A 288358-nucleotide genomic window follows, 5' to 3' on the forward strand; every position below is an offset into this window, starting at 1 on the left:
ATAATGTGGAAAAATATTGATGCTGACAATGGTGGTTTAGAAATCAACGTCATTAAGAAAGGCTTAAAAATAAGCCAAATGTATGCTTAAAGACAGGGATTCTCAGTTATATGTGTGGCCTCAAATGGCCCCTTTCTACCTTTCACACTGCAGTTTTCTGTTGTAGCTGTAAATGAATACATTTTTACCTATAGAATAATTTACTAATCTTTTTTCCATCTTTCTGCCAAGACAAAGACAGAGGATTGGAAGCCAGTTAGAAACACATCTTCTCTGTCAGAGCTGATTACTACTGCTGCATTCATTACCAGTTTGACACTGAATTCACAATCTTTATTTCTTCTGCCAGCACTTCGCCCATCTCCCCATCTTGACTTCACCTTCTCACAAAGAAATCCGTAACTACTTCACAGACTTACTGGTATCAGCTTGCCATCATTTTGTCAATAAAAAACCATGTTTTTTTAAAATTGAAAAGTAGTAGTTTCTCAGCAATCCATGATTGGACTCAATGATCTTGAAGGCCTCTTCCAACTGAAACAGTTTGGTGATTCTGTGAATAGAGGAGGGATGCATCTATGTGATTTACCCTTAGCTGAGGATTTAATTAGCAAATATATTTGTCAATCTTTCTGTTCTTTACATCTCTTTAAAAGAAATGACTGTTGTGATACAATTGAGAGGGACGGTTTACAGAATTATGACTCCCTACCTAATTATGTTCAGTTTGCCAGCTGTGGCATCTATTTGAAAGGCTGCGCTTCTGGCTGGGGATTATTTGCAGCTTATACATACCAGGTTATATACTTCCATACAATTTATTGCTTAATGCTTTATCTCCCTTGAGGGCATTAGAGATGTTAGGGTAAAATCTGGATTCATGTTGAAGGGTAATTTTCTTTAGGAGGAAAGAAGCTTCTACAACAAATAAGCATTACATGCATCATATAAAGATGTGGCCAAGATTCTGGAAAGCAACTAGGGAATCTGGGTACATTTTTCACATTCCCATTCGAAAGGATTTTCTCCACCAATGTAACAGAACAGAAAATCAAGTGCTTTAAAAAGAGCCAACTTGCACACCTGAAACGTTGCTTACTACACTTTAACATTTGTGTTTATATCTGTGAATGTTTGTGTTTTACTTCTCACTGAAAGTAAAAACAAAAAGTTTGGGAAAAACTGGAAAAGGTCACCAATAAGGGCACTGACTGAACTGTTAACAATCACAATATCTTCCTGGACAGCTGAAATAATAGCAGCCTGTTTCACTGCCCTTGAAACAGTTTCTACTGACTGATTGCATTTCACAGTAAAGTCTGTAATACAACTATCATCAAAATTGGCTGCACCTTAGTTGTCACACTGAGTAACTATGCTAGATCTGCCTAGGCTTATGTTTGGCTTCTAGGAGAACCAGGGAGATGACAATCCAAGCATCAGAATATTTCCACTATTAACAAAACAGATTTAAGTTTCACAAAGTCTGAATAAAACTCTCAGCTCAGCCCCTGTAAAACAGCAACAATAATGTTTCGATGGTTTGCTGATCCCTTTCATTGTCAGTATTTGGAGATTTGCTTGCAGCAGGACTTGCAGCAGGAGAGAATGCAAATAACTAGTATCGAACAGTACAGCATAGAAAAAGAAGACAAAAGGAAGAAAGATCTGAGAAGAAACAGTGCTTCATTCAAAACAGGTTGGGGAAGTGACTGCAGTTTGAATGGGAAGACAGAGAAAGCTCCGCTGATTTCTAAATAACAGATAAAGATGCTAAGATGAATGAAAGATATCAAAGAGCTATAGACAGAAGCAGGGCTTGAGGAGCATGTGGGAAATGAAAACCCATCTGAAGGAGGGGGAATAATTGGGAGAGCATTAAATAAAGAGGCCTCTCATCAGCAAAGATAAGTGATGATCATGCAAAAGAAAGAAGAGACAATGGAACTGAGACGGGAACATAGAAACTTACAACAGAATCATAGAACCATTTAGGTTGGAAAAACCTGTAAGATCATCGAGTTCAATGGTAAACCTAACACTTCCAAGTCCACCATGTTCAGAGGAGGAATGGAGGAGATGGCTGGGGCTTGAAAGTGCAGAAGGGGTGTAAAGATTATGGAAAGTTCATACAGATAGCCGCTGCTTCTCCTTCATTCAGAGGTACCTCATCCTTTTATCTTTTTATGTCACTGTCTTGTTAGTTAGACAGCACATTTATATTTACACCACAGCTGTATTACTTGTTTTGAACATTTTTTATTTCAAGCAGCTTGAAATACGACCTTAGGGGAGGTTGAGGTTTTATAGCAACCTTTTACCTACCCACTTTCCAAGAAACTTCCAGTTCATTCCTGCCATGACTGTAATGCTGCATGATAGCATCTTTGAAAATCCTACAGAAATAGCATAGGGCCAAAACAAAATGTATGCATCTTATTGCTTCTCAGTCTGCATTTTCTTAAAGTCAGTTTAAACCCATTAAACATTTAGTGCTGTAAGCAAGCAATTTCAGAAAATTAAATAGGAATTTCCCTATGTGTTTATGACAGCAGTGATGATAGATTTCTGTTTGTAGTTAAATATTTCCCTGCAGTGTTTACCATTAAACACTCAAGGCACACAGGGAAACTGTGGTCTTGACTAAAAGCCAGCTGAAGAGAGAAAGTTTCATTGATTCAGCTGGGTTTTAGAATTGATAAAACCAGTCTAGAGAATGATTTGAAAATAAATGTGTGCATTTCACTATTAACTTGGAAATGGGAACTCTTGTGTTTATGGACAGGAACATTCAAAACACATTTAACTCCTAAATGCTTTACAAATAGAGCTCTGAATAGTTGTGTTCTAGAGAAGAATATATTGTCAATGTGTTACGTGGGGTCACTGTTCAGCCAGACTGCATATAATCCAGGCAATTAAATACTCATATGTCATGCGTGATGTATGCCACATGAATAGGACTAGCCTGCTGCTAACACATGCAATGTCCCTTAAAGTTAGGCTCCATGAATTATTAGAAAGCTTACTAAGAGAAGTAAGCCTAGAAGTGCTACTGAAAACAGGTAATTAGAAATATTACCCACACCAGAAAAATAGTCTCTCTCCCATCAAAAAGTACCATCTTTTTTTTGAACAAAACACATGCAAAAAAGTCTTTTTAGCTTGATATTATCGATGAATAAGAAAGAAAAGCAATAGGAAAATACGACTCATTGAAAGCAAAGCCAGTTTGTTGCCAAGTGGTCTAAACAGTCCTGTATGCTTAATAGTAATAGACTTGTTCTATTGTCAAGAAATTTAGGAAACTAAAAGAGACCCTTAGTTTTACCCCGCAAAATCATAATCATATGGTCTTGTAACTGGATCGAGGGACCCAACAGTAAAAATGTTGACAAAAACATATTTTCAGGGAAGAAAATTACTTCAAGAATAAGGTGCTTAGTAGTATTTCCTACAATCATCTTGGCTCAGACTAATTCTATTGCAGATCCTCCCGGTGTGCACCTACAGAGCTTGTTTCAATACCATTTTGCTGCAGCAAATAAAGTTTCTGCAAACCAGATAGGCATGAGGTGCTCTGACTTCATTACTCATGTCTGGTTTATGACAGGATAAGCTTTTATCTCTTATAGCCAGGTCTTTTAATCCAGCTGAATAGTTTCAATGCAACAAGGTAAGAAAGCAGAGCTGTATGCTGCTTCTACACTCCTAAATTGCTGGAGCCAGCGAAGGCTCCGCAGTACGTCTGGGTGCAGATATCTGCCCATAACACAAAGGACAATCGGTGTCTCATCAGCCAGGATGGGTCTGGGCTCCTTGTATCAGCAGCTCTCAGTGGCATAGTGTAATCATGTCAAAGTGTAATAACATCTGTGGAAAAGATTTCTGAAAGAACGGAGTCAGGCAACTGCATAATTTTGTTCCAAAAGGTCTGCATGACATATTGGCTAAAGTTATGTCTTGTGTGTTTGTTTGACATAGTCAAAACTGACTAGCACACAGAAAATGTATCTTGTTTTTTCATGAATGATTTTTATTGCAAAATCTGTTATTCATTTTATGTTGGTAAAAAAAAAAAAAATAATATGGTTTCACATTAGCTCTCGCACACTTCCTAAGCAAACAATAGCAGTCAAAGACTGGCAGTTCAGTATTGTTTATTGTTACATTGGGCTGTGTTAGTTTGAGTATGTGATGAAGATAAATACGAGTGTATACTTTAAAACAGTAATCAAGAAGAAAATATAATCCTAAAGTTTCATTTCATCATTCTCAAATGTATTTTTGAGTCAATATCTTTCAGCATTGGCAAGAAACCAAGTTGAGCTCTTTTGGCACAATGAGACCCATGTAGACTATGACAGATGTAGCCCTTGCAAACAGAAAAAGAATGAAGGAAGAAGCAAGCACTCGGAAAAGAACAGCCGGCTGCTTGAATTCATGAGTACAAACTCAATGCCACTATATTCCTGCCTAGATCAAAAGAGAAACCTAATCAAGATTTCTAATACCCTGCAGGTATGACAATACATTCTTTCCTTCTTACAACTGAACCCCTGCATCACAACAATTATGACAAAACACTGAAAGCATAGGAGCCAGACCAAACTAAATTACCCGCCATTTGCATTAGGTCCTAAAAGCAACCTTTCTATCAAGACAGTTAATTGAAAAACTAAAATGTTTCCATACCAGAAATTCTAAGAAGACTACCTGTTCATGAACATCTGTAATTTTGCATGTCATGCTAGTGAAGTTGGGATTGGGGACTTAGAGGAAATAAAACTGCTACTTGCTCTTTTCAGGATTCATCCACTCACGAAAGTAAGACTCTGAATTAATAAACTTTAAAAAGTTTATAATTGCATGTTATCTTATAAGATATTTGAAGTCCTTAAATTACAGAACCATGTGTGAATAGCCTTACTTTATGTAGCAAGCAATCTCACACCTTTGTTTATTGAAGCAACTGTCATCTTCATTGCTTGTGTTTTGACATAACACTCATCAAGGGGATGTTCTAATTTTGTGCAGACAGAGGAAATGCATGTTGGTTTGATTTTTATATAAGAAATTATTTTGCTCTTTCTGGTTTTGGAAGTCTGCATTGCTCTCACCATTTTCAGTCCAGAAGTCAAAATAGAAACAGGGCTCAGAGGCTCTGCCTTTGCAAACTGTACTCAGCCGGTACCAGTATAATGTAGCTGCAGTTTCTACTGAAAATCCTTTTAAGTATGTAAAATCTTGTCTCTCGGGATTTTCACCTCTCACCCCTTTGAAGAAAACCTTCCAGAATTCTGATCCTAGGAGGAAAAAAATCCTTGCATTTGAACTCTGCATATGGTAAGTATTCCTATCTGATGAATTTTCTGATTTCTTTATAGGTTAATGTTGCTGGCAATAGCAGTCATTCTATACATGTTGTGGCCAAAACCTCTAAGCAAACTACGTGTTATTTTTTTGAACAACTGCTCAATCATTAACAATAGCTACACACATAATGTTCATCAGAAATTCTTTCAGTTCAAAATTAACTATCAGAGTAATGAAGAAAACCTAAAAAATAATAAAAAAGACATTTCTTAACTTAATGGTTAGATAACTGGAGAATATAATAAAGACTGAAAAATAATTCAGACGATATAAAGCAAGTAATAAAGAAGCATTCTGGAAAATTTAAGTAGAATATTGGAATATCAAATACCTTGTTCACAGCACAAATTTGAAGTTAACCTCTGAATTTGTGTTTTCAAAAATGTCACTGATGAAACAGTTTCTGCCCTCATGGGATTACAAAGTAACAGAGAAAGAAAATAATGTTACCACTGCTTTGGGATAGGCTCTAACTTATCCAAGGTGGAATAATCAGTAGCAGTTTAAGAATTAAAACACTGATCTCCTGTCTCTGGACCTACTGCTCTATTAGAAGACACTTCCTTCTATTAAACTGTTGACTTCACATATTTTAGGAAAGACTGAGCTAGCACCAATGAGGAACAAACTCCACAGTCAAGTATATGTTATTGGACAAGCTTTTAGGTTGTAAAGAGGCATAAGTTTTCTGACATCTAAGACAACAGGCTGTTTTATGCTGAAATTTTTTATGTCAATTCCAGAAGTCACTTTGCTGTAATTTGTGCAAACTATTACTTTACTGTACCCCAGCAAAGTTTTGGTATCAGACTAGAAAAGACATTCTACATTAATCTTCTATGTTATCAATAAGTTTAGTATTTTTTTGTAAGTTTTCCATGATTAACTAAATTTTTGTCTGCTTCGACAAGTTTGGTCTATTCATTGTAGCTCTAATTGTGAAAGTATTTAGGTGAGTTATGATCAATCTCTTTGAATTTATAGTCAACTATATTGCTGATTCTTTTGATTTAATTAGCTTGCACTTGAAAATACAGATTTATAATTACATGTTACCTGACAACGTCTGAGAGGAACTGCCTGTGAATAATCACAGTCCTTCACAAAGACCTTCCAATTATTTTCTTTGATGTCTTTAATAAACTCAGAAATGGTCTGGCAGCCGATAAAATCATATCACCGCCTCCTGAGTTGATCAGTATTATCTTACTGTATTGGGTTTTCCCTTGAAAAATTCACCTCTCTTTCCTAAGCACATGATGTTTCTTATTTACAATAGAAAATGCATGGAGAAGTTTTTGCCAAAGTTTCTGCTAAGGAGCAAACTTTTAAAGAGCAATCATTGCTCTAACTCCCCACATGGCAACTCTTACTCCATTATGAGAGTATCTACAAATAGAAGGAAGTTAATTAAATCTGTGCAAAGCACTACATTGATGTGGAATGCCAGAGTGGAAATCACCTGAACTGTTCACAGTCAACAGAGAGAAGCAAAGCACAATTTATCTGGTCTGTTTTAGACATCTACTGCAGGGTGAGAGGAATCGCATCTTAAAAACGTCTCTCTGCTGGTTGTAAAGACAGTCTGGACAAGCAAATCAAATACAGACTTCCGGATTGTATGCGTCTACAGTTAGATGAGATGAACTTCATGCACAGGGCTCACAGGAGAGCCTTATGTGGAACAGCTGTTCTGCACTGACTCTTCGTCCTTTTAAACAAGCACCTTGATTTAATCTGGAAATCCCTTTGAGGAAAAGACCATATTTTACTTGGAATTTGTATTGCACTTGCAACCAAAAGGCTCACTCATGGCAGACAAGACGGTAATACCTCTGCTCATAATGAAAAAGTTGACCTAGTGAACACTAACTAATGCCCCTAGCAAAGTTACGACAGCACGTGTGTGACTTAATTGTAGTTAGTATGATTTATTGGCATGTATTTAAGTATGTTGGTGTTATATTTTGAATGCAGTTACGTACAACTCTGGGAAATCAAACGACTATGGAACAGAGTATGAATCTAATCTTGTCTGCAGTGCATCAAAGACTGAAATTTTGGATACTTTGATGTCAGCAGTAAGTCTGTGTTTGACTTTGGTGGCAAGAGCATTTCATATAACGAGCCCTGAATCCAGTGCATAATACTGATATGAGTAAAAAAAATGCACATTATCATTTATCAGCATTTCTCCCAGAGTGCACACTGAGGCATCACCATTCAAAAGGAATTAGAAAAGATAACTAAAAGGAACAACTTTATGAGCAACAGTATTGTACAACATGCATATAAAATCAGGTATGTATTACTGGTCTGTACTTCAAGTAAAACACCTTTTCCACTGTCTTTTTCACACTGCCTCTCTTTCAGTCATTTCTCACACTGCCTGAACAAATCAATAATTCTAATTTTAATCAATTTACCTCACTCCCTGTAAACACTGATCAGAAAAAGTAGCATCCCTTCATGTTTTGAGAGGCAGGGTTACAAATCATGAATCCATCTATATTTTCCCCTAATTTATAGAGTTTTAAAAGTTACAAAAAAGAAATACTCCCTCCCTGATCAGTCTTTTATTAGTCTGACTTCTTGTTTACATTATTTCAACTGTAACTGCTAATCCAAAGAAAGTAGAATGGTCTCCACTGGATACAGAGTGCTGTGATGAAAAAACACAGGACATTTAACTGTTCAGTGTGTTTTTTTGATACCCAGGGGCAAACTAACTTCTTTCTGAAGTCACCTGCATAAGGTGGTAAATGGTAATGGTTGGACTCGATGATCCAATGGGTCCTTTCCAACCTTGTGATTCTGTGATTCTGTGAAATGATCAATCAATAGATAAGGTGTTGTGACTTGGCTGGATTGGGAAAATGGATTGTAGTTACTGATTTTGTGGCTATAATTATTAGGAAATAGAAGACAAAGCAGAAGAACAGAAAAAAACAATGGCTTATTGTAATAGAAGAATGACCGTTTTATTGCTGATGGAATGAGGAGAGGGCTATCCGAAAGCCCCAACCTTATCACAGCTAGCCACTCCCAGCACTGTTTTTTGACCTCACCTGAGCTTGCCATAGTAACATTTTACACACAAAGAAAGAAGGCAATGGAATATTTTTTTTTTCTCTTATGTTCCTTTTGATTGGGAATCACAGGTCCTGTAGCAGGGTCTGCAAGTCATCACTTGGGATTGATTTAGATATTCTAACAAGCTAATTCAGCTATCAAACAGAACTTCCATAGTTTAAGTCATAAAGGAAGACTAGTACTAGCAACTGCTCTCAATATCTGAAAAGGCATACCTAGACCACGTGACAGGCATGACAAAGAAGGTGGACAAGCCAGGCAAGCCCTTTAGTTGCTATCCAAGATAATGATCATCTGATGTGGAATTGGAATCACCTGAAGAGCTGGCTGTGGGACACTGAGATGATGCTGGTGGTAAGGAACCATGGCTACTTCTCGTTGTTATCCAAATAATTTGTTCATTTCTGTGAAGCTTTGAAACTTGATTAGCGAGTGCGCTAACACAAGTAGGTGGCAAAAGCAGAGTGACCAGGATCCTTGGGCAACTGGACCTAAGGTCTCACCTCTATGGTAAATAACATGTGCTCAAAATAGGCAGACTGGAGACTGTTTGGATCAAAAATCCCATTGTAAGGGCTCAAACACTTGGCTGAAATCCAGTAGAGGGCTCTCAAAAAGAAGAGAGTATAACAGCTGTTATAATTTATAGTAGCACTTCTCTAAGCAATTAACTCTTATCCAAGTTTGCTAAAACTTCCAGAAATTGATCTCTTGTTCTGTGAGAACCTTTACATCCTGTGACAAAATTTGACTCACCACGGTCCTCGTTTGCAGAAATTAAGGAAAAAAAAAAAAAGAAATCCTTACTCATCTTGTAATCTACTTGAATGTCTCTCCTTGTTGAACTCAGTATGCTTGTTTTCAAGTTAGAGATTTTTTCACGGTTTCCAGCAAGATGTAAGCTTTACACTGCCTAAATTTAATTTGAAAGAGACAGTTTGCTATCTTTTCTTTTAAGTCTTCAGAGCAATGCCCCAGCAAGTCTACATATTTGACTGTGAGCATCCAAGAAGGGGCAGATAAATTGTATTTGTTTTAGTAAACAGTGACATGCTCAGACACAAATGCAGAAATAAGAACAAAAGAAGTAAATTCATTAGGATACTGAGTTCTAGTTTTCTTAGCAGTATTAAACAGATGTTCAACTCTAGAAAAGATTAATCTGTCTTATATAATAAGGTACACTGTTTTGCAAAGAGAACTTCATCATTTGTCATAATTGTGGTACCACACTCTTACCTCAAATCAGTTTTCTAAGAACAATCACGAACTTCCAAGACTTCTTTTTTTCCCCATGATACTTTTCCAAAATGAAGTATTATCTTCCCTCTCCTACCCCTCCAAGTACACCATGACTTCTACCAATTACAAGCAATTACTAAAGGATTAGAGCTGTTTAAAAAATAAGCAAACAAAAAACTAGGGAAAAAAACCTAACCCAATATGATCCACAAACAGGGAAGGTGATGAAACTGCTTTCAAGAGTCTGCATCAAACTCTAGCCGTCTTTTGTTTGCAGCCCCTGCTTTTCCCATTTTGGTACTCTCTTCTAGTAGTTGCTCCAGCACAGGGCTACGTGTTAGGACATTATGCTGCTTATTTAATTGTACTGTATAAAAGCCTGTTCTGATTATGATTAAACATTAAACATTGATTATGTTTAACAATACTTTGAATATATAGAATCAGGCAAGGGGAGAGAACCTGTGTGTGCATGTGTATTTTAAATAAGTATGTTTGATTTCATGATTTTAATTAGCATTGTGAGATGACCACATTATTCATGAGTGACAAAGCCATGAGATACACAGGTATTCCTAAACAAGTGCTAACACAACTTATGTGAACTCCTGTCTCAAATACGTCATCACTTCAGAAACTTGTTTAGCCATTCGGGAAAAAAAAAGGTTACTAACATCATGCGACCCTAGCGCACCCTAAGTAGGTCTCAGAAAGAAGTTTGCAGAACAAGTCAAAAACATGAGGGAAAAAGTCTTCTTGTTAAAGGATATTTCTTAGCTGTCTATGAGGAAAAAAGTTGTTTTTAATTTTAATTCTTGGGGTGAACTTCAGATTGTGGCACATGTACCTGAAATATTTTCAGACCAATACATACAAATTGGATGCAGCCAGAGAAGATGAATTGGAAGCCTGTGGTTAATTCTGCTTGAAAACCCTTGAGACTTGGAGCACTTGGTATTTCAGTTCACCATGGACCTGTATGGAAAACAGAAATTATGCAGGCTAAAACACACCTCTAGTACAGTTTACTGCATACCACACAAGGCCTTTGTCCCAGCTTTTTTCCAGTGCAAGATTGTTCCCATCAGCCCGTGTTTTTTTTTTGTTATCTAATCTGTCCCATCTACCTGTAGAGGGTAGGGCTTCTGTCCTTGCTTCTCAGCAGAGAGCTTTCCATAACTCTGCAAACACTGATGTCTCAAGCTTTTTAACACTGTTACACCCACTTTCGCAGTCTCCACTGGTTTCAAAATATGCACATAATCTCACACTGAATAAACTCTTTCCATATAGCCTGTGCTAATCTTAACAATATGATGTCATTCAAACTCCATGGCATTAGTGAAACATGTTTTAATATTCCAGCTCTTTTGATCTTGTCTCATAAATCAATCCCTCCATCTCTCTAATTATTTTAATTGCTCTTCTTTAAATTACCTTCAGTGTAATTTTCTAACAGGAAGATTCCCAAAAATATCCCAGGCATGACCTAATTAAGTAGTATGCACAGGGTAGTCATGCCAAAGAAGCAGAAGAGAAAGTCTATTAGTTTCTTCCTCAGCGATGGGATCCTTCACATGGAGGCTTAAATTCTGTGGGCTTTGCTATACGCCGTTCTGTAAGATCATATGTAATTTACTGACATTTTCACTCCTACATCTTGATATTGCAGATTTCTTCCTCTTGTTGAATGTTTTCCTACAGCTCTACTGATGTTTCCAAGATGAAACTCTTTCCCACAGATATTCCTTTTTTGCATTTGCTCATGCTGTTTTGCCAGCTTTCCCCGGTCCACCTAACCTAATGAACAACCACAAAAGCCATTTACAGCTAATAACTGTCCTTTAAAACAAAGTTCAAGAAAGAAAGACTAATCCATAAAATTCCTATCCATACATAGAAGGACATGGTAAGATAACAGATATTTCTGTTTCTTATTTCCATAGCAAATTTAATTACGAAGATAATGCTCCACCTCTCTTCAAGTGCCAGTTGAGAACGGTCAGCCTTAAGTAGCAAAATTAACACCAGAAAAAGATGTGCATGACAACTTAGTGCTCTTCTCTTCTTTTTTTTCCCCCCTGTGAACCCAGTGAGCTGCTTATGTGTATATAAGGGCATAATTTAGCTACACACCTGGCACAAATTAGCAAACACAATTGAAGGTACTTAGGTGACAACATCACTATTACCTTCTTCCAACTATTCCACAATGGAAAGATAATGTAATGGGTTGAACTGAACAAAAGGTACTGGTTAGTTCCTTGCTGCCACTGAAGTTAAAGACAGCAAAAACAACCCAGTAAGCTCCTTTATGTAACAAGGTAACTCAAACAACTACAGCTGCCATAAGCAAAGGTGAGAGGCATAAGAGATCATAAAGAGATCATCACAGGGATTTTCTGGCTGTCTTGTGGCAGCCAGGGATGAAGAATATCTGGAAAAATCCATGTCTGGGAAAAACCAGCAGAGATCAGAGATGGCTGCAGGAAGCACTGATTTTGGTTAAAGAAAGGAAAAAAAAAAAAAAAAAAGGACCGCACTAGGAAAAAAAAAAAAAGCAGAATTCCTCGTGAAATGGCAACAGCGATACCCAGTCTACCCAAGCAGGACTATGCAATCCCCTGTAACATCTAGGATGGGATCAAAGATCTTTAATGGGAACCTGCAAAGCTCTATGCTTTGGCTAATTAATCATTAAAAAAAAAAGTCTCTCATGGATTGGCTGTGTTAAATGAACACCAGCTGATGAAAGTTCAGTTATTACAGACCTGTAGATGCCTCTTTTGATGCATATCTCCAGTGAATGTTTCTGCTTAGCTCAGGATGAATATGTGGAAACACTCTGTTCAATACAAGGACACCGTAAACTTGCAGTGAAAAGGAGTTATTTGAACTTACAGAAATAATCATGGTAGAACATTTGGTTATACAATAATGATTATTAGTAAAGTTTTTTAATTGTGGAATCTTATGAAATCGCTGATGCCATAGTATTGTGGAAATTCAGTCTCGATCTGCAAACAAATTAAAGGAACAAAGAAATGGCAAAACTTGTAGTAACTGACAAGTTAAACATCAGCCCTGTTGTTAACCACATCTAGATGGCATGTTTCTGGTTTTGTAACTACACAGGGCTTATGTCATTTATGGCTTCAGCATGAGCTTTTACAGTTAACTGTCTATAGAACCATACAACGGTGTGGGTTGGAAGGGACCTTAAAGATCATTCATTTCCACCCCGCATCCCAGCCATGGGCAGGGACATCTTCCACTGTGTAAGGCTGCCCAAGGCCCCATCCAATCTGGCCTTGAATACCTCCAGGGATGGGGCAGCCAGGATTTCTCTGAGCAACCTGTGCAAGCACCTCATCACCCTCACTATAAAATTTTTTTCCTAATATCTAAATTTTCCCTCTTTGAGCTTAAAACCACTAACCCTCATCCTATCACTGCATTCCCTGATTAAGAGATGAAGAGCTCCACAGCTTTCCTGTAGGCAGAATGACTTTAAATAAAAGGCTTTAGTGATTCTCTGGTGATTTGGCAGCCTGAGACAGTTGGGCTTGTTCAGCCTGGAGAAGGCTCTGGGGAGAACTCATAGGGACCTTCCAGTACCTGAATGCGGTACAAGAAAGCTGGGGAGGGACTTTTTACAAGGGCATGTAGTAATAGGACTGGGGAAAATGGGTATAAACTGGACAGGGGCAGATTTAGACTAGACATAAGGAGGAATTTCTCCATGATGAGGGTGGTCAGGCACTGGCACAGGTTGCCCAGGGAAGTTGGGGCTGCCCCATCCCTGGAGGTGTTCAAGGCCAGGCTGGATGGGGCCTCGGGCAGCCTGATCCAGTGGGAGGTGTCCCTGCCCATGGCAGGGGGTGGATGATCTTTAAGGTCCCTTCCAACCCAACCACGCTCAGACTCTCAGCGCCGACTCCTCCGGCGGCACAGGGGGCGGCCCCTGCCCAGTCTGGGGCAGCTCAGCCGCCCCAGCAGGGATGGAGAGCGATTCCCGGCCCCGGGACACCATCACGAGATTCCGCTGGGGGATGGGGACGAGGACAAGAATTGAACCCTAAAGGACAATCTGACTCCAGCCGGGCAGTTTCCGAGCTCGCTGACGGGAAGGCGCAGCTGCATCCCCTGGCCCAAACGCCCCGTGCTCGGCGCCCGTTCCTCTCCTCAGCGTCGCCACAGCACATTCGCTTCCTCTCCCGATGGGTCACCCTAAGCCGCCCAGACGCGCCGCCACCACCGCCATTTGCCCTATCCTGCCCGCCATTGCCCCACCCCCGGCTGCCACTGGCCCCGCCCCCGCCCGGGTCCCTGTCATTGGCCCCGCCCCGGCCCTGGCCCCGCCCCCGCCCCGCGGCGCCGCTGCAGCCCCCGCGCGCGCGCATATAGGCTGCCCCGCCGCACTGGCCGCGCCGCCGCCGCCTCCTCCAGGCATGGCACAGGGCTCTACCTCACTATGGCAGCAGCGCGGCACAGCACCCTGGACTTCCTGCTCGGCGCCACGGGTAACCGCCGCGGCCGGGAGAGCGGGGCGGGAGCTGGGGGGGGGGGAATCAAAGAGCGTGTGTCGTCGTCCCCCTCCTTAGTCTCCCCCTCCTCTGTCCTCCCATTCCCCATCCCATCCCCCCCTATGGCGTCGCAGGCGCCCGGTTCCCCAGGCCTCCCCTCGGGCGCGATCTGCCCGCCCCAGCCCCTCGGGCATCGCGCCCTGTGCGCACCGGGGACACTACGGTGTTGCTCCTCCCGCCATCCTGCCCTGTGCTCCATGGGGTCGCCGTGGCGCTGGTCCCTCCGGCATCCCTCCTCTATCGTTCTCGTCTCTGTGCCTCCCCAGGGCCACCATGCCCCCCGGCATCCTCCTCATCCTCCCTACCTGTGTCCGTCCACCCCCCGTCCCCCCCTCCTCGGCATCTCTTCCCCCTCGCCATTCCATCCTCTCGTTCTCCTTCTCTTTGCGCCCTGCCCCCCCCGGCATTCCATCCCCTTCCCTATGCACACCCCCCCAGCATCCCATCTCCCTCCGTCCCCCTTCCCCGTGCGGCCCCCGCTATCCCCCATCCTCCTCCATCTGCCCCCGGCTTCCCACCCCATCCAACCTGCGCCCCCCTCCATCATATTTATTCCCTCCTTTTCCCTGTGCGCTCCACCTTCATCCCACTCCCCTCTTTTCCCTATGTGCCCCTCATCCCATCCACCGCTTTTCCCCGGGCGCCCCCCCCCATCCCATCCCTCCACCCCTTTGCCCCGTGCGCCTCCCATCCCTCCCCTCCTTCCCCGTGCAACCCCCCCATCCCATCCCCCCTTTTTCCTCGTGCGTTCTCCCCTTCCATCCCTCCCCCCCTTTCCCCGTGCGCCCCCATCCCATCCCATCCCCCCTTTCCCCATGCGCGGCCCCCATTCCGTTCCTCCCCCCCTCTTTCCTCGTGCTCCCTGGGACCGCCCGCTGCGGCCTCGTGCCCCGCGATCGCCTCGCGGCGGCGCAGCAGCAGTGTGTGTGTGTGGGGGGGGGGGGGCGGTGTGTGCAGGTGCCCCCCGCCCCGCCGGTCACGGCGGCGGGCTCCGGCTGGCAGCGAGGGCGGGGTTGTCGGTGTTTCCCCAAATCATCGCTGATCCGATCTTCTTCAGCCAAGGGACAGTTATCCTTTCTGTGTGCTGTCTTTCCTCCCGGGTCCACAGTGGGCCCACCTTTTCCTTAGTCTTTCTTTTGGCTACCTTCCACTGCACCCCTTTCACTAAGATGGAAAAAAAATAAAATAGAAACATACATAGAATCCTAGAATCACTAGGTTGAAAAAGACCTCTTGGATCATTGAGTCCAACCATTCCTATCTGCCGTTAAGCCATGTCCCTGAGCATAGATGAACCAATACAGAAAACTTCTATAAGATATTTGACTGTTTCTGCAAATATATAAAGGATCTAGATAGTCTTCAGTGAAATAGGAACTTCCTTGCTTTTTACGATAGGTTTGTGAGAACTAGATTGTTATCTACTCAACTCTACGAATGGAGCACCCACAGAATGAAGTACATGGCGTTGAGCAGCAGTGCTTCCATAGACACATGTTGAGAGAAATCTACTGCCCCCGCACTCAAGAGTGAATGAGGCAACTCTGCTGCATCATTCTTGATAAAGAGATGTTCCTTGGGAGGAAGGGTGGGTTGGGGCTCCCGGCAAAGCTTCGGTGCCCCAGTATCATGCTTTAGGTGGTGGTGAAGCAGGCTTGTAGGTCCCACTGAGCGAAGGTGCGGGGACAGTGTGTGAGCATCCTTGTCTCTTTGGTTTTTCCCTGACCTTCGACAAAAGCGTGAAGGAAGTGATTGGCAATGGCTGTAGATGACTTCAAATCTTTATTCTGCAGGGGGCACGTTCGAGCCAACAACTGAGGAAGCCACCGCATTTCTTAATGGCCAAGATGGGAGACAGGGTTTGATGGAGGGGGGCAGCTATTGTGGTCGCCGCAATCGTTGCATTGTGGGTGAATAGTGAGGGAAGTTCCCAGGCTGGGGCTGGACTTACCATTGCACAGTTGTGCCTCTGAGTGCTGACCTGCTGTGTCCTCCCCCTCTCCATTTATTTCCCTTTTTGGAGGGAGGGAGCTGTGAAGCAGGTCACTGCATTGACAAATAACATCTTGGCTATACTTGGTTTTGAGAGAGAGGTTTTTGACTGCAGGGGCTTTGCTGTGTGCTGTGCACTTTGTGGCATTGCTGTGTTTGCACTTTGGAGAGCTAGGAGCAGAGGGGAAAGATATTGGTAGGTTATTCCCAAGCAGTGCACTTCTGGATATTCTGCTGTTTCATGGTGAAAGTCATCCAGTTCCCATAATACAGTGATATATTTAAGTGCATCTTACCCACTCTGGTGATGACCTAAGGCGAATAAGGTAGTCCTGCCATTTTTCTTGTGTCTTGTGCTTGACTAATCTTGCATTACTAGAGTCAAGAAGTTAAACTAGTCTAAAAGCAATTTCTGTGAATACTGTCCAGTCCTGCAATGGCCTCTTTACTTATTTAGTTCAGTGAACTGTCATGGGTTCAAAGGTTTCGTCAGTAACTGGCTTCTGCAGCAGAGTCAGAGTTGCCAGAGAAAAGAGTAGAGCTAGATGTTGAAAATGATCAGCAGTTTTATTAGCTACCCTATGACGTAAAAACTATGTCATCATATGGAGAGTGTGTTGCCTTGCTTTCAGGTAGGTTTTCTGTTCCATTTCCCCTTACTTTTGAAGACCATGTTTAAATCTTTCTGCAAATGTGTGTGCCTAAATGGGGATGGGGGTTGGACTGCCTGTAGAGGTGTTCCTGTGTGGATTGGAGGAGGGAGGAAGCTTTATTCCTTTATGTTTGGTTCAGCACAATAGACAACTTTAGTGAGATAATTCAGAGTAATTTGAATATGATTATTGGTGTTCATGTTTAATGCAGTAGCTATTGATGAGAAGCTTGCCGATTGATAAGAATATTGACATGAGCCAGCAATGCACGCTCGCAGCCCAGAAGGCCAACTGTGTCCTGGGCTGCATCAGAAGAACTGTAGCCAGCAGGTTGAGAGAGGTTATTCTGCTGCTCTGTTCTGCTCTAGTGATACCTCGTCTGCAGTATTGTCTGGTTCTGAAATTCTCAACATAAGAACGGTATGGAACTGTTGGAACTGGTCCAGAGGAGGGCTGCAAAGATGATCAGAGGGCTGGAGCCCCTCCTATAGAAGGACAGGCTGAGAGAGTTGGGCTTCTTCAGCCTGGAGAAGAGAAGGCTCCAAGGAGACCTTATAGCAATCTTCCAGTACCTGAAGGGGTCCTACAAGAAAGCCGGGGAGGGACATTTTACAAAGGCATGTAGTGATAGGACTAGGGGGAATTTCTTCACCATGAGAGTGGCGAGGCACTGGCACAGGTTGCCCAGGGGAGCTGTGTATGCCCCATCCTTGGAGATGTTCAAGGCCAGGTTGGATGAGGCCTTGAGCAGCCTAATCTAGTGGGAGGTGTCCCTGCCCATGGCAGGGGGCTTGGAACTAAATGATCTTTAAGGTCCCTTCCAACCCAAACCATTCTGTGATTCTATGTATTATTCTTCTATTCCTGAAGGGAAGAAAGGCTTCACTGTTGTCTAGTATGACATGACTGTAGAGGATGGGAGATGGTAACATTTTTTTCCAGGGTCTGTTTGTTTCTTTGTGCTCTGTGTGGCTTGTCTTCGTCTTTGAGGCTCTCAGTGAGTAAATGAGGGTCTTTGGATGTCAGTGAAAGGATCTGGAGGATGCAGCTCTGCGTTAGGAGGGTGCAATTTCATTGCATGTTAGTACTTGTGCTGCTAGTAGCTAGCAACTGCTCACTCAGCAGAATGGTGTAGATTCTGGTGCATCGTTCTCACCATATGCCCCAAATCCCTTCAATAGCAGCCCTGTTTTCTTCAGGCTGTCCAGTTCTCTTGGGATATTGGGCTGTGGTGTGTGTCATGCACATTCTTCAGGATTAAAACTTGAACTTGACTCTTGAGAACACTAATTGGAATGGTAGGCATTTCTTAGTGTTTAACATCGTCACTTCTGTAAGGTTGATAGTTGTTGGAGGTATTGAGAGATGCCAGCAATGTTAATGAAAACATGAGTGTAGGGAGTTAAAGGAGAAAACAAGTCCTTTGTTCTGGTTTGAGAATTCAGGGGGATTAGAGGTAGAAGAGAAGCACAGTGCTATCTTGGAATGCGGTTACATGAGATGACTAAAGCCACATATCTCTACTAAAAGCTGTCAGTTTTCAAACTTCTGGTAAATTTTTTTTTAAGTACTACGTACCTACAAATTAGTAAAAAAAAAAAGGCCCTTTTGTCCATCTTGTAACTATACCTCCTAATAATGCATTTTCCATCAATTTTTAAAAATAATAGGCCGGCAGATACAAGCAGGATTGAATATCTGATAGCTGGTTAATGCAACCTGACTTCCTCTTATGATCTCCCAAGAGCTGACTAAAGTAGCAACTGTAAAGCTCAGTCCTTTGAGCAGAAGTATCTTGCTTTTCTGTGGCCCCTGAGATAAGCAGAAAACTTCAGCAGGCAGTCTGCATAGTGGTTGCTATTACAAAATACAAGAAGAGTGATTTAACAGAACTCTTATGAAAATGGACCTAGATTGTTCACCTTCCTTAATTGGGGCATATAAGGCTCTAGTCACGGCTTTCACTTCTAGGCTGATGAGGTTTTTGTTAGTCAATCAAAAATGATGACTTTGAGGCTCCTCAAGTTGTTAGTTGAAAGACTCATGGAAGTGTGTAGATGCTCAGTGTTTTACACCTGTACAGAATTGAGTTCTGATTACTATATGTTGTAAATCTACTCATAGGTGGGATTGTTTCTGTTGATATGTGAGTATGTCATATAAGCTTAGTTTTCTTGGTTGAGTATTGAAATGATTAATGTTCTTCAAGTCTCTTCAATGGGAGGGGGATAATATGGAGACTCTTGACATTTTTTATTTGCTTCAGAGAGTTGCTTTGAAAGGATAAGGACTTGTCAGAAAATGTTTTAACTGTCAAAGTTTACTGTTTGGGATTATTGCCAGGGAGGATTATACAGCTCATGGCAAAAACAGTTGTGCTGACAACATTCAGGGCCAGAGCACAGATGAGTGAGATGGTGGAGGAAAGCAGCAATTACCTGAGCTGACAGAGTTACTGAAATAAATTCTAGTGATGCTTTTCTGTGAATTAGCTCACAATGAGGATGCCAGAGCTGTAGTGCAGGTAAGGCAATGGTTGGCTTTTTAAAAAAAGTGTGTGTGTGTGATTCAAATTAATGTGTTCATGCAGATAGAAAAGGGAGTGATCTTTAGGGGCTGAGCTTCCTCCTTAGGCCCTCTCAGTGGCTTTGTTCTTGTCTGCAGTGTCCACTGTTGAATTCTGACACTGATGCTTGTTGGGGAAAAACTTAGTGAGGAAATCACTAAGAATATATGTAAATGAATGAATCTTGTTGAATGTAGACAATATGTTAAGAGAGTCTTTGTTTATGAATTGTCTGAAACAGAAATCTATCTGGACTCATATATACTGAATTTGACTTGCAAACACTATATTCTCCTTTGGTTAGTGTCTTGCTGTGTAACTGCAGTTATAGGAGATAAACAATGCACAGAATTTTTCTTTTGGAGATTTTTTTCAGTGGGAGGCATTAACTGCTTTATAAGTTAGTCAAGACATTTAACACTTAATTGAAGAATCCATTACAATATAGGAAAGTGCCACTAACTTGATTGATAATCCTCAGTCTTGGACTTCTGGAACATTTTTAAGCAGACAGGAATGAAGTCAGGTGAAGTTTTAGTATGCAGTCAAGAGTGTAAAGATGTAACAACATCCTTTGTTAGTTGTTAAATAGTACTGCATAATATACTCCCATGTTTTTTTTGATGTGCTTGAAAGAGTAATAACTAACAGGTCATGTTTATGTTCAAAAAGGGTCTTGATTATAAGATCTCCCAAGTTACTCTGCTAAATGTTCTTTCAATACCAAGCTTTTTACTTAGGCTATCAAATAGTTAAAATTTTGAATTGCATATGCTAAAGCTAATGCTTTCATTCTTGTCCTTGTTTAAAGTCTTAATGCTCTTCATAAAGCAAGATCGCAGTTTCAGGTGCTTGTTCTTGGCTCTGCTGATCTAAACATTTGGAGGGAGAAAGAATTGGCAGGGCTTTTAGTTCTGCATCCCTTTGTAGCCTTGTAGCCGAGTTCCCTTGCTTTAAGGACTAGTGATTCTGATGTTTCTGAGGCATTTTTTCCCCAAACCAGAATTGTTTATGAGAAATGAAGAGGAAGGGTGCTATATTGGCCGTTTCTCACTACCATCTCTGAAATCTCTACCTCATCTTTTACCTGTGCAATCAGTGCAGTTCCACTGCTTGTGTGTTGAGCTGCATACTGTAAATTGTAAAGACAGTTTGAAGTTGGTGCTGGTTTGGCTTAATAAGCAGATAGTCAACAATTTTAGCTGTTGATTCTAGTTCATCCTGCAAGAAGTGTGGAAATAGCAGAAAAAGCAGATGGAGGTGACTGGCATTGAGAACTTGATGTTTCTTGCAGAGTTTTTCCACAAATAAGTTTGAATCCTGTGTATGAAGGAGAGGGTTAAACTAAAACTAAACGTTTGGCAGTTTCATTGAGTTTTCTATATGTTATCTTAGAAGCCTTTGAGCACTTGGCTCTATATAGTTATTTTTAAATGGATGTTCTATGTAATGGCTGATTTTGTTGCCTAATGTACTAGAGATGCTAGGACTTTGGTTTTTTTAGAAGCAACTCTGCCTCATGAGCTGGCTGCAGTTAGCAGTAAAAATATTAAGTGTATTTGAGAATGTGGGGGCAACACAGTCTCTGAACCTTGTAGCTCAATTTGACTGGTTCTGTCAAGTATTGGCTTGTCTGAAGTGCTGAAACATCCGATTACACTGATAGCATATCATCTGCATGTTATCTCTTTACTGTATTGATTTCTAGTCTGTTATCAAAATTTGCTAACTCCTTGTCTGTGATCTGTATGTGAAGACTATGCAAATAAAGGTTAAACAAGACTCAAGTAAATGCCTCTGAAGATAAGTCTTACAAGCAACCCTGGCCAAAGGTGTGTTTGCAGCCAGCTTGCAGCTGCAATTCAGGAATGGGTCCATATTAGTGGTGCTCCCTTGGCAGCCTCTGTGAGCGGTGTGGGCTCAGCCTGTGGTCTTGGCTGGGCTGCTGTGAGCTGAACCTGACAGATCTTGGTCTAATTCTGACAGGCCTGGACCAAGAACTGCCTTGCTGTGTCAGAGCACAAATGGGGCTTGTGAGGAGGCATTAATACAAGAATTGGTAGCTTTCCATTTTTAGCAGGAAGGACTGCTGTGTACTCATTTCCTGCTTTTGTTGGTTTCCAGTTTTGAAGAGTGAAGTGCTTTATAAGTGAAACTCTGAAAATGTTATCTGAATCTCCAGCATGATGTCAAATATTCAATGGCTGCTTGCTCAGACAGAAAGGAACTGTCACCTACAAAGGTGAATGTTCACAGCACAGGATATAGATTCTGTGAGGGTCTGGTTTCCTACAGGAAATAAAAACTGCTTTTGACACATCAATATTTCCCATTTCAGGTGTACTTCTCTGACCATGCCTTTTTAATAGCAAGGTCCTTGGAAGAAAAGAGACGTACACGTGACAGTACTAGTTAATCTGTTTACATGATCAAGGTGATGAAAGTGGTTTGATGTAAGTGAGCAGGACAGCTGCTATTATTTGGGCATGCTGAAGTTCTATTACCAAGTACGCTTTCTCTTTAGCTATTTTTCTTCATGGGAGGGCTACAGATATTTCAACAAGTGATAATATTTAAAATGTGAACAGTCTTTATATGCCAGTTGATGGACTTCAGTTTATGCGTTACTGGGAGAGACAATGAAGACAAATGAGAGACTGGAAAGAAAATGAAATCGGTGGAGCTGAGACACTAAACCAATATTTGTTGATGTTAAGGATTAAGCTGTCGTATGAAGTAAGTTTTCAGAGTGTATCAATGCTTTTTGTAAAGGTGATATGCCAGACTTGGGCATGAGAATGTTGGTTTGCATATGCCTTTGGCTTACCTCTTTGCCTTCTGCTCAGTATTGATAATCTATTGAGATGAGTTGCAGGGAGTTCAATGAAATGCTGTCTTTCCACTGCAGAATTAAGGCTGATCAAGCAGCAAGTCTGGAAGAGTCTGTTATGAGACTTAATATTTGAAATATGAAAGATACTATTTGTGGGTTGTCCAGAACAGTATGACAAATACTTTGCTAGATAAGCAAATCTTGGTTCTGTATTAAAGAATAGTGAATTTATTTATTATGAATTTTTCCACTTAAAACAGTCTTAGATGGTAATGTAGCAATAATGGAAAAGGAAACAAGTTTAAAAGCTTTTTTCTTAACTAAACTTTTGTGTGATTATTAAACTGCCATTTGACTTGCAGAATGTCAGCCACTGTTACTTATGTAGGCCTATAAGTGGTCTGTCTTTCAGTTATGAGAGAGTGGCAGGACTTCTGGTGACCTGTTGTGCACCATTCCAGAAGATCTGCCTTTCAAAATCCATAATTGGATGTTGTTTCATAACTAGTTGCAATTAGATGCCAGGTATAGGAAAATCACTTTTAAAGCGTACATGGACTTGTTGGAGCAGGTTGAGAGGAGGGTAATGAAGTGATCAGAGGGATCAAACGCCTATGAAGACAGGATGAGAGAGTTGGGGTGATTCAGCCTGGAGAAAAGGCTCTGGGGAAACCTTATAGCAGCCTTTCAGTACCTAAAGGAGGCTTATGAGAGACTTTTTAGCAGGACCTGTTACAGTAGGACAAGGCGTAGTGGTCTTAAACTAACAGCGGATAGATTAGGGTACAAGGAAGAATTGTTTACAGTGAAAGTGGTGAAGCATTGGCACAGGTTGCCCAGAGAGATGGTAGAACACCCATCCCTGGAAACGTTCAGGGTCAGGCTGACAGGGCTCTGAGCAACAGTGTTTGGACTAGATGACCTTAAAGGTCCCTTTCCATTCAAAGTGTTCTGTGACTTTATGGTTTTATCAAAAAGGAATGGGAGAGACTTTTTTTTTTAAAATGTTCTTTAAGTCTGTATGTGAGAGACTAAAACATAGAGTAACCTGGTAGTTCTTTGCTGCTTCTATTCTATTTGTGTGTTTGTTTTTGAGGGGGTAGTACTTCAATAACTTATCCTTCAGAGCTGTCCTGGCTTTCAGAACTCTTCATGCTTGGTGTCTTGAAGTTAATTTCTTTTGTTTGTGGAATGATCTTGTAGGACTTGCCCAAATTAACTGAAAAACGTTCCTCTAATAGCCAGGTGAAAAATGGTCCCTCAAGTGCTCTGAACAGCAATAAGGGCCTTCTAAAAGTTTTGCCAAAAGCTTATAAGGAGAAAAAAAACCTATTTAACCTTTTATAGGTCCCTGTGATGGGTTCTTTTTAAACTTTGCCAGTGTGGTGTGATGCAGGAGTCATCAAGATTGATCCTTCAGGTACTTACGAATCCACAAGCAGGAACTCTGTGCAGTAGATAACCTAGGACAAGTTTGCTTTTAGTGCTTGATTTCCCAAGTTACTTGCTAGTCTACCTATTACATGTGTGTGATGTGCTTGCTTTATTCTAGGAAGGAAATTATTTGTTTAGGTAAGACATATTGGTCTAGTGACTAGCTTTACATTAGAACATGGGAACATGGTTTTGTTTTGATGTACCCCCTGTACCTAGGTTGCATGCCTCTGCTGTATTCTGGTTATTAACACCAAACTGTAAAATAGATGTAGAATGGCCAAAGCTGCTAGGAATGTGGTATTTACTTTAATGACAAAAAAAGTAGTTGTGTACCTGAATCCCTTTTACATTAATGGTGCTCAGCTTCTGCTGCAGGTTTTATGTGCAGAGGTCACATTAGAGTAAGAAAAGCTCCTCAATACAAAGATTCTTGTCTCTAAGAAAGCATTTGTAACAGTGATCCTACAGGATGAAGAATAAAACTGCCTGACCTTGTTAGCATTCTTTACTTCCTCATTTAAATGATAAGTTGGCTGAAAAATTATAAGAGACTAAAATAAAGAGTGGGAATGCTGTGATATAGCCTAGGAAACTGTGTTTTGCTCGCGCTGATTTAATTAAACTCCATGTTGCGGTGTTTTGGGTTTGAATATACTAAAATAATAAATTCTTGTAACTGCTATCTGTCCTTGTGAGAGCTCACTATTTAACCTTTTTGAGAAGAAGTTTTTTTCTTAGACTAGATGGAAATCAAATATTGGCTTTTAAATACTGTCAATGAAAGCATTCTGCCTCATCACTTGTACTCAAACGTGGAGCCAAACCTGTTCTCGATGTTGAATTTCAAATTATAAGATACCTTGCAGAAGTGATCTTACAGGTAAAATCACAGCTGTTCTGTGTAACGCTGTTTCAAATTAGTCTTACTCTGACTATATGGTTGCTGGTGGTACTTTGATATGTGATAATGCCATTATTCTGCAATTTGATAATAGATGTTTTAAAACTGTCATCCAGTAACTAGGATCTTATGTACCTGTGAAGGACAGATGGTAAGGCTTGAATATCATTGATGTTGAAATGTGTTTTTATTGAGGCTGAGGCTATAGAAAACTTCAGGAACCTCAGATTTGCAAAACAGCATGGGGTATTCAGTATACAACATTGCTTCTGTTTTTATGTGTGCAATAAACTTTCACTGTCCCAATAAAAGAAATTGGATAGAGGAAGGGTGAAAGAGTAACTTCTTTAATTCTTTTTTTTTCATTACGAAAGTGGATGGAGCTGATAGATTTGTAGTTGCTGAGAACTTAGGGTTTTGTGTTGAATCTCCATATCAGAGCTTGAAGGAAGTAGGACGCGGGAAAAGGTGATTTTATGCTACTGACTTTTAGGTAACATAAGCTAAGCAGACTGCATCTCTAGGAATGATGTTTTTTGTTTTCATATATGCATGTACTTTGCACTGCTTGCAGAAGCTGAAGCCCAGTCATTTCTCTTCAGTGTCCATGCGGTTGTGTTTGGCTGAATTCTCGCTTAGCATTTAAGTAATGACTTGCTGGTTGTTCACTTTGAATTTTTATTGCTGTATGGGAAGGGCTAGGGAAAAGTGGTGGGGTAGCTCTGTTCTCTTTACATTGACATTAGGGATTTGGATGAAGATTTAAGGTACTTATTATTCCATAAAGGTGATGCATAACTGTATGATCTATTTTAAATGTTGGTGCACTACTATTACTTGAAAGCCCCTATATATTTTGTGTTACTTTGATAACTGTTATTACGATTTTATTTAGTGATTTTGAAACTGCAAGAAAATTTTGGTCAATGACATATTCAAGGAGAGGTGAATGCACTTTTTCTTCATTAATGACGTGGACATCAGGACAGAGTGCATCCTTAGCAAGCTTCCAGATGACAAAAAACTGAGAGGGGTAATTGATGCAATATAGGTACTCGTGGCCTACAGGAACCCAGTGGAGTTCAACCAGAAGTAATGCCAAGTTCTGGACCTGGGAAGAATGACCCCATACCACAAGTACAGGCTAGGGACAACTTTGCTTTCAGCTTTGGGATCCTTCCCCTAAACTCAGCCCTGGTGAAGCATATCTGGAGTGTCAGGTCCACTACTAGTCTCCCCAGTACAAGAGACTTGGTCCTACTGGAGTAGTAGTATAGGGCCATGAATATGGTGAAAGGACTGAAGCATCTGTCGTACAGTGCGAGGTTGGATGAACTGGGACTGCTTGGCTGGGATAGAGAAGCCTTGGAGGATCTTATCCACATAGAATGTTTTAGGTTGGAAAAGACCCTTAAGATCAAGTCTGACTGTTAACCTAACACTGCCTAGTCCACTGCTAAGCCCTGTTGTTAAGTGTTGTGACAAATAATATATAGATAAATAAAATACCTGATGGAGGAAATGGAGACGATGGATCTGGATTTCCCTCAGTGATGGCCTCTATGGTAGGCCTAGAAGCATTGGGCGGAAATTGAAATGTGAAACTTGAGCTGAATGTGAGAACATTTTTCACTGTGAGAATGGTAGAAGATGGGAACAGGTTACCCACACAGGCAGTAGAGTCTCAGTCTATGGAGAGCAAAAATATGACTGCTCATGGCCTTAAACAATTTGCTGTCATTGATCTTGCTCTGAGCAAGGAATTGAATGAGACAATTTGAGGCCCATTTAAACCCCTGCTGTTCTGTGGTAGCTACCTGACCCAGCAGTGCCAGAGGGATGTTACAGAATTGACTTAAAGTAGAGAAATCAGACCTCGGGTAAACTACAGGCTTGCTTAGAGGGTATGGTCACATCAGTGGCTTAAGTGCTTTTTCAGCTTTCCTTGCTCCTTTTTGTGTCAGGACTAAATCTTAAAATACATGTTGTGAGTTGGCTTTGGATGCTTCCCACACCTCTCCCTTATGGCAAGAGGAATTGTAGAGGTTATAAGGGGAAACGCTATTAAGCTCTCAGAAATGCTCTAGATACCACATTAAAGATTTCTGTTGGCTGGCAGAGAGATTTGTTATATCGTGTGGATGTTTTGTGTGTATTCTAATTAGCAATCTGAACTGGTATAAAAGTAATGATAGCGTAGGGGAAGAATGAGGGCTGAATTTGTCCTGTTGGTAGCTGAGTATCTTTCATTTGAGAATTCATTCTGATTATTTTACTTACAATGTCAAAAGAGACACTTGGATGTACTGAGTGATTTATATTGACTGGTGATTTCATGGATGTGCTAGTAAGTCCATGCACTTGCTGTTGTGCAGTATAGCTTGATTTGCCCATATTCACTGTAGCTGAAAGTCCTCAGAGTAGGAGTAGGGGGACAAAATCTGTAAAAACTTTAGGAATCTGTTTTCTTATGGGTAGATGAGCAGTAGGTGACTACTTCCACATGCTGCCACTTTTTAAGCCTCATGGTGTGTGTGATTTGTTGACTTTTGTGTATAAATCAACATGAGGTTGATTCTCACAGGTGCAGATTGATTGAAAGGAGTAATTTTAGTATGAATTTCTACTATTTACTGTTTTCACAGAGCTGGCAAGGGCGAAACAAAGGATTCTTCCTGCGTGTGGGATGATTCTGGTGGGAGACTTCCAAACTTATTACCCAGGAGGTTTCTGTTCCTAAAGCCAACTGTTTTTCATTTGCACCTGTTAATATGTTAGGCAAAAGCTAGCTTCTTTGTTTTGGGCATTAATTAAAACAGGGGCTTTGGAGTGTTCTTGGAAGGAGTCCTTTCATTCTTGTGGGCATATTTTTTAGTTTTTGGAGGAAAAGGACCAGTTTAGGTAAGTGTTGTTATCATTCTGAACTCTGATACTTCTGTGGAAGCCTCTCTGGATAGTCTGTTTTAAACACTTGTGTTGTCTGTGTGCCCACTTTCTGTGCAGGAAGATGCTTTTAACTAGGACAAAAGGAGTACAATTCTTCTGAAACTTCCAAAGTTTTAAGAAAGATTACTGTGCAGGAATTGTTGACAGAACAGTATCCAGTTACGTACAGACTATTATGTACTGCCCCATACCCTCATGTATGGGGTAGAGGAGGAGCTAGTAGGATGAGAATTTTGGCCTTCTGTAATCTGTAGCAAGTTGTCTCTTATTATTTTTTGTTTTAGTGATTAAAAAAATCTTGGGCATGAGTTTCTCCTCATCTCTGGATGTTAAAATTTAAGTACATTTTGCTTACTAAGCATTTCTGTAGCACACTCCTAATTCTGGAGTTTTGACGATTAAGATTGAGATACAATATTGGTGTTGGAAAAATACTTCAGATTAGTCTATGAATGAGAGAAGCCTCTGTACACTTCTGAGCCTGGTTACTGTATTAGCAGTAAGTAGTGATGAAAGGAGGCACCATGAATTGCCTGATTTGACTCCGGTGGGCTTGGTGCCAGAGCAGTCAGGTGTGCCACTGCAGCAGGTTGCAGGCTCAGCCTCCTGCTGCTCTCCTCTTGAACTGCCCTTGGCACTCACCTGGTTAGAAAAGAACCTATTCTTGGGTGTATTCCCTTCATCACTTGTACCTGATAGCCTCCCAGCTTGACTCTGCACATTTCCTTTTCCTGAGAGTCTTTTTTTTGTTAAGAATTGGAGTTGACAGGCAGAGTGCCTAACCAGTTGTACAAACCAGTGATGTAATATCTGAAGTATTACATAACTGAACTGAAACATTATGCTAGTGATTCAAGTTGCTTTTTGCTATTAGCATATTCTGCATTTTGGCTCCTAGTGTACTTAATAAAGTGGTTCTCTTAATTTGATTTCTTTTTTTCCTTCACCTTTATCTATTCAAAGTGTAAGCACTAAGGGAAAAATGCATGTTGAATTACAGTCTTGCTTGCTAGAGGAAATGATTCAAGATCAGGGTAAGAAAGTTTTGAAGTTGGAAATGGGGTGAATACCTTCAAATGAGAACTAATCTGTTCCCATAGTTAACTAAGATTTTATCAATCCTCTGGTATGAGGAGGTCTTAAACCAGAATATTTTTAGAGATAAGTCTGGCTCAGTTGCAGATTAGTGTTGGGTGAAACTATCCAGTGTCATGCATGAGGGCAGATTGAATGCCTACAGTAACTCTAGACTGTGAGCTGGGCTCATGTTCACACATCACTGTCAGATAATGGCTTCTTCACTGCTGAAACTTCAGAAATGTCTGCAACTGCTCCAAATCTCAAGTGTGCTGGGTTTCCAAACTCTTTGACTTAACTGGACACTAACTCTTGAAGTACATTTATCAAATCTTATGCACAGTGTTTTTGTTTCTGTTCTCTAGAGTTGGAACTCTGGGCATGTTCATCCCTTCTGGCAAATTATCAAATACTTAGAGTTTCATGCTTGCTGACCAGAGTTATTGTTCCTAAATAGCAAATAATTGACTAGTTGAATTAATATTTTACTGTAGATTTAAAGATGTTGCTTTTGTAATTGCTGTTGTCCTGTTTGATAATCAGTGCTTGATATAGCATATTTGAGTTTTGAGTAGGGTGGTGGCAAGTGGATTTAGGTGAGAGATCCTGAGATGGCTGAAACTTCCTGATGCCATCAAGCGACAGCTGATGCCTCAAACCCTTTCAAAAGGAGTGACCAACTTTGAAGATTTTATTAGCCCTCCAAGGCAAATCTTGTGTGTTGTAACCCAAAGGAGACCTGATGAAAGAGGATGTTGTTTTAATTTCCTAAAGCGAAGTCACATAGTAGGAAGAACTCAGTCAAGCTTATACATGGCTGCTTAGCAAAGAAATGCTGTTGAGTGGTGAGTGGCTTTTGAAGGATTATATTCATGGAGCAGTAAAATATCTGATTTGTCCTGCAGTATCTGCCAAGATGCTTCTAGCAGAAATCCTTGAAAACTGTTGAAAGCAGATAGGCTAAATGTGGTATGAGCCTTTCAGCTCTTCCAGAGCCTGTTCTCCATCTTACTATAGCTCCTACAAGATATTCAAGTGAAAGTGAAGTGGACTGAGTATTAGTTGAATACTAGTGCAGTTTGGATGTAGTGCTAACTTGCTGGCCTGGAAAGGTGTGGTATGTGTTATTAAACTGAATTCTTGTTTAATGTTGTGGTGGTGACATAAGAAAGAAATATGGGAAGGGCATGAGAGTGAGTTTTGTAAAAGATGAGGCAGAAGGTAAGTGTGGGACAAAGAAGCAAATACCAAGCAAGAAGAGGAGGCCATGTGTCTGAAGTGACAGTTTCTTTGTGAATGTGCAGGCTTTAGAGCAGCTGCTTGTGTCTTCCCCAGAAAGAGTTCTGGTGCATGTTTGCAGCTGCAAGTTTAAAGTGAGCAGTGCAAAGTTCCTTTTTCTCAGTATAAAGCCACAGAGACTGGAAGCAGTTTGAGAACTGTGCCCCATTTCTTTTATGCTTTTGATGTCCCAAAAGCACATTGACTTGATTTTTGGTCTACTTACTACTACTGAAACCACAGTTACTGGGCAGATAAACTGTGTACTCTGAGCCTTAGTTATTCCATGTGCTGTGGTTGTACATGACTGATGGTAGGTAGGAGGAATAAAAATGTAGTGGTGCAAATGATACAGACTTTGACAAGAAGGTAGGGAAGAAAGAAAACTTTGTAGTATTAGTGAACTATGGGGGTGGGATAAAAATTGTCAATAGTACTACCAATGGAGATGAGGCTGGCAGTTAAATCATTCACTGTTGTCCAGCAGGACATATATTTTCTTGGTTCTATTTACCCATAACTTGCAGCATGGGGAGTTGAGTGAGGCATAGAAGGTGAAAAGTAAATATTTACCTTGGAATGTGCATTCAAGATCAAATGGTATGAGCAGTAAAAAGGAAGACCTTTCCACTTTCACTGAATACCCTTGCCAAGTTATTGGGGAATTGGTTTGCTCTTGACTTTGTGTTGAGGGAAAAGTAAAGGAAATGCTGTACCTCTTTGGTTTTTTTTTTAGCCTGGTTAAAATGTAAAGTGGTAGTTCAGTCCAGGCTTTATAGAAGGGCAAATGGGTAATCAGGTTTTCAGCTTGGTCTGCTGCAGAGTTGTGTAGATATGATAGATAAACTTTGATTTACTTGATATAGATTTTTTTTTTTTGTTGCTGTTGTTCATTTGTTTGAAGGCTGTACAGATCAGTAACTTCCTGGAAGCTATCCGTGATTACATTTGCAGGCTGCACTTACTGGTTTCTAAGGTTTCTGCATTTGTGGGCAGGGAGGAAAACAAAGCCGTTACCTTGGGAGTAACTCCTTAAGCTGAGACATGGGTAACGATGTGTAGTGTTGAAGCGTTTGGTTATAAACTGTACCTCCGTGGTGTGGCTCTGCCAGGTAGTTTTTCTGGGGAGGCTTAATCCTGGTTACATTATTGACAGATTGCATGACCACAGTGGCTTAATTTTGTGTTTGTGAAGCAGAAATTATACTTGCCTCACTAGGGCAGTAGTAGATTAATATTTTTTTAGGTCTTCTCACTGATACTACTGGTATGACAGTCCTCCCAGTTTTGTTCCCATTCTGGTAGCTGCAGCTTTACCAGCATCCTCCACTAACTCACCTTGTCAATGCCAAAATCCACTGACAGAACTTGTGACTTCTGTATTTGAATGGAGCATCTAAAATAGCTGTAATAAAGATTGTTTAAACACCCCCCCCCAAACTATTGTGTAAAGTAAACCTGAGACTTCTGAAATCACCACTTCGTGACTGAAGATATACCTTAATAGAAAAATAACCACCTTGCTTGTGAAGGTAATCACCAGAGTAACTTCTTCAGTTACTTCCAAGTGAATTTTTGTAGGCTTTTCTAAGTGAGAGCTCTCTTCCATGGCATCGTGAAAACTTGATCTGGAGCCTTTCTCTGTCCTGGATGTAGAAAAATGTAGTGTCTGTGGGGTAGGGTGGATACGATAGTTGCTCTGTCTAGTTTTCAGGGCCTTTGAAAAATGCTGAACTGTAAGACAGGGAAACTACAAAGTTTCTTGTCAGTGCTGTGACTTTTCTGGGACTGTATGTGTTTTGAGTGATGTTAAAAGTAAGTACATCAGTAAGGACTTGCTTGGACTGTGGTAGTGTAAGTTGCTAATAGTAGCATGATAAAATACACTTGCTAATCCATTGTAGATAAACACTTTTGCTCAAGGGTAAAGGTTGATTTTAAAAAAAAAAGTTTGTATCGTCTTGCACTGAGGAATATTTCTGGGCATATAGGGTGGGAGAGGAAAGAGGTACATGAAAGCTGTTCTTCATTCAGATGGAAGCCAAAGGAAAAGTTTACCAGGCTGCCAGCAAAACCTATTCAGCCTTATAAAAAAAAAAAAGCAGAACTGATTTAGGTGGAAAATCATTACCAATATTTTCTTTTTCTTTTAATCTTGCAGCTGATTGCAATGCTGTTCTTAAAGGTCTACAGCCCGTTTTTCAGGAGCAGGGAATGACAGAAACAGTTCATAACTGGGAAGACCATGGCTATTTAGCAACCTACGTAAAAAAAAATGGCAGGTGAGTGGATTTTCTTTTCTTCCCTATAGATTGTCCCTTTTGTCTTGTTTTGCAAATGTTTTTGTACCTGTATTGTATCCCCTTCTGGGACGTAGGCAGGATGATGTGTTCTCTTAACAGCCTCGTGTGTGAAGCGACTAAAATAAAGCGGAATACTGTTGATAGTCTGTCTATATCATCTTGCAGTTTGGAAATCTGAACAGTTGAATTGGTAAATCTGAGCTATATTGTTGCAGCAACATTGTATAGTGTCTTGCTTTCAGGGCCAGTCCTTCCAGATGCAGGACTACTCAAGTCAGTTAAATGTATTTGTAATTCTTCTGATGATGGAATATGTCTAAATACGTTCAAGTCGAACCTTAGCAATGTGAATGATGAAAACTCTATTCCTGTCTTATATGTGCTTTTAAACACTATTATGCACTCAAATTCTCAAGCAGCTGCTAACAGCGTGGCAGAGGTGGTTAGCGTCATTAGTCGTGCTCACGTAAGCAGAATATGCTGGGATATAATGGTAAGCGAAAGCCTGTTCTCTGTTTCCTGAAGCTGCTTTACAGTGTCAGGGTTAGTTAATTACTATATGCATTTATCTGGCCTATTTATTAGTAGCTGCCATAATTTTGTTACACTTTGTTTTCAGTTTTCAGTTACTTGTTCTGCCATGTATTGTCGTAGTTGCTGCTTTTGTTCTTTTTGAAATCTCTGCTTAGATCATTGTTCTTTAGTGTTAGAGTTAAGCTAAATAGGCTTTAATTTGTTGTCTCTCTTCTCCTGAGTGTCCTGGTAAGCAACTCATTAGGCTATACTCGTAAAATGAGAACTGCCTAAGGATTTTTAAGTTCTCCCTATAATGAGAGAAGCACTGTCTCCGGAAGGAAAATCCAGATTACTGGTGTCTAGAAGCATCTCTAAGGTCCTTATAAAACTCTACATTTTAAAGTACCTACCTTGATTTCTCTTACTATGCTGTCAACTGAAAATGACTAGTTTTGCAAATTCCACTCACTTCCTCAAGTGCTGGAGTATGGCACTACTGAATGCTTGAAGGGGAAGGGTGAGGAAGGATGTAAAGTTGACACGTCTGTGTAGGATAGGTGGGGAGAAATTAGTGGGAACGACATACCTGTGCACTGCTGTACAGTGCACTCATAGTAACAGAAGAAATTTGGTCAAGTTATCAGTTTCAATGGTAAAGCAGAGCTCCTATGGGTATATCCTTGTTGCTCCGACTATAGGCCTGGGAATTTAATATATTGGAGAACTGAAAATGAAATCTACCTCCCAGTCAGTTTGAGTGCTTTTCAGGACTATCAAGTAGATAGTGTGGGAGGGGGAAGTGGGGAGAACAGGATGCTGTTCCCTGAAAGACCGTGTGCTTCAGCAATTGCTGAGCATTCTTACTTATTCTTAAAGGTTTTCCTGTATGTTTTACTGTGGTTGATCTTGTGTTGTCCAGCAGTGTGACGCTTGGAATCATCCAGCTTTTCACAGTGCTGCTAAATACAGCTTAAGGTTTTGCATGTGAAGATAGTTCACAGCACTGTTATTGTGAGGATGGGGAGGTGGGCCTAGTGGCCTTCCTTCAAGGATGGTCGGGAAGATCTGTCATATTAAGTCTTGGTTCTAGATAACTCTTGCTGCTATGTACTGTGCTAAGTAAAAAAAGCTGTGAAGCAAGAGCGATCTCTTGGACATCTAAACTGCTGCGGACTGCTGGCTTGCTTCCTGAGCTTCTTCAGGGCTACACCAATAGCTTGTCAGCTGGCAGGGTGTTGGGTTGGTTTGTTCCAGAATCCTCTCCAAAAGGGCAGTGTTGATGAGGCTGCACGGCTTGGGCAGCTTCTGTTGTTGTGCAGTTGTAATGAGTGGCCTCACTCCTCTCGCATACAACCCTTATGCCACGCACTGGGAATGCACTGTCAGGTTGATGTAAAATTCTTCCCTGGTAAATGCAGCAGAGGCTTTCTGTCACTTCAGGTGCCTTGATATGGCACTTGGTGATGGGTTGAGTGAGAAATGTCGCTGTCTTGTAGCCATGGGAATACCATGTGGGACCTAGGAAGAGCTTGGGGCTAAATGGTGTAAGCAAGGATGTGGCCTGCCTGATGTTGGGGGAGTTCAGCTCCTTGAGCCCTGCAGGCCAAGCACAACCAGTTTAGTCATGTACCGATTCTTGTATGTTTAATAGCATCATAAGCTAGGCATCTCCAGGACCAGCACTGTTAGTCTTACCAAGTCGCAGTAAGAAATATGAAAGAGTTTAATGAAAACATGTGAACTTAAAGATACCCTAAATACTGTTGTGTCCAAGAAAGACATGAGTGTGCAGCACCATTTTTTGCCTTACCCGACAGGCTGTCTGACTTGCTCTTTCACTCTCCATTTGACATGTTTGGCTTTTTAGTGGTCGGGTGTGGAAGTCTCCTTCTCTTTGTATGTATACAGGTGCTACAGCTTTGTCTTTCCTTGTTTTGCCAGTGTGTATGATGCTTCACCATCTGAGTCAATACTCCAACTGTGAATGGTCTCCCCATGGGAAACAACTGTCAAAGTTTCAGTTGAGCTTGCGAAGTTATTCTTGTAACTTTAATGGTAAATTGTGTACAAATATCAGTTCAAAAATTGTATTTGCTAATGAAAACTATTAACCCTTGGAAATAAGTTTTCAAAGTTTTGATACAAAGTGGTCTGGAAATAGTTGAACTTCTTTATCCAGAAGAGCATCCTAAACACAATAAGGAATTGCAGTTTGTGATACTGCCTCAAAACTGAAGAATGAGCCATGTGGAAGAGTGGAATAATGAGAGGAGGTTTTTCACTTTGCAAGTGGCTGTTTTTTTTTTTTTCTGGTGTGGTGTTAAACAAATCAATGAAGGTTATTGCTTTCCTTTATACTCCTTGTCTAAAATCCAGTGCATATCGGATCTATCTTCCCTGGAAATGATTCTCTTTAGCTAGACAAATTATTGTCTGTATTGGTGTCAGTGCTTTTGATAGTCCCATTCAACATTGAGTTAGGGAACAGTAGCATATGCAGGAGAACTTTCTGGGAGTTCTGGGACCTCAGCAGTTTTTTGTTTACATGAATTTTCAGATCATTTAAAGAAAGTATGTACTTTCCTAAGGCAGCCTTAAATGGCATATTTCTGTTAAACAAAGCTACATCATGTAACATCAACTGAAGCAAATAAGTGTATGAACACTTAAAAGCTAGTAGACTGGACAGTTAAAGAAGCCCTGCAAAACAGACACAAACACTTCGTGAGTGTTAAGAAATGATACAAGCTTTATTTTAGTGCTAGCCATTTTATGGCTGCATTTGATTTTAGAGACCTAAAATATAAGATTTTTATGCTAATTAAAAAAAAAATCTGACACAACTGAGAAGAAATGAGCTAGGGCATGTAGACTTTGTGTTCTTTCCCTATAAAACAGTATGCTTCTGAAAATGAAGTGTCTTGTAGTAAAAAGCAGAAAAATGTCGTCAAGGAGTGGATGTCATGCGCAGTTTCCTGTAAGGATGTATGGGTGTTACTGAGCACAAACCTTCACCAGGATGAAAGATGGATGAGTTGGTGCTGTATGGGAATAGAGTTTTTGAGTATGCACGTACAAACACATTTTTAACAAGCCATAGGTGACTCTGCCACTGCAAGACAAAGATGCACACCTGAGGTAACAAGCTGGGTGCTAATCCCAGGAAAAAGTGTTCGAGATGAGGTAATGTCTTGTTAAACAGTGTATACAATACTAAATCTGCAGAGATAACCCTCATAGCCTGCAGGGTTCTCGTGCTGCTTACAGATTGTTGAATAGTGGGCACTGCAGTTGACAAACCTTTATCTTCGACAAATATACCTTTTAACAGCCCCGTGGAGGACAGTTGTTAAACGAATTGGAGCCCATTTGGGGGATTAGGCCATGCTTTCCTGTTGTCATTACCAAACCAACAGATCCCCTTCTCCTTTGTCTGAAGTTAAGCAAGCAAAAGTCACTGTCCAACTCTACCTGATCCATTTACTTTGTGATTTCCTCTGACAGAGGACCTAACTGAGGGAAGTTCAGCTGAAAGCATTTACTGGTGGGGTTGTCGACACAAGTCTCTAGAGCTGGGCAGGAGATGGCTCATTTGAGCCACTCGAGTCCTTGTCTTTCTCGGTGTGAGTGGATGGGCATGCTACTGTATCCCCATCCACGGGTTGGGAACAGTAGCACACACAGGAGAGGAGCTCAGTGTCTCAATTTAGGGACCACAGCAGTCTTCCTGACTGCTCGTCAGTTCGTTTAGTTCGTTTCCAAACTGTGTTCTGGGTCACCTTAAGCACCTGTTTTTACTTAAGTGTCACTTAGTTTAGCTTAGACTGGACAGTTAAAAACAGTTAGGAATGTTAAGTTATCTCACTTAATGTATATGGTACTTTGCAGAGTCATAGGCCCAGTATATCTTAAATTTTTAGAAGTCATTAAAACTAGGATAAGGAGAAAATCATTAAATCTAATCACCAGAAATTAAGTGTCTTTTCAACTAATACTGTATTGTAATGCTTGCTCATAAGCAGTGATGCTATTATTCTGCCATGTACAGCTACCAGGGTTTTTTTTTCATGCATCCACATTCCTTCTTTTGTCATGCTGCACCTGAAAGTTCTTTAAAAACCCACAAAATGTGAAACTTAGTCACTGTTTCTGAGTAGAAAACTGTCCTTTAGAAAAACTTTTGACCTTCCCTGAATGCATCCATTTTCGGTTTCTGTTCTGTCTGAATTCTTGTTTAGAGAAGTGTAATTCTAGTAGCATTTGACTTCACTGTTCACAACAGTGCAAGATTTACCTGATTGAAGTTTTGTATGTCACAGAGATTATGATCTTTAAGGTCCCTTCCAACCCGAACTGTTCTATGTTAACATCATGAACAAGAGTGAGTGCTTTTAATTTTTTTTGTTAGTATTTTCCTAACCATTCTATATGTTACTTGGTGTATTTTAAAGGAACAGATGAACATTCCTCTGCTCTTTGTTTCAATCTAAAATATTGTAGTTTATTTGTGGAGTTACTCAGCAAAAAGGGGCTGAAGAATTGGATTTAAACAATGTTGTGATGATTGTTTTATTATTTCAGGATTTCTTATTATAAGCAGGTTTTAATTTCTTCTCTCCTGAGTAATTTGACAGATGCTGCTTTTACTGGCAAGCTATTTTTTGAGTATTTGAACTGTCCTGGAGAGGAGTTTGTAGATACCTGTCTGTCTACCCAGTTTTATTCCCAGAGTGTGGTGGTGAAAATTCTTCCTCAGATATGCAGGTTCCCAATGTTTCTTACTTCTCAGTACAAGTAATTAAGGTAGGATACATGTTTTGGCTTAGAATGTGTTGATCCTTCCTGCTTCTGGTTCTTTTTCAGTAAAGAGGATGCTCATCCAAAACCTCTGTTTTGGTTACTCTTTGATTTGTGCAATTGGAATTTAATTCTTAACACCTGATCTTCCCTGTTGTTAAGTGGCAAGATGTAGTACTGGATAGAATTGTTTCTGTTGTTGAAACTCGTTTGCATGCAAGCACAAAAAGCTTGAGTGCTGCCCTAGAAGATGGGGCAGCAAGGAATGGGGCTTTGTTACAGTGGGGGCTGCATTTCATGTGCAGATTTTGTTGCCCGGTGAAAGGGAGAACATTCCTCTTTGCTGAGCTTTTTTTTCCCTCACTGCTTTTATGAAAGTATAGGGAGCACACACCAAAGGTATGGTAGTTTTATTTTGAAAATGGGAATTAAATTTTTCCTCAAAACAACGTACAGAAGGGGAGACTTTTGAAGAAAAATTAATGTATTTCATTTTTCCCCCTCATTTGGATTGTAAAGTAACCTCTACTATATTTTCAGAGTAGAAAACAAATTGTATTATTATGGTTCTTAAAAACCTGCCCTCCAAATATTGTTGGAGCTGCTGCTACTGAAAACCTGCATTCACATGATTTCTGCTAAGCAGACAAGTGTGAATTAAAAACCAGCATAGCCTTTGCTCTCTGCTAATCAAAGCCAGTAAGTCTTCTGTGTGTTCAGCCTTGACCTGCTGCTGTTGCCTTAATGCTACTAGTCTGGGCAATTTTCAGAATGTACACTTGTACTGTTTGCTGTGTGTTTAAGTCTTTTACAGGCATTTTTATCTTATTTTGGATGTTAATTTCCAACTACGTAACTCAACCAAAGCATAACTGATCTGGATCTGTATCAGCTTCTTCCAGAATTTGAATTTCTCTCAAAGTTGGTTGCTTTCCGTAAATTAACTGGCTAAGATTATTAGCCAGATGCTCTAAATATGACTTAGTGCCCCACTAAACTGCTCCAGCCTGGTGCCTGCCTTCCATCTGTCTTCTCTCGTCTCCCTTGAGTGTCAAGACCCTGCTATTCCAGCAGAGGTAACAATTTGACAAAATGAACGATGGATCTGCAGCATTACTATCTCTGTGTTCTAATGCCGTCACATCACTTACGATAAGTTGGAAGTTGCGTGGTTGTGCTTTTAAGAGCAATCCTCCTCTCTGCCTCTCCTTGCCTCGCATTAAAAAGACCCCAAAGCAAAGGCAGTAATGTTGTACTGAGGAAGTATTTCATGCAGTCACAGGAGAAGTTGAAGACATGTCAGCTGTCAGATCTTACAATGACTGATTCTTGTAGGAAGGGAGTTCAAAAGGGAACTCAAGTCATGAGACAGTCTGTTACTTATTTATGTAAATAGTAAACCCTTGAGTATGGGAATAAACTGATAAAAAGTTTTATCTTACAGTGTAAATATTTCTGGGACAGTGCCAGATTTCAGAGTACTTCATAACAGCTCTCTATGAGTTGCAGATATTCTTTGTCTGCAGTGCCACAGCTCTGAGACCCTGGAGCTGGTCTGTTGACCTCATTAGGAATGTCTCATTTTACTGTGCATCGTTGCATTCAAAATCTACTGGAGTGACCAGTGCTTCCATCTAGCAAAATCTGCATTTTTTTCTTTTGTCTTTAAAAAAAACCAAAACAAAACACCAAACCAAAACTCCCCTAACAAATCACTAAAACAAAATCTTCTGGAATCTTGTGATAAAGCTGTTTGTTCTCATACTTAGCCTTGACCATTTTTTGCCATTATGTTAGGCACATTAAGTAAGCCCTTACTGTCATGAAAATCATATAAACAATCCTGGTAGGATCTTCTCCAGACCTGTCCTTTCCAGTAGCCATTCCCTCTATGCTGAGTAGCAGGAGACTTAAGGAGATGCATGCAACTGATTTGAGTCCCTTTGGTTCAGAGGGTTACAAGTCATAGAGAGAAGTGTTTAAAAATTCAGAAGACCTGCAGGTGAAGGGGGGAGTGTCTGTATGTCCTCTCTCTTTATTTATTCTTTAGTGGCCCTACTTGTGTTTTAGTGGTACTGATAGAAGCATCAGCTTAAGGTGTAAGATGTTGTAATCACTATGCGAAGTATGACGTGGCCCATGTGTCAATAGTACTGACTTGTGTCAGTCAGCAGTGAGTGGGGTAGTGGGACACAGCATCCTAAAAACATACAGGTGAAGTGCTTACCTGCTGAAGTTCAGAATAGCTTCCTTGCTTTGCTTTGGTTTGCAGGAGTACAGCAGAGTCATAGAATGATTGGAGTTGGAAGGGACCTTAGAGATCATCTAATTCCAGCCCCCCAGACATGGGCAGGGACACTTCCATCCAACCTGGTCTTGAGCACCTCCAGGGATGTGGCATCCACAACTTCTCTGGGCAACCTGTTCCAGTGCCTCACCTCCCTCATTGTGAAGAAGTGAGGTTGCTTCTTTTCCCTAAACAGTTCCTTATATAGATACTACAAGAGAAACAAATAAGCTGGTTTAGATATGCTTCTGATACTGAAAATACACTTTATTTTTCTAATTAGCTCATTAGTCTGACCTCCTGAGTAGGAATAAAGAGGAATAAACCCCCCATCTCTATTTACTCCTTGACTGATTTTATTTTTTTTGGTTTGTCCTTTCATCGTGGTAAAACAATGTATTTTATGTATGGTTAATTTCCTGGTGTGTGGGAAATGTATATTTTAAGGCTATTTTGTGGTTTTGGTAATGATCATTGGGCGTACAGGCATTTTCTGGTCCCTCATCAAAGGCCCTTGTTGGAAGGACACCTAGTGGACAACCGCTGAGATGTAAGGAGGGCCAGTAAAGATTGTGACAGTCTGCACGCATTGGAGAGGTGGAAATGTGGCCAGCATGTGCATATTGTGTGGAAACGCCTTTATTCTTGAAAACAAGATATGTGCTTGAAGTCTTCAGGAAAGCTTGGGACATGCCAGACTTATCTTTTGAATAGAATAACTACATGACAGCTACAGGTCATTGCTGTCAAAAGCCAGCAAGAGTGTGTTTATTTTTGAGTCACTTCAGTCAATTTCATCATTTGATCGTTTTCGGGTATTATAATCTTTAGATAGTACTGACAGAATATCCAGATTTTCCCTTTGATTGCAGCTAAGGGCTTTTGCTGACCCTGCCAGCACAAGAGAGATGGTGTTTATATTGAAGCTGACATTTAAGAAAGGAGCTCTGGAAGGGAGAAAAAAGGTTAGGAGTAAGCAGAGGTTACCTCAGCTTCTTGGCTCAACAAGATTTGGGGCTGAGTCAGGTAATAAGAGCAGGCAGGCAAAGAAAGGGGCATTTGGAGAACTCTTTAGAGCCTTATCTCAGCTTTGTGAACAAATGAATTTCCATCCCTGAATACCCTTTCTTTTCTTGGCTCTTTCTGGTGTGTCCTCCATCTCCCCTCACCCCTTCTCCCTTTTTTCAGCTCCTTTCCCCTCTCTTTGTTTACATGACCGCCTTGTAGCCTTTCTTAGACTTTACATACTGAGGAAGAGAGAAGACAATCTCTGTTGCCATTCTGGTTTTAGTTTGTTATATCTTTCCCCATCGTCCTGATTTTCTGTTTTGTTTATTGCGAGTTCTTGAAGGTGCTCTATTCGTCCACCCAGTGGCTAGTAATGGTGAAGCCTCGTTCCTTTGGTTTTTAAATGCTCCGGTAATAAGCACAGTATATAGGAGGAGTTCTGTCTGTCTTGCCTCTATATTCATCAGTGAGAATTTGCTGATGAATTTCTTTGCCAGTCAAAGTCATGGTTGCTCCAAGATGCGTTGTTTCTCATTTATGAATTATTATTGAGCTTTGAATGTGAACAATATCTCTGTGAATAGTTGCTGTAAAGTTTATAAAAAAAAAACCTAACAGTAAGAAGTGAGACAGAAGATAAATGGGAAGGAAAGTGTCTGGTTTTGTTGAGGTTTGATTTCAATTAAACAAAGCCAAACAAAATCAATAGAAGACACATGTTCAGGCCAGCGTTATTTATAGAGCTGAAACTAGTAGGCAGGGTATATTACCCTTGTGCTGTAGCTGTCCTCGTTTAAACACTATTTCACTGTCTTGCTGCCTGCTGATTTTATTACTTATATAGTGACTGGCATGCTCTTGCAAACTTCTGTTTACTGCTTAGCGTCTTGTAGAGGAAGAACCCAGCTGGCACTGCCAACAGATACAAACAGCTGGAACAAGAACTGTGCATTCTGAATTAAACGTAACTAATTTCAGACTTTTTTCCTCACTCACTCTGATTCTTGATAATAAAATAGTCATTGTAGTCTCTCTTTTATTTTGTAGTTTTGCCAATTTGAGAATTCACCCTCATGGGTTAGTGCTGGTGGATCTGCAGAGCTACAATGATCATGCGAAAGGAAGAGAGGAAGTTGATCAGGTATGAGCAACACTTCTATTACTAGGCATGTCAGACTGCACGGGGAGCCCATTTTCTTCGAGTCTATTGAGGCATATCTTGGTAAAAGATTTTTAAATATCAAATTTAGTTCAAATCACCTGAATGCTTACAGATGAGGAATGTGCTAATGCTGGTTGTAGATACACATGTGAGCGTGTGTGTGTACACACTCGCTCTCACTCACTCACTCTCTCTCTTGCCTGTCCTGGCCCTTGTGTTCTTTGCTGTAAAAGTTATAAAGACCTAGCAGCCTTGGTCAGAGCTCAGGTCTCTTCAGACACCCAGGGCAGTGAGGGAGAAGAGATGCTCAACCTGTGAGCTGCTGTATAAGTGTATGACTTTTTTTTTTTTTTCCCTTCTTTAATCTGAGAAATGGGGAGAAATGTACTCAAAACATTTAATTGAGAAATGTACTCAAAACTATTTCCCCACAGAGAAAAATAAGTTCATCTTCCCTGATATGAAAGCTTCAGAAAATGGATATTGCAGGGGAACAGGCCGCTGCTTTGGTGGGAATGAAGCCTTAGTGTTCTCATATTCCCCCTTTGGCTGTGCCTGAAAGGTCTGGCTCTGTTTTTCTGGAGGACAGCTAAACACAGTGATGTCTGCTGCTACAATATACACATTCTTGTTGGCAATGATGCTAAGGTGACCAGCTGTTATTCATAGGCCTCTAATTTTACATTTCAAAATCTTTTAGTGCAGGTGCTAGGTTTTTTTTGCATTCCAAGTAGCCTAATTTAACTAATACATTCACCTATAAATTCCATCTCTCCTTTGTTTTTTCAGCTTCTAAACAAAGTAGAAGAAAGAATGAAAGAATTGTTTTGTGGTAATATAAAAAGGGTGAAACGGTAAGTACTTGCACCTACTTCTGTATGTTGCTTGTCTGCATAGTTACTAAAGATAATGTGCAAATTTTGCTTTGCTAGTCTGCGGTGAATAGCCTGGAGTTTGAATTTATGCATATGTGTTTTCCCCATTACTTAAAATTTTTTAAATGCAGAATTGAAACTACTGCAAGGTTTGCTGTTTTGTTAAAAGCTTACTCTTCAGTATTGCAGTGATTACTTCTTTAATTTGCTGCTGTTTCATGAAATGATGAGAGAAAATGCAACCAGTGAGCAAGAGCAGACAGCTCTGGAAGGGCTGGGGAGATGAGGGTGGCGAGGGTTAGGCCACAGCATTAACTTTACCCACAGCTTGTGGAGAAGGTGAGCAGAGCTGGTGTTGGCGACCAGTGTTGGTCCCAGCTGTGTGACTGCCAGAGTAGGGTGTGGTATTGAGGCAGCTCCGAGACTAAGCCGACTGTGTCAGGGATCAGTGAAAGACTTGGGCAGGTGGGGGCAGAGCTGCGGTATGGGCTGGTCAAGCACCAGGGACGAAGGCTGGACGTTCCTTTTAGCTCCAGCCCATGCAGGAGTCCCTGACCAGACATGGTTTTCCGCAGCAGCTTATCTCGCAGCACTTCCCCTGGTGTGTCTGATAGAGCTGGGCTTGGGCATGGCTAGCAAAAACTCCAGGGGAACCTGTGTGTGTAGGGTCCCGCCAAAAAGATGGAAGTCTTTTCTAGCAACTACTTTTTAATATAACCAAGAACTAAAGGAGAAGAGAGGCTTTGCAAATGTTCTCTTATTTTGATTTGCTTAAATACAAGGTTATATATTAAATTGTAGAGATGCTAATTGTGATTTGTTGCCTTCTGCTAAAACAGCGTTTACGCTGGAGTTTGCCAGTGGTCTGGAAGGGCACAGCTTGTGTTGGTGTCTTCCTGGTGGCTGGTTGGCCTCTAAGCACTTACGGCAGGCATGCACTTGCTGGAAGATGTAGCAGGGGCTTTAAAGAACATAATCAGAAGTAGAAATGGTTTAAGTAAAGTAAAAAGCAGTGTAAAATCGGCAAGATTCATTAAAGTCGAGGAAACTACAAAATGGAAAACAGCTAAGCAGTGCTATAGCAGACAAGGCTATACGTGACCTTATACTTATAGCCTACGTGGCTATGCGTAAAGTAGTAGTGATCTGAAAAGTGATGAAATACCTTGAATGTTGGGTTTTTTTGTTTAACGATTGTATGTAAAACACAGAGGTAGTTATCTTGCTTTACTTCATCCTGGTAAGGGCTTACCTGGCACATGGTGTGCAAATGTACATAATCATGTGTATATGGGAGAGAAGCCCTCCCTTTGAGGATATTTTAATACTGAAATGTTATTGGAATCCTTAAGGTAGGAACTTGTTAAAAATGGGTCTGAAAAAAGTCTGCCTCAAGTGATCTAGATCAATTTGGTTACCTTTTGTATCGGAAGATAAACCTACTAGAACAGTGTATCTGGCATAGATCTTTTCACACACCTCTCTACTTTTTGTTTTTACTTTTCTGCATCCTTCTGGTGTTCACACCTGAAGCTTCACTAGAATGAATATTGCTGGAAAAGTTGCTCATGCCTTTTTGTTGTGTGGATGCAGTGAATAGATGCTCTTGCTCTCGCTGTGTGCTGCCATCTTGTGGCTCATGGAGGATAGAAAATAATTCTGAAGTGTTTACTGAGAGTCACTAGTGAATTTAGAAGCTTGTCTGTCTGATCTTCTGCTCTAGAAAAAAATTACCCTTAACTCTGAAGCGTGTGTGTGAAATCTGATTACCTTTGTGCCCTTACATTTTGCTTAAAACTGAATACAATAATTTTAGTTGTTCACTGCCATTTTGAATATAGTTTTTTTTACAGGTGTAATACTGGTTTGAACCAAGGTATTCTATATAGAATTAAAAATAAAAACCAACCAAACAAAAAAACCTGCCAGCCAACAAACCAAAATAGTCTATGCAGATGCTTGAACCATTACTTTTAAATAATGCAAGCTGTCAGCTGATATCAAGGATTGTGCTTATACACTGCAGAGTGACCTAGCTTGGTTTGAAACACTATAATAATTCACTTTGTATGTTTGTATATTCCTTTAAAATGTCTCTCAGTATCATTTTAGAAGGTGAGAGCCACTGATCTCAAAAAAGTGGCATTCTTAGCCAAGCGGAAAGCCAGAAGAGGCTTTGTCATGTGTGGATATTTTTCGTCTGCGTTCTGCTTTTGTATTGTATCCATTTCTCATTATGAGCTGATTTTTCTGTAGAGGCTGGTATGTTATGTAAATCCTCTCTCTTCTGGTAGAGATTCAGACACACATTGTAGAAGTTGTACATAAAGAAGAGTCACTTATTTCATCTGTGCCTTAGTAATTTATGTATATTTAACATATGGCTCATAGGTTTTTTAAATCCATTGATTGCTAAGTCTTGCAAAGTTTTTGATCCCTCTTGTAAAAAGTATTCATACATTATGGTGAATTTGCAGGATGCTGTGTTTATTTTTTAAAGGAGATCCCTCTTTCTCAAATGTTTTGTAATTTTTGTTTTTTCCGTATTTCTTTCTAGATTGCCAGCCATTTTGAGAGGAGGCGTCATTGATAGATACTGGCCCACAGCTGATGGGCGCCTAGTGGAGTATGACATTGATGAAGTTGTTTATGATGAAGATTCTCCATTTCAGAATATTAAAATTTTGCATTCAAAACAGTTTGGGAATATTCTTATCCTCAGTGGGGATGTTAGTAAGTATCATCTAATTTGAGGACCTTCTGCATGAAATTGTTGAAAATTGTTTTCTGTCTTGTTGTGGCGCAGGTTTAATAGATAGTTGCTAAGGGTCATGGTTCTGATGCAGGAAGCTACATTTATGCATGTACCCATATATCTGTTCTATAAAGTATTTTAATTGGAAAGGCTGACCAATGTAACATCCAGAGTACAAAAAAAGAAATCGTCTTCCTTTTCCAAAGTTGTAGTCTCTGCTGTGGAAGGCAGCACAGGAGAATAGAAGTTAGTGTGTAACAGAGCTTACTATATTTCTTTCTTTCGTGTGAGCTTTTACCTTTTTGCAAGTCCAACCTCTTGAGGGCCTTTATGACAGTGAAACAAGCTACTTTGTTGGTCGTCAAAGTACAGTAGAATTCTAAAGAAATACAAAGAAATAGAAGCTACTGGGGGTGTGCATTTGGGTGGGAATAATCCTGCTGCTCCTTGATTATCAAGGGAATTCCCTGCTTGGTGGGGAATTAATGTATATAACTGCTTTGAAAATATTTTGACTGTCTTCTTCAAAATGCTCAATTGAACTCTTAAGTTAGTCAGAACACTGACCAAACCTTTATGGAAGGATCTTTACGTGGTACTTTGCCTGCTGGTCTTTATATTTTGGAAAGTAAACTTGGGAGAAATGAGCTAGTCTTCTTTTCAGCTGGATAAATGAGAGTGCTGCGTGCTAGAAAATCTAGGTGCTAAGGAGCATGCTTTGTAAAATCTCTCAGTACTTAAGTTGAGAAGTACTGAGGTATACAAGAAATGTTGCTGTGTAGGGACAGAATACCTAATTTCAGTCTAATGGCAGAGGAAGTGAGAAATTTGACTAGCTTTTTGGAATTGTCAGCAATGCCTCTAACCATTCAGTTAGCTTTCTATAGCTGTCAGGGGGACTTCTGTGCGGATGGCAGCTGAAAAGTGTTGTTAGAATCATAGAATTGCAGGACAGTTTGGGTTGGAAGGGACCTTTTAAAGGTCATCTAGTTCCAGCCCTCCTGCCATGGGCAGGGACACCTTCCACTAGATCAGGCTTCCTGAGGCCCCATCCAGCCTGGCCTTGAACACCTCCAGAGACGGGGCAGCCACCCCTTCCCTGGGCAGTCTGTGCCAGTGCGTCACCACCCTCATCATGGAGAAATTCCTGCTTATGTCTAGTCTAAATCTGTCCTTCTCCAGTTTATACCCGTTGTCCCCAGTCCTATCACTATGTGCCCTTGTAAAAAGTCCCTCCCCAGCTTTCTTGTACCCCATTTGGGTACTGGAAGGTCCCTATAAGGTCTCCCCAGAGCCTTCTCCAGGCTGAACAAGCCCAACTGTTTCAAGGCTGCCAAATCACCAGAGAATCCCTAAAGCCTTTTAAAGTCGTTCTGCCTACAGAAAAGCTGTGGAGCTCTTCATCTCTTTATCAGGGAATGCAGTGATAGGATGAGGGTTTAGTGGTTTTAAGCTCAAAGAGGGAAAATTTAGATATTAGGAAAAAAAATTTACAGTGAGGGTGATGAGGTGCTGGCACAGGTTGCTCAGAGAAGTCCTGGCTGCCCCATCCCTGGAGGTATTCAAGGCCAGGTTGGATGGGGCCTTGGGCAGCCTTACACAGTGGAAGGTGTCCCTGCCCATTGTGCCTTGTCCTATCACTACAAGCCTTTGTAAACAGTCCCTCCTCAGCTTTCCTGTAACACCTTCAGGTACTGGAAGGTCACTATAAGGTCGCCTCAGAGCCTTCTCAAGGCTGAACAACCCCAACTCACTCAGCCTGTCCTTGTATGGGAGGTGCTCCAGCCCTCTGATCGCCTTTGTAGGTGTCCTCTGGACCCATTCCAATAGCTCCATATCCTTCTTAGGTTGTGGTTTCCAGAACTGGATACAGTACTTCAGATGAGGTCTCACAAGAGAGGAATAAAGGCGCCGAATCACCTCCCTTGACATACTGGCCACGCTTCTTTTGATGCAGCCCAGGATACGGTTGGCCTTCTGGGCTGCAAGTGCACATTGCTGGTTCATATTGAGCTTCTCATTAACTAGCATCCTCAAGTCTTTCTCTGCAGGGCTGCTCTCAATCACTTCATGCCCGTTCCTGTATTGAAACTGGGGGTTGCCCGGACCCAGGTGTAGGACCTTGCACTTGGCCTTGTTGAACCTCATGAGATTCTCACAGGCCCACTTCTCCAGCCTGTCTAGGTCCCTCTGGATGACATCCCGTCCTTCTGTGTGGCAGTTGCACCACTCAGCCTGGTGTCATCTGCAAACTTGCTGAGGGTGCACTTGCTGTCAATATCATTGATGAAGATATTAAAGAGCACTGGTCCCAGTATGGACCCCTGAGGGGCACCACTTGTCATGGATCTCCACCTGGGCTTTGAGCTATTGACCACTACTCTCTCAATATGACCATCCAACCAGTTTCTTATCTACCGAAGAGTCCACCCATCAAACCCATATCTCTCCAGTGTAGAGGGATGGCTGTTGTGGGAGACCGTGTCAAAGGCTTTTCAGAAGTCCGGTTAGATCATGTCCATTGGTCTTCCAGTATCCACTGCTGCGGTTACCCTATTGTAGAAAGCCACTAAGTTGGTCATACAGGACTTGCCTCTGGTGAAGCTGTGCTGACAGCTTCCAATCACCTCCTTGTCCTCCATGTGCTTTAGCATGGCTTCTAGGAGGCTCTGTTCCATGATCTTTCCAGGCACAGAGGTGAGTCTGACAGGTTGGTAGTTGCCAGGGTTGTCTTTTCTACCCTTTTTAGAAATGGGCACAGTTGAATTCATTAGCAAGGTGTTTTCTATTTCAATTAGAACTTTATAAAATCACCAAATTAGGTATTCTATACCTCTGGCCAGAAATTTTCATTAGTTTCATATGGAGATGAGGTTTTATTTGAATGTTGTCACAATGTGCCTTGTAGAAGGGTGATTACTAATTTACCTTTCATAGGATTTTAAAATACTGTTCTGCACTTACAAGGGAAGTGCTGATTGCGGCAGAATGATAGGGTAGGCCTTGATGTGAAAAGCACTGCCTTTGTAGCTCTGATCTGTTGTTGGAGTTTAGGAATGGTATTGCCTGCTTTGAAGCCAATGGTGAACGCTCGCAGAAGGCTTGCTTTAGGGCCTTTTACCAGATAGGTGTTAAGTAGTCATACTTAACACTTCTGTGCAGGGATCCACTGGGATGCCTCTAGGTTGCACTTTTTAGTTGGGGTCCAGAGGGTGCTTTCAAAAAAGTCTCCTCATTTATCACTTGCAGCACTAATCTGAGGGGAAAACCCACTGAATTATCAAGTATGGACAATCAAGTCTTAAGTTCTGACTGTTTTGCTCTACCGCTTTCCTTCTCTTGGCAAATAGTACTTCCTCATGCTGAGGTAGCTGTTGCTGGGTTTACATTGAGAACTAGAGAAATCCTGTGTGGGATTCTGAGGGGGGGATCTTGTTCGCTTTGGTAAATCACCAGCCTGCTGGTTACCGGGACTGTTTGTGAGAGCTAGGTTGTTTTTGTATATGCTCTTGCTTTGGTCTGTATTTTATCACCTTTGGATTAATACCAAATTAATAGCAATTAATGAGAATAATTAAAGATGTAATGTTTCTGTCCAACTCTTTTTCTTCCTTCCATTCAGATCTGGCAGAGAGTGACCTGGCATATACTCAAGCCATAATGGGCAGCGGAAAGGAAGACTACACTGGGAAAGAAGTGTTAATCCTAGGAGGTGGTGATGGAGGTATACTTTATGAGATAGTCAAACTGAAGCCAAAGATGGTTACTATGGTAGAGATATCCTTTGACAAATGATGGATTGTTCATTTTAACATGCTTCAGTTTGTGTTTTCTGCTGACATCTTAGCATTGAGCACAGTTAACTATCAGGTTCTGTTTTGCATGAGGAGTCTAAACTGAAATATCTCTTTGTTTGATTAGACCCAGTGACTCAGTATTTGTGTATCATTAGCAGCACACACTTTCAGTTTCCTGCTCCATAGTATAACTCAAGAGTAGCAATATACATAGAATTGGAAAGGAGCACTTCTGTTGTCAGACTGGTTCCTTCTCTGACAACAGAAGACAGGTCTGAGCCTGAGGTTTGGGCTGAATTATGCCTTGAGTTCTGTTTTTTGTAAAGAAAGTTACATAAAAAACCCACCTCCTTTGCAGCTAGCGATTAATGAATAGGAATGTCAGGACTTGGTGAATTGTTACAGTGGCAGAACGATCAACTCTTGCTGTCTTAAATACTGATACAAATAAAGTTTTCAGCTTTCTGTAGTTCAAAGAGTTTGTAAAGTAAACCACGGCTAGCCATAAAAGCATTGATCACTGTAGGTTTTAGAATCCCTTTGTTTTGCAAAATATTTGTTTCACCAATGTAGGTTAAAGTCTCTTAATGTAGTTAGATTTATGGGGTTCTTAAATACACCATGCTATTCACATTTTAAGCTTTCACAGTAATGGTAACCCGAGGTACCAGAAATACTGGTTAAAACCAAATATAAGCATTTCCTAAATCTGGAAGCAAATACATGAGGTTGGCTATTGCAGTATGTATACCAAGATGCACATCTTGCTAATCCTTTGTGTCACCTTCTTGAGAATTTCTTTTTGAAGAAGTGGCAGTTATTACCTGTATTACTTCTGGAGTGTAGAATGCCTTAACCAGCTTCAAACATTGACCAAATGGTGATCGATGGATGTAGGAAATACATGCGGAAAACATGTGGAGATGTCTTAGACAATCTCAAAGGAGAGTGCTATCAGGTAATTTGTTGATTTTCTTTCTTTAGAAGTAGTATTTCAAATACAGTTGAACCTAGCCTGGAAGACTGCTATGGCAACGTTTTGTGGAAAAGTCTTCTGATTTGTCTGAATTTTGGGAAGGACTTTTTATGGCACTCCTGAATTTTAATAGCCAGGACTGGGATTTGTGTTGGAGGTATACATTAGTGTAAAATTATTTTAACTCCTTCTTCAAACTTTTTAAAACAAATTATACATCACTTAGGAAATGTGAAATAGGAGAATGTTTATTGTCATGGCTTACAAATAAAGAGGAGCGCTTAGCAGTAAGGATGCAGTGTTAAACATAATTCCTTAAATTGATGGAAAGGTAGAACAAATGTGTGTTGATTGTCCTGTACAGTTGAGAACATCTGGATTTATAATACACATTTAAAAATTATTTTTACTATGCAGGCAATATTTCTTACTGTTGCACTGTTAGTGTATTAAAAATAAAAATAAATTCATGCAGCTCTGCAGTTAAGGTCTTTATGTGCTGCCATCTGACAGCCTACAAACTAGCCTGGGTGTAATCTGGCATCTTCACTGGAAATCTTTGTGTTTTCGTTGCAGCTTCTTAAGGCTCTCAGATACTAGTTTCCAGGTGTGAGCTAAAACAAGCATGCAAAAAATTGAGAGATCACATGCAATTTTGCATGAGTCGGTGACCCTTCACAGAAATACCTTATTTTGTGGATGTTGGGGGACTGATAACTGTTTAGTAGGTAGAACAGTGGTCACTCAGCAATCTGTGACAGAGCTAGGAAGTTCAATTCTGTAATGTCTGTGTTGTCATTGACACAATTCCTGCAACTATTCCTATGTTTTATATGATGCGAGAAGTAGAAAATGGAGCATAAAATTAACCACACATTTGACTTCTGTATTTTTCCCCTACTCTTAATTCCGCTAAGTCTGCATTTATTCCTTTTACCTGGTTAAATTTCAGAGTTTGAGGACTAGCTACAGTATTTCATTCTTGCAGGTTCTAATTGAAGACTGCATTCCCGTACTGAAGAGGTATGCCAAAGAAGGGAGGATGTTTGATTATGTAATTAACGATCTGACGGCAGTTCCGATCTCCACATCTCCAGAAGAAGGTTAATCTTCCAATGTATTTTCCTAATCTTGTGAGGATTTTCGATGTTTTTGGCCCTCTAGAGGCAGAGAGTGGCCTCTAGAGGGCCAAATAATAGTTTATGGTTTGCAACAAAAATACTTTGATTCTTGCCTTTTTAATAGCAAATATGAGAGGCAAAGAATGATAGAACGCATCTGTTTGTTTTGACTTTTTCTTGAATGTTAGAAAGAATTGGCAAATCTCTAGGACTTCTTAAAATTGCACTTTTATTCCAGAACAATATGAACTGAAGTTATTCTTAAAGTATGTGGGGACTTAACACTCCGGTAAATCTTTGCTTGCTCTATCTTGGAAATGTCTGGATAATTAATGTGAAGAAAAACACATACTTAGACCATCATTAACATTGTGTATGGGTTGAGTGGGTTTTCCACTGTTTCTTATTTGTTTGTTGGGTTTTTTTATGTAAAGGTATGGGATATGATAGCTACTTTTTAAACGGTAGATATATTGCAAGTCTTGAATATGTACTAGTGAACAAGGCAGTAATGTGCTATTTTCGTTTTAAATCATACTTCATATGCAGATTCCACATGGGAATTTCTGCGGTTGATTCTTGACCTCTCCATGAAAGTTCTGAAACAAGATGGAAAATACTTCACACAGGTATGATATCTGGTAGTAAAAATGTTTTGCTGTATAGATGTTACAGTCTGTGTTTTTCAGATGATAATAAAGGAACTGAACAAAACCGAAGCAACTAACTAAAAAAAATGTACTAGCAAGCTGGTTTTCTACTTTTAATGACCCATTAGGGATTTTTGCATGAAATTTGGGCTTTGCTAACTGACCTGCTTTTTTTCATTTTCAGCTGAATCGGTAGTGCTTGTCTTTGAATAGAAAAACATAATTTCAAGAATCGGCTAGGCATACTACAGGCTATTTTATTTTAGCTGTTAGCAATTCTTGGAAAAGCAGAACAGATGTACTTATAAACAGGCCCGTGGTTTTTAAGCTAATGTATCCGGTCGTGGAGTGTAAACCATGAAAATTTGTCATCCATAAAGGAGTGAGAATTTGACATAAATGCAATGGAATGAGAAAATTAGTCATTTGGGAGGTAAATCCTCTTTTTGCTTTCTCTCCACTCCTGATGCAAGTCACTGGTTTGGCTTCTGCAAAAGGGGTGTTGGATATTTGAGTATATGTGTTACAGTGCTTGGCATTTTAAGTATTTTGTATAGTCTCAAATAAGATTTTTGTCCTTGTGTATTAAGTTTTTTAATGCAACTGTAAAAACGAATAGTTTAAGATTTGAGCGCTTGCTATAGTATAGCCACCTCATGGATAATATTATTGCGGTATAGCTTTTATCTGAACATACTTTCTGTATGTAATCCTGAGTTTAGAATGCCAAAAAGCTGTGTGCAATTGTACAAAACCATCATAAGACCCAGCAGAAGGTTGAGTGAAGTGTAAGTCTCTAAAGTTGTATTTTTTTGTCATGCCCATACCTTAACTAGTCATCTAATGTGTGGAGCATCTAAATACATCATTTTGAAATAATCTTGTTAAGCTCTGAAATAATCTAGCTGAAATTATGCATTTGAACTCTGTCCATATCAGAGTAGAGTTTGAGGTGTGTAAAAAGAATTGGTTTACTTTAAAACTGGATAGGAAAGAAATGCGCAACTTGACTTGACAGCTTTAGTGTGCTGCTTTATTTTAAAATGCTGTCGTTGTATGGGCAAGATAAATTATCTTGTGGTTGAAATGTAAGATATGACTAATGGTTGTATTAAATATTAATGGGTTTTCTATTCTGTTAGTTAAGTATTCGTGACAGACTTTGGTATTGAAAGGACACTGCATCCTTTGGACAGAGCAAGCATTTGTGTTGCAGTTATACTTTTAATGTACATGTTGAGACTAGCTGACTTCATTAGGACACACATAGGTGTGTGTCTGTGGACGTGTTATCTGTCAGTCTTTGCAGGAGGACTCTGGGAAGAAGCCTGGGCTGAAACCTGAAGTAATGGCTGTGCTGAAGCCAAGGTACAGGGAGTTTGTGTCAGCTGAAACCAACAGAAGTTGAGACTGGTACAGCCCTGCTGCCTGTCCTGTCCTGTCAGGGAGAAGAGAACAGCTCTCCAGCATCTCTGCCACATGGGAGGAAAGGACAGCAGTACTGAACCAGCCCTGATGGGTTTAAGCAGTTGTGAAACAGTACAGTATCAGTTTCACAGTCCCAGATCAAAAAAGTTTTGTATGGCAGGATGAAAAAAGAAATTATATTAAAGCTGAAGTGGCTTGGATTTGGACTTACGGCTAACTGATAGACAGAGAAACGGCTGGAGTATAGAAGCAGTGTACCCTGGCAACTTAGTATTCCTTGGGGTGTTGAAAAAAGGAAAATTAATAGATGCAAGTGGCTATCATGGGTTTTGATATATCTGCTGATACACTACCCAGCCTGTTTGATGGTCCTTGTAGCTCCTTCCTACTTAAGAATTATTTTAAAACAAAACCAGACAGCACTACCCCACCCCCCAAACCGTAGTAATCTGGTCATAGGAAGAACAGACTTTTAGAGGTGCTTTACAGCTGTCTGTAACCAAATTGAAGCTGGATAGCCAAAAGATAGGGTTAGACTGTGGACAGAAGGTCAAAAGTGCCCACTGCCAGCTTTGATAGCTGAGCTTAGTCACACAACAGGAACTCCTAAATGGTTCTGAATGCTGTGATGCCAGGACTTTCTAGCTCTGTGTATTAATACTGGAAATATAAGTTACTTTGGTTCCAGCTGTCTGCTGTCAGAATGCTCACAATCATGGAATTGCTTGCGTTAGGCAGCAGGCTGTGCTTATGTGCTGAAGGAATCGTATGCCATTTAAATCAGTTGTGTTTCTGAAATCCAGGACTTGGGGTGTCCCTCCCCACCTCAGGCATTCTTGACATGCTTTGGTTCTCTAAAACAAAATCTTGAGTATCATCAAGAAAAGTGACTGGGGGAATGTCTGCCTGTTTGTTGGAGCCTGACCTTTGCTATGGTGAGGAAATGTCTCATAGGAAAGATGCTGCAAAAGGGTCATTGTCGTGTTGGCTGCTGGCCAGTAACTATAGTTGCTGCTTCTGCCTCAGTATCATGTTGTACTAACATCCAAAACTTCTGTCCTCTGACAGTTCTGCTTGCCGGAGTTACCTTGTGCATCTTTTTAGAATGTCATTTATTTCAATGCTTAAGAAATGCTTTACCCAGAACTGGAATTCTGTTCACAGAATGTCAGCCTTTCACATACTATATTGCTGCCTCAGTCTCTAAATGCCACTGCTGGGAAAAATAAATAGAAATGCTCATCACCTCTTCATTGAGCCCTACACAAGTTTTACGAAATGTTGTCTTCAGCACATAAATTGATATTAAAGTGTTTTACTGTAGACAGCATACTACACCTTTCTGTTACTACTAGGTGCAAACAAGTACTGTCAGGACTGCTCTTAGCAGGCAGGGTCTAGAGCTGTCTAATGGCAGCACTCCAGAGTCCAGAAGCGCTGGCTGGAAAGCAGTCTTTAAAGTAGTTCAGGATTTTCTGGAAATATAAGCAATTGCTATTTAGTTTGATAATGTGGAAGCAATACAAATAATAATGGCAGGCCATGCAGTGCTGAAAGAATAGTCATATGCCTTAGGCTGCAGTATAAGCCCTTCTGCTTCCATTCAGGATACTTTACTGTAGAGTTCTGTTTACTGTTCGCAGTCTAATTGAGAATTAAGTGAAGCTTTTTTAGAATCGTAGACTGTAATCACAGAATGGTTTGGTTTGAAAGGGACCCTTAAAGGTCATCTAGTCCTGCAGTGAGCAGGACATCTTTGACTAGAGCAGGTTCCTTGGAGCCCCATCCAGCTTGACCTTGAATGTTTCCAGAGATGGGGCATGTACCACCTCTTTGGGCAGCCTGTGCCAATGCTTCACCACCTGTAAAAAAACTCTTGTATCTAGTCTGAATCTGCCCTTGTTCTATCACAACAGGCCCTGTTAAAATCCCCATCTTTCAGTACTTCAAAGCTTATGAGAAAAAGATCACAATAAGGTCTCCACAGAACCTTCTCGTCTCTAGGCTGAAGAACCCCAACTCTCTGCCTTTCTTTACAGCAGAGGCTTCTATACCTCTGATCACTTTTGTGGCCCTCCTCTGGACCCACTCCAACAGGTCCATGTCTTTATTGTGCTGACACCTCCAGAGTTGGATGCAGTACTCCAAGTTGAGTCTTGCCAGAGCTGAGTAGAGGGACAGAATCACCTCCCTTGACCTGCTGGCCATGCTTCTTTTGATGCAGCCCAGGTTACAGTCAGCCTTTTGGGCTGTGAACACACATTGCTGTCTCATGTCTTGCTTTTCATCTACCAGTATCCCAAAGTCTTCCTTGGCAGGGCTGCTCCCAATCACTTCATCTCCAGCCTTTATTGATACCAGGGGTTGCCCTAAGCCAGATGCAGGACATTGCGCTTGGCCTTGAACCTTATGAAGTTCACATGAGCCCACTTCTTGAGATTGTCCAGGTCCCTCTGGATGGCACCACATCCCTCAGGAATGTCAACCACACCACTCAGCTTGGTGTTGTCTGCAAACTTGCACTCACTTCCACCATCTGTGTCACTGGTGAAGAAGATACTAGACAGTACTCGTCCCAGTGTGGACTGTTGAAGGACACCACTTGGCTCTGATCTCCACTGGAACACCGAGCTGTTGACCACTATCCTCTGAATGTGACCATCCAAACAATTCCTGATCCACTGAACTGCCCACTTATTGAATCCATACGTCTCCAGTTCAGAGAGAATGATGTTGTGGGAATCCATGTCAAAAGCCCAACAGAAGTCCAGATAGATGACATTCCTTTTTGTTGTGGTACTGTGATATAGCTCTGAACTTTCAGACTTTTTTTCCTGTCTTTTATTTGTTAATGCTTAATAATTTCATGTGCATTAACTAGAAAAAAGCTTCTAATATCCTGCTAGTTACATAATGATTTCTTTGATTAATTGACTTATAATCCAAGTTCAGCAAAGCCTCAGTGCACAGAAATATCTGGCTTTTGCATAATTGCATTGTGCAGATGGCATAGTGCCTTCTCTTCTCATCTGCAGGAGACAATAAAAAGAATGGTGCCATTGCTGTGAGTCTTGTCTGGTTTAGCACGGTTGATGGGTTTCCTAAAGAATATTGGCAGACTAATTTGATTTTGATTACATCTTGCAGGCCTTAATGCTGATAGTGTATTTTTAGGATGGTATATGCATTACCAACAAAAAAAAAAAAATCAAGAAAACTTGCTCATGTTTAGAGCTTGCCTCGATTCATGTCCTTTATTTCAATGAAGACCAAAGTGAGTTAAGAGTGAGGCATGCACCCTGACCCAAGAGCTGAAAAGTGCTTGTGGAGCAACAATTTGCAGTTACCTGATCAGCATTCGTATGCATGTTCTCATTTTTATTGTTTTTTTTTTTCAAAGATGAAACTCTTCCTGAGTGAATAGAAGCAGTTAATCCTGATGTAGGTAGAACTGCACTAATGTCAAGCCGAGAGCAAAAAGTTAAGTTTCAGTGACTGATCTATTAACTAATTATTACAAAATCATGTTTCCTTGTGGAATGATTTGTTTGCAGTTCCTCACGAATGTAAGATAGACATGTTTTCATACCGCTAAAATAGTGTTTGTGCTTGTGAATAGTCTTGTGTCCTCCCCAGACACACATGCTTTTTTAGTATGTACTACAGCATTTACAGGTGACTCAGGGCACCTTTTCACACCCAAGCCTCACCCTGTGGCTGAAATGAGAGAGCAGTGGCTGTGAAAGCAAAAATACCAACAAATAAACTCTCTTAAGACCCGTTTTGGGGTTTTAGAAAGCAGTCATCCTTTATTTACAGCACTGGATGCACAAAGGCTAACTCCATCTATTGCGTGTACTGCGATGAGAGCTGGTTACAGAACATATATGCATATGTATAACACTTTCCAGAAAATCTCATGCATATGACCAGTTGGAGCAGGTCCAGAGGAGGGCCACCAAAATGATCAAAGGCCTGGAAAACCACCTCCCCTATGAAGAGAGGTTGAGAGAGTTATGGTTCTTCAGTTTGGAGAAGAGCAGTCCGAGGAGACCTTATTGTAGCTTTTCAATACTTAAAGGGGGCTTATAAGAAGGATGAGGAAGTACTTTTTATCAGGGCCTGGAGCAACAGGACAAGGGGTAATGGTTTTAGTAAAAGAGAAGAGTTCAGACTGGATATTGGGAAGAAATTTTTTTCGCTGAGGGTAGTGAAACACTGCAACAGATTGCCCAGAGAGGTGATAGATGCCCCATTCCTGGAAACGTTTAAGGTCAGATTGGATGGGGCTCTTAGCAACCTGATGTAGTTGATTTCCCTGTTCACTGTAGAAGGGTTGGACTAGCTACTTTTTTAGGTAAATATAATTTACCTGGGTATGCTTATAATTTGAGCATATAAAAGTAATTACTGTTTTGGCATACTACTGTAACATACCTGGTTGCTCCCTCGGGAAGCTGTGGTTGATGCTCAAATCAAGTCTCCGAGTGCTACTGCAGAATATTCTTTCACCACTAGGTGGAGACTGAGAACTAATATTGCCTAGCAGTTTATTAACATTTAGAGAGATTCTGTGAAAGGTTTTCCAAACTATTTATTCATATTCCTAGAGGATGAAAGAACATGTGGCCAATTTTAGGCATAAGGTGGGACTTTTTGCTTGTTTCAGCTCTGGAAAGCTAGAAAGTGCGGTTTTTGCATGTCATTTTCTGCTGCTGTAAGTTTGTGCTTGAATATATTGAGGGAAGAAACACTTCCATGTTTGCTCTATGCATACACAAATAGTAATCACAATGAGAACAAAAACTTGTTTTTACAAGTAGCTAGCTCTTGCTTTTCATGTCCTTCCTTTTTTAGCTGCATCATCCATAATGAGAATCTTGCAGCCTACATAAGACTGAGAGGTGAGCTTTAGGGCCCTTAGCCTGCAAAACTTGTGGCCTTGTCTGTGTGTTGAGGGCTTGAGGCTTGTTTTCGTTGAACATAACCCTACTACTCTGAAGCTTAAGGGTCACATGACTTGCTGTTTCTGTTCTTCCTTCTGAAGTTGGTTCTTAGAAGTATTTAGTGATGTAATATGGGTCTGGGTCTGTGAGGGCCTTTGTGTTGCCTCTTCCAAGGGGAGCCAGTTACAGATGCAGGTTCCCAGCTATCACAGGGGAAAGAAGTTGGGAATCAATGAGAATATAAGAACTTGGCTTCCTGAGATTCAGTTTCGTCTCTAATGGACCTTCTCAGTGACGACTTCTGACACAGTGTTTTTTTGCTGTTGGACCTTCTAAAAGCCAGTATGATTTTTAGGTTGCTGAGGTGTGTTTTTTTCAACTTCATTGCAGTGTGTGTGCTTGTGGATAGTAAGTGTTTGGGTGATTTTTCTGAACCATCACCATTCTGTGCCTTCCATGTAGCACATGAGGATTTGTCCCAGGAGGTGTGAAACTATGCTCTGCAAGATGCAGAGACTGATTGTAGGGTTGTTTCTGTGTCAGTGGATTATGTGTAGCTAGGAAAAATGCCTTTTTCTCTACAAAATTTCTGCTCTGCTGATCTAATCCTTTGGGGTTGAGCAGGCTATCATTTTCAGCCTGTTTATGAAGCAGAATGTTTAAAAATACCTCTGAACAGGAATTTGCTCCTTCCTAGTCTGGGTCATCCAACCCATGAAGGATAGAAACAGTCTCAGACCATTCAGGGGTTTGCATTCTAGTAAACAACAGTAACCACTGGTACAAAGGATCAGATGTCTCCCACGCACACGTGGCCATTCACCAAGCTGTCACTTCCTTGCCGCTCTAATAGAGTGTGGCCCTGCTCTCTGAATGTCAGACCACTGTGATGTTGCTCTGTAGTTTACATAGCAGCCAAAAAAAGGAGTGTGGGTTTTTTAATTGGCACTTCCAAAGAGGGAACAGGAGTCTAGCTGAGTGCAGTGTGAAAGGATGCATGTCCCTGTGTGAGCCTGTGTAATTTTTTGGTAGTTTGGGAGTCTTTAAGGGACAGGCTCTTTGTTTCTTTGTGTTGCTGAGTTGTGTTTGAAATTGATTGTTTGGCCAGTGGAGATACCCTCATACCAGTTTGCCTCAATTATCTCCTTCAAAGCCACCCCTGTTGCCCAAAACTCAAACTTAGCTTTGATGTTAGGTGTTTCACGTGTGATGTATATCATTGCTGTTTAAGCACTCTGAACTGAGGAAGGAAAAAATCCAAGCCTTGGCCATATTCAGCTTTGATGCTTGACATTTACAAAAACAAAAATAGAAAACAGTGTTGAATGAAAAATAAACAATAAACTAATATACTGTCACAGACAACGATGTCCAGGAGCAATGCCATGTAGGGTAAGACATTTAAGAATGATGTGTAAGAAATGAGCAAGTATGAAAAGTGACCCTTCAATGGCTTTCAAGTCACTAGTTTATTTTCTAAGGTTGGAGGAAGCAGAGGGGCCTAAATTTAGCCTATAACCAGTTGATGGAAACATCCCCTTTATAGGTAGGTAAAGTTAACTGGAACTTAAAGGTTTAATTTAAACAAGTTATTTTTTTACTACTTATTTTAAGGAATGTTTTGTACTGTCTGCTAACAACTGTGTTATTTAAATTTGTTGTGCATTGTGCTGTAGAATCCTGAAAACTAAACTAATGATGCTACAGAACGTATGCCTTATGAAAGCCGAGAAGAATTGGTATTGGGAGACAGGCATGAGCTGTCAAAGTGTAAGCACTGAGCAGACTCGGAATGTAGGGGCTATGAAACATTTCAGGACTTGTGAGTCTTAAACAGTGTCTTATAAATGCAGATTGGTTAATCTCAAAGTTTAAAATTACCTCAAATACTTTAATGTCAGAGATGCTTTTTAAGCAGAAAAATTTCAGCATTCCCCCGTTTCTTCTTTGTCAAATTGTTTGACATGGAACAAAGATTAAGTAAGGATTGAGGGGCAGGCAGAGGAGTTTGGTAGGGGTTTTGTATATGTTGAGAATTGACTGAGCAGTGTGGAAGAAAAAGTTTGATTTTGCTTATTTCCCTTTGGAAAAGTATAATTGGAGACTCATCAGCTTTAAATCATGTTAAACAGTTTGTTCAGTATTAGTTACTGCTCAAATACATGGTGGCTGTTTAGAACAAAAAAGTTAATCTAAAATCTGTAGATTTGATTTTTGCAATTCTTAGCTTTTTTGAGTAAAGCCTATTGATTACAAAAAAAATCAGCCATGCAGAACTGGGACATCCTGTGATATGTCTCCAGAAGGAGTGGTTAATAGCACAGCCAGGTGGGATGTCTAAACCTATAGGTAAGATCTTGATTTGGAGACTGGGCAGTTGTAGGTCTGAAAAGTAGAAACTGCTTATTGGCATGTTTCGTTGTTCCTGTAATTTGTTTTCCATGCTGTCTACAGTGATTTGTCTGTTGCTGGAAAAGAGAAAAAGTACATAATGCTGAAGCTGCAGGCTGGGATGTAGATATTTTATCTCATTGTGTACCCTATTAAACTTCCTCTGTAATAGTGGTATACTCCTAAAATTACCTAGCAGTGTTTTCTATTTTAGACTCAAATTACATACACAGGTTGTTTTTTAGTTTTCTTTTGCTTTCGGTCTGATGTTGAAACAAAATTATATGTTTGGTAAAGGGTGGCTAAACCAAATAACTGCTGCAGTCCCCTGGATAATAGCAGGTTACTAAACAAATACTGCTGTAGTCTGTTCATTGTTGTGCTTTGTGCTCGGTCAGTGTTCTCTTTTACCTTTCTACAAATATGGTGTTTTCTGATACCCAAACATGATATATTCAATATAAAGCATGCATCTTCCTTTACCGAATGAACAAGTACATGTTTGTTCATTGAATATGATCAAAATGATAATAAAATACATGTTTTATGTGAGTTCTTCTAAAGGGAGCTTTCCAGAATATGATTTTTTTTAAAAGATGCCATGCATAGGATTTTTTAAGTTGAGGTTTTCCTTCCCACTTGTGAAGACTTAAGAGCAATACAAAAAACTCAGAGAAATAATTAAGTCTCTTTTCATTTTCTCTGGAAATATAAGTGTGTTAAGTAATTTGTGGAAAAAATCCTGCCAATATGAAGGAGATAAAAAAGGTTTAAATCGAATCCCAAAGCAAGGATGTGCATTGTACACTTTGTTTCTAGTTATTATCTGACCTTACATGGAAAAAACAATGTAGATGCAGCTGTTTGACACACTGATTTCAAATAACATATCTCCTTCTTTCAGCCCATACCTGTTTTACATTGTTTTTAAGAGCATGGGTAGTATTTGTTAGTCAAACTCATCTTGGTTCCTTGCTTTGTGAAAATTAACTTTAAGGCCGTTTTTAAAAATCTGGGAGCACCAAGAAGCAGGAGTTGAACACTAAAATGCAGCTTTCTTAAAGGCTATTCTTTTGGACGTAAAAGCTTTGCAATGTGTTAGTACAGCAACACACGTGTAAAATATAGGTAGTGCAGACATTTTAGAAGTGCTGAATAAAATCCTTTATTCCTGCGGTCCTATAGAACTTGACCTTCATTTAAAGGTAGAGGTCTTAAAATATAAGTAAGCTGTGAGTATAAGAGAGCTATAGTTTTTAGTTAGACCTAGCTTTAGTTGAACTATCTGCATTTTTTCAGTTAGATGTGAGTTATATACCTTATCTGAGGGCAGGAAGGGACAAGATACCTGATTCAATAATTGGGGGAAAAAAAAAAGCAACCCCAAAACTGTGTATGTGCGTGCAAACATTTTCAGAAGTCATTCAGAGCAGAGGGAAGATACTGTCATTCCATAGCTAGAGTTTGTTGCTTTGGGCTTTATTGCAAAGTTCAGTGCTTTTAAAGATCAAAGGGAGTACTCTGCTCAGAAGTTCTTATGCTCGAAGGCTTTTGGTCTGTCCAGTTATGAACAGAAAGAGGTATCTAGAAACCAAGAAGCCAGTTGTATTAGTAAATTAACTGTTTCTTCCCTGTTTTTATTTAACTAGACCTCTTTCTGTCTAATGCATATCCTCGTATCATCAAGACTAATGTTTTTGTGATCCAAGATAAATAGGAAGACTTCAGCAACTTGGGTCTCTTGCCATCATTTTGTGGGACTTTGGCTCATGTGCTAGGTTACTAGGGACTGTGTATTCATTAATATGAAAGTTACTGCAAAAGATTAAAAAAAAGCCACATCCCCCCCCCCCCCCCCCCAAAAAAAAACACCCCAAAACCCAACAAAACCCCGAAACCAACAAAAAAGGAAATGTTTGCTGTTCCTCCACTAGAAGTTGTAAAATGTGTGGGAAAGCTGATTTTTATGTTGAAACTAACTTTGGAGAAATGCTAGTTAATCAGAAGGAGTGTAGGCTTTGTTGCTAGGTCCAAGTAAAAGGCATTTATACTAGAAGCTAGTAAAGATAAGTTAGGGAAGGATGGGGACACATCTTCTGAAGGTGCTCATCCTGCCCCATATATGACCCGATATGCACATGCTGTGTTGTTAGGGTTAGATTTCTTGTCATCACTGGACTTGCTGTTCGTGTGTAGTGTGCAACACATGGTTAACCATCGTATTTGGGGCCTATAGGCTGAGCTGAAGATCCTTATTGAGTGCTGGTGCAGAAGACCACAAATCGGTTCACTTGGCTGTCAGTGTACTAAGCACCATTAACGTCTTCTCCCTCTTGACCAGAATTAGTGTGTCTTGTCTCTATGCTGTGCCACGGCAACAGTACATTCACATTTGGTGGGTCTTTGTTTGGTATCTTGTACGTGGAAAACAAAAGCTGCATGCAGACCATGCAGTGGTGACTCTGTTCAACTTTACTCCATTTTAAATTAGTATCCAAACAACTTGTCACACTTTTCTTAAGGTCATTGTGTTTAAGGTCATAAAGTATCAGATAGTCTAGTCAGTTATGTAGACAGGAAAGCCAAGAAACTTGACAAGAGTATTTTTATTAAACTTGCACAACTGACTTCTGTTGCTTTGCGTAGTTTGTGTTTGTTCAGTCTGTTCAATATTTGTTTGTCTGGGAAGGAATGCTGTGGACTCAAAGTGTCCGATAGTTCATAGTTTCAGTGTTAAAGAAACATCATCTAAGCACTGATGGTACTGCTAACGCTCTTAGATGAGATAAAACACAGGATCAAGAAAAAGAAGTGTGATAGGAATCACTTCCTTTTCAGAAGCGTGATACACAGAAAACCAGGACAATGTAGCTTGCAGTCACAGAACTTCTGTATAATCAGATTTATTTTGTCACTAAAATTAATAGGTTATAGGGTTTTTTATAGTGCGTTTCAATGCTGTAAGATCTAGGCATCATTAAATAATTGAGAAAGTGTGGATGTCATAATACTATTTACTAATATATTTAAGCAATCATATAGAAAATGGTTAGTGAGTAGATGTTTTAGGTAAACAACACATGGTGGTCTGTTTTAACTGGGCACCCTAATGTAATGGTTGCTTCTGGTAATGAGAAGATAGATAAATCCCTCTGTACTTGCCCTTCCTGGAAAAGACACAAATTGTTGTTTGCTGTAGGCAGAATCAAGACAAGCTGTTTCAGTATTTGCCATGTAAATATTAAATAATAAGAACAGCATGTATGTGGTTCTGAAGTATGTAGAAGCCTTGCATTAATGTCAGAATGTCTGTATTCATCTACAATTTTGCTTATTTATTTGATTGTAATTGGGATTTCTCTTTTTCCTCAGGGAAACTGTATCAATCTGACTGATGCCTTGACTCTGTATGAAGAACAGCTGAGCAGGCTTTATTGTCCTGTGGAGTTTTCAAAAGAAACGGTGTGCGTACCCTCCTACATGGAACTGTATCCTTAAAGACTGAAAAAGAGTGCAGAGTGTACATTAATAAATCGGGCAAGCCTAGATTGATTGGAGGAAGTGAACTCAAGGGCAAGAAGGCAGTTCTAATTTAAATGCTATTAAAGTTTTTTCATAGCGGATGAACTACTGCAGTTTTATTTTGAGGGCAGCTGTAGGAATTTGTTTTAAAGGTGCCATAAATTCACAGCTTGTGAAATGATCAGCACCTTGCAAGGTTTGGTCATGTTTTTATTAATGGTTTTGAGTGTTTCCAAGTGCATTGGTTATGTGATATAGGATAAGCTGCATGATGAGGGTAATGCTGCCTGGGAGTTCTGGCAAAGCTATGTATCTTTTGTCCTGTCACCAAAAAAAAAATCCAAACTAACTTCATACAGATCAGCATGATCCAGATATTTAAATTTTCTCTGGTAAATCTATCTTGGACTTACAGCTCAAACTGGATTTTTAATGGGGGGAAAAAGTTGTTTCTAGCCATCATTACTAATTAATGTCACAGAAAGTAATATTCCAAGTGGAGATATGTACATGTTTCTTGGCAACATCCCATTCCTAAAAAAAAAAAAATCCTTCAGAATTTCTTCATTTTGTGGGTGGCAGGGAAGTTATACAAGGAGCTAAAAGTTTTGACTTCATTAACTCTATAGGGGCATTTTTGTCTTCTGCAGGGTGGTTCTGCTAGCTTCATTTGCCTTGAATATCTACCACTTTTATGTGATCTCCCAGGAAATGTTTCTGCAGGGTAATGCCAGCTGTGGGTGTCCCTCGCTTGTCAGGAGAAAGAGTGCTATGATCCTACTTATTCATAATTTATTAAGCATGTGAAACTGCCACAGCCTTTCTTCTGCGCTGTGTGTTCGTTTTGCTTCCCTTCTGTCTTTAATAGTAATACTTTTTAATGCTGTAGCCTGCTGTTTTGGACTCCATACTGACTGTAACGAGCTCCTCCCATTTCCCTTTGTCAGCTCTCCAGGGAAACTCATATTTGATTTTAACATTTTCAAGACAAGAAAGTGGAAGAGGATGTGAAGATCTTTGTCCTTGTACCTTACAGTTTCAGAAAAATTGTTATTTTTGCCTTTTACAAGTGGTAGGCCTTAATACCATGTGCGTGTGATTTGGAGTATACATCCTCAAAGTCTTCTAAACACTTTTTATGTCATTTATTTGGAAATATACAAAGTGTTTCCAAGTGACTTGAGTAGGAAATGCTACTTAGTTCCTTGGAAAAGTACATTTAAATGTCTCTAGTAAGCTAACAGAAGTGAAATATTTTAGCAATAAATTTATTAAAACTAGCCATTAAATAGATATAATAGAGCTTGAAAGTGAACATTTCTTATGGAAACAGGACAGGCTTTATCAGTTTGGTTTTTTGAATGAATTAATAATATGATGGTATAGGTACAGGAATATTAAAGAAGTCATCTTGATTACTCCAGATTAGCCCAAAGCAAGTACTATAACTTTTATAGCCCTTGGACTTGTTATAGCCCTTTACTTGCATTTCAGGTACAGATTATCGCCTTTCTTGAAATTTAAAGATTTCCAAGTAGGAGTATGTATCTGAAGAGAAGATTATACCTAAATGCTCTTTCACAGGTGACCGAGAGATGCATTTACAGTAGAATTATGACAAGTAATCAAAAATTAGAATATTATTTCTTTCTGAAGAATGTGACACATCTGTGGCATTCATTTAATCTCTTGAGCCATTGAAAAAGTCTTTTCACACTCTCAAATATTCATTTTCATAATCTGGCCAAAAGTTGTGTATGGGTACCTGAATACAGGCAAAGTACTAAGCTGGCTTACCACTTTCTGTTATTGCTTGTTTTGCCTACTTCAAGAATTGTTATTGTGTGTAACTGTTATTTAAAGTTCTGATGTTTACCACTGCTCTGAGGGTCCACCTGAAACTCAAGTAGCTATTGACGTAAAAGCCAGAACTCGTAAGAAAAATGTCTCTGAGGTGTCCACCAGGACTTTATGGTGAACATGTTGGCTCTCCATGGAGCATGTGTGACCTTGGTGTGTAAACAGAAGAGTGTATGTAAGTCCAGGAATCAATGCCTCAATTCTGCAGTTGTTGCTGTACCTCTTGAAAAGGCAATGTTCATGTCTCATTCTTGTCTGCTTCTCTGGAAGCAGGTGGAATTATGTAGCTGTGACCTCTCTAATATGCCCAGTTTGACAAGAGAGCTTTTGAGTTGTTTGTCCTGCCAGGAGTACCTCAGATAACTGTGGTTTGAGTGTATCTTCTGTATGACTCTGATGAAGCTGGATTCATCTTCCCTCAGAGGAGCAGCAAAAAGAGCACTGATACAGCTGCCAGTTGCTCTGTTTTTACATCTAGCTCAGTTTGGCTGATGTAGAGGTCTGCTTTCTGGAAAGTGTTTAGGTACTTAGGGCAAATACCACAGAAGCTTTTAGAGAAAAGCCGAGGGAAAATTTAGATGCATTTGTTAAATGAGTGTTCAACAGAGCCCCTGTTGAGGCATTTAAGAGGCAGTAGATGCTTAAATCTTCACCTAGTAAGATACCTGAACACCTAGTGCTCAGCTACTGAACATCTCAGTACTAATTTTGTGTCTGATTGTGTCTGCTTTAGGGATTAACACATTCAGCAGCTGGATGTCTCTTTCCTATTCAAGCTTGCTGCTTTACAAGTGAGAATATGAGCAAGGGGGATCCCAACTTGGCAAACCCCTGATCAAAACTTTGATCGCTTTTTCCAAGTACCTCTGTAGTTTATGCAGTGGTTGCAATGCAAAAAAAAAAAAAAAAAAAACAAAAAAAAACACAAAAACCAAAAACCACACCACCCAAAAGTCTGCAGCAGGAATTAGAAAGCATGGCTTTGCAAAGGGTTTAATTGTTCAGTGGAAATGGTGTGCTGTTTTGGACTGCTGAGCCAAAAAGAGGATCCAGGGAGATTTCACTTAGGGATTTTTACGCTGTGTTTATGAGCTTCTATAAGTTTTCAGAATTTAAATATAAGTGAAAATAATTACTTCAGTTTTAACTGCGTACTGCAAACTTTGCTTTTTTTTTTTTTTTTTTTTCCTTAACTGCTGATTTTCTCCAGATGGGTATTCTACACGATTTGGAAGAAACAAACTGGCAACTGAACATCAAGATTATTTGAGATTATTCTAAATGTACATGCTGCATGGAGCATACAGGCCTGCCGCGTGCTGCGTATTGGCATCTTGAACCTTTAAATTATGTGCTGTAGATGATTCTGAAACCTAGTCATGCTATTGATTGTGAATTCTTTAAATGTTTTTTTATTATTATTTTAATTTAAAAGCAGATGGAAAATGTATATTTTGATGAGCTAGGGTGTTATTTTTGAAAGTCAACTTAAAGAAGAATAAGCAGCAGAACTATATAAGCTGCTGAATGCACTGAACATTTAGAATGTGATCCCTTTTATTTTTTTGTAGATCTTCAGAAATGGATTGATTAAAAAAGGCATCTTTTCGGATTTCGTCCCTGAAGGCCGGTTCATGGAGTTTGTTTTGGATTGGGGTTTTTTTTTGTTGTTTTTCCACCAGATTTTTCAGGATGAAGGGGGTTTTGTTTGGTTGGTTTTTTTTTTCAAATGAACACGTGCAGTGCTTCCATATAAAGAAGGGCATAACTGAAAAGAAAAAAAAGGAAAAAAGAGAGGGGAAAAGAAAAGGAAAAAATCTTTAGAGGGGATAACCCAAATCCTTCATTGCAAAGGGAAGAAAGCTAGTCTTAAATTTTGTTTATTTACTCTTGTTTCTTTTATTGTTGCTGTAATCTCTTCTGCATGAGAAGAATCTTTGACCTTTCACCTCATGGAATTCTTTAGCTGCTGCTGCATTGATTATTTGGATTTATATACAGATTAAACAGTAGGTTATAGAGGCACTTTGAACTCTACCAGCATAAATATTAAAACTAGTTTTCCATCCCACCACAGTGCAAGAAAATGTGTGATAAGGTTCTTGAGGGATATACTCTTCAATGTTATGGAAAACTAGGTTCTTGAAGGAAAAATTGTTTAAAAGGGTAAAAAATAATGGGTGTGATCTAGATTCATATGCACTGGTATTGAATGTTTTGAGGCAAGTATATATACTTCAGTAGAGTAAGTCCTGCAGGCAGACCATGTTGTGTGGGGAGCTCTTGCTGAATTACTCACTTGCAGTGTAAAAATCAATGGAGGCTAGGTTATGTTGTAGTTTTGTTTTGAAATATAAAGCATTTTTCTTTCACTGTTTCTCATGTCTGAAAAATTATATTTTTGTAAGAATGTGCTGTGTACTGACTAAAACTTTGCTTTCAGTGATCCCATTTGAAAGGAGGTAGGAGGGATATTACCATTCTGTGCATTTCTGTACATTTCCAAGATAGAATAAAAAGTGCACTGTTTCCCTAAACACTCTAATCCTGAACCATAATGATGTTGTTTTCTTTCAACACTTAGTGTGAATATTTTCATATTTTTTTTCTTGGGAGGAGTTGACCCCATCTTCTTCCGCTTGGTACTGTTAATGAAAACAAAATAAACAGAAAAACATTCCGAAGATCTGTATTCTGAAATCATACATAAAACAATTTTACTGTCACCCACGTATATAAACTGTTCATGAAATCTCAGTAGCCTGTGTAGAATTCCAGAGTAGTACCAGGAAACTTAAAAAGGTTTCCTCTTCATTTGGTGTATAATTATTCTTATATTGTACGGTTGTGCTGTTAAAATGCTTTCAGTTTCAAAAGCCAATAGAAATATTCTTCAGTCTTTAAATTATAGCAGTTTATGTTAATCCTTTAATATACAAGGTGCACAGTTCCTCCATGGCCTACAGCTTGTGCATCCCTTAATACTCTCAAAGAGCAAAGCCTTTCTCTAAACAAAGTCTTGTGTTTCCCTGAGTGTTCTACCTGTGTTGTATACATCACAGACAATACCTTGGTATTTTTGCCTATAACCTAGTAGTGACCCTTCATTTCCAATACAGGACTGCGCTCAGTATATTATATAGCTGCAAATGAATGCAGATGTCCTCTAAACAGTTGTGTATCCCTAAATTTGCAAGCATTCCCATTGGTTCTTAGTGTGCTTACTCATGTAGATGAAATTAAGTGCACAGGTGTTCACTGGGGTGGGGCTTACGGCATGTGTGTTCCCAAGTGAGTTTGATAGATGTAGAAATCGGTCACAAAAAATGGGGGGGGGGTTGTTTTTCGGTAAAGAAACTTGTGAACTGGAGGATGACTTTATATGCTTGCTGTAGCAAGGCTAGAACTTTTCTTTAGCGCTGCTGCACAAGGCTGCCTGAGCACAGTGATGTTGGATGTGCAGGAATGTTCCATAATCATTTCCCAGAATGACCTAGACACCTGAATTAAATATTGATAGGTGAGAAGCAGCAGTGCTTGCAAATCTTTCCTTTTCAACTGATATAGTATAAAGAGTTGGAGGAATTATTTTTTAAAAAGCCTTTTTTTTTAACGTAGGGGTTTTTTTTAGGCAATAGATGAAGTAAAAAGCAATTCAACAAATACTGAACATTATATTTTTAAGTTGCTGAATTGATTCTGAGCAAATACATACACATGGTCAGTCTTTATTTATTTGTTGCTGTAGTGTAGATGTTTTAAAAAGGGCAAACAAGTCTATTTGTGTTAGAACTGTCAAATGTAAACTGCTATAGCTGATCAGCTTTCCATGTTTAAAGCCAGCTGGGAAATAGGTGTGATAACATTATGCCAACAGTTCCCAAGATATGGTTGACATTAGGGTTTTCTTAATTATTCTTTGCACTAAATGCTGCTTCCACCTAGGAATGTGATTTAAGCATTTAAAAACTTGATTAATAGTAGTTCGTGCAAAGAGAAGACTGCTGGTATTGTATCTACTGCATCAGGGCAGTGCATGTGTTTAAATACACTATTACTTGTGTGTTGGAATTGTTAAATATCTTGTGGATTCGGTGATGAAATGACAGAATTGATGGGTATAATGCTTATCGTTGTAGCTTTTTTCCTTTACCTTGTTGCCTAACAAACATAAAGGTACTTAATAATCCTTTTATGGACTATTTTCTGTCTGATTAATAAATCTATTTTTCCCTATAAGATATGCTCAGATAAGATACTCCGTGGCATGAAAGAGCACACTGATATTTGTGATGGGGAGGATCACTTCAGGCTTCAGTGATCTTTGCCTAAAAAGAGTTAATTTTCTGTAGAAAGCTGTAGATGTGAATTACTTGGAGGTCTGTAAGTGTGTTACTTTTTCCGCTGAAGTGGCAAGTTGGCATCCAGTGGTGGTGTGACTTGTTGCAGAGAATGGATCAGCTTAAGAGAAATAAGTGAGGCAGTAATAATGATGCAAGCTTTGGCACACAAGTTTGAGGAAGAGAGAGAAGGGCACAAGCAAGACAGGCACATTGAAGAAGTTACTCTGGGGTGTGAGTCAGAAAGATTAATAATGCGAGACAAAGTAAGATGAACGTGCCTTCTAGAAGAGATTGTAGAGAGATTTATGTAAGTCCCAGCTAACTGGAAACGAGAGGTATTTACATCTGTCCCAAGTACAGTGATGACAAAGGGCTCGGTAGTCGGGGTGGGCGGGAGAAGAAGGGAGGATGCTCAACTTTTTGAGGGGAAATGTCTCACATACAGACTTTGAGGGTAAGGTAAAGAGTAATTTTATAACTCTTGCATGCACAACATGGAAGATAGGTGTCTCTTACATTATTTTCACTGTTTAAAGAGAGGTGTTGACAGCTTGCTGGAAGGAACAAGACAAGGGGAGAAGTGAGAGGAAGAGTAGTCAATTTCTTGTTTTAGTTTAGGCATGGAGACTGCAGATGATGTTGCCTGAGGGTACTAGGAAGAAGCTGAGAAATCGTGCCCACAGAGGAAAAGTGGATTAGTTGGACTCGATAAAGGAGGTACTGAAGGAGCAACTGAGAGAGCTAACAAAGGAAATAAGTGCAGGAGTGATTAATAATAGCATTGAGCATCATAGAACTGCCTCTTTGACATGTAGGATGCTTTAGGAAGCAAAAAGTTAAAAATGTGGAAGGATATGAAGTCAAGGAGTTCATACAGTGGTCATACATTGTAGTGAACTTGAGCTTTGGAGGCAGAAAGGGAGAAAGTAGAAAGGAAGGAAAGAAGAGTGTGAAATATACTCCTAATTGGAAGCATAATGAGAAGTACTCCTGTGCAGTATGAAGGGAAGAAATGATGTGGGAACAAGAGTGATTAAAATGGGAAGGAGCTGGGGGAATGAGCTAGGAGGAAGAACCAGAAACAGGACAGCACCACAGATATGCTGTGGATTCGGAGAGCACTGGAAATACAACAAAGGAGTGCCAGTCACGCTGCCAAGTTTGTCTTCTGTAGGTATCAAAGGGAGGAGAAGAGATATTGAAATATACGGAATTTTTAAATGCAGTTAACAATTGTGAGATGGCTCTTAAGTATTTTAGGAGGAAAAGAAAGGAGCTGCTAGAAATGAAATTATGACCAGAAAGAAGCTTCAGATTAAGGAATGATTGGTGTAAACAGATGACCAGGGAAATAAATACAAACTTCATGAAGCGCAAAAGAAAGGGTACTGTGAGGTTTGACTGTTGTGGGTTGTCACTGTGAGCCTGGAAGGATAGAAGGTGGAAGAACACCAATGGTATCTCTGCTATGCTCAGCTTGTGGATTTGGAAAGACTGATCAGAACTTGCAAACGTATGAGCACCACCCTCCCCACCTCCCAACCCCCTTTCCCACACACCCCCCAAAGTGCTAGGCCATTGTAGCGTTTTTCATCTGACTTTGAAGTGCCATAACCTCATTGTATGTTACTTGAGAGGATAAAAGGTTTCATTACCTCAGTGATGGATGAACAATCACATTGTGTTCTGTATTGCCTGTGCAGCACTATTAGTATGATTTACTTTGAAAGACTTGAAAGACAAAAGTATTTTATTGATGTATAGTGGAAACATCTTAGTGGGATTAGGTTTTGTACATACAGAGACAAGCAGCAATTGGATTCTAAAACAGTAGTTGTAGTCAATGAGAATAACAAAGATGAGTTTATGCAGCTGTGTGGAGGCTTTTCTGTTCTGGTAGCTGCTATTGTTACCTAGCACTTCCCTACTTAACTTTTCTTCAGCTGGCTATCAAAACTTATGTTTTTGCTTTTTGTAAATTATTTTATTTTACTCTCTGCATCGTCCAAGTGTACTCTGAAGCTTCACATTGGGACATGCTAATAATTGGCATCTCTTGTAACACTGAAGTATTTTAAATGATGTTTTGTAACCAGTGGTTAGCTATTTAGGGTGGAAAGATGACCGAGGTTTTATTCAGGAGACCTTTTTGGGTAATTCATTGGCTAAAGCCCAAATTGTCCCAGACACTGTATGGGTTGTGAGCTAGGAACTGCTGAAGGTACCTTAAAAACAGAAGGTTGACCCAAGCTAGCCCAAAACCTTACAGTGTATGAGAGATTGGTCTAGCAGGTGGGCAGACTGCAGTATGGTTACAGATACCAAACAACTTGCTCATCCTATCACATGCACTGACTTTTGCATGGAAAACTGTCCAGGCTGTCACATATCTAATAGTGCAAACCATCAGATGGTAGTCTCACATTCCAGCACTTCCCTTGATGATCTATATCAGCTCTGACATTATCTTGCCTTAATATGCAGGTGCCTTATAGCCGGTGTAGAGCCCAGACCGTATTTGAGATGCCGAGAGCTTGCTTCAAAGCGCAATCTGAAGTCACCAGTGTGTGGAATGGGACATCACTGTGTTTGTCTGTCTCAGCCTCTATGCATGCAGTTAGGCCCTATCATAGAATCACCAGGTTGGAAAGGACCCACTGGATCATTGAGTCCAACCATTCCCAACACTCCCTTAAACCATGTCCCTAAGCACTTCATCAACCCGTTCCTTAAACATCTCCAGGGAAGGCAACTCGACCACCTCCCTGGGCAGCCTCTGCCAGTGCCCAATGACCCTTTCTGTGAAGAATTTTTTTCTGATATCCAACCTGAACCTCCCCTGGTGAAGCTTCAGGCCATTCCACCTTGTCCTGTCACTTGGGAGAAGAGGCCAGCTCCCTCCTCTCCACAACCTTCTTTCAGGTAGTTGTAGAGAGTAATAAGGTCTTCCCTCAGCCTCCTCTTCTCCAGGCTAAACAACCCCAGCTCTCTCAGCCGCTCCTCGTAAGACTTGTTCTCCAGCCCCCTCACCAGCTTCGTTGCTCTTCTCTGGACACGCTCCAGAGCCTCAACATCCTTCTTGTGGTGAGGGGCCCAGAACTGAATACAGTACTTAAGGTGGGGTCTCACCAGTGCCGAGTACAGAGGGAGAAAAACCTCCCTGGACCTGCTGGTGACCCCATTTCTGATACAAGCCAAGATGCCATTGGCCTTCTTGTCCACCTGGGCACACTGCTGGCTCATGTTCAGTTGGCTGTCAACCAACACCCCTAGGTCCTTCTCTGTACAGCTCTCCAGCCACTCTTCCCCCAGTCTGTAGCACTGCATAGGGTTGTTGTGCCCCAAGTGCAGGACCTGGCATTTGGCCTTGTTAAACCTCATCCCATTGGTCTCAGCCCAGCGGTCCAGCCTGTTCAGATCCCTTTGCAGACCCTCCCTACCCTCCAGCAGATCCACACTACCTCCCAGCTTAGTGTCATCCGCAAACTTGCTAACGGTGCACTCAATGCCTTCATCCAGGTCATTGATAAAGACATTGAACTGGGCTGGACCCAGTACTGAGCCCTGGGGAACCCCACTTGTAACTGGCCTCCAGCTGGAGTTAACTCCATTTACCACCACTCTCTGGGCCCGGCCATCCAACCAGTTTTCAACCCAGGAGAGTGTGCGCCTGTCCAGGCCAGAGGCAGACAGTTTCTGAAGCAGAATGCTGTGAGAAACTGTGTCAAAGGCTTTACCAAAGTCCAGGAAGACTACATCCACAGCCTTTCCCCCATCCACTAGTCGAGTCACTTTGTCATAGAAGGTGATCAGGTTAGTTTGGCAAGACCTGCCTTTTGTAAACCCATGTTGACTGGGCCTGATCACCCGGTTCTCTTGCATGTGCTTCGTGATAGCACTCAAGATCACCTGTTCCATGACTTTCCCTGGCACTGAGGTCAGACTGACAGGCCTGTAGCCTGTAGTTCCCCGGATCCTCCCTGCAACCCTTCTTGTATATGGGCACAACATCAGCCAGCCTCCAGTCTAGTGGAACTTGCCCAGTCAGCCAGGACTGCTGGAAGATGATGGAAAGGGGTTTGGAAAGGACATCCGCCAGCTCCTTTAGTACTCTTTGGTGGATCCCATCTGGCCCCAGAGACTTGTGGTTGTCTAGCTGGGCAAGCAAGTCTCTAACCACCTCCTCTTGGATCATGGGAGCCTCATTCTGCTCCTCTAACTCCTGGGTTTGTACAGAGAGGGAACAACTTCCCTTACTATTAAAGACTGAGGCAAAGGAGGCATTAAGTACCTCAGCCTTGTTCTTATCCCCTGTCACTGTTGTACCTTCTGCATTCAATAGGGACTGAATATTCTCCCTAGTCCTCCTTTTCATGTTGATGTATTTGTAGAAAGATTTTTTATTATCTTTCACAGACTTAAGCCAGTTTGATTTCTAGTTGGGCCTTAGCCCTCCTGATTTTTTCCCTGCACGATCTCACTTCCTCCCTGTAGTCCACCCAAGACGCCTGCCCTTTCCTCCAAAGCTCATAGACCTTCTTCTTCTTTTTGATGCATCCCAAAATCTCCCTGCTCAACCAAGCTGGCTTTTTCCCCCACCGGCTCCTTTTCTGGAACATGGGGATTGTTTGCTCCTGAGCTGCTAGGATTTCATTTTTTAAGAGTGCCCAGCCCTCGTGGGCTCCCTTGCCCTGAAGGACTGTCTCCCATGGAACTTTGGCAACCAGCCTTCTGAACAGTCCAAAGTCTGCCCTCTGGAAGTTTAATGTGACTGTTTTGCTAATCCCCTTCTTTATCCCACCTAGAACTGAAAACCCTATCATCTCATGATCACTTAGTCCCAGGTGTCCCCCAGCCATCACATCCGCCACAAGACCTTCCCTATTCTCAAACAGCAGGTCAAGGAGGGCACTCTCCCTTGTCGGTTCACTAACTAGTTGTGTGAGGAAGTTGTCTTCCACGCACTCCAGGAACCTCCTAGACTGCTTCCTTTCTGCTGTATTGTACTCCCAGCTGCTTTGTGTGGCAATGCTTGCTATGGATGCTGTTTGTACCTGGGCAGGAAGGTCAGAGCAGACTGGGAGCACTGGGTATATTTGACCAACTTGGATATAAGGTGCAGTGCACATCCAAAAGTCTCCCTTCTCAGGATGCCAGGTAAGTTGCACAGGCACTGGAGACATGGGAGACAGAGCTGCCGGACAGAAGGGGACAAAAAGGAAACTAGTGACTGGGTAGACCACTGTTCTCACCACAAGGGAAGTCTGCAGCCCACAGCCTGTGTATGGGTTCTGTGCTGTGGTAGGTTCTGTGCTGGTGAGATGGTGGGGGCTGATCTGGATTCCTCTAGAGGACCATGTCTTCTAGAGGTGTACCTTCCTGGAACAAAAAACCAGGGCAAAACAAAACCAAATGCTGCTTCAGATGGGAGTGACTGGGAAGACTTCAGGCAAGACAATAAAGGAATTTGGTGCTTTTTCAAGGTAAGTAGGTGAAGATACAGCTTGATTAAAACTGAGGCTGCTTAGCCTGGATGCATGAAAATATAGACAGCTCAAGAGTACAACCTGTGTTGAACTGCTGCCAAAGCATAAAGGCAAAAGCAAAAGCGTGTATCTTTAATCTGTGGGTCAAGCCAGAATTATTTTAAGAGCTAGCTCATGAGACAGAACTACTAGGTTTGCTGAGACTTAGGAGGTATAGTCACCCTTGCCCCTCTCTTTGAACTTCTATTTCTAGATATGCTGCAAATGCACATGAATATGCAGAGATGTATGAAAATTTAATTAGCTATAACTTCTCGGAGATCAAAAGTATTTCAAACTTTCTTGACTGAATTGAGTGTTTCCTAAAATCTATTCAACCTAGTTTCCTCAACACTACAGCTTGTGTGAAGGGGTTGCTGTGAAGGCATTTCTCCCAGTAGCTATGCCATGTAAATGGTCCCAGCTATCTTCTCTGCACTCCCACCTCTTCATTCTCACTATAAGCATTAGCTCCTCTGCTGTGGGAGTTGCAGCTCTCCTGTGGCAAACCAATTAGGGTGAAATTGGGACAGCAGAGGTATTAAAGGGAAATGGGGAGCCGATCGGATGGAAAAGCAACCTGAGTTCGTGATGGCCCTGTGGTTCATCATCTTGCCAGACAAGTAGTTATACTGACAGACCTGAGTGGAGTGTAGGCATTAGAACTGGCAATGGGAGGAGCAATTTCGGAAGGTGTGGGATAATGGAAAAGTGCTCAAAGTAGAGACTGTAACATCATAGTTCATACCTTTTTTAGAAATACAGAGGAGGAATTGTTAGGGGAGATACCCTGTGGTTTTTTTCTTATTATTTTTCTTTAATCACATCTTCTGATCCGTTTATAGGTCCAGTTGCAAATGGGAGATTTAGGTCGCTTAAAGAACCATTTTGTCACAAATCTTTAGTGTGCTGCCAACTACACAAATTTCCTGCAAATGGATTTTTTACACAACTTTGATTTAGCAGCAATTTAAGATTTATTAATAATTTTGAGATAGGTCACAAGATTAGGTTTTATAGTTCTAACAGCACTTAATCATTAGGCAATTTAACAGAGTGATTCAACAGAATTTATTATAATCAAAGCAGCGACTTAATTAAAGATTTGAGAAAAGCAAGGTTCACACGAGGCATGAGACATACTGCAGCATTTCCCAAACTGAATCATACATACAGACACATAAAAATACATGGATATCCAGACACAGAGATTAACCTATGATTGATATTCCCCTCTTTTCTAGACTTTAGTGAATTACCCACTTTTAATGTGTTTGCTTTCCTCAACAGGTGATTGTTAAGCCTCAAGAAGCCTGGCTTTGCTGTTGAGGGGTGATCTTTGAATCCTTGAAATCTTATTCACTGGCTTTTGTTAGCAGAGGGCCCTAGTGAAGTCTTACCCCAAGGGGTGTCCCAACTCCGGAGGGGGCTGCTGGTCACTGTCCACTGTAATCCAGGAGAGCTCAAAGGGCCTCACTAAGGATCAATTTTTATAGGATCATGAGGTGATTTGCTTTGGTCAGCATTTTTCCATTCTGGTCAAGATTTGTGATAAGTAACTATGGTACTTTCTACTGATGATACGATTCCAGGATTTTCCGGATGTTACAGTTCTGGTGCAATTCAGGTCTGGCTAAGATTCATGTAGCAGGAGTTCCAGGTGTGGTCAGGAAGCTCCTAAAATCCCAGCCCTCATCCCAACTCACAGCACTTGCAACAAAGACAAAAAGATAATGGGAGTTTTCTCCAGATATGCATGGCTTACCCTGAGATCGCAGAGTCACCAGGGCAGGGCTGCACCACTGCAGACCCCTTCCGTCTTGGGATATTCTACAATTTCAGCGATTGAGTAGTTTCAAATAGTTTGAATTTTTGAGAGCAGCTAAAAGGTGGTCCTGCAGAAACTGCATGCCACCTTGGTCTATCGTCTAATAGAAATGAAGAGCTTTTTCTGTGTTGATACTCTGGATGCAGCTTTTGTAGACGTGTGTGTTTTTCAATTACATATTGCCATTCATACATTCATAACTAATAAAACTTTGTACTGGTAATTTTACTCTCCCAGTTCATTTGGGGTAAATGGACTGATGCTGTTCTATTTCCTGAGGTTAAGTTAAAAATTACAATGGCACTCAAGTTCTAAATGCTTTCTCTCAAGGGATTTGTTTTAAAAAAATCTGTGGGCAGCCTCTATTTCATCCAGTGTGGACTTCCTGGCTGTTGACCTACTTCACTATGTTCTTTGAAGAGAAAGAAATGCAAGAACTATTATTTCATTTTATTTTCACTACAAGCAAAAATCAGAATTGGGGTTTTAGATCCATGTGCAGAAGGAGTACTATTGTATGTTATTACAAAGGTAAGAACCTGCTCAGTGATCAACAGATGTGAAGGGAGCTGGGTGTGCCGCAATGAAGCAATCCAAGGTGATTTCCTTCATCTAACAGAAGTACTTCTCTGTCCTGAATATGAATTACTTGGGAGAGCAGAATGTGGGTAGGTCTTGTGAACTGGCTTGTTTGACCCTGCGTGGCTGCCTAGTGGCAGCAGGTGAATAATTTTTTCAGTGAATGGCAGAACTTTGGCTTGTATTGAGTATTCGGTTGTCAACGAATGATACTCAAATACCTCTTAAGTTCGAACACACTAAAATACATTTTATGTCATGCCATTTTAAATGCATTTATAATAGCTTTAAATACTTTATAGCATATCCAGATTCTAATACCAAAAATGCCAGCAAATAAAACTCATTAAAACTTGTTTTGGAGTTTTAGAAACAAACATCCTTTATCAGGTGGGATGATCTCCATCAATCATGTGCAGAGGGACAAAAGCTTATGGAATATATTTCCCACTTACATGCATATGTATAAATTTTCCCAGAAATCTTATGCATATTATATTACTTTCCAAGGTCTAACTTTAATGTTATGAAACATCACAACAGTCAAAACTCTTGCTAATTTGGAGCTGGCTCTAGCTCTCTGTCTGACCTTGCCTTTTAAGATATGTAGAAACTCCAAGCAGAGGTGATTACAGAGGAAGAGACATATGTTCAGCACAGTTCATACTAAACGCAATGTGTTATCATCTTCAAAGAATGAACAGTGTCTGGAAAAAACACTATTTTAAAGAAAACATGCTGTAAAAGGGGCATAACTTTCAAAACACAATTGCTTAGATGAAATTTAACTGTACTTTAGCTTAAATCAAAATATTCCACTTTGAAATATTCCACTTTGCGAAGTTTCAAAATACTCCACATATTGTATCAATACAACTGTGAATGTGTTTCATTTGGTATTTCATGTAACTTAAAACAGTGCTTTAAAATTGCTTTTGTCCCTAGATATAGTGAGGAAAAATAAGTGGTTAACATAAAAACAGCAAGCCAGAAATTATTTTATTAAATTAAGTTGAAAATATGTGATTTGTGTTAAGAGCATGTTTTCTGAAGGCAAGAGCTGGAATAACCTTAGAAAATGCAGTCAGGGTATTACAGTAGGGAAGCTTGGATGGGCTCCTGAGTTTATGTGATTGACTCAGAATGAAATGAACTGTGTTTGCATCATTCCAAATAAGATGTTCTGGTTCTCTGAAAGGCTTGAGTAGTGACTATGAAGGAAATGAATTAACTCCAGTGAAGACCAGCAGCTGAATGAAAAGCTGGAATGTGACACTGCATTTCCTCAGACTGCTTTTCTGGAGTAATGTTTGGTATAGGATAAAGTTAGGAAGAGCCTGTGTAAGAGCATATCTTAAAGTCTAGGGGTTGGCAGAAAAACCTGCAAGGAAAAGGAGGTTTTTCACTTAAAAGGTCTACCAGACCACATTCTGTCTGACTGCAGCACAGCCTGGGATCCTGAACTCTCTGTTGCCCCTAGCGTGTTATAATTCTCATGAAGTTCTTGTATCAATGTTATTTTGTCCCTGGCCACTCTGAACGTGGGTGCAGGTTGTGCCCACATGCAGAGTTAGGTAGGTCGTGTTTGGGAAGTCAGTAGGAAATTCTCTTGCATGTCTTAATCCAGATGTAGCCTGGGTGCAAGTGTTCTCTCTCTATCTCTCTCTGTCTCTCTCTCTCTCTCTCTGTCTCCCACTCTCTCTCTGTCTCTCTGTCGGGAAGGTGGAAAATGCCCCTACAGGCTCTTGACTTCTCTCATTGATTGCTGCTTTAAATGCTATAATGCTCCTTGTTAGTTTTTGGAAACTTATTGCCTGGCTGTAGTTTTGCTTAAGGAAAGTAGTTACTATTAGTATGTTCTGGCCAATCTTGTTTCTGTTCATGGTGCAAATTGCAAGATACTTATCATGACTATCACTTTCTATTAAAAGCACAATTCTCATGAAAGTTTTACTTGGGTATTGTTGTAAAATTGGGTAATGAATCTCCTATTTCAGTCAATCAGTTTGACCAAAGAAGCGATTGATCATGTTTGTGCTAGTTTCAAGGAACTACGAGCAGAAATAACATCAAATATTTAAAGATCCGTGAATTTATCAGTGTCTTTTTGTGGACTGAGATTCTGTCATTTAATTGGGAACTGCATATTGAAGAAGCCAAGGAAATAGAAGACTGTGATCCTTTCTCCAAGTTTTAGAAAAGGATTTAATTTTGGTTGACATGACTTTCCTGCCCTGCAAGCATGCTTGATCATGACTATTTTTATCATTGTTATTAGCTTCTCCAGCAGTATAGTTAATTTCATTGCACAGTTATGTAAATATCTAGGAGTACCTACCTAGAGCCATACTGAGGCACTTCCGTCAGAGCATGCCTAGTCCAGCTACTATTCTTGGGTTCTAGCAAAAGTCTATCATGAGCAATGCCATCTAGTGATCTGACTTTTGGTACCTAACAAGTAGGTTGGATATATTTGACACAAAGCTCAGTGCAGAAATCCTGATTCTGATGACCATTCTGGCTTTCACTTTTTTCCTCAGGTGTAGATAAAGACATTGACAACGTACAGTCACTGACTTTTTTTATCCAGGAGTTTCTCAGTAGCTGCCAATTCACACCTTTGTCAGAGCTTCCCTTCAAATTTTCATTAGTGCCCTTATACTTCCTTTGGCCTGTGATAGCTAAGGGTAAAATTGTGGGTATCTTCAGTGATGTAACATCCCCGAGTCTTTGGATCCCCTTACAACCTTCAACTACCTACCTTTTCTAATGCTATTTTAACTTCATTGCTCAGTTTCTATTCCTTTTACAAGCAGAAGCATGAGTGTTTTTCTTAATTTTTTCTACTCAGAGCAGCAGAAACACTGTTTGATATTTTTGCTTAAGCCCCTTTGATATTTATGCTCTCCTCATGCAAATTTTTTGTGATACTGGAAATTGAAACCAAGTAATCCAGAACACCTACTTTCCTGCTCCGGTGTATGCAGATCAGTCACAAAAGAAGACAATTGCTACATGTTTTTCTTTAGTCCTAGATAAATCCTCTATACAAGCACTGCAATAAGCTTGAAAGTAGAACGTTCCTCGTTTAAATTTGAGTGAAAATCTGAAACACTGACTTTGAGAAATATGTGAGTACAGCAAATGGTCCATATGAGTGTCCACAGGCTTTACTCAAAGTTTTGTTTCATTTTAATAAGGTTTGATAATAAATCCATAAAAATGTAAGGCCGTGACGAATCTCTGTTTTGTAGCCTTGCGTCAATAGGGAAAAAAAAACCCAAACCACAGAAAGCTTTATTCTAAATAGAGATGTTAGAAACTTCAGGGAAGGATTGTCAGATACATAGCAATTTGGCTTGTAAAGATAATTATATTTAGTTTGGTTCTTGAGGATTTCTGTGACTTCAGGAAAGCAAATGTTTAGTTTTGCCAATTCTGTCCCATGGAACCTCATGTTGTGGTTTCAACCTGATCTGTCTTCGGCCTTCTCTTTCCTGGGAACTCGATGATTAAATGTATTTAAACCCGTCTGAGGTGCCGCTGTACATCAGGGAGTAATCCCTGGAGTAGCTCTATGACTGGGACAAGAGCAGGTGATACCTAGAAATATCTCTGCTGAAAGAGACACAAAGTCTCGTGCTGTCGTGGGACATTGTAGTTAGGACATCATATTTAGTGTGGGATTTTTTTTTCCTAGCTTTTAACTGTGTGTAGAGTTAATTGTAATCTCATTTTGAGATGAGGGAGAAGAAAAAGAATCCCCTTGCTTAAAACGCATTCAAATAAAACCACGTTCAGGAAGTTCCCAAACTGGCTGTAGCAATACTCTAGAAGAAGAGGGAATTTTTTTGAGCCTGCCTGCTCTCCTCTGAAAGCAGAGGTTTTGCAGTTGTGCTTTCCCTAGCTCTGCTCTGGCTCCCTTCTGCCCAGCCTTGCTCAGTAACCCTTGACCTTGTCAGGCAACTTCAACAAAATTTGAGATCAAAGCTATTAAGTCCTGACAACTTTTTGCCTGAGTGCAAAGGTCTCTTGATTCTGCTAGAAAGGCTGCACTGGGTGTTGTCATTGGTAGGCACAGGAGAATCCATTGTACAGAGGGATGTGACCGAATGGCCCTCCTGTGAGAAAAGCTTTTGCTAGAGCTGGTACCTTACAGAACTGCTGAGCTCTGCTGCCTTGGATAGTAAAGCATGTGGAGGAGATTTTGGTCGGATTTTTCAGGTTTTCTACAAAGGTCAGTGCAAGTGAACAGATACTCTCTCATAATATAAGGAGACATCGGATACCCGTTCAGCAGCACCTTTATGGAGCAATTTCTCTGCTTCTGGCTTCAGCTATATCTGAGCTATGCTGCTTTTGGAGATCCAAAGGGAAAGTAGACAGGAGCCTTTGCTTTTCCAAAGGCAGTTGTGCTTCTCGGACACAGGAGGTGACAGTAGGGGGATCTCCTTATTAGAGGCTGAAAGCAGCTATATGCAGGTCTGATGCCTCTCGTCTTTTGATTTCAAATGTTGGTGAATATGTGCCTCATTATACACCTGAAAATTCATCCATGAGACACAAACTCAGTGGAAAACAAGCTTCCTTGCTTCCACTGTTCATATAAATATTCTTGGACAGCTGCGAATGAACATTAGACAGAGCGAAAGAAATGGGTACAGCGCTGGTGGCCTTAATGCAATATTTTAAAGAAACAACAGAGTTGTGTCCTGTCTACATCTACTGCTGTGGCAATTGCAAATGTCACATTCCCCAGCAATGTATTTATCAGTGCCTTTTCAGCCTATGTTCACAGATCATATGCAAAAAGCAAAAAATCTGGTCCTAAATTACACCAGAGCATTTTGTATATTTCTTAATCCCCCACTAAATGCCTTTCTATAGATCATGTTGGCATGTACACTGGACACAGACTTCAGGCTTGATCTGTACCCTGGGATAACAGATGAGGGGTATGTACATGTGATGGCTACATTTAAAAACACTTCTTACAGCATAAACGTGGCCTTTAGGAGTAGTTCTTTTAGTTATAACTTCATCTGCTTCATGAAGAAAAAATTCTTTTTGTTTAAGAACATGTGTGTTGTTTCATTAAAGTGCTTTTTCAAAAGCAGCTTTAAAAAAATCTTGAAAACTTCAGTGGTTTGTCTCAGATGTTGGTTTTCATAGCAAGTTACTTTTTGTGTTAGATACAAGTACCTTTTGGTCAGAGAAAGCAATGCTTCCTGTAGCAGGGATAAGTTTTTCTTGGAGAAATGAGAAGGGCTTAGCCTGCTTGGAAGTAAAGAAGAAAAAAAATAATTGGGGAATTAAATGTTGGAGGACAAAGTTTTCTGTTTTACAGGGTGTTCCCTCCACAGCTGTGATTATAGTTGGTGGAACAGCTTGCCACCAGCAATGTTCAGAGTTGTGCAAGGCGTTTTGGGTCTTTATTGGTTCTTAATTAATGGCCCATTTTCTCACAGCTGCAATGTGGCTGTACCAGGCAAAACAATGGAGTTATTTCCAGCTGTATCTGTTGCATGAATAGAGGACCAATTTGTGCCCAAGTGCGGTTGCCGTTGGCTGCAGCACAGAATTTTAGGGAGTTTTGTAGCCAAGCAAGTATCATTTAAAAGATTCAGAGATCTGAGGACAAGTGGTCGAGCTATCTTCAAATGCAACATGTTAGGTTTTTCTCAAGCACATCATGTATGTGTAAAGTCTATCTGGCCAATTCTGGGAGCAACAGCTGCAAAGTTTGAAAAAACAGTTCAAGGCTGCATAGTGGAACACTTGAAATGAAATACAGCCTTTTACTCTGACCCACGCTAATTAATCTCTTTTGACAAAGCCAGCATATACCTCTGAATGCACCCTTAACTTCACAGGCTCCGCTGTGTTTTTTCTGCTGAAGCTGCTCATGCTGTATCTGGTGGCCCTGTTTCCAGCAGTGTGGGAGTGGCTATGTTCTTCCTTTCAGCATGAACTTAAAATGCTTGATAGGGCATCATCAAAGCTGTGGTGCTTTGATTGTGAACTGCTTCTGTCAAGCTTAACTAATTCCTCTAAGGTAACCTGTCAGTTGTCTCCCAGATAGGGCAAGTTTTTACTGCATACCATGAGGGCAGCATCTTCTGAGGACGTCTTCTGTAAATAATGTATTAGTGTAACCTAATATGTTTTACATGCCCTATTTTGTTTTTCACACTTAAAACTGAACAGTTTTTTTCTGTGTGCATTAAAAGCATCAGTAATTGTTTTAATACATTTTGAAGTTACCTAAACGCAAGAAAGACAAAACATTTTATGGTGCTCAGATTCATTGCAAGCAGGTCTTTCAGCAAGCTTGGGTTGAATGTGTGCCTACCTCAGGCTGTATTGTTGTTCCAGGCATTCAGCGACACCTATGTAACTCTGGTTTTGACTCTTGCCAGTGAAAACTAGGCAAAATGTGGAGGTTTGTATGTGTATTGAATAATCAAGCCTCAAGAAATGTGAATTTCCTTGAACCAAGCTCTGTGGGGGGAAGTTAACATAGTACTATTGCTTTTAACTCTGATCAAGCACTTTTGCCTGACTTTGGCATAACTGATGGAAGACAGAATACCATCTGCTTGTGAAACAACAATGTAATATGCATGTTCTTGTGTTTGTGAGTGTACGTTCATGTGCATGCATGGACACTTACGTATGTAAATGGCAGGTGATAGGATGAGAGGAAATGACTTCAAGATCAACCAGGGGAGGTTCAGATTAGACATCAGGAAAAATTTCTTCACCTAAAGAGGTGAATCAGGCACTGGAACCATTTGTCCAGGGAGGTGGTTGATTTACAGTCCCTGGAGGTATTTAAAAGATGGGTAGATGAAGTGCTCAGGAAGATGGTTTAGTAGTGGACAGGTATATTTGGACTCAATGATCTCAAGGTATTTCCAACCAAGCACTAACTTCTTAAGTCAACTTAGGTAGACTAACTTCTACAAGCTGGGCCACTCTTGCTGTGGTTCTGTCAGGAGCATGTTCCAGACTGTTTGCTGGCTCTTGCATGTGAGTTTGCGTGGAAATGTTACTGCGTTGTGCTAGCACTGGCGTTAAGTGCCAGAGTGATCCCAATGGGATCTTCGTCAGAGGTAATTCTGTGTGAATGAAGAGTAATTTAGAACTTGTTGCATTGAATTATTACTTTTTCACCCCTTATGTCTATGCAGTGTCCTATGAACGTATAAGAGACTTTGCACAGCCTATTAAGTACCTCATTCAGGTGTAGGAGCCAGGAATGCTGTTAGTAGTTCCAGCATTAAGTGTGGCCATGAATTGTGTACCTGCCAAAGAGCTGTTGAAATTACCATGAGCGAGACAACCAAATCCTAGCTTGCTCTTCTGAAACACGTCAAATTCTGCAAACTTCTGTTACTGATCAGCAGTATCAGAAGCTGATTCACGTGTGCTCTGTGCACCTTTTCAAATACCGCCAGAAACGGACCTCTGCAGCTGTGCCTGCAGCTGTTTGTGCTCAAGCCCTAATTTGATAGCTCTATACATGCTGAACAAGTTGCTGACCCCAACTAAGTTCCACAGACAGAGGGAAGGGCACTTACACTATACCACAGTGTGAATAAGAGCACAATCTCAAACTTAAAGAAGCCATTGTGTTGCAGGCAGCAGATTTGTAATTTTCTTGCAGGAAGATCATGTGCTGCTTGGGACTGATTCTCTAGAGGAGTCTTGTATCTAGAACTTGCTGGTTCTTGTTGTGATATCTCTGTGTTCCCGTAGCTCTCTTAGGCTGTTTGACAGAAGGGACTGAATTGTCCAGCCTCTCCCTCTTATTGCTTCCGTATTTCCCTTTTCCCTCTTTCCCCTACAATTTTCCTGAGGGAAATAACTGGTTGCTTCTTTGCACTCTTGAAAGCTGGTCTTGGTTTCTTCTCTGATGTTGTCCTAGAAAGAGATGATACCTTGAATGCCAAACACTAATAGAACATGATATTCAGTACATGCTAGCACTTCTCTAGTGAGCAAAACTTTAAAATTGCAAAGTATGGAGGAATTTGAGTAGAGATGTGATTTCTTAATGTTGGTTGGAGGGAATATAAAGCTGATGGACAGTATGCATAGGTCTAATAACTGTTCAGCTTTTGTGCTGTCAGTGGTTCCATGCTGACATAGAAGGAAAACCATCAGGCAACCAACAGCAAACACTTATGAAAAAGTCCTTTTGAGATTTACTTAGCATTTGGATCATGGGCAAAGTTGATTAAGTGTTGAGATCACAGCATGTCCATACATTTCCTGTGTTGACACCCTCCCCTTTCAACAACACCTTTGAGACTACTAGTGATTTCTGATATGAAGATTCAATAACATGAAAATAAAGGCTATTTAAATACCTTCTCTGTGCTGGTAATGGACTTGCACTTTGGATTGTTTATAATCAGGGATCTGCTTGCACCCATGGAATCATTCAGGCATGAATACTAACTTTTGTACATGGAGGTGCGTGGTCCTTCTGGTTCTGTGTCATCATTTCAGTCTTCTTCCTCAGCTGATGTATGCCAAAAATTGTGGGTTAAATGTGGGACAAGTAGGCAAATGAGAAGAAACAAGCGCTTTTTTTTCCTGCTCTGTGCCAAGCAGGGATGAGAATGACCTCCTGGATCTGGCTGGTGAAGAGAAATAGAAATAAGAAATGGCATTTTTTTTGCATATTTGAGAAATCCATAAAAATAAGGGTTTTGGATTTTTTTTTTGTTTGTTTGTTGTTTTTTTTTTTCATTATTCTGCATCAACTTCAGATGCCAAGTAGATATTTTCCACAAGTTCATAGTAGTACTTGGCCTGGAAGCACAGAATGATCTTCTAATTCATTGCGTATCTGCAAGGACTGAAAGTTCTTGCCTGAAAAAAAAATCAACTGGCTTTTAAAGCAGCACTATTCTGTAGGTTGTGCTGATTATTGCTTTGTGCTGCATGACTGTGATTTTTGGCACACAGTATCACATACCAAATTCCCAAAATAAAATGCTACATGATATTCTAAGAGCTCTTAGGAAGCTTTAAAAACAGATTTGTCCGCTGAGTGGGTATCCCTTCTGGTGAAGCCAATTGATGCAGCAGGAATAGTCTAAAAGGAGGAGACGTTAGTCAGCAGATAATTAATCCTTTTAGATGCGCACAAGGGGGAAAAAAGAAAACCTTCCATCAGTCTTCCATTTGTAAAAGTTTTCAGAAAGCCTGCTTTGTTCGTAAAGGGTTTACAGCTATATGTTTAAATAGCTAAAACATCTGTTTAGCAACATTGTGAAATCCTGATGTTTGGAACCCTTGATAAGGGGGACTGCTGAACGATTGGCTCCTAGAGCCTCTAGAGGCAGCAAGGGCTGTACATACAGTGGCTGCCGCTTGCCTTTCCTCCTCCTGGTCAGAGGAAAACGTAGGAGAGAGCTACTATATTACACATGATTTTCCTTTGAGAGAGAGAGAGAGAGAGCAGGAAGTGCCGAGGAAATGGTTCACTGCAGAAACCTGGAGTTGTAAATAGCAGAGAGGAGGAGGAGAGCTCATGGCTGCAGTTTGTGAACAGTTGAAATACTGATACCACAACAGCAGAGGAAAACCAGACTCCTGCAAGAGTGAGCCCAACGCAAGCCATCACAATGGAAGGAGAGGTGGTACCTGAGGCCAGGAGAGCAGCCAGCAAAGCCACACGGATCGCCCTTGGCATCTTTGTAAGTGGCACCGTTGTGCTTGGCACCATGCTTTTCTTGGGTAAGTGAAAAAGTCAAAGCTAACCTGAACGTAACCCTCCCCAGCCTATTCGTTGTGTGCGTGTGTGCTCCACTAAATCTTTTGGTGAAAATCTTGGTCTCTTCTTCTTCTTCCCCCCCCCCCCAGTTTTATATTTATCCTGAAATGGAAATGTGTTAGGAAAGGGATTTGTTCTGGGATCATAGGAGTTAGAAGCTCCAATGTGACTTCATATAACTTTTGACTGCTGAATTTAAATGAATTTAATTTTTTAATCAAATTTAGATGCTCAGTTGTATGTGTTGTAGGCAAAATTGGGTTCTTTGCATAATGGGGAGAAATGGGTGAGATTACGCACATCAGTGATACTGACTGCGAACTTGCCGATTGTGACCGATGTGGGCTAATATTCTTCCTTTCCTAATATGAATCTGTAATGCACACATTTTATGGAATCTTTTGGGTTTTCCTTCATTTGGTTTTCATTTAGGGCTTGACTAAAGTTCTTGTTGAAGAATTTAATAGTGCATATGCTGGCACATTTTTAAGATGTTTCTGTTCTTTTTTGGTGAATTGCAAATTTCTCTTTGCAAAAATAATAAAGAATGTATCCGGGATGAAATTAAAATGTTTTGGTCGGATTTGTAAGCTGTAACTGTTGTGTAACAGAGAAGGAATTAGTTTTTTTGTCTGGATATGGAATCATCTGTAGATTGGTTTTGCTGGAATGTCACATGGAAGCATATAGCTACACCTATAAAATTATGTAGAGAGGTATAACTGCACCCACAAACCACCATGCAGAGAAGAGAAAGCAACATTGTATCCTTGCAGAGACAGATCCTCTTTTGGAATAATTCAGACTACCTTTTCATTTCTTTAGACCAACACAGATTTCTCTGGACTGAAGGGAACTTAACCTCTAATCATATCTTTTTCTTCCCTCTGATCTTTAAGGATCTTGTGATCTTGTTTGAAAGGTCTGCTTTGTTTATAATAACGACAGAAAAAATTATACTAGGTTTACCACAGAATATTTAAAGCATTAGGCTCACACTTGGTTAGTGCTTTTCTGCTCTACATCAAATTTTGCAAACATCCACAGGCAGGTGACTTTTGTATGTGCGAGTAATCCCAATCAATTCAACAAAACTGTAAATGTGAGCAGGATTGCATCTTCAATTTGTAAGTGCAAATATTTTTTTTCTAGATGAAAAATAATTAAAGAATACAACATAAAACACCAGGGAGTAATGGAGAGATCCTTTTTAGCACTAGATTGTTTGTTTATTTCTTCTAAAAAGTAATAGACATTTGCTTCCATATTTTGTAAGAGATAAAAGTGTTTTATCTGTAGACCAGACTTGAAAATTCAAGCAGATATATTAATTCTTAGAAATAGTTTTCTATGTATGCTGAGGCCTATTCTGTAGCCAGGGTTTCAGTGTCAAAATTTTCATTGACACAACTGCTAAGAAACTCAATGCTGGCCTTGGGTCAACAAAAATATATTTAAAGTTTGTTTGGAAATTATCTAAGTTTTTTAACCAAACGAATAAAGGAAAAAGGTTAAATTGCTTTGGCTTAACGTTTATCAGTGTAAAGTTTCCACGTTTCATTGTGACACTGTGTTTTCTTTGCAAGTTTAATTCTTTTAGTTTTATAAAATTGTAAAAAGGAGACCATTATTTCTGGACATGTGAGATGTTTCAGGTATTTTAAGATGACCTTTGTGTGAGTTTTCATTCAATCAGCAAAACTTGCCATTTCTAGAGATCTGAAACAGTTTCCCTTCATTTTTCCGATCTGAGTCATGAAATGCAGCCACCTTCTACCTCTCTGTCTCTTCTTCTCAGAGCTCATACAGCTCTAAGAGGAATCTGGGAGAATCACTTATTTTTATTTACTGTTATTTGTTTCTAGTGGCTGTAGCCATAGGATGACTTCAGTGGGGAGATACCAGGGGAGTCACTTGGCATCACGTAGGGTCCTGCCTGCAACAGTGCTGTGAACTGTGGCAGAACAGGAGCCACCTCCTCCTGGGAAGCTGGATCCAGAGCAAATGGAAGCATGTCTCTTTCCAGTTCCCTCTGGGGAAAAAATCAGGCATCTTTGAACCTCAGTTTAGTAGCCTTACCTCCTGACTTGTTTATCCTTTTGGACTTCTCAGATTATAGGAATGTCCACATTATCTGCATCAGCATATTTGTATGGTTTTCACCTTTTAAGATTTTTTGGGGGGAACTTAATTATGGTGTATATTTGCTTAAGAATCTGGAAACAGGCTTCTAAAGGAAGAAGTCGGGACACTGAGTGTTATAACCCCAATTGTAACTAATAGTGTAATGGTTAGTTGTCTTAACAACAACAACAAAAAGGCAAGAGAACAAAACCAGGCAAAGTTTTTTAATCAAAATTAGCTATTAACTAAAAGGGAAACATTACTGCCAAATAATTTCTTTTAAATTTACTCTAATGATGAAGTTTTAAATGAAATAAACCCAGTTGAAATCTTACTTTGCTTTTGTTTATAATTATCAAAGCCTCAAGGGCTACTTCAGGTTCTTTACTGATTCTTTCTTTGTACTCACTTGTTTTCCGCCAAGTGCAAAATAATTAAATGGTGTCTGAGATGTTCTGTCTTTTCTCTGCTTTGTTAAGAAAACAAATCAAGCAAACTTTTCAAGATCTGGATTGGTTCTAAAAAGGCTAAATTTAAAGCAGGGAAAAGGTGAGTCATTAATAGTGCAACTGTTAATTAACAGGAACATCATCTATTATTTGTATTTCATGTGGCTCAAAATTGTGTTCTGGAGACCTCCATGCATCTGTTTTCTGGTGTTTTTCAATATTCCAATTACAATCTTTATATGCCTCAAGATCTCATGTATTTCTTGGCTAATTTACAAAGGTTGTTGAGGTGTTGTGTTCCACTGGGTCAATGTAAGCTTTGGTAAAGTAGTCCAGAAATAGGTTTACATTCTCAGTTTCTAAGAAAAATTGATTGAAATCCATTTCTGTTATTAATTGTTGTTAAAGCTATGAGATTGGAAGAGATGAAACACTTTTATATTAAATTGTAGCTTTAGGTTTTTTCTAGTAAAATTTTCCCATTTTCCTATCCCTTTTGAACATTGTATAGCTGCGTGAGAAATTTGTTTGTAACTATCAGCACTGGTAAAGCTACAATACCTTAATATATTACATTGTGGGGTTTTTTTTCCTGCTTTTTTATATTTGTCATGGACTGAGTTATTAAGATAATGGATATAATGAGACATTTCTTTATGTCTACTGAGCACATCTACTGAGTCTTATTTCAGGTACCCTTTGGGACTCTCCTGTCCTCATCCCAAGTATCAGTTATCTGTGTATTTGACAGCAATGTCTGAAATTAGCAATTCTTATGCTTAAGTTTCAGTGGTGGCTGTAATACACATTTTTAAAAGATCTGCAGAATTAATTGACAACTCCATAGTTCTTATCAGCAAGAATTTTGGAAGAAAACACAATGCTTCTGGGAACCAATTTAGTCAGGAATGGCACTGTGCCTTATAAACCATATCTAGTTTATTTCAAGCTGGAATAACGGGAAAATATAACCCTGAAAATATCCCATTGGTGCTGGGTCATGCTAGTGGGGCCAGACAGTGCAGTGCTGCTCCAGGACAAGGTGCAGCAGGGTAGCGTGAGCCCTGCAGCTCATGAGGAGCTGTGGAAACCCTGCAGAAGATGTCTAGACAGCTTCGTGTTCAATTGCAAGCTGTGAAAAAGTGCATCTCTGGAGGATGATAGCAGCAATGACAAATTGTTTGTATCATGCTTACTATCGGGAAGTAAGGCTCAAGTGTTATTACTCCAGTCACTGTGCAAACACAAAGGGAGAGACAGCCCTTGCTCCATGATGCCAATGAGCAAAGACAGAGAAAGGAGAAAGCAGGCACAGGAAGGGAAAATAATTTGTTACGAGCTGCCGTATTTGCTTAATATACAATCTAACTGATTTAAATCAGTGCAGTCAGCAATGCGTTAGGGACAGTGCTTTCACTGACGTTTGAGTGACCAACTACACGACATTTGGCTGCAATGGTAAAAATTCGTTACGAGCGATCTCATTATGGTTTTCCATTTTGCAGTTAGCCAAGGTCTTATAAAGTTTCGTCCGAAGCAACAGTACTGTTTGACCTCAGAATGCATTGAAGCTGGTAAGGAACAATTTTATCCTCTCTGTTGTATCATATTATAACATGTTAATGAGATATTTATACACTTGAATTTTTTTCCATGATACGTTTTACTGAGAAAACTTCATTAATAAGGAGAAGGAAAGGAAAGCCCAAGCTTTTTAAAAAGTCACTGTTTAAGTTGCTGCAGATCTGTTTATTTTCTGTGATTAAAATTCATGTTTTAAATTGCTTTAAGCCTGTTCTATCCAGGTAAACTCAAAGTTTCCCATAGGCTGTATTTATTTTATTACATAGGAAGCAAAATGTTGGGTAAATTGACCTTCAGATGTGTTTTATTATGTCCTTCTCAGTAGTCAGAAAACAGGCAAGTGAATTGTTAAGCACAGAGATGCTTTAGTGCCAGGTCTAGCCTAGACTTGCACAACTGTAATATGGTGACTACAAATCAAAATCTGCAGCTACTTCCATATTAGGAGGCTCTCTTCGCCCCCCCCCCCCCCCCCCCCCCCCCCCCCCCCCCGAAACGTGTTAGCCCTTATAGAGCTGTGACATGCATTAATATTGAATTCAAGCTAAAGGGACCAAGCTTGGTAGGACCTGAAAGAGGTCCATTTTGCACTGTTCAGTTTCGAGAGAGTTTTGCTTACATTAAACAAAGGAGAGTTTTATTATTGAATATAATGAGAGTCCCGATCAAACGATGGTCATCACATCTAGAAGTCTCCCCCTACAGCTGTTCTGTTGAAAAAAAAGTGGTCATTGTGTGGATTTATAAGAGTATTTATTTCCATTCCGAACCATATTAAGCTGATACTGTGAGGTGTTTGTCACGTATTTGAAATCTTGACAAGTTCTGTGGAGATCCATAAGCTGAAAACTTCGTAGATCTCAACATTACCAGGATATTTTTTGTCATTATTCCTCCACTCCTCTCTATGCTGCCCTGGCAGTGCTCTTGGCCACCCTGGGCACCACCCTCCAGAACTGATTCTTGAAATAGTACAAGTATCTAAGTAAATTGGGATGACTAGTCAAAATACCACCCCTACCCTCACACACCCAATAAAGTGTGTTGGCTTCTTCTTGAGCTTCAGAACACAAAAATGTGACTTAAGAAGTTTGAATCTGAATTGGTTTTCTTCTCACACAAAATAACTTTTTTTTTTTTTGGAAGCTCAGCAGAAGCTGAGATTTTGAACCAAAGCGGGCTTGGACACCTACATGACCTTTCTGTTTTAGCTCAGTGGACTGTGTAGTGACTACATAGTGTCTCGAGACCTGAGCTCTGCCTCGCTGAAAAGCTTTTCAGGAGTGATAGAAAATTGTCAAGGACCAAAATGTGTTCAATATAGTCAATTAGAGAGTTTCTAAGGTGAAAGAGAGAATTACAGCTGAGAAATAGAACTATCATAGGAAGAGTTACTCTAAGTGCATGAAGAAGAGTTACTGAATGCTATGAGTAGTACCAAAAAGTCTATAAAGCTTATCAGATTACCTGCTACCATTTTTAGTCAGTTAATTGGATAAGCCTCAAAACACATGGTTGTTTAGCCAAAGAAACGTAAAATATCCAAATATTATGTGTTATTCAACTCGTGCAGATTTATGCCACAATACAAATAAATCATGATTATTTGCTTAGATACTCAAAAGTTATTAAGTTTCTGGCATGTTAGACTGACCTATCTCTTACCAGTCTCACCTACAATAGCCTGTGAGGATGCAGTGACAAAATGAAACTGAACATACTACAATTTATCTTTTGCAATGAATGGTAGATCAGAACTTGATTTGTTTTCTTGTGTAGCTATTCAGCTAAAGGTAAACAGTGCATAATTTCTGGAATGCTAATTACAGTCTGCTTGATGTGTATTGCTACTAAATTCTTCAGGCAATTATTTCTGTTGTGGCAACAGTGGAGAGCCTGTCTTCAGGTATCTCCTAGGTTCAGTGGTCATTGCTGTATGGCACTCCAGAACATTCACTGTGGGTATTCTGGGAGGTTTTTTTTTTTGCTTTTCATGTATGCACTGTTAGATGCTACAGAAACTGTGTGGTATTTTTGCTGCTTTTTGAAAAATGGCAGAGAGTGGGGCACACTTCTGTTCTAGAACAGCAAGACAGCTTGCAGTTGAGGTCAACATCACATTGCAGAGACTGGTTAATGTTAATCATAATTTCTGGACTGTGGACTTGTGTAATCATATGTTTAGGAAAAAGTGTCCCACAAAATCCATGCGGTGTCTTTTTTTACAGCTGCTGCCATCTTAAGCAAGATAAATCAATCTGTAGATCCATGTGAGAACTTTTATCGATTTGCATGTGATGGCTGGATATATAATCACCCTATTCCTGAAGACATGTCAAACTATGGTGTTTACCCTTGGCTGAGACACAATGTAGACCTCAAGCTAAAGGGTAAGTATATCATTTCTGGAAATGGGTGGTTGGCTTTTCAGTGTAGTTTATTAACTGGCTCGTTTTGAAATGAAAAAAAAAACTCCATGCTCCTTTCTGGTCATTGGGCAATATCCAACAGCCCAACTTAACATTCTACATTTTTGTCAGGTTTTATTGAAAGTAATATTGAGAGATAAGGAATCATAACAGAAACAGAATTAGGAAGGAAGAATACAACCCCTGACAAGTCTATGACTTAAGAATTGAGGGACAAAAGCGTACTCCTTATACCAGGAAGCAGGATTTGAACTTTTTCCCCCTTGGAGTAGATAAGAGCACATACGTTTGAGAATGTCCCAGATCAGACAAACATCATCCCCATCATCCCAGGACAGTAGTCTGTCTATAGCAGTGGTCAATAGCAGGAAAAGAATACAAAACGGTAAAAACAGAGTGATATTTTCTAGTATACTTACCTAGCTCTTGTCAGGAGGCAATTTATAGACTTCTGTAGACAGAGGTTGTTTGCGTATTGTGTTTCCTTCAGGCTGCCATTCAAGCTGCTGTTGAAGTACCTGAGCTATCATCAGTGAAACAGAAGGCTGCTTAAGAATGTGTATGTGGAGGAAAAAATAGCCTCAGGGTGGAAATGTGTAGGAAGAGAGGTATTTTAATTTGTGTGTGACTTGACTTTGAGCTATACTCTGCAGCAAGGCCACCTCATCAGGAAGCTGCACAGACCAGCTAGGAAGAAAGGGTAATGATTATTGTTAAGTAGAAAAATCCTGCCAGATTCTTGTAATCATCTTCACTAAAAGTGACTTGTGCAAAAGAATGGAGATGTGCAATATTTATTATTATTGGTGGTGTGCTTGAGCACTTGAGCTTGAGCACACCTCGACCATGTTACTGACATGTTAGTTGACATAAAAGCCCGCTTTGAGCTCACCACAGAACAGAGGTCAATTTTAGCATCTTGCATAGCATTTGTTTTTCTCCTAGATTTTCTACGTATGTGTATGTATAGGCATCAAAGCCCTTCTCCACTTGCTTTCTTCAGTCATACTGTATTCAATTTTCACATCATTAAGTATTTGAAAAGCTACATTCGGCTTCAGAATATGTGTTTGAAATTTCAACATAGGTTATGATCTGATGACTGCTGTTTTAAGTCTGCTGAAGACGTCACAGCCAAACAAAAAAAAAAATATTGCCAAGGCCTGTTTCTAATTACTCTTTGCATTTTAACTGTTCTGCTGCCAAAATCATGCTGGTTTAGATAACTGCATATCCTGCATGAACCACAACCACAAAGAAGCCAATCTTAATTGAATATAGAGTAGCAAACTGTGACTCTCATCCTTAATTTCCGCTTTCTAGAGAGCCTAATCAAGGACATCATGTTAAGCCTCATTTCTATATGGTTTTCTTATTGCAGTCCCTTTAGAAGTTGCTAATGCCTAGCTAGGAAATGCAAGACAAAGAAAGAAACATCTAAGTGAGAAATATTTGCTTAAGGAAACTGTATCAAAAAAAGCAATGTAATGAAATGACAGGTAACTACTTTAATAGGAGGCTTAAACTGCTCCTTGGTGTGGTACAGGGACAAGGATGTGAAATGTGGAGTGGTGTATTGGGGTTTATTTAATGTAACTTTTGTCATCTCCTACTCAATTTTTTACTTAATAGTTTTCCAAAATGTATCCTTGGTAACTAAAAAACAAAAAGGAAAAAAACCCCTGTTGGATGTCACTGTCAGTAGCTGAAATTGCAAGGTGTAATTGCAGCCTTGATGTATGCTCATGGTTTAACTTGAGTTACTCCAACAAATTAGCTTGATGGTCTCAGTTATTCCTTTGTGGAATTCCACAATCTTGCTATCAAATTTTCTAGAAAGATAAAAAGCTCTTGCACAGAGATACATATACGTGGCAGACCAGACCTTGCAAGCCAATTTAATGTCTCCTTCCTAAAGAACCCTTAGTGGAACTTTGTACTTCATTGTAAATGTCCCTGTTGGACACTCCATAGATTAAAAAAGCCCCAGTATTTAAAGAGCTGATTATTATGCAAGTTCTATATTCTATAATATTTATCATATTAAAGAAAACCTATTAATCTTAAAGTAATAAAATTGTTTGTCTAGAGAGCCTCATTTTTCATATTTTATATTATTTGATGGTGTGATACAGATGGAAGTATTTATTCAGGCAATATATTAAAAAATTCTGTTACTTAAAATAAATGATTTGAATGTCTAATCTGTTTCTGGTCCCTGAATGTTCCTGAGCCTTAGGCAGAAAGAATTTGAGTATTTGTGCAAAAGCATGTGTATGGCCATAGTTACACAAGAGTATCTTCAATCTACTAGAAACTTCATTTTTTTTTGTGCAGGGACACTTGCTACAGAAGAGCATCTTCCAGTTGAAAATGGGTAGCAAGTGTAAGAATTAGTTTTGCCTTACAAAAAATGGTAGGTGTAGCTGTATAATGTATGAACTCTGCATTAAATATTGCCAGGTTTGACTTTCAAGGTGTTGGATTAAAGGAAAGGTAGAACATTTTCTGTATCAGTGAAGGGTTTTGGTGCTTTAATTGGGAATTCCAGAGAGGAATGGCAATGGGTCAATGAAAAATAGCTGAGAACTACTAGATGGTAGATGTTTTTTTTTTACTCTGCATATCTCTGGCTGATTGAAGGAACAGAACACAAAACATTTATTTCAGAGTTGTTCTAGATTTACAAAACTTACTGTGATAGTTAAAAATCCTATTTCTTTGTAAGATTTGGATTTATAATGAGGTAGAAAAAAACCCCTATATATTATGCTCCTATGGCTTTTCCTAGCTGTCTTAGGATGGATTCAAAGTAAAATTATATCATCATTTCCCCTGTAATTTCTTTTCCATTCTGTGTTTGAGGTTGACTTGGATTTATTTTTCTGCTCTCAGATGAATCCACAAACCACATGAGTAACTCACTTTGATCTCCTGGCTATACAAAACGGATAAAATCCTACCCTAATGAAAGCAATGGTAGGTCTTTCCTTGAACATCAGCAATAGCAAAATTCCACATACTGTGGAGGAAAGTACAGGAGACAATTGTAGATAGCCAACAAAATTGTAAATGCAGACACTTTTGCTTTTACCCAGATCCAGGTAATGGACATCTAATATTTAGCTTAAAATATGTTGGTTCCTTATAGAACTGTCCTGGGGAGCAACAAGGTGGTTCTACCTCCACTTAAACATTTGTGGCTAGACCAGAACCTCTCTAACTTGAAGCCAGCCTTTCATTTGCAGATACACTGCAAGAATGTTAAAAAGTACGTTTCACTGATTAAAAGTCACCTTTTAGTGCCAATGGGCCTTTGATGAAGCTCTTGGAGTCCTTTAAAATGGAAAAAATTGTTTGATTGTGGCACCTGTTGCACGAACAAAACCTATTTCAAACTGCATCTCTTTCAGCCTTATGTCACATTGAGATTGCAATGTCTATGTGAGTTAATAAATATTTTTCACTTACCATTACATTTCCTGCAAAGCTATTTGTGTTCCTGCTGAGTTTTTCTGTTTTGACTGATGACCTTAATTAAGAGTTTAAGAGCACTATTGTCTTACCATTAAAATGTAAGTGGATTTTGCTGAATAATTCAGAACCGAAAGTCTGAGACAAGTAAATCAGTGCCTATTACCTGTGGTGAATGTTGATCATGAACCAAGCAGTCTCTTTTCCTTTCTCTGAAGTCTGCAGAACAATGACATACAGCTGGTTTGGTTTTTTCAAGTGACCATGCAGGAAGCAATAAATTAAAAAAAACAACAACAAAACAACCAATGATGCAAACATTCCTGAATCTCAGCAAAGATTTGAATTATGTGAATAATTTGTGAACAAGTCTTCCAGGGTTTTTAAGTTTAGTTTATGTCTGTGGAAACCAGTTTGCAGATTAAGTCTTTGTACTGATTCTGGCCCAGTGAGACACCTACTTAAGACCAGCTTGCTGTGCTAAGCTTTCTAGAGTGGCTGTTTTCTGAAAGCCAGTCAATTTAATGTGAGGAATTTCCACTGTGCAAAGAGAAAGAAATTGAGGCCTTTTAGGAGGATATGGTGTGTGGATTTTTAAAGCATGAGGCAGACGGCAAGCAAAATAACTTGGCAACGTAGATAGATTTTCCCAAGATAATCTGCAGTGGTTTTCTTTAGAAAATAAATTATTTTTTAAGCAGAACCAGTAAGGTAAAAATATCTCAGTATGGAAATTTATACTATTTGACCACAGGATAGTCCTTTCGGACAAATCCCAGAAGCTGATGTTGAGTCGCTGCTGTTGGTATTGAGTGTTCTGCACAGAGGGCTCTTCAGGGACTCTCCCATTCTTCAACAGGGGCTTGGTTGAGACCACTAGGATGACTTGGATGTGGCCTATGAAATCTGTAATGTAGCTGTTGACATCCCTAGGTTTCTGCATTAGCTGACCTGTCTTTTGAGATTTCTTCCTTCAGAGGTAGCTAGTTGAGAGCTGTCCCAAGTAAGAGACACAACACCAGCAGTAATGAAAAAAATCACAAAAATCAAAGGACATTTATAGCCTCCAATATCTTCTTGTTGGATAGCTGCTTCTGGATAACAAGATAGCAGCAAACAGCAACACTGCCTAACGCTTTTTTGCTCAGTTTTTTTTACTACAAATGGATCTCCTGCCAAAGGTGCAGACGTATACAGGTGTTTCTCTCATTTCTATGAAAACTTCTATATTGTAAAATGGATATTGAAGAAAAGGATTGGAGAATTTCTTCTTGGGGAGCAACCCTAAAATGTCACTATATTAGTTGGTTTTATTTGTATAAATACAGCATCCTTTCATGTTAGAGAACATTTGTTTGATTTACTTTATTTATCTTCCTGGGGAATTAGAACATATATGAATTGATTAATTATTAAGTCTTCATGACTTCCTGTGTACCTCATATTAATTTCATCCTCGTTAATACATAATTAATTCATAATGATTAAATGTTCTATCAGAATGTCAGAGGGATTAATAACAGTAGGCTGGTTATTTTCAAGAGTCGCTAGTCAAACCATGGTGAGATCTACGCTGTCGTCAAGAAATAGGCTGATGGACATTAATTGCATCAAATATGAAATATGTTATTGAACTGATTAATGATGTGTTGATCATCATTAAATGCGTTTTAGAAAAACCAAAACAAACAACCCACCTTTTTTCCCCAAATCCACAAAATAAAACAAGGGGCGGGGAGATGCAGTTTATCAAAACAAGGCAGACCTAGATTAAGGTATCAGGTCCACAAAGACAATTCTGAGGAATGAGGTCCTGGAGCTGCAGAATACAGTGATGGTTTTTATTAAGAAAAAAAGTTACTGGTTTGGAAATATGAAAACTATTATATTCAAGGCATATCTGAGGCTGTGTAAAATAACACAAGGCCTTCCAAAAGGGACTAATAGCCCCATTCACTGTCATCCTTGATGCTTCTGCCTTCCAAAGAGGTGGAACTGTGCAATATGGCACATGTTAGGGCAATCTGGGTTATGTCTAGTGCTCTGCATTATTTCATATGTCCATGTGAACAAGGAGTTTGCTTTATGAAAGTTGCTTGGAGTGATTATTGGGAGTCCTCATGTGTCCTAGTAAGATGATCCTAGTGACTTCATTATTTACAATGGGGAACCGAGAGGAAAAAAAATCTAAGAAAGTAGTAGAAGGCTGATTAAGGAGGGGACACAAAATATGTGAAAGTGGAAATAATATATGCTTTGGTAAAATTAAAAACCACATTATAAACACCAGAAAAGTATATTGACTTGCTATTTATTTTATTTTAGGCTCAAAGGGAAAAGCTTTATTTAGGCAAGGAAAGTTTTAAGCATACGGAGAAGGTTTTTGCAAGCCTTTGATGCTAGTTTTTTTATCCATATGCATATTTAGACACTGGTCGAGAGATCCGGACCATAATAAGTTATAAATTCAAAACAGGTGTTTTTAAAATGCATAGTCTTTGTAGTGCATTGGCTCAGACTGCTTCCCTTCCAGTCCTCTGAAGCTAAGCAATATTTACAGCCACCAAGAAGTAGAAAAGGAAGTACCTTAATGTCAGTAAGGTTCTAGTATTTTAAGAAAAATATTTAACTACAATGGTAAGAGAATTTTTCATTTTCTTTTTAGATGCAAGGGAGTGAAAATTAGATCTTTAAACAGTGTATTTTCTTATTTTGGGATCCTGGAAACCTTTATTTAAAAACAAATAGTTTGCAGCTCACATCTTGTAGAGAGTCTGGTGGTGATGAGAACTCCAGGCTGTACATTGTACTGTGAACCAGACATCTGAACTAGAAAGAAGCACTGAGAACAATTAGCAGACCTGGTAGTTTACAAAAATAAATAAATTCAGGTTAGTTCATATTCTAGGGAATCATCCAAACCCTCAAATATCACTATCAATTATTAGTAGAGTAAACGGATTTTATTCTATGATAAAGTTGCACAATAGGAGAGATTCTCTGAAGAACATGTGTTTTAAAGGCATAAAGGAATTTAATTAGGCCTTGAAATTATGGATTTGAAGTTGGGCTACACTGGTTTCAGAAGAGAGCTCTAAGTAGGCTTATGAACTCTCCATTGAGGTTTGCCTCTGTGGTGTTTTCCCGTCAGGTGAGAACTCACTCTGCTCTTCCCCTGGGGTTTCCAGATGCAAAGAATCTCTGAAATAGAAACTGGGCAGGTGCATTAGTATCAGAGTTTGACCTGTGCTAATAAACCTACTAAAAGAGATAAAGTTGTACTGAAACATTAAACGTTGAATCCTACCACAGATGTCCATGTCTTTTTCAGTACAGTGCTCTGAGAGACCAGATTTAACTCTAAGAATAATTTTGGTTTGACTCTACTTGTCTTGTTTCCAAGAAATATATACAGCTTAAAAATGTGTCAATGAAGACTGTCACTTTCTTTTAGGGGAAAAAAAAAGTATATGCCTGTTCTTCACCCTCCTCTCTATAACCCTGTCCAGCCATAAGGGTAATTTTTCTAAACTGATGAGAAAAATTTATATTTCAGATGTTCTTCTTTAACTATCCTGTAATCTGGACTGCTTTTGTCACAAACTGTTAACTTCTGCTTTCAAGTAGAAAAACAGGGAAGTTACCATTGGTCAAGCGATCACAATAGTCTTGTGTATAATTTTAGATGTTGTGGCCAGTGATTTTATTTTGAGGTAGAACATTGTGCCCCTCATAGGCCTTCATCCGTAAAACTTACAACTGTGAGCTCTCCTTTGCTTAACTTCAGGCTCTGAAAAAAAGGGATTGGAAAGCAGGTACTCTAAATGAATGTCAGCTGATCCTGAACCATTCTGAAATAATCATTCTTGGAACATGTAAGCTCACATTACTGTAATTAAGACTGTATGTTTGTTTAGCTGTGATTTCCGTAACAGTAGCAGGATTTGGAAGTATTTTTTGTGTGCCCTTTGACCTCCTGGTCAAATCATTGCTTGGTGAACTGTACAGAACTTGACTTCTTAAATCCACTGCACTGGGAGTTTGGGGAAAGGCCAGTGCCTTCATGACACACTTGGGAGTCCTTACATAGCACAAGTGCAGTTGGCTTCTTGGGTTTTAGGGGTTACAGTTCCTTTTCAGAAACTCTTTTGCCATAGTTCTTAATCACCTTATGACTCAGGGAATGACATTCTGCACACAAGTGTTGTGTGTTTGATTTGATTGCCAAACTCAAACCAAGGTTTGAGTAGGTTTTTCTCTACTTTTAGGTGGAAATTCCTCACAGGACATCCTTAAAATGTCTTGCTGCTCACATCTCCTGCAGATTTCCAGAAGACAACTTAGGATTTGCTTCTTCAAAGAGCTAGCACATAATAGTGTTAACCTGGGAAGGAAGCAAAGTTTGTTACTGGTAGCTGGAGATAGGTGAACAGCTCTTTTAATTATTTTTCTCATTAGTTTAGAAACCTGACCCCTATCACTGTAAAGCAGCATAGAGGGGAGGGACAATAGTTTTCTCTGCTCGGGAACTGAAAGAGAAATCCACCTTCTTTGTTATCACGTATTTGCTAAGAAACTCCCTTCCCACAAGCAGAGTTCCTGCATTTTGGGCTAAGAAACTGAAGCTCACAAACGTACAGTATGGACCCAATATCTGATTGCTAGCTACTTCTACCCACGACAGAGGGAAAGTATGTAGTTGTGGGAGGCTTTGATAGGCCCTTGCTGTAGGTGTAGCTTATGAGAGAACATCTTCTGCTTTTGGCCCAGTGAATAAGTATGCGCAGGTTTCTAAGAAGCCCCTGGGCTGCTTTGTCTGTCTGCTCCTGAAAACAATGTATTACAAATGGCTTTCAGTTGTAGTACTGAATGTCATCTGGGCAATGCTAAGCGACCCCCACTGTCACTGACATTAAAGGGACTGAGAGTCATTCACCATCTCCAAGATCAAGCTCTTTGAGTGGTTGGATCAAGTTCGGCAAGCTTTATGCTCATAAAAGAGAACCGTTCCCATCAGTAGGACTCTGACATATAAGGAGGAATTAATTATCTGTGGCTCACTTTATTCATCTGCAACAATGGATAATGACTGTATCTGCTTGATCTCGCATGTCAAAGAGTGCTTTGAGATCGTTCTTCAAAATGTATAGAGTGCAATGTGAGGAGTAACCATTACATTATCTCCTATGACCTTTCTTGGATCACAGACAATAACATTACCCATGTAATGCAGCTCAGTAGCTTGCACTGGTACGAAACATAATTCATATTGAGCTAAAACTTATCTTCCAGAAAAGCATCAAGTCCTGAAGATGTTAAAGGGCAGAGAAGCCACTACCTCCTCTGGTTGCTTGGTGGTTAATCACTGTCACTGCTGAATTTGTCTTCATCTTCCAACTGTTGGCTTGCTTTCTGCCTTTTTTAAATAGACTAAAGACCTCTTTGGCATCGAGTTTTTTTTAACGGTAAAGTACTTTCATACTGTAATCCCCTCACCCTTCTGTCATCTTTTGTGAGACAAATCATGCTTTCTCACTGTACAGCTTCCCCCCTAGCCTTCTGTTTCTCAAGCCACTCTGCCCAAAGGCAAGCCCAAATAGTACTGATGGTTTTTTTTGTACCTGGTCCAGCTGTCCAACATTATTTTCAAAATATTGACAGCTGAAGGGCAGGTAGTGTTCCAGTCCATCTCATCAGTCTGCGTAAAACAATAAGATCATCCCTCCACTTTTATACTTGTCTGTTTTTGTCGTCCAACACTACTGTTTGCTCTGGCATTTCCCTAGGAGTTCATGCTGAACGACTAGTCTGCTGCTAGACTTTTCACTGCTCCAGGGGTACAACTTTCTAGGAAATGGAATGTTCTCTTGGGATTCTTGTATAGCTCTTTTTTTGTTTAAATTCTGAACATGTTCCCACTGGGATCTTTACAGGTGCAGCTGTTTTTCTTCAAAATATAAAGCATTATAATATATTTCAAATCATGATCAGGTGCCACTGTGCAAACACTTCAGTTTGTATTTTCCACATACGGCATATGTTTATAAAAGGATAAAGACAAACATGAATGGAAAAAATCCTGCTACTGTCTTTACTAGCACAATGCATTCTCCATATCTAGGGTTGGAAAGTGTGGAGAAAACTTAGTTTTCTCTCTAGAACAAGAAATAAGCTTAGTGAATCACATAGAGTTTCTAAGGAATGTAGCTCAACTGTATGTGTAGAAAACTGATAGCATATAGAATATATACAGTTTGCAGATCAGGAATCAATATTCCTAATCTGAATAAATGGTATACATCTTTCTTTTCCCTGCAAATCTGGCTGTATAGTTACTTTTTCACACTTTGCAAGCCAGAAGAGGCAAAGGTGTGGAATTTCTCAGTGCCATAAATAAAATACGGTGGTTGAAAACCAAAGTGAAGCTGTGTAAGACAGTAGGCTGGAAAATCAACAAGGTCTAGAAATAGAAAGTAGGATTAAAGGTAACACTTAGCCACAAGATTATCCTTAGCAGCTTTAGAATAGTCTACAGTTAAATAAACCCACACACACTAGCAAAGTTTACTTTGTAAAGTGCCTTGCTTTTACTTTTAACAGCCGATGATTGCTATTTACTGTAGGGCAGTGAACCACAGGAAGCTGGCCTTTTTTAGCCGTCTTGCCGTGGAATAACTCTCTCTGAAGGCAACACACTATAAACCTTCTTCCCAAACCCAGCTCCTCACGCCCTGCAGTTTTGGTAGTTTTTCCTGTCTAGTTGAGCATCTACAAATCAGAAAACTGAGGATCATTGCCAGCTATGACATGTTTTTTGTTGCTGATGTTGAGTCTTCGCATTTTGTACAACAGCCAGGGAGAGCAACGATGCAAGCCCGTCTAGCCTGGGCTACCAGAAGTACAAGTACTTTGATTTGCAATGGGAAACTCTGCACCGTCAGACCCTTGGTAGAAGGAAATGAATGATGAATCAGTTTGCAACCCCAGAAAGTTTAGGCTACCATGAACACCTTAGCCCTGTTTCTGACTGTGCAAGTGGTAGCTGCATAGTGAAGTGAGTTATGTTATTTCAGCACTGCAAAACAGAATTACCAACAGGTTTTACACTTGCCATAACTGAATTTTATGTGAAGGGAAACATAAATTTTGCATCTGGGCATCCTGTTCATATGGAAACATGGACAATGAGGTGCTGAGCTTAGTAACATAGGCCAAGATCCCTTTACTACCAAAGAGAATAACTTTGGAATTAATTCAAATGTGAAAGAAACAAAAGATATGACTGAAGAAGAGCTGTTTTACTAGAACAGGCATTCAAACGTGTACTTTATATACAACTGGAAAAATATGATCTCAGACTTTATATTCAAGGTGGCTTAAGCTATGCTGGTTCATTTTGCTTGCCCTGGTGTTTTTTGTCTACGATATTCATCTTTGCATTTGCAGCAAGCTAGTGGTATAAGGCAGGAAGAGGGGAAAAGTTGTTAAATTGTGGTTGGTGTTAATAATCACCCTGTGCTTTTTCAGAGGGTTGTAAATCAGCTTAGATTGTTGTTCTTTTTTTAATCTCTTCAACTAGATTGCTATTCCATATCTAGCACTGTAACATTTACCTGGGACCTAACGAATGAACTCTTATTTCAAGGGGTTTATTTTAATATTGTTGAAGTGCTATGTGTTTTGTAGTCTGGTCAAAGCCATTTGTTCCTAAAAGTTCTTGTTTAAAGATGAATCTAAAAGATGGTGGTAGAAGCTGGAAAAAATTTCTTTCATAGTCAATACCTCTGGTGAAGGATTTGGGCTTTTTGGCTGTTGGAGTTGCCTTTGGATTCAAGTTGAATTCAGTTAATGTTTGGAGTCCTAAATGGAAGAGTTGGAGCTATTATTTTTGAAATAAAAAAGGAAAGCTGCAAAAAAACCAAACTCAGTGTTCTTCTCAGCACTGAGTGAACTGTTTTAGCTAAATGCTGGTAAATCTCATCTTCCTAACTTGGCCACAATTTTTAATTCCAGCCAACTGGAATTAAAGAAAAGCCTACTAGACTGAACGTCTCAGTGGATTTGTATGAATCCATACAATTCCTTAGTGAGGGATGAGAGCAGGTGCTTGGACAGACAGAGTAGGGCACTAAACAGCAGGTCTGTGAGTATTTCATGAGGCTCAATATTAACTCCTCTGTGGAGGTTTTTCTTTTCCTATCCCTTGAAAGAACTCATAGATTTTGCTTTTATTCTGGTATCCAAACAGAAAATATCTGAAGCCATTAAATTTTTTCAAGGTGGAAATACAGTGTTCCCAGCTAGCTGTAGTTAAAAGCTGATTTTTTTCAGAGGGGCTGGGTTTGCTCTCTGCTGGTCACTGCAGGACATCTGCCTCAGCGTAGACGATAGCCTGAAGTGCCATGTCACACATCAAGAGGTAGAGCACTGTTCAGAGAGTGCTTTTCCACAGTGATGAGAGCTCAGGGTAGCCCTGAAGCAGATCTGTTCAACTCGTGGAGGTCCTCAGAGAGCAGAGACTCTGATCTACAGCCCTTCAAATTGCTATGTTGCAGAGCTCAGTGTGCACAAACACACGCTATTAGATATGCTTAGTGCAGGAGGGGGCTGTTACAGCCTGCTACTAGGGCCAAGGTACTCACAGTACCTGGCATGGCTAATTTAGATATAGCTTGATATGTCTGTATTGGTTTCAATCACAGTAGTGAATTTTTCCATGGATACAGCAATCTGTAGCAGACTAATTTGTTACCCATATATTTGGTTAGTATACATTGTTTCTTGCCTTTTCTTGCACTTCTTTTTTTTTTAAAGAAGAATTTAAATATTAAGGGACATGTAAAATCTACATATACTCGTAAGTTAAATAAAAAGCAATTTTCTAGACTGTGTATTTGGATTTTATACTAGATAATGCAGAAGTGGATGTGACCAGTGCCCCAGGTTTGAGCTTCTAAATCTTTCTGAAAGCTTGAGGTGAAGGCTGAAGAATCTCTACAGCATAAAGAACACTTATGGATCACAATCACTATTTCAACATCCACAGGATTCAACAACCTTATTAAGGCTTTTATGTTTGAACACTGGATTTTACATCATCAGAACCAAGAATTTTCTTCAGAAATTAATTCTGAGCAAATTGTGTTTACCCACCTCATTCTTTGCAATAGTGTAGGGAATGTTACAGCTTCTTTCTGCCAAGTAATAAGATGGTTTGATTGGAAAACACCAGGTCTGATTTTAAAAGGATTTTATGCAGGTGTATTCCTAGAGCTGATTTTATTTTATTGGCTCTCATCCCCTGTATCTCTCCTGAGCTTAGGTAGGCTTTAGCCATTGACTTTTATTACCTTCAAAATTTCATGGCTATGCAGCTCACTGGCAAGGAACAGAAGTTATTGCAGTGGCTTTAATAGGAGTGTATTTTTTAATCTGCGGTTTTATGTAGGTTTCATTTATAATTTGTTTTAAAATGCTGTTCTTAAAATGTGAACAGGTTTGATTATTCTCCTAAGAACTATGCACACTGAAGATATGTGTCGATGATTGGTGTTATATCATATTTAACAAGCTGAGAAATCTTAACACTTTGAGGATTTGAAACCAAAGCTATTGGGAATTCTGTCCAGCAGTATTTTTAGGGAAAATCTTGTCCATAATTTGAAGGGAATGATCTCATTACATCTCTCAAGGATCCAAGCAAATGAGTTGATGAGTTATTTTGTTTTGGTTTGGGTTTTTCAAGGCAGTTGGACGGAGAGAACAAGTGGCATTTGCTCATCAGTAGGGTATTGTTTGACTAATAAACAGTTTGAGGTCAGCAGTATGGTCCACTGAGTGCCCACATGAGCACAGGTGGGGAATATCTGAGAGGTGTGGAATGACAGGTTCTTCGAGGTACTAGGGAAATCCTGGGAAATAAGTGTCTTCAAATGCTACTTCCAGCAGTGAACTCCTAGTACCAGGTGGAGCAGAACAAACCCAGACCATTCTCAGCTGCAGAATCTAGTGGTGCCACCCAGCTGGAATTCTGCCTCCTATGAGAGGTAACACTGAAGAGAGGTCTCTGGCAAGCTGCTGGAAAGGGCAGGGGCTGGAGACTGAGCAGCTGCTGACTGTTTGAAGGAGGGTTGCTGCTTTTCAATGGCAGCACCGCCACTTCTTCAGTACTCTGCATCACCCTAGCCAGTACTGGCAGAGAAAACAACATTGAATTGACACCTGACTATACTCCATGTGGAAGCGATTTGGGTTTGCTCTGGCTGGTGCTTTGAAGTCCCAGTGGCCCTCTGCTTTGGCAGGCCCCTGAGACTCCTTCATTGCTCAGGCACAGCACCACATAGGGCATATCCATGCTGTGCCTTTGCTTGTTTGAAACCAAAAGCAGTGGGGAGAATGGTATAGAGAAGGCACTCTTGAATTTTTCAAGGCTTTCTAGCTCTGGCTGAGCTTACAATAGGAGGGACTTGGGATGGTTCCAGCAACATCACTCTCTCCAGTGGTCCCAGTAACAATAAAGTAATGCTGTGGACCTCTTTGGGTGTTACAAAACCAGGTCAGGTCTGACAGGATTTGATAGCCCTGTTTCAGTGCAGTGCTTAAGTACTACCTTGCTTCTCTTGGCCATGGAAGTGCCCATGCTGTGCTGCACCTGAGCTGATAGATGTCACTGAAGTTAAGCTGCCTCTACATTTACCTGCGTATCTACAGCTGCATCATGGCTGATTTACAACTTGGATAAAATGACTCAAGGCAACTGAGTGCAGACTGCTGAGATTCAGCTGCACTTTTCATGCTATTTTACTTCCATAACATAATGTGAGGAATGCAAGGAATGCAAAGAGATGACAGCTCTAGAAAAGCTAATTTGGCTTTCAGGCACCAAGAAGGTTGACACCTATAATAAGAAGGATCTATATAATGCAGCTTTTCAAATAGGGGTTGGACACTTGGCCCTCTGTGTCATTTACAAAACTGAGGTTCTGTGCATTTGACCGACAACAGGGCAGTTCTCTGCCCAATTCTTAGCAGCAGTAGATCCAGTAGAAGTGAATGCCAGTAGTTTTGCTCCTAGGTTCCTATCAACTTCTCCATTAGGCTCTGACTTCACAACACACCAACACCAGAGGCCGAGCCCCTTTAAAGAATTTCTGAGTCCCTGTCCTGTATGCTGGCTCCCTGTCCCCCCAGTTTGCTGAGGTTGGCTCTTTGTGAGGATAAGCAATAAACAATCTGTCAGCAGGCTTTAAAGCAGTCCCCTTAAATATAAATAAATAAAAAAAAATCCTTCTCTGTTGAAGGTGGAAAAAAATGCAAACACATCTAATATGTGTGTTACTATTTAAGAAAACACATGTGGAACTTCATTATTAATTAAATAAATGTGATGATTAAAACAGATGCTGAAACAGGCAAACAGATAGTTCCTACATTTTCTGTTGTATTAAAAAATTGTCATTTCATTTTCAGCACTACTTGAGAAACCCATCAGCAAAAGACGAGACAGTGAAGCTGTACAGAAGGCCAAGATCCTTTACGCATCCTGCATGAATGAGAGTAAGTGGCCTGATTTGAGGGGGATGCATATGCTACCTGAGTTTATAAAGGCAGCCTTTTTTGCTCTCTGCTGAGCTCTGTAAAGTTCTGTGGAGATGCACAGGTTTTGCTGATTTGGATTCAACTGAACACAGAGGCTTTTCATACATTTCAGAAGCTGACTGTTGAAACTGAGGTGTAGCAAGGCACAAGAAGTTAGTTTTATAGAGACCTGTGATTGTCAGGGAACTGTGAAGGGATATCTGTGCATAAGGATGCCAAAGCTATGTCCCAGGGGTGTGGTGCCTGGTAAATCAGAGGAGCCCTCTGGTCAAATTCTCGTACTGACATTTTCAAGAGCCTGTTGCTCAGCACCTTCTGCCTTTCTTTATATCCACTTAATCAAAACATTTCCACAGAACTGGGTATAGACAGCCATGGACTCTCTAGCTTCAGGTTATCTGGATGTCCAGCAAGTTTGGACAGGAAGCCCTATAGCCACTTTTGCAGAGTGCTTTTCCTGACCTTGTAAATATTGCTTTAAGTTGATGTACTTAGAGCTGGTTGTAACACATCACTACCTTTGTGTAGCTGCATGGGTGAAAGATGAGTTGGGAGGGAGTGGACTTCATCCCTCAAAGTGCCCTTTGTCCTTCTGACTCTTTCAGACTTTATTTCCTGGGCAATTTTCATCCAGCAGAGCCTGAGACTGACTATCAGCAATTGAGACAGCCTGTTCTGCAGCCTCGGTGCTGACATGCTGACCCCTCTAGCTTTGATTATGTACAATAACCTCCCCCCAGAACCAGTGAAGTTTCTATGCTAGTTCCTAAGTGAGGAATGTTTTTTTTTAATTGGCTTAATTCCAGACTTTTGCCTTTTTTTGAAAGGCACTGATTTACCTCCCTTATTCTTGACTGAGATAAACTGTGTTGGAATCCCAGGCTTCTGTGCTCACAGGCAGAGGCTTTGGGTTTCAGCTGCTATGTTTTGTCTTGCCTAGAAATCGATCAATGCCAATAAATCTTTGTGTCTCGTGTGGCTGCTGCTGGATTTGAATTGTCTGGAATGTAATTGTTGTCACACTTTGACATTTCAGATAAAATTGAAAAAGCTGATGTGAAACCCTTGTTAAGTATACTGAGGCATTCACCTTTCCGCTGGCCTGTGCTTGAATCAAACATTGGACCTGAAGGGCTGTGGTCAGAAAGGAGGTTTAGCTTAGTCCAAGCCTTGGCAACTCTTCGTGGTCAATATAGTAACTCTGTCTTCATCCGTTTATATGTGGCTGCCGATGACAAAATCTCCAATCAGTATATCCTGAAGGTAAAATATAACACAGCTAGTAGATTACTTTTCTCAGTATTTTGTGGTATCAGTTTTTAAAAAACATGTTGACATGCCAAATGTTTACAATTGATTATTGTTGCTATTATCTACTGGCTTACAGGTATACATAGGTGCCAATTTATGGCAATGTAGAAGCTACAAGGAACCACATGCTTTGAAAAATATTTTTGTACAGGATATTTTCTCCTTTCTAATAGCAAAACCAAAGATTAAATATGTTCCCAGTGGACCAATGTGCAGGGTCTGTGTTTGAGAAAATGAGAGAGATGAATATCCAGTCCTGGAGTTGTTCTGGGTGCTACTTGTGACTCATAAGTTGTATGAAGGATGTTTTTTGTCTGTGAAGATGAAGAATGGTGCATCATTAGCAGCTATTTTGTACTTGAGCTATTTTGGTTGAGATGGAAACACATTACCTTGTGCTTATACAGCCCCTTACAACACAGATGTATCCCAAACACATCTAAACATGGATTTACCTTTCACTGAAATGCTATTGCTTTTGTACCAAATGATTAGCAGTTTGTTAACCGTGCATGGCATTACACAACAGTTTAGATTGTAGAGAAAAAGACCCAAGAACTGTTGCCTCACCATAGTCTGACAAAACTCCAGAGAGAGTTGTAACTGTTACCGAGAGCTGTCACTGTGGCAAGACTGAGTGTCTGGGCCAAATGCATTATTGTTGTTTAAGAAGTAGATATGACTAGCCAAGGTAGACCAGCCCTCCAGTAATACAAGAAAATATTTTATGAAGGCAAGAGAGAAGGAGCAGAGAAGAAAGTTACGATGCCATTCATCACAGCAAAATAGAATCTATGGTCCTGATGTTGCTAGTATCTTGGCTAGCTGTAGAAATATAGCCAAGATTAAATTCTATTTGGGGATCAAAGAACAGTTAACTAGTGGTACTGGAGTGGATGTTGATGCCGAGTTAGTTCTTTAAAATGTCATTTGATGAAGCATTAAACTTGAATGAAATTGAAGAGTAACTTTTCCCCATCTCTAGGACATTTTCCCAAATAGTCAAGTCAACAGCAGATCAACAGTTTGCTCTGTCAAAGTTGTCATTCTGATAAGATGCTGTTCAGATCCTCTCAGGATTGCTTTGGCTGGAGATCTGTTAAAAAGAACTGAAACAGTACAATGAGGAGAGATATTTAATATTTCCTGTTGTAATATTTCAGTCCAAGTTATGTGGAGAGTTGGGAAGGTATACCCTTATTGCTGGTCTCTTGGAAATGAATTATACCTAGCAGTATCTGCACTCAGCATCTTTAGTAGCACCTAAGAATTGGGTATCTAAATAACAGAAGCATTACATGTTACGAATAACGTTTTATTCCATAGGGTATATGCCTGTTATTGTTAATTTGATTAAGAACTTGCTCTGTAGAATGCAATAGCCAGTGTTCTATTTGGTCTGTGTTTTAACAAATTCCCAGAGGTGCAGATGTACCACAAAGTATTCCAGTCTGCTTGTGAAAGCATCTTCATTGCAACATTTTTTTTTTCAGCATTGCAAAATCATGAATGGATCAAAAAAAAAAGGGAACTCCAAATAAAACTTTGTTTGACATTCAATATGATCTTTTTTTTCTTGAGGGCTGAAGAAGTTGGTTAACTTTTTTGTTTACTTCTCATATTTTTCTTTCTTGGTTTCAATGGGTTGTCAAATGTAACCCTTAAACCAGGAAATCTGGATGAGCATTTCATGCAGCAGACATATAATTAAAATAGACCAAATCATCTGAAGTTAACTATTACCAGGACACACTTGTGAAGCACAGGAGTATATTATTTTTGCTTCAATATGCTGAAAAAAAGAAGGTGATACTATTTTTCAAAGAATCAGAGTTATACTGAGCACTACAGCTATTCTCCTTTTACTGGGTGATATGTTTTATTTTGTTTATTGTATATCTTAAAGGCTGAGAACATCAGTCAGCAAAGGAAAAGATGAAATGTCTTCTTTTATTTAAGATTCCAGTTGTATTTACTAAGGTCCTTTTAATAAATATAGAAAATGTGAAATGGTGTGGGATCTAGATTAAAAAAGACCTAGGTGAAATTGTATGAATAAATAAAATCACTCTTCACTAGCCTTACCTTTTTAAAAGCAAATACAACATAAAAAATGATAATTTTAAAACATCAAAACTATTATTTCTTCTCCCATCAGTACCTTACTCAGAGTGTGGAACCTGTTTGAATTATGTTTTCAGCTTAGTCTTCTATATACTAACCAAACCTGTTCTGATTGAAGTGTTTTTGGAAATCTCAGTTTCCAGTAGTAATTTTAAGATATCTGCTGCACTGTGATTTTTGCCTTGCTAGGAACTTGGAACAGTATGTAAATACTCCCATGTAGTAATTTCACTCAAGAGACTTAGTACAGATCTCAATGAATTTTTGAGTCTGGTTTAGAAATTACCCTGAGGAATTTATTTCAAAATTGGGGTGACTGTATACCAACAAATATTATCCATGTTTAGATCAAAAAAATTTAACTAGTGTACTGAAGGCATAACAATTTTCTGAACTCGCATGCAATCATTTCTGTAGCTGCTATCCAGCTGTTTCAGTACCTCTACTGAAAAAGCCAAATACAGCACTCTGTGCTGGTCTAGAGTGAAGCTCAAGGATGTAACCTCAGTTTCAGTTGAAGAAGGCTAACAGTGCTTTTCAGGCACAAAGCAGCTAATGTGTTCCAGCACCTAATGGGTGTTTTGTCCATACGCCACACTAATGATTATTTTCCTCAAGCTGGCTCCTATGGCCCCGAAATACGTATAGCATGAATGGTTGTCAGCACAAACTATTGGATCCTGTAGAGCCAGTCTTGCATTACCCTACTTAGTAACGGAGCCTTAAATATATATTTTGTAGTAGGTGATTCTTGGCTGTAGTAGGTGGCTCAGATATTGCAGGGGCCATCTGAGGCTCCCCAGATCACAGTATTGTGTTGTAGATAATGTTTGTCAGCACAGTAAATCATTTTTTCTGTTGTTTTGAAAGCCTGTGGAACTCAGACTGGTGCAGTATATTATGTATTAGATAGTTACACACATGTACAGTAATTGCCAGAAAAATACAAACTCTTCCAAGGTTGCTTATAGAGCTACCTTTGAATTCTAATGATTTTAAGTATTAAATGCTGCTCCTTGTTATTTTTAACAGCTCGATCAAGCAGGTCTCTCTCTTGCATCTCGAGAGGATTACCTAGAAAACACCACAGAAGCTAAATCTGTAAGTATTGCTAACTGAAACGCAGAGTGACCATTTTCCCCTTTAGTTTTTTCATTGTTGCTTTAGTTTTGTTGAACTCCAAACTGAGAAAGGGTTGTGTTTTGTTCAGGTTTGTTATTTTTCAGGATAATGTCTATCAAAAAAACCCAGCACCACAAAGACCGCTATCACAAAAAATCTTGCGAAGTTTCTCAAGTGAAAATTTTTGTAACATTTGGGGGCCCTTCTGCATGTCTTCCGCCTTGGAAGAGGCATCTGGAGTTGATGTAATCCAACTTCTTTGACAAGTAGGGTCAGCTACAGCAGCTTGCCCACGACAGGGTCCAGTCAGATTTTGAATATGTCCATGGCTGAAGAATACACAGTCTCTCCAGGCAGGCTGTGATACCTCCACAGAGAAAAAGTGTTTTCCCATTTTCACACGGAATTTCATATATTTCAGTTTATGCCATTGCTTCTTGTCCTGTCACTGGGCATCACTGAAAAGTCAGGCCCTCTGGTTTCTTTACTTCCCCTCTACATCATTTATGCATACTGATGAGATCCTCTGAGCCTTCTCTTTTCTAGGCTGAGCAGTCCCAGGTCTCTCAGCCTCTCAGTGCACAAAAGATGCTCTGGTCCCTTAATCAGCTTTGTTGCCTTGTTCTGGACCTCTTCAGTAAAACAATGTCTCTTTTACTGGAAAACCATGAACCGGACCTAGGACCCCACTGTGGCCCTAACAGTGCTGACTAGAGGGGAAGGATCACCTTCCTAGAACTGCTGGCAACAATCTACCTAATGCAGCCTGCAGTGCTGTTGTGATTCTTTGCTTCAATGGCACATTGCTGGTTCATGTTCGACTTTGTGTCCACCAGGACCCCCAGGGCTTTTTCTGCAAAGCTGCTTTCTAACCAGTCCAGCCACTAGCCAGTCCTCTTTCCTGGAGTTATTTGTTCCCTGATGCAAGACCTGGAACTTCCCCTTATTGAAATCTATAACATTCCTGTTGGCCCATTTCTCCAGCCTGTCAAGGTCCTTCTGAACACAGCACAACCATCTGGTCTATCAGTCATTCTTCTGAGTTTTGTACTACAGCAGACATATTGAAAGTGCTCTCTGTCCAAACATCCCGGTCATTAATGATGATGCTAAGCACTATCAGCCCCAGTGACCAGCTCTGGGGTACACTACTAGTGACTGGCAATAAATTGGACTTTGTGCTGCTGACCACAACTTTCTGAGCCTGCTCATTCAGGTCATTTTCAATCCACCCTCCTATGGACTTCTCTAACCCATAATTTTCCAGTTTGTCTCTGATGAAGGCAATATTGAAAACCTTAATAATGTCATGGTGCAACCACAGCTGCTCTCCCCTTATCCACCAAACTATTCATGTAATTGTAGAAGGTTATTGGATTGGTTAAGCATGAATTCCCCTTCATTAATCCACGATCTACTGCTGATCACCTTGTCCTTCATGTGTTTTGAAATACTTTCCAGGAGGATATCCTCCATTATCTTTCCAGGGATTATGAGGCTGATAATCCCGTGCCCTCCTGGATCTTCCTTATTGCATTCCTGGAAGACAGCAGTGAGGCTCTCTCTCTAGCTAGCAAGCACCTCCTGCTCACTCACAAGACCATGTACCCCAGACTTTAGTGAGAGGTCCCATGCATTCCCTACAGCCTGAGATTTGCAGAGCTGCACCCTTCCTTACACAGCACCATCTGGATCCAAGAGACCAGTAACAAAGAGACAGTTACACCAGCAATGCCTGGGAATCATATCCTGTAGCATGTGACCACCATACCTAAGGGTGGGTATGCAAAGTTTCCTGGTTTTTTCTTTGCTAACTATTGCATCTGTTGACAACTTCTGGAATGCTGTTTTCTGGAACTGTCTGTTATGTGGGCCTCCCTCTCGCATGACCCTCCCTGACCAGGAGTGAGCTAGAAGAAAGGCTGTGGGCACTCTTTGATCAAGCACAACTGCCAGAGTTAGCAGCTGCTGGAACTACTTTCACCTTAGCTTTTACTTGACCTTGTGGAGTGAGAGACCCTCAGACCTGCTGAGGGTGGGGGAAAGTGGGGGTAGGGTAGGGATCCAGAAGTTCCCAGATTATGGACAAGGTGCTCAGAAGCTCAAGAAAACTCAACAAAGCAGAGCCCAGAAGCTGCCATGTCTGCGGGCTGCAGGTGAGCTGCCCTCTTAACCTGCCTCTTGGGCTCAATTAAGCCAGAAGGCTGAGCACATTTCAAGAGCTGCTGCATGTTATTATCTTCCAGTTAACCTGAATTCATTTAATGAAGGGAATAAGAACTCCTTAACAGATTTCAAGTATTCATTTGCTCTTCCCCCCACTCCCTCCCCCTCCCTTCCTACTTTATGCTTTCTCTAGCGCAGCTTCTTGCTGCTTTTCTGTGTACAGCAGTTGTGAACCAATGACGTTTAACGGCTTTAGCGTATCAGTATTTTGCAATGGCAGCACCTTTTTCCCCCCTTGCTCAATGAAAGCCTGCGGATGGTATCTGGCACATGCAGCCCGAAGCTGAAAGAAAATAACCCTTTGTGTTGTCATGCGGGACAAGTCATGACTACTGCTTAGGTTTTTCAGTTTTGCTTCTCTTTAGATTCCCTGAGAGGTTAAGCAAGTTTCTTTTTTTACCACATCTGTCAGACAAGTTGATGCCAGGATACAAAGAAATGTGTCTGCTGAAGGAGTAAGGGTGAAATTGCTTTGGGATATGCTTTTGGTTTTGTTGGACTGTAGGCTAGTAGGAGTTGATGATATCCGTTCCCTCCAAAATCTCTGAAAGATTATGCTGGGGAGGATGTAGGACAGAAATCACTTCAGTATAGTTACATACAGCATATTTTGCTAACATTTGTGAATACGTGCTAAGTACTAAAAAGTACTTTATCGTGCACTACTACGGAGTGCTGTAGCAGGTACATATGTTGCAGTGCCCTGGCAGGAACATAGGAGAGACCTCAGTGGAATGTCCCTTTATCGCCCTATCTTCTCAGTCACTAAGCATACTCTTCTCCAGTCCTATGCTAATTATTGTATGAGTTTGCATAAACTCTTGGTGTACACCATACATATTGTAATCCCATTGTAAGAGCTGTAAATGTTGTCAATCTAATCCAGAAGTGTAATTTGCAGTTCTTGAGATTGATGCTCTATGAACAGCAGCAGATATCTCTGTGTGTCACACACAGTATACTTACAGTGTTATTTCTCCTTTTTTTCCTCAATGACAGCAGGCGTTCAAAGTACGGAAAGCACAATATTGGTTGCTTGTGCATGAAGGTGTTATACCCCTTGCTAGAGCTGAGCATTTCTGGTCTACAGCTACAGCTGTGCTCAAGAGCAAATCTAATGGTCATTTCACTCTCCTTGTTTCTTTACAGTACCGAGATGCCTTTTTGCAGTTCATGGTTGATACAGCAGTGCTTCTGGGAGCAAATGCTTCACGAGCTGAATCAGATATGAAGTCAGTTCTAAGACTGGAAATTAAAATAGCTGAGGTGGGTAAACTAATGCAGGATTGAAGCTAGCTTTAAAACAAAATAAAGTAATCATTTTTTCAAAATGGAAAGCCTTTATATTAACAGCCCTAGCAAAAGTGTTCTTTGGAAGTAGAAGAAAAGGAACAGAACCTGATAAAGAAGGGGTGAACAGTATTCATCCGTTAGTTAATTATTAAACTGATTATTTTATTTTCAGGGGAAAAAACGTAGTCAACTACTCTTAGTCCTTTAAATTGTTACTGTGTCAATCAGATTCACTGGAGATAAGCTGGAGGGTGACACGTCAGTGTTTGAGGGATGGTGTGCTACCGAGATCCTTTGGTCTGCTGTCTCAGTGGGTGTAGGGGAAGGAAATCCATGTGACAGCAAAGATGCAAAAGTAATTGATATTTTAGAAACCACAGAAATGCCTGATAATGGTCACATAGAAATTAGGGCTTCTCCCCCCCCAAAGGTGGTGAGATCAATAGCCCAAGTGAAGTGCATTTATGTCAATGCACTTGAAGCCATTGTTCTGCTGGAAAACTGTGATGCAGTTGCAGTCATGGAAACATGGTGGGATGATTCACACAACCGGAATGCTATAAAGGATGTCTGTAAAGTCTGCAGAAGGGATAGACAACAAAGGAGAGGCAGTGGGGTAGCTCTGTACATTAGGGAGAGTATGGATTGTCTAGAGTTTAATGAGGGTGACAATATGGCTGAGTGTTTATGGGTAAGAATCAGAGGGATATCAAGGTGGGAGTCTGTTATAGACCATCCAACCAGGATGAAAAGGCAGATGAAATATTCTACAAGCAGCTGGGAGAAGTCTCACAACTGCTAGCTTGTGTTCTCATAGGAACTTCCCTACTTCAGCTTCCCTGTCTGCTGGGAATACAATACGATAGAGAGGAAAAATGCTAAGAGGTTCCTGGATTGTGTGGAACATGATAACTTCCTGACACAGCTGGTGAATTAGCCAGCTAGGGAAGGCACCTCACTGGACCCGTTGTTCATGAACAGAGAAGGAGTTGTGAGTGATGTGGTGGTTGGAGGCCGTCTACAGCATAGTGATCATGAAACAAGAGTTTTCAATTCTCAGAGAAGCGAGAAGAACAGTCAGCAAAACTGCCAGCTTGGCCTTCTGGAGGGCACAGTTTGGCCTGTTTAGGAGACTGGTTGCCAGAGTCCCTTAGGAGGGAGTCCTGAAGGACAAAGTAGTCCAGGAAGGCTGGACGTTCTTCAAGGAGGAAATCTTCAAGGTGCAGAAGCAGACTGTCCCTGAAAGGTGAGGCAGCAAGGAAGAAGACTGACTTGGCTGAATAGAGAGCTTTGGAATTCAGGAAAAAAAGAAAATAAGAGAGTTTATAATGTTTGGAAGAAGGGGCAGGCAACACGGGAGTACTACAAAGGTGTTGTGAGATTATGCAGGGAGAAAATTAGAAGAAACAAAGCTCAGATAGAAATTAACTTGGCTACTGCTGTAAAAGGCAATAAAAAATGTTTCTATAAATACATTAGCAACAAAAGGAGGGCCAAGGAGAATATCCATCCTTTATTGGATGTGGGGGGAAACAGAGTAACAAAGGACAAGGAAAAGACTATGGTACTTAATGCCTTCTTTGCCTCAGTCTTTAATAGTAAAACCAGTTCTTCTCTGGATACCCAGCTCCCTGAGCTAGAAAAGAGGGACGAGGAGCAGAATGAAGCCCCCATATTCCTAGGGCAAATGGTCAGCGACCTGCCTGACCATTTAGACACGCCCATATCTATGGGGTCCACCCAAGGGTACTGAGGGAGCCTGGCAGAAGTGCTCACCAAGCCACTTTGTATCATTTATCAGCAGTCCTGGTTAACTGGAGAGGTCCCAGCTGACTAGAGTTTAACAAATATAACACCCATACACAAGAGCGGCCAGAAGGAGAATCCGGGAGCTACAGGGCTGTCAGCCTGACCTTGGTGCTAGGAAAGCTTATGGAGCAAATCATCTTCAGTGTCATCGGATAGAATATACAGTATAACAAGTGGATACCCACTTAGTGGAGGACCAAAGGGCTGCAGGTGTGGTCTACCTAGACTTTAGTAAAGCCTTTGACACCATTTCCCATAGGATTCTCCTGGAGAAACTGGCTGCTCATGGCTTAGACAGGTACAGGCTTCACAGTGTAAAAACAACTGGCTGGATAGCCAGGCCCAAAGAGTGGAAAAGGCTGGAGTTAAATCCAGTTGGGGGCCAGTCACAAGCAGTGTTCCCCTGGGGTCAGTGTCAGGGCCAGTTCTGGTTAATATCTTTATCAATGATCTGGATGGAGGAATTCAGTGCACCCTCAAGTAAGTTTGCAGGTGACATCATATTTGGTGGGAGTTTTGATCTGCTTGAGGAAAGGAAGGGTCTACACAGGGATCTGGACAGGATGGATCCGTGGGCCGAGGCCACTTGTAAGAGATTCAAGAAGGCTAAATGGTGGGTTTTGCACTTTGGTCACAACAACCCCATGCAATGTTACAGGCTTGGGGAAGTTTGGCTGGAAAGCTGCCCAGTAGAAAAGGATAGTCAACAACCAGCTGAATTTGAGCCAGCAGTATGCCTAGATAGCCAAGAAGGCCAATAGTGGCTTGTATGAAAAATAGCGAGGCCAACAGGACTAAGAAAGTGATTGTTCCCCTCTACTCAACACCTGTGAGGTTGCACCTTGAACACTGCGTTCAGTTTGGGATCCCTCACTACCAGAAGGACATTGAGGTGCTGGAGCATGTCCAAAGAAGTGCAGTGAAGCTGGGAAAGGGTCTAGAGCACAAGTCTTATGAGGAGCAGCTGAGGGAAATGGGGCTGTTTAGCCTGGAGAAGAGGAGGCTCGGGGAGAGCTTATTGTTCTCTCCAGCTACCTGAAATGAGGTTGTAGCGAGGTGAGTGTCAGTCTCTTTTCTCAAGTAACAAGTAACAGGACAAGAGGAAACGGCCTCAAGTTGTGCCAGGGGAGGTTTAGATTGGTTACTAGGAAATATTTATTCAGTGAAAGGATTGTCAAACATCGGAACAATCTGTCCAGGGAAGTGGTGGAGCCACCATCCCTGAAGGTATTTAAAAGTCATGTAGATGTGGAATTTAGGTATGTGGCTTAGTGGTGGAATTGGCATTGTTGTGTTTATGGTTGGTCTTGATGATCTTAAAAGTCTTTTCCAACCTGAAAGATTCAATCATTCTATGATTCTATAATTTTAAGGTTGGGCAGAATTTCCCAACCTTTCCTCCTCTGTTGTGTATCTATTACCATGTATGCAAGAAGCAGATTAGGCTGATTCTCTGAGGAACAGCCTAAAAGCAGTGCAAGACTGAGGTGGCATGTTGGCACTTGGCAGTGAAGAGGGCCATGGTTACAGTAGCACCATGTTTAGCTCCTGAGCTGCTTTCATGGGGCTCTCTTGGAGACGGGATGAGAAACTCCTTGAGCTTTAATTTAAGGGACCAACTGAATTTAGTAACACTAAGCAGATTTAAATCTGGTACTCTGTTATGGCCAGTTTCTGTGGTGACTTGTTTGTCCCCTTATGGAGTTTGATTTATGCATTAGGACGGTTGCAGGCTGAAGGAGCATTTCTGCTTCCCTGTATCCCTGTTCCAATATGGGTACTGCAGGAATCCTGTTCCTGGGAGCTTCAAATCCACTATCACTTCTACTTCTAAAGCCAGAGAGAAGAATTAGTCTCAGCCCTGGGAAACCAGCAAAAGTTAGGGCTACAAACTTGATGCTGAATTGCAGAACTGCTAGTTGAGCTGAGCAGTTCTTCGTATTGCCAAGGAAAGAAGCTATCCCCTGTGAAATGCTGGGTCTCTTGTTAACAGAGAAGCCTGTTGCACAGAACAGATGATGCAACAGATGACTTTTCCCTGGTTTCTGCTGTTACAGTCTACAGGAGGAAATGCTGTGATGCTTCTTAATTGTGTGCGTGTGCAGAATCGAGGGCCATAGACAACAGTAGTACATCAGTGTTTCCATCTCTCTGCTGAAAGAGATGAAATTTTGTCAAACCCCTAAGTAAAGCTCAATATTCAACTTCAATTACCTATCATGGACGGACAAATGAGCACTTCATTGTGACCCAGTAGAGTTGAAAAATAGAAAATATTTCTTCTGTTTATTGGTGATGTCATAAAAAGATACATCGCTGCCTCTGGTAGCCTTAGTGTTTTACTTAAATGTCTTATAGAGCTTTAATCCACAATGTATATAGATGAATTTGCCATATAAGATGACATGGATCATGTAACAGCCCTCAGGATCAGTAATGCATACTGTTATGCAACAAAGCCGTATTTGCTCATGGTTACCTAGTTTCCCTTTAGTATGAATAATCCTCCTAAACTATATCTAGATATTAGGCATGAGTTCAGGGACATGGACTGTTGCATGTTCCTTAATGAGCACAATGATTTATGTAAACATCTTACTGTGATTTCAAAGAAGATAGTCCTGTTTGCTACTTTGACTGTGTCCTGTGTTCATCTGCATTCATTTTAAGTGAACATATGTAATGGGGAACTTGTCTGCTCAGGAAGAGACAGCAAGAATAAAGGGAGGATACTTTGGGTATTGGAAAGAGTGGCATGCTTCGAGACAGCTTGTTGTGTACAAGGAAGATTTCAATTATATTTGAATTACTGGAGGAAGAGAGAAAGTTTTGAGAGGAAGGGAGCAAATGGGTTCAATAAGAGTTTAAAGATTTGTCAGATAAATGAAATTTGCAGAAAGGGAGAAAGTATCTCGTTTTTTTCAGTGTGTCTTGAGCAATAGTAAAACCGCAGACACTTATTGGAGAATTTTGGTTGGAGAGACACCAGCTGTCTGGCCTAGTCTGACATCAATCTCCGTCCTCTTTAAACTGTACAGTGTGCAGCCTGTTGTATAGTATTTACCTTAGAGGAGCACTGAACTGCCATTGACACTTGTTTCTCTTGTACACTTAGAAAAGTTTAAGCTATATCATGGACTTGGTTTGTTTTTCTATTATGAACCATACTGCCATCTTAGAATCAGAATGTCCCTTGTCAGTTATAAAAGGACTTGCTTTATATTTGGGATTTCTTTTGCTACGTCCTTGGACTTTGACTTTACAGAGGAACCTGAGGTCTGGCTCCTACGGTCACACAGATGAGCAGCCTGGTTGGAGAGTAATTCACATCTGGCCTATATACCCAGGTTTCCTGCTATGGAAATCAGGATGGTGGAGTAAAATAAGGAGAAACTTGTGTGTAACTGGCTCTTCCCTCAGATGGAGTCAGGCTATAGCAAGAATATGTTCAAATCCCAGAGGTGAGACGTGCTTCCAGCATACCAATATCAGATTTGACCTTTTTAACTGTATAGTTTGGAGCTGATATTCATGGTCTAGATGTACTTTTATCTCTTACGAATCAACATCCATTCCACCAGCATAATCAGAGCTAGTATTGGTCGAACATGTTCAAAGAAGACATACAGCTCATTAAATTCCCCAGTAATGAGTTAAACCAACAATGAACTGTGTTCTATTCCTCCTAGTTAAATGCTATCCTCAGAAAGGGAAGATAATGCCATGAATACTTGGATAACAGGTGGTGAGATATTTCAGTGGTGAGATAATGATGGACAGTAATGATGTAAGAGGAGGTCCCTGCAAGATAATCCTTGTTTTGATGGTTTTGTTGCTTTTTTTCCCCCCTCAGATCATGATTCCATATGAAAATCGAACAAGTGAGGTGATGTACAATAAAATGAACATATCGGAGCTTAGTGCCATGATTCCACAGGTTGGTTGGGGATAATTGCAAAATTATTCCTTTAACATTGAACTATATAACGAAAACTGTCTTTAATGCACAGGGCAGCATGGTAAAGGAATATCATTAGGAATGTGTGTACTAAATTAACAATGTACGATCTTTTAAATAGTTATAATTTTACTGAGATTTGAAAGCACTTGTAAGGACAAAGTGCAATAGTTTCTAAATTTTTAATAAGCAAAGCTTTGAAACTACTAGTCTCAAAGGTGCAATGTAGTTAATAAATCATCTCTCTTCATAATCTGTTTTAACCAGCCTTCTCTTTGTCATTGCAGTTTGACTGGCTGGGATACATCAAGAAGGTGATTGACACCAGAGTCTATCCTGAGCTCAAAGATATAGGTCCTTCAGAAAATGTAATTGTCCGTGTTCCCCAGTACTTCAAAGATTTATTCAGGATACTAGAAAATGAAAGGAAAAAGTAAGGATTCTATGATGTTTTCATCCACACTTATGAAGGGGCATCAAATGCTGGGCTTTTCTTTTTTTCTGGTGCTTCAGATAGCCTTGGAATCAAGTCTCTAGGCAAAAGGTCTGTTTGGTTTTGTCTGAATGAGAATATAGATATTAGCTTGTGTGTAGCAGGAGAATCTGCAGTTTCAACACCTTTCTTCTTTTACTTAGAATGATAAAGCTGTTCCTCCTTAATGCACTCTGCATCTCTTAATCGTATAGAGTCATATCTTGTGAAATAATTTACAACTGTAGAACATAGTTATAAAAATGCGGGTAGCTCAGATTAAACGTAGTATATGTGCTTTGCACGGGGAAGCAAGACGGCTTTGGGCAGAGTGATGAAAAAGTGTTTGTGAAGACGGCATCCCATTTCAAAACATCATTATTGATGTCACCTAAGTGGTTTCTGTGATAATTTGCTCTCTGCTAAGGTGTGTTGCTGAACTTTTTAAAAAATATTGTTAGCCTGCTCTCTCCAAAAATCATTCTGTGCTGATTGTACAGTATGGCCACAATTAAATTTACATTTCAGAAAAAAAAGACTAATTCAGAAGCCTTCCACTAGATCAGTTTGCTCAAAGCCTCATCCAATCTGATCTTGAACACATCCGGAGGTGGGACATCCATGACTTCTCTGGGCAGCCTGGTACAGTGCCTCGCCATCCTAACAGTAAAACATTTCTTCCTAATATCTAACCTAAATTTCCCCTCTTTCAGCTTAAAACCATTACCCCTTGTCCTACCACTACACTCCTTGATAAAGAGCAGCCCCTCCCGCCTTTCGTGTAGGCCTCCTTTAACTACTGGAAGGCTGCTATAAAGTCTCCCCAGAACATTCTCTTCTTTAGGCTGAGCAAGCCCAACTCACTCAGCCTGTCCTTGTATGGGAGGTGCTGCAGCCTTCTGATCATCTTCATGGCCCTCCTCTGGACTTACTTACATTAATCCATAATACCTCTAAAAATAATACACAAACCAAATAAAAAGAAAAAATGGTTAATCTGCCTACAGACAAATATTGCTAGCATGCCACTGATCTTAATCTACTAAAGAAATTCTTCTAAGTGGTTTGGGCTGTCCATGCTTTGTATCTCAAAGTTAGATACATCAGTGGGGACAAAGCGGTGATTCAAAGGATGCACATGAAGCAAGACAACAGAGAATTAGTTATTCCCTGTGTAAAAATACAGTTAAACACAGATATATTCTAACTACAGAGTAAATACCTGGCGTCATTTTACTATTGAGTTCTTATTCAGGGAAATTATGAGGATTCATGAGGAGTTAAGCCAGCTTTTGTGTCATGGCAGAGAGAGGCTGAAGTAACGACCACAAAAAGTGGCAAAACCTATCTTGAGCAAAGCTTGAGATCAACTTCTGGATTCCCACAGGCTGCAAGAGGGGGGTAAAAGCAGTGTCCTATTTCCAATATATTCAAACTTTTTATCTCAGAGTTGATAACGATTTTGGCACTTTCTACTCAATCTTACCCTAAGAAATTTGCATTATAGAATGTTAGAAATGACAAATAGCTCTAAACTTCACCCAAACAGCCTCCAGGTTCTGTATGTAAAATGCATCCAAATAATCACTACATGATAACAAAGATCAGATTTACCTAATAGTTGATAATGTTTGTTACTTAAAATATGTGTTTGCTCCAAAAGTAACCTTGTTATTTGGCCTGATAAATCAGGAAATCATCTTAATGTGAACTCCTAACAATAAGGTCTTAACATTTCCCTGTAGAGTCAATTCTGAAAGCTTAACAAAGATATTTTCTTTTAGGTAATCTCATTTTTCATTCTCCATATGGTATTTTAAAGGTTCAATTAATGCAAGTAATGTGAGTTTGGTTTGTTACGGTAAATATCTGGAGCAATCAAATTTCTAGTAAAGCATTCCAAAATTTCAGATTTACTTCTATAATTAGAAAGTGAATTAACTCCTCATAATTTCAGGAGATGCAGCATCACTAGGAGAAGCAGTTTTTTTCACCAAGATCATATTCTTTTCAGTTATAAGCCATCTATCTCTAAATTATATTTTAATTCCAATGCTTTGTATGTCCCCTTTCCAGATGAGCACTCTGCTGGCACTACTCAAAATGGCAAAAAAAATTGGGTCATGCCCCAGTGATCTGGCAAAGTAAAGTGAAGTTTGTTTCAGATGGAGGGAAGAATAGAGTGAAAACTAAGCCTGGCTATAAAAGCAATTCTCAATGATGGAGGTGACAAGTTATATGGACTCATAATCACCATATTAAAAACTGCTCTCTTGGAGAACCTGCTGAACAATCTTGGATTGTGAAATCATTCACGTGGCAATGTTACTAGAAAATAGCACAATGGCAGAGTGTAGAGTGAATTTAGTAGAATAAGGCTGTTATTTACTTGACAGCCCTGTTGCATGTAATAGAGTTTTTGTGTGGAGCTTGAAATATGTGCGACAGTGTAGTTTGGAGTTCTGTTTGAAATTCCCAAGCCAGGGTACTGCTGTGAGTCCAGCTCAGCAGCACAGCTCTCTGTAGCAAGCTGCCCAAGAGACTGAGTAACTAGGAGTTTACAGCAGTCCTGGGCTAGCTAATGTAAGTCATATCAGGTTGTGCCAGTGCAGTTGTGCCATGTGAGGGGACGTTTGGGACTGTGCTGGCAGCAGTTAGGAGCCACTTATATCCCTTCCCTGTTACCTGTGTGCTGGTGCTTTGAGTGAGCTGTAAATAGGATACAGTAAATTGTGTCCTCGTTGGAGACATTTGCATCTGTTGAAGGAAACACCTTTCTTGTCCTTATGGATATCAGAACGAATAACTGGTTTCCTTTGCCTTACCTTACTCCATCTGTGCAGTACAGGACAATTTAAAGAGAAGTACTCTGTAATTCCTGTTTCATGAGAGAAATTTTCCTTATAGCTGGATGGGGGCACTACATCTCCTTTCTGGTCTCAGCCTGCCTCTCAACAATTAGTTAGAGAGGGAAGTTACAATAATTTGACTTGAATTTGTGCCTCTAGCAATATAGGCTGAAGTTTTTCAATAGCTATAATTTGACTCATGACTCAATTATGAATACGATTTTGAAACAGATCTCAAAATTTGTGAAGAGGATCTTTTTCTTTAAAATTAAAAAATTAATTTGTTCATCTATCTCATATTAAATCTCTCCTAGTTAATTGCTATTATGTCTGTTGATTAAAATATTACAAACTCACAGAATTGCTACTTTATTCCCAAACAGGGTAGAGTTCCTTAGTTCGTTAGTGCTGGTATAATTTTAACTGTCCCAGCAAACAAGCTCTCTACCACTTCCTTTGGGAGTGTGTACACAAGAGTGGGTCATATTGGTTAAGAAAGAGCCTATGCTTCCTTCTGTAACAGTTATTTTGAAATTAAAATAGGGAACAATGTACTGTACTCTTCTGAAAGGTTACAACAACAGAACTCTGTTCTCATCAAAAGAACAGAGAGTATTTGTATGAGTTGTGTTTTACACCACATGAAGAGGTGAACTTCTCTGAGCCTCAGTGAATTTATTTGTGAAATTGGGATGAAAATCACCAAAAAGAGTAAACTTTTAAACCAGATGAAGATAACCAATTGATTTTAAGTTTGTATAGTTAGAGAAAAAGGTAAAATTATCATCCCCCAAATAGGTAAACAAATTCAGATAAAATGTGGTCTTGTTTTGTTTTAAAAACCAAAATAAAGAACACCACCCCTCAAACAAACAACAACAAAACTCCTCAACCTTTCTCTGCCTTGCCTTCCCTGGTAAATAAACATACCTCTAGCCTTTGAAGTGAAACCTTCCTGTTGTTTTATGGATTGTATACTTCAGTGGATTCTAGTGTGATCATGATCAGGAATTATTACAATCTCATCAGACAGTTTGAAATTGGGATGTCTGCCACCTTTTCCTTCCCAAATTACAGCAAACCTCAATTAATTGTAGGATGTTTCCTGAAACTGCCAGTTCTCTTCATTACTTATGCCTGATAAAGTTTTTGAATTCCTGTTGATATTAGCATCTTTGAATAAATCACCTTTTCAAGATTTATCCTTCACAAATTTCCATCTTTTGCTTTCTCCCAAGTTAACAGAGGTTTCCCAGTTTGAATGTTAAGGGCAAACACTGCTGGATGAGAACAAGAAGCACACAACAGCAAGAATTCATTTTTTTTGTAGCAATTAAGTACCAAATTCTAACTAATAACAGGTGATCTATTAGTGATATATTTAGCTGATATTTTTTACCTAAGACTTTTGATCAAAATTACATCTTTAAACCTTTTAACCTGTAGAACTTTCATGAATACTGTTTTTGATCCACAGAGTAGTTACTGTAGGAGCATGAATGCTATTCAGCTCTGCTGAAGTACCTGAGGCAGATAGTTGTGAGACTTGTAGAGTTTGGACCATTTACAAAACAAATGATAACTGAACACTTTTAGGGTGCTTCAGTTGCCACCGAGTGAGGAAATTTCACATTGTCAAAATGTGTAAAGAGGTAAATCTGTACTATATCTCAAATTATTTCAGCATCTGTTTTGGCTTTTGTAACATGTACTGTGCATGTACTTAATGATAAAGAGCAGATATATTTTACCATTATCGGGGGGGGGAAGGATCTGTATATCAAAAAAGGTAATATGCCCAGGGTTACATAGCATGCATAAAGTTACACCAAGTTGTATGGAATGAATTCAGATATGAGTGCATAGGAAATGAAATTGGAGAAAGACTTTACATTGATGCTTTGCGAAACCCTTTCTCCACTGTGAGAGATGAGGAGGAATTGACCATATTTCTGACCTATAAACATACGCAAACTTAACTGATGAGAAGCACAGGCTTTGCTCAGGCTGTCACAGATGAACACCTGCCATGCAGGTTCATGTGAGTCTGTATACGTGTGCTAGCTTCAGTTGGGCTGGAGAAGCCTGGATCACCAAAATCAGTGATGCAGCAGAGCGCCTTCCCTGCCCACTGACGTCTTGGCCAGCCCTTGCAGAGTGCACAGCAACCCCCCTGCTCTCAGCATAGCACCCCGTTTGAAAGTGTGCATACTGCTGGAGTTACTGAGTTATCATGTGCTCTGTCACTAATAGACTACATGTAGCTATAGCTTGCCTTAAACCTCTTCGTTCTCGTCTCTTTATCACCTCCTGGCAGCGTAATCTTAAGTGTAAGCTTGCAGCTGCAACATATCTTGAGCTTGAGGCTTTATAGGGGTGGACTGAAGCTTGATTGTAGGCAAAATTCAAGTTATGGCTCAGGCAAATGCTGCTATGAAGACAACATGGCTACAAAGTGTGTTTATATCCTGTTATGACTCAGAGAAGAGGACAGTATTGAATGTGTCCATGAATTAAGCTAATGGAGTGACACTGTAGCAATAGCTAGGCTTCTCGACAGCTATGGCAATGGGAGTTTGCAGAAATGGGACTTTTAGAGACAATAAAATGATGTTCAGACAGTTCATAACAGCATCTTCAATTGCAAAGAAGCAATTTTCCTCCCTATGGAAAAGTATATGGCCTGCCCAAAATGTTATGTATATCTCAGAGTACAGCAAACAAAATTTGGAGATCCATAGCTTTAGAGCAATGACTGCTCTTGAAAAATATGTCATGTATAAGACAAGATGAGAATAATACATGTAGGCCATGACTGGACTTGTTTTGAGACTCTTTGAAGTTGAATTGCATATATCACAATACACCTTCACCTCACAGAGCCACTGCTGAGCACGGTCAGAACTAAATCTAGACTAGATAAATTGTCCAGTAAAGTGACTGAAGTTTTAGAAAAAGGGGGTGGGTGTCAGGTCTCCTGGGAAGTTTGCACAAGTTCTTCCTGGATCGCTCAGTCTCAGTTCGTAGAAATTCTTGTTACTGACATTTTTCTTTTGTAGTATTTCAGTTATCCATCTGCAAAATAAGAGTGATAATACTTTAATGTGTGGATAGTAAGAATTTTAAAAGCATATTGATAACTTCTAATGAAAGATATAAATATAATGATATTATATATGGGATGGAATGCTATCTATTCTGTTTCATAGTCACTATTTATGTGCCATGCAAATGAAGAAATATAATGTTCGCTTTGATTTACAAAAGAAAAGTTAGTTATTTTCTTATCTTCATAGGGAACTTTCATGCAACTATTGTTGAGTCACAGTTCTTTCCACTTTTATGCAAAATGAAAATTGCATTTTGAAAAAAAAAAGACTAGCTAAAAATGACATACTAGGAGGTGGACCTGTGCCCTAGAAGATAAGACCTAGAAGATGATTATCACAGTGTAATTACATATTAACTGGCTACAATCATACAGATTCTTCTGTGTAATATGAATTTATCAAGTTGGTCATTGCTTATTGATTTTTAAGGTGATATTTCCACCATTGAAATGTTTTTAGAGCTATTTCTATGAGGGCTTCGTGGTACATCACATGCATTTACATGTCTGACAAAAATATGTCTGATTTAACAGGACTCTTGCCAACTATGTGGTGTGGAGGATGGTTTATTCAAGGATATTTAACCTCAGTAGGCGTTTTCAGTATCGGTGGCTGGAATTCTCTCGGGTAAGTTAGAGTTTTTGAAGCATTTACAACAGTACTAATGTTGACACTATTGGTGTCCCTTACAGTTACTTATACCTTTGCAAAACCTGATGTGATCTTCATGCTGGATAAATTTCTTGAATAAACTGCTTCAGTTGAAGGCTGCCTCTAAAACAATTAAGACATACCTATTCTTGTATATGACACTAAGGAAAAATGTCTTTTAGATTAAGTTAAGGAGTTTTCAAGATCTCCCCTTTAAAAAACTTAGTCTTCTTATGCAGAAACTTGAAAGCTGGAAAGTATTTGAGTTAATGTGCTAGGGCTGTGGCCTGTGCTGTTCCTGTAGGCCAAAGCTGTTCGGCCATAACATAAGTATTGCAAAATAGTTACTGTCTATGCATATGTGAATATAGCTCTGGTAAAACAAAAGTCTAAGGTTTCAGCTTTTCTAAGCTTGCTCAAATCTCCCTCATACTCTAGTGCCAGCTTTACATGAGCTCTAGCACATCCATACACCAACCATTTCAACACAGAAGCCTATCAAATGCCTTCCATCTTGGGGCTGCAGAAACCCCAGAAGACATTTTTCGCTGCCCCAAGCTATGAGAGTAGAGCTATTTATCTATTAAGTAATTCAGGCATTTATGTGAAACACATATTTGATTAAACTAACCCTGAATAGAAAGCCACCTAAACTAACCCTGAATAGAAAGCCACCCTGATAATCCTGTGGGCTCTTTAAGCAAACCAGGGATGAAACTGAATCTGAAAGGTGCTTTGTCTTCTGGTTTCCAAGCCATTTTAGTTTAGATGGCAAACTCTTTGTCATTATGAAAATCATCTGCTTGGTGACATCATGACAACTGGAGGATGGCATCTGCTGCCAGTGGGTCCTCTGTCCTCCCTGGTAAGGCAGGGAGGTGGCTAACTGAAGTACCTGTAACGTCTTTGCTTGAGTAGTACTGGAATAATTCTGAGTTAATCACATACCTAAAAATAAACTGCAGTAGCTTGATGGAAACTACACAGGAAAGGCAGTTTCATACTTCTGAAATCATATTAAAATTAGTCTTGTTAAAGATGCCATTTTCTTCATGCAAAAATTTGAGAAACTGGCTGTCGGAACCACAGTAATGAGTTTGTAAGTGTGTTCCCTCCTGAGACATTCCTTGCTAGACAGGTAAAATAGATTGATGCTGGCCATCAGCCAGTCTGCAGCATAATACTGAGTTATATTGAGTTATATTAAGGCCAGAAAAAAGCTTGGAAGAAAACTTTTAAGCTTTGGATACAGTACATTTTGATATGGTAACTAGTTGCTGTCACTTCTGTGGGTACTTTCTCCAGAAACTTGGGGAGAAATCTAAATTGAGTTGATTCAATGCTTGTTAACATTGTCATCAAGGGTTTCATGTAAGTGGTTGTGAAAAATTGAGAACAACACGGGAAGAACAGTGAGTCAGCAGCTCATTCCCATTATCTGCCCCTGGGGCCTTGGACAGAGAGTTAGTTAAGTGCAGTAAACAACAATAGCTAATACTTAGTAGCTAAAGTTAAGTACAGTAAACAGCTTAGAGAAACAGACTTCACAGGTCAGTAGAAAGGACACGAGAAATGGAGTCCAAGGCAAAGATTTTGTTGAATTACTAAAAAGACATGACTACGAGATGCATCAGTGACCCTTATACTGAAGAATATCTTATTCATTAATTTAATCGGCCTCACTCATCCTTCACCAGATTCTCATTTTCTTACTTGTGGAAATCTTGGCATCAGGACACTTAAACTCTTTGCAAAGGGAGGGAAAAAGACACGATGAAACTTCAAAAAACTTTAAGCTGAGAAACAGAACAAACTTGCTGATGCTAGAGGAAGTGCTTTGATTACCACATTAGCAACTATCAGCACCTCCTCTGCACTGGTCCTTTGAGTCCTAGAAAATGTGCAGTGGCAGCTGGAGAAGACATCAGTTAATTGTGTTGTTGAGCTCTGAAATGTCTGGGAGGGCTTGAAACCTGCTATTTATATTTCCAGTTACAACCTGTAGTACTATGTTTTAGAGTGGTACACTAATACTAGGAGCACCATTTTGAGGGAGTTCTAGTTAGCTCTTGTAATGTAAATATCAGTAAACTGGCTGTGAGATATAATCTATTCCTCTCAGCTCTATTTTTATTGGTCTCAGAGCCTATGCTGCCTTTCTGTCCTCCTTACAGTCAAGCCTCCATCAAAATAATGATAATTATTATGTTGTAATAATAATAATAATATGTCACAGTCTAAAAGCCATCTCTGTCTCCTGACTCTTTCTGTGGCTGATACATAGAGCATTTGGAAGGAATTTCAAGCTCTGATGACTAATGCCCTGACTCTCCTTCTTCCTCTGCATGAGGAAAAAGCTCCATGGTGGTTTTGCTTGGACCCTGGAGAGAAATTTTCTTCTCTTTTTTTCTTTTGAGTTTTGTGTTACATATGATGGCTGAAGAATTTGGGAAAGGAGTTTATTTTCAAATCTGGCTCTGTTTAGGAAACTATTACCTTATTATATATTGGCTTGCCTAATGCAGTATTCTTATAGAAGCAGTGTTCTCTCTGTCATTGAAAATCTATTAGTGCACATACAGTATGAATAAAAAGTGTTTGAAAATGCAATTCACTGGTGTTTTTAAGTATGAGTCATTGATTAGGCTTAATTACAGATGATATGATGGAGAAAATCAATCTTTGAACTACCAAAATATCTGACCTTCAATGGCTGAGGTTTAAGGTACTGTGGAATTTTCCAATGAAATCTTTTTGTGTTGGAAACCAAATCCAAACCCTTCAGTTTTGCTAGAAATTTAATCTTGATCTCAAAGGAGGAGAAGACTGGGGAAAAGAAGAGGCTCAATAAGTGCTTAAGAAGCTTGTATAATCTGTGGGAGGCCAAAACCCTACCCTGCCTGACCTAATCTGGTGTTGACTGTACTCTGCTTTTACACAGCTGGCAGGTATTAACTACAGGACTGAGATTTCTCTTGTTCTCCCAGGAAAAGCTTAAGAAGTTCCTTAAGTGGAAAAGGAACAGGCTGAAAGCAACAGACTGTGTTAAGAGTAAATAGACAGGCAAACAACAAAAGGGTGTGGGCTCATACCTACCAATGTTAGCACAGATGAGTTCACAATGTGGAGGTCTTTGTAGAAGGTATTTCACAGGGACTGATCTAATTTTCAAGAGGTTGATATCCTTAGGCTTCTCATCTAGTTAGTGGAGAAAGAACCTTTTTTGGAGATATCTCAGAGCAGGGATTTTCTAGAGGAAAGTGTTTCTCTGCTTAACACAGAAAGACTACAAAGATTATTCTAAAACTGGCACTTGGGAATGCCTTCCCATAACTAAACTTCAAAGCCCAGCCTCTCTAAGACATTATCATTGTACTGTTTCTAAGTCTAAAATCTTACAGCTATTTTGCAGAGTTCAAAAGATCTGTTATAGCACTTGGTGAAAAAATAACCACCATAAAGTATGTTATAGTTTCCTTTTGGTAGCTATTTGACAAATATGCTCTAGGCTATAAGGTATGTGGATGCAGATTTGTTATTCTTAAATAGTATGATCTTATGACCTACTACATGCACCTGCCAACAGGTAATCCATGGAACTACAACTTTGCTGCCTCAATGGGATAAATGTGTGGACCTTGTTGAAAGTGCGCTCCCTTATGTTGTGGGTAAGATGTTTGTGAAAGCCCATTTTCAAGAAGACAAGAAAGAGATGGTGAGTCCTCTAAGACCTCTGTCTGGAAACTTTGTATCATTGGCTTCCTCCTCACAGATTACCTCTAACGTTAGACCAAAGTTTAAAAAGAGACAAGATTCTTAAAAATGCTTTAATTTCATTAAAGAAAAAGATAAAATGGAACAAATTTGAAGAAATGTTACCATTTTGTCCATCTAGGTGCTGCCCATTCCTTCATGCTCAACCCTTCAGTCAAATAAAAAAAAACAAATAAAAACCCAGGCCAAACACAATTAATTTATTTAAATAATCAGTCAGGCTGTGCAGGAACAGAGTGAGTGGTATCAGTAAGAAATGGTTTAGTATAGCTTCTGTAACTCTTTAAAATTTTAACTGGTTAGTTAAAAGACTGGTCAAGATCTCTTTGCTTCAGGGTTACCTTTTTAAAGCTACACCTGTAGTCTAAGCAAGAAAGCGTAGCTGGTGTCCAGCCCAAATTAAGGGAAGCGTAGAGCTACATAGTGAGAATTTACATTTGTGATTTGAATCTTCTTAGCTCAACAGTGAAGGAAAGTATTCTTCCACACTGCTGAGTTCAGAGATTAGAGTTTAGCTAGACATTCATTCTCATTTTAAAATTTGAAATATAGCTACATTATCACTTTCCCTAATAACATATTCAAATGATTAAGTGCCCTCCACAATCATTTATGACTCTTTTTTTTTTTTAGTAGGGTTTTCCAATATCTGATTTTCCAGCCACTGATTTTCCGACAATAACTGGTTTAAAATGAACTAATCTAGTCATTGAACTTGCCTCTCGGTGCAGGAGAGGCATAATGATTTAAGAAAGCTGTGAAATAGCATCCTTCACTGGGAGTGACAACTCCGTGATAGTCCTATACAACCCTGGCTCTGTAGCCTGTGTTTGGAGTTTGTCTGTTTGACTTTATCTTGCTGGACTCTTTTCTCAGGGAAGGACTCCATCTTAGGCAGGCCAACACTTTGATTTGGCTTATCCTGTTCTTTATGATGTGTGTTTCCCTCGGGTTCTGCATTTCATTTTTCTACTTGGCTTCAGCTGTAGTTTCCTCTCTGAGATCCAGATTTTTAGTTTCTTGAGTCTTGATCATTTGTGATGAACTACTGGGCAGGTTAGTGGAACAAATATTTCTGGGAAATTAAACAGTATGACCTATGTGGGGTTAAATGGGAAAAGAAGGACTTAAGAAACATACACCTTATGGAAGGGACAAATATTTTTCCATGTTTGTATATGTGAGAGCAACTATGAGAAGCTGATAGAGAATGGTTTTCTGTTGATATGTGACCTAATTAAAATATTTCTTAGCATGAAAATTCCTTTCATAGTAAATATTTGAAAAATTATCTGAATTCATAGTAGCATCCATAGTAAGAAATGCATATAACATTTATAGTGTAGATCACAAGATTCAGACTTACAATGAACTCCCCATGGAGACTGAAATTAGATGCAGGTGAAATTTCTTGCAATCCACATATAAATGTGATTTTCAAGTTAATAATTTAACTTGAAATGGTGGTGCTATCATTTTCATTTCACTGGTTTTCAATTATATTTCTCTCTCTTAAGCGGTAAGAAAGCACCTGAAAAAAGCATTATTATTTGTACAGATTTTTGTTTTTCCTTGCTCATGGCATATATCTCCTTATGAGAAGCAAATCCCGAGTTATGGATAATATAGATTCTTTTTCCCCCATGTTTTGTCATTGATGTTTCATACCTTAGATACTTCTCTCCTTTTATCAAGAAAGACATTATTTGTGTCTAAATATAGCACTGTTTCTAACCCAGAGTGCCTGCAGTGTTTCTTACAGCTACGCCTGAGCAATTTCAGTAATAACTTTGATAGCAGGAATAGGTTTCTCCCCCAGCCCCCTGCAGCTACAGCTGGTGCGTAAAGCCTAAGTATACACCAGAGCCCAACTGCAGAACTTGAGTTTGAACTTGTAACCTCCAAATACAAAGAGTTCACCTCATTAGTGCACTAAGTTAATTGAGGCAGTGCTCTGTCATCAATATCTTTAAGTTGCCCTATCCCCTGGGATGCAGTTTACTGTGAATGTTGACTGTTTAGTGATATTTAATGCTAGACCTGTTCCAGTTGTCTCATACTGTCTCTAAAAATAGGAAACTCTTTTTTAAAAAAATAGAAGAAAATAAAAAATCAAAGGAGCTTCTCCATGTTTTGTCTGGCTCCACTACAAATAGAGAATAGTTCCACATTGAAATATACATTAGATACCTGATACATAAATGATGATTTAGCTAAAGGTAACATTACTTTCCAGGGTTTAGCCCACACTTTTAATGATACTGCAGAGCTACCAGCTCTGTAGAATAAAATTCTATAAATTGCTGGTACTTGACATTTTCATCATTTTTAAATGTAACATAACCGATGACACAAAGATCCAATAAGTCTTCATGTAATGATTATCTGTCACGTCTTGTACTGTCTCAACTCTGGTCTAGTCTGTGCTAAAGAACTGCAGAGATGATTGGATCCCCTAAGTTGCCCCACTCCCACAGTATTCTCAGTGGCTCTCTGTCATGAGGTTCACCTGTTGATATCATATAAATGTAAGCAGCTGATTGCATAAACCTTTCTGGTCGGTGCTGACAGACACATACACAAGGACATTTCTGCTCCTTAGACTGATATTATGCATCTCCTAAGAGATTTCTTTCCACTAGATTTCTTGTTTTCTATAATTTCAAGGTTTTCTTGGTGTGCACAGCCACTAAACACTCCTATTATTATTAGGGTTTTTTTACTTGCTTGTGACAGACTTGTGGCTTTGCATAGATGTCTGAAGAAGCAGCCAAGCTGAAATGGTTGGAGGTTTCCCTGAAGGGTAGGGATACTTCACAGTTATAGTGAATACAGGCTAAATATTTGGATACTGCTTTGTATTTTGATTGTGATACTATTGGCCCAAATTCAGTCCTTTGGCAGTATTTATAAGGCACGTCTTGGTCTGACATCAACCAAACAAGGCTACAGATGCTCTCTCTGCAGAAAAGATTTCATTTGTGCAGTTGCCTTGCAGCTGGTTGCTTCTTCTGTATGGGCTAGTGATCTAGAACCAAGGTGTCAGAAACCTCCCTAAATCACTGCAAATCTAGTATTTTTTGTGATTTCAAGACAGACATCCCCACATTGTGACATGAAAGGATTAGCAGTGAACATGTTGTGTGATACCCCTGAAGGAAAAGAAAATTGAAAGAAACTTATTTCTAGAATAAGCGTTTGAGGGCTGGAGAAAGAAGAAATCTTCCTTCAAGAAAGAGCAATAGATACTGTCTGATTTGGAATCATTCATGACCTAACCAAATCCCTTGGTCCTGCATGCACCAGACCTTTTCTTATAATGATTCTGCCATGACATATTTTATTGTGGAGGGCTTTACTAAATATTTTGCAGATGGAAGAGCTGACTGAAGGAATTCGCTGGGCTTTTATTGACATGTTGGAAAAGGAAAATGACTGGATGGACTCTGAAACAAAAAGAAAAGCTTATGACAAGGTAACAAATACAAATGCAGAATGGGTAAAATCCTGTTATAGCGAAGATTTGACAAGTGAGAACAGAATGTCATGAAGTTTATTTGCAGTACCAGTTACTTACCCATCGTTATGTTTGTGAAGGGACATGTACCACATTTGTTTTGCTAGAAGCTGAGCCATCTGACCTCCAGCTTCTCTATGAAAGTTATTTTTGTTACCTTATTCTTCCTCCCTTGCCTCCATCTTTCCCCATCTGACTGGCTGATGTAGACTGTAAGCTCATTTAGGATTTCCTCGTACAGTGGCTTTTCTTGACCAGGTCTTAACCTTGATTGGGATTTCAGGTAGAAACCAACTTACAAACAGAAAATGGTGCCTAAAACATCTGGGACAGCTGAGGGTGTTTTATGTGAAAATAGAGGATCCAGCCTAGATGGGGAAAAGAGAATAGTCCAGGTCTTGTTCCTTCTCCAGTGTCATGGTGGGAAGCCTACCTTGAAAGCCATTTTCCAGGAGTGCAATGACTATCCCAGCTGAATACCCATCTCCCGTTAGAATAAAGCCAGTTGTGAAATGTTATAATCAAGGATGGCATTACTGGCCCTGATTACTTTCATATGGAGTAACAAACTGCAGGAGGTAAAGGTGAAGGCAGGAGGAGGCACTCAAAGCTCCCTTTTCACTCTGTTCGCACGTTTACAGCATGTGGTATGTGGAAAAGGAGCTTTCAAAATGCAGAGCTCTGCAACCAGAGCAGCAATTGGGAGGGGCATAATCAAAGAAGAATGGAGGGCAATGTGTAGGACTGTCTCCTTATTTGTTGAGACAGGAGGATATCGGCGAATTTGTAAATACCATCTTTGAATAAACTGACATGCAAGTGCAGCTGAACTGTTCCTGCTCGCTGTGCTTAAATAAAAAGTGCTGTTTTATTTTAAAAACAAACATAGACTTCAAAGTTTTTTGGTAATTCTGGTGAAAAGGCTGTTGAAACATTTTATCGTTGGAAATTTTTAAATTCCATATTCAGCTTATTTACATTTTGTACAGCAGTACTCTTCACAGATGTGCTGCATAAATATGCCAATGAACTCTGTAGTAAGAGAACAACAGTAAGATACCATTTCACAGAATCACAGAATCACACAAGGTTGGAAAGGACCCATTGGATCATCGAGTCCAACCATTCCTAACACTCCCTAAACCATGTCCCTAAGCACTTCATCCACCCGTTCCTTAAACACCTCCAGGGAAGGCGACTCGACCACCTCCCTGGGCAGCCTGTTCCAGTACCCAATGACTCTTACTGTGAAGAATTTTTTTCTGATATCCAACCTGAACCTCCCCTGACGGAGCTTCAGGCCATTCCCTCTTGTCCTGTCCCCTGTCACCTGGGAGAAGAGGCCAGCTCCCTCCTCTCCACAACCTCCTTTCAGGTAGTTGTAGAGAGTAATAAGGTCTCCCCTCAGCCTCCTCTTCTCCAGGCTAAACAATCCCAGCTCTCTCAGCCGCTCCTCATAAGACTTGTTCTCCAGCCCCCTCACCAGCTTTGTTGCTCTTCTCTGGACACGCTCCAGAGCCTCAACATCCTTCTTGTGGTGAGGGGTCCAGAACTGAACACAGTACTCAAGGTGCGGTCTCACCAGTGCTGAGTACAGAGGGAGAATAACCTCCCTGGACCTGCTGGTGACCCCATTTCTGATACAAGCCAAGATGCCATTGGCCTTCTTGGCCACCTGGGCACACTGCTGGCTCATGTTCAGTCGGCTGTCAACCAGCACCCCCAGGTCCTTCTCTTCAGTGCAGCTCTCCAGCCATTCCTCCCCCAGTCTGTAGCGCTGCATAGGGTTGTTGTGCCCCAAGTGCAGGACCCGATGTAAACTGTTTCCTGTAAACCCGATGGTAAGTGCACTGAAGTAATTACTTCTTACTGGCTATTATGGTTGTCTTTTCTACTAGAAATATCCTTAGAAATATAATGATCTGTAATGTAGATATTTAACAAATTTAGTGCCAAATTCAACCAGGAAGATTTTTTTAATTATTTCCTTATTAGAGTTATTTCTAACAACATGCACTTAATAACATGCTTTACTTTTGGTCAGCCCTGGTCAGGCAGTCAGACTAGATGATCGTTGTAGGTCCCTTCCTACTGAAAATCGTCTCTATTCTAGTCTAGTTTGGTCTAATTATCAATTAAGTAAATAAAGGGAATTATTAGGTAAAGAATGTCTTGATCTTTTATGTTTTGATCAGTAGTTATCACATTGTCCCTTATAGAATTGAAGAGTAGTGCTCCTGCCTGAAGTTCTGCGGCAGGACCATATGCTGCATGTAAACGACTGTGATTAATATATTTTGCTTCTCCTCTGTATTTTTAATTTAGTTGCATTCTTGAATTCATTGAATGCTCTGGAAAGAAAGGAACTATAGAAACCTATTGGTTTTGTTCATTTGGCCTACTTGGTGTGATCTGTTTATTTTTCATGAGCCCTTCCTTTAACTTCAGACATATTTGAGTCATTAACAAAATTTTTACTCATTTCCTGAAAGAAGAGTAAGATTGATGCAGGATCTGAATATCGAGACTGTAAGTGTGGAGAATTTTCCTAGAAAAACATCTAGTCTGAGACTACTCTTCTGTTCCTTCTTATGGTTGTGTCTTTAGATGACAACACTGTAATGCAAAAGACTTGGCAGGCTTTAAAGAGAATTAACTGCAATCCTCTCTGTGATCCAGCTAATCACTGGTTTGCGTATTTTCTGCAGCCTGTTTTTTGACTGATCCCTACCTTTCTTGTGTACTTGGCTGAGGCCAAACCTATATACGTTGTTGTCAGCCTGATTCTTTACAATCAAAGGGACCATCGACCTTGGAAGAACTTACAAAAGCCCCCCTGGTAGAATCGATGTCTGAATTTTGCTTTAGGCAGCCTATCAGCTCCATCTAATCACCGAAATATTTCTCCGTCTGTCTCTTTTTGTGCCTGTTCTGTTGTTTTAAGTTACTCAGAGGGACATTACTAATCTGTTGAGCCCAAACCTTATTAAACAGATCAAATCAACTAGTCCATGTGACATGTCTTGCAGCTTTGATTTCTGAGAATCACCTTGTATACTTTATACAAGTTTGAAATAGCCCTTGTATACTTTAGAGTTAAGTTTGACTTTCCATCTGTAATAAAACAATATAATAAGATAACATCTAGTAATTTCCTTCTCTCCTATCTTCCCCCAGATACTCTCTTTCTGTGATCAAAATATGGATTTAAACCAAGCCAGACCATATGAAATCCAGTCTCGTAAAGAGAGTTTTTAACAGGGCTAGGTGACTTCGTGGACGTTCACGTGCAGTTCTCACCTACCTCTCTGGATGGAGCTCACGCTGCTTCCAAAGGAGCTCCGAGTCAGGAGCACTCAGCTCTGTGCTGTAATGCTCAGTTTTCTGCCCTGTCTTTCCTCCTCTGCTCTGTGCAAGCCTTGCTTTGTTGCTCTGTATTTGACTGTCATCTGAAATTTGCTTAAACTATGCCTGTTAACCTCCCGAATTTTCAATGGAGTTCTCTTATTGAGGAAAAAAAAAAAAGGGCAAAAGGTTCCTCCTCTTAGCCTCTCTCTTTTGTAAGGGTCATTAAATTTTGCCCTCATTTGAAGAGCAGAGAAATTATTCTAATGAGTGCAGCTCCAAGGGTGTGTCGTGCAACAGTCTTCAAGTATATGGTCTGCAAGTTACAGAAGCCACAAGCCATGCAGAAAGTGGCCTGGGCAACTGGTTAGCTCTGGGCCACCTTGCAGCCTCTGAGAAGGACGGCAGCTGAGGAAGGCTGGGAAGGAGGAGGGGATTTTGCTTCTCTTAGAATAAAGCTGCAGGTTGCTGCTGGCTATGTCAGCCAAATAGCGTTGACAGCTATGTTTTTAACAGTGGGCCACAGGGAAAAGGAAGAACCTGCAACTGAAACTCTATTGACATGACTTGTGTGATCAGTTCTCTTGCCTTTAAAATGGTAATTTTTTGCTGCTGTTCTTCAGAGGATAATTTTTTTTTCCCTTCCTGAAATGCCCTTTATGCTTGGGTTTAACTGGAGGCTTGAAAAAGAGATTTTTACACAAAAGTCTATTTTCTGAAAAATTTCAATTCTCTTGTAAAATAGCCTGTGTTGGAGGAAGGTTTTTTTTGGTTTGCAGTACTATTTTTAAAGCATAGATGAAAAGCCAAAAGAAGCTTGTTTTTCCTCTAATAAGATTTTTCTGTAACATTATTAACCTCTTTAGGTCGTGGAGCACAAATCCAAAGGTCAGTGTGCAATAATTTTTGGACTACAGAACTTGCTTGCTGCTTAGTTTTATGCCTTTCTAGGGAAGTTGTATACACAACATTTGTTTTCTTTGCATCTCTCTGAGTCTGAAGACTGAGGCAAGAGAACCACAGTAAAATATAAGGACAATGCCTAGCTATAGGTATCTCTCTCAGGCTGTGTTATTTACCTTTGTTTAGCCTACAGCATTTGCTTTGCTGCTTCAGACAACCTTTTTGCTACAGCAAACCTCTCTAGATAACACAGTGTAGTTCAGGCCAATAGCCCTTAGGAAATCGAGAGCCATCTGTACAAGCCCCAATTTAGCAAAGTATAGGTACTTAAAATGAGGTTGGTGTCCATTGGTTATCCTACTGAAGCCATTCACTTCTCAGCTGGAACATAATGGTCATATCCAGCCCTCCAGTCAATTAATGGAGCCCCTGCTTCTCTTTCCCAGTTCTCTGTGGTCCTCTCTCTTCACATTTGGGTGATTTCACTACAAACATGACAGCCATACTGCTGAGACCAGAGGTCTGATGTCTGGCTCGGACAGTGGCCAAACAGTAGCAGGTGTTTAGAGATGAACATAAGGACAGGGCAAGCACAAAGGGATATATTCCTGCTATCCTCTCCTGGCCTCTGACAATCTGCAGCTCACTTGCTTCCTGAGCCAGAAGTGGTGTCTTGCTATTTATTCATATATTTTGCTGTGAGATTTTCAAATGGCTTCTTGAACCCACAACAATTTTTATCATCTGCAGCTTCCCAAGGCAACAAGTTCCATTCCCTCACTGTGCTCTGTGGGAGAAAGCGTGTCCCTTTGCTTGTCTGGAAAATGTCAACTTCCTCCCCTACATTCTTGTAGAGGAGAAACTGGAGAATCATCATTGCCTGTTGTTTTCTAGTGCCCACTCTTGCTTCTGTATAAACATGGCATAGCATCACATCCTGAGAGTATGGAGCCTTCTGTGTTTGTTCACATAGACAGTCCACAGTGTATACTAGATACAGTTCTGAAAAATAATTTGTCATTGACATCTGAGGCATACCCAGACAATGAGGCCAGACGCTACAGCTTCAGGAGCTGAAATTAATCTTTCTTGATGCTGTGCTAATTTTGCACAAAGATGACAAAGGATCCAATCTTCAGCACAGTCACTGAGTACTCTGCAAAAAGAAAAAAAATGCCTTTTGTGCCTTGTGTGGTCTGTGGACCCATCCTATGTAATATAATGCAAAAATGTGACAGAGGAGCCAGCCCTGAGGCTCCACACTTTCCATACCTCAAGTCAGCTTTTTCTGGAATGAAGGCTAACACAAGACTGACAGAACAGAACTTCACAAAAGAATGGGATGGAGTTTCAAAAATGAAGATTCCAAGACCCCTTTTACTGGTTCTTTTAAGATGTTTTTATATCTTTGTTTCAAGTATCTCAGGGAACTTCACTAAGTGTAAAACTGGTTCAGAGCACTAACAGAAGCTGCCAGACTCACTTCAGAAGAACTAGGAAAAGGAAGAAATTTTCAAAGGCTCTGATTGCATTTAAGTACTTCATTCCTGTTCAAAAAGCCAACATGGGTGACTGCTGACTTCCAAATAATACTGGTTTTACTAGGAAGTTTGATACAGATCTTCTTGAGACCACCTTATTGTTTCTAAATTGGATAGCCTACTTCTGCTCAGTGCCGATTGAACCTTGGCCACAATTTTCCTTTGTTGAAGTGAATTTTCTGAAAGTAGTGTAGTCTCTGTCCAGATGCAAATATTTAAGGTCTTGACTTCCTTGGAAATTAAATGTCACCAGGAGCTTATGTTCATGGTGTAACTCATCTTTATCCTATCTTGTGTGTAGACCAGTGAAAAGAATTGGACAACTCAACAGGAAGCAGGAAGTGAAGTAGATGCTGTGCAGCTCAGAAATGATGTAGAAGACTTGAAAACTTTGCTTTTCTTACCTAGTTTGGAATTTGATCAGGACATTGAGGCTATCACTCCCACACCATCCCTGAGAGAGCTGTTTGGAAAATGACAATGGTTAGAGTAACATTTCTCACCTGGAAGATTCAGAGAATGTACAGCACTTTCCTTCTAACATAGAAGTCTTCCACGCTTTCCTCTGACTAGAAGTAGGTCTTCACTTTCCATCAGATTAAAAAGACTTTTTTTTTTTTTTTTTTTTTTTTACAGTCAAATGTTTATTTCTCATCCCAAACCTAATTTTTGAAATCAAGGAAGAGTCTCACATCTTGAATTTAATGTAACCTTCTCAGGAGGACTGGCTTTCCTGTTCCCTAAACGTAGGATGTTTTCTTCTCCGTTGGCCAGAGTTGAAACTAATAGCCATGGCATGTTTGCTTATCTCTTATCTCGGGGGTTAGACTGCTGCTGTCAGCTTCTCCCTTGTTATCTGGCTGCTGCTACTGCTCACTCAGTTGTGCAGTGATGTCAGTTCCATTAATAACCTGAGCACCGTGCAAAGAGACAGTGGAAAACAGGTGAAGGGAGAGGAAATTGTATTTAACCCTGATCTCACAGGTGTCATTTTTCAGACTCTTCCATGACTCTATAAGGTCAGAATGCATGTGTGACATCAAAATACTTGTGACAAATTTCATTCTTGAAGTAGAAGAAAGAAGGCAGATGGATGGACACACTTGCAGATGCATGGGGAGTGGAGTGAATCTGAAGCTTTTGTAGCAGAAATGCAACATGAAAGCATTGGTATGTTGGAAGAGAGATTAAGTCTTCCAAAGGGCAGGAAGTCCTCCACCATGCTCTGGGAGTCTTGAACAGTTTCAGCTTTAACTTTTGTTATATTTGTTGTTTTACCAAATAAAACTACCTTCTGTAGTGGAACATTTACAAAGACTTTATAGCCCCCCATCTCGACAGTAACAGATACTGAGGTATTGGAGACCCATCCTCTGTATGGAGGAGGGTCTATGCAGGCTTGCTCAGGTATCTACTTGGTATTCCCTCTCTGTTTCCAATGAATGTGCATTTCCTGGCTGTGACTATCTCCTTGTCCTATCTATGCCTGCCTGAGCGGCTGAGTGGAAAGCTACCTGCTTCCTCGGAGCGGGAAGAAGCACAGCAAGGCAGAGATGTGGGCTGGGGGTCTGGCATGGACCCTCAGACTTGCAACCAAGCTGTCCAGGACCGGGCGCCTTAGAAACACTTTGATTTACTCAGGTATTGCACTAGTCATAGAGGTCTGAAGCAAAGTTGTGAAATGCTTAAATGGCTTCAAGTACTGCTGTTCCTGGAGTTTAATTTTAGAGGAGCTTTATCACAAGGAGGTAATCAGACCGAGAAATTTGCTCCCTTAGTGGCCTTTCAGAAACCAGGTCAGTGTGTCTAAGAATAACGGCTTCCCCAGCTGCCCTCCTTTGTGAGGAAACTGTGAGTTGTCTTGTGCTCAGTTTTCTGCATAACTGGGGAGTTCCACTAATGTGGAAATAAATACATGAATATAATTCATTTAGATATAAAATATGCAAAGATTTGGAATAGTGTGTCTTGGGTAGGAAGTAGAACATTTCCTTCATGTTTTTTTCTCTGCTTCGCAGCCTACATTTTTGTCTGTGTACGCATTTGCTTTCTCCCCAGTTGTTATTTGGCACATACAACTGATGTGCCATGCTTACTGATACATTGCTGGTTGGAGTACCCATTCAAGCAAAAGGAATTTCACCCCAGAGTGAGAGAAAACCTGCAAGTCCTAAGCTGAACAATGCTTGTGTTTAGGTCCTCAGTCCCTATTTCAGTTTTAGAACAGCATAAGAATGAGTCTCTGCTATGCCTGATCTCAGTTGTATCTAGACTGATGTTCACTTGTGGCTAGAAATGAAAGGAGAATTTTTTTGTGTTCTAATAATTTTTTTTTTTTTAAAAATTGCTGATTGAAAATGTTAAATGAATATGAATTGATGCAAACAGAGGCTAAGGTCATAAGCTCTCTCCCTCTGGAAGAGGTTACTCAGAGTTTTGCATAAAACTGCCACAGGAAACACATATCCCATACAGCTGTGGTGGGGAGAACTTTCTTGCCCTTTCCTGATCTCTGAGTCTGTCCTTCTCTTGGCATTTGGTGCCACAGGTCTCTTCAGCACACCAGGCTTTTTGGGTCGATAGAGACTTATTTTGTCAGCACAGTGGATTTTGCTCAACCTGCTGTCTTCTCAGAGTTAAAACAAAAACAGCAGAAAAGGTTTTGCAGCAAGGTGGGTGTGTTTCTGGCAAGAGGTGGCATGAGAATGGGAGTGTGGGTCAACTGACGAGGGGATCTGGCAGTGAGCAGTGAAATGAGTACAGGAAGGAGTTTCTACAAGAAAATGCACCATAATTTCTGCAGCTCACTCATGTGCCAAAGGCTGATCAAAGGTGGATTTTTCTTTGTGTCATTGCAAATCCTTAGGATTCTGATGCAAAATTTGTTGGGTAAGGATACCTAATGTAATTTCAAAAGACAGATAAAGAGAATTTTGCGTTGCGAGTGTTTTTTTGTTTGGTCGATTGGGTTTTTTTTGTTTGTTTGCTTTAAGAGACAGTTGTATTGGAAAACAGTATCTGTCTCCGCTTAATTCAGGTGTATGGGCTATTAGAGCCATGTCAAAGGTAGCTCACCAGAATATACTATGGGCCATGTATATACCAGCATGATACTAACTCTGGTCTGTGTCTTCAGACCACAACACTTGCCTCTGGCTTGTTTGAAGTGCAGCTGGAGATACTTCTAGCTGTCTGCGAATCCCACAGTGTAGTCATGCCCTCAGTGATCCACGGGTGCAGAGAGGGGAATCCTGTGCAGAAATCCCCATGATGCAGTGGACCTGTGACTCACTGCTGGTATGGTGATGTGATGCCATAGCTGGACCTAAACCAGGCTGAGTCAGTTTGCATATGGGTGCACCACCATCCTTTGTTCTCCTCTGCAGGCATGATCCCAGTTCCACTGAGAACCCAGAGGCACTTAAAACTCGCTGAAGAGCCTTAGACAGTGATGGTTAGATGATAAATACATCTTTTGCCAGGTACTCAGTTGTGCAGGTCTGCTGTGTAAGTGCATCTATGTATTATATAATAATACGTAGATAGAATACATAATACATATATTTGCTATGTGCCATGAAGAAAAGTACTTAATTTATAAAGCTGTGGTTTTACTCATGAAAGACAGCATTTATTTCTGTCATATATAATATTCTCTGTATAAAATAATGGAATAGTGATAACTGTCATAATGAGATTACACATGGAAAACGGAATTAAAATAAAATGGACAAAGGAATTCTTTTTCTTAGCAAAACTAAAGCTTTGTTGGCAGCAAAAAGAGTTTGGAATCAAGTTGGTAGGAGAAAACACGAGTTAGGGCTATTGTTTATACTGCTACACTGACATAAGGAGTTATGCTTTTGAAAATATCACACCGAATCTGTATTTTTATATAAATAAAACTATTTCAGATTTTGTGTGATTTAGTTCAGTTCTATTGCTAAAAAAATTAATCCAGGATTAGTTTAAACTGAAAAAATTAATTCTAGTGAAATTACCATCACAGTGATTGAATCTCTGTCCTCCAGAGACCCAGCAGCGGAAAGGGTTTAGGACAGGGTAGAGTGGTACTAAGGTACATCGTTGCTTTTTCTGGTCCTCTTCTATGCATAGCAGCCCTACTAAACATCATAACATTAGAGTTAGTAATAATAATATTATCTTGATAGCTAGTAGATATTAAAGCTGAAAACACTATCTCAACTAACAGTTTGCTTCTAAATTTTTTTGTCCTTTCCGCCCTTCTTTTCCTAGGAAGCTAATGTATAGTATGGTCCCTTTTAGAGTGTATTAGTGAATATTTTTCTATCAGAAAATTTTCTTTGAGTGAGGGTTTGGTTTCAAAAGGTGATTCAAAGGACAGGATAAATTAAGATAACACAATCCCCTTGCTGTTCTCCACTTTCCCAAGTCATGTGTTCCCTGTCCTTGTTTTGCACCAGTTCCAGCGCTTGCTGGGTCTCTCTGCGTAGTGATTCAGGTCACTGATCTGGCAGAAGATTAGCTGGGGAAATGCTTGGATATACTTCCGCTTCGTTAGTGAACTAAACAATTTCCCAGAAAGATGTGGCAAAGAGTTGAGGCAGCTCATGGAGACTTTGGCAAACATCATGGGCAGAAGCGTGGACAGAAATGAGAGGAGCAAGGGAGAAGACCAAAGACTATAACATATTTTTTTTTAATTATTATTATTTGTCAGTAAAAAGCTGTTAAATGGACTCAACTACTTTTGAAATCACAGTCTGTATTTAACTTAAAACAATTTTATGTGTACTTCATGGATGTGATTATTCATGTCGCTTGATTTATTTTTTTTTTACCCTAGGGCTGAAGCTACTACAAGACTAGAGCAATAGCTGTATTTCCCATCTTCATAACTGATCAATGTAGAACATTCAGAACAATTATTGAAATATGGAGAGGGTGCAGTGTGAGGTGGTGGTATGTGAAATATTATTAAATGAAATACTACCGCTGACAAAATCTTGAACAGTCTACAAAATTTGTATTGTTGTGATATAAAAAAATAGGAGGAAAGTTAAAGCCAAAGTTTCAAACTAAATAGTTGGATGATTAACGATATTCCGGAGTATGGATTATAGCCAGTTTACTGCAGATCAAGGAATCTTAAAAATCATCATTTCAGGAAAAATGTTCGTGTTTGAGTTGCCACTTCACTTTTGATTGCAGATGATGATGTGCAAATCCCTGACGTTTATGTGGCCCCTGCATGGGAAATAAAATACGTCATTAACATGAACCCAATCCTTCTCCCACTCAAGTTGGTGGGTCACTTCCTACTGATACTTCCAAGGGTCACTGCCTCACCCTTGTGATGGAAATTTTCTGTGTTTTAGCAAGATCCATAACTCTCTTTTCCAAGTTTTTCTATATGTAAAACCTAAATAGATGCGGTGACATTTATACAACAGTTTTACCAGATGCCTCTTGAATCATCTGTTTTCAATGAAATATGAAGACCAGACACGTACATACAGGCTGAATTAATCTTCGTAATTAAATGGAACATTACTTTGCTGTGAATGATTTTAGCTTTCATAATGTATTTCATGCTAATTTTTCAGTGACCTGTAATTGTATTAATTTTTTATATTTTTAGAAGCTTGAAAATGATCTTCACAAAGTTGTTGTGAGTCAAATTGATATACGGAAGATCTGTGTCAGGCTTATAAAACTCTGCCGGGTTTTGTTTTGTTTTTACTGTAAGTACTATAGATCAGTACTTGGTGTTGCTAGCAGGCCTACAAAATATCTAAATTGTATTCTGATGGGCAATAAAGGCTCTCAGAAGACTCACACGCCAAGGTTGCCTAGTTAGAATTTGACTAGACTGGAATCTGGGATGCTTTGTAGCATTGAAACACATGTGTGCGTTCCCATGTTGGGAAGTTGTTATGCCAAGAATGAAACGTCATTTATTATTTTGTCTCTGTAGTAAACTGAACTTGCAATGCTCTCATGGTGACACCAAGACGTGATAAAATCCTCACTGTGCTGAAGTCAGTGAGGAAGCTTCCTTGTGTAATCAGCTGTGGAGGGAGTAGTCCCACTCCAGATCCTCTGCCTTGGAGCCTGCTCTCTGGCTGCTGGAACAGAAAACAGTTATCATTACGTGTTCTAAAACATGCCACTGCTCTGTAAGAGCTTCTGACTTTCAGTGGCAGGAGAGGAATCCTGCAGAGATAAGTTTTCTTAATTTACCAACAGCCTAATGTAGGCTGACTACTTAACAATCGCTGAGGGAAATTCCCCATCACTCCTTTTCTTCCTGTACACATGGTTACTTAATATACAAATTAGAGATAGGAATTAAATGGACCTTTAAACCATAAAAAGTTGTGCATTTATGGCAGATTCCTATGCAATTACCACATGGTTGGTTCCTGTACATTTATCACATTTAGTTTGCTTTCTCTGTATGTATCTGCATGCCTCTTGGAAGGCTGGTCTCTCAAACATACTTTTAATCTTATCAAGGGGAAAATATTAAATTCATTTTCCAAAAGCAAGCCAGTCATAGAAGAGTTTTCCACTTTCTTGTGCTGTATGAATAAGGAGTCTTTGAACTACTGCTAAATATTATTGAAGTGAACAGAAAAGATAGCCAAGGAAGCAAGAGATTTCCAACATACAAATTTAGAAACCTGCTTTTAATATAATGTTTTTTAACTTGTCTGTTGTGTAAATAAATTGAGCTGGGCTGAGCTGAGCTGAACAGGCTTGGACTTAATACAAAGCCCTCAGTTGGAGGGATTCCCAGGGACTTCAGAGGGCCTCCCATGTTCCCTCACAGTTTTTTTTTGCTATAGGCAACAGTCCCCTCCACCATAAGCCCCATCCATCACTGTCAACATCAGGGAACTTATTGCTATGCCACAGCCTTCTGGTCTGCCACCCACACTTCCTGCCCTAAGTGCCTGTATGGGCTGTACGGGCCTTGACCTCATCCCAGGCTGGAGTCGGGATGTTGGGGGTAGCCTTTCAAAAGGAGAGATGCACTTAGTCTTTCAGATGAAGAAAAATCATTTCTTTGTTCCTTCCACACCAGTACACGCTACAGAGTGGAGATAAAGTGATCACGGGCCACTTGCTTAGTAGGACCTCAGGAGAGCTTGGCACACCTAAATTTTTGGCTCCATTGTAGATAAAACTAGGAGCAATTTGAGACATTTCTTTTCTGGGAGAAGCTGATAGCAAGACGTGCATTGCATATGACAACCTTGTACCGGTTTGCTCTCCATCAACTCTTGCTCTCAGAAAGGCTCCTAAACGATATTGTGAATTTGTGGGTTTAGATGGTTTTGAAGCTTTGTAATGATGTTGAAGCACGTACCTATGTTTTCTAACAGCAAATTAGCTTGGTGATATAACAAACATTGTGTACTTTTCTGAATCTTTGTTATCCTACATGACTAGTGGAACATTTAAAAACATATCAACATTACTGTGCTGGTAAGGTCTACCCTAGACTTTAGTCATTACAGAGTATATTGTTTTCCTTCTGATCTCCTCATAATTCCAAAATACACATATTTTGGTAAGAACTTTTAAACAAGAAATGCAATAAATAACACTTTCTCCACCTCTCTCTATCTTATAAAAGACAGCTTTATCCATTCATAAAACACTAAAGTAGTAGAAGCAGCGTTACCTTTTGAGTTTACTTTCAAGAATCCCATTGAGACAAACTCTGTTATTTATTAGGGTTTTATATAGCCTTTGTAGTAAAATATCTCAGTAGTGTCTGACCGTTTTTTTCCTCTTGCACAGAAATCCTAAGCTCACAACATCAATTGTAAAAGTCACAAGGCAAGAGTATGAGTGGCCTGGCAGGCGAGCCCAGCTCTCCTGAGGTAGTCAGGTTGGGGCAACTGTTCCCATCTTCTTTTCCTAATTCCTCAGGGCCATGATATCACTGAAAGATTAAAGTGTCATTAAAGTGAAAAAATAATCTTAAATATTAATTATATGATTTTTATTATATTATGTGCTTATTAGATATGATATTTCGGTCAACCTATGCTAGACCTGCTATCAAGGAGCCTGGAGGAATTGTCCTCATCCTTAGAGATGTTTCATTTAGGAGTGGGATCGAAGAGGGCCAAAATTTGTCAGTTCCAAGCTGCTTCTTTCAGTGGTCTGCTGTGAAAGAAGAGACTAAGATGGATGTGGCAGATATTCTGCAGAGTCCTCAATATGTTCATGCTGTGGAGATAAACTTCTTGTGGTCACAAGCAGGCAACTAGCACCACAGGTTGGGGGGCAGCGTCCATCTCTGCTTCTCTCAACAAATAAGTGCTGCCAGATGTAGGCTGGCTTTGTAGTCCTCTGCATTTACAGCCAGGGTTGTGTGAATTTATTTGCTTTCATTTGGAAGGCAGTCTAGAAATTAAGAGCGTTTTTAAAGGATATCATACAGCTCAAAAGCAAAAATGTTCTTTCATATGCCAAATCACAATCAACAATTTTTGATCAACAATGTACTGGCTAAGTCATTGGTAAAATAACGTTGTACTGACATAGTCGATCCTTACTTTTTCTTTAAAAGACACTTGATTTTTTTTGCAGGTTGCAGAATGGATAGTTTTCAGAGGGGTTATTCTTCATCTTATAAGTTAGTTTTAAAATTAAATCTGTTTAATCAAAGTGCTAAGGGGCTCAATTAAGTAGATACAACACAAAGTCTACTGTAAGTAATTCAGATGATTACCCTGGCACACACGCAGAGCATACCAGATTCACTGAACTTGTTTAAGCAGCTACTTTATTAAAAACTGAAACTGTTGAGTTTTATTCTTTGTTTTCTCAAAACTGGCATATCAACTAGGATTGAAACATTTGACATGGAAAACAGAAATTTCCCAGTTCCTCGCAAAGTTAAATTAGCTGGACCTGCCAACACCAGCAGGAAAAAACCCCAAATGCTCTTGATTATACAAACTTGCAGATAGATCGTGCTCTCCCCACCCTCCTGCTTTTTATACATTCCAAGCATTTAAATTACCTTGAAAGGCTTCTCTACCTTCTGGAAAACTGAGGAAACATTCTGTTGAAAGTTAATTTGCCTCATTTCATATTTCCTGTTTAGCATTTGTCTTCCTTTTTTTTTTTTTTTTTATCACTAGCGATATTTGCATGACAATCGGATCTTTCCTACTTCTGAGTTCATCTACTCCTGCTGCTAATTTCCTACCTGAAGTTGTAATCTTCCATTTGTGACATCTGTTTTATCGGTACCAAAATTAATTGTGGTGTCACAAATGGGGAATTATTATTTTGGGTGGAAATGAGATTGAGAAATTGAAGGAGCTTCAAGAGGCAGAGAGGCCTTTCTTCTTGAAAAAATAATCTTGGTTAAACTAAGGCAGTTCTCCATCAGCTTTCTTCTTACAGTTGTGGAACAGACATTTCTAATTCTTGCTGTCATGGAAGGTCCTATTTAATTGACACACTCTAGAGAGGCAGAAGGGGATAAGGATTTCATTGTGGAGGAAGGGGAATCTTGCCCTAAACACCACCCCATGCAGGAAGAGGGAAGTAAGAGTTGGTGGATGCCCAGAGAGGTCTGGCTCTGCTTGCAGAAAGCAGAGTGCAGGGTTGGTATGGCTGCATTTGATTTAAAGGTCCATCCGTTTATTGCACTTTGTATCTTGCAATATTCATTTGTGTTTGAAGAAAAAATTTCCAGAAGAACATTTTTTGAAGGGTGAGGGGAAATTCCATAAACTTAAGGAGAAATTATGCTCAGCATCCTGAAAACATACAAAGTTAAAGCTTTGTATCATAGTCCATCATGGCTTTAATTTGTTCTATTGACTTGTCATATGTCAGTTCTTGGTGCATTGCCTTATGATTTTGTATCCTTCGGCTTTTCTTCTGGAAATATGTTGTTTCCACAGAGATTCTGTGTGGCCTGCTGGTGCTTTTGTGAGGACATTACTAAGGCGTTTATATTCTTATGCCATAATTTACAAAGTGGGAATACTCAGATATGGCTACTATCACTTCACACCACAGTGTTTATACAGATTGTGCATAAACACTGGGACCAACCTATGACTGAAAAGAGGAAAAAAACAAAGCTAATGTAAAGTGAAGTGTCTTATTTTAACAGCTTTACTGACATGAGGAAAAAGGCAAAGACTGCAAAGTACGGGGATGAAAGTGGAGAACAAAGCAAAGATTGGTCCTTAGGCTTTAAGAAAGGACAGTGTTCTTCAGAAAAGTATGCACTAATCCTCAGGTGTAAAGGAAAGTGACCCTGAGCGGAAATATGCCAATCTGCACTTACTGGAACTCAGGTTCACCCATATCTGTGTATCAAAACTATTTTCACAGTTGGATGTGTACCAGCTACTGCGCCATAGCAAAACAGGACAATTCCTGTCATCTTTTGGAAAAAATTGTGAAAACAAGCATTTGACCATCTGATTAACATTAAAACCAGTAGGGAAAATCAGCTAAGATTTTGGACTCAACATGTTGCTGTAAGTCTGAAAAAGCTCTGAAGGCAACAACAAACGCACTGTGATAATCTGACAACAGAACCTGGACCCTCCAGATTTTGATGCAAAGCTCAGTTATGGCTCAGAGTTTACCTTGTAGGCAAGTTGATTTGATGTTAAATTTGGGTGCCTTCAGGAAAGCATAATAATACAAAGTGGAAGAAGACTAGGGAAAGAAAACCCCATATGCTGAGAAATGGTTATATCTGCTAACAATTTTTTCCTTTTTTTTTTTTTTCCAAAGGCAAAAGCAGTTATGGCAAAAGTAGGTTACCCTCAGTTTATAATGAATGACACATATATTAATGAAGACATCAAAACAGTAAGTTTCAGACTTGCAGTTTTCTTCTTTTACATATTACAGCCATTCTTTACTCTGTTTTTCTGCTGTCTAAAATCAAAGCTCTTCTTTTTTTTTTTGCTTATATCTGGCATTCTGCTTGCCTAGTTATTTTTAGACATTGAATTAAGTGTGCTGGCTCTCGTGTCTAAATTGTCAATGCTGGTGAGTCTAAATGAGATGACCACGAGGCCTGCTGAGAGTAAAATGTGCCTGAGTACAAAGAACCTTCTTGCTATTAAACATTTTAGAGGCTAAACATATGCCGGCATAAATTTTTAGTTATAAAAATGAAACAAAAGCATTTCTCTTCAAAGTAGCACTTTCCAAGAATATTAATGTATTTTTCCTCAGGATATCACAATTTATGGTGCCTTATATAGGCTTCCTCACCTCTCAAGGTTATGAATTTATTTACGCTTGTTGGTGATGATTGTATCTAGAGGTTCTAACCAATGTATGTGCCTACTGTGCTGGCGGCTGGACAAGTATACTATGGTGGGGGGACTCCTCCTTGACCCAGTATCTCTCAGCCTAAGGCAGGAAGGCAGATGATGAAGATTACATATTTTACCATTTTCTAAAGGGCCAGCCGTGGCATGCATATGATGAATTGTGTTACTGAAAGTCACAGGCAAAGCAGAATCACAAATTCAGTCCTGAATTGGTAAAATACAAGAGTCATAGTCGTCTTTGTCAGAGAACATGAAAGAACAGTGAAAAGAGGCATAAATTATTGAGAAAAGTTTGAAGAAGCAGCTCTACAAGCTTAATCTTTGTTCCTAGGAAAAGTAGGGTGAGACAGTGTTGTGAAGTCAGTGTAATGAGACACAGGGTATGATAAAACTACCACCCAATGTGTGGAATTATTTGTCCAGGTAAGCGGTAATGTCTAGTGAGAACTACTTGTTAATCACTGTTGCGAAACCATAGTTAAAATCCAAAGCATAAATTCTGCATAACTCTTCATAAGGATTGCTTGAAACTGGTGCTAAGGATATCAGCTGTATTTATAAAATATTAAGATTCCTTTCTCTTGCATGGTTTATGTGCATGTGTGTGGGGGTTGCTATTAGATTTGGAAGCTTATGGAAGCATGGAGCCCTACGTCTGTAAGCATTTAATGTGACTGACAGTAAGTATGCAATGGCAGAACCCTCAGAGGGCACATGCTATGAAGTATTTGTAACAAAATGCAAAACAAACTGGAAAAAGGGGCTTTGCTACATTTCTGAAAGTAGAATTAAAACGAACTTTTAAAAATAAAGCAGACCTACTTCCTTGTAGGAGAGAGGCAATGTGGTAAATAGCCTTAGAAACATGAAGTCTGCAATTTGTCGTTGGATACTTCTGATTTCCTTGGCTCTTCTCTGCAAAGGGAAGAGCCTTACCAGTGTTTCTGTCCATTGTGTACATCTGTTCAACCATTGTTTTTTTAACAAATCTCACAAAATATTTATTCTTTCTACCATGTGTGAAAATTTTGCTCGCTTTGACAATGGCTAAAATATTAGCTGATTATCTAGCTTAAAATAAAAGTTCTGATTATTTTATACCAGCTTTATTTCCTTGGACGTGCTATTTAATATGTTTGTGCTTTGTCTATACAGCTGAAGTTCACAGAAAATGACTATTTTGGCAATGTGTTGCAAACTCGCAAATATGCAGCCCAATCTGATTTCTACTGGCTTAGAAAAGAAGTTCCAAAAACAGAGTGAGTAGAAAAAAGGCAAATTTATGTTATCTTCTAACAATATTTTAATTTATATTATTTAATTTATACGATTTCTGTTGTAATAGAATAATATACAAAGCAATGTATTGTGATACAAAAAACTTAAAGGCAACCCCCTCAGTTATTCAGAAACTCCTGTGGATATTTTTTTATAAGTTCTAGGTAACCCTGTTCTGATGTGCAGTAGTCATATGCTTGCAGCTTAAATTTAATTTAATGAAAAAAGATATAATTGAATCTCAATTAAAAATGGATTATGTCTCTTGGTCACAGTTAGAATTTGGAATGGTACTGCAGGGATTTAGGAAATATGTTTTCTAAGAATAGAACCATTAGTAAGAGATAATATTATTAATAATAGCAATCAGCATTGTTAGTTACCTGCTGTTGATAGCAAGGATATAGAATAAAACACAATTTAATTTACATATGTAATTTTTATTTATTTTTAAACAAGAGAGTGCAGATTGTGTCACATATTGTCATAAAACACACAAAAGAATCAGTGTCTTTTCTTACTGATGAGTAATCAAATCCTTAAAATGCAAATTAAAACCTAAACAGAACTTAATTAGTCTAATCATGCTACTTAAAACTGGCTCCTTCTACACAGAGACTTTGAAATTGATGCCAATGCTTAGCTCCTGTGGTGTTATTTCCTTAGGGCTCCAGAAATTCCTACTCAAACTAAACAATACCTCATTTCGGAGGTGGCTCTGTGTTGTCTATGGGGCAGTTAGAAGACGTGAGCAGGACAGATACAATCTATTCCTGGTTAGAGTGTTGTACTTTGGCCCCATATATTCAAGGGATAGTTTAGAGCTATAGGTTTAATAACCTTGTGGCCTTCTATGAGGAAGTGACTACATCAGTGGACAAGGGAAGACCAGTATATGTCATCTATCTGGACTTTTCTAAGGCCTTTGACATGGTCCCCCACAGCATCATTCTCTCTTAAATTGGAGATATGTTGATTTGGTAGATGGTAAATTTGGTAAATTATCAAAAGCCTGGAACACCTCCCCTATGCAGAAAGGTTGAGAGCATTTGGGTTGTTCAGCTTGGAGGAGAGACAACTCCTAGGAGACCTTATTGTGGCATCTCAATACTTAAAGGGGGCTTATAAGAATGATGGGGAAAAATTTTTATCAGGACCTGTAGCAATAGAATAAGGGGTAATGGTTTTAAACTAAAAGAGAAATTTAGACTGCATATGGGGAAGAATTTTTTTTTTTGCTGAGGATGGTGAAACACTGGAACGGGTTGCCCACAGAGGTGATAGATGCCCTATTCCTGGAAACATTCAAGGTCAGGTTGGAGGAAGCTCTGAGCAACCTGGAGTAGTTGAAGATGTCTTTTCTCACTGCAGGGGGGTTGGACTAGATGATTTGCATGGTCTCTTCAAACCATTCTATGATTTTATGATATCTTAATTTTAACCGTGAATTTTACCTTCTCATCACAATTTTTTCTGACATTGCGATGGTTATTCCCAGGGGATGATTTTACAGGCTTTCCTGCAGCCCTGGATGCCAGGGTAAATCATGACAATATAGTCTCTTCACACCAACAGCTTCCATGAAAGTGGTGAGATAACACTTGCCTTTCTTTAGCAATGTTGATCAGCAACCTCCTCATGACCAGCATTGGGACAGCACTAACACAGGCCATGTAGATGCTTGATGTGGTGGGAAATCTCCCCTGTAAGGAAATTAATTGGCAGGTAATCCCTGACTGTACACCTCAAGAGCTGTAAAATGAGAAATGCCACATGCATATGCTTAAAAAATGAAGGTTTTACCCAACTGTGCATTACAAAATTGAACACTTTCTCATTCTTGTCTTTACCATCTTATTTCAAGGTCTACTTAACAGCAGCTCCCTCATCACCTTTGTCTTGCTTTTCTTGCCATCTCACAGGGCATATTCTGGCCTGGGGGATCCTAGTTCGATTTTTGGTCTCTTTCCTTTGCCAGCACAACTATAAGCTCTGCCTTCTGCGTGGCAGGGGACAACCTGCACCAGAGGCCGCAGTTGTAATTATTCCTGCTGGGAGATTATTTTGTCTTTGCACCTGCTCTGCAATAGAAAAAGTCTCTGAAAGTGGATATCCAACACCCACTTTGGATGCCAGCTGCAATCCCAACAGTGTCTGGGGAGGTGGTTGTCATCTTCACAGCTGGCTCTGTCTAACAAGAGGAAAAGTGCTCAGGTATCACAGGAAAGATGTACAAAAGAGATTTGTGACAGGAGCTGAAGAATCAGATGCACCAAAATGAGCAGGTGGGATTGAGAGGGCTGAATGGAGGAGGTGAGCCTGGAAGGGGGAGCATGGGAGGATGGGGACCAGGAATGAAGGCAATTTAGGGGACTTTGTGATAGGAGTCTGTTACAGACCACCCAGCCAAGAAGAAGCTGCTGATGAACTCTTCTATAAACAGCTGGGGACAGTCTCTAAATCTCTGCCTCTTGTCCTTGTGGGAGACTTTAACTTTCCGGATGTCTGCTGGGAGTACAATACAGCAGAAAGGAAACAGTCTAGGAGGTTCCTGGAGTGCATTGAAGACAACTTCCTTGCACAACTGGTTAGCGAACCAACAAGGGAGGGTGCCTTCCTAGACCTGCTGTTTGTGAATAGGGAAGGTCTTGTTGGGGATTTGACGGTTGGAGGACGCCTGGGATTAAGTGATCATGAGATGATAGGGTTTTCAGTTCTAGGTGGGATTAAGAAGGGGGTTAGCAAAGCAGTCACATTAAACTTCCAGAGGGCAGACTTTGGCCTGTTCAGAAGGTTGATTAGCAAAGTCCCGTGGGAAACAGTCCTTCAGGGCAAGGGAGCCCATGAGGGTTGGGCGCTCTTGAAAAATGAAATCCTATCAGCTCAAGAGCAGGCCATCCCTGTGTTCCGGAAAAGGAGCCGGCGGGGGGAAAAGCCAGCTTGGTGGAGCAGGGTGATCTCAAGATGTGTCAATAAGAAAAAGAAGCTCTATGTGCTCTGGAGGAAAGGACAGGCATCTTGGGTGGACTACAGGGACGAAGTGAGATCGTGCAGGGAAAAAATCAGGAGGGCCAAGGCCCAACTAGAATTAAAACTCGCTAAGTCTGTGAAAGACAACAAAAAGTCTTTCTACAAGTACATTAACAGGAAAAGGAGGACGAGGGAGAATATCCAGTCTCTAGTGGATGCAGAAGGAATAACAGTGACAGGGGATAAGGACAAGGCTGAGGTACTTAATGCCTTCTTCGCCTCAGTCTTTAATAGCAAAGAAAGTTGTTCCTTCTGTTTACAAATCCAAGAGTTAGAGGGGCAGATTGAGGCTCCCGTGATCCAAGAGGAGGCGGTTAGAGACTTGCTTGCCCAGCTAGACGTCCACAAGTCTATGGGGCCGGATGGGATCCACCCAAGAGTATTGAAGGAACTGGCGGATGTCCTTTCCAAACCCCTATCCATCATCTTCCAGAGGTCCTGGCTGACTGGGGAAGTTCCACTAGACTGGAGGCTGGCTGATGTTGTGCCCATATACAAGAAGGGTTGCAGAGAGGATCCGGGGAACTACAGGCCTGTCAGTCTCACCTCAGTGCCAGGGAAAGTCATGGAACAGGTAATCTTGAGTGCTATCATGAAGCACACGCAAGAGAACCGGGTGATCAGGCCCAGTCAACATGGGTTTACAAAAGGCAGATCTTGCCAAACTAACCTGATCACCTTCTATGACAAAATCACTCAACTACTGGATGGGGGAAAGGCTGTGGATGTAGTCTTCTTGGACTTCAGTAAAGCCTTTGACACAGTTTCTCACAGCATTCTGCTTCAGAAACTGTCAGCCTCTGGCCTGGACAGGCGCACACTCTCCTGGGTTGAAAACTGGTTGGATGGCCGGGCCCAGAGAGTGGTGGTCAATGGAGTTAACTCCAGCTGGAGGCCAGTCACAAGTGGAGTTCCTCAGGGCTCAGTACTGGGTCCAGCTCTGTTCAATGTCTTTATCAATGACCTGGATGAAGGCATTGAGTGCACCCTCAGCAAGTTTGCAGATGACACTAAGCTGGGAGGAAGTGTCGACCTGCTGGAGGGTAGGGAGGCTCTGCAAAGGGATCTGAACAGGCTGGACTGCTGGGCCGAGACCAATGGGATGAGGTTTAACAAGACCAAATGCCGGGTCCTGCACTTGGGGCACAACAACCCTATGCAGCGCTACAGACTGGGGGAAGAATGGCTGGAGAGCTGCACAGAAGAGAAGGACCTGGGGGTGCTGGTTGACAGCCGACTGAACATGAGCCAGCAGTGTGCCCAGGTGGCCAAGAAGGCCAATGGCATCTTGGCTTGTATCAGAAATGGGGTCACCAGCAGGTCCAGGGAGGTTATTCTCCCTCTGTACTCGGCACTGGTGAGACCGCACCTCGAATACTGTGTTCAGTTCTGGGCCCCTCACCACAAGAAGGATGTTGAGGCTCTGGAGCGTGTCCAGAGAAGAGCAACAAAGCTGGTGAGGGGGCTGGAGAACAAGTCTTATGAGGAGCGGCTGAGAGAGCTGGGGTTGTTTAGCCTTGAGAAGAGGAGGCTGAGGGGAGACCTTATTACTCTCTACAACTACCTGAAAGGAGGTTGTGGAGAGGAGGGAGCTGGCCTCTTCTCCCAAGTGACAGGGGACAGGACAAGAGGGAATGGCCTGAAGCTCCGTCAGGGGAGGTTCAGGTTGGATATCAGAAAAAAATTCTTCACAGTAAGAGTCATTGGGTACTGGAACAGGCTGCCCAGGGAGGTGGTCGAGTCGCCTTCCCTGGAGGTGTTTAAGGAACGGGTGGATGAAGTACTTAGGGACATGGTTTAGGGAGTGTTAGGAACGGTTGGACTCGATGATCCAATGGGTCCTTTCCAACCTTGTGTGATTCTGTGATTCTGTGATTCTGTAGTAACCCAGATGAGACAATGACTAGAGCAGAGGGAGGTGATAGGCAGAGTGTGGGGAAGTGATGGCCACGTGGAAGGGAGAGAGAAAGGAGAATCAGTGCTTTAGTGGTATTTGCTTTTCAATCCATAGAGGCATATACATTCATTCATACAAATATACATACACAGGTGTATGTATGTGTGTATGTAAATACAAACACAGACCTGTGCTTTTTTAACAGTGATTGAATCTATCCTTCTTAACACAGATATCATACCTGCAAATAGCAAGGGATCAGAGGACTTCTTGGGCATAACACTTCATTATTATTAATCCTTGTCCTCTGGAGTCAGGTCATCTCCTCTAAGACTTTTAGACCTGGCCAAATTTTTTCTCACGTTTCACTTAACTTTCACTGCTGGAGACATAGGGTTCTAGTAACCCTATAAGAAGACACAGAAGAAGTATACTGTAGGAAGATTCCTGGGACTTTTCCAAGAGCTATTCCAGTTTCTTGACCATACACTACCGTTTTCCATCCCTGGCTCTTGATTCACTGTAAGGGAGGGTACTTCTGGTAGATGCTGGGTTGGATGCCAATAAGAGCACTTCAAAAGCTTCTTCTGCAGAAAGCGAAAAGCAGCCATGAAAGACACTGGGCAGGCTCTTGTCTGTTAGAGAGATACTGTTGGAGAGCTCAGAAATCCTGCGGGCTGACCTTCCTTGGAGAGGAGAGGCTGGAAAAGAGCCTCCTGGAGCATTTTCCTGGTCTTTGGACCTCATTTTAAGCAGTGATGTGGCACCAGCGGCTGGACACAGCCTTATCATCCCAGTTTCTTGCCCAGCCTCAGGGCAGACAAATGGCAGCCTGGCCTGGGAAGATAATCCTCTGTTTCTATGTGGGAAATTTATAGCACGCACTAACAACGAGAAGAGGAAATACATTTTTGGAAGTCACTTCGAAGATTGCCTCCCCTTCAGAAGTTTTTCTTTATAGTACTTTCTTGGGATGAGATTTTCCAAGATCCCAGCTTTGTTAGCAGCTTGGTACAACATTTCACTTCTAACCAGCTTAAATGGGTGATACTTTCACAGGTTCATTTTATTTACTTATCTTTTTTTTTAAAAAAAATTCTACTTGATACATTAAACATTAAGTTCTTACCCATTCCTGAGTGATTTCTTCTACCTCAAAATATTGAGTGAAACAATTGCAAAATTCAGTTTGTGCTTTACAGAGAATTAAATAAATTAATAAGCTTTTCCCTACATTTTAAATGTACGCAGTCACCCCTCTTCATGACTGACAATGTAGCACACTTTGTTCTTAACTTGGAAAGGAAGATATTATAGAGAAAACTGTAAAGAAACAGAAAGCTAGGAGTGTGTCTGCCTCGCTTGCTATCTCAGTGCAAGCTTTGGGTTTTATTTCTGCAAGAGAAATCTCAAACTTACAAGTGTCAAATATGCAGCATTAGACTTTGTCTTCTGTAGTAGTTGATAGGTGATGTTACAGGACATCATTCAAAGCTATCTCTTTTTCAAATACTGATAGCAAATGTAAACACTGTAAACAGTTCTAGACTTTTTTTTAATGTAGTTTGTAATCAATAAGAGTTTAGAGTTTGTTACGCTTGTCTTTCTTTTTCTTGTTCTTTTGCTAATAGATCTAATGCGCTGAAATTGTACCAGACCAAGAGCAGAACATGACTTCAAACAGGAGTGAGAGCATTATTTCTAAACCCACTTCACCTTAAAATTTAACAATGACTGCTATTTATTACAGACCTTCATCTAGTAAATTCATGTCTTATTAGTAAAGGTCTATTACTGAAGGCTCAGTCATTTCAAAGTGCCAACTGAAAGAGGATGACAGAAGAGAGGTAGTTGTTCTACTAGTCTAAATAGAAGCATTCTCAGTTATTTCTGCTCTTTTGTGGAAAATGCTTCCTAAATCTTTTTGAGAGTGGTTCGGAATGATACAACAAAATGCTGGAGTGTAAATATGCTTCTTGTTGAGTGTCTAAATGTCAAATATGAAATTCAGCAATATACTCTACTTGTCACTAGAGAAGTCTTGTTCTCCCTGACTCCCCAGTGTGGCTCCTAAGTCTCCTCTTCCAAGCTGCTTAAAACAGGCAAACTTCATATAGGAATGATTATCAAGGCCTCATTATGAAAAAGCGAATTAGAAAGAACTTAGTTCAGTTTTACAGTGAGAAAATGAAGGCTGCTATTGGACGTTGGCTCAATCTAGGCTCAGGAAAAAGGATGGGCTCTGTTATTGTGGTGGTAGATTGTGAAGAACAACTAGTCTCTGTTGGAAATATTGTGGCAGCTAGCCAATGAGCTATGAGTCTACGAGTTCATAGGTATGAAAAGAGTGGTCAGCAGTAGTGTGATGACCTCCCTCGGTGGCTGTGGACCAAATGACATTAGTATTTGTAATTGCTCTTGGGCAGAGTGAGGTGGTCCTCTGGTGAAAAGTATGTGCACCACTGGTTAGGTCCTTTCTCAATTAAAAAGGGTGCAAGCTTCTACTGTTAAAGAGGTGTCACTTGGCAGTGAAGAGCTCTAACTACTGCTTGTGGAGGTTCCTATCTTGAACTAGCTGTAGTGAGCTCCTAAGGCTGCAGTAGCAAAGAGAATGGGGAGAAGAGCAAAGCACATTAGTCTGTTTTGAAGTACCAGTTATCTGTCTCAGGCCCTTGATCCTGTGACTGGAAATGAAAGGCCCTGTAAGACACTCACTGTAAGAAACATTTGTAAAAAGGGAGGATTTGTTGTCCTGGAAGGCATTTTTATGCTTAAAGGTTGCTGCTTCGAGAGAACATAAAGAACATCTTAAGTAGAACAAGTTAACAGGGTGAGGTGGAAGTCACAGCACCGTGTGTCTTTGTTCAAACTTACAGTAAAATCTAAATTAAAGTGTTGAGTGTTTCAGATAGGTCCATTTCAGAGGGGCTCTCTCCTTGTCAACAAAGGAACGGAGTCCACTGGAGCTACTGCTAGGCCCAGAGAGTAGGTCCCACTGCACAAGTGGCTGGCTTGAATCCTTCAAAACAGTTCAGCTGACTGCTGCTGTGAAAAGAACTTTAAATTTAAAATTTAGTTAATTAAGACCCTTACTTTTTTCTTTATTCTCTCACCATAAGCACTCTTTCTTCACTTTTCTGTTATCTCACTACATTGCCTCTAACATTTAATGCCATTATTATAGAGCAAACAGGAAACACACTAGAAAACAGCTTCCCGCTGTTCCTCTCCTTCAGAATCTCCTAGTAAACAAAACAGGGACAGTTATTTGTGGCAATTAGAGCCTATGATTGTTGGGAAATGGTTAAGTGAAAAAGGATATGAGAATGTTGAAAAATGGATTGAGGAATGGTTAAGTGAACAAGGACATGATTCAATAGAAAGGCTTTGTGAGACACGTATTGTGTAAAGTGGAAACCTTGTTAAACTCTGAGTATAGATATGGACTGCAAGAACAAGAAGGCATACAAGAAGGAATTTCTAAGAAGAAACTTTTGAAGGACAAGTGAATCTTTCCCAAGGAAACAGGATGGAGCACTGAGCCCAGCTGTAACTGTAACATACCTGCAAGAAGATACATGAGACTCAAAGTAGCAGTATAGTAATGAATTAACAAAGGACATTGAATCAATAATGAATTAACAATAGACAATGAATTAATAGAGAGTAAATAGTTTAAGTAACTAACAAAGTATTCAGTGCTGTAACTGTAACATACCTGCAAGAAAGATACAACTCAAAGTAGCAGTATAATAATAATGAATTAACAAAGGACACTGAACAATAATGAATTAGCAATAGACAATGAACTAATAATGTATTCAGTGCTGAACTGTAACATACCTGCAAGAAGATACATGAAACTCGAAGTAGCAATATTGTAATAATGAATTAATAACGGACAATGAATCAATAATGAATTAACAAAGAGCAAATAGTTTTAAGTAACTAATCATGTATAAGTTGTAACAAAGCACAAAGCACAAAGCATCTTTTGAATGTTAAGGTATATAATCCGGGCTGATTTTGAATAAAGTTGAAGCTTGCTTTATCACTCACACTGAGTCGTCCGCCTGCTTCCCTCGCCGTCGCATATGATGTGATGGATGGTTAAGATCTTTACATGACATCAGCCTTTGCTTTCATTGGGTAGTTTTTCTAGTTGCTGCATTGTAGAATAAGCTGCTCAGGTTTGAAAATGAGAGAAGCAGATGAAGTTATCGGTATGAGACAGAATGTTGCCATCCTAAAACTCTCACCTTTAGTTGCATGGTTTATGTGAGGACATCAGTTGCCAGAAAAAGCCAGTCTACAGAAAACACATTCATTTGATGGTGCTATCTTAAAGCACAGATTGTGTACGTGAACGTCACTGGCATCAGACATTTTCCATGTTCTGGTAGATCTTCTTTTGTTTTACTCTCTTTTTGCAGTTCCCATTTCTTCTCTTTGAAAGAAATTTTCCAAAAGAATTGCATTGCACTCTTTGGCTTTACTAAACTTCTAAATAATGCACTGCTAAAAACATCAGGATGTTCCTGTTTGGGCATTTACTAGAGTTGCTTTGAATTTATTATTTAATTAACCACTAATTCTCATAATCTTTTTATTTTTCCTTTATATCTATTCATCCTTATAAAATCATGAAGTGAAATCTTGGACTCACTGAACTCAGAGTTTCATCTGAGGGGATTTGGATCTTGCTTAAGCCAGCTGAGATTTTTCCACTCATGTGGTGAAACCACTGTCAATATAATTGAACTTAGTCTAAGGAGATTAACAAATCCTGTTTGCTATTCAAATCTAGATTTCTCTCCAGTATGTTTAAAAAATCTACCTATGAGAAAAATTATTCCTTTTAAAATTTGTTTTGCCTTCTTAGAGGTCATCTGGTTTATAAGCATACTGATGGCCATAATCATTGTGTAGGGTGGACAATGTGAAGCTGTTTATTTTTAAATTAGGTTACCAGGAAGCACCTGCCCATGTTGCTGACATCATCGTAATTGCTCAAGTAGTTGTTGAGCAAAAAGTCTGAAGCCGTTTTACTAATTTCGAAAGGTTCTCCTCTAATTGTGCCTAGTGTGCCCAGGTGGCCAAGAAGACCAATGACATCTTGGCCTGTATCAGAAACAGCATGGCCAGCAGGTCCAGGGAGGCGATTCTGTCCCTGTGCTTGGCACTGCTGAGGCTGCACCTTGAATACTGTGTTCAGTTCTGGGCCTCTCGCTACAAGAAGGATGTTGAGATTTTGGAATGTGTTCAGAGAAGAGCAACGAAGCTGATGAAGGGGCTGGAGAACAAGTCTTACCTGGAGCGGCTGAGAGAGGTGGGGTTGTTTAGCCTGGAGAAGAGGAGGCTGAGGGGAGACCTTTTCACTGAAAGGAGGATGTAGTGAGGTGTGTGCTGGTCTCTTCTCCCAAGTGACAGGGGACAGGACAAGGCGGAATGCCCTCAAGCTGCACCAGGGGAGGTTCAAACTGGACATCAGGAAAAAATTTTTCACCGAAAGGGTCATCAGGCACTGGCACAGGATGTCCAGGGAGGTGGTTGAGCCACCCTCTCTAGAGATATTTAAAAGACAGGTAGATGAGGTACTTAAAGATAAGGTTTAGTGGCAGATAGGTGTGGTTGGACTTGATGATCTCAGAGGTCTTTTCCACTCTGGTGGTTCTATGATTATATAATTTTGAGAGGAAATTTCTCCACACATGGTTGAAAGACACCTAAAAGAGTTTTCACAGTTACTATTGGTGTTGCAGCCTCTGCTGGGCGAACTTCATTTTGTCAGCATGGCAGACCTCACAAGCACAAATGTCACTCAGAATTAAAACAGATTAGGTAATAGGAAGCTTAACTACTGTTGACATTCGTTGACTATACACACTTAAAAGGAAGCCAATAAACAATAGATTTCGACGTTCTAGAAAATGTAGGTAGCATGTGTTGAAATGAACAAATACTTAAACTTTAATATATCCTAGGTTTTTCACATTTTTGCTTCCTTCCACTACATTCACTTTTTATCTTTACTCTTTTTATTCATAAAGATATATAAAAGTTTACTGACAGCTGAATCCTTTTGCTCTTACTACAGGTGGTTTACAAGCCCTACTACTGTAAATGCTTTTTATAGTGCATCTACCAACCAGATCAGTGAGTATCTGATTTTTGAGCCTCCTTTTTACAGTGCCTGTTTGGAAAATGTATGTATCAATATTCCGATAATATCTGTACAGTTTATGTGTTTGTGACTGAAAATCAGATTCTTGAACCCGGTAATTCAGCTGTGAGAGATCAAAATGAGAAGATAGTTCTGGAAAATCAAGGTTTCCCACAAATTTGAGTTAACTGTTTCTTAATGAGTTTTCCTGGGCCAGCTGAATTGTGACCTACTGTGTATGTAGTCTGTCTATTCAAATATTGGCTTTAATCACTTTTATTAGAGCTTACTATTTCTGTCTTCTGTAGCAAATATATGTGTACACATACATCTATAGTGATAGCAACTCAGTCCTCTAGTATTAATAAATACGTAGCAATAAACCTGACTAGAGGAGATTGTGATATAGACCAGAAAACTTAAGAAGCAATGTCCAGCAGATTTGTTCAGTACCTTCAAGGACAAGGAGTGGCATCTATAGTTAACTTAAAATTCTTACCTGTATAGCTTGATGAAATTATCTTATTTATATAGCACAACATAACTAGCATAAAATCATGCTAATTTTAGTTACTACTTGGTTTTAGAGGCATAAATCCTGGTTTGGAAGTATATGAGGTAAAAGACACAAATTTTAAAGATGTATATGGATTTAGATATTCATTCACATTTGGTTTAATGAGACTTTGCAGAGAAAAGTTCTAACTGGCTTTAAAAGTTTATACATGTATTTCTGTGTACAACAGTGTTATCTCTACCCTGACACTTCTCTTTGATCTTATTAGCTTTGCAAGTTAAATCAACTTTCTTTTTCTGTGCTGTCAGAATCTGGAAGGTGACTGACATGACCTCTGTGGTTTTGGTCCCCAAGGGCAGGCATGTCAAAAATAACTGAGTGATTCTTCCTTCTTCTCCTGAATCTCTTTTGGTCACAGAGCAAAGGAGTTTTTGAAAGATACAAAATAAATATATCACTCTGAAGAGGTTACAGCAGAGGACTGGTAATCTGGGTCTGCTGGTATCTGCTCCTACCAATTCCCATAAACAATTTTTGCCTTCAAACCACTCACTTAAATTCTTTTGTGTCTAAGTGAGCTCATTTGTAAAGTATGTATTATAATTAGGCTGTTCTTTTGATTAAAATTAGTTCTTGGCCTAGACCACTCTACCTTAATTAGAGGGCTGCCATCGTTAAGCAGCCGTGTGTTTGTTGATCATTTGAAGGAGCACTTGAGGCAGACTTCCCTGAGTGATCACAGCTCTGAGGTGCATATGAAACATGATAGCTACTGTTCCTGCTGAACTAAGCACCAGCCACTACTGCTGCTTCAGATGTATCCTGTGAATGGAGAGGAAAATCAGTCATCGCAAAATGAGAATCATCACTGTTATGTCTTCTTTAATATTGGGTCCTTTCAAGTTTCTCCAGTGTTCAGCTCTCTCAGCTTCTGTGTTATGGCACATTAAAGAAGACTGTAATGATAGGCTGGAGTGACTGAAGCTAAATTTTGTATTCACTGTGCCTAACAGTGTCACAAAGCAGAGAGCTGTCAAATGTAACCAATCAGTCATGGGTGTAGAAGCAATTGTATTTTCTATTATAACTGTTGACCTTCTGTTGTACTGCTGGCATCTGACCTTGAAGTTGGATAGCGCTGCTCACTGTTCTTTTAGGACGTTCCTAAGACAAAAAGGATTTAGATGGCTCTTTCTGAACAAAACCCTCTCCTACCTGAGATAGGGGTACCAATGTAATTATTCCCTAAAAATGATGGGCTACTGGATGAAAGATTCAGACAAAGGCACAGTACAAACAGTCTCCCACTGCTGGGTGGTGTGATATGTGGGGGAAGAGGCCCAGTGAGATGGGGAAGGAACAAACTCATGTCTGAAGTTGCTGATAAATATTTGATGCATCACTACTGAGTTCCCATTAATGCTGCTGGGAAAGAACTGCACAGTAGGAGACTTAGGCTTGTGAGCCGATGCATACTTGTATTGCATGATGTGTATGCTGGGCAAATCTTAGGCTCAGCAGTTATTACCTTACGGCTTTGCAGCTGTGTTTTTACTAGCAATCCATACAAACTTCTGTGGGGGCTGGTGATACGCTACAAAAACTGTAACCTTTTCAAAGGCTGAGTTAAATAACAGAAAAGAAGTTCTACAAATGAGAGTCATTTGAGAACAAGAAATAAGCGTGAATTCTAGTGAGTTAAATGTAAAGTGGTGATACAGCAAGCCTACAAAGATTTTGAGGACCAACTTTCTAAGAGCATTACAACTAAAAATAAAGCCCTTTTTCAAATACACTGAAAGAGCAGAGTCTTTAAGGGACAAAAATAAGATTATTCTTTGCATTAGAAGAGTTTGGGAAGTTCTTATTTTGGAGCTTTTTCTCATGGCAGGTAAGTCCCAAGAAGTGTTCCAAATTTAGTGTCAATAGAAAGTACTTTAGAAGAAAGTCATAAAGTGAACTGTGACAAATATAAGGACCAGATAATATTCTTTCAGATATTTCAAAAAGTCTTAGACAAGAAATTCCCAAACAACCAGCTTTGATATACAGGTTGTCACTTTTAGTGGCCTTAGCACAAGAATAATAGCTGTGACAAGCGTCAACTCCTTTTTTTTCCAGAAGGATGGGTATAAAAAGTCACTCTAGCCCCTGTATGAAGGAAACTGGTTGTGACCTCAACATGAATGAATAAACAAGAGTGAATAAGCATATGATACAATGCAGAAGAGTCAATGTGACTTAGTTTTTGCTTTTTCTTTTAGTCTATGCTTTCTTAGTACTAGAGTTTTTGAAATTCGGAAAGGAAGTATGCCTGGCGTATTACATTCATTTCCATAGAACAGTTTTGATGAGGGTCTTTCCCAATGCTATTTACTGGAAGTTATCATGGGACAAGAAAGAAAGCCCTTTCATAAATTAATGACTGGTTAGAGATAAGAAAAGGAGGTAGGAGCAAATTACTTGTTTTCAAAATATTACTTGTCCAAAATATTGGAGGTGTGTGTTATAAGAAAAGATCTGTCTTCACTAAAAGTGAAAATTAATAGAGAGTAAAAACTAGATGATTTAAAAACTATTAGATTTGGGAGAATATAGCAAAACTTGCATATACAGAAGATTGTAGAATATTTTGCTGCACTTGAGTGAATATATCCTTATGTTTGCTATTGCATCATTTAATTTTCATTACTAATCTATAGGTAACTGTAATTGTCAATGATTCTGTTAATATCTCCAAAGGAGAAATAAGTAGTTCTGTCAAGGTAAAATGAGTTGCAAAGAGCAAAGTTAAAAAATGTAGTACATATAATTTATCTTACTATACTACTTTATTCTTTACATGAGTTCTATTTCTTTATTTCCTCTTTTCCATAATTCAAAGTGTCTTCAGTTAAGAACCACATGTGTTTATAATGTCATTAATCATTTTTCAATCCCTGTTTGGATCATTTGGTTTTGTTGGTATTTATCCATCAATTTTCTCTCAGTTATAGGTACTTAACAAGGACAATAGCTACATGTCATTGTGTTTCTAAAAAAGTACCTAAGTGCACTTCATAGAATCTAAGCAGCATGGATACTATCTTTTAGTTATAATCATTGGAACACAAAATCACTTTCAGAAAGGCTGTGTTTATTTTAATGAGCTCTGCAGCAGTCAACAAATATGTGCTAAAAGCAGATACAAGTGAAGATCAAAGTACACTAGCATATTTCTGTTGAAGAAAAGGTTTTATTTCATTACAGCACTAAAACATTGGCCCTTGAGTACATTAAGAATAGAAGGAAACTGCTCATTAGGCATTTGGTGTATTTAATTTTCTTTCCAACTGTAAATATATATGCCTGTAGACTATATCAAAAAAGTAACATTTGTGGGTTGTGAACAGGAATGAAAGGGAGATTTGCAGTGAACTGCGGCAAATATAAGCAACACATTCATGAGGTGTATGAGTAGATGTATTGGATAATTAACTACCGTTGATATTATCTCCGTAAATTTATACCCATGCTCCTTCTAAGCCATTTGCGCTTCTTCTGCAGTTCTCTAGTGAAAGTCAAGAGGCTTCTTTAGAAAGTTGCTTCATTACATGTTACAGGAAGAACATATAATCTAAACTAGAATTTTAAAATTATGTGTGAATTAGCATCCATTGAGAAAGCCACAGATGAGAGCTCATATTAGCCAATAAGTATCATCTTTATAGAAAGCAGCATGCAGATATTGATGCTGGCAGCTTGCGATGCTGTGAGTTGTGAAGGAGAACTCTTTTCTTGCCAGGATCCAGGGAAGTGCTGGCAAGTAGCACATGGTGGAGGATGAGGGGACTGCACATAGGGGCACTTTCTCTTCCTTTAAGAACTGGACTAATTGGAAGATTATTGATGAAGTAGTTTCAAGTGTGCCATTAGTTTCTAGGAGGTTAATGAACATTACAGATTTGGACTAAACACTTTCTGAGCCCTGTTATTAAGTTAGCTTTAAGAGTTCTTAAGTGAGCCCTCATTTTCAATTTTCTGTATTTCCTAATGACCAATATTCCCTTTTATTTAATTATGGTCACAGGTGAGATGATTGCAGAATTATAGAATCATAGAATAGTTTGAGTTGGAAGGGATCTTAAAAATCATCTAATTCCAACCCACCTGCCATGGTCAGGGGCATCTTCCACTAGATCAGACTGCTCAAGGCCTCATCCAACCTGGCCTTGAACACTTCCAGGAAGGGGACATCCACAACTTCCCTGGGCAACCTGTTCCAGTGCCTGACCACCCTCATCATGAAATATTTCCTCCTAACACCTAGTCTAAATCTTCCCCTCTCCAATTTATAGCCATTCCCCCTAGTCCTATCACTACATGCCTTTGTAAAAAGTCCTTCTCCGGTTTTCTTTTACACACCCTTCAGGTACTGGAAAGTTCCTATAAGGTCTCCTCAGAGCTTTCTCTTCTCCAGGCTGAACAACTCCAACTCACTCAGCCTGTCCTCATATGGGAAGTGCTCCAGCCCTCATCATTGATGAAGATATTAAACAGCACTGGTCCCAGTCCAGACCTCTGAGAGATACCACTTGTTGCAGGTCTTCATCTGGATTTCGAGACGCTGACCAATACTCTCTGAATACGACCATCCAACTGATTTCTTATCCACTGGACAGTCCACCCATCAATTCAATATCTCTCCAGTTTAGAGAGAAGGATGTTGTGGGGGACTGTGTCAAAGGCTTTACAGAAGTCCGGATAGATCACATCTGTAGGTTTTCCGACATCCACTGCTGTGGTTACCCCATCATAGAAAGCCACTAGGTTGGTCAGACAGGACTTGCCCCTGGTGAAGCCATGCTGACTACCACTAATGACCTCCCCAACCTCCATGTGCTTTAGCATAGCTTCTAGGAGGATCTGTTCCATGATCTTCCCCGGCACAGAGGTGAGGCTGACAGGTTGGTAGTTCCCTGGGTCGTCTTTTCTACCCTTTTAAAAAATGGGCACAATGTTACCCTTCTTCCAGTCACCAGGGACTTCTGACTGCCATGAGTTTTCAAATATCATGGAGTGTGGCTTGGCAACCACATCTGCCAATTCCCTCAGGACTCTGGGATGCATCTCATCAGGTCCAATAGACTTATATATGTTCAGGTTCCTCAGGTGGTCACAAACCTGATCCTCATCTACAGCGTGAGGGTCTTTACCCCACTTGGTCCCCATCTTGTTGTCCATAGACCCAGGAGGGCGGAGGAGAGCAGTTGTCAGTGAAGACTGAGGAAAAAGTTGTTGTGTACCTCAGCCTTCTCCTTGTTTTTTGATACAAGGTCACCACTTTCATTCATCAGTTGGGATGTTCATTATTTAACCTTCCTTTTCTAACTGACGTATCTGTAGAAGCCCTTGTTGTTAGTCTTCCCTTGCCAAGTTCAGCTCTAGTTGTGTCTTGGCTTTCCTGACTCTATTCCCACACAACCGGGCAGCATCTCTATAAACTTCCCAGGTTAAGTCTCCCGCCTTGTACTGCCTGTGCAGTTGCTTCTCACTCTTCAGTTTAACCAGCAGATCTTGACTCAGCCACACTGGTTTCTTTCCTTCCTTCTGTGATTTCCTACATCTGGGGCCTGAGAGCTCTTGCGCTTTACGGAATTTTTTTACGGAATTTACTTAAATATTTGCCAGCTCTGTTCTTCTTCCATGTCCTTGAGGACTGTATCCCAGAGCATCCTACTGACTAATCCCTTGAAGAGCTGGAAGTCTGCTTTCCTGAAATTTAGAGTTCTGACTATACACCTCGTCTGTCCCTTATCACTCAGGACCTTCAACTCCATCAGTGTGTGATCACTGCAGACTAGGGTGCCTCCGATCTTGACATCACTAATGAAATTACTTGTATTGGTGATCATCAGGTCCAATATTTTATCCCCTCAGGTGGGGGTGTCTATTAACTGGGTTAAGAATCTATGGGTGGAAGTTCCCCAGTAGGATGAGAGCTTGTGAGTGTGAAGCCTCCTGTAGCTGGAGGAAGAAGGCTTCAACAGTTTGCTCTGCTTGATCAGGTGGCCTAGAGTACACTCCACCACCAAGGTTCCTTTTGTTGCCTGGGTCATTTATTCTCCCCCACAAACTTTCAACTTGTTCATGGCTACTCTTCAAAGACAGCTCTTCACACCCTATCCATTTCCTGATATAGAGGGTAACGCCTCCACCCCTCCTTCCCAGTCTGGCCCTTCTGAACAGCCTGTAGCTGTCGATAGCCACACTCCAGTCACAGGATTTGTCCCACCGAGTTTCAGTGATGGCAACCAGATCATAGCTTTCTAGCAGCACTGTAGCTTCCAGCTCCTCCTGTTTGTTGCCCAGGCTTCTTGCATTTGTATAGAGGCACTTCAGCCGGGCTGTTGGCTGCATCACCTTCTTAGTGGAAGACCCTCTATTTCCCTTGAGGTATTTGGCTGAAGTTTCCTTCCTGGCAACTACTACCTCAGGATTCTCTTGCTCATTCCTGCAGGACTTCAACTGTGTCACAGCATCCCAGGCATGCCCTGGGGCAGCAGACGGAAGGCCCTTACCATGATGCATGACCCTTACATCCATTCTTTAATTCTTCTTCCTAAAATTCCTATCTATAGATGTATAAAATAAGGGAACTTAATCTGCTTATTCTGTGGGTTTTTTTGTTTTCCCCCCCCCCCCCCCCCCGGTAGTCTAGTACTTTTCTCCATTAACTAATAAAGATTAAACTTTACTGTAAAAACAGGTGTTTTCACAGATTTCCTATTCCCTTAGCACACAGTATTCCTTGACACCTCACAAACAATCTCATGTTTCTCCTCACGTTGCTGCATTGAGGTTAGGAAATGCTAATTTCTCTCTTTCTCATGAGCAGTAAAGAGCTTCTTGTCAGGAGAAGCAGAAATTGAGCCAAGAATTGAACCAGAAGCTGCTGAGCTTTCTACTTCAAGACCATCATCTGCCTGTTAATGAATTTATTTACTAATCCTTGGAAAGTTAAGCTTTGTATTCCTGCACAGACAGAAGAGTTACTGTGCCTTACAAAATTTATATTTTCTATCCTCTTTTTCCACAGGATAAAACTTGAAATTAAGGATTCAGGTTCATGTTATGACAGAGACCTTGATCCTAATTATCTCATATAGATGCCCAAAGCAGTCTGGGATTCTCTACAGCACCTGATATGTTTCCTTATGTCCAATGTATCTGAGACAGAACTAGCAGGAGACCCTTGCTCATTGAGATCGGCAGCTGGAGTCCAAGCAGTCCATGCAAAGCCATCTCAAAAGGCACTAGAAATAGATTCAGATGTCCAAACTGAAGTCTATGGAATCACTTTAAACAAATGCATCTTGCTCTTTGTGCTATTTTTAGCCTGATAGCCAACAGCTTAGTCATCTTCAATCATCACAATTCCTTACGCGAATTTACTAGACTTTGTTTACTGGCTAGCAGTTAATCTGCTTGTATCATTCGCCTTTAAAACTCTCCATCTGATTTCATTCAATGACAACTGAAAAACAAGTTACGGCTTTTAAACACATCCAAGGATTGCCAGTAGAACAGTCAGCAGAGTATCCTGTGTATCACACAGTTTAGCACAGCTGTTTCCATATCCATAATTTATATACTGGATTCACTATCCTGTCAGCAGGTGCTTTACCTAAAACAAATAATTATTGGAAATTATAAATGCGCTGACTTGGAATAAGGCTTCACTAGATCTTGTCTAGTTCTGTTAAAAATATCATGCAGCATAACTGAATAGTGTAATTGAACTATAGAGTTTGAATTCATTTGAACTCCAAATTTCCTTATGATTTAGTGAGCCCTCTCATATATTTTTAGTTTACTTCATCTATTATTAGCCTGCATCGTTTCAGTGAACCATCAAATGAAATGTGATTGCTTGTGTCTCCTTGGTGAAGTAACAGTATTACAGTGAGTCTCAAAGCATTCACCTGCAAAATGTGTATAATAACACCATGAAGGTATTAGCTGGTAAATGGATTCATTAATGACAGTAAAGCCTCTGTAAAATTGGAAAAAAAAAAGTTTAAAATTTGAAATACATTCTAAGAATCTTTATAGCACCCTACTGTGGACAGAGGCTGAAAATTGAATTTTCAAATTAAGCTAGAAACCTTCAAGAAAGTTAAAAACAGTCCTGTACAGATAAAGAGTGATGTCAGAGCTTCAAGATCAGCATAAATTCAGAGTAAAATATTTGAAATAAGCCAGATGTAATCCACTGCTTGAAATGCCCCTATGCTCCAGAGCAGCAGGGTGAGTAAGTGGAAAATTCAGCAGAGTCACTGTTCAGGGGTCCGGACACAGGATTTTAGAAAACCGAAGTCCACCTGGAGATGTGAAAAAACCCCATTCCTGCAAGTGTAGCAGCAACAGAGGAAAGTCTAGGGAAAATGTAGTCCCACTGCTGAATGGGGACAGGGGACCTGATGACAAATGACATGGAAAAAGCCAAGGACTGAGTGCCTTCATTGCCTCAGTCTTTACATTTCTTTCAGGAATGCCAGGCCCTTGAGAGCAGAGGGGAAGTCTGGAACAAGGAGCCTTACCCTCAATGGAGGAGAAGGCTAGGGAATATTTAATCTGATTGGGCAGACACAAGTCCATGGGCTCTGACAGGGTGCAGCTATGAGTGCTGAAGGAGCTGGCTTGTGTCACGGTGAGGGGGTGAGGGCACTCTTGGTTATCTTTGAAAGGCTGTGGTAGTTGGGTGAGATTTCTGAGAACTGGAAGAAGGTAGATGCCATTCCTGTCTTCAAGAAGGAAGAGCAGGGAACCACAAGCTAGTCAGCCTCATATCAGTCCATGTGTACATGATGGAGTGAATCCTGGAAACAGGTCTCTTGATCAGCCTTCTACAATGAGATGACTAGCTCTGTGAATGAAGGGAGAGCTGTGAATGAGATTCATCTTGACCTTAGCAAGACTTTCAGCACTGTCTGCCCTAGCATTCTGAAATACAAATGGCTGAAAAATGGATAAGTGGACAAGCAGATAGTCAGGTGGACTGAAATCTGGTTGAACTGCTAGGTTTAAAGAACTGTGTCCAGAACTGCTGGGCTCACTCTAAAGGGTGATCAAAGACACAAAATCCATCTGGAGGATGATCTAGCCTGGCTCTCCCACTTGGCCATCTGTGTGATGCATGGATGCAAGATACCAGTGCTGTTCTGTGACAGCTTGAACTCAGGTGTCTCCAGACTTCCAGTGCTCTTTTGGCATGTGACACCAGTGTCCATCTCAGAATGATGCTGCAGTCCTATGACTTTGCTCCATAGGTAAATAGGTTGTGAGAAGGTAAACAAGGCAGCTTTTGCAAGTCCAGCTCCTACATATGGCAGATAGATCTGTGCGGAGTCTGTAATAAGACAACACAGTGCTTTCCATGTGCTCTTGGTGAGCAATGGCCTGGAGTGTATGCTCTGAGCCTGTACTAGTAATAAAGTGTAATAAAGAGGCTTTCACCCTGTATCCTTGTTCTAGAGCTGTGTAGAGGGAGTAAACATGAACAGACACACTACAGGCTATAATTTATGGTGAAGAGTTAGCTTAAAGTACTTTCGCATTGCCTCTATCTATTCCTTAACATATGAAACTGAAGTCTGGCTGACTTGCCCCTCTTGTTCGGTGCTTTTCTTGCTTGAAATCCAGTGACATATATATAATCCCATTAGTATTTATTGCTCCTCAGCCTACTAGGAACTCTCTGAATTTTGTCATTAAGTTTTTTAGGTACAATACGCCAAGCAAGAAAGAAACAGATTTCACAAGGGAACCGCCTGTACTGGAGGATTCAAAACAGCACAAAATAAGAATCTGTCAGGTGATCTATCTCCTGTTAAACTTTCAAGGAGATTTTAGTTCTAGGACATTGTTATTATCATTCCCTCCAAGGATGATCTGGTTGATGCTTGCCTGAGGGAGACATTGCATACAGAGGGATGCTCTGTGTTGCCAATTCTGAATCTGCTCCTTTGTAGTGTTGCAGTAGGGGCCAAACACTCTCCCTCATTTAGTGCTACTAATCTCTGCAGAACAAGACATCTTTACTTTACTAGCTAGCCTAGAATCAAAAAGAAAAGAAACAAAAAATCCTGTTGTGGGTAATGCATTTCAGTTCCCTGAGTTTTCCTCAAGTGTCTTACCTTCTAGTGGCTTCTGACTCTACTTTGGTCTGAAAGTACTTTTTAGTCTTCCTTTAGTACATTCAAACTACAAAGCTGCCCAGAAGAAGAAACTACTCTTTCGGCAAGCTGTCAGCTCACGCACATCTTACCTAAAATGGATCCTGACTTTGAGTAAAATAATTATCAACCTACTGTATGGACTCAGGATTGGAGCTTCTTCCCATGTGTTCACATAACTTGTTTGGTGAAAACTTTATCTTATGGCTTAACTCACATCTGACTGTGATTCAGCAATGTCCTATGAAGACACTTTAGATTATATTTCTCAGATGGATGAACCTGAGCGAAAGCTCTCACCTAGTTTACTATAAATAATGTTTATTGCTTTAACCTAGCACGCAGACAAGTGCAAATTCACTACGCAAGTCTACACTTGGACAAAATAATTGCAGCTTCTTACAAGATCTTGATAGCCTCTTGGTGCAGTGACAGGAACACAGGACTGTGTGATCCCTAAATGTGATCTGAGGGGTGACTGAGCAACCTTGGTTCATACCATCTTCTGTTGGGCTTATTTTTTCATTCTGGCCACAGTTCATGTCGTCTGCTGTGGGAGGAGAGGATGATGCAGGTGTAGTGGACCATAATGATTCCTTCACCAAATGGTCTCTTTGATATGTCCAAAAATCTTTCCTAAGGTTCAGTAGTTGGAAAGAACCAGGCAATGTAGTTCAGACTAGATTTCCCGCTCTTAACACCAGCTCTTAAATTAGTGTAATAACAGGCAGTTTTCATCAGTTTGTGTGGTTGTACCATTAGTGTAAGATTTTTAAAACATACATAATAAATACAAAACAGTCTTCTGTGTGTGCTGGAAGACAAGGAGTGTCGGATCAGGAAAACTTTGTCCTTGACGCTGGCACAATTGTATATTGTACTACTGGAAAAGCAAGTGATAACATGCTTGAAACAACAAAGCAGCATCTGGAGAAGTAAGAGAAAAAACACTCAGAAAATGAGTTTGAAAACCAAACTTTTTCTAAGGGAGGAGCAGCAGAAAAAAGCAGATGGGTGAGCTGGGAGGACACGTTTCTTGCCACATCGATTGACATGAATCACACTCAGCTTATTGTCTTTAAAGATTTTGTAAGCTTCTCTTGCAAAACCTTCTGAAACTAAAAAAAAAGTCATAAATTCCAAATGCTTGGGGCTTGTGATCGTTACTCAGCTGTGTTGAACTAGGGACCTCACTGTTACTGTTTTTGCTACTGCAGGATTCCCAGCAGGAGAATTGCAAAAGCCTTTCTTTTGGGGAACAGAATATCCTAGGTAAGTATTGCACCTGGAAATGAGGAATAACGGGGAAATGTATTGGAAATACATATGGACAGAGAATAGGGCCTGGAGACGGTTACTCTGCTGAAGAAGACCAACAAGTAGTGCACAGGAATATTCTGTTGTCCTTTTGTAGGGAAAGCTTAGCTCTTGGATTGTGTGTTCTTCCTAGCTGTGTCCTGCTTCTACTGTTGAAAAACCAGACTTTGAAAACTGCTGCTTTGTGCAATAACTTTTCTTACCCCTGGGAGCTGTATGTTTTGCTGTTGTCTTAAACCGATGACTGATTTCTCACAGGAGTTGCTAATTAAGTGCACCTGAGTGGAAGTGTTTCAATGCTATGGCATGCAGATGCAGCAGTGTGCACATGGCAGGTATTAAAAGGAATTGTAAATCAGATAACTAACACTTCCTGAACAGAAGTGAATACCCTGAGAAGCCATTTATTATCAGTTTATTGTTCACTTTGTGCTAATATCTAAGATTAACTGTGGGTTTTCTCCTGTGCCTTTGGAGGTGCATGAAAATATCTCCATGTGCATCAGTGGTTGCCTGAGCAGTCCCCTGTGCTATGTAGCTGGAGAAGCGTAATTATAGATCACGCATATTTAATTTTTTAAAAATCACTGCTTTTGTGCAGTTCAATAACTGCAGGTTTAGGGCAGGATAAAACCGTGGGAAGTTTCTGACAGGAGTTTCTGAAAGTTCTTTTGCAGTTACATAAAGCCACTTACTGGTGAAATATTTTCTTGATAAATCTGTGTTAAAAAAAGAAATCAAACTTTTGAAACATTTTGAGTTCACCATCTTCCAAACTGGATATGTCCTTGTAAACAGGAAATTTGGCAATATATGTAGAGATATAAATTCAGTTTAGGAACAAATAGATTTACATTCAAAGAGAATTCTTATGAGCCAGGTGACTCTATAAGTGGTAATTGGGGATAGAAGAAAATCCTTTCTTGTTAAGGTGAACTTATTTTCTCCTGTGGTTATTGTGGACCTGTTTCCACCTTTCCTTTCTGAAGAGATTTCTCTGTACCCTGACCTTCTACTGTAGTGATAAAATTGCATTTTTTTCCAAAGAATTATACTTTACTCATTTCTCTTCTTTAAAGGTTACCTTTGCTTAAATTGGTTTTGCTTGAGTACGTATCAAAATGAAATTTAGTAAACAAATGTAGCTGTTTTATAACAGACAACAGATTGCTTTTGTCCTTGAAATATTTTGGATCTGTTTTCTGTCTGCTTAAAAGAAACAGTACATGGCACTGGAACAGAAAAATCATCAAAAAGTCATCAACACTTGCTGGAAAACTGATTTGGAAATATGTAGCTTTTACTGCTGCTTTAGTGTCCAGTTCCAGCATAACTAACAGCTGCATCTATTTGCATAAGGGGAAGCTAAGTTATCACTTGACATCTCAGTATGTGAAATTACCTTTCAAAAGCTATCATTCATACTTATGAGTCTCAAGTGCCAGATATATTGAAATATAGACTTCAAACTACCTGAGTTGGTAGCTTCCTTACAGCGCTATGAGCTTCAACAGTCCAAGTTCCCCTCTAATATGGTCCCCGTTGAACTGCACCTAATCCTCTTCATCTCTGTCCAGCTGTGCCCCAGAAGCGAAGAGCACAAACAGAACTGGGAGCATTTTTTGCAACTATGTTTTTGAGCTGGACAAAATGCTGAAGAGTCTTCACAGAAGCAAAAGCCAAAATTTACCCCAAACTTCACTCCATCTTTTGGAGCCAGGGAAGGTCCTAGGACTGCCTGGGCACCAGTCTGTTCTTTGTCTCTTCCACTTGTGGTCACTGAGAACCTTAGAAGAAAATAAGTAATTTAGTAATAGAGTTTATTGGTTCTTCTTAGCCTCTTTCAAGGTTTTATGCCATTCTTTTTATACTTCTCCAGCTGTATAACCACTTTACTTCAGATGTGGAAAACAAGTCTAATACAGTACATTTGGTATGGATAATTACCACTGTGGGCTACACAAGATTAAAAATTTGTCACACAAAAGGATGATATTTCCATTGCTGAAATGTATAATTTTAACCAGCATTTTTTAGTGAATATTTGGAATAATGCTTGGGAAAAAAAAAAAACCAAACAGCAGTAGGAAGATTTTATCTCATGCAAATTACCTTTCAGGAAAGAAAAAAACAACATGAAGGATTGTCATGGGAGCAGGGGGAATGAAATGATATAATACTTTTTTTGGCATGACTGAGATGAGCAATTAGTGTGCTATGGATCATTTGGTCCAGTAATAACATGTTACTCAAAACCTTCTGTCTTTCTCAAATTTCAATACAATGTCTTAGAAATACCATAAGCTATTTCAAAATATGGCATCTCAATAACTGAAATAATTAAAATCTCAAGACAACTTAACAAATGAAAGCTAGATTTACTAAATCACTTTTGCCTCATTATATCTACTGCATTTGATACAAAAAAAAGCCCTGGACCTTTCCCTCTCTCATCTCTATTTCCCCCAGATTTATTTGGGTTTAATGAGGAAAATACAATTAATTGTCAATTAGGAATGCAAGATATGTCTTTCTATTCTTTTTCCCCAGTGCGTCAGATCTGACTGTAGATCATGTCCTTTTTCTGAGCAGGTGCAAGGAAATTCTATGACCTCTCTTTCTTAAAACTGAAGTGACATCTTTTTAGTGCTTTACAAATTGGAATCAATCTTTTCCAAGTCTGTTTTTTGCATACCAGCGAAGAATGACTGGAGTTGGCATTATGGACGATATTGCAGCCTTTGATCTATTCATTTTTTGTGACAATGATAAGAGAATAATTTGACCTATGACTTTGTCCTGTTCTCGGTTAGAATATCCACAACACAGTCAGCTGAAGGAGACATTTTGGAGCTCAGATGATGCTAAGGGATTTGATTAGAAGAGGGAACCATCACAATGCTTTTTAAAGCGTTATATTAAGGGTTACTTTTAAACAAGCAAGAGCTTAACATTCAGACTTTTGACAACTTTAAGTCAAAATTATGCAGGTATGTTTTTTAGACCTATTATCCCTATTATCAGTTTAAATAAATAAATAATGGTATTTCCTGACATCTACTGTCCTTTAATATGCATAAGCCTGGACACTTTCTGAGGAAACGGCTTTTTTCTGTTACAGGTCACTAAGCTACGGTGCTATAGGAGTAATTGTTGGCCATGAGTTTACTCATGGATTTGATAGCAATGGTGAGTGTCAATATGTTGCTAACTTCTTTTTTTACATACTTGACAGATAAGAAAGCTGACTTCTATGTGCTTTAGAGTTTTATTGTTTTGTTTTTTAACGATGGTGAATTTTGTGAAAGAATTATAGTTTTTAAAATTTATTTATGTATAATCCTTCTTGTCTGAAGTAGATTTTGTTTGGTAAGGAATGCTACAAGTTTGATGCTCTCTAATTATTTTGAACGGGAAGTAAATAGCAACAGATTCTGAAAGTCCTGGCTGGGAGGAGAGGAAAGGGCAAAAGGAAAACTTTTGGATGACAAAAATTACTTCCAAGAAAACTTTACATTTTAGTTTTGACTTTTTTTTCAAAAGACAGTTAAATACAAATATTAAAATAAAACAGTGGAACAGAACATGTATTGCAAAATATTAAAAAAAGAGAGAGAAAGAAGAAATGACCTGAAAATGTGAAACCAACTGTCCTGAAAAACTGGATAGAGTGGGGCATTACCACCATCTATTTTTTTCTCTCTCATTAACATACTTTAAAAAATCAGGCTACTTAGAGAGAGAGGTGGTGAGGGAATGGACAGTGGAGGGAGGTGTGAAGGAGAAATGCAAACCTCCTTCACGGAGCAATTCTGAGTGTCTGATAGACATCCCACTGTGACTCGCTGTCTAGAGAAGTCTCTATCCTCTGAAAATACATGTAGTTTAAGGAGAAGCAAGCTTCTAACTGGCTGGCTAACTAAAGTTAGGTTGCTTATGTTGCGTTACTTTGAACACCCTTTAAAAAATAAAAGGTAAATCTTGTGTCCTGTTGACACTGCTCTGAAACATTTTGTGTCAGTAGACACTCCACAATGGACAAATGTTTCTTCACAAATTCCCATATCATTTGCAGAAGAGTATGTAATCTCCATCATGTATCCAGCCACTCAGAGAGGACTGGATTTGATTTGATTTGATTTGATTTGATCTGATTTGATTTGATTCCCTAAGCAAACCACTACCTCTTGTCCAGGCTCTGACCTTCAAAATATAGTGATAAATGCATCTCTAGGGAATTCGTCATCTTGAACATGACAACATACAGTGAAAAATTTTAGAAATAAAATGATTAAAGAAAACATCTATAGTATTTGGTATTATGTCTATTGGTTGCTCCCTACCTCACCTTCCTGCATTTCTAACATGGCATGTGTCTGTTTGGCTGGAGACATGATGGAGATTAGATGCTGTCCTACAGCTGAGATGAAGCAGTGACTTGAGGTTGAATCTTCCTCAAGCCATTGCTGTAATTGTCAGCCTGGGAAATGGGATGTATATATTCTCCTTGCTTTCATGAATAGGATTCAAATATTTTGTATTTGCTCCAAGGCAAAAAATGGAAACTTCAGAAGTTTCCATGAAATGGATATTTTTTCCTGGTCAAGCATACAATTAATTAATAATGAATTAGTTATCATCAGGTTTGCAGAATCAAAGACATATGGGATGAGGATGGAAAATACAATTATACTTAAAAGAAAGCTCACATGCCTCTTACACTAGGTAATTATAAAATGTACTATAGAACTCATGAGTTGTTACAATTTTTCTCCTGAAAATGGCAATTATGGCAATAAATAGAACCCCAGCTTTTCCCTGCTGACTCGAGTGGGGTCAAAATATTGCTCACTGACCTTATACATTTTGCAAACACACTTGCATGAGTGCATTCACCTCTAATTTCTGTACAGGTGATCCCAAAACTGGAAAAATATGGGGTTTTCTCCCATAAAAACATTTGTTTTCTTTCTTTTTAAAGGTCGGAAGTATGACAAAAATGGAAATTTAGACCCTTGGTGGACAAATGACTCCGAAGAAAAATTTAAAGAGAAGACAAAATGCATGATTAATCAATACAACAATTACTACTGGAAGAGAGCTGGCTTACACGTATGTAAAACACCAATGATTGAAAATGATGGTGCATTAGGAGTTTTGGGGCTTTTTTGAAAGTTATCTTTTTATAAAACCCAAGGCATTGGGATATTAGGCTACCAACTTCATTTCTCACAACAAATCACTTTTTTGAAGTGAATAATTGTGAAAAAAATTGTCTGTCAGATTTGATTAGTCTAGCCAAATACCACATCCCACATGCTGATGACAGGGTTAAACCCCTTCTCACCATCACATAATTTTGGAATCACAGGAAGAGGATGAAGCCACACAGTAGGGCTGTTCTAATTACTGTGAGCATGTTAAATGTCTTTGGAAGACGAAGTTTGTAATGAAAACTGAGCAGTCAGTCTGTTTAAAGAGAAAAATATAATAGCATGTTTTATAGATTACTTTAGCAATCTCACCTGTTATTTATTACAGCTATAAAATGAATGCATAAACTCTATTTTATTTCAGATTCAACTCTTGCTATTTTTTCCCATGTCTGAATGCAGAACCAATTTGTATCTCAAATGAAGGGAGTATGATGGCAGTAGCTCATAAAAAAGGATTGAGAAAGAAAATGCGAGAGATGATTTCTGTTTCATTGTCTATCAGAGCTGTGGGCTTCCCTGAAAATATGCATGTTATATGTGTCCAAAATGAACGATAAATAGGATAAATCCCAGACCTTCAGAAATTAATAGTTAAAATTCAAGTAGTGGTAGCTGGGGCATGATTTTAGTATGAATTTTCAGGATAAAACACATACCCCAGAGCTTATTCAATTCTACCACCGCTACTTACATTTTAAAATTAGAAATACAATTATGCCTTTGCCTTTTAAGAATAGGGAGGTCACATTGAATGCTTAGTAATATTTTTAACAATTCCCCAGGCTGTTTGTGTTATTCTCAGAGATAACAAAGCCATACAGCCGTCCAGTTTGAAGATCAGCAACTCAGAATTAAGGACTTCATATAAACTAATTTACAAATAAAAACTTCTCAGGCTCATTCCTGAATATCTGTAGGACAAAAATTGTTAATACAGAAATGCCACATAAAGAAGGTCATTAAAACCTTCCCCAAGGGTGTGACTTAGACCTTCCCATTCTTCTGCCATTGACTTGGCCATAACCTTTACCTTCAACGGTGTCTCTTGATATGGAGTAGATCTGAATTTCCTCTCCAGACTAGCTACTGTCTGGAGTATTAGAGAGATCTAATCTAATCTAGGCTTATTAGAGAGATCCTGTTACCCACAGCCTTGTCATCCACATGGCTTTTTCCTCCTATGTCCATAGGGTAACGTACAGCATTTTTTAGGTTGTACGAGAATCTTTGTGTTTTCCACCTTTTTATATGTATCAATATTCTTTGGGTTTTATACTCCATATGAATATTTTTCGTGTATCAAGAAACTTCCTTACTTTTTTCTTTCTCATCACAATAAATATGTCTCCAGAAAAGAAGCATAATGAAAGAAAAAGTGGATGTAGAAATAGCTTCAAGAGTGCAGTAATCACATAAAGTCATCTCATCAAATAAAGGGCTTACTGTGGTCCCTGAGACCTGTCATGAACTGTCTGTACAGAGCAGTTTCAGATTCCTGACCCGTTGCTGCCTGAGATCAGCAGAAAGACTTCTTCCACGTATTAAAATGACCTATGGCACAACTGCCACTGCTAGATTATGCTCATCTTGTGCTCTAAATCAATCTACTTCACAAGCGCACTGCAAGAAAAGTGTATGAGTAGGTAGGACAGAAAAAAAAAGCAGTTGGTGTGTGTGCATGTTCCCTGGTGTCTCAGTATTTTTTCTCCTAAAAACCTCTCTCCCAGCCCCATCTACAGCCTCCTGGGGGGAGGGAGGGCTGGCAGGAAAGGGGTGCACCTTATTACACCCTTGGGTGTAAGTGTGGACCCAAGGCATCAAACAAGATACCTTGAGTCCAATCTCTGGGTGCTCATCTGCACTGAGTGGTGGTGCTGCGCACACGTACCTCCATATCCCATAGGTCCTTTTATCTCTTCTCCTCTGTTTTCCTCTCTTTCACCATCCTGAATCTAAGGTAAGTCCTGACACCATCACCCCTATCTAATCCCTGCTGCATGGGAGAGCCTCTCATTGGAGGATCTGCAGGCCAGCATTGACCTTCAGAGCTCGGCTCAAAATTGTGCCCAAATACCTTGCTTATTCAAGGCATAGTAGAGAGTAAAGCTGCTTAATTACAAAGAGAATTTGGTAACCCTAAGACCTAAGAAGGCTGGGTGATCAGAGATAATGCTTCACTTGCAGAAATGAGGATTTCTTCATAATAATATTGCCCTTGGTAATACCAGGAGACTGTCTTTTTCACAAAGCTTATGTAGTGCCGCTTATGCAATATATTTTCATTGCTACAGCTCCTGCTCTTGGAATCAATACTAGGGAAAAGCAATGTGAATCTCCTTGGCAGATATTTTTAGAGCACTGAATATACTATCAATTTAAATTCTGTCTCTGACAGTTATTTTTAACTATGCTGTATTATATTATGACTTAAACGCTAGTATCCCAGTAGTGTAGTAAGTTATGTAAAGAAACAAATATAACCTTTTATCTAAAGTTTAAGAAAGGGACTACTGGTTCTTCCATGTAACCAGATAAAAACAATCATCATGGAAAAATTATTGATACTCAGATCAAAGATCAGAGACTAGATTTTTGAGTGCATTTTATATACTACATTTTGCGCTAGAGAGATCTAGAACCAGAACCAGGATAACTCACCATGGCAAATTGTTTACTGACAGTTTTCTCACTGAATCCTGGTTCTCTTGACCAGAGATATGTGATACCTGAAGTTGTACTCACCTTGTTTTGTTTTACTGCCCGTTTCTTCAAACTGATTAAGAAGGAAGTTCAGAAATGGGTCAAATGGTGTTCTTTCATTCTGCCAGGTGAAAGGCAAGAGGACTTTGGCAGAAAACATTGCAGATAATGGAGGTTTGCGAGAGGCTTTCAGGGTAAGTAGATGAAAAATACCTGAAACATAGTATTATTTGAAAAAAAAAAAGAATAAAGAAAAAAGAAAATCATTAGTTAGGCTTCATGTTGCTGAAAGGCACTTAGTATCTCTTTCTTATTAGGCATACAGGAGATGGATTACAGAAAAGAGGGGAGGAGAGGAGGAGCCTTTACTGCCAGGCCTTGAGTTCACACACAACCAGCTTTTCTTTCTGAGTTATGCTCATGTGAGTATTACAAACGTGATTTGAGTACCTGTCTATTAACATGCACTGTGTGCAGTACAGAGATGAGACTGCTTTATTTCAACAATCTACACCAGCCAAACCAGGTATAAGCAGAGACTTCTCCCAGGACTGTTATTTCTTTTCCATTTTTCTCTTTGTCCTCATCTATCCGTGCCAGAACTACTGAAATTATTCTTGGTTTTGCACAATTTTGCAGCTTTCTTTCCTTTTGTTGCTTCCCTCCAATACAATTCCTTCTTGCCTGGATTGACTCCATAGGCACTTTCCAGTCTAGCTCCCCAGACTTCTGGTGCTTGCAATATGTAGTTTATTCTGACTACTTCCACCAGACTCCTGTTGCAAATTTAGCACCACTACTCATTACTGAGCATGTCGTTCAAAGAAAATAAGAAGCAGCAAAGAAAATCTTATTTTATGTTTACCCATCTTTGCTTTACCCTAAATATGCTGTTTCATAACTTTCACAGGAATTACGAGTGTTTTAGAAAAATCAGTAGAATAAGGGGGAGAATCAGAAATTATTTATTTGGTTAAAAGAATTGGAAAAAGCTCCCTCCATGAGAAGTAAAATTGGGCTATAAAACTTTGCTCACCTGGTGGTTGAAGGAATGAACCACCTAAAAGTGAATATACAGGACTCAATGCAGCCAATGCAACAATCCCTGACTGATGATAATTTCTCTGCCAAGAGTCAGAAGTGTATAGGTCTGTAGCCATTTCAGTTTGACAATGTTGACCAATGAAAAAGATCTACTTTGGTTGTTTTATGCTGAGTTGAGTTTCACACTGGGTCAATTTTTCTCCAAGAAAATTTTGAAGCCATAGGGATGATATGGGGGTCTTACAGGACTACTACAGGAATCACTTGTCCAGTGAACCCTCTGAGGGGGAGGTACATGCACAGTTAGAGCAATGTATATCAGATGCCCTTGGGCTTAGTATATTTCCAGAGACCCCAAGAGACTAAACAGAGTCATCCAAACATCCAGGGCTGTCTTCAGCTGGACAAAATTCCACTGATGTCTACATATCCTATGGGCAGTCTAGCTTAAAGCATTTTGTCATTAGCAAATAATAATTGTTTTACTTAGATTTTTTTTGTGCAAAGGATACAAGATAAGAAGGATTAATCATTTGTGCAAATATCTTCTCTAGCCTGCTTTGCAGTCAATTACAATCGGGTCAAGCATCGTATCACAGAGTCATAGAATCATGGAATGGTTTGAGTCGGAAAGGACCTTAAAGATCATCTAGTTCCAACTCCCCTAGGATGGGCAGGGCCACATCCCACCAGATCAGGCTGCTCAAGGCCCCATCCAACCTGGCCCTGAACACTTCCAGGGATGGGGCATCCACAGCTTCCCTGGGCAACCTGTGCCAGTGCCTCACCACCTTAATCATGAAGAATTTCCTCATAATGTCTAGTCTAAATCTTCCGCTCTCCAATTTATAGCCATTTCCCCTAGCCCTATCACTACATGCCTTTGTAAAAAGTCCCGCCTCAGCTTTTTGGTACACCCCTTTCAGGTACTGGAAGGTCACTGTAAGGTGTCCTCAGAGCCTTGTCTTCTTCAGGAAGAACTCCAACTCTCTCAGCCTGTCCTCGTATAGGAGGTGCTTCAGCCCTCTGACCATCTTTGTAACCATCCTCTGGATCCAGAATATCAGGAATTGTAAATTGGAAGCCACTGATGGAAACCTGAAGAATGTGTAGTTTCAAAAGAAACTGACATTCCAACGTGGAACAAATATGTCAGATAATATAGCTTCAGTTCTAGAGATGATAAGCATCATTATGTGTACCTTTTATTACGTAGCTTTGAGATCAAGAAATATGCTAGCTATTAAGGCATGAGTTGCTGCAGCACAAGCTGAAATGCAAGCTACCATTACAGAGAACTTCAAAAGAAGAATTAGTAAAGTGGCTGTGATTAGGTGATGGGAATGAGTGGGTGGAGATTAAGAGTGAGTGAAGGCTGAATCCATTAAGGGATATGAAAAACAAGAGAATTTACTAACAGAATGTTAGCAAAGGTGAAACAATGAGTTTGTGGTGTCTTTCCGTTTTGTGCATTCTGTAATAGCCACCTTAAGAACAGTGACTTCATATTCTGCTTTACTTACAAAGTCATCCCAGTTAACATACTTATTTCTGTTTTTATCTTTTATTAGGTAAGATGCAATTCCTTTAGACCAGAATCTGCAAGAGAACAAATATATGTTGGAGCTCACAGCCCTCCTCAGTTCAGGTAGTGCAAATAATGTGTTTGCTCAGTACGCTTACCGAACCAACCACGATAGTACATAAGCACTGAAATTTAGCACGTTAAGAGGGGTTTAAGAGCAAACACAAAATTGGACTCTGCTCTTGGCTTAGATTGAAAATGAACTGTTTTTATTAACTTATCCCTCACTATTACAAATGCTTGTCTGATAAGATGAAGGGCTTGTATCTACCTTCAAAAGCACTTGAACCAGAGCACACTCTGACCCCTGTGATGTCCTGTAATCATGGTCTGAGTAACTAAAATATCTCATCTATCACTTTCTTTTTTTCCTATACAGTTCTAATTTAGAAAACTGTGTTTTAAGAGAGTCCTTGATTTAATCTGCCTGAGTTCGTTAAAAGCTTTAAAGTGAATACCTTGAATAGTATTGATGAAGCAAAGTAAATGCCCTGTAAGTTCAGTTCAAAATTAAACTCTTCAGCTGGCCTTCAAAAGACACTTTTCTTGAAGGAGCTTTGGTAGTTCAGCCACAATAGAATGTCCATATCATCGCCCAGAAGGCCTCGCATAAGCTCTCCTAGCCACAGACACCCATGAACTCAGAGCATGAGAAGCTGGAAAAGGGGGAAGGTTTAAAGACTGCATAAGAGCTAGGAAGCCACAGTTTATGGCTCTGCTTCTCCACAGAGTTTGTGTGGCCAAGAGCAGGTTGTTTCCGTAGGGATTTATGTCGATTGCATTTACTTAACTAAGAATTGCGTGTTTGTCCTCAGTCAAGCACTACATTACCCCTGTATTTGAAGTGAAGGATGTAAATTCCAGAAACTGAATTGTTGTGGAGGTATCTCTGATACACTGGATTAGTTGCCTTTTGGAGATTCCTACTGCTTTCTGCTGACTAAAGATGGAGATGGGATCCCACTTTTTCAATAGCTAAATTTAGATGATGTCAGCCCCCTTTGCCTGAGTTCTCTCTTGGGAAAGTAAAAATGACAACATTGTCTTCACAAAGGAGCTGTGAAGTTGCTTCACAGGTACTATGACATATTCCCTGGACATAGCCACGCCAAAGCTGAAGATATAAACATAGCATGCATAACACTCCTTGGTCTGCTTATTAACTAGAATGTGTGAAGAAATAATAGAGCGGGAAACATGATAACACAAACCTAATATAAGCCATTATTGCAGTTATGTATGCTTGGTCTTGGTAGACTTTCACACTCTGCATTGAAATCTATACTACTGTACCTTTTTCAATACCTAATACACCTGCAAGCTAGTGTAAAACTAGAGCAGTATGCAAATCTGCATGCCTTTTAGCAATTGATAATACATTATGGTAATGAAGACGAGAGTATCAGGCCAATCTTCAGCCTACAGATTGATAGATTTTAATAATTCCTACACTTGTTAAGATTTTTGTAAGACAATCATCCCTTGCCTTTTAAAGTCCTCAGATTTATTTACCTCTATGTATATTTACATGCTTTGAATCATTACATATCTACATTCCCATCAGACGGTGCTAACCACAAAATATAGAGGGAAGCCTGAGGAAAGAGCATTCATGAGGAAACCTCATGAAGAGTTCAGGCAAAGAAAGAAAATTCCAGAGGAGATTAGATGAATTTGAGGTCTAGAAAATACAGACAAAATTTTTCTTTGTTTTTATGTGGATACTCAGAACATGCTTCTGTTTCAGACCTGAAATGAAAGTGTGGTGCTTGCCTCTTCTTGCAAACTGTATCAACTGAGCTAAAAAATTATATTGTCTGTTTCCCCCAACTTTGCTTCTTTTATGTCCCAAGACTATTATGAATATAACAGCAGTACAGCTAGTTCCGACCTTGACAGCTGCTGCTATCCAAAAAGGCCAAACAGCACTTTTAAAAGTAATTATAAAAAGTAACTATAAAAGATGATAGAAATGAGCAATCCATAAACTGGGTATAGGTGTGTGCACCTGAGCTAGTTAGTCCAGGTTCTTTACGCAGTCAAAAAAGAACAGGCATTTGGAAAGAGTATATCTTTCTCTAAGTAATAAATTCAGATTACTTAGACTTTGCAAGTACATCTTCCTATTGACTGTCAAGGGATCCCAGGGTGACCCATTCAGTGAAGGTGTCTCTACTGTAGTTCAATGAGATAACATCCAGACATCTCACTTTCATTCCACAGTTAATGTGCAGAAATATCAAACCATGGGTAGAAAAGTCACATGTATGGACATATAGTGATCTTTTGCTGGCTAGATCCTGGTTTCATTTATTATTGATTGGCAGATTTTCAGTATTAGTATGTGTCTTGGTTATTTTTGAATGCCAGTTTCAGAGTGAAATCCCTGGCATGGCAGGCAGAACTCTTACCAGGTTCAGCAGCAGTTCTGCATGACCAGTTCTTGCCGTTCCAGTACCTGAACAAGTATTTGAGGTGTTTTCATAATAAAGCTGTATATCTTATTTGAAGCCTAACCTCATTTTGTAATTCGCCATACTGACCTTTGGACATTTTTGTACCAACTGACTGCAAATTATCTTACCCACAGAAAGTCTAATCAATATAATAAGAAAGTTTTCTACCACACTGAGCTATGCTGAGAAGCTGATTGTCTCCAATGGAGAAAAATGCCTTCCCACTGCATAATAAAGAAAGCGGAAAGGCATAAAATTAATATATCTGTAGATACTGTACTGATTTTAACTCAGAATGCTGTTTATACCATTGCAAATTTGAGGTTAATAAATTCCGAAATGCTTAAGAGCATAGCAAAAAAACAGCAAACAGCACAATCCCAATCTAGCAATGGTAAAATAACAATTTCTGACAGTATGAAATAATGCAGACACGAAAGCAGGAGCCAAGGGTGACTACACATGAAGAGCGAGCTCTTTCCCTGGGCCTGAAGGTGCCAGTCTGGGTTGTAGACACATTGTCTATCTTGTGTGAGGCTCTTTCAGTATCACTCCATCTATGGTGGAAGGAAGAGATATTGGGAGCTGGTCAGGGCAGAAGCCTCAGAAAACATGTTTCCAAGCTATTAGAGGAGTTGAGACACTCATGGGTGTCAGGCTGAGGTGGCCAGTAAGACAGGCTCTGCTTGACTCCCCTGCAACTTCAGGCTGCAAAGTCTCAGGGAATCTGCGTGTGTGTGTGTGGGGGGGGTGTGTGTGTGGGGGGTGTGTGTGTGTGTGTGTGTGTGTGTGTGTGTGGTGAGCCAAATCAAATCACTTACAGTACAACGAGCTGCCTATGCATTTCTGCCTGCTGGACTGCAGTGGTTTGGCAGCTACTGGAAGAATTCCATTGTGCGAGGCTATGGCCAACCCTTTACTGCACCTTTGCTGCCAAGGGTCAGAATAGAAAATTGTTCTAAGTGATATACTGTTTGCAAACTGCAATTGGTTTTGGTTGAGTTTCTAGGAAAGTGAGGTGCTTCTCAAAGCACTGAGTGAAACAAGGTTATCTTGACATTAACTTTAAATGGGAATGCTTCTCCTGAGCTTTTGGGGTTTTGTGAAAGAATGACATGGGAAAGCTGAAAATTCAACCTAAAGGGAACAGTTCAACCTAAAGCGAACAAATTGAAGTACTTGCAGGTTTGTAGTGTTAAACAGAAGACAATCTGCACATTAATCACTTTTCTTTTCTCTTTGCAGAGTCATTGGCGCCATGAGCAACTTTGAAGAGTTCCGTAAAGCTTTCAATTGCCCAACAAATACGACGATGAACCGAGGGTCAGAATCCTGCCGGCTGTGGTAGACATCCCTTCCAGTCTTCTGTCAACGGGGTCTTCAATGTAAACTGCTGCACCAGAGCTCAAGCCCACTGTTAGAGTTTCAGAATAATGTTCCACAGTCTGGAGACATTACTTCAAACGCATCTTCCTTATCCATGTTAATGACCTACATGGATCTAATCACTCTCTATCCAGAGCCCAGAAACTTTTGAAATAGGAGCAGAAGACAGATTTTCTTTAATAATTACAAAAAAGTGACTCCTTTTATCCATAAAACTACTTCTATTCCTCTGCAGTTGCATTGCTGTTGATAGACAGCTGCCATTATCTATTCTAGTTCCTGATTTATAGTTGAGGAAGAGGTAAATGCTATAACCCATTTTTAATCTCTTGCTCTGTGGGGGTTCTCTGCAGAATGCTCCCCCACAAAATTTATTCTTTCTGGATGAAGAAATTCATGAGACTTGCTATAAAGCCAGCTCTGATTTGCTGTGTGATACAGCATTTTCATAACTTAAACTGTCACTGCCCAGCATGACATAAATGATGTTGCATGATATAAAGAAATAGACTTTATATAAATTTGGTTTAATATGTCAGATTAGTGCCTCAGGTTTTGGAACAGTTTCAAGCCGAGAAAGCACCTCATGGTTTCCATCTGCTAGGACTAAACAGAAAGGATACTTGTCAGATTCTGACCTTTTCTAATTTTAGAACAGGTTACGATAAAAATCAATGTGTGGTGAAAACTGGAGGCTTGCAGAAGGAATTCCCTGCACTGTGATACTTAGAAATATTATAGCATTTATTACTGTGTACAGTTTGGGCAGTTTTTTTCCCCCACAGGGTGATTTTTTTACCTTGTACTGAAGGTATCTTCAACTACATTTATGCTACATCATTTTTAATTGAGGGATGTCTCAGTCTTACAGAGGAATATGTATAGTGTGCATGCTTGTTCTCATGTTCAGAACAGGGCAAGGTAACTTGTGATTTCAAGAAAAGAATACCTTACTGAAAAACAGAGTACTAGCACCATTTGCCTTGTCTGGATAAAAAGAGCAATTCAGGAGCAGAGGACTTTTAAATACAGTATACACAAAAGCCAGTTACTTTTTTAATTTGATTTCTAAGAATATTCATTAAAAAATATTTTATTGCAGCAGAAAAATCTTTAACATATAACTATTACTTAAGGGGGGAAAATTAAAACAAGCTTTTCTTCATCAACAGATAGATACATTTAACTGGTATTTATTTATACCTTATGCATAAATTCATCTTTACAAGGTGGAATTGTTTTAAATGGAGGGTTTTTTTAGACTGACTTAATCATTGCAAATCTATATGCTTCTATGTGTATATATCTATATATAGATTCAAAAATACATAAATTCTTCTATTTGCTTAAATGTTATTTTATCAGTATAGAAATTTTAGTAAGAAAAACTTTTTTTGCAAGGATTGGTCAAATGTTTTCCACTAGTCAAGGCAGAAGAAGGTTCAGCTGAAGCTAAGGTTTTGCAGTTAGGCCAGTTTCCTCTGTTTCTTTATAAAGAAGGGAGACATCATGGAAACACAATTTATGGAGCAAGACAGGACCTCAAACTTCCTTCCAGAGACCAGGAACCTGTGACTTCTGAACTCAAGATACTGTTGACACTTCCTAGAAACAAAAGACAATATTTTGGGACCAAGTCTTTCTTTTTTTAAGTTTTCCCTGAAAAAGTCAAAGTTTTCTTAAGAGGAAGAACATGTTTGCTTTTCACAAAGCGCTCTGTTCATGAGTTCCATAAATTACAGCTTGTCATTTTAATTGCTGCTACTAAATTTTTTTTCCTGGAGATATTTTTCACATAAATTGTGTAGATTGCTGAGTTTTCATAAAGGATTCCCTCAAACAAACATGGATCTTGAGCAAAGTGATACTGTTTGCCTACTAATGGGAAAGTACCTTACAAAATTGTGTATTCTACTGAATTCATTCCTGTGCTCACATGAATACTGACACGATTTGATGTCGGCTGCTTTGGATCAACAGCACAAAGTTCAGGGGTGACTCCGTGGCCTCATTAAAAGTAGTACCAATACGGTCATTGTCCTATGAAAACTCAGGACAACAACCCAAACACTTATCTCAGCTTTCTGAATTACTGGACGAGACAAAGCTGGTTTCACAATAGTCTGCTCTGAATTTTCTAATTTTATCTCTCAGGCCATACATGTATTTGCAAGAGCTCATCTCTCATTGCTATTTTCCAGTGGGACAGATTCTGTCATTTTGTGGTTCATGGGATTGTTTCTCTGTACTGGATAGTGTTCCTTCTGAAATGTCTTATATTCACTGCCCTAAATGTCACTCTTACTGCTCCTTGCTAGGCTCAGGTCTTTCATGATTAATACCAGGGATTTTTGAATTGTGGTATGCTTATTCCCAGCGGCACAGGAACCACTGCAAAACTGTCTCATTCCTGCTAGGGCAAGCACCCATCTCCTATAGGAGGTAGAGGGCTGAGTCCTGGACTGGGGATACAGTGGTGAGCTGAAAGGTTTGGAGGCAAAACTCTAGGAGGGAGGAAGGTGCTTGCTGAGTGGCACATTCAATGATGGTGTTCAAGTTTGGGAAATCCTTAGTGTTGATGCAGGTTTTCAGTGCCTTGAGCTTAGGTCTTACATGACCAAATTTTGGACTCCAATTTTAGCAATTGAGAGGGGGCATACATGCTGCCAGGAAGGATGGAAGTCCTTGCTGCTGACCAGCACGTTCATTGGTAGTATCCAAGTTCGGAGAATCCTTGGTGTCGATGCAGGTTTTCAGTGCCTTAGGCTTAGGTTTTACATATGCCCACACAAAGATCCCAGTCTGCCTTACCAACTCAAATCAAACAGCTGATGATGCAATTTACAGTTCACTTTGGATTCAGCTATTTAGCTATCAGTTGGAAAGCAAAGCCAAAGGTAATTAAATGCATTCTTAAAACTTAGTCACCAAAGATGATAGTTTGTGAGGGCTCTTCCCAATGCTTTAGTTTTACCAGACTCCCTGGCCCTGTTTATTTTCACATTGTGCCTCCCGTGTCTACGCCAGCAATACCTTCCTGTGTTGATAGCAGGTTCACTAATCGTATCTATGCAAACAGGTCTTTCATCATGTATAGTCTTCTCCTAGAGCTTTTAAATTGGTATTTCTTTAATTGCCAGTAATTATGTCAATATTCTTCTTCATTTAAGTGTATTGTGAAATGTTTCTTCCTGTTGGTTCAGTAATCTTCTCTTCCAGCAATCAAGAGGGGAAGGATGACATGTGAAAAAACCCCCATTTTTTACCTGTGTAAATTTGAAGAGCTATTTTTCTACTGTGTAGACATAATGAAAAAACTTCTACTTCTGTCTTGCAACCCCTTCTTTTGGTCCTGAAAATTTGTAAACTTTTTTGTCTTCTCTTTTGTTTTCTGTTCCGTTTTGTTCTGTTGTAAACCTTCTTTTTTTCTGGCCTGTCTTTGAAAATGCTAAACCACCTTATACACTGTGAGTATTTCTGCTGATCATAAGCTGAAAGTGTTAGCTTTACACATGAGTAGTTGTCTGAAAAGGCAGCTGTGCTATTCATCTGTGTAAACTGCTTACGTATATAAATGATGTCCAAAAAACCAGTTGCGTTATAAAGCTCAGCCTTATGCCCTGTACAGAGTGATTTCAGCATTCTTTAGGTAGGAAGCCTATCACGACACTAAATGTTTCAATTATTTATAAGATAATCAAGTGGTTGTATGTATCACTTTCATTTAGTACTATTCAACAAATTACATGCTTAGAATTGTACCTCACAGCAGTCTTTTATATACATATATATATGTCTCCAAAGAAATATTAAAAGTCTGACAACTCAAGAGGCAAAACTACTATGAGTTAAAAGGTATTTTGTGTTCATATCTTTTTAATCTGGATTTTTATTTTGCTAGTCGGTCTATTGCACATTTTAATTTTTCTCCTTGCATAATACGCTGATTGACTGTTTGGAAGACAATTGTGTTAGCCAGTAAAAGCCAAAGTAATGAAGAATTTTCCTGTGTTGCAGTATGGCAAAAATTGCTTGGCCTGTCACTGTCAAACTCTACAATGATACTTCTGTAATATATCATCTTTATAAAATATAATAAAGAGCACAACATCATGGCCCGAATTTCTCAAGGCTACCATTACCGCTTTGCAGACTAAGAAAGATCTCCTCCTTTAGAATTGTCTAGCCATCTTCAGCCAGAGTCCAGCCAGAACCACTTGCCCCCACCAGTCTGCTGGAGGCAATTAAAATTAACATAGGACAAGCTACTGTGGATGATGCCTGGAGGCTGCAGAAATTGTAGAAGGGCAGATGGCTGAGCTGTCCCAACCACAGTCACGAGAGCACAAGACAGAGTCGGAGAAGATCCACCTCTGTTTGTCATCCTCACACTTCTCCTTTTGCCTCAGTCCATCCCTGTCTCAGCCCACCCTTTGTAGCCTCATCTACTTTTCAAATGCTTTTAAGCATTTTCTGGAAGTGTCTTTAATAGGATAACTGCAGTGCCATGCCTGAGTTTCAACTGCATCTCTTCTCAGACAGCACAAAGGAGTAGGGTGTGACTACAGTTAGCTTAGCTTCCTGCTGTTCCACCATGTACTTCATGAGCCCAACTGAGCATCCACTCAAAGGCTGTTCTGGCGCATGGACTGTGCCAAGGCCTTACGCATTACCAGCTTGGCTTTTCTGGGCTAACTGCCCTATTTTTGGGGCTCTGAACAGTTTCCTGACATGGCGTGGGCACCCATAAGCAGCAGCGTGGGCCAACTCCAAGGCAGCATAAAGTCTACGAGCAGCAAGGAGCAATAGTACCTGGTGGAGACTATGGCTGAACTGGGCCTTGCCACATCATTTGAATGATGCTCTGCAGTCTCCCAAAGCCCATAGCTTTGGGCAGGCAACTCTGCATACAGCTCTTGGATTTGGGTTGGCAGGGAGATTTTGTCTTTGATAGCCTTCATCGGTTCTGTCACCTACTTTATAACCTTATCAACATTTCTACAGGCAAAAGCAAAAGTTTGCATGGAGGAAGGTGAATGAACAAAGCAAACGTTGGAGTTGTAGCATGAAACCAGCCTCAGCACAAGGAAAATCTTTTCATTAACTCTTGCAGGGCTTATTAAGCTTGCCCGCGTCTTCGAAAGATGCTATAACAATAGCTGTAGATAGCCCTGAGGAATTCAGGATTTATCTGCTACAGCAAGAGCCTGCTTCACAAATCAGACAATTTAATCACATTTAAAATGTAATATATATTTAAAAAAGAAAAGAAATTAAAGATTCCTGAGGGATCCTTCAACATAGTATTATGTTTTATTAAATATAACATCAAAGTTGGAAGTTACTGAGAATCAAGATAATGTATTACACTAATTTGTGATCAAAGAGAGAGATATAATAATATAATTTTAATCATCCATGAGCACCACAGTTAAAACAGCTTTACGTACAAGCTTAGGCAGATGCACAGATGCTTACAATATCTATCGATGTGAACTTACATGCAGAAGTTTAAAAGGATGCTAAATTTTTATCATATCCATATTTAATGTTTGTAACTGGTGAAAGAATGACCTGCTTCACACAGCTTGGGGAAAGGCTTCAAAAGGGATCTTAAGACTTTTTCTACCAAAGTTTATTTAACATATCAGAACTGGTTTGAACAATAACGGTGTTGGTTGTTTTATATGGACAGTAGACACCCTCCTTCCAAAATGTGAGTAGCAGAAATTTCAGTACAGCAATCTGAAAAAATATGGTGTCACATCCTATTACTTCAACACTCGGAAAGTATTTGGGTAAAACCAGAAAAAACTTTATCTTCTGAAATACAGCAGTTACAGAAAAAGGCATATATTAATGTATGCTATGATGTGCAATTAACAGAAACACTCCTGTAGAAGATGCAGTTGCCCAACAGAGCCAGGAGAATGGTACACAAACTCGCCACATCATTTCTGCTGGTCGAAAAGCCCGAACACAGGAGACTTATCTGCCTTTTAACTCACTGGGAAGCACGTGGGTTTTATAGCTCAGTCTTTTGCAGGGGTGCCAGCACTGTGCCTGCTCAGACCTCACTCAGTTGGCCAGTAGGCTGGAGGGACTATCTGCCTTTTCTAGGATGTTCAGAGCCCCCAAAAGGTTCTGTCTGCAATTCTGCCAGTGACTCCTAGTTCCATGGATCCTTTTTCCTTTCCCCCAACCACATCTAACAGGTAGGTAAATCAACCAATCTCTCTATCATGGCATTTAAAAGGAAAAAAATGTTGCCTCCATTGGCCCATTCTGCAAAACAATGCAGTGCAGCTGCATCTTAAAAACACTGGTGTGTTTTGTGGAATAAGGCTGCTCTTAATCAGACACAATGCATATGCTTTCATGTCATCCTGCTAGCATGGGACTTCAGTGGTTTTTTTTGTGGAGAAAGGAGAGCAACATATGGAGTGACCTCTGAACAGGATGATAAAGAAAAACTGGAAATTCTTTACTGTTGTAAATCATTACAAGATTTTACAAAGCATAAGTACAAGTACTGCTATAAAAGATTTTATATATATATATATATATATATATATAGGCACAGCACTGTAAGTCTGTGCTGTGTAAGTATATATAAAACTGTCAGAAATATGAATGATTTTTAAGCAAATACTGTCTCAGGGTAAAACCCTGACCTCACTGACTTCACTGGGTGAATAACATCTGTGGGGCCAGCATTTTACTCCATCTGGATAACCGCACGTAGTCTTTACTGATTTAAAACTATCTGGGATGCATATTTTCTTCCGGACAGAAAAAGATTTCTAGCCTTTGGGATTTTCAAAAGCTGCTCTGTCCTCAGTCATTTGCACCTCTCTTTACTCTTATCTAAAAGGTATTCCATTTACATCTTTTTAAACACTTAAAGAGTTACTTTATCACTGTTTCGGAATTGAAGAGTAGTTTTTTTCAACTTGACTTTCCCAGATAAGGCTCTATTAACCATTAAAGTAAACATGGCACATCCTAACGAACTAAGTGTGGGCTTATTTATGATACTGAGATACTTTTGTCTTCATGATGAGACAGAAAATTTCCTATTACTGTAGTGACAGGGAAACCTGGAGGTGCCCATAGCAGAGACAGTGCCACCTGGGTGTGGAGTGGTTGAGGTGGCTGGGTGGTCCACTGCAGACATGAAAAACCACTTGGCAAGAAGACAGGGAGTGCTTGCCCTATGCACATAGCACTACGTCCAAGACACTTAAGATATTAACACCTAGCAAAACAAAATAATTTATTATGCTAACTGGGAGATTAAAGTAAATTTCTTGTGAAAATAAAAAAGGTGAGAAAAATCAAGGCATCATACTCACTGAGCAATAAAAGAACATGCAACTCACTCGTGTGGGCTCCAGCAAGGTTACAACTGTCTGCAGAACCACCTCTGCCTGCAGCTGTGTCTTTCTCTTTGTTTTGAAATGATGCAAAAGACAGGATGGGTTGAGTGAGGAACAAAACCTCTACCACAGGGAAGGCAATGAAGAAGGAGAGATCAATAAGAAACAAGGCATCCCACACATGGCCTGGACGGGAGTCAGTGGCAGCTCCAGCAACAGTTCCCAGCAGTGGGTGCAATGCACCTCTTCACAGAATAAGATATAATCCTGTTTGGTTAAACCTTCTGCTACCTCAAGGAAGCCTGCCTGTGAAAAAAACCTCCAGATTAAATGGAAGGGTCTCGGCAGAGAAATCTGCCTTAGCAATTGGATTCACTTTGGTTAGCAGGAGCACAGGTGCTAGGACTGGTGCAAGCACACATGTGCCACATAACCAGCTGTTCATGCAGTTCTCCCTTGGCACCATAGGTAGTGACCATCCATCCGGATTGCCTGCAGCGGTGGCAGCTGCTCAGCTGGAGCAGGGCCCTGCCTACAGGGGAGTGTGCGGTGTGCGTGTGCAGTACATGTGTGCAACGGGTGTACATGCAGCGTGTGTGTGTTGTGTATATGCAGAGTGCTCCGCTTCCAGCCTACCCACCAGCTTCTCCTCATCCCCTCTCCCTACTGCAGCTAGGCAAAACAAGGCCAAGAAGGAGTGGGAAAGAATCAGTGTGGTCCCTTCCCAAGCCCCTGTAGGTGGGCTTCCACTAGAAGGCACAGTATGCAGCAACTGCACGTAGCAGCGCTAGCTGGTACCAGCCTGAGACAGTGGGAAGGATCAGGTTGTCTTAGAGACAATGTAGGAACATTTCTTCCTGTAGCCTAGGCTGAAGTAAAATTTCATGGTCTGACTTCAGCCTAATAATTTTTATTTTAGCTCCTCAGCATGCGACAGAAGGGCAAAATATGGAGCCTTCCTTTAGTGAATAATTTCATTAATTCAGCTGGGTTTTCCTTTGTTCTGCAGTCAGTTCAGCAGCAGCCAGCAGTTCAGACCTGCTAGCACAATACTCCTTGTAAGAACAACATGTGTTGAGGCAATCACTGTGTCTGTATTCAGCATGCTTATTTGGCTTTGTTTTAATAAATCCAGTAATAGGCTTTCAGAGGCAATGAAGGGAAAAGAATAATTTGAAAACAAAGCTTTTGAAAAGAATACAATGCACATGCAGTAGAAAAGAGGGGGATTTTGGAGGTCTGTGCAGCTGTTTTATTTCTTTAGAGGATTTTAATCAATGTGATTAAACAGGGAAGCAAAGGAATTTTTAAAACAGTGCAGTGATAATCAGCCAGAAGAGAAAACAAAGGGGTGTTTTCCCTTTCTCATATCCCTCAGCTTTATTCTCTCCCTTTCATGTGATTTCACAAATAAAAGTGCCATATTGGCTCATTTTAATTAAAAAAACTCACCATGCTGGGCTTTTTTTTCTAGAGAAACAATTTCAGTCTTTGCCCACTATATCATTTAATCAAAGATATCTTAAATGCTTTCAAGATTGCCATGGCTGCACCAATCTGATTGCCATCAGTGTAATGGCTTTCACAGTGGATTGGAAGAAAAAAGTGTAATTGGACATGAGAACATCCTTTCAAGTGGGATTAGCAGCTTTGCTGCGATCTTCCCCTAAATTTCAGGGTTTGATGTTCTTGTCTTGCTCCTTGTGTACTTACTGTGACTGCTGCAAAGCAACTCTCCAGTGCTATCTTCAGAGTTCAGCTATAGAGGCACAGCAAAAAGAAGAAGCATGAAGTTGCACTGCTGCAAAAGGCTACATCGCTGTGTTATCGGGGGCAACTGTGGCTGGTTAAATCTGGCAGTGACCCTACAGCACTCCATAAAAAAAAGTGCATGCATGTGTGGTGGAAGGGAATTCACCACTTGTCACTCCTAAAGGCTTTTATATGGCTTTATCCGACATCCTGCTCTTACCTACACCCTGATACATACCTGACGGTATGCATATCATGGTCCAAAAGCAAAGCATCAGCAGCATTTTCCACTGCCTGGGAAGGCATATTCTACCCTGAGGTCTGAGGCTTGGCTTCTCTCCTATTCTCCAGTCCTGCATTGTGCATTACCCCACCAGCACTGCTGGCTCACACAGCATGTCTTGCAGGCCACCTGCAAGTGGGACCTTTAATCAAGGTGCAAACACAGGGTCACGTCCCCATGGCGTACCAGAGGAGTAAAAAATCTTCAGACACATTTCTGTGAATAAAGAATCATAAAAACCTCCAGTGCTTGGGCTGTACAGGTCCTGGCTTGCCCTCTGCCCACCCTTATAAGTTTAAGAGAATAGACAGTAAACACAGAGAAATTGGTGCCTTCTGCCTGGAATCCAGAGCTGTCCATACTCATAGTATTTATTTGTTCTTTTCTCTGTTTTAGATGGAGAACTCTAGTTAAAAGTTTATCACTGTCTTTTCCACCCATAATAAAGCTTCACTAATTTATTTCCTGCTCTCCTACGTTACCTTGTGTTAAGCTGGACTTACCTCCCACCAGCTTCCAAGTCTGAGCACTTGTGCTCTTCAGAGCAAATGATCTCTTCTAGGAGGTGTAAATGGACCTGCTCTGATGGGAAGTTGAACATTAATTTTAAAAGATTACTTGAAGTGTATCTATTTTAAAAAGAAATTGCTAGGGGGAATTGCAGAGATAAGTGGTATTTGCTAATGGATCTAATCGGATGCCCGTCTGAAACCTGTTCCTTTGTTCAACTAAAAATATGGCCTTAATAGAAGAATTAACGTGGAAAATTCTGTGGCCTGCATTATTCAAATGCTCAGACTTGATATTCAAAATGGTCCCTTACGGCTTTAAAATCAATGAACCAAGGAATATTTCCTATTGTGCCTTTTCGTATCCTTGGGCAATAATTTTGTTTATGAAATTCTATACCTCTGAAAAAAGAGATTTTTGGTTTATTTTCTAAATAGAATAACATTTCCACCAAAATGACTTGGACTTTTTAGAACAATAGGTGCTTTTATTTAGCTCTCTTCCAGTGTAAAAACTTTTCAGAACCCAACTTATAATAAACTGGTATTTGCAATGTCATTCAGGTGTTTACATTGTCAAAAACGTGGAGAGTCCCAAACAATGCCTAACTTGGGTAGGAGTAGACATACATGCACATGGAGACAACAGATACACTGTTCATCTTCTGCCAACCACAGTCATGTCACTGGCAGCAGATACAGAAACACCAAAGCACATAACTACTAACCAGCTGGCATGACGGGGAGCGTGTGAGAGATGTTTTAGCTGGAGAGCCATGTTTTGCACATGAAGATCTAGGCTTCTGAAATGTCTGAGACCCTTTTAGCAGCCTTCCAGTACTTAAAAGGGGACCTATAGTAAAGTTAGGAAGTGGTTCTTCATCAGTGAGTGCAGTGACAGGATGAGGGCTAATACATTTAAGCTGAAAGAGGAGAGATTTTAATTAGACATTAAGAAGAATTTTTTTACTGGGAGGGTGGTGAGGCACTGGAACAGCTTGTGCAGAGAAGTTGTGGGTGGCCCATCCTTGGTCTTATTAAGACCAGGTTGGATAAGGCTTTGAGCAACCTGATCTAGTGGAAAGTGTCCCTGCCCACGGCAAGGAGATTGGAATTAGATGAGCTTTGATGATCCTTCAAACTCAAACCATTCTATGATTATGTGATCTTGGTTTAATGCCTGCTGTGGAAAACACTCATTTTAAGTCATTGCCAGATCAGTTTGTTGGACCAGTGTTATATCAGGCAATAGCTCAGGAAAAAAAGACAGAGGTGAAACTGAAGGTTACCGATCTCTATCCAGATCCTTCTGTCAGAGTGATTGAGTGAAACATCCTTGCTGTCAAGAGTACAGTGGATATGACCCAAATAAAAGAACAGAAACATTGAACATCTCTTCATTAAAGACACATTTCCTGGGAGTTCAAAGGGCACCTGAAGTGTGCTCAAGATTTGCTCGGTTCTGCTTCTGCAGAGGGTGGATGTCGCCAACAAATGCAACTATTTAGACCATTTAGTCCTGAAAATAGTTGGGTTTGATATGTGTGATTTAAACAACATTTTTCATATGATTCTGTTAGGAATTAACTAACTGTGATTATGGAGTACAGGAACTGGAAGAGCTCTGCTCTCCATGTTGAGATGACACACACATGGTACAATTTTAAATGTGGAACAAGAGATGTGAATCTATGATAGAGATCATGAATGTTTAAAAGTAAGAGTTTAAAAGCTGTTCTTGCAAGATGGACAAAAGGAGAGAGGATTAAGAAAGCAAATTCTGGGTGGGATTTGGGTTAAGATATGCAGTGAAAGTACAGGAAAATCTAAAATGAACCCCTGATAAAAGCCTTTTCCTCTGTCAGGCAAACTCCCAGGCCTTGAATGAAGTGGGTAGTCATTAATCACGAGGGCATCAGTCAAATTACCACATGAAATGAGAAACAGAAAGGTGATTCTCAGGCTGATGTGGGAAGAACTTGCAAGAGCCAAAAAAACCATGGATAGTGTTGGAAATAGAGATGATAACGGCCTTAATAGACCAGGGCTGTATTTCAAAGGAGCAATGGACAACAGTGCAAGAGATTATGTATAAATGGAAAGCTTCAAAGCAATGTGCTATTCTGCCTTTTTAAGTTGGATTACAATTGGAGATCTGCTGCCTCAGGTCCATGAGGCAGAAAGAGCAGCAGGAGCCAGGCTAGCTCTGAGTGTTAATACAGCAGGTGTAAACGTGCGACTAAGTGTGTGCTTTGTTTTAGTGGAAAATGAAGTGAGACCGGACCTCTCCTCTTGTACTTCACTGCAAAAGTTAAAAGGTAAAAGAGATAAAACATTTGCCATCAAAGGCAAAAGGAGATAATTTTGGCAAGATAGCTGATACCAATTCTTCTCTTAGCTTTATAGTGACAGGCAGCAAAATCACTGAAAAAGAATCAGGAGTCTAGGCAGCACCTCCTTTCATAGTCACTGTTTTTTCCTCCTGTTATTTTCACACCTGATGTATTTCGTAAGAAAATGTCACAAATTTCTGGTAATGAAGACAGTGAATGTGTTGAACCTTCTATGAGCTACAGTGTACTTCATATGAAATAGGAAGATTAACACATGGCAGTAAATAAGAATCTTTAAAGAAAAGATCAAGAACATAGTTTATCTTCTCCTGGGGTTTTTATATTTGCATGTTGGATGTCATCTTTTATTGTGAAGATGAGTTGGAATATAACCCTTATTGATTTCAAAATATTTTTTACACCAAGATTCTCATAGGAAGGCCATATGGAACAAGGATTTGAAAGATGCAGTGCTTTGTCTCCTGAGTCTGTGCTCAACCATGGATTTTTTTATTAATTTTTTTTTTCAAGAGCTGTTTTTCATCTTTCCAAATAATAATGTCTCATACTTGATAGAAGCAGTAGCACTCCCAATCATCTGAATCCAATTCCAAGCAGCTTAATTAATAAAGTGCTTATCTTAATGCCCCATGGGGAAAAGCAAAAAGTTTTCCAAGTGAAAACAGATATAATGTCCTGGCAGAATACTAAAAAACAATTGGCAATTAATGAGCATTGTGAGATAAAAATTATAGAGCAAGAGTTAGTGTTTGGGAAAGAAATTGAGATGCACAGTAACAAAACAGAACAATGAATTTTCTTTCTCTCTGATGTCTCATATAAGATGAATTTTCTATGAGCTGTTTTCTTTGAGTATCTGAAATTTTCCATGGAGGGCTGACATCTGGAAATTATGCCTTTACATCTGGGTACTGCTTCCAAGTCTTGAAAGATTTAGATGCATTTGACTATTTCCCTTGTGTAAATTACTTCAGTAAGTTCTTCCTTAGAGTTTTTCTTCCTACCAATAGGATGAATTTAATTAATTTACTCTAATATAAGAAAACATAGAGCTATCAGAAGAGCAGCTGGAGTTTAAATTAGCAAAGGATATGAATGACAAGAAGGACTTCTATAATAAAATTGCAAAAGGAAGACTAAAGAAACTGTGAGCCTGCTGCTACATGTAGCTAGAGATCAAGGGACAATGCACATGAAAAAGACTAATGTAGTCAATGCCTTTTTGTCTTTTTTCATGGAATCACAGAATCAGCCATAGAATCATAAAATCATAGGTTTATAGAATGGTTTGGACTGGAAGGCATCTTAAAGATAATCTAGTTCTTTCTCCCCTGCCACGGGTGGTGACACCTTCCATGGGATCAGGTTGCTCAAAGCATCATCCAGCCAGGCCTTAACACTTCCAGAGTTTTGCTACTGAAGACTACATTCAGATTTTCAGACCTTGAAACTATTCAACAAAGTGAAGTATGAAGTCTTGCACCTGGGAAAGGAGAAGATGGTGGATTAGAGACCACCATCAGAGCAAGAGTTTTGGTTAGTCATTTTAGGGATGGGGATGCTTGCAACTTTTTAGTTGGAAGTATAGATGCAAGAGCATTTGGGGATTTGTTTGAGAAGGTGAACCAGTCTCAAAAGGGAGGGGAAGGAACTGATGCAGGGGTCAAGACACAATGACTGTGATGCTATTAGGAGCCTTATGGAGAATCCAGAATAGTTACATGCTTTTGAATGCTGTGCACATAAAACTACCGGTGAACACTCTGAGCATCCTTTGTTACAGAAATCAGGATTTCATGATTGATAATTATTTCCAGAGTTAGCCAAACCAAAATGCCATATCAAATGCTCCAGAGCTTTGGAAGTCTCTCTAGACCTAACCAGTAACTTAGAGAAAGGGCAAATGGTTCTTTCAGCTGTGCTTTTATACAAATAGCCCTTCCTCAAAAAAAGCAAGGTGAACAACTTTAAAAGATGGTTTACTTAGTGAAGTTAATCTTCAGATTTGTCAGTGGAAGCACAATGATTTTTAAAGTAACTCTGAATAAATAGTTAGTGTGGCTATTTACTGTGAGATGACTATAGTCAGTGGCTTGCTTAGTCTAGCTTTAGCTCAGATATTTCACTATCCAGTGTGACACCCAGTCTGTGGTCTGTGACTTGAATGTATGGTGTTAATTCTCTTCTTTGGTATGAGGTTCTAATTAGTACTGAATTTCTCCACAAAATGTATTTTCTATAATTGCAGAATAGAATTAATTCTGGGAAATAATTTTCATGATCACAAATAATATCTCAACATATTCTTAGTTATTATCTAGCAAATACCATCATCATGCTACAGGCTAGTTTTTTAACTAGCTAGATTTGTTGCAACTTGCAAAACTCTTTTTTGAGAGAGGGCACTAATGCACTCCAGCAATTATTACATAACTAACAATTGCAAAGGACGTTGCTACCTGACTTCAGGATTTTCATTAATAGAATTGCTGTTCTCAAAAATTCTCAAAATGCTGCGTCAAATGGCATCCTAGAATGCTTCTCCACAAACCCATTTGTATCAGCAAGCTCACAATTCTGTTTCTGTCTGTGCTGACATATATTGATCCTAAGTTCTCACGACAGAGATAATAGCTTTGCTAATGGCACAGTAAGTATCACAATTTACATCAGCTATAAATCATCAGCCATCTCAAGAGCATACAATCTACCATGAATGAATTGAGTCATAAATTGTGACCCTGTTACATTTGTGTCAGTTCAACAAACCTGTATTACTTATTTCTCTCCAGCCCCCACATTTCAAAGTGCTTACAGGAAAAATAAAGAAAGTAGACAACAGATAACTCTAGCAATTTATTTCCAGACATGTAACAACACATGTAAGAAAGGTTAAATAGTAAAATCCTTCTTGGGGTTGCTGGAAAAATAAAGTGAAGTTGACACAAACTTTAAAAAAATCAGACACAACAAACTCATTTATCTACCCCCTGGCTTCCAAGTACATCTGTGGCCCCATCATTTAGGAGGAAAGATGTGAAGCCCAGAAAGCACTACACACGTGGGCAATGTGCTAAACTGGACTTTTTGCCCTTCATCACGAGCAGGTGGGATTATCTTCAGAAGTGGTGTGGCACTTTCCCAGCCTGCTGGGGAGCAGATCTTCACGGGCAGCCATGGAACTTGTTTTTTAATGTTCTCTCTGCACTCTACCAGAAAGGCAAGCCTTCCTGGCCAGGGGAGAGGGCAGTGTCACCTGCTGCTGCAGGGGACATGAATGCAGCCTTAGTTTTACGTAAACACTTTAAAAAATTTAAGCTGTCATGCTCCAAGACGCAAGGACTTGGCTGAATTTAGGGAGCAAACCTTGGCCAGTTTTCCACTAATCTCTGTCCTGACTGCCTTGCATTTTATCTGTGCCTGGCATTGACAAACATAGCAGAAACAAATTAACAAAGAGTTTAGCCTCAAGCTATCCTCTGCTAGATGTTTTCCTGGCATTCTTTCTACTGGGGCAGAGCTACTTTGGGACTCAGGACTGTCTTTACGATGTGCTGTGCTTTGTGAGCTTTTGAATTAGTAGGTATCTGGTCAGACTCTCCATTTTTCTCTCCCGTGAGCACTAGTAGTTGTGAACAGTACACTTGTCAGGGTCTCTCGTTAGACTTTGCAGACTGTTTAGCAGTTTAGATTATATTACATCCAAGAAGTCGCATTTGGGGAAAAACAGACCAGTGTGCTGGATGGCTTATCAGGGTTGCAAAAAAGAATCACTCTCTTTTCTGGGGTTAATGTACTGTCTTGTCAGAATTAGAAATGCAAACCTAGTTCAAATGTTTTGCTGATCAGAAGCAATAATAGAGCCAGGCCTGACTGTTTGCTTGAGATGCAAAAACATTTGACATGAATAACAAGGAGGGAGTCTACAGCACAGTTGGTAGTGGTGTTGTCTTTTAGTGTAGGTTGAATTGCAAGCTGGTTCCATGGAGGGTATATTTAAACATTTTTATATCATTCTTAGGCAAGGAAAACCCAACAGATCCCTCCACCTGTGCTGCAGAAAGGTATTCAGCTAATTGCAAAGGACACTAGTTTCAATTAGCAGGCTATGTTATGCATACTGCTAACAATGACCTTGATATGAACTGAACTAAGATATAGTGTACAATAGATGTTTACAAATAGCAATTATATCTCTTATCATTGCAAATGTCTCATATTATTCAGAAATATTTCTAATGAAAGCTGCGGTTGTTACCATAGACCGTGTATATGAAAAATTTGCGCACAATGAAAAATACAAATTATTGAATCATTAAATGATTAGCTAATTTCATGCTCATGGCTCAGGAAAGCCATGAGTAGCCATGTGCTATACCAAGTTACCCTGATTTTCACAAAACCATAGCTATTCTGAACAGAAAGGTGAAAGCCAGAGTACGAGATTTTTTTTATTTCAGGCAATGCAGAAAGTTGAGCAAAAATACTATTCTGAAGTTAATTGCAAGCAGAAACCAAATTAACCTCTCTTCACATTGGACCTGTGCAGTCATTTGTTTGGTATTAAAGACATTAAATAGTAGGTCTTTTCTACTTAAAGTTTCTCTATGTAAAACCTGCTGTTGAGCACAGGTTTCTTGGAAACATAACAATTGCTAGCTAGAATGCCTCCAAATTCACAACTCATTATTCTGTCAATGAGAGCGGATGATAAATAAGTATAGCACGACAAAGTTGTCTGCCCTGCTGTTTATATTCCATTTCAGTGCAATAACTCATTTTCTTCATATCTGAATAATATATGATCTTTAATATTTGAATAGTCCCTCAAACTGTAAAATAAAGTACACTTTGAAACAAGTCTCTCTTAAATAATACTATAATTAGTATATGTTTCATTACAAATTTTCTCAAGAGCTTTCCTATTCCTTTTCTTAAGAGGTACTCAATCAAATCCAGCTATTCTGGGGCTGGAACATGAGAACTGTTGTGTGATAAGATTATGACGCAGTGTCCTTGCAGTGGAATGGGAGCATCCTAGCGCTATAGAAAGCCATAGATAGTTAAGTAGAACTAGTCTCCTCAAAAACCACTTTTTGCTGTGAAACATTATACAGATATTTTTTTCTTTTAAGATCCTGAGCATTTGGAAAGAGCTAAAGCCATTTTTAGCAAGATTGGTTTTGGTAAAGGCTATATTTCAATAAATATTTTCACAAAGAAAACACAATAAAATTTTTTAAATAAATGTCACCTCTTTTTGCTTCATTTTCAAAGTCACATATATTGAGTCTTTACCTACAGACTGCTGTAGTAGATGCTATACTACTTGTTAAAAGCTATTTTTCTGTTCTATTTCAACAAACCATGCCTTTCTCTAACATTAAGAAATCTCCATGGTTGACATCTAAAAATATTTCTCAGGATAAAAATGGTCATCTTCAATTTCCTTTTCTCATTTGTTCTTGACTAAAGTTTATGGGTGCATTACAGCTGAAAAGAAATTAACACCACCATTGGGACTCCCTTGATATCACTGCAAAGAGCTGTGGGTGGGAAAAAGGAAGAAGAGAAAGGGACGGTTGCCTCTCTACAAATAGAGTATTTTCTGCACATTACTGATCCTGCACAGATGTCTGTCAATGGCAGAGGTGCTGCTTCAGAAATTACTTAAACAGCTGCATTCCAGGCAGAGAGGAGACAATTAAGAAATGGATTTGCATTGCAGAAACATTTAGCATTGTGGCAGATGTTTGGATACCATCTTACTTTTTATTTAAGAAATAAATGCTCTTAATCTGATTCCTTTTTATTATTTGTCAGAAGAACTTAAGTAATTACTTTCTAGGTGAAAGTATTTACATCACAATTAGCAAGTCATTTATTTGTTATTTGACTAGGAGAAAGAAGATGTCATAGAATCATAGAATCGTAGAATCATAGAATTGTAGAATGGTTTGGATTGGAAGGAATCTTTAAGATCACCCAGTTCCAACCCCCCCGCCATGGTCAGGGACACCTCCCACTAGCTCAGGCTGTCCAAGGCCCCATCCGACCTGGCCTTGAACACCTTAAGGAATGGGGCATCCACAACTTCCCTGGACAACCTGTGCCAGTGCCTCACTAATCTCATGGTGAAGAATTTTTTCCTGTTGTCTAGTCTAAATCTTCCCCCCTCTGATTTAAAGCCATGCCTTTGAAGTGCTATTTAACCAAACACAGACCTTGTCTCTGGGCAAAGGACAAGCACAATGTTTGGTTGGGAATATACAAAATCTGAGACATGGGGGCTCTTTTCCATGAAGAGGACAGACTTTTTCAGGGAGTGCTTCTCTAGGAATGTGTTGCTCAACCGCTTCAAAATGTCTGTTATGGGGATGTATATTCAGTGTTTCCAAACCCAAAGTAAATTTCTTTCTGGAAATCACTGGTAAACTAACAAGTCTTAAAATGTTATATAAATACCTTTTCCTAGAAAATTATTCCTTGCAGAATAATAAACTGGATTTCCCAGGGGAACAGGGGACAAATTCAGTATTCAGGATCATGCATATGGCCAGATTAGGTAACCTACTAGTGCCTCCTAGTCTTAAAATCTATGAATTCAATTCACTAGCTATCTTTCAGACTCTGAGAATGAATGCCACCATATACTATTTAAATCAAATTGTTCAGAAATAACCAACATTGCTTGGTAGTTCTTTCTCATACCACTAGTGACTCCTAAAGGGACTAGGATTGCACTACTTATTTTTGCAGATATTAGCCTGAAACCTTTCCCCTTTTTATGACTTGCTTTGTCAGATAACCTGTGCATTTCTTCCAGATCAGCTGGCATTGACACAGGAGGGGTGAAGGAGACAAGGCACAAGGAAAGATGTTTTTGGGAGTGTGAGGGGTGAGGCAAGAGAAATGGGAATGAAGCCAGCTGCCGTGATTTGAAGTGTGTGGCACATGTTAGCATGGAGCAAAATATATGCAGGGAACTAATGGAGCTGGTGTACTCTCTCAAAGGAGTTAATTTAAACACGTTGGATATTTTAACTATCTTTTTTAAAGCCTGAAATCATTTGGTTCTAATTTCTGAGCAGGGACTTGCAGCCCACACAGCAGCAGGTCTTGATAATTATTAATTATATGTTTTTCCTCTGTTCTGTGTGACCTTGTTTGTAAAAGCTGTGTGTTAAATCTAGAATATTAAGAGGTTTATGGGCCCTGGCATGCCACCTAACTGGAAAAGAGGAAAAAAATTAAAGAAGAAATGGATAATCCAAAGTATAACCTTGAATTCGTACCCTTTCTGAAGGCACTGAAATCCAGTGTACTCATCCAATGCACACAACAACTGAAAGAGAAAGTATGCGATATTTCAGTTTAGCTACAATTCCTATCCACACCCCCTTCCGACAATTTTGATCTAAAATGGCAGCAGTCTGAAAAGGCAGGTGGCAAAGTGCCCATGCAGGGAATTCTGGCTTGAAAATCTACGTTAGCTTTGTCCTAGCAGAGACCCAGACACCATGGATTTGGCCCAGGAATGAGAGTGTATTACAAAAAGGAAAAACTCAGATAAAAAACTCCGAAGAGGAGAAGATTTGGTATGAAGTTTTTGTCTCTACTTGTCACAGATGGAGTGAAGCACTTGTAAAACAGAAGCATCAATATGTTTATCTATATAAAACAGCAGTTCAACTAAGTTTGGTCGTGTATGTACAGTGGTTTAAAAATATTTGATGGCAAGGTGCACTTGACTATTTATTTGTGAACTTATAGAGTACAGAGTCAGATAAAACAGTAAAGAAAACCCTCCCATTGAGTCATGAGGTTCAGAAAGAACATCCTTCCCTTTTGAACTCCTCCTCAGAGAGGAGTTTTGATGCAACTCAATCCAGCTCTAGTCCTACAGTTGGTCAAAGTTTATAGCTAAAGGATTATATGCTCAATCAATCCTTTATATCACTTAAGTAAAATTACAAAATTTCAGTGTAATTATTATTTACTCACTTATCAAAGAGCTGTTGCATCAAAAAATCTATCAACTTTGAGGAGTAACCTTGACTCAAAGTCCATACTCAAGGGGAGAGCCCAGTATGCAGCCTGCTACTGTGCAGGAGAGCTCGAAAGGCTCCTGATCTACTCACTATTTACGGAGTGAGATGATTGTCTTGTAGGCATATTTGCATACTGATTGCAGATACCAGTTTCTTCAAAATTTGGTTTGAGTCAGACACATACCAGCACTGTGACCAGACAGTCACATTACCATAAATTAGCCCTTGGCTGCTGTGTTGTTATCTGTCTCCCTGAATCCACTTTGAGGTGGATGCAGCCATCACAACCAGCTGCATCCATCATGATTGCCACTGGTGGTTATTGCTTGAGCGGTGTTATAGGAAAATGTCAGGTTAGGGTGGTGAGGGGGAGCACACTGTCACACTACTTCATCTACGTTACCTTATATGAGGCCGTAATGCCCTCCTGACACATGTTCACGTTACTCTCCAAATGTGCATGTTAATTTAAAATCCCAACCTTCTGTAAATGTGGACAGCTAGATTAGTTTTTTATGTTTTACTTAGAAAAATGGTACCATCTGATCTTTCTCCAGTTGCCCAAGTCCTCCAGAAAACTTTTTTTTCCTATTAGAAGTAATGAAACAACCTGACTTGCAACAGGAAAAACATGTCCTAGAAAGCCTGGAAGCAGCTTGTTTGCCCACAGTTATGGGGAAGAAGTATCAGCAGACGGATTTCAAAATGATGAAGAGATAAATATTACTTTTGACTTCTCTGAAAAATCAATTAGCCTTCAAGCTTTGACACACAAAGAAGGAAGCATATTTCCTTATTAACTACGTTTTGGATTTCTTGCATGGCTTGGGAACATAACATGATTCTCTGCGTGGTAACTTGTACAGTAAGTGGATTATTGCAGTGTTGTTGGGAAGAAGGCTTGAAAAACTTCATGCACTATAAAACTGATGTCCACCCACACTTCAGTTTTAATATTATCGCAAAACACAAGCAAAGACTAGCTTAAATGAAGTTGGAAATCTCAAACCTCTTTTCTCCTGCCCTTTTGACTAACCATGTAATACGCTTCTCAGCTCTTTAAACTGCAGAAAGTGGTCTTGCTCGAGTAGCAAACTTCCATGATAAAGATTTATATCCAATTATGAGTAGTAAGAGAGGAAAAAGAAAAGCAATTTCATGAGGGCATAAATGTCTGCTGCAAAAAGTAGACTGGATGAGAAAGGACAAGAATATGACACCCTTTCTCATCTGAATAATATTTTGCAAACAAGTGTTGCCCCTGACATCATTGCTTGCAGTGTGATAAGTGCTGCAAGAAAAGGTCACAGCTGGTTCTTGGAGCTGCTTGGAAAATGGAAGAAATGGAGAGTCCTGCTGTCATCTTGCCTTGTCTTTGTCCTCACCAAATTTGTTTCAGCTATTACTTGTGCCTTTTTGCCCAAGACGTAGTTGTATTCTCTCTGAAATGAAGAACTGCACTTTTACCTCACTGGGGTCTCTAACTGCTAATGCATATGGGAGCAATGTACGTGTACAACAAGACAAAATGTCTCAGCTCCTCCTAGTAAGGACTATAAGACAAAAACTGGTTAGTAGTACCCCTGATGTTCACATCAAGTGCCGACAAAACCAGCTGTCTGGGCAAGGCTTGAAATAGATTCCACGTGGGCCATTAATTTTGTTTCACAGATGAAGTAGCTAGCTAGTGTGAGAGAGTAAAGGTTGAGTAAAAATGCTATGGGAAGAGAACAGACAATTACTGTGCCCAGCCACTGTCAGTCAGCTGGGAGGCATCAACACCAGATACAGCTTCTGCAGCATAGAAGCACATTGAGAGCAACAGCAGAAGCACAGGAGGAAAATCTGGCACCAAATAAAAGCGATAGTCTTGAGAGTAACTTTGGTGTCAGCCATGGTTTGCCCCTCAGTTCTCAGAAGAGCAACAGTTAGTGGAGTCTGGATGGATGGGCTTGAGAGACGAGGATGTCTCAGGAAGAGCCATTTTCCAGGCAGAAAAAATGTGTCTGCGACATAAAATCATGTCTGAATGTGTTAATTTCTGAGTCAGTTCCTGCAGAGCTGCAGAGCTGCGGTTGCATTCCCTTTTATGGTAGTTTATAGGAACATAGACCACCTGGACCATCAGATCTGTTCTTCCATTGCTTTATTCTTAGCACTTGGCCATCATTCCTTTCTTTAGCAGCTGCTAATAAGACTCCAGCAATTCATACTTTTTTGTCTCCCTCTCAATTTAGTTAGAATGCTACATGGAAACCTGGATGCAGCTTAGGCAAAAAAAAAAAAAAATCATGCACCATAACTTTATTTGTAATCTGTGCACCCGATGTTACGTTTCCAATTAAATATTCCAATAAAATACATAAATGCTAGAAATGTTAGCAAAGGACTATGTAAACAAAGCAGCTGGCATAAAGGAAGATTTATCCTACTGCAGCCTGTTATCATAGGGATTTTGCCTGATTAAATTGAGCATGCAGCGAGACCTCTGTCCACATCAATGAAAGAGAACTCCTCAGCAAAGGGAAAATAACAAGGAACAAATGCAACATGCAAAAATATTTTTACACAGTGTGTGCTTCTGAGTATAGTCACCTGGACTCAAATGAAGTTTGAACACTTTGCCCTAGGTTATTATATTTCTGTTTTATTTCAGGGAGATTACTGATGCTTTTAATGTTGTGCTTTTTACAGCAGTGTTGTACAGAATCAGACACCAGTCACCTGACAATATAAGAACAAATAGAGTTAATGATAAGATCTTTTTCTACTATTCTATTTTGGTCCTGAAGCCTTAGTGTTTTGTGCTTTTTTTTTTTTTTAACTAAAATGAATGTATTTCTGTTATTGTAGTGCTAGAATGCCTAGAACTGCATCTGCCTATAATAGTTATCTGTGGCAGAAGGATTATTCACCTTTAATGCAGAACTCAGCCATGAGAATGTGGATGTCTGTTAACCAAGCCGATATCAATGTAAATCTTCTTCTAAAATAAAGCATTTACTTCAGTGAAGAGAGATGGCGGTGTAGTGAAAACATATTGTCTGGGACAACCAGACCCTATTAGGTCTGGTTAGGCTTAACTATAGCCTTCTTACAGTATTATGAGCAAGACAACTAATCACTCAGTGCTTGTGACCCTTAGTTATATGATAAAGCTGATGATTCTTTGCCTATTTATTCCTTTTTTCTTGTCTCTTCAAAGCGTAGTCTGCATAGTGTAGGACCACCTTACAGCGTATATGTATGTGCTTTTTATAACATTAGTTCTTTCAATCTCCTAATGTAAGCTAAAGCTTCTGGTTTTGTTGTCATTACAATAAAATAAACTCTACTTTGGGTTTAGCAGGGACTTCAACATACAATATAGTTGCTAAGTGAGCCATCAATTTAGAGACACTTTTGGATTAATATACAGGTTTTAAAAAGTTCCAACATTCAAACGAACTGTGATGGTATTTTGCTCACAAAGGGTAAAATCTTCAAGTTCTGGCTTTCTAAGATTGTTTGCTTGGTTAGACTTTTAGTACACGGTCTCTGCTTCATTAATTTTGGCTATGAAAAGCTTGGAGGGGTTTGGCTTTCCTTTGCAAAAAAACCCAGAAATTCCATTTTTAAACACAGAAAGAAAATGCAATGTTCAAAGCTATTTCTTTGAGTTGAATTTCATCACTTAGTCTCACTCATGTTTAACGCTATTTGCCACTTCATTGGAACTGGGATTTTGATGGGGATTTTCTCCACTATCAGGCTGCAGGGGGACATGCTGGGTGAAGGGTAATGGTTTTGCAGTGTTAAAACAGCCAGAGAAGTAAGGACGAAAGTGGAAATGCATAAAAGTGTAAACTGAGGGGAATTAAGAGTGAGCAGCAGTGCAGCCCATCCCACTGCAGGGACATGGCAGACACAGGTGGTAAGTGGCATCAGCAGTGAGGTGCAGGAAGGTGCAATAGCCTCAGGCAGGACACTGCCATCATGGCAGCGTGAGGGACTGTGCAGAACACATAACCTATTAAAACGCTTTGACCTGCTTATATTACACAGGTAACCTGTTTTGGAAGCGTCACATTGCCTGCAATCTTCCAGAGCCCTTCAGACATCTTCACAACCAGCTTTGCTATTTGTTTCCCCTGACTGCTTTCCTTTCACACTTTCCTACTCCATTGCTCAATCAGATACTCTGTCAGGGATTTGTGCCACAGGAAATGGTAGCCTGATTGTGTTGTCTGTCAGCTTATTGTATTAAGCCCCCCCATGCCCTGGGCTTCTCTAGGTCAGGCAATCTCATGGTGCATCGTGCCGAAAGCAGAGGAGGAGGCTTTCACATTTGGAGGTGTTCTGAAGACATATGTGGACACAGACAGAACCTCTGTGGTTCTTTCAGCAGGATGGAGGGGTGGTCAGGATGAATATTCTGTTCTTAGCTTTAGTAAATCAGCTTTTATTAAGGCAGAAATGTGTTTTAGCTTTGTAGATCTTTTGGCCTGGCTCTTTGTGTCTTAACTTGGAAGATTCAACAAATTCCAAACCACGCTTGTAAGGTTTGAATCACCATGTACCTCAACCTTTTTCCTCAGAGCTAATAAAGGAAGACCTTTCTACTCTCCACAGGAGCATGAGCATATTATTTTTAGGCAGCATGTTACTTCTTTCCTTTCCTCCTGTTTTTTAAAAGACAAGATGCCTTTGCAGCATGCCACGGTGAGGCATATTTTCTTCCTAAATGCAGCTTTAACCTACATGATCCAAGGAACAAACACCATGTTTTGTATAGTCATGGCAAAGTGGTTGTAACAAATGATCGATTCCAAGAATAAAACCATTGATTCCATTTGCAAATAGTCAATAAAAGGCCTGGGGTTTAATGATCTGTTACTCATTCAAAAATATTTAATCAAGGACGAGACTGTAAATTAGTCACAGTCGCTTTGCCTAGAAGGTATAGATGCAGGTGGCTGTGAGTTTTACAGAGGGGAGTCTGAGCACCTTGAGGAGGACCAAGTGAACAGCCTTGGCAGGGTGCTGTCTGCATCTGCAGCAGGCTCAGTGCCCCGCCGCTGGAGCTAGCCACTGGCGATATGCTAGAGATGATCAAGTTTTGAGTCCTGCCTGAGAGGTGGTCTGCACAGGGCAGTGGGGTGGCCTTGTCAGTGACAAGGAACCTGAAAGCCTTTTCCCAAAGACAGAAGAGCAGAGAATAATATATCTGCACTCCTGGTCCTTGCATGGTGACTTGATTGCCACGTTGCAATCACACAACCTTTTGCATGTGCCTTCAGACAAAATTACTCTGAATTTCCTTATTGTGTGGGGTTTGATGTGTCTGGTGAATCAAGCAACTTCCAGAGCCTTCCCACAGGATCTGCACTCTTCTGAAGAAGCAGCCTGGCTTTCCCTGGAAAGTTCATGATCCAACAGGATATCTAAAATGTGCTCCTCGAACTTTTACTTTAAATGCAAGCAACAGTGTGCCACCATACTTTACCATAAACCCCAAAGTATCAATGTGTTTTATACTTGCTCTAAAAATGCCTTGCAGATCAATACTTACAGCGGGATTTGGTGGGAAACCATCTTCTGAGTGGACATCCATCAGTGTCAGCATCTCTTCAGACTCATTCAAGCCTGACAAAAACAACTAGGAACACTGCAAGTCCTTATGTACATGGCTTTTCATCAGAGTGCTAGCTTTCCTCTTTGGGTTTGGCTCTTATTCAATATGCAGCAGCTTCTGGGGTTGTGATAGTCCTTGGACTTGGAAGCCCACAAGATTTGTATTCTGGTGATTTGAGCCATTCCACAAGACATGGAGCAGCTTTGGGCTGGCTGCATGTACCATGTTGCACAGCCTCAGCTAAGTGCTTGGCAATGCCGGCGAGCGCAAGGGCTGTGTAGCAGAGGTGAGGCTTTTGGTGCAGAAACCTTCCTGATGGATAAGGTTTGTCATTTCTGTGCAAGTTCCCTTTGAGCATCTCTTAAGCATTTTGCTGGGTTTAAAAGGTTGTAAGGTTATTCACATGACCGAGATCAAGCTGCTAGTACCATGTCTTCGCTGAATATTGCTGTGCACTCCTGCAGATAAATACCTGACTCCTCTGGCCGAGTAGGTTATCCCTCCATGTCTAATCTGTCACAAAAGATTTGTGTTTGAAAACAAGAGTAAGGGGGGGTGTGTTATTTTATTTTTTTATTTTATTGCCATAAATATGTCAAAGGAAAGCAGCTGGTGCAGGGCTCTACATCCTGGGGAAAAAGAAGAAAAATATTATTTTGGCAGGAAACTCAGCTAAATGAATTAAATTAGGAATTACTGACATTGTGGCTGCTGGAGGTACAAAATGAACACCTAACTGCTTGCAACAAGAGACTGGGAAAGAGTCAGAGAAGTTACACAAAAAAGATCATAATGCTACTTTTTCTCTGGTGCTTTCTAACCTAATAAGTTTTCCGTCATCAAAATACCATGCAGCATTGTGAGGAAATGATCAGTTCACTGTTGAACCATAGGGCTGCAGTCTGAAGTAGCAGTGGACTAAACAGAGAAGGAAGTAGAGACTCAAGTTTCAGATCACATTGTTCAGTGCTGTGGGCTCACAGGTAAGAAGTCTCAGTCTCACACAACAGTAACTTCTGTTTCAGCAATGAACAGGCACTACCTCACTTGCCCAAAGACACTGACAAGGACTGTGGGCTGGACTACCATGATGTCAGGGTGCAGAGGTATCCTGAGCGGCTGCATTAGCCAGACCTGTCTTTCCTGATATCCGGTACCAAGCGTTCTTCCTACCCACCTCTTAACTCACAAGATTAAATCAAAAGATGATGATAGGTACCAGAGAGATTAATTCAGAGGAGATGAGCATGAAAGCATTGAGTATCTCAGAGCAATGTTTACACTAGGGGCTGAGCAAAGACAGGACCACTGTGTTTTCCCAGCTGGTGTGTGGGGAAAGGCCAGGTTCTGTGGCCACTCGCTGGACAGAGAGGTGGGAAAAGCCAGGGGAGATAATGATAAGGGAGTTCTCGGATGACTGAGATGCTGAGAGGAGTATCCTTATTTCATGCCGAGACCTTTGCCAGCTACATTCAGTTATGTGGTGGGATTAGCCGTATGACTGGAATGTGGCTATCGGTTGCCACAGGCTCTTCGGAAGGGATAGACTAAGAAGCAGAGGTGGAGGCGTTACCCTCTATATCAGGAAATGGATAGAGTGTGAAGAGCTGTCTTTGCAGAGTAGCCATGAACAGGTTGAAAGCTTATGGCTGAGAATAAAAGACTGGGGTAACAAAAGGAACCTTGGTGGTTGTGTATACTCCTGCCCGCCCTATCAAGGAGAGCCAACTGATGAAGCCTTCTTTCTCCACCTACAGGAGGCTTCACTTTTCATAGAATCACAGAATCACCAGGTTGGAAAGGACCCACTGGATCATTGAGTCCAACCATTCCTAACACTCCCTTAAACCATGTCCCTAAGCACTTCATCAACCTGTTCCTTAAACATCTCCAGGGAAGGTGACTCAACCACCTCCCTGGGCAGCCTCTGCCAGTGCCCAATGACTCTTTCTGTGAAGAATTTTTTCTGATGTCCAGCCTGAACCTCCCCTGGTGAAGCTTCAGGCCATTCCCCTTTGTCCTGTCCTCAGTCACTTGGGAGAAGAGGCCAGCTCCCTTCTCTCCACAACCTCCTTTCAGGTAGTTGTAGAGACTAATAAGGTCTCCCCTCAGCCTTCTCTTCTCCAGGCTAAACAAGCCCAGTTCCCTCAGCCGCTTCTCGTAAGACTTGTTCTCCAGCCCCCTCACCAGCTTTGTTGCTCTTCTCTGGACACACTCCAGAGCCTCACCATCCTTCTCATGGTGAGTGGCCCAGAACTGAACACAGTACTCAAGGTGTGGTCTCACCAGTGCCAAATACAGAGGGAGAAAAACCTCCCTGGACCTGCTGGTCACACCATTTCTGATACAAGCCAAGATGCCATTGGCCTTCTTGGCCACCTGGGCACACTGCTGGCTCATGTTCAGTTGGCTGTCAACCATTACTCCCAGGTCCTTCTCCTCTGTACAGCTCTCCAGCCACTCTTCCCCCAGTCTGTAGCACTGCATACGGTTGTTATGCCCCAAGTGCAGGACCCGGCATTTGGCCTTGTTGAACCTCATGCCATTGGTCTCAGCCCAGTGGTCCAGCCTGTTCAGATCCCTTTGCAGAGCCTCCCTACCCTCCAGCAGATCCACACTTCCTCCCAGCTTAGTATCATCTGCAAACTTGCTAAGGGTGCACTCAATGCCTTCATCCAGGTCATTGATAAAGACATTGAACCAGTCTGGACCCAGTACTGAGCCCTGGGGAACCCCACTTGTAACTGGCCTCCAGCTGGAGTTAACTCCATTGACCACCACTCTCTGGGCCCGGCCATACAATCAGTTTTCAACCCAGGAGAGTGTGCGCCTGTCCAGGCCAGAGGCAGACAGTTTCTGCAGCAGAATGCTGTGAGAAACTGTGTCAAAGGCTTTACCGAAGTCCAAGAAGACTACATCCACAGCCTTTCCCCCATCCAGTAGTCAAGTCATTTTGTCATAGAAGGTGATCAGGTTATTTTGGCTAGACCTGCCTTTCATGAACCCGTGTTGACTGGGCCTGATCACCCTTTTCTCTTGCATGTGCTTCATGATAGCACTCAAGATCACCTGTTCCATGACTTTTCCTGGCACTGAGGTCAGACTGACAGGCTTGTAGTTCCCTGGATCCTCCCTGCAACCCTTCTTGTAGATGGGCACAACATCAGCCAGCCTCCAGTCTAATGGAACTTGCCCAGTCAGCCAGGACCGCTGGAAGATGATGGAAAGGGGTTTGGAAAGGACATTCACCAGCTCCTTCAATACTCTTGGGTGGATCCCATACGGCCCCATAGACTTGTGGGTGTCTAGCTGGGCAAGCAAGTCTCTAACCTCCTCCTCTTGGATCATGGGAGCCTCATTCTGCTCCTCTAACTCCTGGGTTTGTACAGAGAGGGAACAACTTTCCTTGCTCTTAAAGACTCAGGCAAAGAAGGCATTAAGTACCTCAGCCTTGTTCTTATCCCCTGTCACTGTTATTCCTTCTGCATCCAATAGGGACTGAATATTCTCCCTAGTCCTCCCTTTCTTGTTAATGTATTTGTAGAAAGATTTTTCATTATCTTTCACAGACTTAGCCAATTTGATTTCTAGTTGGGCCTTAGCCCTCCTGATTTTTTCCCTGTGCGATCTCACTTCCTCCCTGTAGTCCACCCAAGATGCCTGCCCTTTCCTCCAAAGCTCATAGACCTTCTTCTTCTTTTTGATGTATCCCAAAATCTCCCTGCTCAACCAAGCTGGCTTTTTCCCCCGACGGCTCCTTTTCTGGAACATGGGGATGGTTTGCTCCTGAGCTGCTAGGATTTCATTTCTTAAGAGCACCCAGCCCTCGTGGGCTCCCTTGCCCTGAAGGACTGTCTCCCATGGGACTTTGCCAACCAACCTTCTGAACAGTCCAAAGTCTGCCCTCTGGAAGTTTTGCAAACTTTCATCCTGCTGGGGTACTTCAACCACTCTGACATATGCTGGAAAAACAGCACAGCAAGTTGTAGGCAATCCAGGAGACTCCTAGAGTGCATAAAATATGATTTCTTAACCCAGCTAATAGACAGCCCTACCCAAGTGGATGCAATACTGGATGTGACAATCGCTGATATAAGTTACGTCAAGATCAGAGGCAGCCTGGGTTTCAGTGATCACACATTGGTGGAGTTCAAGGTCCTGAGGCATATAGGACAGGTGAGGAGTATAGTCAGGACCCTACATTTCAGGAAAGCAGACCTCTACCTCTTCACGGATTTAGTCAGTAGGACCCCCAGGATACAGTCCTCAGGTACAAGGGAGCAGAACAGAGCTGGCAAGAATTAAAGGATGCTTTCCATTGAGGGCAGAAGTGCTCAGTCTCTTGATGTAGGAATCAGGCAGGGAAGGGAAGAGACCAGTGTGGCTGAGTTGAGACCTGCTGGTCAAACTAAAGACCATAGGCAGTACAAGCAGGGACAGGTAACCTGGGAAGAATATAGGGATGCTGCCTGGTTGTGTAGGGATGGGGTCAGAAAGGCGAAGGCACAGCTGGAGATGAACTTGGCAAGGGTGGCAAGGAAAGCAAGGACTGACAAGAAGGGCTTCTACTAGTATGTCAACCAGAAAGGGAAAGTTAAAAAAGAGTTCCCCAACTCATGAACTGAAGTGGTGATCTTGTATCAACAGATAAGGAGGAGAGGGCTGAGGTACTCAGCTGTGGGATCCCTATGTGAGAAGAATTGTAGCCAGCTGAGTTAGGCCTTATTGCTGCAGCTGTGAGGTCCTTAGAAGTGGGAAATAACCGGGGTAACTGCTAATGAGATGATAAGGGTGTATAAAGACTTCTTGGGGGTAATAAGGGGATTTCTTTAGAGCATCCAAAGGGGGTCCAGGCCTTTAATCACTACACTCAACAACATTTTTGCTTCCATCTTCACCGACAACTCCTCTCCTCACCCTTCCTGGATCAATGGACAGCAAGATAGGGACCAGTTGATTGAGACCTGCCCTGCGGAGAAGGACTTGGGGGTGCTCGTTGATGAGAGGCTCGACACGAGTCACAGTGTGTGCTTGCAGCCCAGAAGGCCAACTGTATCCTGGGCTGCATCAAAAGAAGCGTGGCCAGCAGGACAAGGGAGGTGATTCTGCCCCTCTATTCCTCTCTTGTGAGACCTCATCTGGAATACTGTGTCCAGTTCTGGAATCCTCAACATAAAAAGGATGTGAAGTTGATCAGAGGGCTGGAGAACCTCTGCTATGAGGAAAGGCTGAGACAGCTGGGGTTGTTCAGCCTGGAGAATAGAAGGCTCCGAGGAGGCCACATAGCAGCCTTCCAGTACCTGAAAGGGGGGGGGTACAAGAAAGCTGGAGTGGGACTTTTTACAAGGGCATGTAGTGATGGGGGAAGGGGGAATGGCTTTAAATTGGAAGGGGGGAGATTTAGATTAGACATTAGGAAGAAATTCTTCATGATGAGGGTGGTGAGGCACTGGCACAAGTTGCCCAGGGAAGTTGTGGATGCCCCCTTCCTGGAAGTGTTCAAGGCCAGGTTTGATGGGGCCTTGGGCAGCCTGGTCCAGTGGGAAGTTTCCTGGCCCATGGCAGGGGGTTGGAATTAGATGGTCTTTAATGTCTCTTCCAACCCATACCTCTCTGTGAGTCTATGATTTTATGATTCTATGATATGGGGATCACTCATCTCCTAGCTACTCCAAAAGACATTTCCTGTGGGAACCATGCAGCGTTCTTGGGGCTGCTTCATGCAGCAGCAAAAGCACTTGGGTAGCTGTTGTGTCAGGGGTTGGTACAGTTTTGCTTCTTGGTTATACCAGCTAGAAAAAAGTAAGACAGTGATCCTGGTAAGTAACGTTGGCCAGATATTTTCAGAAATTATTCTCCAGCCCCAGGTACTGCCAAAGGGGTTGGGCAAAGGGGCAACCTCAAGTCACATCTGTACTGTGCAGGAGGACAGGGTAGCTTTGGGGCACTGCTTCTGCCTGCAGGCAGTGGGGCATGCACCTGCAGTCACTGTTTCTGCGGCTGTCAGGAGCAGCAGCTGCCACAAGGGAAGCATGAGAGCCCCTGCTGCAGAAACAGGAGCTGGCCCACAGAATGGGAGACCTGTGCTCAGCTCCTCTCACTGCGTGCCTAGCTAAAGCAAAGGGTGGAGGAAGTTATTTCAGTTTCCTAAGCAATTTCTTTCTAGTACTGTTCCTCCTGTTGAGAGCTGCTTTACTGCACAAGGAGACAACCGAACTGTTTCCAAAGAAAGACAGTGTGGACAATTGGTAGAGATGGTAGTACAAAAGAATGCTGCCCTTCTCTGCAGTAGGCTGCTTTTCACTTCTAAGCAAAGGTCAACGTCCTGCACAAAGACAACATCCTGAGCTACAAGTGAACTTCACTGCAGCACTTTCCATCAAAGTTAAATTCACAGCTTATAGGTAAACGTTTCACCTTCCCTAAGTAATGAACTACATATATCAGTAAGGGCTTCACCAGAGACAGTACCCTAACTGGAAATACAAAAAGGTGGATGTAAAGTCTTTGTGTGTGAAATGGCAATATTGATTATACAGACTAGATGTGAGGGAGCACACAGGCATTGTGACTGAACAAGTATATGTATGGCTTGCTGTTTATGATAAATAAAGCCTGAAGGGCAAATTCTGTGTTAGATGCAATTTGCTGCATTGATCCCAAAGCTCTTTACACAGAGTCTTTATACATTACAGAAAACTGTCCCTTATTTCTGCATGTGTAGCCCTGGTTGGTAGTGAGAGCTCTGCATGTGTATCCTGAGTGAACGTGACCCACCTTTGAACTCTAATCCCATGCATGCCAGCCAGGTTAACCCAGGAAATGTGAGATTATTATAACTCCCAAATGAGTTTGCTGTAATTGCTCAAAGGCAATAAACAAATTTTTATGAACAGAATACAAAACATTAAACATTTCATTAATGACAGCTTCACATTTCTTTGAAGTCATTATGACTAAAGAAACAGAAATGTAATATTGCCCTCATTATGAAATCACTTAGATTTCAGTTTCTTCTCCACTGGTTACGAAACCAAATCTAATATGTTTTTTTTTCTTCTCCTATAAATATACCCTATCTGGCAGCCATACCTCCAAGGCACACATTTCATTTTTATTAGCTAGATGGTGTGAATCATGCTATTAATCGGTATCAGTAGCAACACATCATCAGACTGTCCTTTGCTGCACAGCCTATATTTAGAAAGGGAATGAGACTGCCGCCGGGTTATATAATGATGCAGCTATTTATAGATCTCCATTACACCTAGAGAGCACCATTCTGCCATCTGAGCTGTGAGCAGCCAGGCTGACAGAGGTGTGATAAACAAATTCTGCAACCTCCTTACCTTTCCTCTAGGCACATTTGCAATTTTGTTTACCTGCCATTATTTCCGTTCGTTCTGCAGGCAGTAAAACTACATTTGAAATTGAATGTGTTCAGGTAAAAAAAAAAAAAAAACATTTTAAAATCCATTATTGCTTGTGAAAATGTGAAACAGACAGTCACAATGCCAACAAAATCATCAGAAAATGATACAAATGATTGTATCTTCATTTTCCTTCCCTTTTGGTTGCATGAACCTAGTTGAATGTAGTTGCCTTACAAATGCACTCATACTTCCAGTTGCACTGCCCTAAAATTCTCACATTCTGAGTTTTTTCCACTCTTTTTCTTTTTTTCATACTGATTTTTGGTGGCTACCAAAGCAAGGTAAGACAGATGACTTATTGTTGGGCCTGAGCAAGGATGGAAGGGGCAAGCATTTATACTGGAAGTGGAAATGTGGTTTCTCTTGTATCTAGCGTGTGTCTTAAGAAAAGACTGATTAGGTCCCGCACAGCATTTAGTTCAGCTGAAATACGGTTTTAGATAAATAGTTGCAAAGCAGATACTAACAGTTTAAGGCAAGCTGCATAAAACAGGTTCAGGGCACAGTCTCCATGCTTGCACACCTGAGGCATTTCAGAATTTGGGTGTTCATTTGTAAATTGTCTAGAACTGCAAATTTAACTTTAGAGTAGTAAATAGACTAGATTCCTGCCCTGGCCTCTCGCTGCCCACACCAGTGCAAACAGCAGGCTCAGCCTTGGCTGGAACTGCTGAAGCAATGCAGTTAGCTCACACTGAAGCGCACTGTCTTCCCACAGTAGTGTGTTGGCCATGGGAGAGCTTAAGACTTTGCAGTTAGTACAAAACTGGGAGGAATGGCTGATTTGTCAAAGGGATCTCCACAGGCTGGAGAAATGGGCTGACAGGAACCTCATGAAGTTCAACCAAGGGAAGTCCTGCACATGGAGAGGAATAACACTACGCACCTGTACATGACAGGGGACACCTGGCTCAGAAGCAGCTTTGTAGAGAAAGTTGAAGGGGTCGTAGTGGACACCAGGTTAGACATGAGCCAGAAATGTGCCTCAGCCATAAAGAAGGCCAACAGTACCCTGGGTTGCATTAGACAGAGCAACACCACCAAGCCAAGGATGGTGACTCAGCCCTGGTGAGACACATCTGGAGCACTGGGTGTTGAACTTGACCATCTCCAGAAATGCCTTCCCACTTCAGCCTGCCTGCTGACCTGGGAAGCCCGTTCTTCAGCCGCAAGGTCATTACTTCACAAACAGGACTGGTTTTGCATGGGGCAGTGAGTTCCAGGCCCTGCTTGCCGAAGGAAGCCATGTCATTCAAGGATAGTGCCTGGGTCCTTAGGGCAGTGCACAGGAGGGGTAAGGTATGACAGAAAGTATCCATAGGGTCTAAAAGGCCAACAGCAGAGCTACCAAAGGTAGTCTTTACAGACCATGGGTGACTGTAGATATTAAAACTTGACCCTTTGTGGCTTTTGGTTGTAGTTAAATGTCTGTCTCCAAGGGGGACACAAAACATACTTGAGTTTTGCTGCTTTTTCTTCAGAAATGTGGGCAGGTGCTTGTCTTGCTGTGCAACAACCAAACAGTTAAAACTTTCCACCAGCCTGGGGGAGATTTGGATGTGACCCTTCCTCTGCTCCAAGGGATTTATAGCCTTAAGGTGGAGTGAGGGCTCCTCAGAGACCTGTTGGTTGCAGCCCAAATGCACTCAAATACTCAGGAGAGATCAGTGTCAAACAATTGTAGTGGCTAAAAGTAACTTGGGGAAGTTGGATGCATTTTCTTCCTCCTCCCTGATTTTCCATGGATTTGTTTCTCCCCCAGCCCATGGAGGCCTGTGCACCAGCATGGGGCACAGGGAACCCCCAGGCAGTAAGTCCAGGTATGTTTATTCTGCTGAGTATAACTGTGTTTGGAAGGATTTAAAGTCCAGCTGCTGCTTTTTAGCTGTTATGTGCAGGCTGGGTTACGTGGTGCCAGGTGTCAGGGCAAGGTAAGTGGAGAATACGCCAGGGTCTATGTCTAGCAGCAGGTGTGCTGATGTCTAGTAAGACAAGAATTTTTCTCTTTCTTCTTCTCCCTTTTTGGTTTTGCCTTCATTTAATCTCACCCTCTTCCCTCATCAGGCTATCAAATAAGTTTCTCTTAACTCTACTCAAATACGCCATGTTCACAGAGCTGGCAAGAGCAGGATTCCCTTGAAAGCTGCATCAAAGCTGGCTGAAATTGGCTGCTGACTCAACAGATTTTAGACAAATACAGACACAGTGACGCTCAGTGCAACCACATAAACCTCAAGTAACCAGGATTAAAAATGTTTCCTTGTAGTATCGAAACGGTTTGTCTTGTAGTACCTACATTTGTTTTTTGGGTTATTTTTTCCTCAATTTACAACACCCCACATCATCACATTTTGTCAGGCCGTTATTCAGAGCAAGTACAATCATTCCAGCTTATATCATCATGTGCTGTTTAAAGTGAAGTGCTTAAAATATTAACCATCATACATCAGTCTCTTCATGACAATTATAAGCGGCTTGTTTATGCAAATTGACATAGGTAATGATACAAAAATTAATGAAATGGTCCACATTTCATTTCTGCAATTTCCCTCAGGCCCTGGGATTTATTAAATTCCTTCCTGCCTTTTTGTTTGTACATGCAATGCATCCATATATATTGCAAGACAATTACGATATGAAGAGGGGCATCATCAGTCTGATGGCCATTAAAATATGGTCACTAACCAAATCCCTTAATATACTGAGTTACTGCAGTTGGATTTAGAATACACTTTGGAGAGGATTAACTGCAAAGCATGTTAAACCGAGGGCGTATCTCTCATTCTCAGCTGCTGCAAATGGGATGTAAGTTTTGCATATAGGAGGAAGAAGAAGGTTTTTGACAGCTGGAGATGCTTATCTTTCCTTACCACAGGGAAGGCTGGACAAGATGCTGCCTGCCACATTTCCAGGCTGACATTATCTACACATCAGCGAAGCTGCTGAATGTCAGTCTGTGATAACCGGGAAGCACTTGCTTCCATATGCAGAGGAGCTCGCCAGCACACAACAGCAGCAGATAATGCTTTTTGAAGCAGGGCAGGGGGGGGAAGGCAGAAAGCATGCATTCAGAATGCACACCATCCTCTCTAATAAAGTTGGGGACTGTTTATTAAAATATGCAATAAAATTACAAATGGCTATGTTATCTAGAAGTCATTATCCATCATATTTTATTAATTAATAGATATTTAACTTAGTCTGAGCCTCTTATTAATATAGGGAGCTTGATTCATTGTGGCATCTATTGAACAGTAACAAAACACCTTTTCTCCCACAATGAGGACAGGTCAAAGTGCTGTGGAAGAGAGGAGCTTCTTGCTGAAATTTATCAGGTTTTAAATAGCCTGGAAGCAATTCAGGTGGACCTGTCCTGGCTGGAGGTGGCACAAGCCAAGCCCTAGCTGGAAAGCCACTGTGGAGGGAGTGGGTGCCATTAGAGAAGTTCTCAGAATGTAATTATTAAATATTTTAATACCTCTGCAGAGTATGATTTTGGTATAATATTACTCTGTGGGCTCTGTTTGCATGTTGTGCTGTATTTATAACAGTAAGTATTGTGTCCTATGCACTAGGGCACTGCTCATGCTTCTTGGTTGGGGAATGCCTTCTCCAGCAAATATGTGCGCTCTCTATCCTGGTGGTTTATTCAAATGGGAATGCTTATGCAGCAAAGAACTCTCTCTGTTTTTCCTCCTCATTGTGTAACTGTGAATGTGAAAATCATGAGACCAGGTTACAGTGAGGCCAGGAAAGGAGTAGCCTCCAAAACTTCTTTTTCTGCTGCAGCATAATGAAGCTAGGGATATTAATGACATGGAGTAAAAGCAGGCAAGTGGGAAATGAGCTCTCTAGCCCTGTGATTTACTTGATCAGTCACTTGGGGAGAAAAAGAGTCAGACATTGCTTGCAGTTACAGGGACCAATGATGCATTTTTTCAATCCACAAGTAAATGCCCCCATCCTCTGCAAAACAAACAAACAAAAAACCCAACAAACTAAAAAAAAAACCCAAACCAACCCAAATCTAAGTCCCACAATCCAGGATCAGGAATCAGATCCATTTTTCAATGGGAGTGTTCACTACATTCATCTACTGTAAGGATGTTTCTATTCCATGACCTTTCCATGCTAGGCTATGCATGGCAACCACTTTGGAGAGGAAGAGCACTTTTACCAGCCTCACCAACTGTTTAAGGAGACTGGAACTCATTTAGCTGTGTAGCTACCTTCTGCAGAGGATATTAGCTCTGTTCCCATGTGGGTAGGGGAATGTGCACTCCAGAGGTGAGTAGGAATTTGAATGTGTTGCTATGTTTAGAATGAGATTCAGCTCCATTTTAACACATCAAAATGTAGCTGTCTACATAAGAACCTGGCAGCCATGCTGCTATTATGGTCAGTGGACCATACTGTCAACATAGCTAATAGAGCCAGGAGAACTATCAACCAGGCAAAATGATGGTATCTGTTTAGGTGAACATCCGTGTCCCTGCTGACTGGACTGAGTAGGGCCACGATTCAGCTGATTAAAACCAGCTTTATCCTGGTGTTATGGCCTGCCTCCCTACAGGAGGCTGAGGTCTTCCCTAAGCTCTACATCACACCAGCCAGCTTGTATGCGTGTCTTGGCTGCCCTTTGGTGTCTGAAATGGCACCAGGAGGTGATGCCGAGGAGCAGAACTGAAACCTGAATCCCCACTGCTTACAGTCAGGGTCTGGGCATGTTGTTCACAACTTTACACTTTGCATACCACACTTAGCTTTAGGTATCACACCTGCTCAGCATGATCTCACCGCTAGCATTCCCCACTAGCAAAATCTTGGCAACTTCCACTTCAGGCAGCACATTTTTGCCTCCTGGTATCCTCAGCTGGCTGGACATGCCACCTAAAGCCCAGATGTCTCCATACTCCAGGTTTTGGCTTTAGCTCCCGGAGTTATGGCAGCAAGGGAAAAAAAAAAAAGCTACAGCTCTTCCTAAGAGCAGAGCTTGAAGTGCAGGGCAGGCAGGGATGAATGGGGCAAGTGCGCTAGGTGTGGCAGAAGAGTTGTTACTGCTTTATTAATTCGCCCTCTTGACAGATCTGTTTTTCTTTAGTCACTGTCAAATATGTTCATGGTGAAATGTCTAAAAATAGTCTTTTAAATGTATAAACAATTGTTTGTGTTTAATAGAAACACAGCTTGTAAAATAGTGATTCCTTATTCTTGCTTAAGTGCTACCAGGAGCTTGAATACTCGGGAATAGCTGCTATAAAATGTTTGAGGTCAAGATCCTCCAAGATTTTAAAATACATCACCAAGTTTTTAACTAGTTTTAGTATGCTGTCTCTCTACCTGCCCCTAATTGGTGGGCTTTGTATTTCAGGATCCTGCTGTGTATAAAAGATGTGCATTATCTAAAGGAACATAAGACTGCCCTTTAGAGGATATATTGCTTTTCAAAGCAAATTGGTTTCACTATATTTGGAAGCCCATATGTGCTGAAAAAAAAATCCTGTGACTGAGAAGACTTACCCAAAGCCTGTAAAATATACACACAATAAATGTTCATGAGCTCAAAACAGGGAGTTTCTTCGTTGAACTGCATGAGACATAACACAACTGTAGAACATTGTTTTCTCCTTTCCTTCACATTTTGATCATTGCTATGCAAAACCAGTGCTATCTAATGGTAGAAACAACTAGCTATGTCTTTTCTGAGGTATTTGCAAAACTGATATAATGAAAATTAAGTAAATTCTGAGGCTTTCTTTTAGCTTTTCAGTTAAATTGTTTTAAAGACACTTATTATACTGCAGAGCTGATTCAGAAGTATCTTGTCTTTGTCAGGCACTCGGTTTGGGGCACTCCTTGGGTACATACCTATGCCTCACATTTTGCTAGAAGCTTAGAAGACCAATTTGAATCCAAGGACAGCCTGGCTTACTGAGCTCCCGATAACTACCAGAGCACTGCACCCTAGTATCATTGATGAATGCACCATAGTGAAAGAATTTCCTAGAACTGCAGCAGTGTGGGTATCTGTGCTTTACCTCCCAGGGATTAGGAGATAGATAAGCAAGGACTGAGTTACCCTGGGAGTAGGAAGACTACCCAAGAGCTTTGCCTGAATTGTCATGCACTGCCCATCACAGCTTGGGGAGAAGCTCCTGTTGTTCTCTTGGATACAAAAGGATGTGGAGAGCCTTGCATTTGGGAGACAGAGAAGTGAGGGGGGAACACGTGACTTCTCAAGGGAGATTTCTTAAAGATAAAGTCTTTACAAAGCAGATCAGAACTGCTTCTTTGCAGAGCTAGCTTGTGAGCAACATAACAATGAGGCAGCATCCCATCTTCTGCCCATGTTTTCTTCTGCTTCCAGAAGAGTTCCAGTTCTTCTGTACACTGCTCCTTTACTGACTAAGAGAGGCAAAACACCTTAACATCTTCCTCCCCAGCTTCTATTATAATCTATTGCTGATACCACTCTGGGAAGGTTTCCCAAGGAGACCTGTGTCCTGGCCTTGCTTGTCCCTGTTCTTCTGAATTATTGCTTGAGATGGTGAGACACGCTCTCCTCCGTTGCAATCCAAACAGGGCTTTCTTAGCAGCAGGCTACAGCTGAAGCTGTTCTCTTTTTGTTTCCTGTTTCATCTAGAGCTGGTTAGGGACAAATATGGGTAAGCTGACAGTTCCAAGTAGCTCCTGGGAGGAAGAAAGCTGAAAAAGCTGCAGGGAATGGTAGTATTATGTCTTTGCAGGACTGCAGTAGGTAGTGTAACTATGAATACTACCCTAGAGGGGTAAGTTAAACCTGGGATAGCTGAGGAGGTTTAGCTATCATGACCATCTGCCTTGTCTCTTTCCTGGAAGCTGCCTCCCCAGCTGAATGATTCATGAACCACCTCAGTTTACAGCTTGGCATAGTCACAGGAATTAAAATTAATGTCTGCTGGCTTTGATACATTAAGCTGTAAGTACAGCATTGCATGGACAGATACATGTCCCAGTCAGGGTGTGCCTGATATAAGCAGGGATGCCAGCCTCTATAAAAAGTGTAAGATGGGTCCTGAAGAGAAGAAACCCCCCAGCTTTTCTAGTGCCACCAATACCAAATATGTGCCAAAAACTTTACCACCTCAAGCTACTTTTCTTGTGCCAAAGTGTGAGAGAAACAGTTCTGTGACCAGTTCTCAAGACAGTGGCTGTAATCTGTTTAAAAAGCTGCATTCAGGGGATTTTTCTCTAAAATTGAGTATATCCATACTAAACCCCTGCATTTGAACTCAAAGCAGAAAAAGAATAAAACTATGCATCTGCATCCATTTACTGCCTTTGCTTACTTTTTAAGAATGTTCTTCTACTTCTCCAAGTATTTTTTCTCAAAAAAAGGATTTGTGGGAAACCTCTTTAGATTATTTTCTTCCAAACTTGTTCCCTCAGCAAGACATTTTCTGTTTCTTAAGAACCTGAGGTGCAAATGTATCTAAGTATAACACCTCTAACCAGACTTTCACTCAGCCTGCTTTGTATCTCTCTGGTTTCATGAAAGCTGCATGTCATGTATTATAATCATGCTTACTGAGAGGCATGAACAATTATCCCAGATGTAGTGATCTTGGGTTAAATTTTAGGCTTCTGCTAGCCTAAAAATCTGTACTGCAGAACCAGAGGCATGAGCTGAAGTAGGTGTATCTCTTCAAAGTCTACCCTAGTTTTGATCTGCTAGGTGTGCCTTGGGTGGTCATTGCTAAATGAATCTGATTTGTTCCTTTCCAGTGTACCCAACAAGTGACCTCAAAACTTTAAAAGGCATTGGGAGGGCAGCCAGCGGGATTTCCTAGGGCTAGGAGATAAATTAGGAAGTTTCAAAATACACGGAGCCAAACAGAAAGGGCAAAAGACGACTTAAGAACTCCATAAAACTTAAAAGCAATAAAAGCTCCAATCTTTCTTTGACAAGTTATAAAGATAGAACAAACAAACAAAGAAAACCCCCAAAACGAAGCCTCTTCAGTGATTCTCACTTAGATCAAGACACTGTTGTAAATGATTCAAGGACAGATTGATGTCCCAATGCACTGTTTTTCTTCCTCTCCCTTCCCCTGTTCCCTCCTCTCCCCAGACATAGACACTGTGCCCTCTGCAAGCCAAGCATGAAATAACCGCCTTCATTCATGTGTGACCTGCATCAGCCCTCTGAGAGTGCGGAGGGGAGGGAGTTTTTCCTCCTGATTGTTGAGTGCATAGGGTCATAGGCAAGACCCATGAAGTGTGTTAGACAACTATACCATCTCATATGCTGATGATACAAACCCTACAAGTTCTCGCACACAAGCATTCAGATTTACACCGTTAGTGCCTCTGTGCATGGAGTTGCTCTGCTCTAGAGCCAGTGTCATAATTGTCAGCGGTGGTAAATACCAGCCTCATTAATACCATGCTGCCAAGCTGCGGGAGCCAGAGTATAAACTACCTGGGGAACTTTGATAGCCAGCACCTTGCCCTCTGCACTTATGTTCTCCCATGGCTTGCTCAGGATAAAGTAGGAAAAAGGGAATCCCCACCTCCTCAGCATAAAATAACAGTTTAGTGTCACATCCATGTCTGAACCATCTAAAACACCCCACCTATTTTATCCTTTTGTATGCTTCTGCTGTTCATTTGCTGTGATTGTGAGGACTGGGTTGTTTCTTTCTTAGGAGTGATCTAATAGCTCTCCTATTGCTACCTATTGCTGCTTCCTCCAACATGAGCTTTGCCAGTATAAGCCAGATCTTGCAGTGTCAGGGAGACCAACATCCCATGTATGAAAGTGAAAAATAAATGGAAATTTCAGCTTTGCTTTTATCAGCCTGCAGGCAGCTGGATCTTTTTTCTCTCAGTTAGCAGAGTAACCCCATCTCTCTTCTCCTGCAATAGATCTGAAGGCTAAGAATAGACACAGCAAGTTCCTCTGACAGGCTTTAGTGCTGTCTCTTGAGAAAAAGCAGGCAATCAACGGTCCATCAAGTTAAGAATCTGAGGAGCGAAAGACAGCCCACAAAGCATAGGACCGGTATATCGACTAACTGCCTTGTTCACCATTCGTTTAGGTGTCACCTGTTGCTGGAGACGTTTTGTTTTTCTCTCCTGTGCTTGATTACATCAGTGTGTGATTCCTTCCTTCACTACTTCTTTTCTTCCTCCTCTTCGAAAAAGAAAGCAAAAATTGAGTTTAAAGCCATGCTAATCAGAGAGGCAGGTTCAATTAGCTTACAAAAATATAAATTTCATGGTGCTGTGGAGACGGACACAGTGAAAAGGGGAGAACTTCCATAACAGTGCTTAGCATTTGTGCAGTGCTGCATGCATTCAAAGTGTGTTACTCTGACCTCAGCAATCAGCGTAAGTTTCCTGCAACAGGGCTTATGTCAGAGATAAGGGATTATTGTCACCTCCATCTAGGTCTGCTGATGTGGATTGTACAGCTAATTTAATTAAGAATACTAGTTATGGTTTATTCAGTTGTAGAACATCTAGGTGTAACAGTGGATGCTAATTTTCATAGGGATGACTATAAGCCTACAGAGTACTCTGCCAGCTGTTCTGTCTGAAAAACAGTGTGCAAAGACCAGCTTGTGGCTGCTTCTTAAATGCCAGTACTACTTTGTCCTTTTTTTTTTTTTTTCATTTGCAAAGTGGTCATTTAAAGACTATTAAATGAAATTATTGCTTAACTTCACAAGAGTAAGGTGGGAATGGTCAATAATCTACTTTTCCATATGAATGTTGCCTAGGAAACATCATCCTGTTGTAGCTGTAAGATTAGTACGGACATATTAACTTTGTCTCTGAGGAAACCTGGCAAGAAAATGCCTCTAAAAGGAACAGAATGAGGGGAGACAAATCCCCCACACTCCAGTCCATCCATGCTGTCCTGGCAGTTAAGGCATAGTACTTACTAACAGCTGGAGTTGCTAAAGAACCATGGGATGCTCCTGTACCCCACTACTATACTAATTGCTAGATCAAGGTTATCCAGATTTCTCTTTGTCTTTGGTCCAGCTCTAGAGGCACCTGACACTCGTGGAATAAGGCTGTGATGAACATTCCTGCCCCACAGTGGAGGCACAGACTGGGGATCTGAGGATGACACTGACCCTGCTCCAAAATGCCTGTGTAGATATAGCCCTAATCCTTGAAATACCTTTCTGAGTCAGAGAGATAGCATCATTAAAGAATAAGAGGTGACAGGATCAGACGGTAATAAAAATCCTGTCAATATCAAGATAGCAAGGGGAGAAGAGAATAAAAGCTTTAAGGGAAACAGGACAGTCCCTGTTAAGGAGGGGAGCAAAACCTACTCTTCCAAAGGAGCAAGAGCTGTAATTAAAAGTGTGCAGAAAACAAAGCACAGCAGTTTGAAAACATGTTGAAGTCAGGGTGATATTGTCAATAAGGAGGAGATAAGCCATCCTTTGTTCTTTCACAAAAGCTGCCAGAATGCTACCTGTGAATCAGCGAACAATTTTCATTATGAAAAAACTTAAAAAAAAAAAAAAAAGGAAAGACTTTGTACCAAAACCCAGGGAAAACTGGAAGCAGTGAATGAAGGGCTTCAATACAAACCGAAAATAACTAGATGTCAAAGCTATCTAAAAAGCTAGTGGCATGCACAATGCCACGTATGATATTGATTTCCTGGAAAGAGGATCAAGGACAGGTCACTCTCACAATTTCAAAATAAATGCCCTTTTCCACCCAACACTGCAATCACTGTTGCGTCTCTGCATTTCCTATGAGTGCAAACACAGCAATTGTATAAAAAACATTCGTCTATGCTGCTCAGAAGCACTTTTTTGTTTCTTTGGGTTTTTTTTTTTAAGTGTAATAATTCTACATACTTGTAATAGAAAATGAAAGACTGAGTTACTCTTTAGAAAAATTGAAGTTCAGAAGATAACGTTCTAAATCACAGGACCTGTTTTTTTGTTCATTCCTTGGCTCTAATTCCCGAAGTCTTGGCCATCTTTGCTGTCCTTTTCATCAAGAAACATTACCTTATGTCTATCCTAAATTTCCCTTGCTCCTGTTTAAGCTCAATGCCGCTCGTCTTAGACCTGTTAGGCATGGGAAAAGAATTCATTTTTGCTTTGATTTTGTGTTTTGATCATACAGCCAAGAATAGTTGTCAAATCTCTTTCTAATCTTCTCTTTCTTTCTGAATAAAATAAATCCAAACATCTCATGTACAGCATCCACATCCAGAGCTCAATAAATTTTCCCAGGAGAGCCCATAGATTTACTCATGTGTGCTGGGTATCAATCACACCAACTCCAGCCAAGAACTTCCTAGTGCTAAATAGAATAGGAAGATTACTTATCCGATGATGTGGTTTTATTTATCTATCATTTCCTGAGTCTGAATCTGTCTTTTTCTGCAGGAAGGCAAAGCTATGTGATTCCTATGGGTAATCACTGGAAGAGTTCAAGTCCAAGGCACACTGAGTTGGGGTTATGCTCCTTGGGATCTCTACACTGGTACCAGAGCCAAAATCCAGCAAGAGCTTTCTCTGACCTAGAACTAGAGTACTCTCCCAAGGCCAATGATAGCTCCTGTCAAACCATATTGCTCACTTTTACTACAAATGCAAGTGACAGTATGATGTCATGAACTTGCCCCAGAATTGTTCCTATTAGTCTAACAATTTTGACCTCCTGGACTTCAGAGGGATGCTTGGATTTTTTCCTTAACTGTTTTTCCTGTAATTGTAATTTTCCACTGTGGTCCTGAGTATGTAAGGCAGTAAAAGATGATCTTTGGGCCATGGACTATCTTAGCAATGCGTAACATAGGTGCTCTGAGGAGGTGAAGTCTCTCTCTAGAGGAGATTTCCCCAAGTGATTCTATGTTCCCACTTGACAACTCATATCTGAACCCACTGTTTGAAGCAAGAATTCACCAGTACCTATTAAAGCTAAATAATATTGATAAATATGGCCTCTTCCAGGGAAATCTCTTTCATCTACATACTCAGTCTTTGTAATACAGGCCTAGCTGAATGTGTACATTTCTGGGTCATCTGAGAGATCCTGAAACTGTCACAGGAACAAATAGACTCTCTAGGTATATGGGCAGTACATTTAGCTCTAAGTAATACAGGCATCAGTGGAAAGTTCTTTGTGCTCGTGAAGGTCGTTTAACTTTCAGCAGTTACTATCCAAATGCAGTAACAGTGAGAATCCACCTTCTAGGGAAAAACTTGCAAAAGGAGCTCTTGCAAAGCCCCACACAGAGGCTTTTCTGGTATAAGCTGGCACAGAGCCACTCTAGAAACTGCACTATTGAGAATGGAAAGGATGTTCCTCTTCTGTTTCTTTCTGTAGTTTACACACCAGGTGCCACAGCACAGCAGAACAGTATGGAAACTGTACTTGCAAGCAAAAGTATAAGCTTTTATCAGGTCATCTCCCTTTTCCTATTATATCTCTGGCAGGAAAAGGCTGTCTGTAGAGCTTTGCCATGCGCTCTGTGGGGTGATGTTTATTATCTGGTTCCCCAAATTCCAAAAGTTTCTCCTGTTACTCAATGTCTTGTCTTGCATGTAGTGATATTTCTCTTCTTACCGTTTTTGCCCAGAGTTACATATTACATGACAAACAGACATACATCTAGTAACACTTCTAAATCAGGGAATGAGGAACTGTTCCTGTGTTGCAGACCAAAGAGACCTTTTGTAGGCTACAGATTAACACATATCTCAGTGATGTGAGAATGAATTTGCTGCATAAGGCCAGAGGATCATTCGGTTCTTTCTGAACATGCCCAAGAGAATATTGAAAAAATGAGAAATAAACTGTGAGGATTCTATGTTATGTTTTTTTTCTCAGCTTGCAGCAACTCTTGGTTTAAGGAAAATGGTATTAAATATCAAATGTTCGGAACATGGTAATGAGGAGTGGGCCAGGGAGGGAAAGGGACAACAAAAATAACATAGTGCAGGTCATTTGTAATGAAGACAGGCTGCATCAAGTGATTGGGAAGATAGGTATTCGTACTTGTAATAGTAAAATCATATTTGAATAAAACAACTTAGCAGGAAAATGTCAAAGCTGAGGGATGAATCCCTTTGACTATTATTCTGTCCTCTCTCTGAGAGGACCTGACAGAGGGACAGGAGCTTTGGTCAAGCTTTGTCACATTTAGTACATAAAAACAGATGTGATGAGCAATGAATTTCAGTTATCCTGTGGATTTACATGTGAAGGAAAAGAGGAGAAAGAGAATTGCAGAAAACTGAGGTTAGCAGTTGGCATGAATTAGTATGACTCTACTGGCTTTGGCAGAGCTCTGGTAGAGCTCTACTGAGTTATCCTGCCTGTGTCACCCACGTATGTAAGATACAGGGTTAGTAACTAAGGCTGTATAAAGAGATAAAAAAACCTTTACATGGATAATTGTACAGGCTAATATTTATAATTTCTATTAGCTGACAAGGAAGGAGACCCATGGATCCATCAACTGGATCAACTTCATGGGAATATGTATTGAATTCACTTGAAGATTTTTTCTGCTTTTAATAGACAAAGCTGCCATTTATGGATTAGACAGGAGAGTATCACCATTACTCCTTGACATCCCTTAACTCCAGGACACTCAACCATTTCTGCATTAACAAGAATGTGTGGAAGAAATATTCCAAAACAAGACTCCTTGGATGATTTCCCAAAAGTTCCAAACACAATCATAATATTCTTCAAGTTACCATAAGCATTGATTTCACCTCAATTTTAAATTGGCTCACTATGACAGTAAAACATTTTAACATTTATGTTCAATAGCAATATTTCTATAGGAAACTGTTTAATTAGCTTGTGTGTTTTCCATTTTCTGCTTTAATGGTGATAAATGACATTTAATTCAGGCCAAAATTAACATCATCACAGAATTGTGTGAAGAAACCACTATTTTACCTTTGAGCTTAACTAATTTCTTCTCAATGAAGATAAAACACATTTCTGTCTAGATATATCCTCAAGTAAAGTCACATGCATTGACCTTAAGGGAGGAAAATACTAAGAGCTTTAATGTTCCCATAGTCAATTTGACAGGGGCAAATAACTCATTTTTTTTTTATAGGAAAAGGTTAGGTTTGAGGTAAATCTTTGTTTCTGAGTGATGATAAATGACAGGATGATGTGCTGATCATACTTGATAGCATTTGGGGAAAATGATGATGCATCTGTCTATTTGATGGATTCTCATTCTAGACATAGCAGGCTTTGTAGGATCCTGAGAATACTATTGCTTTTTTTTTTTTTTTCCAAAATCTTTCCCAGTAAACAGTCTTCATTGTGAGAATGATATATCAAAATTAATCTAGCATATGTGTGTTTATATGTGTGCATGAAAGAGCAATTTCTGACTGAAAAATAAAAGGTAAATTCCTAATAGACTATAAATCCTGTACTGGTTAAAATGAAATTCTAGGCCTTTTGCCTACAAGATGGCAAAAAGTATTGAAGAGACTGTTTGAAGCCAGTGTTTTCTGAGTCCTATGGTGAGGACGTTGTTCTGCTGTGCTCTGGTGTGGCAGACTGAAAAGCCAATGATTGTAGCAGTCATCACAGTCTCCCTAGGCTATTCATATTGATTTTGTGTTCAAAATATTTTAATCTGTACTTTAAGATTACACTAGACTGTGGGTTATGGAAGATGTGGGAACTAGAAGTTTTGGGAAACTGAAGGGTTTTTGGCAAAAATAAGGTGCGCAGAAGGATAAAACAGTTGGAGATTTTTAGGCAAGCAAATCACTGTATGTTTTGATGAAAACTGTTTGCAGTGAAATCGTTAACATTGGTAATTAAATTGTCACTTTCAGATGTCAGCATTAACAGTTGATGGAGATGAATGGGAAAAGTCACACCTCTCAGGTCCTTTACGATAGGCTTTTCAAGATTTCTTTCATAACCACAAAATTATAGCACTAACTACACTGAGCAGCATCAGTAATATGGCCTGGGTTCCTCAGCTTTGCATCTGCAGCTAAATGCTCTAATATTTAATAGGGTCTAAAAGCAGAGTGAGGCTCTGCATCTTTGGAGGCAATTGAAGCCCTCCAAATGTGCCTCTAGAGTGGCTCCTCTGCTGCTTGCGGGCAGTGATACTGCAGCCTTTTCATCCATGGGGTCCTTTTGAGTGCCGCTCTCTCTCTCTGAGCAAGCCATTGATTTTCAGGAAATTGGTAGAAACGTGTAATTTTTTATATGGTTGTCCTGGAAGCTGCTGGAAGCTTCCCTTATGTCTGATAGAACCAATGCCAACTGGCTTCAAAAAAGACCTACCACTGCCCAAGGCTGAGCCCATGAGTGGTGGTGGAGGCATTTCTGTGACAACATATTTAAGAAGGGGAAAAAGTGGCTATGTATCTTTTGGCAATTGCAGCTGGAGAGAGCAGTGGGAATATGTGAAAGAAACAACTCTGCTGACACCAAGGTCAGTGAAGAAGGAGGAGGAGGATGTTGTCCAGATGTTGGTGCTGAGATTCCCCTGCAGCCTGTGGTGAAGAGCATGGTGAGGCAGGCTGTACCCCTGCAGCCCATGGAGGTTAATGGTGGAGAAGATACCTACCTATAGCCTGTGGAGAATCCCACACTGGAGCAGGTGGATGCCCAAAGGAGTCTGTGACCCTATGGGAAGCCCACGCTGGAGCAGGTTTGCTGGCAGGACTTGTTCACTTGTAGGGTATCCATGTTGGAGCAGTCTTTTCCTGAAGTGCTGCAGCCCATGGGAAGGGCCCATGCTGGAACTGTTTGTAAAAAAATGACAACCTATGGGAAGGACTCACGTTGGAGAAGTTTGTAGAGAACTGTCTTCTACGGGAGGAACACCACACTGGAGCAGGGGAAGAGTGTGAGGAGTCCTCACTCTGAGGAATAAGAAGGGTGAGACAATATGTGATGAACTGACCAGAACCTCCATTCTACATCCTCCTGCAGAACTGGTGGGGAGGAGGTAAAGAAAATTAAGAGTAAAGGTAAGACCAGGAAGAAGGGAGGGATGGAAGGAAGGTGTTTTTAAGATTTAGTTATTATTTTCTCATTATCCTACTCTGATTTTGGTTGGTAACAAACTAAACTAATTTCCTCAAGTAGAGTCTGCTTTGCCCGTGACAGTAATAGGTGAGTAATCTCTCTGTCCTTATCACCACCTACAAGCCATTATATTTTCTCTCTTCTGTCCAGCTGAAGAAGGGGAGTGATGGAGCAGCTTTGATGGGCATCTGGTGTCCAGCCAGGGTCAAACCCACCACAGCATGCCAACTTTATAACCTTTGATAACACCTTTCTGAGTCAGGGGTACTTTTTGGAGTTTTTGTTTGGGATTCAGCGTTGAAAAAACTCTTCTACTCTGGTGCACCTGCTGCTTAGTGCCTGTGTCCTGTTATGTCAGTTTACTATTAATCTTCTGCTTCCCCCTTTTTTTAATAAAACTTATTGAACAAAACAGCTAATAGGGAAAGAACTGATTATTGTGCTGACTCATGCCCAACAATAGCTTTATTATCAAACTGGTGAATGGAGAACCAGTATTACTGCTGATGGTCCAGAAGGAATGAAACAGCTCTGCTTGATATTCAGATCCACAGCTAAACTAACAGAACTAACAGCGAGGACAGAACGAGATGCTTCAGTTTGCAGTTTGACTCTACAGATATAGAGTACTTATAAAGAAAGAATGCTGTTTTCAATCTACTTCTCTGACACTAGCAAAATTTAAGCAAAAGGTCTGCCTAAGTGATGCACAACTCGCTGCAAAATCCTTTCACAAGCTCAGAGGACATCATTGGGTCAGTGTAAAATCCATTACTTGAGCTTTCTCCACCTATTCACTGTGAAGGCGGTGCAAACGACCTGCATCTTGCCCTCTAGACTACAGAAGTAAAAATACATTACTTTTAAGATATGTATTCCCAAAGGAGGAAAGATGTAAGGCGATACTCAGAGCTGTGACACTTTAACATTTAAGCCTCGTTGAATTCACAGCTGCTGTGCTAGGTACCTAGTCTTACACACACCAGGCAAGAGGGCTAGACATCACAGCTCACATTTCACAGCAGATGGCACACTGTGGAGAAAACTGCCTTTCCTGGTTAGCGAAAGACGGAGGAACTGAATTTTCTATGTTTTATCCCCAGAGCTAGGTTGAGTTACCTCAAGTAAACAAGAAAGTTGCCAGCTGGGAGGCTGAATATTTGTATTCACTTGCTTATAGTTCTCTTTTTTTTTAAAGACTGGGTTGGTGGCAGTCCTTTATAGAAGTGGCTGGAGGTGATCTTGAGTAGCGTTGGGCTGCTTGGCATTCAGCCTTGATGCTAGCTAAACACCCCGTTGGGTGGGAGAAGGGAAGGCAGGAAAGGGAGAGAAAGGGACTCAGTATACCGAGTTGTTAATTTAATACCTATTCAGAGCAGCAAGGGCTTTACCTCTCACAGTGAGATTTTTGCAAGCGTGCCTTTTTTATTTTGTGACTATGCATGGGATGTCAGGTTATGTCAGGGACCAGCCCTGTGTTTTTAGGACTTAATTAGCTGTGTGTTTGCATTCAAGCTGTAGAAATTTAGGATTGGCTAGAAATTTCTGGAGTGCCAAAGTGTTTAATACAGGAACTTAAAAATTCCTGAGAAGCTAATTACTGTAGCCTGACACACTCTGTTGTGATTAGATACATTGACTATGATTTGTCTTTCATTGTCTACTGTCACTCCATGTGAATTAGAATCACATGAGGGTCTCATATTCATACATTTTCAGATAGGTTTAGAAGTCATATGGATGATTACCTTATTCCTATTAACTTGAAAGTAATATAAAAATGTGAAACCTTTTTCCTCACACATTAGAGGTTATTAATTAGGTCAGACCTAATCTATTGCCTAATGAGATCCTTCGGAGTCTGGACATAGCTTCTGTTCTATACAGAGCTTTAGGCAATCCAGTGTATTAAATACAAGTGGATATTGTGTTGATATAGGCTTATGAGTGTCCCCATAACTGGGTCAATTCTAGCAGACAGCCTGAAGTGTATCACACCATTATCACTGCCCCATAAAAATGGAATCCAAGTGCCGCAGAGTGTGATGAAAGGAGCTGTTTTTATCAATGAGAGTTTTGTTCAGACTTTGATTGGATGCAGTCTGAACCAATTCTATTTATTAAATAGTGAATTTTGTAATGGGAAATAAAGTGACAGAAATTTGCAATATACCTGCATTTCTTCCTTGGGGTTTTACCTATCATTTTTAATCATTCTTGTAGACTATATTAAGCAATAATTCATTATGGACCTGATCCAAAGACCGTTTAAGTCAATGAAGGCAATCCCATATAATTCACAAACTACCATTCACTGCAAAGAGCTTTGGCTCAGCCCCAGTAGCTATAAAGTCCGTGCTGGAAAAGCTTAACCCCAGACTGTATAGCAGTTCCATATCAGCATAGCTAGCAAACTAATAATGCAAATTTTAGATTTTTTTCTCTTCTTTGTTTAAGGTTATCATGGAAATATTCCCATTTGCACTTCATTAGGTATGCTAAGATGAGCAGCTGTGATCACCAGGGTTGAATTCAGGTATCATAATAACCACATCCAATGGTCTGCTAAGTGGCAAGAGGAGTCAGTCGTCATTTACTCCTTTCAGGCTTCTCCTCGAAGGCTCACATGGCCATAGAATGTTTTTTCCCCCCATTGAATATAAAAACATACATTCACAGAGAGCATTAGAATGGTACTACTGTGGATTTTTACAGGATACAAGGTGACATAATGGCTATAAATTGGAGAAGAGGTTTGGAATTAGATGATCTTTAAGGTCCCTTTCAACTCAAACCCTTCTACGATTCTATGATTTCCTGATTCTATGATTCTATGAGTCTATGGCATAGATCTCTTTAAGGTCCTCTACAGGAATTTAAGGCAAACAACCAAAAATGGAATGTGAATGCTACCCATGTCTCAATTCAGTGTGCATCTAGATCCTTCACAGTAAGAGAAAAATTTACAGAGGCTTCCCTATTATTTCTACGTCAGCACACAAAGATTCTTCACTCTGACTTGCATATAGAAGATGAATTATAAATGCACAAATCCAGCTGTGCTCTATTTTTATAAGGCATGTAAGAGTTTGTTTCTACATAAATTATTAACAAAAACCTCTGTGAAAAACCTATACTGTCAAGCGAACTGCGCATACAAGTAGAAATCACATTTTGAATCCATGGGTCCTTTAAAATCTACCTTTAAAAAATGAATTGGTTTTCACTTGTCATTAATTTGAAGAGCACCTATGTAGCAGGCATAGTTTGTAGAGTTTAATGCCAAAAAACCTAGCAGCCTACCTTTTTTATCCCCAGCTTTCTAGCGGCTCATGAGTGGGCTTTTTCCTTGAAAAATTCCTTTTTTCTTCATTTTATAGCTTATTGTAATCTTTCAAACTCCCTAAATGAAGTAGCATAATTTCCAGAATGCCCTTATAGGATGTGTAGGGCCAGAGCTGCCTGTCATTTCTACACAGCCTTGCACAAAGACCGAGGAGGGAGCAATGGGTAGCAGGGAGAGGAACAGGGAAATCCTACCAGTGCAGAAGAGCACACGTAAGTTTTCCAATTCAGTCATGCAGAACGACTCTTGGAAGCATCAAGAGGTTGTATTCACGGGGTAAAAAAACCTTCACTCACCAACTTATATAGAATGGTTTAAATAATAAACAATTTTTCTTTATCCTGATGAAGAAAATATCCTATTTCCATTGCCATTGTGAGGAAATCATCATTTAAATACTGTGTTGAAAATGCTTTTGTATATCCTATTCTTTAACCAAAGATTTGAGATCAGCTTGATTTGTTTTTCAGACTGCTTGCTGAGAAGAAAACCTCAACACATCCTGTAACCATTACCATTATTGATCTATATTCTATATTCTATATTCTAGATATATATAGAATCTATAGTCTATTCTAATTACCATTATTGATCTAGATTCTACTTTTTATAACCTCTGTAAAAATAAACTAATTGAAGAAACCATTTTAATTTTAAAGAAATTACTAGTACTGAAACATTAAATCATAAGAATGTAGCTTGCTTTTATTTGCCTTTTTATTTTTACATTATCTTCTAGGCACTATGGTTATGCCAAATATTCAATAGCAAAAAGAAAACTGTTACTGTGAAAAATGTGATCTGTAACATCACTAACGCACTTACCATAGTCCACGCCTTAGTAATGTTGGATTGAGGAAACAAGAAGACTTAAAATAATTGAGCAAAAGCAGGAAGGTTATAGGATAGCTGGCTAATTTTCTTCCAATCTCATTTTTATTGCCCTGATAACTGCTTTGTAAGTAAAAAGTTTGGATAACTGTGTTAATTTTGTTGATTAGTGCTTGCTACAGCAATTCCCACTAATGATCAGATCGGTCCTTGGCTGCCTCACTGGTGCTTTACAAACAGCTCTGCTCACAAAATGGTTTTTCGTATAATTTAAATGCTGTTTTTCGAAACAGTGCTCTGTTGGCCTTCTACCAATAACTTCTTCAGTTCTAAAAGCAGGTGTGTGTTCTATGCCTGCACCTAAGGCCACCCCTTGAGCTAAGCTTTGATGGAAACAAGGATGGGTTTAAACCTGAATCAGGCTCACACTTAAGGTTACATTTGCTTTCTGGTGGAGCAGAACTTCCTTGAGTCCACAAAAATACTGTACATCCAGGCCAGGGTGCACTTAGTGGTTTGAAAAGCATCATTACAGTCCTGGATGAAGAAACAGGAAGAGCTCAGCTGACTGTGGGAGATACTACCACCCTGAGGCTGCAGAGAGCAATGATAAATATTTCCCTGTGGGGCACAAAAAAGCAAGTTTTGACACATCTCCTGAACTCATCTGCTAGTCATGACAGAATCTTGTGGCACAATTTATGCAGTGCTTTGGGTGGATTTAATAAAAAACACTTCAGTATCATGAAAAGTGACTTCCTCCATTACCTATATAAAATTTCGAAGTTGCTTTTGTCATGAAAGAGCTTTTCAGGATAAAATCCATGTTTAGATAAAAGTATGACTTAATATAGTTCTGTGGAATGGTCACGTTATTACTTACTACGTGGAGAAAACACGCAGAGAAGACTGGATTATAATTGATGTGGAGTGATTTACATGGGGACTGAGGGTGCAAAAAAGTAAGGGATACCTGTCAAGGCGTGAGGTTCAGAAAAGACCCTCTTCATTCTGAACTTCTCAGAGAGGAGTCTAGATGCAGCTAGATCCAGTCCTAGTCCCAGAACTGGTCATTGGTTTGCGGCTAAGGGATTCAGAGCACAAGGAATTTATGTGTATATACCTAAATAGTTATACGTGCGCACCAAATTCTCTATGTCTCTTAGCCAAGATTTCAGTTTCACCATGCTTCACCATTTCACTCGCCTTTGATCTGGGCTTCCAGCATTCACTCTGAAGCTCAAACCCAGGGTTTTGCAAAGCAGACTTTCAGGCATCAGATTTTGTAAAATAAATAATTTAACAGAGTGATACAGCAACATGGTCAGTTCCAGAGAGAGGGCCAACATGAATGAAGAAATCCTATGGTAATTGTACCCTTTATAGACTATTTACGTGCCCCTCCTGTGACGGCTCAGTCCAGCAGTAATATTTGGGTCTAGGGTCTTCTTGTTCTTCATTGGATTCCTTCATTGTCTCTCCAAAATTTTGTTTAGTTGCAGTGGTTGTTGATGGTCTGTACCTTTGAAGCTTCTGTGTCTTCTGATTTTTGTTGACTTGGAAGACCTTGTTTTGATTGAGTAGATGGAGAAAGTTTAAGTGGAAATTTACAGCTTGTGGCCTAATGCCTCAGCAAGTCTAGCTAAGCTAAAGTAAGTAAAGCTAAGCAAACAGCATACTAAATCACTCAATATTTTAGCTCTAAGTGATTAATTCTATTTAAAATATTATTTAAGCTAAACAAGCAAACCCTTCTAAAGAGGTGGATTGGCTGGCGTGCAGTCAAGCTGCTGTCCAGGGAGGACCCAAATGGGACTCACCAGTGCATCAGTGATCTGTGGTAGGTAAAAGAACTCGTTTCAAGAAGCACCCTTGAGAGTTGTACCAGTACAAGTGGAGATCATTGCCATGCAGCTACATTGCCTAAAAGGGAGAGCTCAAAGATAGTTCACCTAGGTTGTCATATTTATGGGATAAAAGTGGTTGGTTCATTGTCAAATGTAACAGGAGGGTGTGCATGAGGCTCCTTATATCCACAATTTATCAGTGTTCACTGTGAAGCTCTGCTCCTTCTGTTTTCCTAGAGAAGTTCTTGGCTCAGGCCTTTACCTCCTTTGGGGCCTTTACCTCCTTTGGGGCCTTTACCTCCTTTGGAACCTGTACGAAATGGCTGTTGGTTTGGCTAAGTGGGGTCAAGCGCATCTGTCATAACTTTTTAAATGCATAAAGGTTGGGTTTACTGACCTGTTCTCTGTGTCATTTCATTGAGTAGCAAAAAAAAAAAAAAAAATCTTAAATTAAATGCTATAGCCAATACATATATAAATCCATTGGATGCCCAGCAAATGAAAATAAAAATCTAGCCTAGGCTGAAAATAAGCCCTCTGCTCCTTTCTGCACCATATTACACACTAGTAGTTGCTGATATTTTTTGATATTTCCACATTTTTTATTCTTCACCACCATCCCTATTTCTCTTCATCTGTGCATCATGCCTAATTCACCATTGGCTGCATTTGCATTTACCAGAAAGAGGTCAAGCCTTGGAACAAGCCAAGTAGTCTGCTCCCTGGAACAGAAATCTTTATCTTTCTTTGGAGAGGATATACCCACACACTTTTTTTCTTCAAAGAGAGAATAAAGATACCAGAACATTTAAAAGAGTGTGGCATTTGGAGAACAAGTCCTAACTAATTTGGGGTTTAACTCAAAAAAAAAAAAATTCAAAACAAGTTAATATGGTTATGAAGGGATTTTCCTTTCATGGTAGTGGATCTAAATGGAATTCACATAAGACCCTTAAGAGAAGAGGTTGTCACCTGTTATGTGGTTATTTACCAGCTGTCCAGTAAAGCCTAGAACACCCATTTGAATACCACTGTAAGAGATCAGTTGCCCACAGAGGAGAGAAGAGCTGAGCTGAATAGCAAGCCTGCAATGACCAAATTATGGTCCAGCAGAGCAAGAGACCTCTGAGGGGCAAATCGTGTTTTTTGTGTGGTTGTGCAAGTTGCCTGGTTAGCTATCTGGTACAAAAGAGGTGTCTTACTCTTTTTAGTCTGTTCTCAGTAAGATAGTCTATAGTCTTGCACATCGTCACATGTTTCTGCAACTTCAAGTTTAATAATCTTTTTACATGTATTGCTTGCATATTACAGAACTTCAGAGACAGTTTCACATAGTATGTCTCAGCACTCTAAATTTGACTGGAAACCTAACAATTTGGGCTGACTCCTACTTAAGTGCTAGAAGAGATTGAGTACTTAAGAAGTTTATATATAAATATTATGCTTAGATATCTCTGCCTTTAAAAGGACCTCTACAGGGCTGGGGAAGCTGTTTGTTTCCTTCTAGGTATATGCAGCCATGGTTTCTCTCTGAAGACCTAGTGCCAACTTCAGATAGTTCTCTTCCTGCATAAAACTCAGCAGCAAAGAGGAAATACTGATCATTAGAAATTTCACCTAAGAAAATGGAGTTTCATCTCATCTGTGAAATATATAGAATTCAGTCTTAACTCCAGAGAAGTTAGAGGTATTTGGGCCTGTTTATTCCACATCCCAGTATTAATTGGTCCCTGCCATGAACCATGAGCCACTGGCCAGAGAGAAAGCCTGACTAGTCTGTATTTCCAGCCTGATGTTGTAGTTGCTCCAACATAATTATCACTAAAGAAAACATGTGCACCTCTGTTCTGTAAGGTTAGGCAGATGTCTCATTTATCATGGTTTAGGATACCTTATCTAGAAGACTGCAGTTTCAGTTTTTACCTGTGCCCTTGCCTCCTTTCCTCTGTTTTAGAACCTGGATATAATATTGTGTTACTCTACAGCAATTCAGTAGATCCGAATATACTTATGCAGCAGCAGAAGTCTTGTAAAGTGCTCCTGTATTACCTAAAACTACATTTTCTGTAGTCTGGCATGAAAAGGGAGACTTTTCCTAAATTATCTTCACTTTTGATAAAACATCTTGCAGCTTTCAGAAAGGTGCAGAATAATACAAAATTCGTTCAAAATCAGAGACCACTAATAAATATGTATTCTGATATTGATTTTCCAGAGAAGCTAAGAGGGCGACTGTTCCTCCTGAACATTCATGCACAAGGAAACTCTCAAAAGACAGAGAAAGGGATTGACAAATTGTTGAAGTAGGAATGGATATGGGCAGATTAATTTTGAACTACCCACTTAACTACTTTGAAGCAATAACAATATGGGTCTTGGATGTGGCTCATCCTAATGTGGGGATCTAGGAGCCAAGCTGACTTGCTTCTGAAGGATGTAGTTTAATTTCTTTTTTTTCTGCTAAGTGTCACTGACTAATGAAAATATATTGGCACAATACTTGCAGGTTATTGTTCCATGTGGCTGTGATTCTTAGCTGGGAATTCGTAAGCAGGTCATGACAGAAAGCAATATGAATGCACTTGGCTATTCAAATATTCAAAGTATATCATGCTATATTTATTGGAAACAAAGTCTGACAAGATTATGTGTATCCTAGGAACTGATAATGAAACATTGCATTGCATTGGCACTGGCAGTGTCAGCAACAGAGAAATTACATATCTTAAATATTTATATAGTAAAATGAAATGCAGCTATTAATGCTTCTAAGAAGCATGTACAGCAGTGCTATAGATAGACATGAAGAATAGAGTTTTGGAAAATCTCTAACAGGCCAATTTATCATTTTTACAGAACAGCTCCATGTCTTTGGAAACACAATCTTAAGGAAATTAGAAAAAGAGTTGCAAAGAACCAGTGAGGTCTGAACACGAAAAATGGATCCTCCTGAGAGCTTAAATACACAATGGAAATTGAAGCAATCCGTTTTTCTAGATTGCTGATTTATTTATGTTGATTTAAACACAGTAAGTACATATATTTCTTTGAAATGCTTTGGAAGCCATGAATATTTATTGTCCTTCAAAAGATCATACACTTAATTTCTTTTCATTAGTTTAATTCTTGGAAAAATTATCACTTCAATGTTTATAATTTTTGGCGTGAGAAGGCTGAGTAATAAACAGAAAAGCCCTTAACAATAGAGTTAATGGTGCTTAATCCTAGTTACTTTTTATTGTCATTGCTAGAAGAAATCCTGAAGTCCTGTGTAGAGCACGAAAGATGAACCCTGGGAGGATAGGATCTGGGACCATTATGTCTTTTCCTTCAGCAGCCTAATCGAGCAAAGCGTCCTGGTACAGTCCGAAGTTCATTGACAGTTACAGTCCCAAGGACTACAGGAGGGCTGGGATTTCACTTTACTTATTTCCAGAATATTTGTTTATCCATTATTTTGATGATAAAAATGAATAGATTACTAACATGTTGTTCATCAATCAGAGAAAAAAATAGTAATCAATATAAACGGATAAGGAGAGTTTCATAGGTCAATTTATTATAGAGTGTCATAACTTTGACAAGCATAATGAATGTTTTTTTACTTTACTGTGCAATGCCATGGATGAAGACAACAAAAAAGTGGCAAGGAATACAAAATCTGAGATGAATTTTCATTACCCTCCTGATATTTTATAAATATATCTATTTATGACACACCTCTCACATTTCTCTTTACTGTTAAAGAGCTGAGCTCTCTCTCTCTAGTTTTATAAAGATTAAAAGTATCCTCACTTCCTGGTGTTGGTAGCTTTATTGCGGCACTACAGTATTTACAGCATCTGATATCTATAATTTTATGTTGTACAGAGGGTAATAATTTTCTGTTCTGCTGAGCTTGTTTGGCAAAACATGATTCTTCAACCTATTTTTGATGCAGTCAGTAGAGAGGAAGAAAAGACACACAGAGCAATGCTTGTCTAAAGAGCTGAACAGACCTGCATGGTAATGACACTGAAGCACTTCCTTGTCATAATGTGTGTTGTGCTTTTCCTCAGGGAGTGATTTTAATTCCATACAGAGATTTCCTAAGCCCTTGCTTACTAGCATGGTTCGCTTAAGCTTGCTTCCAGGCTGATTTTAACTACACTCCGCAAACACTAAAATCCCTCAGATACAGATTATTATTTTCTAGAGACCTTGGGAGACTGTTGAATATTTTAAAATGGATTAGACACTTTGAGATAAATTTTAATAGCATTTATGCAGCTCTGTGATGGCTCTTTGTCAAACTTTCCAGCAGTGAGCTGCTTCGTTCACTGTTTCACCTTCCATTGCTTCCGCTTCCAACACATACCTTTACTTCCCCTAATCAGCACTTGCCAGGGGCAGTTTTCTCAGCCCTTATTTCCCAAACAAATTTAACAAAGCTGACAATAGCAGTAAATATTTATGTAACATAAGATTTCAAATCCATTATGAGCACAAAATTACCTTTTAACCAATAGCCTACGAGCTCTTCAAGGACCCTTCCTGCACATGTCTTGGAGATGTCCCACTCTGCTCCGGTTTGGCAGAGGCAGAGCCATTTGGGCAGCAGTTCCACAACCCAGAATAATGTGCATTAGTTTCCTGTGGTTTTGTTTGTTTGCTTGTTTGTTTGTGGGTTGTTTTTTTTTTGTTTTGCATGTGACCCCCATAAAGAAATTAATGGCTTCAGTCTCTTTATCCCCTTCCTTTTGGGAGCTGGAAGAAGTCAAACATTCCTCTCTGCTTGACACCCATCAGAGGCAGCAGACAAAGTGACAAACTGATGAGTTCTATGTCACTTTCTATAAATCCATGCCCCATCCACCCTGGGTTTTCATCTGTTTACTTCTCTCTGTGGTGTCCATCATGAGAGCACCTTCGGTTTTGTACAAATGCAAGCACATTTTACTCTTGCTTGTTTTGCAAAGGAATAGGACAGAGAGATTAAAAATTAGCAGCCCGGATCATGCTATGAATGACCCTTATATTTCAAATATCTTCAGCAGATCAGTCATCTGTGTTGAATACATTGGATACACAAGACAACACAGAGAGATCATCTAAGTCTCTAAACTTAACTTATTGGTATATTTCTCTTTATTTCCTCATAATCTTCTGTCCCAGAAACTCATTACAATTCAATAAGGGCCACTTCTTTCTATTTGATCATGTTATTCCTCTTCTTTCTGCCAATAGTATTCTGTGGAGAGAGCTCAAAATGCAAGATTCATCTAAAAAGAAAGATGAATCAAACCTTTCAGCATTAGCACCTTTATTTTGCTCCTGTTATAAGGGCTTAGGTAATTTTCGTTCTCTCTCCTTGAAACCTCAAAATAACTTTCACTAATACCTCCTTGTGATTTATGTAATTCAGAAATTGGTTATGATCCATTGTACTGCTTCAGTTAAAATGATTTCTGCCTACTGAAGAAGCAGGAGGCTGGATACAGAAAGAAATCTGCAGATATGCAGGCAGACATTTATATTAGGTAATATTTTCATTTACAGAGTTTACATTTTCATCGCAGTAGTTGGTTAATGAATCATTTGGAAACCAGACATATTTGTCTTGAATCAATACCATTGTTGTAAATATCCACCTACTAATTCAGCCAGTAATTTTCAGCAGATACATTGTTCATGACTGATTTGCTTTGCATGCTGAGGCTAGTTATCTATGTTAAATGCAGCAGTATCCCTTTTATGAATAAAAGATCGAAATGTTTTAAACGGAACAGTAAAGAATAATGAACTTCATGTATTAGGTTTGGATCAATTCCTGCAATTTGGTAAATTAGACAACTGAGGCATACTTACTAGCCCATGACAGTGGTACAAATACTTGTGATTAATCAATATTTAAGCCTTTTTAGAGACATGAGGTCTTATTCATGAGGATATATACACATTGATTTTTTCATAATTTACCATATCTGATAGGTTTAAAGTGTAAAGCTATGGTAAAGGAAGAAACTAGTGTTCCACAGGACTTCTGTCTTATTCAGTGGCTTACAATAGGCTGTGCTTACCTACAGGTAGTTATTAACATTTTGTTTTCCGCTTATTGTTCAGTGTATATTTGCAGGAAATAAGGCTGAATGGGGGAATAAAAGCTAAGTAAGGGAATCAGGCTGAATGTGGGGAGAAATGGGAATGGATGCTTCCACCTTACTTTCCCCTATTCTCTTCCCTACCCCCTCCTCCATGCCATGGGCTGAGTACAACATCTTCAGCAGAAAAGAATGCATCAAGGGCATATCAGCCTCTAAAGTGGGGGATGAGGATGACTGGGAACAGGCACAGTCAGCTCCTGCTACTGGCAAGGCCCCGTCAAGAAGAAGAATTGCAGCTGCTGCTCTGACAACTCAGCCTACAGATGACCTGTGCTCATCATTGTAATATCATTATAATACTAAAACACACCTCCACATCTAAGGCTACCCTCCTCCTCCCTGCCTCTGAGGCAAACCATTCCCATGGCTATGCCTGCTGGACTTATGCAGTTAAGCAGTGGGAATTCTTTCTCTACCAATCAGCAGTTAATATAATGACCACATTAATTCAAGCTTCTCTGCCCCTAGCTGTAAGCTTCATATAAATAGTGTAAACAAAGGAAAAGTTTTGGCAGGTTGACAGGCATGAATTTAAGAAAAATGTCACTAAAATTCCAGAGATCAGCTGACGGGCTGAACCCCATCTCCCCTCTCCCCAGGGACTTCATCAGGGCATGACAGTGGAGTGGAAAACGAGATTGAAACTGTTGTGATCAGCCAACAGGGTGACTCCCTCACCCTTCCTCCCCCCTCTCCCTGGATTCCATTGGGGTAAATATTTTGTATATGTGAGCTAAATATACATCTTATCATCAAGCTAATTAATATCAAACTAATAGTATCTCTGTCTGTACTCTGACCCTATCTACATATTATCTTTATTCACATCTGTAATTGCTATGCATATATCATTGCTTGTTGCGTGCCTGTATGTGTTCAGGTGTAGTATCATAAAGAGGGTTATTCAATGTCTTTTCTCAAATGTTGCTTTCTCTGCAGCTATTAACAAACCTTATTAAATCATGAGCTGTAATTCTTAATAAAATTGACTTGTTTGTACAAGTCTCTGTAGTTTGTTATAACTGTTTCAAGGGATTAAAAGGGGAGTCTCTACTTCAACCAGCTGGGCTATATTTATTGCCTTTGTGACGTTGTTGAATTTAAGTGATTCAGAACGTGACAGGCTGGGTGATTATTAATTACCTTTGTGTGATTGTTACATTACCTATTGCATATGTAGCAAGCTGGGTGATTATCAATTACCCTTGCTTCATTTCTCCAGTTAAGTATTATGTATTTAGTACATTAATTATTCTTACAGGCTGGGCATCTTGCTCTTGCGACACCTTCATATTGGAAGAACTCTGGCTAGCAGGCTGGGTGAGATTTATATATTTTCATCTTTGCGATACTGTTAGGCAAAACAGTCAAACAGATTGATAAGCTTTCCTCTTGAAGTCTCGTACATATTTTCAAATTTACCCGCTCATGACATTAATCACACTGTCTCTCTTGACACATGACGATATTCCATACCTTACTTATTGCACATAATACAGTCTTGGTTTTGAGACAGATCTACTCATGTCCTTACAGCTTTTCCATGGGTTTGATACCTCGTTTTTCAGCCCCATTGATGTTTCCATAGGCCCTAAACTCTTCTTTATGGAAGATTTCCATCTTTGAGAACCCAGAATACTAAGAGACAAATAATTTTGTAGAACTGACTTCTGCTTGTAATTATTTTCCAATCCATTACTGTGCCATTGGAAAACAGTATCAGAAATTATTCATATTTTCTTTTGTGTCACAGATGAGAATATTGAAAACCACTGAGCTAAACCCAGATCTCTAGGTGACTTGACTGATAGTCATCCTTTCAGATGGGGATTGTTTTTCAGGTAATCCTGTAATTTAGGTGATATCATTCTGTCACATTACAATCCATCTACGAAAGGTTATATTTTATTTCATATAATGGTTTTTCTTAAGCCAATAATATTAGATCAAATGCTTTTAGAAATCTGCTGATATCTGTTCTTCCTATCAATTAAGGACTCCATCCAACAAAGAGTTTTTGGAAAAATATTGCCTTTGAAAACCAAATTATAAGCTACAACTTTTATTGAGATTCGTGTCAAAGTGATGACCCAAAAGAAAATTTAAAGTGTAAAAGGCATGAAAATGATGTTCAAAAGCTATTGACATATTTAGTTTTATTTCTCTTCATCCCCCTAAGGAGCTATTTTTTAGAACAGTTTTCCCAGAAAAGCAGGCATTATAAGTTCTCTCTGCAACAAAAATTATATGTTTTTTTCTCTGCAAAATGGAGAATTTATGATCAGTTTTGAAATATTTCACAAAAAAACCCCAAAGTATCCATGACAAAACAGGGAACTGTGCCACAAAAATTAAATTAAGAAAATATAGTCATGTACTCATTTCTGCGTCAACAGACCTGTTAAAAAAGTCCTTTGCAAGTGTTCTATGAGTATTATTGGTTGCTGGAGCTCAATTGCTTTATCAAGAACTGGCTCAGATAGAGGAAGAATAGATTTGCAGTCTTCTAAGCTATTCTGGGATACCCTTTGTTTATTTTTTTTTTGACATGAATATATGTAGCATACCTTGAGTGATTTCTGTCCAGAACTGCATATCAAGGTCAACATTGCTTGAATCTCAACTCTGTGTTTCTTAAGATCCTGAAGACTGTGGTGCCTCACCTCAGCCTTGAGAAGGAGTGCGAAGTCTTTATCACATTACAGAAATGGGGTCTGTCTGCCTGCTCCTGAGATCTCATCTCTTACCTCTACATGCCTCTTGCCCATGCCAAGGAAAACACTACCACTCCAATATTTCAGAGAATGTCCATGCCAGCCTCCTTGGGAAGGCACATAGAGAAAGGGAAGCAGTAGCAGCAGACTGCTGATTTATGGGACAAGAAACAGGAGCCTTGGAGAAGCAACTGATTTCTCTGCTTTGGTTTATATGCCTGCGATGCTACTGGCATTTTTGCTGCTTCAGTGGTATCACCAACTGTAACAGGAACACAGCAACAATGATCATATCCTCACAATCTTGTTTGTAGTTGCTAAATCCAATCCTATTTAATGTGAAGATTTTATCTGAGGTTTTACTTGCCATCTGGAGACTCAAGGAGCAGAAAATGGCTTACCGTTAATTATGAATATCTGTGAGAAACAGAAGTCCAATGACAAATTGTGCTGGCAACTCCCCTCCCACTGGTTGCTAGTACACATAGGTCATGCTCATTTTGTTCCCACAGAGTGATTTGTCTGTCATATTGTTATCAGCTTCTTTTATAATCACTTTTGGTTTTATAATATTTTCTGTTAGCTCATGTTTTAGATCATTAGTTCAACAAATAACCTGTAGTCCAGTAATGGATAGGTGTTGAGTGAACATTGCTCAACCAAGTCCTGACAGTGCTCCCTGATTTACTTTCTAAATACTCATTTAAAACACTTAAAGAAGTTAAGTGAACATGAAAATTGTTCTCAGTTTCATATTTTGTATATCCATGATCTATTAGACACCCACTCTGAGCTCCATCATCCTAATCAATGATGTTTTGCAATTTATTGTATTTTGTTACATAAAGAGATAAACACGCTTCCATTCTCCAGGTGTTATTGTAGCTGTTATCCTTCCTTGTATGCACAGCCAGTGACCATAGGAATAAGTTGATAGCAATTTCTGCTTAAAAATATTGACCTTTGAATGTCACTAATTTATTGATTTTTAAGTTTCTATAGAGTTTTATGTTGCACAAATGGGATTTAAATCACCTACTGACCTGTGTTTCTCTTCCAAAGTCTCAATAATTTTGGGGAAGAACTGGATGTGGGGCAGTCTTATTGGAAAGACTTTGTTTGGATATTGCTTAAAAGTTCTAATGCAAAGAACAATGTCCTTCATCAGCACTAATGGCCTATAGAGGAAACTCAGCTAATGATTACACTGGAAAAATGGTTATCTTATTATGGAAGTTAAAAAATTGAATAAGTATGCAGAGGCTACTGTAGTTATGTATTCTACCATTTCTTATAGAAACAGACGAAATACCAGGATGAATATTGAGGTGGGAGAAGGTATTCAAAGGCTGCCTGACACTAAGGTCCATGTCCCAGTTATAGGATCGTAGAACCCTTTAGGAATGAAAAGTCTTCTGAGATCATCTAGTCCAACTGTAAATATAGCACTGCCAACTCCATCACTTAACCATGCACCTAAGCATCACATTTACACATCTTTTAAATACATTCAGGGATGGTAACTCAACTACGTCCCTGGGCAGACTGTTCCAATACTTGACAACCTTTTACTGAAGAAATTTTTCCTGATATCCAGTCTAAACCTTCCCTGGTGTACCTTGAGGATATTTCCTTTCGTTCTGTCATTTGTTACTTGGGACACTCACTTCACTACATCCTCCTTTCAGACAGTTATAGAGAGTGATAAGGTCTCCCCTGAGCCTTCCTTTCTCCAAACTAAACAACCTCAGTTCCCCCAGCCACTTCTCATAAGACAATTCTCCAACTTTGTTTTCCATCTTTGGATATGCTCCAGTACCTCGATGTCTTTCTTGTAGTGAGGAGTCCTAATCCGAAGACAGTATGTGAGGAAAGGCCTCACCAGCACCAAGTACAGGGGGACGACAACTTCCCTAGTCCTGCTGGCCGCACCACTTCTGATAAAAACCATGATGCTGTTGGCCTTCTTGACCACCTGAGCACACTGCTGGGTCATATTCAGCTATTGCCCAACAGTCCAGGTCCTTTTTCCAATGGGCAGCTTTCCAGCCACTCTTCCCTAAGCTTGTAGCACTGCTTGGGGTTGTTAAGGCCCAAGAGCAGGACCTGGCAATTAACCTTGTTGAATCTCATACAAATAGCCTCAGCCCATCAGTCTGGCCTGTCCAGATTCTGGCTCTCAATATACAGGTATTGTTTTCCTTGGAAATTGTTGTTTTTCCCATTTGAATGGCTTTATGGAGTTGGACACAGTGGATAGTGTTCAAGAGAGTTAGCCATCCTCAAGTTACACAGGACATCTGTACCTACACTATATATATATATATAAATACAATACAATAAAAATATACAGAATAGATATAATAGATACAGTACACATACATATTGCACAGGTACCTCTGGGGGCTGCATGGATGTGTGATCCCACACCCAGTGCTAGACAACAGTTAGGTCTGTGAGCATCTCTAAAGCAAAACTGAGGGCAAAACATGGCTGGTAACTTCAGGCTACTAGGGATGCTCAGGTGGTAAACTACAGCAGAAAGGAGGTACAAAAAGCACGAATTCTCAGTTCTTGGCTTACTGCCTTTCATCTGAGACAGGTTTATCTAATTTCACCATGTAGAAAGGCTTAGGGTGTACTTGCACATCAGCTCAGGGCACAATTTACTACATTTTAGTAGGCCTGCCATCAATGAGTGTAGGATTGACAAGTCATTGACTCAACCATTTAATGAGCCCCGAGATCATGTCAAGAGGCTGATGGTGAAGGTGTAACTGATAGGAAGAGATCACTGCATTGCATTGCTTGCTATCACATTATGCCGTTCTCAGAACTACGCCATAGTCTGGATGATAAAATAGTAGTTTACAAGTCTAAGACTGAAGCAGCCCAGTGGACAAATGCCCTGCAGACCTCAGACACAACTACAAGATCACCAAGCCCAATAGACATGTACTGAAACAGAAGGTCTAATCATCTCGCCACAGCTGCACAGTTTCAGCATTATGTTGAATAGCGCTCAACTTTCTGTTGAGAAAGTCCTGTTTGAAAACATTAAAGAGCAGTTCTGCTTACCAAATATAGGCCCCTATCCATTGACTATAAACTGGATGGATGGATGGATGGATGGATGGATGGATGGATGGATGGATGGAGTGCAAGTGAGGGAATTTAAAGTCTTGCATGACACTTAAGTATGAGAGTGATGTAAATACTAGCCCACTTGTACTTTTGGAAAAAGAAGAAAATCTCTCAGACATAACATAAAATCCCCTAAGGTAGAATGAAGGAATTTTGATGTCATTGCAGTCATTGTCTGAAGCAATTTTATTTCATTTTCCTGCATATTTTCCTAATGGTGCTTGTTCATGCAGGTTAACACTGTAATTTCAACAGAACAGCATAATATTGAATTGGAGATTACTGAAGCCTTAAAAAGTTACATCTTCAGAACAGTCTACTGACTGAAATTTGTTTTGTTTGAAAGCTTGACTTCTTACAGCAGTTATTTCTATGTCTTGCCTTAAAATGTACCAATCATGCACAATTAGCAGATTCATATAAAGTTTGCTTGAACAACCTTTGTTCTCCTAAACCCATACAGCCAATTTAGTGGCTTTTCAGTGTTGAAAGACCAAAAAGCTGCCTTCCATCCCAGCTTCTTTTCATTGTTTTTAGCTATCACTGACAGTGGGAAACAAGCCATTAGAGATGGCAAATCTCCCTGTGAGGCATGTTTAGTTTAAAATGGATTTCTCTTGCAAGAAGGATGACACAGAAAAACATCTGAGAGACATTTGAAGAAGGAAGCAAACAATCCTGTTGTAAATCACCAAAGGCAAGTACATATTTTGAAAACTCCATCAGAGAAAAAATATATACATGCAAAAATTTCCTTTTGGTCTCCAAGATGAACAGCATTCTCTCCTCTTGGTCAAGAAGTTGACAAGGTCATGCCTTAAATTCATACATACTTAGAAATTGTATGTGCTTAGGCAAAACAGTATTCTTTTTCTGAGTGGAGGAAATTTGTTGTGTGTATCAGCTTTGAATGCTCAAGGGGTACCAGTCATGATATCCATTATTGTCAGCCAATAAATCCACTTGTTACTCCTCAGGGAATTTCAGTAAAAGGATGGAGAACTATTCTGACAGAGGGAATGCTTCAATGTAATGAAAAAATGCCTGAATTACCAACCTCCTGGCCATTGCAGCATATGGGAGGCCTTGCTTGTAAAATAGCTGTCTAATTTAGCCATATGTTACATAAATTAAGTCAATGATCACAGATAAAATATCAAATTTACATTTATATACATACAATATTTAGCAACACACAGGCTAAGAAAGAATGGTAAAAAAGCTGAATAGTCATAGTGGCCAAGTATGTTGAAAAAAAAACCCAACATAATTTATTTCAGGCATAAAATGACAGAACTTTTGCAGAAATGGCATAATGCGTTCTGCTCCCACTGGCAGAATATGACTGGAGAGAAGGGTGCAAAATGAATTCAATGCACTGTATCAACTAGCTATGCATTAGGTAAGCACTCAAACTACAGTCTGTTTTGTGCCTTAATTAGATACCTAAAAAACAATGTCTGATGTTGAGTATTTTCAGAGTTTCTGTAGTCTGTCAAGAAACTCAGCTTTTCCTTGTGAAATCAAGTGCAGTGGTGTTTTCCTATTTTTAAAAAAACAAATACGTATGGACAAGTGATGCTTGGCAAATACTAGATAAAAGACCCTTTCCAAAAAAAACCAAACTGATATCCTATCAAGGTGATTCTTTTTCTCACAGAAAATACTGAAGCAACTTTTCTGGTTTATTCAGTCCTGTTACAAGAGCTGCAAAATATTGCACATCCTACCTTGATTTAAGTCATGCGTAGACTTAAAAATTACTTATAACATTTTATGTGTAACCAAGTAGCATGCAGCAAAGTAACTCAGATCCACATCTTTAAACTGATTCTGATCTCACACTGACAATGTATCAGTGGAGACCCACTGGTATCAACTATATTACTTCTCTGATTCATATTGATACCTATTCAGTCAGGAAGACTCACATACAATCTACATAAGTAGATTGTGAATGACTGGATGTCATGCGCTATCCCGTTTGCTTTTGGCTACAGTACTAAATCAGTTTTCTAAAGTGCCACATATCTTTATGACTGACGATTATCTCCAATTATTCTTGTTTCCCCACCCCTGTTGGTTTTCAGGAATGTTTCACAAACATTATTGCAGTGGCAAATTACCATTGCTCTTTCTTGGCTACAAAAATAGAGCAAATGTTTATCACATTGTTATATGGCAGTACTGTGGTATAATCTCAGTGTTAACACAGGCAGGGAGATGCTGCACTGAGCAGGTAATTGCAGACTCAAGCTAGAGTTCAGAGCATATCAGAAGACATAGGGAAGTGTTTTTTCAGTCCTGAGGCCATTAAAACTGAAAGCTGCTTGAGAGGCTGACTGGGTTCATAGACAAGAGGTATAAGAATAAAACCACAAATAATTATCCACTGTCTTCTTTACAGTTGGCTGAAAACAGTGACAGAATGTAGGCCAAGACAGGACAGTAAGAGTATTTGGATAAAATTATTGAAGAGACATAGTCACTGGCCATCACTCTCTCGATTCTGTGCAGACTTTACTGGTATCAGTTGATTAAGTTATTGCTGCCTATTGATTTTGATTTTGCAAAAGGTTTTTTGAGTCATAATTTCAGCTGGATATTGTTTCTCATTTATAGCTACTTTTTGTTTGTTCGGTTGTTCTCGTGCTGAATACTTTTGCTTCACTTCTGCTTGTGCTCACCTGTAAGGGTTAGCGGAATTTGTGAAGGATCTTTGTCATGACAGAAGCTTGTGACAAAAGAGGTGGATATATTTTGTCATGCAGTTCATGTAATATCCTTTCTGCTTTGAGCACTTAGATGACACCCTCAGAATGTCAGTGTTGGATGTTTGTAGTTACCAAAGTCAGCATCAGAAAAAATACTGCTGTGGGCCTTCCTAGCTCTGGGAGACTAAAGTTGACCACATCACAGGCTGGTTGTAGCTCTAGACCTGTCTTGTGGAGACTGCTAAGCAATCATGGAAAGTGTGGCATGTTTTTGGAGGCTTCAGTAGCAGTGTCTGGTATTCTGCTGGAGACCTGCTAGAGTCCAGATATTTTCTTCTTCCAAAGATTCATCTGCTAGACTAGAAATTGAATTCCCAGAGCCTGAAGCTCTTCAAAAGAGTAAGGCACTTGGAGATCAGTCCTTTACCTAGCAGGAAGGCACATAAAGCTCCAGAAGATGATTTGGAAAACACACAGAACTATCTGTAGACACCGACCCTTTTCCAATGTGGTCCTCAAACAGAGAGAGCTGCAGGCAAGTCATAGGGAGGTCTGTGCTGAAGCTCATATAGGCTGATCCACAATCTCAACTGCAAGCAGTCTAGGCGGGTACACAGCACTACTACCAAGACCACTACATTTTGCTGAGCAGCATAGCATGGACGGACTTGTTTGGCAATGAAGGAGTCATCAATGGTGCTTAGCTGATCAGTTACTCCTGAAAGCAAGTGGCAACTCTCACATGGGCTAGGAGCTGTTGCCAGACTGACACTCGTAGTTCTGGGTGTAAGATAGAAACATATTCTGCTTCAGGTGGAGGAAGCAGAGTGGCAAAACTGACAGAAGAGTTGACTTTCTGCTTTTTGAAGATTCCAAAATTCATAAACTATCTGACAGGAATAAAAACAAATCTAAAAAACAGTGCTTAAATATAGAGGGGAGGAAAAATCCACTTTACACTTAAGCACTCACCTTGAAGCAGACAGGTTTCACATTCTCTGATAAGGTATTCACATTTGAGAGCTAACCTTCAGCTTGATGCACCTCCTCACAAAACAACACATTAAATTCAGTTCCCTGTCAAGGCTGTGAGAATTAATAATTTTTCCTCTTTTTCCTCAGTTTCATATGCCAGCCAAAGGAGTTTATGAAAGAGAATAAATATGTGAACATTCAAGCATACAAAAGAGAAAAGAAGATTAATTATCACAAAGTCAGCCGTAGCTTCATATGGCTCAAGTGGCAAAAGTCCTCATATGAAAGCCTGCAAGTCTTCTGCCAGATTCTTATGTATGCTAAATAGTTGCAGTGGGATTTCCAGGCTCAGCCTGAGTGTGATTACCTGGCACATGGTAGCATTTCTTTGCATGCCTGCTTAATGGTGATACCCAGCCCCTTCAGACTGAAAGACCTAAATATCTGTGTCTCATCACTACAAAGAAGAACAAGCACAAACAAATTAAAGATTCATGCAGGAAAACTGAACAGCTGCAGGGTATCCTCCTTAGTATAAATGACATTTCTGGTAATTCCACTGGCAGCATTTTTCTGTTCTTGATGCAAAGTATATACCGTCCACACAGAATCTATTTTGACAGAGGGAGGGGCAGCATCTCCATGCTTCCCTCAGAGGTGTCATTTCATCTCCATAGCGAAAACAACTTTTATTGTGTCAAGTGTGTTGCCATTTGCACTACATTTAAGAAATGTTTGGATCAACAGAATTTAAGATATTAAAAATGTAAAATAGAGGACAACCCCCAAGCGTGAGGAGCAGATAGTGGCCCACCTGACAAATTGTAGAGCCATGGGATTGATGTTAGTTAAATCTATGACAGCTATGGGCCTGCCTATATCTAGTCAGATCCTCGAACTTAATACTCAGTGGGCTCTGTTCAACCCATTGCATTAACATGTGGGATAAGTAGATTGCAGCTATAGGTAGGCATGCAGCTGTGTCATATAGGCCCTGGCCAAGACTTTTGTAGACAAATTATGAGCCTAACCTCCATTTTGTGACATCCCCATGTATAATTCACCTGTGCCCTTCTAATAGAGATGGTGAGAATTGCTGCAGATGGTGAAACCTCAGAAAATAGTCCTCAGAGCTGCAGTTCCCTCAAGCTCTACATAACTTAATGGCCTCTGGAAATATGTTCCCTTCCTCCAGGGAAACATAGCTCCTCAGGGTCCCTGCATGGAAGGTGTTCACTGCAGAAGGAGCTTCTGCAAAGGTGTTAATATGGCTCCTGGCATTTGTTAGAGTTTACAAAGGTGGTGTTTTCTATTGCAGCCAAACTAAAACTTCACCTGTAATTTACTTAGCTGTTGACGGTCAGGAAAATATAGAAAGCCTGTAGGCAACCGAGAAGGGCAACAAAAAAGGAAAGAATAATTCCAATAAGTGTTATCTGTTGGTAAACACTTATCTCAGACCTGAAGGTCTTCAGTAATTCAGAAAAATCCACAGATTGGACACTTAGAGCTAAGACAAGTGTAATGTGCTTACATATTTTTAGTACACAAGATGAAGAAGTTTTTACAGATAAAGCATTCTGTTTGCAAAACAGGGCATTTGAGAAAGCAGAAATGCAATGGAACTATCAAAGGGTGCACTCTAAACCTTCTGTAAAAGCAGGAAAAGAGCTACTATCTAATTTTCATCCAATTTGTTTTAATTCAAACACTAAATAAAAAACATTGATTTGTGTTTCAGGTAGCCCATTTGTTCTTGCTTCAAGCAGCCACTTTAGAAAACAGTTTTATTAAAAAGCCTAATCGTTACAACTTTCTGAACCCTTGCAGCTTTTGATTTATTAGTAATCTTGGCTCTGCAATAGGAAGTATATTCCATCTGCATTTAATGACCTTAGGTGCCTGCTGTGATAAAAACTATAGCAAAAATTCAGTGCCACCCATTCACCCCTAATATTTGCACAAATTGTCTTTGCCTGGAAAGGAAATGCTCTTTTATTTTGTTTTGTGCTTCTTCACCTTCTTCAGGAAATGAAAAGCATTGGCTTTCCTGGCAGTACCGATTAAGTAAGCAGGTTTGTGGAGAATTACACAGCATCCTACATTTTAATCTAGTTGCACGAAGCTATAGTCCTGTGGTGATCCCCAGTATGGGTTCCGCTGTTTTGTAACTGCAGAAAGTGGCAGAGCTGATCTGCTAGAGGCACTGTATATGATAATTGCATACAGGTTAAGTGTTTTACAAATTAGCAGTGCTTCATCATCCACTTTCTTTTTTCTGCCTTTTCAGGTTGGCAAATAGAGTGTGCTGAAGGTGACTTGTCTAATCTGCAGCAGCTGGAACATCCTGTCTTCCCCACACAAGAGTTTCCTGTCATTTTCAAATGAAGCTTATGGAGAGAGCTATTGTTCTGCGAGAAGTGACACACAGCACCATGGATTTTGTCAAGGAGCAACTTAATTTCTGCTGATGTGTTTCTTATAAGACCCCAAGGAAGTCGTGTTTCATGTCTGTCAATAGTCAGTGCAGAGCAATGAGTGGTCTTCTTTTTCATCCACAAAAAAGGAGCAAAGACAAAACAGCCAGGTGTTATTCTGGCCCTTCCTGCCTCCTGTTTGGCTCTGGATTCATGCAAGTGTTGAGGCCTTTTGAACACTACCCCTTGCCCTGTATGCCAGTGATAAGACTTTCTGTAAGTGGTCAAAAATTCATGTTAGTATTTATGCACGAGGCTCCTTGTAGGTGCCACTGGCAACCCATGACCCTGAAGACTCCTCAGTTTCACCCCATTCAGATAGCAAAACCTTTGGTTTCACCTCTCCTTTCAGTAATGACTACTATCCCCCTTCGTTTCTACTATCAGGGCAGGCAGACCATCGGAGCCCTGACTATGCAGGGGAGCTCAGCACTGAACTCAAGCTTAAAGCCCAGAAGCATTCCCTGAGTGTTTTTCTGTGTCTCCTGGGCCTACAGCCCTGCCTGATGGCCATGCTCTGAGCATGCTCAGACTAGCGAGGGAGGAAGAGATGGGAAGAACTGGTCAGCATCTTACACAGACTGACCTGTCATTTGAGGTGGAGCTAAGGATGACTTGGCTTCCTAGCCACCTGTGGAGTGGGACTCCATATGCATCTCTGAAGAGAGTATTCAGGTACAGGCTCAGTGTGTTCCTGCAGAAACAGTGTAGTCAGGGCTGAACATCCATCCCAATAAGCACAGTCACTTAGCAGACCCAGTCCCCTGTTTCCCATTGACCAGCCTTCTTTCTGTGAATGTTTCTTACTCTTGGCACATCCCAGAATGCCAGTGTTCTAGTATATTCATTCATTACTTGAGGGGTTTTTTTCCTTCTTTTTTTTTTTTTTCTCCCCTCATTTCAACATTAAAATAACAAGTATCACTATACATGCTCAAAATTGAATAATGAAGAGAACACAGAGAGAACAGGACTGAAAAGTGTTGAGTTACTACTAGTATGGCATCACTGACTTGGAGGATAAAGTATCCTGATGGAGGAAGAGCTGCTTGTTGATGTTAAGAGGGCATCCCTCCCTCAGCTCTGTGCCCTGGTTTCTGTGGTAGCAACATGGTCACTTGAGCCAAAGGGGTGTCCCAGAATGAGCAGACCTTAGGCTGGACAAGCAGAACTTACTATATGCCACTGTTACCTCTGCCCTATAACTCAGATGTAATCTAGAAAGAGTCTTCTTTTCCAGTAGGTAATTTACTCTTTCTTCCCATTTTTCATAGATCAGGATCTGATTTCATGTTTTTACTTTTACTAATTTATTTTTTGTTTTATAAAATTAAAAATGAGGCAATATTCTGTCAGAACAATTGTTTTTTACAATATTATTTCTGTCATATTGAATAATTTGCAGTTTTAGCTAATTTGTTGCCTCCCTGGAAAGAAGTTGTAACAATGATTTTGCAAGATGTTTTCTGTTGGCATACTCTTCTTACCAGCATCACAACTTTCCAGCTCTGTTATGCCTGTCTCCCACCCCATGCCTTTTGTCCTTGAGGAAAAATGTGAAGATCAAATAATAATGAAAGTGCAGAGAGAGATTCAGGCTTTCATTCAAAGCAAATGATAGGTTAAACCTGAGAGAAAGGGACTCAATGAGCTCTTGATGCTTTCAGAAAACAAAGGAATATTTTTTCTGTGCTTTTTTCCCATGGTCTGGTAAGAATGATGTGGCCATTTTGATCTTGAAAAGGTCATCTGTTGGACTGAAACACAAAGACAGGTGTTTAAGGTCTGCCTCTCCAGCCTATTTCTTTTTCCTTCCAGGGAACAACAGTGATTTAGCAGAAGAAACCCTGTGGTAAAGAAAATCCCCTCTACCAGTCCAATATTCGGCTATCCACAAAAGGTCATAACCCGTATGGCAGGCTGGCATAGCCCAGCTGAACCTATGTTAGGGCAGATTCATCTAGTTTGGCAGCTGCTTTTGCAGCCAGTGTCCCAGGCTGCTAGGGTTGCTGAAAAAGCAATGCAGAACTGCCACAGCTTGTACCTAGATGGCGGATATAAAATTGACACTGATGGCCGCACTGCACTTTGTAACATAACTGCATAACTTCTTGCCCTAGGAGTGATCACTTCTGAATAGACTTGAGACACAGTGGTAGACCGATACAAAGATATTGCTGTCTGTGCTGGATTTGTTCTGTCATTGAAGGCAGAGGGACTGTATTTTTTTCCTCCGCTCTGCTAAGTGCAGCTTTTGTCATTAGTAAAATATATCTCTTTGAGATACAAAATGGGGAGGGGTAAGGCAATCATTTCTGCCAGCAAAAGGTTCTTGATTTTCTCTATAAGATTTAAACAAAAGCCACCTTCTCTACAAGAAAACTTTTATGCTTGTTTCCTTTCCCCTTTGCCCCTTTTTTTCTGAAAAGTCATGCTCCGATTGTGAAGGCTCTGGACAGGAATCCAATGTCTCCATGTTGTGGGAACGGGACGGGAAGAATCTCTTGGCCGGTGGAACATCCAAATCACGACAGAAGAATGTGGCTGGGCTCTTCTTGGAGAACATTATTAATGTCTGTGAGCATTGCCCATATATTTGCAAGCTCTATGGACTACTGTATTATTTGCTTTGATTGTAAATAAACTATATTTGAGGGGTTGTTCGTGAACTGGGAAGGAGGCCTGTATGAAACTTGTAGGAAGGACCTACATAAGTAGGATGTGAAAAGGAAAACAAGTAGTCATGTCAGCCTGTCAAAATGAATACATCAACCTTACTCAGGTGGACAGACCACCTTATCTAACCTGGAAAATGAACATGTCTGTAAATTACGTGTGTTCAATATTAAAAGAATGAACCAGGATGCTATAAATACCAGACCTGCAATCAAAACTTAGCTGCAGTATTTGAATAACTATCTCAGTCCAATAGAATTTCTTAGGTGAGAAAAGTCTTATTTCCCTCAACAGCCTTCTTTGGGGCTTTATGTGAATGGCTCAATGGAAGAACATTGAAGCTGAGAAGTCATAGTTTGGGTCCTGAAGAGCACCTTAAGGTGTTTCTCTCCTGATTTCTGAAATCCACTACCACCCTTCCTCAGGTCTTCCCATCACAGCTGTGCTGAGAATACCCTTTATGTGCTGGTTGGAAAACCTATGTAACGGCCCTTTTATCTGACATTTTCCCCGACATTTGGTGTGTACTTCAGTGAGCTTATGCAAGATATGTGCTCTCTGTAGGTGTCTAAGGTAACAGAAAGAGATTATGTCAAGTGCTTAGTAGTAGGCATTTTCCACTTGCAACACTCAGCTTAATTTATCCGTAATGCATGAAAGAATTGACCCACGTGGGTCTTAAACTAGCCATTTAATTGTACCCCTGAAGTGTCAATGTGATGAGCATCACAGATTTTGGCACTGTTGACATTTCTTTCAAGTAGATGACAGTTTGAAAGGATGGTAGCATATCCTTTTATCACTGCATCAGATAGATATGCTACTGAGTGATGGAAACAGCTTTGCACACTAGTAAGTGACAGAAAAGAAAGCGGTGAGGAAAAAGGCACAAAAGGCAAGACAAATTGAAATAAATAAAGGAGCATTACACATACAAAAATTCTTAAAGCATCTCTGATAAATTCATACCATGAGTTACTGGTACAACTGACCAAAAATTGTCAATGAGGAAATAAAAAATCTTCTTTAAGTCTTCCTCAGAAATACTGTTTTTGGTGTCTTTACAGTACTGGATCCTGGACATGTACAATGGTAAAGCTGAAGGGAGACAAAGGCCTTTGATGAAGAATGAGAAGAGTGGTTGTGATAGCACAGGCTATGATGTTCTGGATGATGTCCTCTCCCACACCTATTTTTTTTTTATTAAAACATTTTGTTTGTTGGCCTGAGAGTCTGAGCCATTTTGGCAACATAGTATAGTGCTTTCTGACATAGCAAAACCTAGGAATTTTCTGGAAATTAACTGTTTTCATGGCCAGAAGCAATATTTTCCAGAAGTGGACCGTGTCAGAAGATACAGGAAAGGGTAAGGAAAAGCTCTAGCTGAGGATCAGCAGGGCCATAGAAATCACAAACCTTGTGATATTAAGCAGCTTGGGTTGCTGTGGGGCATTGCCAAATGAACATTTTTCTGAAAAGTTCTGAAAATTATTTTCAACGACACATTGTAACATTGACAATATGTTTTCTCATGTCCCCAGTTTATCTGTATAGCTAGTACCTCGTTGAAAAACTCAGTTGAGACTGCAAAGCATGGAAGACACAGCACTATTGAGTCACCTGAAATCAGGCAGCTGAATTTCCATATTTATCAACCCAGATAACCAAAATATGCTCCCAGCTCAGGAAGATCTCAGTGCTGAGACTCAGTTGTAGTGTTTCATATCTCAGGTTCTATAATTGCTGATTGCTTCCTCATTGTGCACATTCAGGGTGCGAAAAACAGAGTTTAAATGCAGATGATGCTAATTCAATCACATGCAGGCACCTGTCTGGCATATGTATGGTATCTTATCACTGGCTATCAACTAGTTGTCAGATAACTTGTCAGAGTGAGAAAATACATTACCAATGTAGCAATAGGCTTCCAAAAAGCATTAAAATGGGGCTCTAGAAACAGTTCATGTGGAGAATGCTGTCTGTGTCTAAGAGAGCTTTTGGTTTCTTTGTATGAAGTTAGTTTGAGGAAGGGATAGATCTAAGGGCAGACTTACAGCAAAAATAAAATAATTTCCTCAACTAATGTGTTTATATTTTCTTCCTCCTACCCCTCAAAAAAGCCTCTAACACTCCCTTTGGAGAGAAACAGGAATGAAAACAACATTGATCTGACAGCCACATAAGGGGGGAAGATCTTTTTTTCTCTCTTGCCACAAAGAATCAAACATAGAAGCTCTAGAGAACTTAATTATGTCACTGAGGAAACACCAAGATGGTGATATATATGTTTTCTTCAAGCTAACATGAGTTTTGTGAGAACATTCTGTTATTTAAGAAATACTGCAGAACTTAACTCAGGTCTATTTTTAAAATGACAGATTAAACAGAAAAACTGTGATTAAGTATTATTCTAACTGCTTTGCCGCATAGAAACAAAAGGCCAAATGTCAGTTTGAAACTGAACTCTTACGAAGCTGAGCAAGGCAATAATAGATAAAGGGATGTATCACTAAGTAAATCATAGAAGTTTGAGATATCCTGATTATCTTTCATTTGTTGTTGTTAAACCACTAAGTAAATGCAACTCAGGCACACTGTTTCATTATAAAATTTTTGAAGAACCTGAGGCAATAAAAACATGGAAGTTTATCGTCAGTATGTGTCCGTGAATACTCAATGGCTGCTTAATACAGATTTTAAAAAGTTGCAAAAAGGCGTTGTGATACTCAGTGCTGCAAAGCCTTAGACTCACAAATCAGGAGATGGTGACGCTGTGTCTGCCCATCTAAGTGTATGCTTCCTACATGCTTAGTGGTCAGAGTTAAGAAGCTTCGCGTGTGATCCATAACACCCAGCTTACCAGATATTTAAAGGAGTCCAAAGAGAAAAGTAAGAGGAAGGTACTGCCAGAAAATATGAGACTGGTTTGTAAATGTGGGCATTGTCTTGAGGACTGTATCATATGCGTGCAGACAGGTGCAGGACCACCACAACAGGACATGCCCCTGCCTCCCAGGTGCTGATTCCTCTGCCAGACTGGGACTGAAGACCAGAAATCTTCTTATTTGTGCAGGTTCTAAGCACCAAAGAGAAGACTGGCTCTGTTTTTTTGGTTCTCTGTGGCACAGTTTCCATCTCTAACTTTTTTTACATGAGAAGGAGGGCATGGTATTTTTTCCATTGTGGGAAAATCTCTATATTAGTAGCAAATTAGATACCACAACTATAGGTTTCAATACTTTTCAGAGTGAGGATAAACAAGAAATAGTATCACCTGCTTTCTGAGAAAGTATTTTCACAGCAAAGGTAGTACAAAAGCAGTACCTGCTTCCTCTACTTCCTCTCTCTCCTTCTTCTGAGTGAATAAAGGGCTGTTGGTGCCATTTAGGCATTATTTCAGCATACTAAATGAGATAGGCTCTTCAGGAGACAGTGGTGGGGGCATCTGCCAAAAAGGTATGTGGGAGAAAAGTTCAGTGAACCTAAGATGGTGACATTTGTAGGTGCATGCAGTACTAAAACTTCAAACAGTGATATGGGCTTGCTATGGAAAATTAGGAGGCTACCTCTCCTAAAATGTCTTGACAAGAGTGAGTAAGGTTTTCTTGGATCTTGTTGTTGGAGTTGTGCACTTTACCTAAGTCACATTTGACATGGCAATAATTTTTTTTTGATCTCATCCTAAAAGCTTTGCTGTTGCAGGAAAAAGACCTGTATTGGAGAGACCTGTATGAAGCTGTTGGAGCTACTCTGTTGGCGAGTTCTGAATCATAGTATTAATCTTATTCTAAGAAGGAACAAACCCCCTTTACAAGTTACTATGGCATTCTTTTTTTTTATGGTAGCAGTTAAGCCATTGGTAGAATATGTAGGGACATACAACTTGGTATGCAGTTTAGTAACAGCAATGAAAAAGACTTAAAATTCACCTCAAAATAAAGTCTTACATACCCATGGGGTTTACATTTTGTTTATTTATTTACTATTTGTGGACTGTTAGAAACCTTAACATGGAGATACAATTCTGTGGACAGTATATTGAAGGCTATTTACCTTAAGTGTGATTCTCTTTGTTTCCTTCCAGAGATAAATAGTGCTCACTCTTCCAGGACTCCAGAGACCACCAGTGCCAATCTTTTCAAAAAGCTCCCTGTAGCCTTTCTCCTCAATTTTTCCATATTCTCTTAGCCAGAGGCACTTTTTTATTTTTCAGAGTCCTGTTGTTTTTATGGCAGATATATTCAGATACATTTTTCATTTTCCCTTACTTACAGCTAGAGTTTGAGACCCTAAGGGCTTCCAAGAAAAATGCAAAAATAGCATGAGAAACAAACTTCCAGAAGGTCTTTCTTCAGTCTGGGTAGAAACAGAAATATTTTCAGCTCATTCTTCTACCTGTTCAGAGTCCTTCAGAAATATTTTAGAGACAGAATCTGGATTTAAAAAATCTATTTTTCATACCTGTCTTTGAACAAAACCTGTCCATTGGTGGATTCCAGTGTAAACAGTTGATTCTATTTGGGGGAAAAACCCCAGACTTTATCCAATTAACGCTTATTACACTGCATGGTGGTGGAACAGGGAGCTGGACCCTCAGCCCCACTTTTTCCACAGTTTCAGCACCTCCCTGCTATTTACACGCACTGCTGTGGCTGTCTCCACTCCTCATCTCATTTCCAGCTTTCTGTGCTCAGGGGTCTCCTTTGATACCTCTCTACCAGATACTGCATTGTCCAGTACTTACTTACTATTTCATCTGGCATCTCTTTTTTACCAAATTCTCAAAAAACTCTGAAATTCAGGTTTTATCTCCCTGGATCTCCAATACCTACCTGTGCTGAACACCTTCCCAGCACACATTCCCAGCTTACAAAGACCTTTCAGGCTTAAATTAATGCTTTCCCCAGTCTGGGTTTGCACTGCACACACTCCTCACAGTGTACCTTAGGAAGCTTTTATTTTCTGCCTGGATTTAGTGCTGAGAGATGTTTAAAGAGGAAGACCTGTAAGGAAGAACCACTGATCTAAAGATGCTTTTAAGCATGGATCAGATTATTTAATGAAGGGAAATCATGAGAAACAGAAAGAGCAGGAATTATCAGTCAAATTAACTGAAAAAGCAAAAGAAAGTGTTTTGTAAAGGCATACATACCTGCCTTTCTCCTTAAGCCTTTCCTTCTTAATAGAACAGATGGACCAGTCTCAAATACAAACATAAAACGTAAAAAGAATCGTGAGCTGTGAAGACAAATTCCCTGCTTTACAAATGTGTAAAGAATCGAAGGTCAGAGACAGTGAGGCAGAAGGAGCCATATTCTCAGCACACGCAGAATGATGTCAAATGAGGTGGTACTTGCTGCATGCCAAAATCATTCCCCTGTCACAGTGTTTGCCAAGGATCGGGAGGGAAATATGCCCCAAACAAATGATTCCTGGGGGACAGAAAATGAAACATTAATGAAAGCATGGGAAATACCTAATCATCAGAAAAAAACCCTGTGTCTGGAGGGAGGAAAGTTGAATGGAAACTGCTCCTGTGTTGAATTTCCTTCAACTCAAGACAGAGGCTGTAATAGCAGATTGACTTCTATGCACCTCACTAACACAGAGAGAGTATTCAAGAGTTTGTGCTCTAAGCCAAACATAGGGAACACCAGGTCATTTTTCATTCTTATCAAACTACTACAGCTACTACTACTACTAAAATAAAAATAAAAATAAAAAAGGTCCATCCCAGATGATTTTGAAAAGAGCCATTTTTAAACCAGATCAGTTTCCTGTATATATCAGGTAATAAAACCACTCAATAATAAAGATTTGGAATAACTGCACTTACTATCTGCTGCCCAGAAAAATGCAAATATGATCACTGCCTTGAATTCAAACCTGGAAAACTGCTAAAATGCCAAAAAGAAATGGGACTTTGCCTAATGACTAAAAGTTTTAGTCCTTCCTCCAAGTAATGAGTCTGGCAGTATGAGTGTAATATGCTTCCTAGCCTTTGAAAAGTAAACATTTATGGTTTAGATGCAATCTAAATGAGCTTGGAAAGTAAAATAATTCTTCTTTGGCTTCAAATTAGATGGATTTGCCATGTCTGAACATTACTGCTGCTTAATTTAAGATGACATATCAGCCTGGCATTTTCATTTTTAATGTGGGAAGCTACATTTATGAATAAGACCTTTCATCTCAGGGACAGCAGTTTGAATTTTTTCAAAACTAGCAGCAAGGTCTATTTAAATGGTGCCTTGCACACTGCTCAGTCTGGGTACCCTGAGAACATGTAAATTCATCTTATGATAAATGGACCCATGAATAGCAATACTTCCATTTTTTTTTTCCCTCCTGCAGCTCTTCATGCCAGCATACTTAACTAAGTATTTAAGATAAAGTATTTCTTGCATGCTTTGATAATACTGAGGAAGGTGCACATTTGATTGACATCTTTCAAATATTCCTGGCCTGACATTTTCACCTCACAGCCTTTAAAGGATATAAGCATCCTAAAGGCAACATACAGGGAAATTCTTCGTCTCCAGTTACAAACCCAAAAGGTGTCCTAAACAGCGCTATGGGAAAAGTAACCCGAAGATATTTCTAGCCTCATCTTTTCCAGATTTCTGGTAGTATATGTAAAATTGCTGCTACTTCAGCCACCAGGAACTGAAGTGGAGTGGTAGGGAAATTCCTTCTGCCTTCCTTGAGGGGTACCTTTGAAGCATGCAAGAGCATTGAGCGCAGCACAAATATAGCATATAGAGACACTTTCACTCCAAAAGCATCCTACATTTTATAAACTGGTGTAGAAGTTAGAGCACTACCTTTCCTAAGCCCATGTGGACAAGGGGACTTACAGTACAGCTGTACAGAGTGTGCCACGGGAGCAGCGAAATGCCCAAAGTGTGGCTGTGCTGCAGACTAGAAGCACATGGAAGGCTTTGCTCATGAAACAAAAGTGAACTCACACGTTTTGGGAGACTCTCAGTGACACTGACTCCAGTAACATACCAATACTCAGCACCAATGTAAGAGGCAAATTCCTCAATTCTTCCTGTGGTTTTCAAATATCCGCTCTCTGCTTGAAACAGGTGCAGGAATGGTTGACCAACAATTCCAAAGCACTTTCAAAAAACAGCATTGCAATGCAGATACCTTAGCAGAGTAGAGCAGAAAGTAAGCTTAGACAGCCAGAAAAAAATTATTCCTCCAGTAACCTCTTTCCTAGCAGCTGGTAAGCAGAAGTAGTATCCAAATCACAGTTGCAACAAAGTCTTACCTGTGCATTGAACTTTGTCAGCACTTGCTAGTGAGAGTTTTGTTATTTGTGAGCCCCATTCTAAAATGCAGTAGACAAATTATTTAACGTGCTAGAGATGCAACTGAATGGACGTGCATGGGATGGAAGAGCCGCAGTGCTGGGCTATAGAACAGAAGATGACTGGTCAGAGAATATAATTTTATCCCTTTTACGTGGCAAGTATGCCACACATCAGAGCATTTGAAGGGCTGCTTTAGATCTGGAGTGAGCATTTTGAAAATTTGACAATTGTTAGGCAGCTTTGTGACTGGGAAAAGATGACTGGCATCTTTTAAGTACATTCTCTTCCAAGGCTGGGGAAAGCCTATTGCAAAAAGGCTGTATCCAGACTTATTCTTAATTTAGTGAGGAGCGAATCTCCTGTTTTCTTTCTGAGCTCGTATTAGGCTCCTGCATGTAAAACATTGAAGCTGCGGCTCCACTGCAAAGTAGCTGCAAAGTTGCTAAGGATTTTATACAGGCTACTTCAGCAGTCTCTGTAAGAGGAGTATACAAAGCTCAGCTAAACCTGAACTGCCACAAGACATACAATAAAGACTTCTCTTTCCGTAATGTGCATGGAGCAGCAACGAGATACTAGTCCAAGGGACTCTATATGAAGTTAGTGCTCTGCTAAGGAACAAAATTACTGCTGTCAGTTATTTGCAGCTAAAGCAAAAGTCCAGCAAGGGAAAATATCAAACATTTTTACAGTGCCCTAATGACCATTACTCAAGAGCATTATTTATGTTGAGTGAGAAACAACAGTGTAAATCTAACAAGGTAAAGAACAGTCACTGACACCAGTCACCACAGATTTGTACCAGCTGACCTGCCTGCCTTTGAAGAGGCTCAAAAAAACAACCTCAGCTTGTGATGGTCTTCATGCCTGTGAGCAGCACCAAGCCGCCCTGTTAAGCTCTATACTGCACTGGTGCCTCTGCATTTCATCTGTACCAGTCAGTATTCAGCCACTCTCAGCTAGACCTCTTTCCTTCCCAGGTGGCACCACTTTGCCTCTGTTCAGACAGGGGAGGAAACCTGTAGGTAAGATCACTTTCAGGTCTTGCCTAATGTAGAGAATGGGCTCCTTTGCAGACAATCCTATGGAAATCCTATGCACAACAAACTCCTGTCCATTGCACAATTTTACTATTCACTAGGAGGTCCTTTAAGGCTCTAAAAAGAGTTAAATAAGCTTTTTCACCATCAAGATACGGAAATTTCCCCGTCTTTCAATTGTTGGTTTATTATAAACTCATACATTTAGTTGGAGTAGCTGCAAGTGTTCCTATAGAAAACAGAATATGGAGGTAAAAAACTAGCCCAAAATATTTTTTATTATTTTAAATTACCAGAAACAGGAATTGACGAAGTTAGACTGTCAGATTTTCTTCTAGAAGCTGAACAGTCTCATAATGGCTGGACTACTATTAAAATGAACTTAATTCACTAAACTAGGCTATGATTTCATTTTCCAATGCATTAAAAAACTATATACTTATCAAGATTTCTTCTCAAAAATCTTTTGAATATCACTAATACATTTAGAAATATCTATTCTTGTATTCTTCTGCGTTTTTTTCCCTTTCTAATATGGATGGAGATTCTTTTTGACCTTCAACACTGTAAATTTTTATGTCTATAGATCATGTTATCTTGAATTCTAACAATTTAGATAGATCTCCTTTAATGTCTGCAGACATTTTATTTATAAGTTGCAGTTACAGAGTGCAGGGAGAAAGTACACAACAATTTTCTTTTAATTTTTTCAGTATACTAAAATGTGAAAGGATTACAAGAATCCACCAGGCTTGGGCAGGGGACAAAAATCCCTTCAGGCTTGATATTTCAGATTGGCTTTCCACTAATGTTATATACATAATGCAGAACTTAATTATTACACTCAGTGAGATATTCAGAAGATTTTCACTTTTAGGGAGGTGTTAAAATTGTAGTTACAGTTAATTAATAATACAATAATCAGCTAGGGTTTGTGTTCAGGTAAGATTTCTGTTATATAAACCTAGAGATGCAAAATCCATATATGAACTCCATGTAGTGACCTGGATTGACTTAACGGCTACTAGGCTGAGAACAGGTGATTAATCTGTCTGCAGATAGACCCTGAGGCCAGGTACTGCCTTCCAAAAGTCTGTCTTGCCAGTAAGGCAAGTTTAGCCCAGGTGCCTTTCTTTTAGGTAGTGGAAGTTGGGTAAGGAGGACTTACATCTCCGTTTCTTGGGATCAATGCAGCCATTTTTGCAGGGTACGGGGTATTCTCTTTGTTTTGGTAATTTCTAATCATGTTGTGCCTTGTGAGAATTATACACAGCTAAACCTTTGGGAAAGAGCTTCAATCACATGACACAAATTTAATTAATGAGACTTCAAAGTAAAGGATACACTTGTGATTTATGTTTCTTATATTTTCTTGCACTGTGCCTGTCTTCCCTATGAAGACTGGTTCAAGATATTGCTTTTACAGGTCAAATACCCATAAAGATAGGGATTTGTGTATTAGTAAGGCTACTGTTCCTATTGGTCCGATATCCCATTTAAAGTGCTCATGGAGAAACAGTACGCTAAACTACTGCTAAACCTTTTTCAAGGTTGGTGTCACACAATTAAAGAAGTGTATTTCACTTGATTTAGAAATGGCACACATTCTTGGTACAGATATGATATACCATTGGATTGGATTCTTAGTTTATTTACCTTTATTAGAAGTCATGTCGTGGTAGTGTTGTAATCCAAATTTTTGATTCTCAAAGAGTGATATCTTAAAAGCACAAATCAGTTCTTGAAACTGGATCCCATGGGGCTGCAAAATAATGACACCTCAAAAGAAGGAGTCAGGACTGAAAAGCTTGTCCTAGTTTTTTTGTGTTTATATCAAGTTAAATACAAAATATTAATTTAATCATAATGCTTTCATAAGTACTTCAAATGATTATTTCAAATTTATGTTTCAGAGAGGCATTTTGCATGAAGAATCCCAGGAGGCTGCAGCAGTAAGACCATTAAGTATCTGTGTACAATATGTGACAAAGATCAAAGGGTAAGACAAAAAGAATAAAAACATGGCTGTGTTTGATGCTCATGCAGCCTGCCAAGTATTACAAATTGAAACTAAGGCTCGATCTGAAATATAATGTTTGGGAGTTTTTCCTACACATTAGGAAGAGTCTGCCTTTTAATGAATTAGATATAAATTTTTATGGTGTTTCGAGCTTATTACTGATTTCCTTTCATTTCGAGATGCTTAGGATTTTTTCTTCATTTCTAAGTAATACAAAATTTCAGGTAGCATGTTTTACTTCAAATAACCACCTACTATTCCAGCTGCAGAGTTATTGTTCAGTTGCTAAATTCTGTTTCATAGCAGAATCATTTTGCCTTATTTTTAAGAGGGTGCAGCCCGGAAAAATTATGCCTTATTCATGAAACTTTTGTTATAAACCAATCAATTAAGATTTTAATGTGTAGGTTTTTTAGCTAGTTTTGACAAAGAAGAAATTATTTAGGATTCAGATTGTGGTTTTGGTAACTGTAGCATCAACTGTGAAATTAAAATCAGGGGTTTGTTTTTGTAATAATTCAAGGTTTTTTTGTGAATGAAAGAAACTGCAGTCCTAAAAAAGTCAAAGCATGTAATCAGAACTTGTAAAATATTCCATTCTGTTTTATGACATCTCAACTCCAATCAAACTAACAGAGGCAGAAAGAACTGGAGACTTGATTGACTGTTTAAAGAAAAATCTGTCAGTTTGATTACAGGCAAGTGAACAGACACATTAGTGAATGTAAACTGCATTTAATCTTATCATGCAAGCAGCTTTAATAACAAGTCGCCAATAAGTTATGCACACTGAAATACTGGATGCAACTGCATACAAATTTCTGACATTGACTGCAGGCTGTGGGTTATAGCTGGTTTCAATTGAATCTTTCTAAATTTATTAGGAAGCAGAAGGTAATTAAAAATGAAAAAGCATAAGAGAGAAAAAACACAGTGCATTATTTCAAAGAAAAACGGTAGAGACTTCAAGCAGGTTGATAACATTGAATTCTTGCGGTGCTGTGCCCATATGGTGCTTTTATTCAAATATTTGCAGCATTTTTCTACTACCTTTTTGTTCTGCTTTCATTTTCCATGTCTAGATTTTTTTGAAATTCCAGATGACTCATTAAGTGCAGTAGATGTTTGATACTAAGATTGTGCATGTTTCTTGGAGGTATACCCACTGAAGGAAGAAAGCCATGTACTACTTTTCCTCATCTTCTTCCCTGGGGAGATAGCGTTACACTGTCCCAGAAAAAGCCAGGGTACACAGCCAGTTTAAGTTCAAAGGTGGACTTCATGGTAGTAGCAACGGTTTTGCATTGCTGCGTGTTGAGGGGAGTTTAGGCTTGAGCTGCATTGTTCCATAACTCGTAGGACCCCAGCTTGCCAAGCTGGAAAGCCTATCTCTCATGGCTTGTTTTTTCCTCCTGACTCAGCTAGCAAAGCAGATATATATAGAATTGGAACTGTTCCAGTACAGCCCAACTGAGGCAGATCATAGAAACATAGAATAGTTTGGGTTGGAAGGGACCTTAGGGATCACCTAGTTCCAAACCCCTCACAATAGGCAGGGACACCCAGCCTGGCCTTGAACGCCTCCAGGGATGGGACATCCACAACTTCCCTGGGTAACCCATTCCAAGTGCCTCACCACTCTCATCGTGAAGAAATTCCTCCTTATGTCTAGTCCAAATCTTCCTCCTTCCAATTTAAAGCCATTCCCCCTAGTCCTATCACTACAAACCTTTGTAAACCGCCCCTCCTGCCCCAGCTCTCTTGTAGGCCCCCTTCAGGTATTGGAAAAATGCAGAATTACAGCTCCTGGTGCATGTCAGGCAAAACCCAGGCGGGGAACCTGAGACTGGAGAGATGGACAGAGTAGCTTCTACAGGACATAGCATGAACAGTGCAGGAAAGCAGCATGGTTGCCTTACTGAGCGCTTCTCCCCAGTGCAAAGAAAGAAGAAAACAATTGTTGGAAGGATTTTAATTTTCACCCAGGGTTCCTATAGTAAGACCCCACAATCCCAAAGACCTAGGTGGTATATCAACAATATTGTGTCCAGCACTAAGCAATTCTGTTGCAGACTTTGTCGTGTCATCTTAAAAAAAAATCTAGTAGCTGGAGGGGAAGCTGGCAAAGCCAGGAGATCAGCAATCACAATCTGATTACATTTAGCATGGAAAAATGGAGAATAAGGGTTAGTTTTCTCAGGCTGAGGGAAATTAGGAGAAGAAGTGATTATTTTCTGCCTGGCAGTGTCATTTTTCTAGCTTCTCAGAGGACCTTTCAGAAACTTATATTAGATGATTAAAAAGCTATGGATGTACTGTCGAAAAGATGTTATGTTTTGCTAAAAGCTCCTTTTAGCTCAGGAGCAAAATAAAGATGAATATAAGTTAAGCAACAAATGTTGCAAAGAGGAAAGGGAGGAATAGACAGCAGTCAGTGTAAACCCAGTGTAAGATTTTGGAACACAGTAAAATGAGGATGAAAGTCAAAAGGTAAGAACTTTGGAAAAAAATGTGATTGGGTGTCAGTGTGAATGAAAATATGGAACTAAAACAACTGTATTAGGAGCAAAAGAAATATAGCTAGTAATGAAGAAAAAAATTGTATAGTTTTCAATAAATAATAATTATATTTTGTTTGGAAGGAAACAGTATAGTTCACTAATTCATTAAGAAAGGAGAAGGTGTGCTTATTATTCAAAAGGGACCAAAAAGAATAGTTATTTTAATCTGCCAACTGTTTTTAAACTAACTGGCAGGAGTAACCATCAGCATGAGCAAGGAGACCTCTGACTGATGTACGTACCTTCACTACTGCTAACTCATAGCACTTAACAATTCCCACACTGTTCAGATCTGGCCAGCAGCCTGTTGTAGGCAGCTGTAGACCACAGTTATTTTGACTTCAACCTCGGGCAAATATAAAGTGAATTACTAACAATCAGACCAATGAAAGTCACTTGATATAATTTGATTGCAACAAGACTTGTCAAAGCAAACCTAATTTAATTCTTCAGTGAGGTTACTTGCTGGCTGATTGCTGTACTATATATACATAATAGATGTAATGGATGTATTTTTGATTTTTTATCATCATACACACACACTCTTACATACTCTCTGGTTGAGAAATTGGCACTATAGTACATCAATAACCTTACACTAAACTGTTTTAAGATCTCAAAGGGCAATCCATGAGGGTACCTCTTAAGTGGTTTTCACCAAAATTAGTGCTAAGTGATGCTCTCCATCATTTCTACTTGTGTTCTAGGAGGAAACACAAAATCATTCTTAATACAATTTGGCTAGTTTAAACCTACATACACCAATGCATCTAATGATGTCTACATAGGTGAGGGCAGGATACCAAAGGAGAATGCTCTCAATAGAGCATAAGCTGAGCCCAAATCATTTTGCAGAGCCAAAAGAAAGCCTATATTTGTAGGAACATGGGATGCAGGCCATGCGAATAGACTGACCCTCTGTCGTAAGGAGCTTTGAAAAAAAATTTAAGTATCTTACATGAGAAACTGAATATTGCTACAGAAGACAACTGTCTTGGTACCAATTATTTAAAAAAAAAAGTAAAATTATTTTACCCTAACTGTAAAATTATTTGAATTTTTTTTCCTGTGAGAGTGGTGTGTTGCTGGAACAGGTTGTCTGGAGAAGTCGTGGATACCCCATCCCTGGAGGTGTTCAAGACCAGATTACATGAGGCTCTGAGCAACCTGATCTAGTGGAAAATGATCTTTAAGGTCACTTTCAATGCAAACCATTCTATGATTCTGTGAAAAACAAAAAAAAAAACAAAAAAAAAAAAAAAGAGGGGTAGAAGAAGAAGACGGAGAAAAAGAAGACCACAATGATGATGGAGATATAATAATAATAATAAGATGATGATGATGAAGAAGAAGAAGAGGAAGACAAAGAAGAAGATGATGACAATGATGAAGATTAAGATGAAGATGAAGAAGATGATAAAGAAGACAAAGAAGACAAAGTTAAAGATGGAGAAGATGGAGAAGAAGATGGAGAAGAAGATGGAGAAGAAGATGAAGAAGAAGAAGAAGAAGAAGAGGAAGAAGAAAAAGGGGAAGAGGGAAGGGAAGGGAAGGGAAGGGAAGGGAAGGGAAGGGAAGGGAAGGGAAGGGAAGGGAGGAAGAGAAAGAGAGAAGGAGAAACCCAGCCTTTTAAATTACAGCCTTTTAATTTTAATTTAAATTACAGCCTTTTAAATCTGTTATAAAGAATTTTCAGTAATTTTATTTCCCTAATGATACCTAAGTATGTGTAAGAAATACTCTTCAGTGGTCTGTCACAATACAGAGTTGTCTTCAACTGTTCAGGAATCAAACTGAGATCTCAAGTAATGAGAAAAAGTAATGAAAAGCCAAGCTATCTCGTAGAACATTATTTCAGTGATATGGAGTCAAAATGGCATGCACTGCAAGTTAGATAATCTATGTGCCCCAGTGCTCAGTGCTGGAGGAGAAGGCCTGAGTGCACTTGTACCTGCAGCACCACATAACTGGCCATGTCACTCCTGCTGATTCCTCCCTGTCCAAGCTGACACGTTTAGCTAGGTTGTGCTGGAGAGGCTGGGGGATGCTTTAGCCCTCTCCTTCAGCAAAGAGTACAGATTTTGGCAATGTATTGTAAATAGCAGTCTGGAATCAATAACTACTGGACTCAATAAAGTCTTTAACTGTTCTAGCTATTTGTGAAGTTAATAAGTGCCTAAATTACTGATTTGCCTCTGAGACTGCCTCAATCTCCTTGGAAATCTGGCAGAATATACTCAGAAAGTATATTACACTTATTCTTAATTAAGAACTTCCAAGAAAGTATTTAACCTGATATCTCAAAAGGAGATGTGATAGTAGTTAATGGAAATGAAAATCCAGTCTGAATCTGTAGAGAAATCAGTAAAGCTTTTATATAAAAGGATCCAGTGGAGTGTATCTTTATGGTTTTGAAATCTTTTGAGAGACTATACAATGGTAAATGAAATCCAGCCTATTAGGCTCCTTTTAAATGCAATATCTTTGTTTCAGCATTCCTTACAACGTATTTCTTAGCTTTGTTACTTAATTCTTTTTGCATTATCCCTAGTTATCATTGCTTAATTCCCTCAGTCTTCAAACCTACTAATAATGTCCTTCCAAGGGTTACACTAGACCATGTTTCCTCTTCATCTAGACATGTGTCTCAATTTAATAAAATCAAAGGAGTGCTGAAAAAAAAGCCCCCAAATGTGGTATGATAATGTACAGCAAGGTTAATTGCTGGAACTAGAAAGTGACTTGCAGAGAACTAGAGCATCCTGGAGAAAACACTTTAATTTTTCCAAGTTTGCTGCACTTCTGTCTATGGGTTCTACTGCTTGTTAATAACATTGCCTAAGATTTTTTAACAGGTTTTGAAAAATAATTGGCATGATTTTTATACTAACAGTATCTATTAAGGGGTTGCAGGATGTAAATCAGTTATATTTCCTTGAGATTATTACCTATCTCTCTTTCAATGTATTTGTCAGCTTCAATTTTCTTTTAATTTCCAATTTCTGCCATTTAGTTTTCAGGGAGTCTGACACAGAATGCAGAAAAGCACAGGTTTATGCTAACCATTGAGTTTCTGTTGCACTTGAGAGCTAAAAGTTAGGGCTGTTTACACAGAAAGAAAACCCAATAACCTAGAGAAAACAACGAATATCTTATACTTCTATGGTGGTGCATCTATTCTGTGAGAACACTTTATCAAATCTTCAATTTAGGTGACAGCTTTCCTGGGTTGCTTCTATAGACAATTTAATCTGCTCTCAAACTTCAAAAGTGCTTGTTTTGAGGTCTTGTGATCCTCCTTCCAATATTGATACATGTCTTTCTGTGGAAGCTGCAGTGTTTCAAAACCCTTGAACTGCTTTCCACTGCATTCCTCAGTGATGTGAGAGGCAGACCAAACTCCTAACCACACTGTGCTAAGGATGTCCTGAAAATGCTATGTTAACATAAAAGTCATCCACTCAATGCACTACTGAAATGCATTTTATAACTGTGCTTTAGGTTTTTTTCCAGACTACCCTGATTCTTTCTCTTTTTTGGCTTTCAGATGCTTTTCAACTATTTTTCCAAGGTTTGCATAAAAGCAGAGTCTAAAAATGCAAAAGTTAACACTAGCTTCCGAGATTCTATCTCAAGGATGGACTCAAATGAATTCTAACAATGGAGAATGGATTTTCCCTCACTCTCATCGCATTCATGTGGAAACCCACTGAGGATCCTCAGAAAAATCAAGAGCCTGACTCTTCGCATTGACTTTCCAATATTACTGCTAGAGAGAGGTACGGTGTACCCTTTGATAGGTCTACATTGGCAGTGACTGGCAGGACTACGATGCAAAAATAACACACTGGGATAAATACAGTAAAAAATGAGTAGCAAATAGTAAGAATGAAAGGTATATTTATAGCTTCGTCTGTCTTCGTTAGTTCTTCAGGGCTTGAAGTGGCTGAATTTGAAACAGTATAATAGGCACAGAACTTGTTTCTTTTTCCTCAAGCACAATAGTTTTAATTGTTTTAATGTTATCATCCCTGTGAATCTCAACTAGCTGTCAAATTGTTAGAAAGCTAGAAAACTGACTGCTGTGAAGATAACATTAAAGAAATATGGAGTAGATGCAAATCTAGTGTGCTTCAGAATTAAAACAAGCCTTATGGTGCATCTGTATTGTCTACTGTTGCAGGATTGGTTTAGGTGATAAATACATTTGGTTAATTTCCAAGAAGAACTCTGTGCCTAAGTACTGCAGTTAACACTCCTTACTTCTATGAAATTGGAAATAACCAATACAGAGAAGTCATTTTTCTTTTCAACCAAAACAGACACTCCAAATCACATACTTTGTATTAGTCGATCAAGAATTCAGAAGTGACCTTGAATTTTGGACAGCTCATTTTCTCTTGGAAACTGAAGACTGCAACCTGAACCAAATGAAACACTTGAAATAAGGTAAAGGGGCTTTGTGTTCAGAATGCTGGCTTTTTGTTTCTCAGACACAGTAGGATATTTGCACTTATAAGAATTTATTTTGTCATCATTTCACAAAAATATTTAGATCTTGGATTGCGGCTTAGATTCATCTTCCAAATAAACACCTATGTTTCGTGTTTATGACAGAGTAGTCTAGAGAATATTAGGACAATGTAATTATGATTTTCTTCTTTCTGTTCAAATAAATTTTGAGAACTTGATATCTGGCCTTATTTTAATATTATATTATATAATATTGCTTTTGAGTACAGCTGCACAATCAAAACTATCAAATGAAGAAAGTACACATAAACACAGCCAACCATTTGACAGCTGCCAGACATAAGTTCTCTGAGAGAAACATTTTATAAATGTGTCATTTGCTCACTGAATTTAATGGGAAGAGGCA

At 40.0% G+C, this 288358-nt stretch overlaps 2 protein-coding genes across 2 annotated transcripts; both read left to right on the forward strand.

The window, feature by feature from the left end:
- Positions 1–14075: 14075 nt before the first annotated feature.
- SMS (spermine synthase) lies at positions 14076–70545 on the forward strand. The gene is made up of 11 exons (XM_054087771.1): positions 14076–14234; positions 32142–32262; positions 41939–42032; positions 42843–42907; positions 45486–45661; positions 49306–49460; positions 50349–50438; positions 51445–51559; positions 52127–52206; positions 64365–64480; positions 67585–70545. The coding sequence occupies exons 1-11, from the start codon at positions 14186–14188 to the stop codon at positions 67625–67627; spliced, it is 1104 nt and encodes a 367-aa protein (XP_053943746.1). The 5' UTR covers positions 14076–14185; the 3' UTR covers positions 67628–70545.
- A 15828-nt stretch (positions 70546–86373) lies between these two features.
- Positions 86374–198283, forward strand: PHEX (phosphate regulating endopeptidase X-linked). Its single transcript, XM_054056597.1, has 22 exons — positions 86374–88402; positions 92518–92586; positions 94825–94986; positions 109969–110055; positions 111134–111360; positions 114565–114633; positions 118030–118146; positions 123836–123919; positions 124228–124373; positions 130905–130998; positions 134609–134737; positions 138170–138271; positions 154876–154953; positions 156582–156685; positions 167729–167787; positions 179746–179800; positions 182967–183034; positions 184827–184957; positions 187890–187955; positions 188079–188183; positions 190377–190453; positions 194092–198283. The coding sequence occupies exons 1-22, from the start codon at positions 88291–88293 to the stop codon at positions 194192–194194; spliced, it is 2244 nt and encodes a 747-aa protein (XP_053912572.1). The 5' UTR covers positions 86374–88290; the 3' UTR covers positions 194195–198283.
- Positions 198284–288358: the final 90075 nt, after the last annotated feature.

The sequence above is a fragment of the Cuculus canorus genome, chromosome 1, assembly GCF_017976375.1.
Source record: "Cuculus canorus isolate bCucCan1 chromosome 1, bCucCan1.pri, whole genome shotgun sequence".
Taxonomy (NCBI): domain Eukaryota; kingdom Metazoa; phylum Chordata; class Aves; order Cuculiformes; family Cuculidae; genus Cuculus; species Cuculus canorus.

Coding starts and splice junctions, on each gene's coding strand:
- SMS (XM_054087771.1), top strand. CDS start 14,186: ATGGCAGCAGCGCGGCACAGCACCCTGGACTTCCTGCTCGGCGCCACG. Junction 14,235..32,141: donor CTTCCTGCTCGGCGCCACGG/GTAACCGCCGCG, acceptor TTAATCTTGCAG/CTGATTGCAATGCTGTTCTT. Junction 42,033..42,842: donor GAAGAGAGGAAGTTGATCAG/GTATGAGCAACA, acceptor TTGTTTTTTCAG/CTTCTAAACAAAGTAGAAGA.
- PHEX (XM_054056597.1), top strand. CDS start 88,291: ATGGAAGGAGAGGTGGTACCTGAGGCCAGGAGAGCAGCCAGCAAAGCC. Junction 110,056..111,133: donor CGCATCCTGCATGAATGAGA/GTAAGTGGCCTG, acceptor TTGACATTTCAG/ATAAAATTGAAAAAGCTGAT. Junction 190,454..194,091: donor CACAGCCCTCCTCAGTTCAG/GTAGTGCAAATA, acceptor TTCTCTTTGCAG/AGTCATTGGCGCCATGAGCA.